This window comes from Miniopterus natalensis, chromosome 14, assembly GCF_054644295.1.
Source record: "Miniopterus natalensis isolate mMinNat1 chromosome 14, mMinNat1.hap1, whole genome shotgun sequence".
NCBI lineage: Eukaryota > Metazoa > Chordata > Mammalia > Chiroptera > Miniopteridae > Miniopterus > Miniopterus natalensis.
Window position 1 is genome coordinate 7,117,826 of NC_142094.1, and position 288,358 is coordinate 7,406,183.

At 44.2% G+C, this 288,358-nt stretch overlaps 5 protein-coding genes and 1 pseudogene across 6 annotated transcripts; 4 read left to right on the forward strand and 2 right to left on the reverse strand.

Moving 5' to 3' along the window:
• Positions 1-5,929: 5,929 nt before the first annotated feature.
• Positions 5,930-39,225, reverse strand: GLUD1 (glutamate dehydrogenase 1). Its single transcript, XM_087824252.1, has 13 exons — positions 38,559-39,225; positions 25,409-25,489; positions 24,596-24,651; positions 23,561-23,624; positions 19,772-19,866; positions 15,760-15,939; positions 14,883-15,020; positions 14,549-14,686; positions 13,880-13,960; positions 12,893-13,016; positions 12,016-12,107; positions 8,185-8,247; positions 5,930-7,273 (listed from the first exon to the last, which is right to left on the reverse strand). The coding sequence occupies exons 1-13, from the start codon at positions 39,004-39,006 to the stop codon at positions 7,154-7,156; spliced, it is 1,680 nt and encodes a 559-aa protein (XP_087680378.1). The 5' UTR covers positions 39,007-39,225; the 3' UTR covers positions 5,930-7,153.
• A 24,390-nt stretch (positions 39,226-63,615) lies between these two features.
• SHLD2 (shieldin complex subunit 2) lies at positions 63,616-150,592 on the forward strand. 2 transcript variants are annotated; one of them, XM_016214746.2, is made up of 12 exons: positions 63,616-63,781; positions 64,144-64,194; positions 96,412-96,483; positions 109,964-111,490; positions 113,977-114,084; positions 123,885-124,079; positions 124,210-124,344; positions 131,507-131,713; positions 137,061-137,289; positions 140,114-140,229; positions 149,802-150,006; positions 150,103-150,592. In XM_016214746.2, exons 4-11 carry the CDS (start codon positions 109,969-109,971, stop codon positions 149,972-149,974), a joined length of 2,685 nt encoding a protein of 894 aa, XP_016070232.1. In that variant the 5' UTR covers positions 63,616-63,781; positions 64,144-64,194; positions 96,412-96,483; positions 109,964-109,968; the 3' UTR covers positions 149,975-150,006; positions 150,103-150,592. The 2 variants fall into 2 exon arrangements, with proteins under 2 accessions (XP_016070232.1, XP_016070229.1); XM_016214743.2 differs by having other exon boundaries at positions 63,617-63,781; positions 149,802-150,592.
• Positions 81,994-85,518, forward strand: LOC148091486 (beclin-1 pseudogene; annotated as a pseudogene).
• A 25,646-nt stretch (positions 150,593-176,238) lies between the features above and the next one.
• Positions 176,239-185,995, reverse strand: SYT15B (synaptotagmin 15B). Its single transcript, XM_087824227.1, has 9 exons — positions 185,906-185,995; positions 185,082-185,136; positions 182,656-182,836; positions 182,000-182,142; positions 180,883-181,175; positions 179,227-179,397; positions 178,565-178,685; positions 177,299-177,505; positions 176,239-176,408 (listed from the first exon to the last, which is right to left on the reverse strand). The coding sequence occupies exons 1-9, from the start codon at positions 185,993-185,995 to the stop codon at positions 176,239-176,241; spliced, it is 1,431 nt and encodes a 476-aa protein (XP_087680353.1).
• Positions 185,996-204,614: 18,619 nt separating this feature from the next.
• Positions 204,615-206,970, forward strand: GPRIN2 (G protein regulated inducer of neurite outgrowth 2). Its single transcript, XM_016214737.2, has 2 exons — positions 204,615-204,635; positions 205,311-206,970. Exon 2 carries the CDS (start codon positions 205,317-205,319, stop codon positions 206,688-206,690), a length of 1,374 nt encoding a protein of 457 aa, XP_016070223.2. The 5' UTR covers positions 204,615-204,635; positions 205,311-205,316; the 3' UTR covers positions 206,691-206,970.
• Positions 206,971-272,182: 65,212 nt separating this feature from the next.
• LOC107538480 (neuropeptide Y receptor type 4-2) lies at positions 272,183-273,310 on the forward strand. Its single transcript, XM_016214739.2, has one exon. It carries the CDS (start codon positions 272,183-272,185, stop codon positions 273,308-273,310), a length of 1,128 nt encoding a protein of 375 aa, XP_016070225.1.
• The last annotated feature ends 15,048 nt before the right edge of the window (positions 273,311-288,358 follow it).

Consider the following 288,358-nt stretch of genomic DNA (forward strand, 5'->3'; position numbering starts at 1 on the left):
AGAGCCTCTCCTGTTACCGTCTGGGGGAGACCCCGCCCTCTTTCCACTCCTCCCTCCCCCCACTGGACGTGGCCCCTCCTTGCAGCGACCGCTCTCTCTTCTGCAGGGCACCGTTCTCTTTTGATAGCTGCTTCCCTCGGATTGAATCACCTCGCCCAGCGGTTCTAGGCCTTCACATGCGTCAGAATCATCAGGCACTATCACAGCAGGACCAGCAGGGCAGTCAGAGCTAAATAGGAGCGTCAGGCTAATATCCAGTTAGGGATGGATCCTGGAACTACTAAGGGGGAGCAGAAAACAACAGGTACAGGAAGGTGGGCCAGCACCTATTTGTTCACTTCTCAGTCCATCCCACTGTTTGAGTAGCTCTCATACCAGCAGCACCACATCAGCTGCAATTTGTTAGGGGTGCAAATGGCGGGTGGGGCAGCACTCTGTCCGCAGACGAGCTGCTGCATCCCGTGGCTCCTGCGAACAACGCCGCAATGAACACGGGAGTGCGGGGCTCTCTCAGGCAGGAATTGCGCTTCCTTTGGATATACTCAGGGCGGGACTGCCGTATCAAATATGGTAGTTCTCTTTTTGAGAAGCCTCTAATTTTTCCCATAATGGCCGTACCAATGGACCAATTACATTCTCACCTACAGTGTGCATGGGTTCCCTTTCTCTGCATCCTCGCCATCTATTGTTTTTGATGGAGCCATTTGAACAGGTGCGAGGTGGTATCTCGTGGTTTTAATTTGCATTTCCTTGATGATTAGTGATATTAAGAATCTCTTCATATACCTGTTGGCTATTAATCTGCTTTCTGTGCCTATGGCTTTACTTACTCTGGATATATTCTATTAAAATAATCACACCACAATGTGACCTTTTGTGTCGGGCTTCTTTAACTTAGCATAATGTTTTTGAGGTTCACTCAAGTTGTAGCATGAATCAGTATATCTTTCCTGTTTATGGCTGAATACTATTCCTTTGTATGTACACACAGTTTGTTTATCTGTTCATCTGTTGGTGTCATTTTGGGTTGTTTCCATCCTTTGGTTATGAATAATGCTGCTATATACATTCATGTACGAGTTTCTATGTGGACATGTGTTTACATTTCTGTTGTTTATCTACCTAGGACTGGAAATGCTGGGTTATATGGTAATTCTGTTTAACATTTTCAAGAACTGTCAAACTGTTGTCCCCACAGGCTGTACCATTTTACAGTCCCACCAGCAGGATACAAGGGGTTCTATTTCTTTACATCATCAACACATATTTTCTGATTAGAAAATTTGTGTATGTTCTTTGGAGAAATGTCTCTTCAAGTGCTTTTCTACTTTTTAAATGTTATTAAGAGGTTTCTTTGCTATTAAGAGCTCTTTAAAGGCATGTTAAATCCTTGTTATATTTATGATTTGTGTATATTTTCTCCTATTCTGTAGGTTATCTTTTTATGTTCTTAATAACGTCCTTTAATGAGCAACAGCTTTTGGTTTTTTATCTTTACCTGAGGTTTGCTTCCATTGCTCTTTCAGAGATAGTGGGAGAGAGAGAAACATCAGCGTGAGAGACACATCGATTGGCTGCCTCCTGCACGTGCCCCGAATGACCCGGGTGAGCCTGCAGCCGAGGCAAGTGTGTGCCCTTGGCAGGAATTGAACCTGGAGCCCTTCGGTCTGGCGTCCGATGCTTTAACCACTGAGCAAAACCAGCTAGGGCAAAAGCTTTTAATTTAATAAATTACAATTTACTTTCCTTGTTATTTGTGCTTTTAATGTCAAATCTAAGAATCCATTACCAAACCTGAGGCCATGAAGATTTACCCCTATGTTTTCTTCTAATAGTTTTTCCTCTTATACTTAGGTCTTTGATCCATTTTCGGTTAATTTTTGTGTATGAGTAAGAGGTCAAAATTCATTTGTTTGTGGACACCCAGTTGTCTCAGTGCCTTTTGTCGAAGAGACTATTCTTTTTTCATTGAATAGTGTTATATTCTGAATTGTGTCTCCCAAAAAGATTAACCCACAGAACCTCCGAATGTGACCTTATTTGGAAATAGGGTGATTGCAGAGGTAACTAGTTAAGATGTCATACTGGAGTAGGGTGAGCCTTTAATTCAGTATCACAGACACACAGAGGGATGATGGCCATGAAATGACAGAGATGGGAGTGATGCAGCTGCAAGCCAGAGTGCCAAGGATTGATGGCTACCACTGGAAGCCAGGAAAAGCCAGGAAGTTCCCCCTACAGGTTTCAGAGGGAGGACGGCCCTTCAGACACCAATTTATAGCCCCCCAAACTGTGCAACAATCAAGTTCTGTTGTTTTACATCTCCATTTTGTGGTACTTTGTTAAGACAGCTTTAGGAAATAGTGTTGGCACCGAGGTTGAAAATCAATTGACCATAATGTCCCGGACTGGTCTTTGTGTTTGTACGCCAGCACCACACTTCTAAGTATGGAAGCTTTGCATTAGGTTTTGAAATTGGATGAAAATTTCCAAGTTTACTTTTGTTTTTCAATATTTTGCTAATTAGGGGCCACTTGCAGTTTCATATTAATTTTAGGATCAGACTTTTTATTTTTGCAAAAAAGGCCACTGGAATTTTGATAGAAATTTTGAACCTATAGATTATCTTGAGTCATGACTTCTTAATATTGATTTTCAATCTGCCCTAGTAGGTTTGGCTCAGTGGTTAGAGGGTTGGGCCCACGGACTGAAGGGTCCCGGGTTTGGTTCAGGCCACGGGGGCACATACCTTGGCTGCAGGCTCGATCTGTGGCCTTGGTCAGGGCATTTGCAGGAGGCAGCCAATCGATGTGTCCCTCTCACACCAATGTTTCTCTCTCTCCCTCACTCTCTCTGAAAGGCAATGGAAAAAATGCCCTCAGGTGAGGATCAAAAAAAAACTCTCAATAAAAAATATTTTTTTAAAAAAGGCTTTCAATCTATAAACATGGGCTGTCTTTCCACTTATTCTTTAATTTCTTTTAAACTATGTTTTGTAGTTTTCAGTGTAGGGGCTTTCACCTCCTTAAGTTTATCCGTTTATTTTCACTTTTATTTATTTATTTTTAAAATGTCTTTATTGATTTCAGAGGAAGGGAGAGGAAGATACACAAAAACATCAATGATGAGAGAGTCATTGATCAGCTGCCTCCTGCATTCCCCCCACTGGGCAAAACCCGGGCACGTGCCCTGACTGGAAATCAAACCAGGATCGCCTGGATCCTAGGTAGATGCTCAACTGCTGAGCACCGCTGGCCAGGCTCCTTAAATTTATTCTTAAATATTTTACTCTTTTGGATGCTACTGTAAATAGAATCGCTTTCTTAATTTCCTTTACAGATGGCTGGTGTATAGAAAAAACAGCTGATTTTTGTGTATTGCTCCTGTACCCTGCAACTTTGCTTAACTCATTAGCCCTAGTAGGTTTTGTGTCCGTCTCCTATGGGATTTTTTTAATATATAGAATCATGTAACCTTTACAGACAGTTTTTCTTCCTTTCCAGTTCAGATGACTTAATTTCTTTTTCTTGCCTAACTGCTCTGGCTAGGAGGACTGAGACAGTACAATGTTAAATAACAGTGGCGAAGACTAGAATCTGTCTTGTTCCTCCTAAGGGGAAGCATTGTTTTTCACCAATGAGCATATTAACTGTTTATTTTTGTAAATGCTCTTTATTATGTTTAGGAAGTTCCTTCTATTACTTTGGCTTTATTGTGACAAGATCTTGAATTTTATCAAATGCTTCTTCCCACAGCTATTGAGATTATGTGAGGCCCCCCCCCCCCCCCCCCCCCCCCCCGTCGGGTCATTCTATTAATGGGTGTATTACATTGACTTTATGTTGAAGCGCCCTTGCATTCTTGAGATAAATCCTACCTGGTCGTGATGTGTAATACTTATGAGCTATTGGATTCTGTTAGTTTTCTTGTGATACCTTTGTCTGGCTTTGGTATCTTGGTAATACTGGCCTCATAGAAGATGTCAGGAAGTGTTTTCCCTCATCTTGTCTTTTTGAAAGAGTTTGAATAGGATTAATGTTAACTCCTTAAATATTTTAGAATTCGTCAGACTTGTGTGACTTTGGATTAGGCAGTGATTTCTTAGATATGACAACCAAGGCATAGCAACCAAAGAAAAAATAACTTGAACTCTTATCAAAATGATTTTGTGTCAAAGGACAGCATCAAGAAAAGTAAAAAGACAAAACTAAAAGAGAGAAAATATTTGCAAATCATCTGAGTCACATATTTAACTATATAAAGAACTTTCACAACTCAACAGTAAAATAATAACTTAATTAAAAATGGGCAAAGGATTTGCATAGAATAAAAATGTTTAAAACTGTTGGAAGTGGTTGCCTCTGGGGAGTGGAAATGGTGAGGTGGGTATATGAATTAGAGGGGACAAGCGATTGTGCACAGTAAGAACTATTTGGCTCTACACCAGTAATTCTCAATAGGGCATGAATTTGCCCCTCAGAGGACATTTGACTATCTGAATACATTAAAAATTTTAATTTTTTTCAATTACAATTCACATTCAATATTATTTTTATTTTATATTTATTTCAGGTGTACAACATAATTTATGAAGTGATCCCCTGATGATTCTAGTACTCACATGGCACCGTACATAGTCATTACAATATTATTGACTATATTCCCTATGTTGAACTTCACTGAATACATTTTTTTAAAAGATATTTTTCCCTTTAATGGTTAAATACTGGTTATTTTTATTTTTTTAATATACTTGTATTGATTTCAGAGAGAGGAAGGGAGAGGGAGAGAGAGAGAGAAACATCAATGATGAGAGAGTCATTGATCAACTGCCTCCTGCCCTCTATAGGGATCGAGCCTGTAACCCGGGCATGTGCCCTGACCAGGAATTGAACTGCGATCTCCTGGATCCTAGGTCGATGATCAACGGCTGAGCCATGCCTGTTCGGGCTGAATACGTTTTTGATTGTCACAGCTAAGGGGTGCTAAACATCCTACAATGCACAGGATAATCCCCAAAACCAATGGTCCAAAATGTCAATAGTGCTGAGGTTGAGAAACTGTCTAAACTATGTGAAACTCTGATAGAAAAACATCCTAGTAATTGAGTTGCCAGAAATACTGCTTAAAAAAAAATAAAAATCAAGCATTTACTTCTCATTTCCCTGAACTTCATCTACCAGGATAAAACATTCTAGCATAGGGGTTCATGAGGCAATAGTTAAATTGACCAGAATTTTCTAACTCAAAGCTCCAGAAAGCAAAGTTGATACGAGTGCTATACTGTCTTTCTATAGGTAGCATGGACATTACCACTTTTCTAACATTAATATCAATAACACACATCAGTGTTTATCGAATCTTTAGAAAAATACTAACTCCCAGTATGTTAGTCAAGGGCCAAGACTAAGACTTACCATCCTGCTTATCACAAGACCTGAATCTACATCCCCACTGCGCAGTGTTCTATCCTGAAGCTTGTTTTCACGCTTCTCCAGCACAGTCAGTGCTCTGCCTCGAGTGCAGCAGGAACGCAGCTCTGGAATGGCCCTGGCCTACCCGCTCCAGCCGCCACACAAGTTATGCTCCAGATTTGGCAGCTAAGTAACTGGTGGAATCAGGTCTAGAATCCATTTCTGCTCGTTATGGTTAGTATTCTGTCTTAAATTGATATATTCTGTAGCTAAATGATTAAAACCAAACCCTTCCTTCATTAAAAAAAAAAAGCACTAAAAAATTACTTTAATGTATCAGCTTTAAGCACTAGAAACTCTTCCAAGAATAGCCATTTATACTGTTCAATCGCTCACAATACAGTGGATAGTAACATTATACAGGGGGTTGTATCAAAAATTCCCGAAACCCAATTGTATTTTTATCATCTACTAAGAGACACTATTAAATATAAAAACAGAAAAGAAACAAAAGCTTTGGAAAAGGTAGACTTTTAATAACTGCTTTTATCACCAGGTTAAGTCATGCAGTTACAAAGTAGTTAGAAATTTCTGACAGGATATTACTGTTAAAAAAAGAAAAAAGCTCATTCTTACATAAATAATATCTAGCACTTCATTGGGACACCACTGTTCAAAAGGCCCTGGCAAAACACACACACTCAGTTCCAGGCTGCGTTCAGGCTGCTGTTAGTGAAGCCGTGCGCAGGATGTGAGGCCCCTGGAAGGGGACACGAAGTCAGGGCGAGTTGGGACATTACTGGCAGTGCTCAGAGCTGCCAGCCAGACTCCAGAGAGGGAGTCCAAGTGCTTTTTTTCTGGGACACTCTACTTGAATTATTGTTCAATCAGTCAGCACAATAGATTTTGAAAAGAAAAGAGCAATTAATTAACATGAGGAGGTTACTGCATTCTTTGGACTATATGTCATAATTGTGGTTAGTAAATTCCGACAGCCTCCATCCTTTGCTAGTGAATGATATGTATGAAGATAACATTCTCCACTGGGCTTTTTTTGTTTAACAATATACTATTGATAAGCTATAAATGAAACTGTTATAAAAATACTAGCTTTTTTCATTCATTATGTTTATAGGCATTCACTGCTTGAGTCAAGGTTAGGCTTATTAAGTGATTAAAGGCAATTTTATTACAGCAGCATGTACTTATTTTATTCTAAAAGAATAAAATGCATAAAAAGAAATAGCTTTTATTTTTGTTGCAGTCTACAGAATTGAGTTCTTTTGCTGATATAAAATATCAGTAACTTACTTGAGGACCATGCTACCTTCTGAAAATGCCACACACGTGCTTCTTAAACGTGTCAAAGTTACAGCACGTCTTAGGCTTGGCCAGAGCTGAAGCAGCAAATAACCAACTGCTCTTGGACTACAGGTACCTTCCTGGCCAAGCTCTGAGTGCTGGGAGGCAGCCGGGGAGCAAGGCGGTGCAGCCAGATAGAAGGGACTTGTTATTTAAAGGCAAAAGACCCAAATGGCTCTCTGGCATCTACTTTCAGCTTTGTACACCAATCCCTAACTTTAATTTTTTTCTTAAGGGGCTGATTTGGATTGACCTGTGAGAATGTTGTCCATTATCTAATAAGTAATGAGAGAAAGATGTGTGGTTACATGTAAACTTGCGATAGGTCTACAGATGAGGAGGTGAGGAGGGTAGTGAAGAAGTCAGCTGCAGTCCATCTATGTGAAGGTCACGCCGGCTTCATTGTACACCTTGAAGACTTTCTCAATGGCATTGACATAGGCAGCTGTTCTCAGGTCCAGTCCCAGGTTATACTTCATGGCTGTGCGCATGATTTGCTGAAACGAAATAGAAAACACAGTGAGGACCACCCCCACCTCAGCATCTGGCCGTGAACACACATGGCACATATGGGACTGGTATGAGGTACCTGTCACCACTTCAGTGCAGGACCTGGGCAGCCAAAGAGAAACTACTCAGGCAGGAGAACCACCTCTAGTCAGAAAGGACTGATTCTCCGGAATTAAACCAACCACTATCTAGGCAGCAGTAAGAAGTTGCTCTTCAGAATTTTAGGGGTGAGCTATCACTGTGTCCTTTAGATGTCCTGCTACCTGGAGTGAATTCATTTGACATACTTTGCGATGATTTACAAGAACTAAGAATGGGGTGAGGAAAATGATCTGCAGTTAGTGGTGGTGGCTACGGAGCTATCTAAGGCTGCTAAATTATCTACTTTAAAAGGGCGAATTTACAGTATGTCAATTATACCTCAAAAAAATTAACAACAAACACCACCTTCTTCTTAATACCTGTTTGTGCTATTTCAACTTAAATCCAAGCAGATACTCTAAACTCAAGAAATTAAAGAAACTGGACTTAAACTGTGTTTAAGGCCTTGAAATAAGAATCACGTGGTCAAAAACCCTTTTATTTATATCAAATTCTATAGTGAGGTAGCTTCCTGTAGCTATACTGAGCATGCACTGAGCTGCAGAACACTTTGGCTGACTACCTGATATTTAGCTAACTGCCAAGCATCACTCTCCCTCCTAACTTGGTATTATTACTTATTTCCATAAGCCTGGTAAACATATACAAGACCCTAAAACATTGCTTATCATTCAACATTAAAAAGAACAGACTGCTGCTCTCCACTGCCGCACACGCTTATGCACAGTCTCGGGGCTGAGCTGATAGCTGGGCTACCCTTCACGTCACGAGCAGAAACAGCAATGTGCACACGTACCCTGGCCGAGCGCTCCATCGTGTAAGCTAGGCCAGAGTGCACGATGTCTTTCTCAGATGCCCCCTATTAGGAAAAAGAACATAAAGTTAATAACACTGCACAAACACATGCTTCACCTATGTGAGCATAAAGGGTTAAGTCAATACACAGCAAGACAGAATTGTAAAGATAGACCTAATTTTTGTAGAATACCTTCACACCTAATCAGGCAGTTGCATTTTAACCATAATTTAGTTTTCATTGTATTTGATAGCAAACAAACACTCATAAAAGTAAGATCTTATACAATAAAACAATGAGCACAGGAAAGCATGAACCAAGAAACATGAAGGCAAGAGATGCTGCCACACCACAGCGCAGGCTCCACCAGTCACGCCGCAGTGCATTAGCATTCAGCAGGAACACACACGGCACAGAAAGGCACCTGCGCCTCCAAGAGCAGCTCTGGGGTAGAATCCTGACGCTATATTCAGCAGTGTCACAGCTTTTAAAGCTGGACAAATGTTAGCAGCTCTAATTAACTCCCTAATTCTACTGATGAGGAAAGTTGACCAGAGAAGTTGGCCAAGTTTACCAGTGGTTATTTTTAGAGCTGCAACATAACCCAGGGTCTTCCACCACTAAAAGTCAGCTCATCTCTTTCCTATGCCCATTATCTCTGTGAGTCAGTTTGTTTCAAGAGAGTCCTCTACTTAATTTGTGTTTTGGAATGCTTTCTAGAATTTTAGGACCATTACCTATCACCACCGCTCCTAATATGACATATATAGCTAACAAACACATACCTGATATGCCAGATAAAAACTTAAAAAGCAGGTCACCAATACAAGTTATCTATGCTGAACTTCACCCAATTAACACTCTATTCAATTAAGAAGGTATGTTTCTATAACATCTGTATGAACTAAGAAACATTTCGGTTAAGATTTATTTTGTTCTACCAAGTTAGGAAGAAGAAAAATATCTTGCTTTACAGTGGATACTGCTGTTTCTTTGACTCAGTCACTCATCCACCAAAACATTTATTGAGTATCTACTATATGCCAGGCACTCTTCTAGGCACCGGGAACACAGCAGCACATACAATGATGACAATTCTCTGTTCTCATGGAGTTTATTTTCTGGTGGGAAGAGGCACTTGGACTTAAAACCATGAGGATGAATGAGAGCACCGAAATTGAATTCAGACAGAGAACTGGCTCAGGAACCAAGTCCCTCCCAATGTTAAGTGAGTGGAGAGCTGACAAGGATAAGCAAAAGGCGACAAGAAGGAACAGCTAGTGAAGTAGGGAGAAACCAGGTGAGTGCGGTATCTGGAAGGTAAGAGAAGAAAATATTCCAGGGCGAAGGCAGCTCTGTGACAACAGCTGCAGACAGAAGGAAGACAAGGACTGAGAACAGCCACTGGGTTTGGTGGTGCTGGTGTCACTGGTGACCTTGACAACAACAGTCTTGGTGGAGTGATGGGTATAAGAGTAGGTTCGATTACAGAAGAACTGGACACAGAGTATATATAGCTCTTAATGAGGCTTGCCATACGGGGAACAAAGATGGCAAGACCTGGAAGAGGAAGTGGGATTAAGACTTACATACTTTTAAAACAGCATTTGGTACCCTGATAGAAGTGACTGCACAGAGGGAGGGTTGATGCAGACGAGAAGGGAAGGTCTACTTGAGTTGTGCATTTGGTAGGTTGAAAATGGGCCACCCAATACCCAGAGCAAGGCTTGGACTTAGATGGAAGTATAGAGGGTTGCTCTGTAACAAAGGAAGAGATGACACAGACAGGATACGGATGCCAGGAGCTGGGTACATGGGGAAATTCTCTCATTGCTTCAGTTTTCTCTGTGAGCATATACCACGGCATAAGCTGAAGTATAGGAGAGGGAGGAGAAAATAGGATGCTCATTCAAGAGAATGAGAAAATAAATGGAACAGGGGAAAGCAGTATCATTGCTGGGCAGCTCTAAGAGCCTGCTCGAGGCTAGTGGTTAGGATCTGAGCAGTCCCTGGGCCTCCAGACACAGGGGCATGGGCATGCAGGCAGGGGGCAGAGGTCTGGACTGTATCAGGGCTCAGGTGTTAACAAAGGGGGGTGTGATGACAGAACATGGAATTTAAGTTAGATACGGAGAAAACTGAGGACATTAGGGGGTAATAAGGGACAGTGAAAAGATGGTAGGTCCTGGAAGGGCCAGAGTGTGGCTAGGGAAGAGGAAAGTAGAGGGAGGAGCAGGAAAAGAGCTGGTTTTTCAACTGAAACTTTATTACAAGATTCCTACAATAGATAAGAGGTGAGAAATAGCATGAAAGTTTAAAATTAGAAGCACTGCAAGCATTCAAAAACTGAGAGACCAATACATCGGGCAACAATTATTTTAAAAGGAGAAAAAGAAAGTCATCACAGCTGTTGTCCTAACCGGCTGTCCTGTACTCCCTCTGGAGGTTTCCATCTGAGTGACGTGTGCCAGGCAGGTGCTGGGACATGGGGGGACCACTGGGAGGAGCTAGAAACCCATAGAAGAGCAGTGGCAGTGCTGCCAAGGAACTGGGGTTACTTGTGGTGCAAGGATGCAGGCAGCTCTGGCTCGCAGAGGGCACTTTCACGGAAGGTGCAGAGATGTGGTGATACCTAAGCAAGGAGAGGTCAGCGCATTTCCAACAGAGAGGACAGAACCAACAGAGACATGACTCTGGGAAAGAGGTAGATTCATTTAGGGGAACAGTTAGGACCTAGAGTAGCACAAGCATCTTCAAAATAAAACCCTTAATTTTTTCCCCATGTTTCAATCTAGTTCAGCGATTTTCATCCAGGGTGCTGCAAGAATTTTTAAAAACATGCAATACCTAACTAGTCAGGGGCACTGAACTCTTTTCCCTTAGACTGTCAGGTAAAAAAAAAAAAAAAAAAAAAGACAACAGTCAACACAATAATAACCGTTCAGTGTGAAAGAATCAAAACTAAACCTTTTTTTTGGTCAGGCTGGCACAAAATTTAATATATTTTTTGGTGTGCCACAGAATTTTAGTAATTAGTTTATGTGTGCCATGAGATGAACACGGTTGAAAACAGCTGAAAGAGTCTTAGGTTATTTTCCATGACTGAATATTTCATTTCATAAGAAGATACATTATAACTAAGCAGGGCAGGAGCACCTTAACAACTCTTCAATTTTTCCAAAGAGCAGCACCAGTCTGCACTGTTCTCAGGTAAAGGCACAACAGTTTCACAGTAGACACGGTGAGTGCAAGACCCATTAACTGTTTATGCTAGTTTAATAGATTAAAGAAACCTTAGTTTAATTTGTATTGTTAAGCAGCTAGGTTAAACATTTTGTCTAGGCCGATTTCCTCTGACTTGCGTTCCACATCTTCGGCCTTTCCCGGTGAGGAAGCTCTTTCTCTTTGTGATGTGTGCGCACTATTAATAGACCCTGTCAATCGCTAATTAACATAAAACACGCTTTTTCATCTATTTTCACTCTTATTCATATCCATATAGTAATTCCAATTTTTATACTTCCAATCTTTACTTTTCATTTCTTTTTATTTCTCTGAAGCATAGAGGAGTTAAATACATATTATTTCTTTGCCACGACACTGGAATCACTGTTGAGTCATCCACATTGTCAAAGTGCAAAAGCAGAAGAGCCATGAGTTACTTACTTTGAACTCTGTGTCTAGAACACAATGAAAGAGGAAGGCACAAAGCACATACCAGTCATATAATTACTTTCATGCTGACTACAACCTGTCAATCCAACCCACCTGGCCCGAGTCTAAGGAGGGCAGGTAGTGTGTGTAAAACGAGACTGTCACAGGCACACTCACCGATATCCTGTCTTGGAACTCTGCTGTGGGCACAACGGGAATAGTTCCACCATGCTTTCCAAATTTTCTTTCCAAACTCTCTTGAACAGACACTATGAAAAGTCAAGAGATGATAAGACAATGCTAGTAGAAAAAAAAAAAAGTAGAACCAAAAGTTGTCCCAAACTAGACTCACAACCCCAAACTAAGAGTTTTAGAAACCTTCAACACCAATGACATGGAAGGTTTAATCATTTAAAAGGATAAAGCACTTGGCCAAATTCCTATATAAATGTGAATTTAGGTCACTGCTCTGTTTCCATAACACCCATTACCAGGGTTTTTCCTTGGCTGTTTAAAAAAAGAAAATGCTGAGGGAAAAGGAACGGAAATAGATGGATCACTTCACCCAGATCCTGAGAGGGCTGAATAAAGGCTCTCAGTTGGAGGTCTTGGTCTCATTTCAGCTTGTTGAAAATTCTAACGTTAACTCTGGAGCCTACCCTTGTCCAGGGAAAACAGTACTCTCCATCCAAGACTGAAACATTCTCAATACTAAACAAGCCTTTCCTAAGAGCAACCAGAGGCACCAACAGAAGTTCCCAGTTTAAACTGATACCCTTTCTATTACTAACTTGTAGATTATGTTCTTGGAACATTACATTACAGAACAAACATCTGAATATAAATATATTTGAGAGAGCTAATATATTAATTATCCATAAAGACATTGTGTTTTTTTGGCCTAAGACTCACGAGACAGAATAATATAGTTTTCTGCACTGAAATTAAATTCTTTAGGATTACAAAAAGGAAACTAATCTTAAGTTTAAGCTTTTCCCAGCCTCCTAGCTGGCCTAAAACATTATTTTTGGAGAACAAGATCATCAGAACTTACTGAGCAAGTGGTAATTAGAATCCCTCTCATATTTGAAGGTCAAACGGCCATAACTGACATGATTTAGGTTCTTCAGCCACTCAAAGTAAGACACTGTCACTCCTCCAGCATTTAGGTAGAGATCCTATATTAAAAAATGTGACAAGAAGACATCAAAGATATGAGAAGATGATGGTTGTAAATAAAGTTTACAATAAACATAAGAGCTCAATTTTAATATCAAAGCAGATGAAGCTTCAAATTTTCCAAATGTATCTTAGATAGTATCAAGAACTTCACACTTAAATTTAACAACTCCCATTCCCAATCGAGCTGAGCTGTCTTTTCAACTTTTATTAATCAAGTATTTAATCAACTATGGTTAGAGCCTCTTCTCCACCAAAAAAGTTTTCTGACAAAACTGCTGCCCAATACAATGGATTGGCTTGCCTGGAGTACCTCACCAAAAGAGTACCATTCCCTCCCACCACCTAAAGGCAGCCTCATTCTGTTAAACTGAATTTTTTAAGTGCTTTCAGCAAAGGGGTTCTTCAAAATGCTCCCTAAATCCACACTAACTTCTGATTTTCAATAACCTTTGGGCATAGACTCCACACTTATCCACGGAAAAACCCAACATGTGTTCCTCATATTAGCTTTGTGAATTAAGCAGCAGGGACATATATACGGTGAAATATATACGGTGAGGATCATAAAAGCCATCTTTAATTTTAAGTTAGAACAGTATTTCTAGCACAATGCACATTTATATAATTAGGTTCTAAAGAAGGCTGAACACTTAAGAAAGAGCGTGAAGTTACAAGAAAACGTTCAGGTGAAAATGGACAGGCTTGTTATACTAACAATCATTCTTCTACTTTACCTTCTGAAAGGCAAACTGACAATGAATTCACTACAGCCTGGGAAACTGATGATCGTCCCTCCAATTCCTTACAAAACCAATTACGATTCCAAGTACATATAAAAATTGGCAATCAGGTGACTTACTGGAATAACCATAATGTTCCTCTCCAGGAAAATCTTATCAGCTTCTGGAGTTGTCGGCCCATTGGCACCTTCAGCAATGATCTGTAAGTCAGGAACATATAGAAATGCCACCACCACCACCAAATCCCCTCCAATGAACTCAAGAGATGTGTACATATGGGCAGGAGGTTGTAGGAAAAAGTAATTTGAGTTTAAGTGGCCCTGGCTGGTGTGGCTCGGTAGGTTAGAGGTCATCCTGTACATCAAAAGATTGCAGGTTCGATCCCTGGTTAAGGCACGTAAGGAAGGCAACCAATCAACGTTTCTCTCTCACATAGATGTTTCTCTCCTTTCCTCTTTCTAAAATCAGTAATAATAAAAATTAATAAAAGTTATTTTGCTCTAAAGTATATAAAACCATTTTTCACCTTTCTATTTCCATAACTACTTTCTGGAAGTTTGGTTTAAGAGGAAACCCATGGTGATGGTTGCACAACTCTGACTATACTAAAAGCCATTAAACTGTATACTTGGGTGAACTGTATTGTATGGTATGTGTATTATATCCCAATTAAGCTGTAAAAAAAATAAAACAAAAAAAATAGAGGAGACCCAAAACGAGCACTTTTCTATGCCCTTCAATGTCCTCTGCCTTGGTGAGGTTGAACCTAGTCTCCATTCTGCTTTTACCTTGGCTTTGATTCTGGGTGCATTGGACTTGGTCAATTGCTTCTCACTGGCAGCAGGGATCAGTATGTCACAGTCGGCTTCTAAGATGCTCCCTTCATAAAGCTTTGCCTTGGGGAAGCCCAGGATTGACCCATGTTGCTGTACAGATTGAACATCAGAATTAATGGCTGCACGAGAGTTTAAATGCTTAAGTTTAGTGCCTAATGATAGGAAGACAAAGTTATCTTTAAAGTTACATTTTAAAAAATAAGCAATGGAAATAGATTTAAATAAAACTTATTGCAACGTTACAATATTCAGGGAAGTTAAACTGCTCAGATATTAGCTAACATACCAATTTGAAGTCTTCCAGTTCCTTTGGGTCAATACCATCTGGATTCCATATGCTCCCATCAGATTCACCAACACCAACACATTTAGCACCGAAGCGATGCAAATACCTCATAGAATGCAGGCCCACATTACCAAACCCCTGTAAAGAACAATTCCGTATGACACAAAAAACAAATTCCTACTACAGATAGATGGTAAGAGTCATACTCTGAGGAATGCATCTAGACATTGTTAGAAGCAATTCTCAAAATCCTTTTTGTCTAAAGAAACAATGGACTAAATGGATTCTCTTCAACAATAAATTTCTATGTTTAACATGTGGAGCCCAACCCTTTGTTTTCTGTTGATAACAAGACCTGAAGTAGTTTAGTTAGGTGCAGCCTTGTTGATTTATAGAGAAATGACAGTGGTGTTAACCATACCACCCCAGTCCTAATTGGAAGTCACTAATTGGAAGGAATATGAATTCTATTTTAAAGTAGCACTTAACTTACTTAATTCATCTAAGTAAAATAATCAAATACCAAACCAATTCTTTCTGTATACCCTTAATAGTTTAAGAGACTTCCCCTTCTGGAAACAAGTTTCAATTTAAACACTGATCAAAAGAAGTTGGTGATAGTTTCATATGTATTTGAGAGATACTTAAATCGCTTCTAGTCACATGAATCATACCAAGGCTAAAACAATAAAGGATGTAATACTCTGAACACAACCATTTTAAAACTTCAGAGATTCTAAATTTTAAAAATTGCAAATCTAAAAACATTAAAAAACTTACTTTATATATATATGTGTGTGTGTGTATATATTGTGTACACACACACACACACACACATATATGTATTAGTTATTCTTTAAGAAACAGAAACTTTTACCTGAACAACAAATGTTTTATCTCCAAATCCTGGTGTCATTCCTAAAATGCTCATGTAAGAAGCTTCATTGATGAAGTTTTCAATCCCATGGAAAACTCCCCGGCCAGTAGCAGAGATCCGTCCGTGGATCCCACCCTGACTGATGGGTTTACCAGTGACACAGGCATGGGCATTAATATCCTGCAAGAGAAAGCCAAAACTTCAAAGATGAAACCTCAAGGAGAATTTCATATGCTGAACCAATGGAATGAAGGATTAAAGCCAAAATATGTTCTTATTTAACTAATATATGCTCATTAGGAGTTATGTGTGTCATCAAAAGGCACATGACTCACTTTTTCAAATTTCTGTTCCTAGAAAATGTGCAAAAGTAGACTATATTTTCCAGTGGGAGAAACAGGGCATTTATGAATTTAACATTAAATACGTACAAGAAACAAAGTCACAAAAATAGAGATAGCTCAGCTTAAAAGTGTTATTCCTTTAACAAATACGTAAGCCCTACTAAGTCAGGGTATATCCAACCCTTTTACTGTTTTAAAATCTAATGTTAAGACTTGAGTATGTCACCAAAACAGAGCGTAAGACAGGAAGAGGCATTATGGTGTTCTTGAAAGGGCAGACTCCATGTTGTAAAGATATTTTTCTGTCAAACTAATCTACAAATTCAATAAAACGCCACTTTAAAAAAGAACTTAAAACTCAAGTTCACCTTTAAAAAACTGGGTCAGCAAAAGGAATCAAGGAAAACAAAAGACAACAAAATAATTCGGGGCAATATGGAATATTTACTAAAATAAGAATACCCACTAACCCAGAAATTCTACTGAGAGAAATTCAATTTTCTTGTATATTTAGTACGGTATCATTTAGGTTTTAAAAAAACATACATGTGGGTAAGGCACAGAGGTCCCTACTATGTGTGAACAGAGTACCTCTGGCATCAGTGGTTCACTTTGGGAAGTGAAGCGGGAGGGAGGTCTTCACCGCCACCTTTCTGCACACCGAACTGATGTGCATGTCTTCTTGTTCAGAAACAAGTATAATTAGAAAAAAGATGAAAGGGCTTGGGAGGGCTTCCCTTCCAAGGTAGCAAACATATTATAAACTGTACCACACAGTGCAGAGTAGACAAATTGATTAGTGAGACAGAAGAAACTAGATAGCCCTGTTATATTTCGAAAAGCATTTTACATCATGGCTAAAGTATACACTATTTCACAAACTTAAAGCACTTTGCTACCCATGTGAAACAAGATAAAGTGCTTCACTTCACAACTTACCCCCTACCGCCCAATAGATATCCTAGTGAGGTGAGTTAAAAAGGGATTTGGTGTTTTCTGTATTGTTTAAATATTTTTACAGAGAGAGCTGAGAACTGTATTACTCATCTAACTGCCAACAAAAAGAATAAAATTAATTTTTTTAAAAAAAGCAGTCTAATGAAGTGATTTACAGAATTAGTAGTTTCCCAGTTTTTCCCACGAATACTTAACACTTATGAATACAGAATTGCAAACCTAGTGCCAACTGCTTTAAACAGTGGAAATGCAAATGCTGGAGCTGACAGGTCATGTGTGGCCGCCAGCCACAGGCCCCCAGCCCCCAGCATATCTAATTTTCCTGGGAGCCCCAGGAGGAGAGCGTACTCTTCCTCCAACACTGGCTCTTCCAGGTGAGGCTACACAAAAGGAGCTGCACGGTTTAGGTTCACGTCTGGAAATACATAACAAGAACTACGGCTTCCTTACCTAAGTCCTGATTTTGACTTTCCTATCATTTTAAGAAGGAAAAGCTTTTTATCAGAACAGTTGAGGTTTTAGCTGGCAGCACCTCACAAACCACTCTTTTGCTGTCACCACTGAGAATGAGCTATGACTGACGATATACTGCCCTGTACTCTTCAGTCTAGTGTCTTGCTTAAAAAGAACAAAAGAACAAGAGACCATGCCCAGAGCTCATCAGGTGACGTGGAAAAAACATCCTTTTTGGGAATGACAGTCAAAACCAAAATTCTTTGCAGTGCCTCATACTGCTCCTGTTGTATTTCAGGGGATCTGTGAGACTGACCTGATGCGGTACTTTATTTTTTGTGCTAAGGGCATTATATTATTATTCATTTAGTTCTCATGGCCGTCTCATGAAGTAAGTACTATTCTTATTGCCATTTTACACATGAGGAAACTGAGGCACTTGACACAGGTGAGAGCTGGGTGCGAAGGACCCAGTTCCGGAATCCAGGTGGCATCCATGCTCCCCACTAGACAGCACCACACAGGAAGTGAGACTGATCTCTATGGACACCACAGCCCCTTCCTCCCTGAGGGAGAACTAGTCCTCTCCTCTCCAAGGCTGATCATTCGAGGCATTCTGGCTCCATCAGAAGACTGCTGCGTCTGCCACGCTGTGTGTCTGACAAGGCGTGTCTTCTACCACAAAATCTGTGGTCTAAGAACTGATCAACGTGCCGAATGAACAAAAGTCTTTCTCTTGGGACAACAGCCATCTTCCCAGTTGTCTTCTGTTTTTCTTCAAGTGGAGACTACTCTTTACGCCCTACTTCCCCTCCCGACTGCCCTGCTTCTGCAGCGGCTCCCCTGCCTCCGTCCCTCCCTCAACACCCTCAATATGGGCCTCCAGTGCTTCTCATTCTTTTTAGCTGACTCTTCAATCTGCCCGTTTCTCTCCAATGCTAGGGCAGGCTAACGTCACCTCTTTTTCTGGGCTCCTTACAGGCTCCTGCCCCCCAACAATCCCATTCTCTGCCACACACAGAGCAAAGCTTAAAAGGCATACTTAGCTGTGTCACACACCTGCTCACAATTAGTGCTTCATTGGTTCCCCTCTGTTTACAGGACAAAGACCAAAGTCCTGTTGTCACCTACAGGGCAACAATCTGGCCTGACCCTCCTTTGCCCGCCTCTCTTAGGCCTACAATCTCAATCTCTACTCTGGTCACCACGGTCCCCTCTCAAGTTCACCTCTTTTGCATGAGATCCTCCACCCAGGCGCTTCCTTCTGCTTCTAACCCTTGCCCCACCTTACTCTAGTTGATGTCTACTCATTGTCTCCAGAGAGTGGGCCGGGTCCCCATTCTTTTTCCTGTGGCATTGGGACTCCTAGCCTTTACCCCACTACACTGTGCATGCGGGGAGGCACTCCACACATATTTTAAGTGTCTTTTTCAACTCCCTTTCTCTTCCTCCTCCTTAAGTGTTTGCTTTTCAGGGTTCAATCCCTTTAGGGACAGGAAGTTAGTTTTTCTTATGTTCTGCCCTAGTGGCAGCACTTCTGCTCAAGTCCTTCTGGTTCTCTCCAACTTGACACTGTCCTTTCCCGTGATCCCAGGCATCTCATCCAGTTCTATCAAGTCTATTTCTGCCAGATGCCAATGCCTCTCCCCAACCCCTGGGAAGGAGGTTATCTCTTTGCTGGTAGAGCATAACACTGCCTTCAGTCCACCCTCCCCTAAGGAAGAGTCAGTGTCAAAGGCTCCCATTTGACCAGCAATTGTAAAACAGAAACACCAGTGTTTAATATTTTTGTCCTAGCCTTCTTACCTTTACATTCTCTTATAACCTTTCTAACTATGCCTTACCTTCAAACAATCTGAGCTCTACTGTTTCTCCTCCAACCTCCCCAAATCTCCCTATGTTCAAATTTTACCCATTTTCAAGGTCTAGTCCAAATACTTCTTCCAGGAAATCTTGTTTTAGAAACCGTAGGGGGCGTGCAGGAGGCAGCTGATCAATGATTCTCTCTCATCATTGATTTTCTATCCCTCCCTCCTTCTCCCTTCCTCTCTCTGAAATCAATCAATAAAAAAATATATGTATTAAAAAACACCCACAAAAACAAAAAGAATAGAACAGAAGTAAAATAACATGTAAATCAAGGCATGATTAAAGGGGAGGAGAAAACCCCAGTGAAGTCTTTACTTTCATACATAACACAAATTGTTACTTCTTGTAGATAGCAAACAAAGCCCTTGGGCCTTTGGGTGGGTACTCACATAGTGCCCTATGGTGCTAGCATAGGTGTCAGCAATCCAGGACATCTCCCGCTCGCCTGTGCTCATGTCTGGGGCAGGTACATCAATGCCCGGACCTGGGGGCACAGGGAAAGGGCATCGCACCAGTTTTGAAGATGAACTCATCTCAAACACAAAGATCCTTATGATTCTCTGTAACAAAGCTATAGTGGCTAGGAAACTTTAGATTTCATTTAGGTAACTAATTGAAGTCACAGAAATACTTATTAAATGTTTCACTATCAAACTTATACACCCATAATGTTACATGGAAATTTCTCCCACTCGCATTTACTTGGAAAATAGCTATATACAGATATAAGCCACTCAATAGGACTCTGTATGTGCAAGCATAGGCAAATCAATTCAGCCTCTTGGATCCAGTTCCTTAAACTGCAGCCAGAGATAATGATACCATTGCGCTCTGATGAAGAGGATTGTTGTGGTAAGAAAGTATATGTGTATCAGACAGTGCAGTAACACACCGTTTACTGGGGTATAAGACCTACTCAGCAAATAGAAGAAGGAAAAATAAAGACACATTGCTGAAGCAATTGTATGAAGCCCCCTATTACTTTTACCCGTGATGGAATGCTGCTTTGACTTTTATTCAGTGTACATAAAAGTTTTAGGCCTTGGCGTTCAATTACTCAGATCACACTAAACAAAAAATTGGAGAATCACAAGTTAGTTCAAAAGCAGCAATAAGTACCAATGACAACACACTATTGATGGTCACGGTGAGATTCAGATACAAATGTCTTAAATGATGCTCACTCAAATCCATAAAGGCAGAACCATGTAGAAATACTTCTATCAAAAAAAGTGAGAATAAGAGGATGATCTACACCCATGTAAATGACTTGGCACCATCACCAAAACAGACATGAGGGAAAATGCAGGTTTCATACACTATGCATGTGTGCATATCTATCTATCTACCTATCTATCTACCTACCTATCTATCTACCTACCTATCTATCTACCTACCTATCTATCTACCTACCTATCTATCTACCTACCTATCTATCTATCTATCTATCTATCTATCTATCTATCTATCTATCTATATCTATATCTATATCTATATCTATATCTATATCTATATCTAAGTATGCAGACTTCCATGTGCATATATGTGTGTAGAGTTTGGAAACATATGCACAAACTTGTTCACTGTTTGGATTTCAGCCTTGTTTATAGCTTTCTATGTTGTTTTAATTGTATAATACAAACTCATTTTCTTTATAAAAAGAAAAACACAACTTTAAAAATGGTTAAACTGTTAAGTTTCCCCAAAATAAAGATCGTTCTAAGAACTGTACTCAAGTTCTTTCTATAATTTTTACTTTTAAACCAGCAATATAAGGTACATTTTAATATCTTCTACATTTCAGGACCAAGGTCCTAGACACTGTCCTTTTTTGTACAAGTTAGGATGCCATGGATATAGATATGGATATAAGACAACTTTGAAATAATCACGGTTTGCTTTTCTCACTCCACCCTCCTCCCCAACTCAATCTGGAACTCTATGCCCTGGTACCTTTTTTAAGGCATCTTATAAATCTCATGAAGTCTAAGACCCTCCCCCCATGGAAGAAGTAATGCTATATTCTAGCCACACTCTCTGACAAAAGGGCCATACAGGACACATTAGGTTATTGTAAGGGTTTTTTTCAAAGTTTACAAAGTAAACTGTTGTAAACTTAAGAGTTTATAAAGATGAATCTAAATTTACACAACAGAATTAATGCTAACCTTTCACAAATTAGAAAAATAAAAGAGGAAAGAGTATTTGACTCATTCTATTAGACACTATTATCCTGATATCAAAGATCTCACAAGAAAAGAATCCTGCAGACCAATATTCCTTAGAACAGCATCAAAAAGAATAAAATAACCCCAGCTGACGTTTTTGCAGAAATTGAAAAGCTGACCCAATGTGAGACGGTCAGGACTCAGACTCAGGTTACAACTGCAACCTGAAACTCTCTGTGGAAAGGGAAGTGAGGAAATAACAGAGAAATAACAGCAATTCCACAGGCGTGCCCAGGACTAGCTCTGTGGCCTGGAGAGACAGACTTCTAGGCCTGGAGGTCTGGTCTGGTTGCACTGTGGGTTACCGCGGAACGAGGCTTTTGCACATAAGAAGTCAAATTGCTAATACTTAAGCTCAGTGTTTCGATGACTCACTTTTTTTTCAAATCCTCACCCGAGGATATTTTCTCCATTGCTTTTCAGAGAGAGTGGAAGGGGGGGAGAGAGAGAGGAGGGGGAGGGGGAGGGGGGAGGGGGAGGGGGGGAGAGAGAGAGAGAGAGAGAGAGAAAGAGAGAGAGAGAGGAGAGAGACACTGATGTGAGAGAGACACATCAATTGGTTGCCCCCCGCACACGCCCCAACGGGGCTGGCTGGGGATTAAGCCTGCAACTGAGGTGCATGCCCTGAGCTGGAATCAAACCCAAGACTCTTCAGCCTGTGGGCTGACACTGTAACCACTGGGCCAAACAGGTCAAGGCACGAACCACTTTTTAACCTTTGGAACTATAAGATACTTGCCAATATAGAGAAAATTAAGCTGAATATACTCTGGATAATGGGCAATAAATACAACTGAATAAAATATGAAATCACTCAAGACTATTAAATACTTTTGAGATTTCAGAGAAGAGGAAATACAAGATAAAAAATTATGAAGGCTATCAATAGGCTGAACATGACTTCCATTCATAACTCTCAGGATGAGTAGGCACTCCTGTGCAGGAGGGAGTCCACTCACGAACTAATGCAAGTCCACAGTGGTGTGGAGGAAAGGAGGCATGCCAAGAGTCCAAATGCCTTTGAAATGGATGTCAGGTCAAATCTAGCAAAGTTCTAGTATTACCTACATTTATTTCTATATTAGTTTATTTCACGTCCTTTCCCCTAAGGATATCTTAAGTTCACAGAACTTATCAACAATGGGGGGAGTACTAGGGGGAAAAACCACAGGGGCAGAAAAGGAGAAAAAGTAGATCTTTCCTATGTTAGTCTTCTTTAGTTTGACTGTGTTGAAAAGGCAAACATTCTAGTAAGTAATTTGGTCTATTTTATTAAATAAATCAGAATATTTCTAGAACAAGAAAAGAAATACACAGACTCAGTGCTTACAAATTAAAGATTGACAAATACTCATACATCACAGAAAAGATTCCTATTTCACAAAGAACATATGACAGATAATTATTAGTATGATACGAAAACATCAACCAAATGAAGATCAGCACCTTCAGAAATTTAGTCTGCAAAAGCTCCTAGTAACAAACAATAAGAATCTTAGGAATCCTCACAATCAGCCAGTGACACAGAGCGAGTCACTGGCATGAGCCTCCCATCTCTGCCCGTGCCCACTGCTTCAAGGCACAGGTGGCACAAGCCTCCAGTTCCAAAAGGCACCAGACTTCTCACTGCTATCAGAACAACAGGATTACTACTGTAAAAATGCTTTTTACATATTAAAAATGTTTACAATACAGGTATTGTTTAGTTCCTAAACGTATGGCCTTGGTCTTTCTGGAAGTTGCAGTAGCGACTGTACAATGCTGTTAAGAGTTACTGAAACCCTTTACTATGTCCAAGGGAAGAGATGGAAGTGGCTTCTCCTGGTGTCCATACTGCAAACTGGGAACCTGAACTTTTCTATGAGAGATGTGTCATAAAGAGGCCTAGGTATCTCACCATACTTATCACAGAACCCAGTCTCTCAAAGTAAAAAACATGGCAACACCTACCAATAAAGCCCTTCTTTGCCAGTTCCATGGTGAACCTCCTTGTGATCTTTTCCAATTCATTATCCTGTAAAGAAAAAATAAAAACAAAAAAGACTTTGATAGGAAATCCACTTGTAGAAAAAATAGTTTTATCATATTTTCTATTTATAGGACATTTTCATATAGCTTCTTGTTTTTTTCTCAGAACTCATAAAGCAGGCATTTCCATTTTAAAGATAAGAAAATGAGAGATTAGAAATTAGGTTATACAAACAACGGAGTAGAAGTAGGGCTCAAATTCCAGTTCCTGTTCTCTTTATTAATATAAAACCCTATAAGCACTTGCTACGGAATATTTCATTTAAAGGGCAAACTTTTAAAAGAATAAAATCATATATATTTGTATGTCTGTTAACAGATGTTAATTTGGTACTATATAAAACATAGTAACGCACAACCAGTGTGGTTCAGTGGTTGAGTATTGACCCATTAACCAGGAGATCATGGATTTGATTCCCAGTCTGGGAACATGCCTAGGTTTCAGGCTTGATCCCCAGGAGAGGGCGTGCAAGAGGCAACTGATTGATGACTCTCTCTCATCACTGATATTTTTCTCTTTCTCCCTCTCTTCCTTCCTCTCTCTGACACCAATAAAAACATATTAAAAACCAAACAAAAAACCAAACATAGTAACAACTAGCTTAATTATCTTGGAATTGATAGCATAAACAGTAAGATTGTTACCAGATTAGTTACCAGATATTTGTCACTAGAATCCTGAGATCCTGATACAAAAATCTCAGATCATGGTAATTTATAAATATGCATGTAAGGGCCTAAGAATATGAAAGTATTAATTACCTTTTAACCAAATAAGAGAGTGAAAAAGGAGAAGCTGGTGACCTTTCACATGGCAAGCGCTCAGCGAGTCAGTTATCTGCTTGTTTCCCATTCCTTTTAAAGACCACTGATCTCACTGGTGTGGGGCACACAAACACCTAGTAATCAAGTCCTTTGCTAGTGTGCCATGTGCACAAATGTCATTACGGTACTTACAGTATAGTTCTTGGGATTGATCTTAACACCAGCTTTGGCACCCCCAAATGGCACATCTGAAAGAGGAGGCTGAAAGTTGTTATTCCATAGAAAGGATAACAAACTTAAAAAAGAAGAAAGCACTATGCACTCTTACAAAAATGTGCGATGTTTTAAGCTTTAATTTCAGAAAATTCAAGCAATAAACCCATATTGACCTCTTCTAAAATGCTGTGATTTAAAATTCTAGTTAACAGAAGTTAAAATGCATATTTAATCAGCGTGTTTTACTACTTCTGAAAGCAAACAGCATTCTTATTTTCCTTCTAGTGTGATCCGGTCTTAAGAAGACAGAAAAGGCCTTACACAGAGGTCTACACTTAAAGGAAGAAAATACAATTAATTGCTATAAAAAGTTCCCCATTTAAAAGAAGACTAAATCTAGCCCTGGCAGGTGTGGCTCAATTGGCTGAGAGTCACTAAAGGTTGCCAGCTTGACTCTGGTGAGGGCACATGCCCAGGATGCGGGTTTGGTCCCTGGCTGGGCTGTGTATGGGAGGAACTGATCGATGTTTCTCTCTCACATCGATGTTTCTTTCTCTCTCTCTCTCCCTTCCTCTTCTCTCTCTAAAATCAATTAAAAAACAATAACATTTAAAAAAAAGTTAAATCTTAATTAAGACTAATTGAAAAATGATACAAGCCTTAAACTGTGAAACAAAAAAATCAGTTCTGATAAAGTCTATTTTTCTCTAACATCTTACAAGTAACCTCGTATATAAACATATTTCCCCAAAGAGCTCTTGTTAGGTAACAACAAAGGAGATCACTTACCAACCACTGCACACTTATATGTCATCAGAGAAGCCAAAGCTTTTACTTCATCTACACTCACATCAGTGCTGTAACGAATACCTGGTAGTTTTAAAAAAAGGGAGGGGGTGAGAAAGAAGGGAATGCATTTAGAACATCCTTCTGACAGGTTAAAATAATGCTACATATGGAAAATGTCCACACTTTTTACATTTTACACCCCGGTTATTTTCAAGAACGCTCCAAGTAGCTTATAATAAAAAGTCAATATGAAAGACCAAAAGGAAAAGCTGCTCAGCAGATACTCAGAAAGAGCTACAGGATGAACACTGAATGTGATTTTAAGCATTCTGATAGCTAAGAGCATCCAAGAGAGTTCCTAGGGATTTAGAGAGGAGTAAGAACTAGCCCTGTCCTTCAGGGACTTACAACCCAGTGAGAAGCAACAGTAACTATGATTTCACAAGAAAAAAAATTACCTTCAAATGAATGTTTTTTACACTTTTAGGAAGGCAGCTAACTTAGCAAAAGCTTTATTTTCTTTTACCTTTTGGTTTGGGTGATTTGGTAACGGGGAGTTCAAGAAATTTGCTTTCTGACAACATACAGATATGGGCAAATGGTATAACAGATTCAACTTCGATATCAGATGGCTAAATAGAGGTTTTAGCTTCAAATGGGTATACTCAGAGAGCCTTACCTGTTCCTTCCCTCACCCACTGCTAGCCTCTTTCAACCAAGAAATAAGAACCTGAGAAAGTCATCTCTTCGTCCTGGGGATGAGTAATTCTTTTCATTCTTTCTGCAAGGACAGGAGGTAGCCAAGCAGATAGGTAACTAAGTCTTAATGCCCACCCCTGTATTTAGCAGCACAGGTGTTTGGTAGCGGGAACACAGAAACTAGGTTTGCCCACTACTTTGGTTTAGGTCTTGGTCAATCACCATCTAAGTTCTGCAGGGTTAACCATGTGGTGTATTCCATGGTCCTCTGCTTCTCGACCCCAAGGAAGAGAGAGGCCTGAGGCTGCTGTTTGTCTGCACACTCGCTGGGGCTCCCTGATGCTGTGTTTGCTTGTGAGATGAAGGGTATCTAGATGAAATTGGGTACAACTCCACTGAGAGTCACAAGAAATGGAGGAACCCAGGCACATCTCAAAGAATTCTGGGGAAAAAGAAGTTTTCAGATAGAAATATACAGTATCTAATGAACTGGTAGTTTGGGAAAACTTCCGTAGTCATTTTTAAAAGCTAGTTTCTTATGTTTCAGAAAACATCTACTTCTACATAAATGACTTTTTTTTTTTTAATCCTCACCTGAGGATATTTTTTCCACTGATTTTCAGAGAGAGTGGAAAGGAGAGAGAGAAACATCGATGTGAAAGAGACACATCGGCTGGCTGCTTCCTGCATGTGCCCTGTGGTCAGGGACTGAGCCTGCAACCAAGGCACATGCCGTTGGCCGAAACTGAACCCGGGACCCTTGAGTTCACAGGCGAACACTCTAACCATTGAGCCAAACAGGCTACGGCCATAAATGACCTGTCATAAGAGAATTTTATCTTTTATGTATGTGATCATAAAGAACAAATGCTGAATCTGGGCGTGTTTCTTTGGCCTATTAGAAAAATAAAATGATTATATTTAGAAAGGTGGCCTCTTAGAATCTTACATATAATGGGTTCTCACAACATTTGTGGAATAAACGTACTTGTTATTAAGATTGAGAAATAACAAGTATATTGTTATTTTTCAGTAAATGTCTGTACAGCCTGCTTCCTTCCCCACTTCTCTGAGGTCCCTGTTAAAAGCCCTCCCTGACCACCCTATTTAAAATAGCACCTCTTCCACATCCCCACTTTCTAGTCCCTTCTATCTTTTTATTTTAATATATCTTTATTGATTTCAGAGAGGAAGGGAGAGGGAAAGATAGAAACATCAATGATGAGAGAGTTGTCATTGATCGGCTGGCTGCCTCCTGCACGCCCCGCCCCCGACTGGGGGTTGAGCCCGCAACCTGGGCATGTGCCCTGCCCAGGAATCAAACCTAGATCTCCTGGATCCTAGGTGGATGCTCAACTGCTGAGCCATGCCTGGCCAGGCAGCCCCTTCTATCTTATTTAATGGTTTACTACTGACTTTATCTGTTGACCTTGGCTTCCCTGTGAAGGCACAGCTTTGTTTACTGCTTTAATTCCTGATGCCTCATACAAAAAATGGCATGTATTAGGCACCCAAACACATGCTGAATAATATGTGAATATTCCTTGACTCCTAAAGCTTAAGATGGAAAGAGAAAAGCCATGGCCACTAAATTCTGATATATATGTAGGTTCTATATAATTCACCCTAAGTGTTCATATATATTATGGGAGGACTATAAAGCACTAAAAATCGAAAGTATTGGTACCTAAAATGTACTCCAGACAGAAACAAAATAAAAATTTTAAGTAATATTAAGATCAAGTATTTGCATTGAGGCTATCTGCAACTCAAAAAAAGTAGAGGGTTTATCTTCTGGGAAGACTAAGTCATCTCCTCCTCTGAAAAAGCCTCCTACATAGAAAAAGAAACCAAAGCAAAAAACCCCAAGCATTTGTGTCTTTTAGAACGAAATGCAAAAACAATGTTAGGCCAGGGGCCTGGGTTGGATGCAGTGTCCAGCACTTCCTAACCAGTGACCTAGTCCAGGACCATCTGCTGGGGGTGTCTGCACTTGCTCACCCAGGGAGGCCCACACACTGCTCTTAGGCTTCATGTCAGGATCACACAGGGCAATGCGTGCAAGGCTTAATGAATCTTGGTTTCCTTATTTCTCAAGATAAATTCATGGAGATAGTAAATAGTTTACTATTAGTTAGTATTCCTCCTATTACACATAAAGCACAGTTTTCATTACCTTTTAGAGCCTGTGGAAGTAGTCACTAAGTTATTTCAATTTTCCCTGCTGTCTTAAGTGGGTGAAAAAGTTACTTTCCCTTTTTCAGTGCTTATAATTAACATTCACTGGGAAACCAGCAATCCTAATACTACAGGCATCCTGTGTTTCATGTTATGCCTCTTCACTTTTATGAGACCTACACCAGTACCTGTCTGTGCTAACAGAAAGAAAACCAAAGAGATCTTCAGTTTTATGAAAAATAGGAAATTGTTCAGTGTTTGCTTTGCAGCGCACCTTCATAGGGGCAGCATGCACCCAGAGCAGCAGGAGTGGCACTGCTTTTAATATCTTAGTGTTATTATAGGTTCTATGTGTTATTTGGTAGGTTATTTTTTGGGTCTGAGAGTGCTCAAAATTTTTTCCATATAAATTAATGGTAATTGCTTCTTCGATTCACACCATTTCGGCTTACAAAAGGTTTAATAGGAACACTATGTTTAGATAGCTTATTGAGAGCAGGGGAAACATCTTCTGGATATAGATGTTAATTAGGAACTAGACTCCTCCTTTTACAAAAGGGTGTAAATAAAATGTCTAATTCATTGCAAAAGTCCTGGAATGATGAGTCAAAAACACTGCGTGTGTAACAAAAAACATGTTTCCAACGGACAGGACCCAGGAATTCTGGTTTGTAAGAAAAATTTTCTTTCCTAGCCACACCCATTTAGAGATTTCAATGGCAAGAATTAGAAGAAGTACCTCCCAACCGCAGGCCTTTTCTGCAGGCTATGAACCAATGAAGAACTTTTAGTAGCCAGAGGTCAGGGAGGAGCTGGCAGGAAAGAGGGGCAGAGTGCTGGAGCTGAGAGGGTGGGACCCAGAGGTGAATGCAGGTGGTAGTTTGGGCTAAAGAAGAAACATGTTTTCATTTTACCTTTCAAACTAATCAATGGTATGTAAATGTTTTTATTTCTAGAACCTGGCAGATATGCTAGAAAAAGTTATTCAAATTGTTATTCTGAAAAACATAAAGTCTCAAAATAAATACTTTGTAGCGATACTTGAGATGAAACAAACCCTAGTAATAAAGGAGTTACCCACATGCAGGAAAGCGAGTTGCTCTTCCTGTTCTGGGATTGGAAACCAAAGACAATTACTGAAAATACACTGTCACCTGTTTTTTTTTTTTTTTTAAATATATCTTTATTGATTTCAGAGAGAGGAAGGGAGAAGGAGAGGGAGAGATAGAAACATCAGTGATGAGAGAATTGTCATTGATCAGCTGCCTCCTGCAGGCTCCCAACTGGGGATCGAGCCTGCAACCTCGGCATGTGCCCTGACGGGGAATTGAACCCCGATCTTCCGGATCCTACATCAACACTCAACCGCTGAGCCATGCCTGGCTGGGCACCTGAAAAATCTTAACCACGTTCTACTGGACACTAAGAATATGACTGTATAAAAGAAGATATATTCCACTAAAACTAAACCTGGTGGACTAAGAGACAGCAGAGCTCTAGCACTGAAGGACAAAAGGATAGGACACATACTTCGAAGTTCTGAAAGAAAAGGAAAAAAGCATTACTGGATGCCTAATATTTCAATACTCAATTTGAAGACAAAGTTGTTCAATAATGCCAGATAACAGGTAATATACACATACATACAAAAAAGCCAGAAAACCTTAAAATGTTTCAAACCAAAATGAATCAAGGAGGATCCTATTTGCGGTCTAAATATCATCACTTTTTATAAAACCAAGCCTTTCCTCCTGTTCTGTGGAATGGGAAGCGTGGCAGAGAAGGCTAAAGGTGAGCAGGACCAAACAGAGATCAGATGGGGGCACAGGGATAGAAAAGAGAAAGAAAAATCTTATTCTTGAAATGGTGAAAAGTAAATTAAGTTTTTCTGGTATCCTCAAGTCTTAGAGCACTGTTTGTTAGCCTCTGTTGACACCAGCATTATGAATGTGTGGGAAGAAATCAACTGAGTCTTTGAACAGGGTTGGCATTTTCAATGAAAAGCTGGCTAAACTAGAAAGCAAATGGGGTGATTACACAGGTGTGGACCACAGGACTGCTATCATTAGAAATGGGTCTAAAAGCAAGGACCACTTTCTGATGGACAACAGTAATCTGTGCTGTCAGTTCACCAGAGAAACTAAAGAAAACCACCCATGACAATCTTTATTATTTATCAAACTTGGTAAAATTGGATGAAGGGCTGGGGTAGAATTAAGAACCTACTTTACAATGGGAACTTTGAAAGCACCCCTTTTATTCTCAGAATGAGCTGCTTTGAGCTAACTGGTATCCAGATGTCTCAAAAGAACATTAATGAAATGCAGCCATCTGTAAACTACACACAGCACAAGACATTTCTGCCTTTTAACTTAATCACCAAAGATATTCCTTACTATCCTTGAGGGTGGTGTACACTGAGTTTTTCTATGAGAAATAAAAATCAAAAGCAAAAACTAGCTTAAGTTGCTATGGTGATGAAGAAAACAGACCAGCGTGAGAGTCAGTGGAAACCACAACTTGAATGTGCCTCAATGTTTTTCCTTTTGACACACACCCAGAAACATACAAAGAGCTCTTAGCGACCAAGTCACCACTGTTTCTTATTGAGAATCATTAAACACATCCATGAAAATTCAGACAGTTTTTAAGATTGCATGAGCCCGTGCCTTCTAACAGGGTGTGGTTTATTCACCAGAAACCCAGTTTCCAGCTGTGCTCGCTCCACTCGCTCTTCAGAAGCTGCTCAGTAACCACAACCTCCTCTACCAGCACAGAAGCCCCAGAAACGCTCACAACTCTTAAAATCCATGCAGCAACACTTTTGTATTTACTCAGCAGAGTCTACTTTCTCACTTAAAATTATGTAACACATGTATGTTTTCATCAAAATTTAAATACAGAAAAAACTGAAGTCTCCCCTGATTACTACCTGTGACCCCAGTCTTCTCCTTAGGGGTGACCATTCTTAGCAACTGAAGTGTATATGTATCCTTCCAAATCATTTCCCTGTATTTATGTATATACATTACAGAATATATAACTTTGTTTTGTGCTTAAGTATTTAACTTACTGCCCAATGAACAGAATAAAGAATATGCACTTTAAAGGAGGATCTTGTTAACTTTTCAAGGGTAAGATGGAGAAAGTATATGCCTGTATTTCTAATGTTTCTAAGGATCACTTTAAACCAGATTTCCCTTATTTTCAAACTCCATTCCTCTTTCCTAATAACACTCTTCTGTCCCTGGTACCACCACTTTCCCTACTAGTGCGTCAGGCTAGGAATGTGAGGTCTGACTCTTCCCTTCAATCCATACATACCTGTTGGGTAATACTGTCCTTTCTTCAAATGTCTTACTGTCCTTTACTTTCGTTTCCTCTGATATTACCTACCACGCCATTCCCAGTTCCACTGCTGCTAGCTTTCTGTGTCCTCCTAGGTTTATCACCCATCCAGCAGACCTCAAAGGAAAATTTTCTCCTTACACACTTCTGACACCAATGTATGGGGTTTTCCACACCCAGCAATTCTCCACTTCTCTGTGAACACCAACTGGGTGTTCTGTAATTTAGCTCAATCTGAGACTGACTACCCAGAGTTAGGGCACACTCCACAGGTTAAGGGCTCAGCCCCAAGACCCCGTCCCATTTCAGTTACAAGCACTGAGTGCTCAAGGTACCCATACTTCTATCCAACTTGGCTACAAACTGGAGGCTCCCACAAACCCTTCCTCAGGTTTGATAATTTGCTATAATGGCTCACAGAACTCAGGGAAACACTTCACTTACATTTACTGGTTTATTAAAAAGGATCCTGAGTACAGGAGCTTCTGTCCCTGAGAAGTTGAGGTGTACCATCATCCTGGCACATGAATGCCTACTGGGAAGCTCTCCCCCAGCCGAGTTTAGGCATTTTTATGGAGGCTCCCTCACATAGGCACGATGAAGTATTAACTCAGTCTCCAGCTCCTCTCTCCTCCCTGGAGGGTGCAAGGTGGGGCTGCAAGTTCTAAGCTTCTAATCTCCGGTCATTTTTCTGGTGACCAGAGCCATCTTGAAGCCACCCAGAAGCCCACCAAGAGTTGCCTCATTAGGTTAAAAGAAGTTCCCATTACCCAGGAAATTACAAGGGTTTTAGGAGCTCTGTGTCAGGAACTGGAGTTAAAGACCAAATATTAGCACAAACGATACTTCTAGCACACCTATCACTCAGAAATTACAAGGATATTAGGAGCTGTGTTAGGAAGAGGGTGAGGGTGGTGCAAGAGACCAAATAAACAAACATTTATGCCACAAAACCTTACTTCTCACTACTTACAAACACAGTGTGTCCCCATGACCCTATCACATAGTCTCGCCTTAGGCCTGGCTGAAGCCACCCCTCTACTTCTCTCTCCTAAATGACCTTTCCCCTACTCAATTTCTGTATAGCCCTCCCTCCTTCCAGATCACAACAGTCTCTCCCGAGGATCTTCTCTGAACTCCAATTATGGCAACACATTGTTTGGTGTGCTTTCAATTTGTCATTTATTTATGGTTTCCGGAAAAGGAAAATGTAGAAAAAATGTACTAAGTTTAAAGCAAAGAGAGAATGATACGGTGCAGAAGAGACTTTGGATTCTGCTCTATTTGGGGGAAATCAATGAAAAAACATTTCAAAAAATAAAACAAAAAAACCAGTGTGTGCTTTTTGTTTTTAACTCTCTTATAGATAGTTCCCCAGCACATAGTACCTGACACAGAGAACACAATTAACAGACATGCAATAAACGCACTATCAGAAATTCCCATGAACTAAATAATGTTCTTTAAATAGCAAGTTTAAGACTGTTGCCTACAAGGGAAAAAACCCACCTAATGGAAAAACTGATTTACTTGGAATACAGTCCATAGTTTGCAATGAACACAGTCCTGACTCAGTAAATCCCCAATATGGGCACCATTATCCTGGATTATTCCTTTGCTGTTTCTCTCTTGGTAAGAGATTAAAAAGAGTTCACGTAAATCCTAAGGCCCAACGTGTACAAAATACTTTTAGAAAGGCTTATGTTGACATGTTCGTGACAATGATAAATGGCAGAAGGGTTCACATGACTGACAACCTCTGTAATTGTCATGTGTCATGTTCTTTTCCTCTAGCCAAGAAATTCAGAAAATTAGGTCTTACAGTCTGACTTCAAGAACAATTGAGAGAAATAATAGCAAGTCTTGATAAAAAAAGGCCCTTCTTAGTTTTTAAGGAAAAGCCCCTCAGAAGAAAGCCATTTAAAAATTATTCCATTGAAGCCTGGCTGGCATGGCTCAGTGGTTGAGCATCAGCCTAGGATCCAGCAGATGGGGGTTTGCAAACATTCCCGGTGAGGGCACATGCCCAGGTTGCAGGCTTGGTCCCCTGGACTGTGCAGGAGGCAGCTGACCAATGACACTCTCTCATTATTGATGGTTCTCTCTCCTTCTCCTCTCCTTGCTCTGAAATCAATATATTTAAAAATAAATAAAATTATTCCATTGAAAACCCTTAAAGATAGTTGTAATAATTGAGAAATGTGTTGTTCTGGCTACACATTAAACTGTTAAACACTGAAGCTCTTTAAACCTCTTTTAATGGAAAACTCTCTTTAAAATGTTATTTCATTAATTAAGTAACTAGAATAAATGGGCCTCTAAAGATATCATCTATGAACAAGTTTTACATGCAGTTGTTTGAATATGCATTTATTTTCGGGGAAGAAGGTAGGTCTTGTCCTTCATAAAACCTTTCCTGGCTTTATCAACAGGATTTCACACATCAATACTTCAGTTCTGATACTGAGGACTTCAATCTACATTAAATTCTGCCTCTGGAACGGGGAAAATATTGATTCATCGGGATATCTAGCCCAGTTTTAAGTAAGTTTTGGATTTAGGATTGTTCATAGTTATTCTGTGGGGAAGGACTGGGGGTAGAGCTGCTTCACTTTTCACTTTGTAACTTTCATTACAAAACAAAAGACAGTGCTGGCCCTGGCCTGGTAGTTCAGTTGGTTAGAGCACTGTCCCCATAAGCCAAGGTTGTGGGTTCAATCCCTGGTCAGGGCACATACAAGAAGCAACCAATGATGCATAAATAAGTGGAGCAACAAATCAATGTTTCTCTCTCTAAAGCCAATTTAACAAACAAACAAAACAGTGCTAAACCCACTTTCTTTCCACTGTAAGTCAGAAAGTTCATGTTCAATTGTTATTTCTTGAACTTAAAATTTCAACACTGCCAGACTGGCGTTTAAAACATACTGGCGCTTGTCCTCCAATTTTTGATGCTCTAATTCCTGCAAAGTGTACTTTGCATATAATGAGTGAGCAGTGTTTGTCTTCTTGCATGTGGGGTTTTTATTGGAAAAGCAAGTTAGCTAGATGGATTCACACAAAGCTATGGGAAGACTGAATAACACTCTGATATGGTTCTCCACCATTATCTTAGCTCTTCCTTCCTTAGTATATTTGGCATGCAGAGGGGTTGGGGTGAGTCCAGAGGCATTTGGCTTTCTTTTCCTTCATTTTTTTTTCTTTCCTGAAATAAAAGGTCTTTCTTTATAGTAGCAACACAGTTCCATATTTAACTAAAAAGTACTAAAAACAACAACAGCAGCAACCAAAAGCCTCAGGGCTAAGGGCTATGGGGTAGAAGACAGACAAATTAACTGTCATCTAACTGAACTTCCAGACTGAGTTAATCCTAAATTTACCTACAAAGGCTACATTATCTCGTTGCAGCAGATGCGGACACACACTCACACTTTCTTCTCCAAAGTATTACTATTCACCACACAATTACATCCCAGAGGCTGAGGGGAACCAAGCCTTAGCTCCATTCCTGCCTCCACCCCTGCATCCTGTTGCCCAAAGACAAGAACAAAGACCATTTACTTCCTACTGTTCCTTTTGTATTTTGGCTCTTAAAAAACAAGTCAATGGGTTAACATAGGGAACACCTTTTTTTTGGGGGGGGGGGGGGTACTGATATTTGTAGTTAAATAAAAAAAAGATTTAGGATTAATGTATCAAAGGATTCTATTTACAGCCCATCAATTTTACTTAAATTATAATTTAGAAACTTCTATGACAGGAAGAATCAGTCACAGGGAATTTTGACTTAATAGTTTTACTATGAAGACAAGAGGGGGAAGGACAGGCTGGAAGAGAAAATTAAATTGCTCCAACATCAATGAATTGCTATTATCTGTACTTTCCCCTCAAACTGACTTTTAAATGATAAACTTCCTTTAAAAGGTTATATTGGTCTCAGGCAGAACCATGGCCAATAAAATACAGAATTTATTCTGAAAAGTTACGAGAAACAATCACAAATGTTTTCAAACACAAACAGGAACTTAATAATATGTATTATTAAATATTTACTTGGAATAAAGTACACGTCAGCCACCCCCTAGAGGTCTTAAAACCACCTGTTTCCCTTAGAGATTATAATTAGATACTTGCTTTGCTTTAACCTTGAGAATTTTATTTTGGAAAATTCAAGTATAAAGTCACTCTTGAGGAAAGATTAGATACAGAAAGCTGAGGGTTGGGAAAAAGATAAAGAGGAGCAGAATGGGTTTTTTTTTGGCTAAGAACATTGGTAGAGAAGGCAGTTAAGTGAGAGTGGGGTGAAAAAAGTGTGCCAAGGTATGCTTAAAGTATGCTTCAAGAGGGAAAGACTGGAGTTTTTAGGGATCATACAAAGCATCTTTTAAATCTCAATACCTAACTAATATAGTCTGTACTTCTAAGACCAGAGTGGAACCAAAGAGGTTAACAACCTTTTTTTAAGGCAAAATAAGCTTTAAATGTTTAATTGGAGAAAAAAACCCACTGAAAGTTAAGTTCCTCTTAGAATATACATTCTCTGCAGTCAGACAAGGGTGATAAGTGGGTAGGAAGATCCTGGAGTACCATGAAAGCAAAGCATGGAAGTCTACAGTATCCAAATTTTTCCTGATCATCCATTTAGTACACTGTTCATTATTTAAGCACACTAAAATATTTTTAAGAGCTTTCATAGCGATACAATCCTTCCCAAACATATTCCCTCCATACTTTCAAATTCTGAAAGAGAATAAACCTATCACTTTATAGAGGTCGAATTTCTTTTATATTATCTTGCAATGCTTGCTACTATTTATTAGTTAAAATTAAGTTTCTCAATGTTTGTATGTTGGGAGTTAACAGAGCTTTCAGTGGCATGCTTTCTTATAAATGGGATAATGGAACAGAAAATTGTATCTTACACTCTAGTACAAGAAAGTGCTACAGTAACAGTGCTTCAGGATGGCTGATGCAATTTGTTGCTAGGTTCAACATTATGGTATCAAGACTGCGGTGGCAACAAGGGGAAGGGGACTGACAAACTATGGCAAACTTTAGTCACTTTAGTGAGTTTGTTTAGTGAGTTTAGAGATAGGTTTATTCTCTTTCAGAATTTGAAAGTATGGAGGGAATATGTTTGGGAAGGATTGTATCGCTATGAAAGCTCTTAAAAATATTTTAGTGTGCTTAAATAATGAACAGTGTACTAAATGGATGATCAGGAAAAATTTGGATACTGTAGACTTCCATGCTTTGCTTTCATGGTACTCCAGGATCTTCCTACCCACTTATCACCCTTGTCTGACTGCAGAGAATGTATATTCTAAGAGGAACTTAACTTTCAGTGGGTTTTTTTCTCCAATTAAACATTTAAAGCTTATTTAGTGAGATTTATAAAGCTAGGGGAGGGCCTGGCACATAAGGAACTGAAGAATATAAAGAACTTCTGGACTGAATCAGCTCCTGCAGAAAAACTAGTTTATTAGTATATCTTTTAAGCCACTGGAAAATACAACAAGATACTAGTATGAACTTGACTCCATTTTAAAGAATCACCGCAGTTTAATATATGCTAACTTTGCTTCTTTCTCCAACAATCCTGTTTGCTTTTCTTGTGGGGCTGAACTTGTATTCTTGGTTTAGAGAATAAGGGAGTGGTAAGAAGGAAGGCAATGTAGGAGACTAAAAGTATGTATATTTTAAATAATTTTGGAGCTGAAAAGGGAAATTAGAGGTCAAAGTGGTTCAACGTTGATTTCAGAAGGGTTAACAGAGGTAAAGGATAATTAAGTGCCACAGATTCAGTCATAAAAGTGGGTGGGGTCAACGCAAATTCAGCAAGTAAAAAGTAAATCATTACACAGTTTAAAACAACCTTTGCTCCCCAGCTGAGAATGCCAGCAGTGGTCAATTTTTTTCTGGTAGAGAGATTTCTAAAAATTATCCTTAGAAGTCAGCTGGTATAATAGAACCCTGTATCAGGTTTATGGAGACAAAGGGCACAGCCCTACAGCTTTCTGCAAACTCCAGCAAGATTCTTCACCTGCCTATTTTAAATTACTTTTAAGCACCTTTAAAAATCTATAGTGAAATTTATTGGAGGAAAAATGGAAACCCCCCGTACTTTTATTTCCTCAAAGGAAGCAAAGACTGCATAAACCAAATCCGCACTCAAAAACTTAAAACTATGTACAGGATAACTTGGTGTTTCCAAATTGTAACCGACTCAGCGCCCATCTTCGTCTACTTATCTCTTCCCCACGCTCAAACCTGGTGCTAGCCAGGACAGCACACACCCCCTGGGCTATTTCATTCCATTGGTTGGCAGGCCACCCTGCGGTCTACACCCTTTAGATTGATTTACTGTCAGGACGCCCGGTGTTTGTCAGGGATGTTACACTGCTCATGTACTATCATTTCGTACAAAACAAAAGCTGTCAGGGTAGAAAAATAATGTAAAAAAATCAACGTGTAATTAATAAACTCGTTTGGTTAATAAAACGGTCTAAATTTCAAACCTAGAAGTCAGTTCATTTTGTATGTTACTGTATCATCTGTCACTGGTGTAAAAAGAGCGAAAAAAATCGGAAAATTATCCCATCACCTGCATTCGGGTGAGTCACTCAAGCCCACAAAAACTTGCCGCGGCGCGGTCGGGCGGGCCGCGCGCTCCCTTTCCAGGCGCGCTTCGCCAGGACCCACCCAGCGTCACCCGCTAGGTCTCCGCGCGGCATCCACGGGGGCGGGAGCACCGGGAGGGAGCCGCGGCCGCTCCGCGGGGGCCGGGGCGGAAAATCCGCTGCCCCGGGGCGGCACGTCGAGGCGGGGTTTCTGGGGAGGGCCCGCGCCCGCCGCTGGGGCGGAGCGGCGCCGGGGCGCCCGAGGCCGGGCCGCGGGCCGCGCGAGGGTCGGGGCCGGCGCTCACCTCCCTTGCAGGGCGTGCGGTGCTGGCTGTGCTGGGCGCGGTAGCCCTCGATGACCTCCCAGGAGCCGTCGTCGCGCCGGATGGGGAAGGACAGGCTCAGCACATGGTTGCAGGGCTTGATGATCCGCAGGATGCCGCGCACCCGGTTCCGCTTCTGCTCCTCGCTCTCTCGGGTCTTGAGGTCCTCCACCAGCTTGTCCTCCACGATGCTGGCGCCGCGGTCGAAGAAGCCCTCCACCATCTTGAAGAAGTTGGGGTCGTCTTCCTTGTCAGCGGCCGCCTCGCTGTAGTGCCGCCGGGAGGGCGGCGCGAGCCCCGGCTGAGGGGCGGCGGCGGCTGGCTGCCCCCGGGCCCGGCCCAGCAGCGCCGCCGAGTCGGCCGCCGCCGAGCCCAGGGCAACGGGCCCGGCGCGGGACAGCAGCAGCGCTTCGCCCAGGCAGCGGTACATGGCGGCGGGGCGGAGGCGCGGGAGAGGCTCTCTAGGAGGGTCGCGACCGCGGGAGGGAGGAAGGGCCCGGCGCCGCTGCCCTTTTAAGCCGCAGCTTCCTGCCTTCCTGAGCTGTCCCCTCCCCTCCGGGCTCAACCTCCTCACCGAGAGGCCGGACTTTGGGGCCAACGTCGCCCGTGAGTGGCAGCGCGGGGGCGCGCGCGGCCCCGGGAACCGCGCCTCGGCCTCGCCTCCGCCGTTGCCTCACCAGGCCTCCCTGGCGGCCGCGCGTGCCGGGGGCGCGCGGGCACTCGGGGGCGCGCAGGCGCGGGCGGGCTGGCCAGCGCGCATGCTCGGGGGCCGCGGGGCGGGGCGAGGGGCGGGGGCGGGGTCTCAGGCCCCCGCGTAGCCTCCGGGCCGGGTGCCGGGGACTGGAGGGGGGCCGCCTGGGGGGAGGGCCTGTCCGGAGACGCGCCGCGCCTGCCTGCGGGGGGCGCTGAGGGCCGGCCGCGGGGCTGCGCGGAGGCGGGCGCGGAGGCGGCGGCGGCGGCGGGCGCTGGCGGCCCGCAGCGGTGAGTGTCACGGGTGCCCCTCCTTCCCGCCCCGCCGCCGGGTCCTGCCCCGGGCGGTCCGGGGCAGAGGGAGAAGCCGCGGGTGAAGGGGGGCTGTTGCGTGGGGACCGCGAGGAACCGCGTGTCGCCGGCGCCGCAGGTTGGGTGGCTCGCGGACACCGGAGCGGGGAAGCCTGGCATCTGGGGAATCCCTAACCGACTGGCTTTCACCGCTTTTTCATTTTGTCCCCTTTAGCCACTCAGCGATGTTGAGTAAAACAGTTATGTAAGTAACCGTTGTAACTTTCTTTTTTTAAAAAATACATCTTTTATTGATTTCAGAGAGAGGAAAGGAGAGAGAGAAACAGCAGTGATGAGAGAGTCATTGGGGACGCAGCCCGCAGCCCGGGCCTGTGCCCTGACCGGGAATGAGCCCCATCGCCGGGAGCCCAGGTCGATGCCCGACGGCTGAGCCCCGCCCGCCGGGCAGCCGGTGCGACTTCCTAAGGTTTCCCGGCGCTTTCCGCTCCGCGTGGGGAGGAGGGGGCTGTTCTGAACCCTGACCTCGCCGCGGGGGTGGGAGGCGCACCGGAAGCAGGCCCCGCGGGGCTCGGCATCGGGCGGGGCGGGGGCTTGGAAAGGCCCCTCCTGCCCCTCCTCTGCGGGGCGCCCGAGGGGGGCGCCTGAGCCCAGCCGCCGGGTAGCCTGAGCCCTGCCTTCCTCCCTCCCACTTTAACGTGATCTTCCACACGGTCCCTCTTTACTTCCAAATGCGTAAAGGAAACTGCAAAACTTATTTTCAGGAGAGTTTGAAAGCTTGTTTCCTGGCAATGTCCTCAGTTTTTAAAATAAATTCATAAATATTCTCTACAGGTTTCAACGTTTCTTACGTTAACAGAAGTATGGTTTTTGTTTTTTAATCCTCACCTGAGGATATTTTTTCCATTGCTTTTCAGAGACAGTGGAAGGGAGAAAGAGAGAAAGAAACATCGATGTGAGAGACACATCGATTGGTTGCCTCTTGCAGGAGCCCAGGCCTGGGCTGGAGCCTGTAACCGAGGTAAGTGCCCTTGGCTGGAATCGAACCCAGGACCCTTCAGTTCGAAGCTCTAACCACTGACCAAAGCAGACAGAAATAATGGTTTTGAAATATTCTGGAGGGCATGGCTCAGTGGTGGAGCGTCCCCTGTGATCCAGAAGATGAAGATTCGATTCCTGGTCAGGGTACCTGCCAGGTTGTGGGCTGGATCCCCAGCATGGGGCGTGCAGGCGGCAGCCAATGACTCATCGTTGATGTTTCCATCTCTTTCTCCCTCTCCCTTCCTCTCTCTGAAATCAGTAAAAACATATTTAAAAAAATTAAAAATAAAAACAAAGACACTCCAGGAAATTTGTTCTCAGTATGTATATATTAAATGGACCACAATAGGATTTGTAAACTTTAAGCTACAAGATTTAATTATGTACATAAGCACACTTGATAGGAAATGCTGAGGTTAATTACTCTTGTGGGTAAGTGTGATGCTTGTAAAAGTAATGTCTCCATTTTATTTTTAATCCTCGCTTGAGGATATTTTTTCCATTGCTTTTCAGAGAAAGTGGAAGGGGAGCAGAGAGAGAGAGAAAAACATCGATGTGAGAGAGACACATCCATTGGTTGCTTCCTGCACCCTGGCCAAGGCCATGGATTGAGCCTGTAACTGAAGTACGTGCCCTTGGCTGGAATTGAACCTGGGACCCTTCAGTCCTTGGGCTGACATTATGTTCACTGAGCCAAACCAGCTAGGGCACTGTTTCCATTTTAAACACCACAACCAAAGGGCACATTACCAGCTTTAGCTATCCCAGTGTACTTGGGAGGTTTTGAAAGCCACCTTTCAAAACTACTTCACTCTCTGACATTCATTTTATTCATGTATTAGAATATGGAAGAGAATATTCTTACTTCTCACACTATCCTGCAAAGTATAAGATGACAACCTAGGTCAATTAAATTACATTACTCTCTCAGTATACTTTCAAAGCAAAAAAGATGGCACTAATATTTTACAGTATTTGCTAGATAGAATAGTCACAATTTATACTTGTATTGTGTTTTTTTAGTGAAAAATATTCTCTGAACTGAATCTTGAATTTGTCTTGTTGGTCAAAAGATTAAGGTACCAAATTTCCTTTTCACTTGACGATATTACCATTACCATTGCCAAAATGCCCCCCCAAAGCCTTAATATTCCAGATAGAGTGATTAGAATCAGGAAACGTGGACTTTTTTTTTCCTCTTCGGGTGAACTTCTTTGGTTTTGAGGAAAGTGGTTTAAAAGCTTAGTTTTATTGCCCTTGTTTATCTCTTTCTTGATAACCATTGCCTACAGAAAAATAAATGTTTAACTTTGCTTCCTCCAAGTCTTGTTTACCTGAATTCAGGACCTTGGAAGTGAGGCAGGATAGTAAAAAGCTAGGATAATTCCTTGGCAAGTGGAAAAGGGAAACTGAGACAGACAATTAAGCAGCAGTTTGCAGCCACCTAGTAAATCCTATCTTCCCGAAACCAAGGACACTTGAGAGTAAATGGTTTGCATTTCTCCTCCCCAACCAGAGGGTAAAAAGCTAAATCACCCGACTCTGTGAGACCGACAGCAGAAGTCTAGTTAGTGCCATTTGCCAGCCACACTCAAGGACTGATGAAGTTAAGGGAATAAATCTCATTTTGGCGCAGCAGCATAAAGCTGATGAATCGTCTATTGAGATCCTCCCTTAAGACCTCTAAACTCCCAGCCTTTAAAAACCCTCAAAAAGGTCCCAGCGCCTGCGCCTTTCCCTTCTCTTTCCCCCTCTCCTCCCGCCACAGGCACTCATCTACTCTAAGGAAAGCCATGAGGCTTGCAACCAGGACAGCAATGGGCAAGGGCAGTTCTTCCTGGGCAAAACCCCTGAACCTGTTGCCAAGACCCCCTTTTCTCTGACTTCTTAGCCAAAGCAGACCAGCCCAGGCTCATTTCCCCAGCTTTTTCTTGTTTCACTGTCCCCAGCTTTAATAAACATCCTCTAAAAATCACTTGGACTTGTGTTGTGAAATTTCTTGCACCAAGTCAAGAATCCACACACTACCAGCCAGCCTTGGGCAGACTTGGTAAAAGTCCAGGTACCCTTTCCGGTAACAGAAGGGCTATGGAAGGAATGAGAAAATTATTTATTTATGTTACCAAGGAAGGTAACCTACTTTAATTTCCAAATGCTGCATCAAGTAATACATATCCATGTGACATAGAATTGACTTAACACATATAAAAGACTTGAGATTGATTAGAAGTGAATTGCTGTTGCAAACTACGTTTATTATGGCCTAGTGCATTCAGTTTACTTCTAAATCAAAAAACTTTCTTTTACATTTGGATCATCACATCTGCAGTTGGAGAACTGCTTTGAAATAAAGTTGACTTCCAGTGTGAACTTGGCTGTAGAAGTCAGCATTTTCACCCTTCTCCTTGGGCTCTGGCAGAGGGAGGGCAGAGTGGACCAGAGCTGTGTGAGGAGAATCTGGGAATGCTGGCTCTGGGGACAGAGCTGGGGAGGGGAGGGTGGCCATCTGGATTTCTGTGCTGAGTCACTCCCCCATGTGGCAGAGGACATCCCTCTCAGGCAGACATTTATCGAGGAAATTATTTTTAAGTGGAAGTCTCCTATATGTAGATATCTTACAAAATGGCTCCACAAGAACCCTACAAAGTAGATGTTTTTATTTTTAAAATCATTATGTTTTTAAATTATATACATGTTGTAAAAAACTTCAAACAGTACAAATAAGTTTAAAAAAAAAAAAAAAAATTTTCCCCTGCCCCCATTTTGTAAGTAGTTGGAGTGTTTCTTTTCACACTCAACTAGGTATTCTAATTCCTGATGTAACAGAAGCGGGGCCAGGCTCACATAGCCCAAGTAAATTGATGATCACCTAGGTGGTAAACAGCAGGCTAAGATTCACACTGGTCTATCTGACTCCAAAGGTATGCAGTTTTTACTATTCCAAGAAATATTTTAAGTAGTTGTTGCATTTAGTTTAAAATTGTTTACTAGGGCCCGGCTGACGTGGCTCAGTGGTTGATCGTCAACCTAAGAACCAGGAGGTCACAGTTCAATTCCTAGTCAGGGCACATGCCTGGTTTGTGGACATGAGCCCCAGTAGGAGGCATGCAGGAGGCAGCTGATCAATGACGACTCATCGTTGATGATCCTTTCTCTCCCTCTGTTTCCCTTCCTAATTCTGAAATCAATAAAGACATATTTAAAATTAAAAAAAAAAATTGTTGCCCAGCGAGGCGTGGCTTGGCGGTTGAGCATCAACCTAGGATCCAGGAGATCGCGGTTCGATTCCTGGTCAGGGCACATGCCTGGGTTGCAGGCTTGATCCCCAGTTGGGGGTGTGCAGGAGGCAGCGATCAGTGATGACTCATCATTGATGTTTCTGTTTCTTCTCTCCCTCTCCCTTCCTTTCTGTGAAATCAATAAAGATATATATATGTATATAAATATAAAAATTATTTACTAGGCTGTAAAGTCCAGTGAGTTTCAGCTTTACATTGGTGATTGCTTTTATAAAATGTACAGATATTTGCAAATTAAAGATTATTGGTAGTAACTTCCAGTTCAAAAGAAGACCAGAATTGAGCTTGAAGGGAATTTTGGTCATTGATAGTATTCAACAGAGAAATCACTTTTCTGCCTTTGCAGTTTATGAGTTTACCTTAGCTGTATTAAAATTCTGGGTCTTTTCATTTCATAACATGCTTTTGTGCTTCTAAGTACTTTAAAAATATTTTAGAAAAAGAATTTTAGTATGAAGAAAGACATAACAAATACATGAACAATGTAGCTGTTTTAAAAGTAATTTAATTTGAAAAGGTAATACATATTTTCTACTTTCTGTCTCTTGAGGTTTGTCTATGGTGGACATTTCATTTAAATGGAATCATGGCAATATGTGGTCCTTTGTGATTGGCTTCTTTCACTTAGCATAATGTTTTTTAAAAAATATGTTTTTATTGATTTTTTTTTAGAGAGAGAGAGAGAAACATTGATTGGCTGCCTCCTGCACACCCCCTACTGGGGATCTAGGCCCTGAAACCAGGACATGTGCCCCAACTAGGAATCAAACTGGTGACCTTTTGGTGCATGGGACAATGCTCAACCAACTGAGCCACACTGGCCAGGGCAGCATAATGTTTTAAAAATTCATGTGTGTTATAGCATGTGTCAGTATCTATTTTATTTCTTTTTATGGCTGAGGAGTATTCATTGTATGGCTATATCACATATTTTAATCCACTCATCTCTTATGGACATTTGGGTTATTTTCACTTTTTGGCTATTGTGAATAGTGCTATTATGAACATGCTTGTACAAGTGTTTGTGTAGACATATGTTTTAAATTCTCGAGTATATACCTACAAGTGGAGTTGCTGGGTCATATGAGAGCCTTTGTTTAACCTCTTGAGCTACTGCCAAACTGTTTTCCATAGCCACTGCAGCACCGTTTTAATTCTTCCCAGCAGTGTACGAGGCTTCCAATTTCACCACATCCTCCTCAACCCCGTTATCTGGTATGAAATCGGAGCTCATTTGGTAAAATATATCTTTATTGATTTCAGAGAGAGGAAAGGAGAGGGAGAGAGAGAGAGAGAAACATCAATGATGAGAGAGTCATTGATCGGCTGCCTAGCCCACAGCCCGGGCATGTGCCCTGACCGGGAATCAAACCCTGATCTGGATCCTAGGTCGACGCTCAACCGCTGAGCCATGCCCAGCCGGGCCTCATTTGGGTTTTGATGTGCATTTCCTGAATGGCTAATGATGCTGAGTGGCTTTACATTTGCTCATTGGCCATGTATATCTTTTTTGAGAATGTCTATTTACATCTTTTTCTCATTTTAAAATTAGATTATTTGTCTTTTTATTGTTGAGTTGTAAGAGTTCTTTATGTACTCTAGATGTAAATCCCTTATCAGATACGTGATTTGCAAGTGTTTTCTTTTAACTTTTCTGATGGTGTCTTCTGCAACACGGAAGTTTTAAATTTTGATGGAGTCCAGTTTATAAATATTTTCTTTTGTTGCTTGCACTTTTGGTGTCATGTCCAAGAAATCATTGTCTAATCAAGGGCACGAAGATTTACAACTACTTTTTTTCAAAGAGTTTTATAGTTTTAGCTTTTACATGTAGGTCTTTGATCCAATTTGAGTTGATTTTTGTATGTTAAGAGTTCTGTTTCATTCTTTTGCATGTGGATATTTATTTGTTCCAGAGCCATTTGTTCACAAGACTATTTGTTCCCCACTGAATTGTCTTTGCACTCTTATCGAAAATCAATTGATCTAAATGTGAGGGTTTATTTCTGGACTCTTCATTTCTTTTCCAGTTGTGCATATATCTATTCTTATGCTAGTTCTACACAGTCTTGATTACTGTAGCTTTGCAGTAAGTTTTGAAATTGGAAAGTATGAGTCCTCCAGCTTTGTTCTTTTCAAGATTGGTTATTCTGAGACCCTTGACTTTTCATAGAAATTTTAGGATCAGGTGGTCAATTTCTGCAAAAAAGCTGGTTGGAATTTGGATTGGGATTATGTTAAATCTATAGATTAATTTGGAAAGTAGTGCCATTTTAACAATATTACATCTCCTGATTTATGAACATTAGATGTCTTTTTATTTATTTAGGTCTTTTAAATTTTCTCTTAGAAATGTTTTGTCTTTTCAGACTATAATGTAGTTTTACTTCTCTCTTTTCAATCTGGATGTGTTTTATTGCCTAATTGTTCCTCATTCTCTTTTACTGTTGCATAATATTTTGTTATATGGATATGCCAAAATTATTTTTGCTAGTCTCTCATTGATGGATATATGGGCTGTTTCCAGTATCTTGAAGTTACAGTGGTACTACAGTGAATAACCTATTACTACATAGAGTATCAGTTTTCAAACTCTCATCTCAGGACCTTCTTAAGTATGAACAGTGAATATGAACATAGAAAGAATTTAATAGTCTTCAGCACTTTTTCTTATAAAGTTGCTTAGTTGGCAAAAATATTTGGCAAAATTTGTTACCCTATCTAGAGATTAAAAATGATATAATAAAACTAAATGATATCACAAATGAAATATTTAATTTTTTAAACAGAGCTTTTAAAACAAGAAACAAGCAACTGATTTTTTAAATCAGTTCTCCATGTTACTAAGTTTAATAGGTTTTAGTTCACAAGTGCTTGTCAGTACTTCACGAATCAGCCAGATGAGTGTGGGGAGAGGAGAGTACCCTGTCCTACTGGACCACCACATGCAAACGCCTGAAGATAAATGAGACCATGGTTTGAAAACATATGGTAGCATATACTTTAGTTAAAAGCAATTTGACCATTTTGCTTAAACAGTAGTTTGGTTGAAAAAGAATATCACGTGCTTCTGTTTTTTTCAAGTGTTGGTAATTTTGGTGCATTATGGATTTTTTTTTGAGACTTTGTGCCATAGTTTTCAGGAAAAAATTTTCTAATATTTGTTTTTGTGTTTTGAATTGATTTTAGAAAAATTTGTAATTTTTATTTTTTCCCCCTTTAGTGAGCCTGTTTTTGTAATAAGCAAAAAAAAATAAGGAAAATATATTGCTCTGGCTGGTGTGGCTCAGTTGGCTGCATTGCTGAATAATATCCAACAAAGGTTTTATCAACTCGCTAAGGGTTCTTTCCATGTTGTGAGTAAACATGAGAAATAGTAGGGTCTTTATCCCATAAAGCAGAGCATGCAAGAAACAAGTGACGTCTCATAAAAATTAATCGTACTACGGTAGGATTCGGAAATCACCTGTATACAACTCATATCTGTCTTTTTCTTTGTTTTTCAGTTGAGGTTAAGTTTTTTTGTTTTCCTTGTATGTAAAAAAGGTAGCACATTCATCTAGTCATCATCCAGAATGCCTCACCATCGGCTCCGTTTATTGATCAATGTGAATGACCCTCTTTAAGCAACTCTATTCTATCAGCATTTTCTCTTTGGAAATTTTACGTAAATTGTGATTTCAATATGGGATTGGAGTTTGTATAGTAAGAAAGTGTAAGCTAAAAATTGGGACACTTTTGTGATGCTGTTAAAAGCAGATGTAACTGGAAAATATACCGGAGAAGCTCAAAGTACTTTCCCGTTGACCATTGTGGAAGAGTTGCAGAAGAAACAGACTTTATTGTGAAGCATAGATACGAATATAATTACATTTAGTTTGTTCCTTAGTGAAAGAAAAGGAAAAACATGAATGAAGCAGTAGGGATCAAGGTAGAGACACTGGTAATGGCTGGAGTCAGCTAAAGTAACAGCGGCTAACTTCCTAATTTAGATAGCATGCAGTGAACAGATATTTGCTAGCTAATAACTGAGGATACTTTGGCCCTCAAGTAATAATATTCAAATAAAAATGGCTCAAACTAAAGCCATAAACTAACCAAGATAGCTATTATCTAACAAGAATTCCCAAGGCAAGGCTATTCCATTGTTGGTACAGGGCTCAGTGATACCATCTGTGACCCAAGTGATTTTCCCTGTGTTAAATCCAGCAAGTTGGTGATTATCTTTCCTCGGGGTTGTAAAATTGCTACGGCAGTTCCATAGTGCTTATGCAGACACAACTAAGTGCTACGTAGAAGCACAGGAGTTTCGTCTCACCGATCTCTGTTAGTGAAGAAAACCTTTTCCAAAAGCCTGCCTGCCAGCTCTTAGGCCTCTTCAGCTGGGAATGGGTCAGTGCCCATGCCTTTGCTGTAAAGCTAGAAGGAAGACTTTCTGGCACTTTTAGCTTCTGAGGTACAGGCAGGTTCTGCCAGCAAAGAAAAAAGGGTGGAAGAAATAATTGCTAAATTGGCAATCAACAGTGTTTAGCCTAATTTGCCACAGAAAATAACTGACCTGCTCTGTGATATCTTATTGTGATAATATATTTCCTTAGAATCCAAGGTTTAAGAGGGATGAAACATTGTTAAATATGACACTAGGAATTATGATGCTTGGGGTTTCAACTCATTGAGAAATCTGCAGATTCTAATATTCCCTTTGAGAATGGTCATGTTCTCTACAGAAATTTGCAGAGTCTAGTTCCTTTTGAAATCTTACATAATGATGATAGTTTTAACATTATGCCTCCTTTTTTGAACAGCTTTTTACCATTGACAGTTTGTAAGGTAGTAACTCCAATCTGTGATGTTTACTCTGTTGCCAGACAAATGGACAGAATAGAAACCTGCTCTCAACGTGCTGGGGAAAATCCCGGAATTATAATGAAATGCCAGATGTTCAAATGGTTTCAGCAGATTTTCAGGTGAAGCTGCCATCAGCAACTTATTCTCATTGGTGTTGCACATAGGCAAGTGGCTTAAATTAACAAGAGGACTAACCTGGTCTTTATGTTGAAATTAGGAGTTCTTGCCTGTGTGCTAAGGGGTAGAAATGGCAGTCTCACTGGACTCTGTGGTATAGCAACACACTATGAAAAGCACAGCTGGAGATAAGTCTATTTTGAAGGTGCATGGAGTGGGTATTCAAGGCACCCTTTACCTAGTTATTGTCCCTACAGTTTCCTCATCAAATGTGGAACCATTATGATTGCTTTCTTGGAAGGACATCTAAAAGCAATGAAACACAAAGGGATTCCATCTTAGATTCAGAATTTGATGTCTGCCAGCATCAACAATGAAAGTCTGGGTAGGTATTTTTAAAAGGATGGATGAAGTGTGTAAACAGCAGTATGTCAGTGGGACAGTGCTAAACCAGAGACAGAAGACATACCAGGACTTCAGAAATAAGGAAGTTTGTGATGAAAGGGCTCAAATTAAATCAGGGCTGTTAGTTCCTCCTCCATGTGTTTTTCTAGGTTGGATATAAAATTTATTTTGAATAATAATTACCTTGAATATTTCTTGCCTATTTTAATTAATTATAGACTTTCACTGTCTTCAGTAATTTCATGGTCTTTCTTGTCTCTTTTAAAATATAAACACTAAAAATGTGAGCCAAACTACATTAGAGAAGCAATCACAATTCATTTTAAATTAGAAAAACCTTAAGTGTAAAAAACAAATACCCAAACCCTGAGAAATTCCAGTTCCTTTCCTCTTATGGTTTTCATTTATTTTAACATTTTTGTAAGGGAAAATTAAGTGTATAAATGAGAATAGCAGAAAGAGTACCCATAAGTCCACAATAACTACATCTTCAGCTACAGGTACTCCTCACTGACTCACCTTTGCTGTCTGTGTGAACTCCAAAACAGAATTGATGGGATAGTAAGGGATACTTAGATTTTACTCCTCAACTATTTCTGTAGGGTCATTTTATTTCTATTCTATATCACTATTTCATATTGGCTCTCATGGAACATTTAAGTTAAAAAGGTTTTTCTCTCTACAGTAATCAGTTAAAGCAGCAATAACTGGCAAGAAAAAATGAGTTAGAATTTAAAAAAGGGTAAAACCTGACAATTCTGAAAAATGAAAAAAATGCTTTAAAATGTATCTAGGATCATAAAAGCACTCAATTATATAATTAAGGTACTAATAATTGAGAAAAAATGACTAGGTATATTCAATTTTTCCACTTTTTTAAAGATTTTTTTTTTTTTGAAATAGTTTATTTATAGTAATTTGTTTTGAAATAATTTTTCTTTAGAGATAATTTTAGATTTACTCAAGACTTGCAAAGATACTGCAGAGAGTTAGCTTACCTACCTTTCTCTAATGTTAACCCTTACACAACACACTTATCAACACTAAGTCATGAACTTGGATGTGTGGTGCCAGGTGGGCACTGGAAATACCAGGGGAACACTTTGTAAAATATATAATTGTCTAATGACTATGCTGTACACCTGAAACGAATACAAAATAATGTTGAATGTAAACTGTTGGAGTGTCAGCCTGCGCACTGTAGGCTCTTGGGTTTGATTCCTGGTCAAGGGCGCATGCCTGGGTTGCACATTTGGGTGGGGCCTGTGTGGGACGCTGATGGATGTGTCTCTCACATCGATGTTTCTCTCTTTCTTTTTCTTTCTCTCTCTTCCCCTCCCTCCCTTCCACTTTAAAAGCAATGGAAGAATATCCTCAGGTGAGGATTAACAACAACAATTTTTAAAGAAATTAACTTTGGTGGCATGGTGGCAGGTTTATTTATTTTTGGTTGTCATGTCAGCCAAATCGTCATGTTGAACAACATGCGTTTTGCCAAATTACCTGGAGCTACACTGTGGTGTTAATCATGATCATTGCTATGCCCTTAGCCCCTTTAGGTGGTCCTCTTTGATAGCGTGACCTTAACTCCCTGTTCCTCAGGCTACAAATGACTGACTGCCTTTCAGGCAGGTGCCCAGCCATGTTTAGTCTAAATGCTGGCAGGAAACCTATGATGGAACTTAGAAAGATGGCTTTCCAGTTTTAACTTCACTTCTATCTGTGTGCATCTTTATAATATATAATATCAACCACCCCATTTTATTTTTTTATCTTCACTTGAGTATATGTTTATTGATTTTAGAGAGCAAGGAAGGGAGAGAGAGAAACACATCGGTGAGAGAAACATCGATTGGTTACCTCCCGTATGTGCCCCGACCGGGGATCGAACCTGTTGCCTCTTGGTGTATGGGATGATGCTCCAACCAACTGAGCCACCCAGCCAGGGGATCATGATTAACTTTAAAAAAACCCCAAACACAAGCCCTGGCTAGTGTGCCTCAGTTGGCTGAGTGTCATCCCAGGCACCAAAAGTTGCAGGTTGGATTCCTGGTCAGGGCACTTGCCTGGGTTGCGGATTTGATCCCATCAGGTGCATGCGGGAGGCAACCGATCCAAGTCCCAATGTTTCTCTCTCTCCCTCTTTCCCTCCCTCTCCCTCCAAAAAATCAATAAAACATATTTTTACAAAACACAATATCCTTTTATAATCTACTTGAAGTTATAGTAGATATATGGGTTCATATGGGGAGAAATGATAACTTACGTTATTTTTTAACCATGAGAGAGTCTGGAGCGTCTTTTATTCAGTTTCTTGTTCCTCAGTAAAGTTTCTATAGGCTAAATTTTACTCCTCTGCACTGTATGGTTGTTGCTGTTCTTTAGTTTTAGGGACACTGTCTTGATGGTTTGTTGGATTTGTTTGGTTCTGTTTTATATTTCTGTTTTAAAGAGCTTTAGGCTGAAAAATGCACCCTGTGATTTTACATACCATCTTTCTAAAACTCCATAATTGCAACAAAAATAGAAACTTCTTTTATTTAACCTTGATATCCAAATTAAAATATGGTGGTTGTCTACTTTTAATATTTTTTTTATTTTAAATATATTTTTATTGATTTTAGAGAGAGAGGAAGGGGGAGGGGGAGAGAGAGAGAGAAACATCAATGATGAGGGAGTCATTGATCGGTTGCCTTCTGCACGCTTCCCACTGGGGATCGAGCCCGCAACCCGGGCACGTGCCCTGACCGGGAATCGAACCTCGATCTCCTGGATCCTAGGTCGATGCTCAACTGCTGAGCCACACTGGCTGGGCTACTTTTAATTTTTTAAAACTCTTTAATACTTGGATTTACAGGAAGTTAAAAGAAGTTTATTTTGTCTATCACACCTTACTTTGATTCACTCATTCATGTAGGAACTATTTATTGAGCAACTATTATTGTTCATACACTGGGGTAGTTGGTGAACAAGACACACAAGAACAGAGCTTTCATGTTTTGTGGGAAGGTTATAGTGGGAAGATTGCTAGAAAGGAAGTAATAGGGTGCTATGTACAGGAGAAAGGGAATACCTACTTTATATGTGGTGGTCAGAAAAGGCCTTGTCCAGGAAGAAACATTTAAATTGAAGCCAAAGGATGAGTTGGAGAAACTTATATAAAGAGCTGTGAGATGTTACAGGGGAAGGAAGCAGCATGTGGAAAAGCCCCAATTTAGGGAAGCCCTTGACATATTTTAGTAATGGACAGAAACCAGTGTGGTTATAGTTGTCCAGGTAAAGAACAACATATTTTGATTTTGGAGAGGTAGGTCATGGAGGAAAGGGCTTTACTTTTTACTCGTTGTGCGGCAGGAAACCCAGTTGGAAGTAGAGCAGGCATACATTTTCTAAACTACAAACTTGAATGTGCAAGATGTAACTTTATTTCTTTATAACTACAAGTTCCTTAGCTCTGGAGCTTCTTATCTACTGGGTAGTAGAAAATAATCTTGCCAATTTAGGATAAAATCAGTAGCTTCTGGTTTAACTTAATGAATTCTAGGGTAACTCAGACCCTTGGGTAAATAATCAGTCCTTTGGATAAAATTTTAGTTTTTCCACATAGGCCCCCCCCCCCTTTTTTCCTGGGATGGAGAGTATGGGTGGAGAGCCTTTTAATTTCTCCTGGCATTGAGCAGGGGGCATTTCATTGTGCCACCCTCTACCCTTGGTCAGTGCTACACCGGTGGGCTGTCTTGCATGGCGCTGTCTGCTGGGCTGCATCTGAAGCTGACGTCTGTGCTCCTCCCACGGCCCCTGCTCAGCGGGCTTGTGTGTGCTGGCTTCTCTTTAAGCATAGGCTTCTGGGCCAACGGCCCAAAGCAGACTCCTTAATGGTTCTCCCGTCCTCCCATCGTGCTGGCAGGCGCCGGATCCGATCCGGAGGCAGCTTTTCTGGTCTAGGCACGTCATTGGCTGTTGCTGCCCTGCCACGTTGACGTAGTGTTAGGCACAAGGTTTTGCCTGAAGGCTTGCAGTTTCCTGGACCATCACTTGGGAAAGGAAAACATAGTTATTTTTTATTCTGGGTCCTTCTCCACAAACATACTGGAGGTTTTCCTCACCCCAAGACAGTAACAAATGGGACAGATGGTAAGAATTCTGACCTCCTATCTAAGCTATCTTCTAATTCTCCTTCCTTACCACATTCCTCCCCCAGGTTTTTATGTCCTTTTAATTGTTATGGGAGAATTGCACTTAACAGTGTCACCTGCCACTTTCTCTGTGCTGTGTAGTTCAGTAATTTGAAGCTGTTTTCACTTCACGGTGCACACAAACTACTAAAATCTGTGGCACACCAAAAAATATATTTTTTACTGATCTGACAAAAAAAAACAGGTATAACTTTGATTCTTTCACAGCAGACAGCTGTTGCTGTGTTGGCTATTGTCACTTTTTTATTTGACAGTCTAAGGGAAAAGAGGTCAGTGCCCCTGACTAAATAGTCAGGTATTGCATGCTTTAAAAATTCTTGCAGCGCACCTGTGTGCCAGCCGCAGCACATTGGTTGGAAATAGCTGCTGTAGTTTATAGTATTAACTCTGTCAGCAGCAGCTTTCTTGCTTTGTGTTACACTAGATTTTCCAGGGCCAAGAGACCAAAGAAAGAGTTTGACAATGCCACCATTACATCAAGAGTTTATTGAGGGAACTTACATATGAGGCACTTCTTGGGTAGGGGCAAGACACCATGGATATCCTCTGTGCTGTGTAGTAGGCTCTAAGGAGTTATATAGAGCTAGGAAGACTGGATACAGGGGTACTAGGGCGTGACCCTCCCCAGATAAGGGGAAAATACTTCATATGCTTACTTGGGGAAGGGCAAGGGCCTGTTCCAGGAACCAGCACACCTAGGGCAGAGGGGAGGGGTCTGTCAGTCTCTGAGGGGATTTATGGGAAGCAATCTCTGTTCTGGTCCCATCCATCTCAAGGGTCAGACAGCAGTCAAGTCACTAAACAGTCTCTCCACACTGCGGTCTGATACTGAAAGCCATGGGTTTAGAATTTTATAAAGCTCTTTTTGCTATTAAGGCCTTAGATACTACAATTGAAATTCTTAGTTTTTAAGAATTATGGTTTCATAATATAAAAGCTGAAACTCTAAAACTTAGTAAAAAACATAGGTGTAAATATTCATGATTAGGCAGTAGTTTCTTAAAAATAACACTGAAAGCACAAAAAAACAAAGAAAAAGTAGATAAATTGGTCTCCATCAAAATTAAAAACTTTTGTGTATTAAAGAACACCATGAAGATTGTGAGATATGCAAGTACCAGTATTTTTTTTAGAGAGTAAATGGGTTCAAAATTCAGAATAGAATTCTAAGAGATACAGATTTCCTCATCATCAGTTAAGAGGTAACATAAATATTGGTAATGCTGGAATTGATATGAGAAATGCAAAGAAAGGAGCCCTGGGGGATTGTCGGTACCTAAGGGTTGACTAGAGAAAGGAAGGAATGACCTGGGAGGTTGAAGGAAGAGTATGAATTATCATAGAAGCTTCCTCCACTTGATTTTAAGCTTTTTGAGGGAAGTTTTAAGAAAGAGTGGTCATGCAGTGTCCAGTGTAGCAAATAGGTCAACTAATATAAGCACATCTTCTATAGAACAGTTTCAGCGGGGTCTCCATGGTAGAGACACATAGCAGCTGGCTGAGGACTGAAGAGTGAATAGTTGTGCCCGGCTGGGGTGGCTCAGTGGTTGAGCATCAACCCATGAACCAAGAGGTCACCGGTTTGATTCCCTGTCAGAGCACATGCCCAGGTTGTGGGCTTGATCTCTAGTCGGGGGCATGCAGGAGACAGCCAATTAATGATTCTCTTTCATCACTGATGTTTCTATCTCTCTGCCCCTCTCCCATCCCCTCTCTCTAAGTCAATAAAAACATTTTAAAAATAGAGTGAATAGTTGTGAAAGAGTGGGAACAGGAAGTGAAGACATTCTTTTCAAAAAGTCTGGTTATGAAAAAAGACATAGGATAGTGGATAAAGGGCTTGTTATATCATGACGCAAGAGACTCAACATGCTAAATGGAAACAGTCAATAGAAAGGGAAAAACTGAAGGTGTAGGAAAAAGAGGGACTGAACATTGTCCTGAAGAACAGAAGGAAGGGAGTGAAGAACCTTCCATTGAGTAGGAGCAGGAACATAGTTTCCACTGAAGCAGGACTAACGAAGAAGGAAGGGCGCAGGTGGGAAAAGTGTTTGGGTGAAAGGTAAGGATTTGGGGCATCAGCATACTTGATGTATTTTTTCAGTGTAGTGGGGGGATAATGTCATCAGCTCAGATTATAGGGGGAAAGATGGCAATTGTCTCAAGGCCTGGATGCTTCTTACTAAACTGTAGCACAGTATTTTGCAGCCATAGCTGTAAACTGGATAAGCATGACAGGAACCTAACCCCCTAAGTGTAGCCAACTGCAAAGAAGAAATCCACATGTAATTGACCAAATAGTGTCTGTAAGCAATAGCTAAGCCTCCCTTTGGGGAGACAGAGCTTTGGATGTAAATCCTCTGTCTCCTTGACTTGCTGCAAGTAAACAAAACTATCTAATGACAACCAGGGCTAGTTCTTGAATTGAGCACCTCAAGCTGCGAACCCCTTGAGCTCTGTAACAATTGTAGGGGGAGAGTTTGAGGAAAAGGGGAGAATTTTGAGGCCCTTGAGGGAAAGAAATGAGAAGACTGACTGAATTGGATTACTTAGAAGAATTGTAATAATGCATTTTTCATGGTTCTGGTATATATATTTCTGTGATGATTTCCTCTCTTTCTTGAGCCACCAGCCTAATTGTCTAAGGCTAAGCAGACAAGTGGAGCAGTGGGATTGATCTTGGTCTGGGTGTTACCGGCCATTGTGGCAGAAGGGGTAAGGAGGCAAGAGGTTCCAGCAGTGAGTGAGCGAGGTGATGGGCCACTGAGTCTATGCTCAATAGGAACAGTTGAAACCAGAAAGTAGCTGCTGGAATATGAAGTGGTCAAGATGGATTTTGAAATTTAAGGTTTAACAGGAGGAATGGTTGCCAGTTAAGACTGAATGCAAAATCTTGCTATCGAGTAGGTTTCTGAAGTGGAGAGAGAGTGAAGTTTATTGGAGTTGAGGAGATAAGGGAACTGTAAAGCCAGGGTGTTACCGGAGTCAGGTATACAGAAGTGAGTTGCTCAGGATGGTGGCAGAGCACAGGGTAGAAAGGTTTTGAACCAGGTTCTAAGGTCTTCAGTGAATGTGGGAGAGTGACCAAGAGGTCAGTAGATGACAGTAACAAGGACACAGAGGTAACAACAGATGACATAAACCTCAAAAGAGGTACTTTTATTTGTGGTAAAGAACTGTGATGGTGAATAAGGAATGACTTCCATGCTTTGCTGGTGGGAGAAAGAACAGCTTGCACTCATGCTTTCGTCTAGGCAATAAGATTGGTTCAGTGTTTAGGGTTAATTTGTTTACAGTGGAACGATGTAAAGGGTTATCAGGAAGTATAGCTATTGGAGAATGTGTGATTTTCAAGGAGGAGAAATGAGCAGAGTGCAGCAGGAAAGAGGGATTAGTTGGAGAGGCTTAATTATTGGAGGGGCTTACATTTTGGATGATTGCGGTGATGATGTAGAGCATGGTGGTCTTTGTTAATTTGTGGGAAGATGTGTTTATGCTGACAAACTCAGATTCTGGTTTAGGCACAAAGCTAGATGGCTTCATTGTGTTCATGTTTGCTTAGCAATGTGTAGCACTCGTGGCCTTTGCTCAGCATGTCGTAGAGAACCCTAGCATGGAGTTGTTTTTCCCTTTGGCAAGACTTAGCCCTGGGCGAGGAGGGGAGGAAGGCAGGGGTGGAAGTGATTGGTGAAAGGTATAAGTGCTTCTGAGCAGGTCCTGGCATGTATTCCTTAGAAAAAATTCTAAATGGAAGGGTAGCATAATTGGCACTTTCAGTAATGACTGTAAATTTCACAAATGGGCACATAAAACACCATCATTTGAATGTCGATTTCAGGCCGGTACAGTGGATGGAGTGGGGCTTAGGGAGATGGCCATATCATGATAATGGAAAATGTTCTTGTCCTTATTCGGTTGATTCCCGGCTGGATGATGACTGAGAGGTTCCACACAGCGTCTTGGGTAATGGAGTGACTGCTCCGATTAGGCAGACAACCTCTTGAAGCCATTGGGGGCTATAAGAAGGGCAAATAAAGTAATGTTCCTTTCCACCACATGGACATGTTCCAGCATGGAATCCACATGCTGGGATCTGCAAGGAGATACTGCTGTTTAGTGTTAAGGGTACAACTCAGGAACAGCCAGATGGAAGGGAGGCACAGGGGAGGTCTGAGGCAGGGGCATGGAGCTTCCACCCTCTCCGGACATGCTGCCATTCCAGCACCTCCTTGCCTTTGCCAATCGAAGCACCAACCTTGTTTTTTAAAAACAGATTTTGTTCTAATAATGGAATTCTCTGTTATTTTCCAAAAACATTAAAAAAAAAGATATTAACCAGTCTTCTTGAGGGATGGCCTGAAAAAGTGGGTTCCATCTATAATTTTGGGAAACTGAATGTCTACCCACCTTGGCAATTCACTATGAACATCAGCTTTCATCAGCTTAGTAAAGGCTCAGGGAAATGATATTAGTACTTATAATTTAGCATTTTTTGAGCACTTCTTATTTTAAGGCTCTAACAACCCCACATGTATCAATCTTTCTAATCTGTACAACTCTACCTTCTGCAGTTGTCAGAGTGGTGAAACAGCATGCTAGTGACATGGCTGTGCTAGTGGGTGGAAGGACCAGGATTCAAACCCAGATAGACGGGATTCTGAGGGCTTTGTACTGTTTGTAACCAGTAATGAAACTGGTTTAGTGTTAAGCCAGCATTTCTGAAGCTTGTTTGTAGAAACTCATTCTCTCTGGGAGATGCCGCTTTGAGCCAGCCTGCACTGGTGATCTGCAGTCTTTTCAACACCACTGTTTAGAATAGAACTAGTTTCTAATTTTTTTACCTTGGTTTTCTGTTGATAATATTAAATGTTATATTTACTTATTTGTTATTTTCTTCTACTTGAAAGCCTAATATTTTGACCTTGAGGCATTTCATATTCTTCACAGTGACCTCAGGACTTTTTTCAAGGTCAGCATCACTCTATAGTACTTTTGCGGTGCTAAAACAGTTTATAATCCAAATCACTATTTTACTTTGCTTTCTCTGCTCACATATTATCATAATTTAAAAAAAATAAAAGTTGCTTCACAAGGTAAGAAACTGACAGCTGTGGAACATGATAGTAATTGACCTCTGAGTTTGAACCTTGGCTCGCCTTTCTATTAGGTATGTGGCCTTAGCAAATAGTTACTTCGTTTCTCAAAACTTCTGTTTCTTCTTCTAAAAGACAAGGTTAGTATTTTGCAGGGTGGCTATAAGAATTAAGTGGGAAAATTCATGTAGTGTCTGGCACATAAAGGGCTCTCAAATGTTTATTACCCTTTTGTGTTTTTTTCTAAGGAGGTTGTCTCAATTCTGTACTGTGAATGAATTATGAAAATAGTTTTAAGAAAGATCAGTTTTAAATTTGAATGGCCTCAGTATTATGCTGATATCAGCTACATTGCTGATAAACTGATGTTGTCCTGATACAGGCTATATGGGAGCTAAAACCAGTTTCCTTCCTGCTTTCCAACTGACATAATAAGCAAAACCTGACTGGGCAAACATAGACCTATTTATTAGATCACTTATTATTAATGTTAAACTAGCTCTGGTGCTGACTTCTCCTGTTCTTTTTGAAATTTCACTGTTGTCATTTAAAATCTGACAGACCTTCAAAAGCTTCGTAGAATGCTTAATGGTTTAAATCATTCTCGAAAACATGTGAGGTATATTTTCCAAAGTGATCTTCTCTGTCTAGCAATATGTTCAAAGTCATGAATGTTGGACAGAATTATATTTTCACATTTACTACTGGAGTTTTGTTCAGTTTTCATGGCAATCAACTTTGGGGTTTATGGGCAGTACTCAGCACACATAACCAAAGCATGAATAATCATTTAAAACAAAGTTGTGGAGATTTTTCAGTTTCACAATGACTTACTTCCTAAGCAAAAACAAAATGGGTTTGGTTTGAGCTGTATGAGGGGGATCTCTAATATTCTATTCTACATGCCTCTTATAGCCCTGATACATAGTAAACACTTAGTAAATATTTATTGATGGACTGAATTTGATTTCTAGTCCTAACTTTGTGCCTTTAACCTTGAACCTTCTAAAAATTTCCGTTGCCTCTTATGTAAAACAGGAGGTACCAATGTTTATCTCCCAGGATTGTAACAATTAAGTGTTTATGCATTTAAAATAGCTTATGCATCCCTGGCCAGGTGCTCAGTTGGTTAGAGCATGTGTCCCCCTCTCCCACCCCAATTAAGCCAAGGTGAGAGTTCGATCCCCAGTCAGGGCACATACAAGAAGCAACCAATGAATGTATAAATAAGTGGAACAACAAATTGATGTTTCTCTCTCAAATCAATAAATAAAAATTTAAAGATAAAATAGCCAGCGCCACACATGGCACATAGCAGACACATAGTGCATTGTCTTCCCCCAGACACCTCATTTCATTCCTCAGTAATGCTCTCTTCCACTCCTTTTTTTCTTTCTCATTCCCTAAACATTTAGAAGCTGTGTTCAAGAGAGAATATGAATGTTTGGCAATTAAACTGAAAATATGTTCTTTTGTAGCCCACACTTGGAATGGTTTAGCAAAAATGATTGTATGCCTGACAGACCTTGGTTTGAATCCTGGGTTTGTAATGTACTAACATTATGATCTTACGCAAGTTATTTAACCTGTGTAAAGTATTGGGAGCCTAAATGAGTACTAATATGTATAAAGCATCTAGTTCATTGTCTGGTTTGTGCAGGCCCAAAATGGATGTTATTTATTAAGTTGAAACTATTATTTAATCTGATAATTTACATAATTAATGTATATCGGGAGCCTGCTCTACGGGAACCCCGTTAAGAGCAGTCAGGAAGATTGTGAATGAACTTTGGGCATATTATGTAGGTGACTGAATTTGACCTTGCCTGGAATCAGGTTCAGCAGAAGTTGTATTTTCTACTGTATTTGAAGCGAAATAAACTAATGGGCTGTTATTACATTTGGCACGGCTTTTTTTAAATGTTGCCTTTCTCTATTGAATATCAAAATTAAAAAAAAATGAATGTCAGATAGGTTCATGAGTACTAAAGCAGACCACATAGATTTTGCTATCTGAAAGTTTTGTATTTTTATCTTTTGCTGGACATACATTTTCAGTTCTCGTTGGTATATACCTGGGATGGAGTTACTGGGTCATATGGTAACTTTATGTTTAACTTTCTGAGCAACTGCCAAACTTTTTTCAAAGCAGCTGCATCATGTTATATGGTTTTTAATGCTAAAATACTTGGAACAAATAAGAGAAAAGTTCACTAAAATGTTAACCTAAGAATATTAGTCCTCATGATAGCCCTTTTGGCAAGCCAGATGGAGGTCTGAGTTTACTTCATTTCCTTTTCAGAATGAAAACATTAAAACACAAACCTGCTCCATAGAAATAGTGTCAAATTTTTATGCTCTCTTACTCCTTCACCTACCTACTTCTCCTAAAAGTTTGGAATATGCTTCCAGTGGATGATGTTTACTTTCACGTCAGAATAGGTCTCTAAAAGCGGCATTAAGGTTCTGGCTTTGTTTTCCTTAGTGAGTTTCATATTTTATTACATAGTCCACTAGTCAGAGAAATTGAGCATTGATATTTCTATGGAAAACATTCTTGAATCAAAATTCAAAATAGGGTTAATTAGTTATGATTAAGTTTTCTTGGATGTAAAAATAATTTTCAAAAATATCTCATAAAGATCTCACTTAAAAATCTTGTGTAGAAGATACTCTTTTAACGTAGTAGGTGGTTTAGAGTTGCTTTGTCTACTCTGCTGTTAACACTACCATGGCTGTTCTGTTGCTCACAAGTCATCATCATCATTCAACCTCCTGTATTCATTCACAGAAATATTTATGCAGCCTTCTTAAATTTACATAAAACAAAATTGTAAATAATTGGTTTCATTGGGGGTAGAGAACTTCAAAGCAGAAAGAGTACTCAAGAGAAATACTACTTATGGAGTAATTTCCAGTGCTAGATTGGAGCGTAAGTGCTCTTTGCACCTTACCTCATTTAAGGTGACAGTCCATATGAATTTGTTTGGAAGAAGAAATATGATTATCAGTCACTCCATAAAGCCTAAGTGAGCTCTGGCTCTCTAGGATAAATTAATCTTTATTTTTTAAGGATATAGTACAGAAATTCAGTTGTTTTGGGTAATGAAAAATCAAAGGAGTTCTTTTTTAGGCAAGTTTCTTTCAGGTTTCAAAATATGGAAGTCATTATCATTGTGGATATTGAATATATTGTTTGCTGAATTCTATAATTTTCAGTTATTTTTGCAATTATTTTGGTGCCGAAATTTATTTATGTTTACTTCACTTTTGGAATGTGTAAGTAAACATAGTTGCATTTGAGCTAGAGAAATACTGGAATTAAATCAGAATTTTTGTCTGAATATTGATTACAAAATTTTTTTTGGCCATAGTATGAAGTTTGCAGTTGATAACCTTCTGTACTAACAAGTAGTACTGAAATTGCAAATAAAAAAATCTACCTCAAAAAATTAGAACTACCACAGGATCCAGCACTTTCACATTTGAGTATATATTGAAGTAAATGAAATTACTATCGCAAAGAGACCATCTGCACCCCCATGTTCACTGCAGCATTATTTACAATGGCCAAGACATGGAAACAACTCAAGTGCCCATTGGTGGATGAATAAATAAAGAAAATGTGAAGTATATGAGCATGTGCGCGCACACATGCGCGTGTGCACACACGTGCACGCACATGCACGTGAACGCACATACACTGGAATATTATTCAGCTGTAAGAAAGAAGGAAATCCTGCCATTTGTGACAACATGTGAAATTACTGAAATACATCAGACAGAGAAAGACATACTGTATGATCTCACAAAATTGGGCATGGAAATAGAGAACAGGTTAGTGGTTGCCAGAGGCAGGGGTAGGGGATGGGGAAATGGGTGAAGGTGGTCAAAAGGTACAGACTTCAGTTATAAGATGAGTAAGTTCTGGGGACGTGATGTACAGCATGGTGACTGTAGTTAGCAATACTGTATGTTTGAAAATTGATGAGAGTAGATTTTAAAAGTTCATATAAAAAAGAAGAAAAGTTCTCATCACAGGAAAAAAATCCTGTAACTATGTGAGGTGATGGATATTAACTAAACTTAGTGTGATAACCATTTTTCAGTATATACATATATCAGATAATTATATTGTACAACTTAGACTAATACAATGTTTTATGTCAGTTATACCGCAGTAGAACTGGGGAGAATACATTACCAGATAAAATGTTATGGTTGCTATTTTATTTTAAGGTATTGGTAAAGGGAAAGAAGCTAGGTAAATTTTGGAAGTCAAGTTTTATATTACGAAAAACCAACTTAGTGGTGTATGCACACTAAGAAACCGTATGGTGATCTGTGACCAGAATGTGGTTTCTGCTAGGAGTGGTCGTTGTGTAGATGGAGTAGAATCTGGCCATGCTTTATTGCTCTTAGTGTTCAAACTCGGGTCTTGTTGCCAGAGTTCCTGCAATTGATCCTTTACTGGGAATTACAGTGCATTTCTCTGTAGAAGGAGTATGGTTCAAATAGTCCTCTTCTAGTTATTCATTCATTAAGTAAATATTTGAAGCTCTTGATAGAAGGCAGGTACTCTGTTATATACTGTTTACAAAAATACAAAGATGAAAAAAAAAGTATGACATAATCCTTAATCTCAAACGGCTATTTTGTTAGATGTGAGAGCACAAAAGAAGTGGTTGAAAGTTACCTAATATGGTTATATTTATTCCCTTCCTTCTCCATGGTTCTTAGGTGCTTGTGGATTAAATTGGCCTTTGAATATTGCATAGGTTCTCAAGTTTATTTCATAATTTTGTGTCTCAGGTTTTAAACATGTTTCTCAGGTTTTATAATAAAGTGTAACTGAACTTGGAGAACACGGTCTGTGAATAAGTTTGAGACTCAACCTATTTTGAAATGGAGAAATGCTTGCCTCAACATTACTGAGTTAATATATAGTTGGTATAAAGTTTTCAATTCTAATTGCTGACTTGCTTAGTTAGTTGATTGATCATAATTAAGAAAAAAGTGTAAGAGAAAGGAGGGTGGCCTGGGTTGTTTTTCAGGTACAATTTTTCAGTATGATAAACATCTTTATAAACAACTTTCATTGATTGTTATTTCTGTTTCTCGTGGATAATCAGACGGCTTCTCTTCCTATTCCCTTTTTTAGGAGACATATGTGAAAGGGTGAGAGGCCTTACGGTTGAGTAGACAAGGTGAGCATTCAAGTGAATTCTTTAGTATCATTGTGACAATTGAATTGAATAATTTGATATAAAAATAATTTCAGTTTTTTAAAAAAGTAAAGTATTAACTGTGTTAATATTTGTATCTGGCATTGCTACAAGTGCTTTATGTTCATTATAAAACTAAACCTCACAACAACCCTGTGACAGAGAGACTGTTATACCCACTTTGCAGAGTAGGTGCTGGAGCACAGGAACCCGAGGATTTCTGCTACTGATATCATGCTTTTGGCAAGAATTATGACAGCCTAAGAGTAATGTGTTCCTCTCTTGCTCCCCTCACCCCTCCGGCCAAACTCATTTCTTTTTTGTTGTTTTTTTTTGCTTTGCAGGACAAGTTTCTAAGCCTTCTTAGTGTCCAGAGGTCAGATTTCGTAGCCAAGGTAGGTTTTATGTCCTTGGGAAATCCTTAGGTACCTTATGTCTCTGTCTGCCACTTTTTTATTATCTTTGTTTTTTCAAAGTTACAGTTTAATGAGTTAAGTAGTTTGTAGGGATTGTTCAGACAAACGGTAAATCTCCTCAGTCCTCTCACCTTATTTCCCGTTCTCAGAGGTAACCATTCTCAATTCTTAGCTGTATGGTATTTTCCTGTGATTTATGTTCCCGAGTTTACATGTTTTCTGTGTCCTTATCGCTAATTGAACCCAAGCTTTCCTCCCAGTTGCCCACATTTCCTATTTTCTTCCACGTAATTTATTCTGTCAGTGACATCATGTTGAAGAAGCCCCCCCAGACTGGAGCACTTTCCATGCCTCCTAGTGCCCGCTCTCTGTGGGAGTTCTCTTTTCTCTTCTGTCCTGTCCTGTGTCTTCCTCTTCTTGGTTGACTCCCACATTTTGCTGAAGAAAGGGCAAATGGGAGGCAAATTATCTGAAACCTTGAATTTCTGAAAATGCCTGTGTTTTCCTCTTAGCCTTGATGAATACTTTGGCCTGTCTATGTATAATTCAGATTGGGAATTGCTTTCCTTCAGAATTTTGATGATTTTGTTCCATTGTCATCTAGCTTACACTGTGGCTGCTGAAAGTTCAAAATCATTTTGATTTTTCATCTATCGTTACCTGTTTCTCCATGTCTGGAAGCTTGTAGGATCTTCTCTTGGTTTCCACTGTTATAGAATTTCAAAAAGATATGCTTTATTATGGATGTACTTTTACAATTTATTACGCTGTGCATTCTGGGTTTTCAAATAGTAAACTTACATTGTTTAATTCTGGGACGTTTTTGTAAATTATTTCATTGATTTTTCCCCTCCCTGTTTTCGCCTCTGTTGCACAGGTATTGAATTATCTTGACTAGACCTCCAGTTTTTTTAGGTGTGGCCCTAAAATTTGATTGGAAGCTCTGAGTACATCTTTGGTACTCACTGACTATGGGTTCACTGTAGAGTGAGCCGAGTTTGCCATTTATTAGGGAGCCCTTGATATCTGCTCCTCATTTTTTTTCCCTTTCCGAGAACAGAAGTCTTAATCTCCTGCCTGGTGTGTGAAAGCTGGTTCTCTGGCAGCTAAGTGAGGGAAGAATATGTAGATGTGTTTACCTACCCCCTGGTTTCATTAAGCCCTCCCCACTAGGTGCTTTGTGTCCCTCTGTTCAGAAATCCTCTTTAGAGAATAATCCTCCAGAATTTTGCCTTGTTGACCGAGACAAAGTAAGCCAACCATGTGGAATGGAAGACACCAAGAGATAACGCCCAGAGCTTTAGTGGTCCCTTCACCCTGTTTCTGGAGGTGCTGTTGCCAGTTCCTGACCCTTTAGAGAGTTCTGTGAACTAAGCCAGGTGGGCTTTGGCTTTCCACCCTGTGGGTCTAGGATTCAGCATTAGTTACCATCTGCTTTCCAGCCTTCAGATTTTTGTTCATGCCTTAAAAATACCTGCTTGGCATTTTAGCACAATTTTGAGAAGGAATGAAATGAAATGTGTGGTTAATCTTCGATTTTTACTCAGAATCTAAGTCTAGATTTTTTGTGTGTTTAGTCTTTTATTTGTCTATTAATTTTTTTTATTGGGAAATACATATAAAATTTATTAACCATTTTATTTATTTTTTAAAAATATATCTTGATTGATTTCAGAGAAAGGAAAGGAGAGGGAGAGAGATAGATAGAAATATGAATGAGACAGTCATTGATCGAGCCCACAACCTGGGCATGTGCCATGACCGGGAATCCAACCCCGATCACCTGGATCCTAGGTCGACGCTCAACTGCCGAGCCACGCCTGGCCGGGCTTATTAACCATTTTATTTTATTTTATTTTATTTTATTTTATTTTATTTTATTTTATTATTTTATTTTATTTTATTATTTTATTTTATTTTATATATATATATATATATATATATATATATATATAATTTTTTTTGCTTTTTTTTTAAATTTTATTTTTGTTTAAAATATTGCAGATGTCCCTTTTTCTCCCCAAAGACCCATTCCTCCCGGTCCCTTTCCCTTCCCAAGTCCCTCTCCCCACCATTGTCCCTGTCCTTGGGTTGTGCATATATGCATATAAATTCTTTGATTACTCTCTCCCCCTCCACCCAACCGCCCTCCTCAATCCCTCTGACATTCGTCAGTCTCATCCATGCTTCCATGTCATTGAATCTATTCTGTTCATCAGTTTATTAAGTTCTTTAGATTCCACGTATAAGCAAGATCATGTGATGTTTGTCTTTCTCTGCCTGGTTTATTTTGCTTAGCATAATATTCCCCAGGTCCATCTATACTGTCCCAAAGGGTACTGGATTCTTCTTCTTTACAGCTGTGTAGTATCCATGGTGTGAATGTCCCACAGCTTTTTTATCCACTCATGTACTGATGGGCTCTTGGGCTGTTTCCAGATCTTAGCTATTGTAAACTGTGCTGCTATGAACATCGGGGTACATATATTCTTTCTGATGAATGTTTCAGGATTCTTAGGATACATTCCTAGGAGTGGAATCACTGGGTCAAACGGCAGCTCCATTTCTAATTTTTTGAGGAACCTCCATACTGTTCTTCATAGTGGCGGCACCAGTCCGCGTTCCCACCAGCAGTGCACTAGGGTTCGCCTTTCCCCACACCCTCGCCAGCACATGTCGTTTGTTGATTTGTTGATGGAGCCATTCTGACAGGTGTGAGGTGATACCTCATTGTGGTTTTAATTTTCATCTCTCTGATGATTAGGGACGTTGAGCATTTTCTCATGTGTCTCTTGGCCATCCGTATGTCCTCTTTGGAGAAGTGTCTATTCAAGTCCTTTCCCCATTTCTTAATTGGGTTGTTTGTCTTCCTCTTGCTGAGTGCTATGAGTTCTTTGTACACTTTGGAAATTAGCTACTTATCAGATACATCCTTGGCGAATATGTTTTCCCAGACCGTGGGGTTCCTTTGTATTTTGAGGCTGTTTTCTTTTGATGCGCAGAAGCTTTTTAGTTTGATGCAGTCCCAGATGTTTATTTTTTCTTTTGTTTCTCTTGCCCTAGGAGATGTATCAGTGAAAAGTCTACTACGTGGGATGCCTGTGACTTTACTGCCTGTTTTCTTCCAGGATTTTTATGGTTTCGTGACTTACATTTAAGTCTTTTATCCATTTTGAGTTTATTTTTGTGTATGGTGAAAGTTGGTGGTCTAGTTTCATTCTTTTGCATGTATCTGTCCAGTTTTCCCAGCACCACTTACTGAAGAGACTGTCTTTACTCCATTGTACGCTCTTGCCTCCTTTGTCAAATATTAACTGACCATAATAGCGTGGGTCTATTTCTGGGGTCTCTGTTCTGTTCCATTGATCTGTAAGGCCTGTTGTTGGACCAATACCAGGCTGTTTTGATTACAGTGGCTTTCTAATACAGTTTGAAGTCTGGTAATGTGATCCCTCCCACTCTGTTCTTTTTTCTCAAGATGGCTGCAGCTATTTGGATTCTTTTTTGGTTCTATATAAATTTTCGAAATGTTTTTTCTAGGTCTGTGAAATATGCTGTTGGTATTTTAATAGGAATTGCATTAAATTTATAAATTGCTTTGGGTAGTATGGACATTTTAATGATATTAATTCTTCCAATCCATGAGCATGGTATATTCTTCCACTTGTTTAAATCTTCCTCTATTTCTTTTTTCAGTGTCCTGTAGTTTTCCGAGTACAGGTCTTTTATATCCTTGGTTAAGTTTAGTCCTAGGTATCTTATTTTTTTAGTTGCAGTGGTAAATGGTATTGCTTTTTTAGTTTCTCTCTCTGAAAGTTCATTGTTGGTGTATAAGAATGCCATTGATTTCCTGATGTTGATTTTGTATCCAGCTACCTTGCCAAATTCGTGTATCAAATCTAGTAGTACTTTGATGGAATCTTTAGGGTTTTCTATGTACAGTATCATGTCATCTGCAAATAATGAGTTTTACTTCTTCCTTTCCAATTTGGATCCTTTTATGTTTTCTTCCTATCTGATGGCTATGGCGAGGACTTCCAGTACTATGTTGAAGTGGACATCCCTGTCTTGTTCCGGTTTTCAATGGAAATGGTTTTAGTTTTTGCCCATTGAGTATGATGTTGGCTGTAGGTCTGTCGCATATGGCCTTTATTATGTTGAGGTATGATCCCTCTATTCCCACTTTGCTGAGAGTTTTTATCAGAAATGGGGGCTGGATTTTGTCGAATGTTTTTTCTGCGTCTATTGATATGATCATATGATTTTTGTCCATTTTGTTTATGTGATGTATCACATTTATTGATTTGCAGATGTTGTACTAGCCTTGCATCCCCGGAATAAATCCCACTTGGTCATGATGTATGATCTTTTTCATGTATTGCTGGATCCGATTTGCTAGTATTTTGTTGAGCATTTTAGCATCTATGTTCATCACGGATATTGGCCTGTAATTTTCTTTCTTTGTAGTATCTTTATCTGGTTTTGGGAGTAGGATGATGCTGGCCTCATAAAAAGAGTTTGGGAGTTTTCCCTCCTCTTGAATTTTCTGGAATAGTTTGAATAGAATAGGTGTTAATTCTTCTTTGAATGTTTGGTAAAACTGGCCTGTAAATCCATCTGGTCCAGGACTTTTGTTTGCTGGGAGTTTTTTGATTACTGCTTCAATTTCATTAGTTGTTATCGGCCTATTCAGGTTTTCTGCCTCTTCTTGATTCAGCTTTGGAAGTTTGTATGCTTCTAGGAATTTGTCCGTTTCCCCCATGTTGTCCAATTTGTTGGAATATAGTTGCTCATAATATTTTCTTAACAATCCTTTGTATTTCTGTTGGGTCAGTTGTTATATCGCCTCTTTCATTTCTGATTTTATTTATTTGGGTCCTCTTTGTTTCTTAGTGAGTCTGGCTAAAGGTGCATCAATCTTATTTACCTTTTCAAAGAACCAGCTCTTGGTTTCATTGATTTTTTATATTGTTTTTTTTAGTCTCTATGTCATTAATCTCTGCTCTGATTTTTATTGTTTCCTTCCTTCTACTTCCTTGGGGCTTTTCTTGCTGTTCTCGTTCTAGTTCTTTCAGTTGTTGTGTTAGATGGTTCATTAGATCTTTTTCTTGTTTCTTGAGATAGGCCTGTAATGCTATGAATTTTCCTCTCAGAACTGCTTTCGCCATGTTCCATAGGTTTTGGCTTGTTGTCTGTTCATTTTCGTTACTTTCCATGAAGTGTTTGATTTCTCTCTTGATCTCCTTGGTAACCCATTCATTGTTTAATAACATGCTATTTAGCCTCCATGTGTTTGAAAACTTTTGAGTTTTTTTTATAGTGGTTGATTTCTAGTTTCATGGCATTGTGATCCGAGAAGATGCTTGATATGATTTCAATCTTCTTATATTTGTAGAGACTTGCCTTGTGCCCTAACATGTGGTCTGTTTTTGAGAATGTTCCATGTGCACTTGAGAAAAATGTGTATTCTGCTGCTTTGGGGTGAAATGTTCCGTAAATGTCAATTAAATCTATTAGGTCTAGTGATTCATTTAAGGTCTGCGTTGACCTGTTGATTTTGTCTTGATGATCTGTCCAGTGCTGCCATTGGGGTGTTAAAGTCCCCCACTATGATTGTGTTGCTGTCAATCTCCCCTTTAAAGTCCCCCAAGAAATTTTTTATATATTTAGGTGCTCCTGCATTGGGTGCATAAATGTTTATAAGGATTATTTCCTCCTGTCGGATTGATCCCTTTTGTAATATGTAGTGAACATCTTTGTCTCTCATTATGGTCTTTATTTTGAAGTCTATTTTATTAGAAATAAGAATTGTTACTCCAGCTTTCTTTTCCTTTCCATTTGCATGGAATATTTTACTCCATCCCTTCACTTATAGCCTGTGTGAGTCTTTTGCTCTCAGGTGGGTCTCGTGTAGACAGCATATATTTGGGTCCTGTTTTCTTATCCATTCAGCTACCCTTTGTCTTTTGATTGGACCATTTATTCCGTTTACACTTAAGGTTACTATTGATATCAACTTATTTAATGCCACATTTCCCCTTTATGCTGATGTACCTTTCTCTCACTATTCCTTCTTTTTCTTAAAGCAGTCCTTTTAGCATTTCTTGCAATGCTGGTTTAGTGGTACTGAACTCCTTTAGCCTTTTTTTGTCTGGGAAGCTCTTTATTTCACCTTCAATTTTAAATGATAGCCTTGCTGGATAAAGCAATCTTGGTTGCATGTTCTTGCTTTTCATTACTTGGAGAACTTCATGCCACTCCCTTCTGGCCTGAAGAGTCTCTGTTGAGAGATCAGCTGTCAGCCTTATGGGGGTTCCCTTGTAGTTCACTGCTTGTTCTCTCTTGCAGCCCTTAATATTTTCTCTTTGTCCTTGACATTTGCCATTTTAATTATGTTGTGTCTTGCGGTGGGCCTCTTTGGGTCCCTCTTGTTTGGAACCCTCTGTGCTTCCTGAACTTGTGTGGCTTTCTCCCTCGCCAGCATAGGGAAGTTCTCTATCCCTCGCTCTCTTTCCTCCCCCTCTGGCACTCCTATAATGCAAATGTTGTTTCTCTTCATGTTGTCCCAAAGCTCCCTTAGACTGTCCTCATGCTTGTTAAGTGTTTTTTCTTTTTGCTGCTCTGATTGAATGATTTTTTCTACCTTGTCTTCTAAGTCACTTATTCTATCCTCTGCTTCATTGAGCCTGCTTTTAATTCCTTCCAGTGCATTCTTGATATCAGATACAGCATTCTTTATTTCTGTCTGAGTTTTGTTTATGGTATGTATCTCTTTTTTTATGTTTTCACTAAGCTCCTCGATCTTACCACCTAGTGTCTCCTTAAGTTCTTTGAACATCTTCGTAATCAATACTCTGAACTTTGTTTCTGATAACTTGCTTAACTCCATCTCATCAAAGCCTTTTTCTGGTGGTTTTAATTTGGGGGTTGTTTCTTTGTCTCCTCATTTTGTTAGGTCTTAGTGTTTGTATCTACATATTAGATATATTTGTTGTCCCCCAGTCTTGTGGGATGGGATTTTGTCCAGTTGGTCCAGTGGAGCCCAGAGGTGTGTTTTCCTTACACCTCTGAGCTCTTTGCTGTAGGCGTGTCCCTCTTGTGGGTGCCCCTTTTGTGGTTTCTTTATGTTCTCCCGTTGTGGTTGGGTCAAGATTGTTGTTGATCAGTCCTTGAGAGGACCCTCCTCTCAGGTTGGCTAACTGTGTCTCAGCCCCAACCTCAACTTGTAAGCTGTTGTACAGGTGCTGGCAAGGCAGGACAATACACAACTAAAATTCCAGGAAACAAGAGGTATCTTACAAAATTTCTTGACAGTCACAATGAAAACAACCCATGTGAAAATAGAACTGGGAGAGTAAAGGGAGAACACACACACACACACACACAAATGCTTAAAAAAAAAAGAGAGAAGGAAAAGTAATGCTTAGAGAGAGAGAGATGTATATTGTTGTTAATACTGGTGAAAATTTAGAAAATAATAATAAACTAAAATGTAAAAAATAGGCAAGCTACTGGAAGATAACAGAAGCAGAGAAAAGATTCTGAAAGAATGGCCAGCAAAAAATTAAGGGAGAGAATAGGAATAGGATAATAGTTGAAAATGAGAAAACAAAAATACAATAAAGAGAATATGAGAAACTACCAATCGGACAGGAAGACAGAAAGGAGCATAATGAAAGAATGATAGGAAAGTAGAAAAAGGAAAAAGAAAAGGAAGAAAAAAGTTATGCCAATGGATTGAGAGGAGAGAGAGAGATAAAGCCCAGGCAGGGAGGGAGTCCGGTAAGAGATTTGGGGGAAACTATAGAGGAAAGCAGTAAACGTGGTTATAATGATAAAGTCCCAGTCGTTAAGCAGGAATATCAAGAAAGTCTTGATATTAGAAGCAAGAATAGAACAAAACAAAGCAAATAACCAAAACAAAACTAAAAATAACCTAAGCAAGACAAAATTATTTTATAAAAAAGCGAAAAAAATTTAGTTAAAAAAGTGTTTAACAAAAAAATTAAAAGAAATTATTATAAAATTTAAAAAAAGGAAAAAACAAATATTCTCCTCTTTCTCTTCTTCCTAAGGAAAAAAGAGAAAAAATAAACAAACCCACAAACAAAAAGCAAACAAAAAAACCCAAAAACTAAACAATCTCAAACTAAACACAACAAAAAAACAGGAGAAAAAAAGGTGCTCAATCTGGTGAGTTTTTTCTGGGCAACTTATGTTGTCTGAGGGTCACTGTTTTGTGGGCTGATTTCCGTTCTCCTGGGAGGTGCTTGTGTATCACCCAGTGTGAGGAGCCGTCTGGGTTTGGCTCTGGTGTCCTTAGGTAGATGGTTGGTCTGAGGCTCTCCGTGGACCACCTCCTCTTGTCAGCTATTTTGCAACCTAGTAGTTGCCTGGTCTTGCTCCAGAGTCTTTTGTAGAGTATTTAGGGTGCAGGGTGGCTAGTGTAGCTCAGGGTATCACTCCCCTTAGAAGTGTCGCTGTCAGGTGCTCACTCTGCGGGAGTTAGTCTTTGCTCCACAGCCAGCTCCTCAGCCCCTACCTTGTTCTCTGATTCTAGTTCCCCAGGATCTGGCCTGCTGCAGCCTCAGATTGATTTCAGCCTGTTGCCTTTTCTGTGTGGGCCGTTTCAGCAGCCTGGGCTCAGTGGGTTCAATTAAAAAACATTCTGGTGAGCCCTTTGCCTGCCCAGCCCCCAGCAGGGGTTTTCAGCGTTTCCTCCAGTTCCCAAACAACAGACCCTGAGAGTCTTATTCTTGTAATGTCCTCCTGTGAGCTGCTTTCCCTTGGGGGTGTCTGGGGCTTCAGTGAGCGGGACCCTCCCCTTTCCTGATGGGTGTGGTTCCCCCCTCAAGCAGGAGAGGCTGGCGGGCTCCTCCCCTTCCTGCTCAGCTCTGGTTGGCTGGTTGCACCAGGCCCGCCCCTGGCCCACCCCTCAGACCATCTTCGTGCAGACCCCAATCCCAGCGTCTGCTGGTCTGTCCCCCAGTGCATGCTGGGAAGGTGGGAACCAGTTCCGTGATCAAACTGGCAAAGGCACAAAGCAACACACAGGCAGACAGTCCGCCTTGCAGTGTCACGCCGCCCTCGTTCCAAGGCACCCAGCAGGAGGGGACCCAATGCCAGCTCCACGCAGTTCCCCGCACTGCTGGTCTCAGCAAGGCTGGGGCGGCTCCACACACCACCATGGCGCCCCTCAGGGCTGGTCACAGATCCCAGCCTCTGGGCACCGGGAGCTCAGGGTAGGAGGGCTCCTCCCCTCCCTCATGCCCATTCAGTGCTTTCTGGGGCTCAACACAATGCTCCACAGGGAGGCAGAGGGTCCCCGTGTGCGGCTGCTCAGCACAGTCATCTGGTCCCTTACCACTTGGGTGCCACAGACCTTGGGACAGCCTTCCCTATGGTGGGCACCCCGAGCAGCAGGCGCTGGTCGCAGCTGCCGCTAGAGGCTTTGTTTTGCTAGGAAGGCGTGGTCCGCCATTAGAGGCTTTGTTTCCTAGGAAGGCACCTTCTCCTCCTGGACTCACAGCTCCCCTGGGTCCCTCTGCTGTATGCACAGGCGCTCCTTCCCCTCTCGTCGGTCCGGGTGTGGGATCCCTGCTTTTGGATGCCGTCCGTGCTCCCGAGGGGAGGGAACTCCGCAGCCTCCAAGCCTCCAGGCTCGGAGCCCAGCACAGGCTTCAGGGGGACTTCCCCTTCCTACGCCTCCCCCCGCCCCCCCATGGGACTCCGTGATGTTTCTTCAGTGCTCCCCACTTGTACTCCATCCACTCAGGTATGTTTCTCTGTTTTTTTCAAGCTGGCTATGTAGGATTTTAGGAGTAAATCAAGTCCGTGGCTGGGAGCGGGGGTGCTCTGCTGCTTCTCACATTGCTGCCATCTTCCCTGTGTCCTTATTAATCATTTTAAAGTGCATAATTCAGTATCATTAAGTATATTTACAATGTTGCACAGCCATCACCACTATCTAGTTTCAGAACTTTATCACCACTCCATAAAGAAAGCCCATATCCATTAAGCAGTCATTTCCTATTCCTTCTTTTCCCCAGTCCCTGGTAGCTACTGATCTGCTTTCTGTCTCTGTGGATTTGCCTATTCTGGATATTTTATCTAATAGAATCATACAATATGTGGTCTTTGAGTCACATATTTTCACTTAAAGTTCATCTGCGGTGTTGCACAAATCTTTTTTTTATGACTAATTTCCATTGTTTGGATAATACTACATTTGTTTATTCAGTTACAAGTTTATGGACTTTTGGTTATTTCCACTTTTTAGCTTTTGTGAATAGTGTTGGTGTTAACATTTGTGTACAAATTTTTGTTTGAATATTTGTTTCAGTTATTTAAAAAAAAATTTATAACAGTTTGAGTCAAAGTGATGACATATGCCAAGGGAAAATATCTCAAATGCTCCGAAAAATCTTTTTTTTTTTTTTAAATTTATCTTCATTGTTGAAAGTATTATAGGTATCCCATTTTCTCTTCCATTGACCCCCTCCACCTTCCACCCACCCCCTCAGGCCTTCACCCTATTATTGTCTGTGTCCATAGGTTATGCATATATCCATATCCTGTAACTTTTCGGTTAGTTTCTTCCCACATACCACACCTCTTCCCTCTTCCCTCTGAGATATGACCGTGTGTTGCATGCTTCAGTGTCTCTGGGTCTGTTTTGTTTGTCAGATTCTTTTATTCACTAGCTTCTTCTTAAAGACCCTTCAACACTTCATGTAATACTGGTTTGGGGTGATGAACTCCTTTAGCTTTTCTTGTCTGGGAAACTCTTTATCTGACCTTCAGTTCTAAATGATAGCTTTGCTGGGTACAGTAATCTTGGTTGTAGGTTCTTGCTTTTCATCAGTTTCAATATTTCTTGCCACTCCCTTCTGACCTGCAAAGTTTCTGTTGAGAAATCAGCTCATAATCTTATGGGACCCCCTTTATAGGTAAGTAACTACTTTTCTTTTGCTGCTTTTAAAATTCTCTCTTTGTCTTTAAACTTTGGCATTTGAATTATGATTTGTCTTGATGTGGGCCTCTTTGGGTTCCTCTTGTTTGGCACTTTCTGTGCTTCCTGGACTTGTAAGTCTCTTTCTTCCCCCAGGTAGGGGAAGTTTTCTGTCATTATTTTTTCAAATAGGTTTTCAAGTTCTTGCTCTCTTTCTTCTCCTTCTGGCATACCCATAATGTGAATGTTGGGATGCTAGAAGTTGTCCCAGAGACTCCTTACACTATCTTCATATTTCTGGATCTTTTTTCGTTTTGCTCTTCTGGTTGCGTGTTTTTTGTTTCCTCATATTCCAAATTGCTGATGTGATTCTCAGCGTCCTCTCCTCTACTGTTGATTCCCTGTAAATTATTCATTTCAGTTCGTGTAGCCTTTATTTTCTGATTGGTACTTTATTATGTCATTGGTGATCCCACTAGTTTCCTTAATAGTCTTACTAAGATCCTTGAGCATCCTTATAACCATTATTCTGAACTCTGTATCTAATAGCTTGCTTGGCTCCATTTCATTTAGTTCTTTTTCTTGAGATTTCTTCAGTTCTTTCCTTTGTGATGTGTTCCTTTGCCTCCACATTTTGTCTTCTTTTAGGTGTTTGTTTCTATGTATTAGGTAGAGCTGCTATGTCTCCTGGAATTGGTAGAGTGGCTTTGTGTAATAGGTGTCCTGTGGTGTTCAGTGGCTCTGCCTCCCCAGTCATCTGAGCTGGGCCTTTTAGGTGCTCCCCTGAGTGGGCTGTGTGCACTGTCTTGGTATAGTTGAGCCTTGGTTGCTGTTGGTGTCACTGGATTTACTTCAGTGGAGCTTTGGTGTTCATCGAGTCCACGTCTTGAGTGTGTCATTTATGGATGTGGTCGGGTTGTAATCCAGCATGGTCGAAGCTGACCACCAGGTGCACTGACTCTAGGTCATCCCAGAAGGTGCAAAGTCAGCCTCTGCCTGTGCTCTGCCCAGGGCCACCCAGCATGACTATACAGCAAGCCATAGATGGCTGCTACTTGTACTGGGCTTGGAGGTATCCAGGAGAGACCCAGCTATGAACCAGTGCAGGCTGCCCCTACTGCCAGGCCTGGGGCCCCTTATTGAGAGGTATGGGACACACTGAGACCAGTTGCTGCTTGTTTAAGAGATTTTAGGGAAGTCCTAAGCATGAGGCTAGAGAGGCCACTTGCATAGAAAAGCCACTGGAAATGGCTTTGATGAGCTTCCAAGTAGGGTGGGGCTAAAGGTGTGAATCACATTCCTGGAGATTCAAGTATGGCGCCTGCCTGCTGGCTCTGTGGGGGGAGAACTTGTCAATGGAGCAATGGCCTGTGCCAGGTCTCCTGTCTGTGAGAAAGCTGCCCCTCCAGCTCTATCCTTATTTCTAGGCAAGTTAGTTCCTCGACGAATGTCCCAGGTTCCTTCCCAGCTGCTGCCCAGTGCTGGAGCTCAGAGGGATTGAGTCCGTGTATGTCTGCACACAGGCCCTTTAAGAGGAACTGCCTGGGACTCCCACAGCCTCTGAGTCCCTCAGCCACACTCTCTACTGGTTTTCACAGCCCGAAGTTGTGACTTCTCTTCCCAGCCCTGGAACCCTGGGCTCGGAGGCCTGCTGTGGGGCTGGGACCCCTCACTGCTCTGGGAAACCTCCATCACTGAGATATCTCTCCTGGGTTAAACCGTGGCACCTGGGTGTGGGACCGAGGCTAACTCTCCACAGTTCACCCCAGATCTACCCGCATCTCTACTCCTCCAACCAGTCTCAATGCTTCTTCATTTCCCTGTTTGTAGGACTTTTCTCCAGCTAGATTTCAGGAGGTTCTGAGTGATGATTGTTCTTTATTTTAGTTGTAATTTTGATGTGGTTGGGGGGGAGGCGGGTATCGCGGTTACCTACACCACCATCTTATTCCATCCCCCTCCTCCAGAGAATCTTGTTTTCAGTTCTTTTGGGGTATATTCCTAGGAGTGAAATTGCTGTGGTAATTCTATGCTTAACTTATTCAGGAACTGTTAAGTTTCTCTCCACAGCAGCTGCACCATGTTACGTTTCTGCCAGCAATACTGAAGAGTTTCAGCGTCCCCACATCCATGCCAACATGTGTTATTTTCCTTTAAAAACTTGTTATTATAGCCATTCTAATAGGTATAAACTGGTATCTCATTGTGGTTTTCAATCACATTTCCCTAGTAACTAATGACATTGAGCATCTTTTCTTGTTGGCCATTTGAATATCTCTTTTGGAGAAATGTCAACTGCTTTGCCCTTTTAAAAAAAATTATTTTTATTATTTTTATTTTTCAGAGAGAGTAGGGGGGGAGAGAGAGAGAGAGAGAGAGAGAGAAACATCAGTGTTGATTGGTTGCCTCCTACACACGCCCTGCCGGGGTCTGGGGATCGAGCCTGCAACTGAGGTATGTGCCCTTGGCAGGAATCAAACCAGGGATCCTTCATACTGCAGGCTGACACTCTAACCACTGAGAAAAATCAGCTAGGGCTGCTTTTCCCATTTTTATCTATCTTTTTATTTATTTAATTTTTTTTTTTTTTTTTTTTTTTTTTACAGTATCCATGGGTTCTGCTTTATCCATGGGTTCTTGCTTTATGCTTTCCTTTTTCTCTTGAAAATTAAGAAAAACAGCGATTTAAAAAGGAATGGCATTTTGCGAACTTCCTTTATTCTTTTTTAAAAAATTATTTTATTTTAACTTATCTTTATTGTTGAAAATATTAAAGATATCCCCCTCATTTATCCCCTCCACCCTGCCTCCCTTCACTATTGTCTATGTCCATGGGTTATGCATATACACTTATAAGTTCTTTGATTAATCTCTCCCCACCCACTCCCCCACTCCCACCTCCCACTGTGATTCATCAATCTGTTCCATGCTTCTGTGTTTCTGGATCTATTTTTTCCTCAGTCTGTTTTTTAAATTAGATTCCACATATGAGTGAGATCATATAAAACTGAATCAGGAAGAATCAGAAAACCTGAATAGGCCAATAACAACTGATGAAATCAAAGCAGTAATAAAAAAAGTCCCAGCAAACAAAAGCCCTGGTCCAGATAGCTTCACAGGGGAGCTTTCTAATTCTTTAAGTTGTAGGGTTAGGTAGTTGACTAAAAATTTTTATTACTTTTTCAGATAGGCTGCAGTGCTATGAACTGCTTTCACTGTGTCCCATAGATTTTGGGTTGTTGTGTGCTCATTTTTTGTTTCCAGGAAGTTTATGATTTCTTTCTTGATCTTATTGGTAACCCATTCATTCTTTAATAACATGCTATTTAGCCTCCATGTGTTTGATGTTTTTGAGTGTTTTTACTGTAATTGATTTCTAATTTCATGCCCTTGTGATCTGAGATGCTTGATATGATTTCAGTCGTGTTGAACTTGTAGAGACGGTTTTGGGTCCTAACATGTGGTCTGTCTTTGAGAATGACCGATGTGCACTTGAGAGGAATGTATATTCTTCAGCTTTGGGGTGACATATTCTGTAAGTATCAATTAAATTCATCTGTTCTAGTGTGCCATTTGGTCACTGTTTCTGTGTTGACTTTTTGTCTGGAAGATCTATCCAGTGAAGTCAGAGGGGTGTTAAAGTCCATGACTATGACTTTATTTCTGTTGATCTCTCCCTTAAAGTTCTTAAGATTGTTATTGATAGGTCCTCATTTATTACCATTTTAATTCTTTTTTTTTTAATATATCTTTATTGATTTCAGAGAGAGGAAAGGAGAGGGAGAGAGAGAGACAGAAACATCAATGATGAGAGAGTCATTGATCAAGCCCACAACCGGGCATGTGCCCTGACTGGGAATCGAACCCTGATCGCCTGGATCCCAGGTCGACACTCAACTGCTGAGTCATGCCTGGCTGAGCACCATTTTAATTCTTTACGCCTATGTTTCTCTATTTCTTATTATTACAGCAGTCCCTTTAACATTTCCTGCAATGCTGGTTAGTGGTGATAAACTCCTTTAGCCTTTTTTTTGTCTGGGAATCTATTTTGAATGATATCCTTGCTGGATAGAGTAGTCTTGGTTTCATATTCTTGTTTTGCATTACCTTGAATACTTTATGGCATTCCCTTCTGGCCTATAGAGTTTCTGTTGAGAAGTCAGCTGACAGCCTTATGAGAGCTCCTTTGTAGGTAACAGATTGCTTTTCTCTTGCTGCCTTTAAGATTCTCTCTTTGTCTTGAATTTTTGACATTTTAATTATGATGTGTCTGGGCATGGGCCTCTTTGGGTTCTTCTTGCTTCGAACTTTCTGTGCATCTTGAACTTGTGTGAGTTTTTCCTTGACCAGATTAGGGAAGTTTTCTGCCATTATTTCTTCAAACAGGTTCTCTAACCCTTGCTTACTTTCGACCGCCCCTGGCACTCCTATGATGGGAATATTGTTACATTTCATGTTGTCCCACAGCTCCCTTAGACTGTCCTGTTTTTTCGTTTTGTTTTTTTTTTTTTTTCCTCTTCAGATCTCTGATTGAGTGATTTTTTTCTACTGTATCTTCTAATTTACTGATCTGATTCTCAGTTTCCTCTAATCTGCTGTTTATTCTTCCAGTGTATTCTTTACTTCTGCTATGTCATTCTTAATTTCCTTCCTAGTTTCCATCTCTTTTTTCATGCTATTGAGCATCCTTACAATCAGTATTCTGAACTCTATATCTAATAGATTCCTTATCTCCATTTCATTTAGCTCTTTTCTGGAGACTTCTCTTGTTCTTTCATTTTGGACTTGTTTTTTTTGTCTCTCCAATTTTGGCTGCTTATTTGGGTTTGTTTCTATGTATGAGGTCGGCCTGCTAGGGCTCTCAGTCTTTTTGCACAGTCTCTGGTGAAGGCCAATGTCAGACACTGTTTGTGACTGGCCTTGAGTACCCTGTTTGGAGCTATCAACAACCCATGGCCTGAGGTCCCCTCCGTTGGGGCTGGGTGCATTTCTACGGGACCAAGACCCACACCAAAGTCTGCTTTTTCAAGGTGCAGGTCCAGAAGCAGATCAGGCAAAGACTCAAAACACTCTGAAGTCTGCCTCTGTCTGCAGACTGGTTAATCTCATTCTCTTAATGATCCTCAGGCTGTAGAAACTCCATAGGGTAGGATGAGAGGTTTTCCAGCAGGTCAGGCAATTTCTTCCCCCTCAGGCAAAAGCTGTTTGGAAGGCAAATGTGTGCCTCTGCAATATGGGGGAATGACTTGGCACAGGAACCCAAAGGGGTGCCCTCTTAGTTCTATCTCCAGAGCCCACAAGCCTAGATTTTCCTCGCACAGCTCTACTCTAGTGTGCCCTCCCTCTGCTGGAGCCCAAGGTGAGTGGCTGCACACGAAACTGTGCATTTCCCCTTTAAGAGGGTGCCTGCATTTCCAGCTGTCGCTCCCTGGCAGACGGAAACCCTGCTGCTTTTCACAGCCAGATGTTATGTGGGCAACTTTCTCAGTTCTGGTGTTTTTGGCGAGGAAACCCAGCCTGGGGTTTAGGCCCCAGAGTCCTCAGTGGGAATCCCCCACAGCTGCAGTATCCCTCTGGACCTTCAGCTGCTGCCTGTGGGAGCCCAGCCAGCCCTCTTGTGCTTTCACACTTCCTACCAGCCTCTATGTGGTCTCCACTTTTCCTCCTTGGTTATGAGGGTGCTCTCTAGCTCGTCTTCAGTTGCAGTTAATTGTTCAGGATGGTTTTTCTGTATTTCAGTTGTAATTCCAGTTTGGTTCCTGGAAAGTGTCAGTGTAGCTTCCACTCAGCCTGCCACCATCTTTAATCTCACCTGCTTTGCCCATTTTAATTTGGGTTGCCCTTTTGTTGTTGAGTTATAAGAGATCTTTATATATTCTGAATACTAGATAATTTTCAGATATATTTTGCAAATATTTTTTTCCCCTCTAGGTTTTTCCCCCCCCTTGAACACATATATATTTAGAAAGTCACAAAGGTAGAAGAAGTGAACCATGGAAAAAGTGAGCCAGCTGGGCTGTGTGGACTTAGGAAACAAGTTACAGAAGAAAAAAAAAAGGGTGGCCCACCCGGCTGTGTGTGGCTCAGTGGTTGAGCATCAACCTAGGATCCAGGAGATCACTGTTCGATTCCCGGTCAGCGTGCATGCCAAGGTTGTGGGCTTGATCCTCAGCAGGGGGTATGCAGGAGGCAGCCAATCAATGACTTACCATTGATGTTTCTATCTCTCTCTCTCTCCCTCCCCCTTCCTCTGTCTGAAATCAGTAATTACATATTAACAAAAAAAGAAGGGGGTGGGGGCCCTTGCAACTTGGGAGAATGAAAGTAAGGGTATAGGTAGCTGGGACTAAGTTGAGGAGCAAAGACTTCAGCATGTCTTGAGAGAGAGCTTGTACTGGGGAAAGAAGGGGGTGGGGAAAGGCAAGGGCGCATCACAGATATACCTGCACTAGGTCCTCCTAAGGACCTCGAAGGTTGGGAATTTTAGGGGAGGTCCCAGGGGACTGTCTCAATAGAATCTTCATCAGCTTTCCAGGTGTGTCCTTTCAGGGTTGTGGTCTCCACTAATTGTTCAGTGCCAGGGCAGGGGTTCATTAGTCATCATAGTTGGTCCTGATATCAGCTGTGGTGGGGCGGCAGCCTGCTTGACGTTGCTGCTTTTCTGGGCCTGGAGCTGAAATACAGCTTTTGTGACAGCATGGATGGACCTGAAGATTATTATGCTGAGTGAAATAAACCAGTCGGAAAAAGACAGGTACCACATGATTTCACTTATATGTGGAATCTAATGAACAAAACAAACTGACGAACAAAATAGAACTAGAGGCATGGATATATGGAACAGACAAAAAGGAGACTTTTTAGATGATGTGATCAGCGAATACATCTTTAAAGAGGTGATTTTTGAGCAGATACTTTAATGTACTGGGAGACTGAACCATCAAAAATCTGGGGAAAGAGCCCTGCCAGAGTGGTTCAGTTGGTTGAGCACTGTGCACCAAAAGGTTGCTGGTTTGATTCCCGGTCAGGGCATAACCTAGCTTTCCAGGTGTGTCCTTTCAGGGTAATTATAAAATCAGTAATTATGAAATCAGTAATTATATATTAACAAAAAAAGGGGGGTGGGGGCCCCAAAGTCTTTGCTCCTCAACTTAGTCCCAGGTACCTATATCCTTACTTTCCATTCTCCCAAGTTGCAAGTCGCAGTAGAGCTGACAGGGCATAAATCCTAGATCCCTGTTTGGGGCATGTATGGAAGGCAACTGATCAATGTTTCTCTTTCCCTCTCCCTCTCTCTAAGCATGTCCTCGGGTGAGAATTAAAAGAGAAAATTCTGGGGAAAGAATTCTGCTTCAGAGGTACAAAGTTATAAGATAGTGTCATTCTCACCCTGCAAACCAATAGAAACCAAATAAGAGTCATTTTTAAAAACTCCTCAAAGAGTTGAGTACATAAGAAAACCTAAATGAACTAAACTGAAGAAAGTAATGAAACTTCATAGCTGAGAAGAAACCCATGGCTGCTGTGGCTGCTGTGGAAGAGGCATCAACTATAGATGGGGAAAGAACCTGCCAAACTTTCAACATTCTTGTAATGGCCATACTTGGGCTGGTCTGACTGGGTAAAATCCTGAATAGTCCCTGTTCCCTTTCTACCAAAAGGCAAGTCTGTAGTCAGCCCCCCAGCTCTTACCATAGGTCTTCACTAAATGTCCCCCCGGTGGGGGGAGAGGGGAGTAAGGGCTAGGGAAGTAGAGCTGACAGAGATCCTACCTGGGGAGTAAGGGCTAGGGAAGTAGAGCTGACAGAGATCCTACCTGAGGCACATGGAACTTCCCCAAATGCATGGCAGCCACCCTTAGAAGAAGGGGTTCAGGAAGGGTGAAGGAATAGAGCAGGAGAGCTGAAGGCTGAAGGCCAGGAAAGAGCTGGAGATGGCCCCCACCCCGCATTCTGGCGTTCTGTGCTTTCAGTCACCAAGGACTGAGGACGGGCCAGGAGAGGTGAGAGATACTCCTCCCTTTCATTCCCGGCCTCCACGTCATGCATGGAAGCTGCCCTCCAGAAGGAAGGCTGGGGAGGAGGAAAGATACCAGAGCTGCAGACAGCAAGGTGTGGGACTGGAGGGCAAAGAGAATTCTCTAGCAAATGAAAAGCCTGGCAGTCATGCTTACAGCACCAAGAGAGCCCCCAGTTGTTGTTGTCGTCTTGTTTTTTTTTTTTTTTTTTTTTAAAGTAAACTTAATTTTTAAGAGTAGTTTTATCTTTAGAGAAAAATGGCAAGGATAGTACAGACGCGCCACACCCAGTTTCCCCTATTATTAAAACCTACATTAGTATGGTACATTTGTTACAAGTGTTGAACTAATATTGATATATTATTTTTAGCTGAAGTCCATACTTGATGCCCTGTCCTTTGTTTTTACCTAATGTTCTTTTTCTGTTCAGGATCCCATCCAGGGTTCCACACTACATGTAGCTGTCATGTGTCCTTAAGCTCTTCTTGGCTGAGTTTCTTGTACTTCCCTTGTATTTGATGACTTTGCCAGTTTTGAGGAGTATTGTTCAGGCATTTTATGGAATGTCCCTCTATTGGTATTTGTCTCATGTTTTTCTCATGATTAGACTGGGATTTTGGGTTTTTCAAAGAAAGATCACAGTGCCATTTTCAGTACATTGTATTAAGGCTAGATTGTCACCATGACTTATCAGTGCTGATGTTGACCTTGATCACCAGGTCAGGGTAGTGTTTGTCAAGTTTCTCAACTGTAAAGTTACTCTTTCATTCTTTCTTTCCATACTTACTCTTTGGAAAGAATCTCTATGGGCAGTTATGCTCCCCCTCCTTGATGGACTAGCTACATAAATTATTTGGAATTCTGTGCAGGAGGTTTGTCTCTTCTCCCTCATGTATTTATTTATTCAATCATATTTGGGGTTATAATACAATTACTACTTTATTTTGTTGGTGAAATTGTTCAAACTTGGTTCTTTCAGTTGGCTCCTATGTCTCCTTGACATTACCCCCATCAGTGTGTGTGTGTGTGTGTGTGTGTGTGTGAGAGAGAGAGAGACAGAAAGAGAGAGAGAGAGATGCACTTTCTTACTTTTTGGCACTAGCTGATGCTCTATTTTGTGTATCTCCTGCCCTCATTGGCTATTTCTCCAAGGAGCCTTGGTTCCTTTTATTAGAGAATAGAGAAACCAAGATCTAGGTGCTAGATGTGCTTGATGCTACTGGTGTGTTGTTGGTTGTAGGTCCTCTCAGCTGACAGAGTCAGGAAATACATGTGTATATTCACAGATTAGTATATGCACATACCTTTAAATATTTCTATGTCTATATTATGCTAAATGTGAGTTCTTGCTGAGGTATCCAACTCTAATCCATCATTCCCCTTGCTTATCTGTAAACTCCTGTTCCAATAGTGAGAAAGCTGGCTCACACCATTTGTCATCTGTTTACTTAATGATTCAGTTCCCGTGTACATGCAAAGTACTCCCACAGTTTTGAAAACTGGTGGTTTAGCTGTGAAGAAGCACAGGCACATCTCTGGAATCCTACCTGGGCTCACATCCCAGACCCTGATCAACCGCTGAGCCACACTGACTGGGCAAAGATATTTTTAAACAGATTAAGAAGTGAAAGAATTTGTTTCTAACAGACTTGGACTGCCAAGAAATGCTAAAATAAGTTTCATGAGCTAAAGACAAAAGAGACCAGGTTTGGAGGCCAGGGAGAGAATAAGTGAGGACAAGAGGGAGACACTTCAGGAGGAGTTGAAGGATGTGGAGTTGGAGGAAGCGCGGCTGGTCCAGGAGCTGGAGAAGGTGGAGAAGAACCGCGAAAGAGCAGCTGTGGCTCTGGAGGCAACCCAGGTAGAGACTGAGATGCTGGATCAGCAGGAAAGGCAGTACCGTGGGAACTACAGAAGCTGCAATGGCAACTTTTAGAACTGTATGACGGACTGGTGAGTGTGGAGAACCAGCCACTAGGCTTGGCTAGCTTGGCTGGAGAAAACCAACCCCTTCAGGTCAACACTTGAGATCCACCATGATGGCCCCTTGGCCATCATCAATAATTTTAGAGTGGGCAGCCTCCCAAATGTCCCTGTGCGCTGGAATGAGATTAATGCAGCCTGGGGGCAGACAGCCTTGCTGCTTGTGGCCCTGTCTAACCCAGCTGGTTTGTAGTTTCAGAGGTATTGACTCATTCGCTGGGGAAACCACTCCTATCTGAAGTCTTTAACAGAGGACCCTATTGAGCTGCCCTTGTTCTTTCTGTACCAGGGGGCAGAGTGCTCTCTCTTTCTCTCTCTCTCTCTCTCTCCCTCCCTCTCTCTCTTTTTTTAAAATCCTCACCTGAGGACATGCTTAGAGGAAGCCAGAAGGAGATAGATGATAGATAGATGATAGATAGATGATAGATAGATAGATAGATAGATAGATAGATAGATAGATAGATAGATAGATGATAGAAAGAAAGAAATTCTTCAGGCAAAAGGAAAACGATACCAGAAGGAAAGATGAATGTATGCATAGAGTTCCAGAAATAGCAATTATGTGGGTATATTATAAAGATATTTAACTAATTTTTAATCTCTTTAAAGGATTACTGATTATATAAATCAAAAATAGTTGCAGCATAGCCCTGGCCAGTATGGCCCAGCTGGTTGGAGCTTTGTCCTGTATACTGAAAGGTTGTGGGTTCGATTCCCAGTCAGAGCACTTAACCTAGGTTGCAATTCAGTCTCTGGTTGGCGCACATATGGGAGGCAACCAATCTATGTTCTCTCTCACATCAGTGTTTCTCTCTCTCTCTCTCCTCTTTCTCTCAAAATCAATAAAAACATATCCTCGGGTGAAGATTAAAAAAAATTGAAAAATGTTGCAGTATATCATGTGGTTTATGACATAAATAAGTGAAATGTATGATAAAAATAGCCCAAAGAATAGGAAGAGAAAAGGGAAGAATGCTGTTGTAAGGCCTTTAAATTAAGTCGAATGGTACAATATTATTTGGAGACAGACTGTGTTAAGTATATTAATTAAAAATCCTATAGCAATGGCTAAAAAGGTACAAGGCAGAAATTATACAAATAATAATGCAGTTAAAGGAGTGTTTGGAGGGAAACGTATTGCATTAAATGCTTATATTAGAAAAGAAGAAAGGTTTCAAATCAGTGGTCTAAACCAGAGATCACCAAGCTTTGGCCTGTGGGTCAGACCCAGTCCCTCACCTGTGGTGTGGCCCGTGACCTAGGAGTGGCTTTTACGTATTAAAATGACTGAAGAGGATCAAAAGGAGACAGTTTGTTACACATGGATTCGCAGTTTGAAGGGGATTCAGGTATTGGTACCCAAAACCTTTATTGCAGCCTCACCAAATTCACTTGTTTACATATTGTTTGTGGCTACTTTTTGGCTCTATCTGCAGTGTAACTATTTGTACAGACTGTGTGGCCTGCAAAGCCTAGATTGTTACTTTCTGACCACTTCTAGAAAAAAACTGCCAGCCTTGGCTATGGCTCCTACAGATATTAAAACAATAATATGAGTGTATATTTCACTGTTACCATTTCTCTTCAACATTGGAGTATTGGTTGTAGAAAGTATGATAAGCCAGGAAAGAGGAAATAGGCATAAACATTGGAAAAGAAGTGAAATTGTTATTTACATATGATGTGGTTGTATAGATATGAAAACCTGTGGAATCTACAGAACAACAGTTCTCCAAGTGAATTTAGCAAAGTCAGTGCACAGGATCATTTGTGTTCTCTATACAAGTAATGAACAATTTGAAAACTGTAATAAAAACTATCATTTTTGAGTATTAAAAAATACATCAAGTACCTGTGAATAAATCTAACTAAGGTTATGTTCTCAACACAGGAAGGTAGAAAATGTTGCTAATGTTAAGTTAAAAAAGAAAAGACTTAGATGAATGGTGATATACCAAATTCATAGATTGGAAGACTCAGTATTGTTGAGATGGAATTCTCTCTAAATCGACTTATAGATTCAGTTTAATCTTCATTAGCATCCTAGGAGGCTTTGTTTGAAGAAGTAGATAAACTGATTCTGTGAACTTACTGAAATGCAAAACACGTAAGAATAGCCAAAATAATTTTGAAAAAAACAGAGTTGGAGGCCTTTTGTTTCCTGATATCAGGATTTTTCATAAAGCTACAGTAATCAAGACATGTTAGGGTATTGGCATAAGGATAGACATATATGTAGATCAATGGTATATTATAGAGAGTTCAGAAATGGACTCACATTTTCCCACCTAAGTGCCAAATTAGTGGGAGAAGGAAGACACATGTTGCTCTAACTTGGTATCGATGGAAAACTGTGATCTACCACCTCAAATCCATACACAGAAACAAATGTGCAATGGATTATATATTTAAAATGCAAAAGGAAAAACCATACAACTTTTGTATTAATTCTCACTTCATGACAAATTCTCAATACTTAGTGGCTTGAAGCAACAAACATTTATTACATTGCAGTTCCCCTGTGTCAGGAACTCAGGAGGAACTGAGCTAGATAACTCTGGTGCAGTCTCTCATGAGGTTGTAGTCGGGATGTTGGCCGGAGCGCGGTCATCTGATGGCCAGCTGGGCTGGCGAATCCCCTTCTACGGTGGCTTCCAGTGCCTGTTGGTCAGAGGCCTCAGCTCTTCACTGGCTGTTGACAGGAGAGCTCAGTTCTTACTAGGGCTGCTTGAGTCCCCCCACAAGGGCAGCTGGCTTCCCTCAGAGTGAGTGATCCAAGAGTTTTTAAACTGCCATAGCTTCTAGCGGGAAAAACCCCCAAGATATCCTTATGACCTTATATCCTTATGGGTATTCAGAGAATTCTTGGATAAGATACTAAGAGAAACAAGATACATAAAAGGAAAAAAGTGATAAATTAGACCTTATCTAAATTAACATGATTGTCCTTTAAAAGATACCACTAAGAAGATAAGTAGGTCAGCATCGAGTGGGGAGACAGTATTTCCTGCACAGTTATCTGTCAGACGACTTCTGTCCAGGGTATACGAAGAACTGCAATAGCCCAACAGCAAAAAGAGGAAAAGAGGAATAACCCACGAATGTAGTGAGGAAAAAGCATGGACAGACTTTCCCCCAGAGAGGCTATACTGGTGGCCAGTAAGCACTTGCAGAGGTACTAAACCTCCCTTACCAGGGCCATGCAAAGTCAGTGCGCGGCGAGATACCATTTCACACCTCACAGACGCTCAGCTCTGAGAGGACCGACGATGCGAAGTGGGCGTGATGTGGTGCGGGGGGAGCGCACACATTGCAGGGGGGTGTGCAAGGTGGGACAGCTGCTTTGGAGAACTATTTGTCATTTTCTAATGAAATTCGACATTTTTATCTATCCTGTGATTTGGCAATTCTACTCCTAGATATTTAATGAAGAGAAATGAAAACGTGCCCAGAATTATAAATTCACGGATGTTCATAGCAGTCTTATTCATAATAATTCCAATTTGGAAACAACTGAACTGTCCATGTATAGGAAAAATTGATTGAAAAATTGTGGTGTATTCACAGTGTTCACAACTGATATACCTAACAACACAGATGAATCTCAAAACCATTAAGCAAAAGAAAATAGACATAAATGAGTATTTTACTATATGGGCTATAACTACTTTGAAGTGAAAGAAATCAGAAATAATTGAGGTTCTGTTAGAAATCAGAAAATAATTGTTGGTTGGCAGGGGCGGGAAACTATTTAGAAAGAGACCTGAGAGAACTTCCTGAGGTTCATGGAACTTACTTGTAGCTTATTTTGGGTGATGGTTACATGTATATAGACAATTGTCAATAGTCATTAAGACCTGTGCATATTATCAAATCTTAATTATAACAACATTTTAAAACTAGAGTCTAGGGAAAGGATGGTTAAGCCTGAGGGGACAACGTGTGCAGTGCTGAGGTGTGCTCTGGGGTAGTGAGGTGGTACGGCCTGGGTCAGGACGGCAGCTCTGTCATCTGCAGCTTGTTAGATTTACTCTGTAACTTGCTAAGCAACAGGACTTTAAATTGAATATTTAATTTTTTGGAAGCTTAGCATCCATTACCAGATTATTAAAATAGAGAGAGAGGTGGGGGAGAGGAGGCAAGGAAGGAGGAAGAGAGAATGTTTCAGATATGAAGGGAGCAAGGGATTTAAAGGAGAGAGAGATGTCCTCTGAAAAGCCATTTATTCACCTCATTAAGTTTATAGTAAACCTTCCAGTGGAATTCTTTGGTAATGATGATCCTTTATACCAGGGGCGGGGAACCTTTTTTCTGCCAAGGGCCATTTGGATATTTATAACATCACTTGCAGCCCATACAAAATTATCAACTTAAAAATTAGCTATGAAAAAGTCTCCTAGATTTATTGAATTTCGAGTCCCGCCTGCAGTTGCCTTCACAGGGCCAGACCAAATTATTTTGTGGGCTGGATGTTCCCCACCCCTGCTTTATGTCGAAGTTTTGTTCTTTTCATACCTCTCTAGGTAGGTCAGTGCTCTGTGTGTTATATTGTGTATGACTCGATGGCGAGGGGCTGGCTGGGCTTCTAGCTCCACAGCTGTGCAGACAGAAAACCAGAGAGGCAGTGTGGCCCAGTGGTTAAGAGCTTAGGCTCTGCAGTTTGATTTTCTGCATTCTAGTCCTGCTCCACTACCTACAGGCTATGCTACCTGGGCACGTTCCTTAACTTCATAAACCTCAGTGTTCTTGAGCTGGCAGGAGGGGAAGAAGGAAAACCAGTCAGGAGGCTACTGTAAATAATCCAGGTGGTGGTGATTTGTACCAGAGCAGTAGCAGGTGAAGGCAGAGAAAACTGGTCAAATTCTGAATGAATTTTTAGGTAGGATGGAAAAAATTGATGACAAATTGGAAGTAGAAAAAAATTAATCAGTGAGGATGTCAAGGTTTTTAGCCGGATGAACTGGAAGAATTGAGTTGAGTATGACTTTCTACAAAGGAATGCCAGGGCTTAGGTTGCAGAGTTTTCCCCGCCCTTGATTTCGTTTTGTTTTCCTCTTTCTTAGGGGTGGGTGGAAATGAGAGCAAGCGGAGGGGTTGGCAGGCAGACGCCTGGGACCCACCTTATGCCTATGAAATCATGGTTGCTGGGTTAGTCCTTTTGATATTACATGGTGTGGGGGAGGGGAAGTGAAGTGTTCCATTTTAGGATTTCTCCTGCCACCTTCCTCAGAAAGGGTGAGCCTTGGACAAGTTGACATCTCACTGTCTGAGACATTTTGTAGGAGAACTGGACCCCAAGGTCAACCCCAAGGTTGACCCAGAACCTGCCAGCCAATCTCTTATTCCTCTTAGTTACCAAACAGGTTAATACTCTTTTCTACCTCATTTATTCGTATCTCTGCTGTGAGATTCCCCAATGAGTATTATGATTTTAGGTACAATTCAACCTCATTTCAATTAGTATTTAATTATTTAAAAATTTTACAGGAAAACGGAACAGAATGCTTTCCTTTACCAATGTTACTGATAAAATGTATTAGGAGGCACACTGTTCCCTAATAGGACATTTGTTCCTGTGTTTATGTGTTCTTAACTTGGGCGACTACATAATTTATCTCCAAACCTAAACTCTTAAGAGTGAACCAGGAAACTGACTCAGCAGGACACCAGATAAGCATGCTTAAACTGGGACTGATCTGGGCCTGTCAGAAGTATGCTCACCCTATTCTTAAGGCAGAAAAGCAGCTAGATTAAGGTACAGTTCCTGTTTAAATGCTGGGACTTTACTGGGAGAAGACAGATGCCTAGAACAGGGGTGGGGGGGAGAAATCCCCACTGTACTTCGAGCAGGACTCAGCCCACTGCACTCACTAACCTCATGTGGTGCTGAGAACATGGTTACTGGTGTTTCACTTGAAAACCAGACTATTGCAAAGGAAATCAAAGCTCAAGCACAGAGATTTAAGCCATCAATTGTCTTCTCACAGGTTTGTTTTAGTAACTTCAGATAAATGTGTACTATCTTTAAATTTCAATTGCTTTTGTTTTTGAGGGACAAATAATGCATATTTTTTCATAAGTCACATAAAATATGGCAGTGTTCTAACATTTTAGATATGAAATTCAGGTATTAGAATTTAGTGACTATTAATAATTTTTAAATTTATTTTGAGAGTATGTTTATTAAAACAGGGAACAGTGAAACAAGGAAGGGCAACAGGAGAGCCTAGGCAGGGCTGCTTTGGGTCACTGAAAAGTCAGAAAAGGGGGCCTTGGAGACAAGTTCAGGTGGTTACCCCTGTTTGCAAGTCTAGTGGGGACCCTTAGAGTAGGAGATGCGTGCCTGAGAGGGAAGAAAGGTGTGCGCATGCTCCTGAGAGAGAGCACCACCATTAGTAATTTTTTTTTTTTAAATCCTCACACGAGGATATTTTTCCATTGCTTTTCAGATAGAGTGAAAGGGAGAGAGACACACATTGATTGGCTATCTCCCCCTTGAAGGGGGAGATCGAGCCTGCAACCCAGGTACATGCCCTTGGCTGGAGTCAGACCTGGAACCCTTCAGTCTGTGGGCCGATGCTTGAACCACAGTGCCAAACCGACCAGGACCACTATTAGTAATTCTTAAGAGTAAAGAGTTCAGCCCTGGTCTGGGAGCTCAGTTGGTTAGAGCATTGTCCCAGTATGCTAGGGTTGTGCGTTCAGTTCCTGGTTAGGGCATATACAGGAAACAACCAATGATGCATGAATGGGTGGAACAGCAGATGGATGTTTCTTTCTGTGTCCCGTCCTCTCTCTCTCTTAAAATCAGTTGAAACAGAAAAGGAATAAAGAGTTCAGCAGGAAGGTACCTAGTACTCAGGTTGTCAGTACTCAGTGTTACTTCTTAGCACAATGAATTAAGATAACAACTTGTACTGATTAAATGAGATGAAAGAATAAAAGAACGGTTTCTTTTTACCACCACTTGTACCAGTCATGTGGACAACACATGTGTTTCTTACCTAGGAGAGGTGATGGTCTCTAATGTCAAGGCAAATGGTGGTAAACTGAATACTGTTCTTTAAAGATAGAAAATAAGATCTTTCCATATGTAATTTTCTATAGTCTCCTTATTTTACATATCAGTATATTGAAGAAAACCTTTTGCATGATATTTTATAGTCTTCATGATTTTAAGTGGCTATATAGTTTGCCTTTGTATGGATGTGCCATAATTTATTCAACCAGATCCAGTCAATGCTCATGTTCTTAGCTATTCTAGCATACACACAGCACTGCTGTGAACGTCCTCGTAGCTCGATCTGTGAGAGTATATATACTGTTTTCCCCTTTAGGTCATATTCCTAGAAGCACAAGGTGGAGACTGAGGGGTCAGGATTTTAAGACCGTTGGTGTGCATGGCCATATTGCCCCCCACTAGCTTTACTGGCTACACTCCTACCAGTGCCAGCCCCTTTCTGACACCCCTGTTTCTTCTTCAGGAATGTTGGCTAGTTTGATAAGTAGAAACATTTTCTCATCAATTTATAAATTTTTCTTTCATTTTATTAGGAAGGGGAATGTTTTTAGTTTTTCTAACCATGTGTTTTTCTGTGATACACACCTGCCTGTCTTCTTAACCTGCTTTTCTATTACTTTGTATGTCGCATGTGTACATGCTTGCATACTCCTCATATGTTAAGGATGCTAATTCAACTGTAATTTAAAATTCACTATTTTTCAGTTGGAAATGCAAATGAAGCAACTGTAAAGCACTTCTGTGCCATCGTGAACTAGCAGACTTACTTTTTCAGATGCTATCAAAGTTGTGATTAAGACTGGGAGTCTCAGCCATGGTGTATGGCATTCCAGAGTGTCCAGTTCCCTTGCAAACAACATAATAAGGAATATCAAGAGCCATATGACCCAGTAATTCCATACCTGGGGGTGTATCACAAAAATAATTGAAAATTCATGCTGGCTGCCCCAAATAATTTATTGCAGCGATGGCTATAATAGTGACAGTTTAGAGCAAATTAATGAATTAGTAATGGTTAACTAAATTAGATTCATTATTAAAATATTAGGCTAAAATTAAAAATGATTAGGAAGATTCTAGGCTATAGGTGGCATATATAGATTGAAGCAGAATACAAAATCACTTCAATTTTATGGTTACAACTGTGTCAAATACACAGTAGAACAAAAACTTGAAGGAAATACGGTTAGTTGGTTTTTGTTTGTGTCACCAAGTATGTGTGTGTAGAGTTAGTTTATTTTCTTTTTTAATTGAATATATTGGGGTGACATTGGTTAATGAAATTATATAAGTTTCAGGTGTACAGTTCTATAATATGTCATCTGTATATTGTATTGTGTGTTCACCACCCCAAGTCAAGTTTCCTTCCAACACAATTTATCTTCCCTCTACCCTCTTCTACCTCTCCCACCCCCTTTCCCTCGGGTTAGAGTTTCTGAGGTTTAAGATTAACATTTTTTGAGTAATTACTCCATGCCCATGTTACAGTCACTGTCAAATAGTGATTGATGTTCTCATTTGACAGATAAAGAAACTTAATCTTCACTTGACAGGTAAAGAAATTTAGTTTTTTATTGTGGATAGTTTCAGAATATACAGAAAAAGAAAGAATATATAATGAACCCATGTAACTATCATCTAGCTTCAACCATTTCAAGTTTACATTTTAGTAAGTTGCAGAGTAGGGTTTTAACAAACTACCACAACCTTACCTCAAAACCCATGTTTTTAATTACAGTCCTATGCTGTCTTTTTGTTTTACCTTTTGATGCTATTGAGGACTTTATGGTGCTTAGCGTTTTGGATAAAATAGAATGGAGAGGCATATAACAGTGAGCTTTTTAGTTTGGTGGTAAGGTGGAAAAAGCACTGTCTTTTAACTACATATACTTTGGAATAAGCATTTTTAGTTGCAGTGTTCTACAAAGACAAACCTGCTGATACAGTTCATCCTGTTTTAAAAATCTTTGACCCATTCATCAGACTCTGACCACTCTAAAGATAAAGGGTTATGGTTGTATTGGTCTTTCTGACCAAAGTGGCCTTCTGCAGATTGAGAAATTGTATAATTATTAACTCCGGTAATGGACATGTACTTGCAAGTTTCATCTGGTATCTTAATGAGCTTTAACCCTCTGAGTACACCCAAAACATATCTAGAGTCATTGAAATTTATCAGTTGTCCATAACTTAACTCTCAGTCTGTGATTTTTGCTCTGATAAATAACTTTGTTTCCCCTTGCCCTCCCTGCATCTTATCCCTGCCCTGCTCACACACGCATAGTAGCCTTAGGAATAAAGACTTTAAAAAAAATTTGAATTAACAGGACCATACTTTCTAGTCAGTTTTGTGTGGGGGGGGGGGGGGGAGTCTGGTGCCTACAGTGGTATATATTTAGACAAATAAGTGAAGGCACACTGAAGTAGTTATTATGTACAAATAACCTGTGTTTATAGAACCTTGATTTTCTTCAGATATCTTATCCTGGGAGATCTTCCCTGAACTCTGAAGACTGCTTTGTGTCACCCGTGTTGTCACCATCCCCCTGCCTGCAGGGCGAACTTGAATTTAAAGACTCTAATCCAGTCTGGACATGGGGTCACTTAGTCATATTTCCTCTTCAGTAAAGAGGCTGAGGAACACTTGTGATCTTGCTCCCTGGCATATGTTGTCAGTTTGCCTCAAATAAACTCTTATAAAAATAAAAAATAAAAAGAAAGAGGCTAAATAGAAACAATATTGCTTTTTCATCTACAGTAATTGTGTCAAAGTGATCCTAGAAATATGTCTGATGTTAGGGAGAGTGGTTGGTTCAGTTAACTGATAAAGCATAATCGGGTATTTAGTAGTTAAATGAATGGGCTGAGGTGAAATTCTGCAGAGTTGTGTGGAATGAAAAGAAGAGATGGCCCAAGGAAGAAGAGGGAGAAGTACTGGAGGTGGAAGAACTAGTTAGGAAAGAGGAGTGTTCTAGAAACTCAGGAGAGTTTCACAGTCGGAGTAGTCAAGCACTGTGAGACTTATACAATTTGGACTTCACTGTTTTAATACAGATGGCAAATAGAGGTCAGATTGCAGGACATTCAGGACATCGAAGCAGTGAGTGTCCTACACTCTCGTTAAACACTTTGGCCGTTACCCATAGCAGGCCTGTCCCTTGAGTAAGGCAACTCAGGCTGCTGTCCTGGATCCTGTGTTGGGGTGGGAGGTGGGGTGACTCAGGGGCTATATTGTCCTCTTTTTTTCTGAATATTTAAATTCAGTTTTAAAATTTTGTCACTAATCTAAAGAACTTAATAAACTGATGAACAGAATAGATTCAATGACATGGAAGCATGGATCAGACTGATGAATCTCAGAGGGAGGGAGGAGGGCGGGTGGGTGGAGGGGGAGAGAGTAACCAAAGAATTTATATGCATATATGCACAACCCAAGGACATGGACAATGGTGGGGAGAGGGCCTGGGGAGGGGGAGGGGACGGGGTGGAATGGGTTATTGGAGAGAAAAAGGGACATCTGTAATTTTAAACAAACAAACAAAAATATATATAGGTGTGGAATGGAAAATAAATAATATGAAAATTTTATTTTTTAAAATTGGGTGTCATAAAATAAAATTTTAATGATGGTAAATTAAAAATAAATAAATAAATAAGTAAATAAATAATAAAATAAAGTTTTGTCACTAAAATTGCAGGTAATGGGCAGTTCTCCTTTGGTTGAGTTGCCCCAGGCTTCTCCCTCCTAGGGACACCCTGCATTTGATCCTGTGGGAGCTCAATATTACTATTTTATAATTGTCATTTTCTCTCTCCCATTGGACTGTTAAAGCTCCTTGTTATTATTGTTTGATTCCTAGTGCCCAGCATAATGCCTGACCTGTAGCATCGAGTAGATATTTGTTACATGAATGATTGAATGAGTAAATCAGTAATTACTTGTCTTTTAAGCACACAAGAATTCCAATTTGATGGTCTCACAGGTTCAAAAACGTAGAATGTTTTGAGAAAATGAGGTTTGATAAACAGTTTCAAATGGCAGTCATACGAAGATTGAAAACTGACTTTTGGATTTGGCTGTTACAGGTTATTGGTTTCCATAGCAAAATAGTGTCATAGCAACATGATTGGAGTAAGAGCCATCTTTAAGTGGGTTGAAAATAAACGGGAAGTGAAAACACAAGAAAAAGCAACAAAGAAGGTTTTTTTGTTTTGTTTTTAAAGATTTGAAGCTAAAGGGGAAGAAACCATTGGGGAGATACCCAAGGATTCGAGACAGGGATGTCCATTATCACAGTAAGTTTATGCAGCTAATGTGAATACCTGTAAGTGTGCCCACCTGCGCTTCAGGGGAATGTGTTTCTTGCTCTTCAACTTGGTTTTGAGAGCTTTTGAAGGTTTTTGCTCTGCTGTTTGGGGCCCTCTAGTGGCCAATCTAATAATGACATGTAAATAGTAAAATGTTAATTAGATGTAATATACTAAGTTATTTCTTAGGCAAGTTATTCTTTCTATAAGGATTAGATGAGGGTGAGATATGTGGTTATAGCAATTAATGATGCTCAGTCCTCTTTGACTTGTTATGGGTCAAAACTTGATCTAAACTTACTATAATTTTGTTTCCTTGGTGATAATTCCCTCTTGTTAACTGTTTGAACTTTGCAGGGCATCTTTGCTTTAGCTGCTAATACATCAACAGCTGCTGTCATTGTTCTAGCTCTTATTCTGCAGTGTTAGATTTAGGCCCGTTGTTACATAACTATTGGAATATCATATTTAGTTTGAAGATTGTGAAAGAAAAGCCTGAATTACCAAACAAAAAGGTTTGATTATTATGGAAGTAATGTACATTCATTACTCATTACAATCAAACTTTTAAAATATAGAAATTAAAAAATTATCCTTAATGTTGCTTCTCAATGTTTTTTATCCTAGGATTTTGAGAAACATATTTAAAACAATATAGGAACACTCTGTAACCACGCCTAGTTAAACGCACACACACCAGTACGTTCCCACCTCCTCATGAGGGTAAGCACAACCCTGAATTTGGTGTTTCATTCTCAGGCCCACTTTAAAACTCAGTGCATCGATATCGTAAGTTATATATACTTCAAATGGGTCCTTCATTTAAAGTTATGTTTGTTAGATGTATCCACGTCAACATATATCTCTTGGTCATTTACTTTTGCTTCCAGATAGTAGACTTTGAATATTCCATGATTTATGGAATAAATAAATCATGCACTTTTAGCTTTAAATGTTTTGCTTATAAAGTCTTCCATGATTACTCTTGTACATATTTTTTTGTGTACATATGTTCAAGAGTTCTCCAGGGCAGAAACTTGTAAGTGGAATGGTGTGGTGTTTGCATCCTCAGCTTTCCCAAATTGGTTTTTCAAAGTAGCCCACTGGCTTACTGTTCTAAAAGCAGTTAAGAGTTCCCTAATACAGAACATTCTTAGACTGCTTATATCTCTTCCCAGTCCTGTGGGAATGAAACAATATTTCTTAACAAGCACAACAAAAACAGAAGACATATTACAGGATATTTAAAACATGTACAAAGGCAGAGTGGTTTATGCAGTGAACCTCTGTGTGTTCTTTTGCCTGCCTGAGCAGTTATCAACATGGCTCATCGTGTTTCCTCTGTGTCCTCACTCCCTCTCCCCTCCCAGTGTTCCAAAGAGATTTGAGATGTCACACCATTTTATCTGCAGATACTCTTATGCATCTCCAGCATATAACTCTTTCATACATAGTTTCACTAACATTATCTCACTAAAATATAACAGTCTCATGATGTTATAAAACATCAAAGTTTCAGTTTCTCCAGTTGTCTTATATGTTTGCATATGTGTCTTCAAGTCAGAATCTAAATAAGGTCTATATATTGTAGTTGGTTTCACTCTACAGAGTCCCTCCCCTCCCTTGTAACATCTACCTTGAGATGTTAGCAGCCATTAATGATCATTGCCTAGAAAATCCACTAATTTATTAGAAGTTGCAAAATGGTGCTATTCTATTGTTCCTTTTTTTCGATATTAGCAGAATATTTCTATAAAGGGAGCTATCCTCTCGTCAAATTGTTGGTCATCTTGAATACTGTTAGTAAAGAAAGAATAAATTTTCTTTCATTCACCAACTTTTAAAACACTTACTTAGTCACCTGGTATCCTCGAAGGGGATCATTGAGTGAGTTTGTGTAGTTATCTGATGAACTCATGGGTTTAAACAGGTTTCATGCGTTCTAATCCACACAGTAATCACTCTCGCCGATGCTCAGATTGCCCAACTCTGACCAGTGGGAGCCTCTTGAAGTTGACTCCTGAGTTCTGTTAACACAATCCTAGTAGTCTTTGATAGTTTTCTTGCTTTCAAGATATTTTAGGTTCATTTTGTATATTTTCTACCAGAACTACAATCAGCCATTTCTCAAGGGAATCCTGGCCACATAGCCACCCTCTGCCTAGTACATTCTAAAATTCCTGTCTCTCAGAAGGAAAGCAGGCGTTCATTGTAACATTTACAGGGGTGGTTTAGGACACTGAGCTGATCCTACCAAGGAATGGTGTGAACTCACCTGAAATAACTCCACAGGTGCGAGCCAAGGGTCTACCTTGCAAGCAGGCCTTTTTATTTTATTTTGTTGTTGACATACAGGTGTCCCCCATTTCCCCACCCCTTTTTACCCCCCTCCACCCAGCCCACCAAGGCCTACATCACATTGTCTGTGCCCTTGGGTATAAGCCGACCTGCTCTGTTAACCCTTTTCTGCACAGATGCCTGTTGGACTTCTGTGGCAATGAGGAGTAAGCAGAAAGTCGGGTAAGGAGTCAGGAGGTCAGAGGCTGTGATGGAGACGTACATGTGGTAGTCATCAGCTATGGAAGAGATTAGAGCCCTGAGGCTGAATGAAATCACCTGGGGAGTAAGTACAGAGGGAGATCCAAGTACTGGGCCCTTGAGCAAGAAATTGAGGTGAGGAGCTGGTGAGGGAATATGAAGTAGAGTGAGAATCCAGAGGATGCACTATCCCTAAAGCCAAATCAAAGAGTGTTTCAAGAAGGAAGGAGTGATCAGCAGTGTCAGATGCCGCTGGCAGGCGAGTGGGCTGAATGAAGTGCAGAGCTGACTGGTGGCAATGTGGAGGGGGTATTGGAGACCTTGACGTATGCTGTTTCAGTGGAGCGGCCTGGACCAAAGCTTGAGTGGAGTGGGTTTAAGAGAATAGGAGCAGAGGGAGAATAGAGAATTTTTCTTTCAAGGAATTTCACTGTAGAGATGTGTAGAAAAGTGGTGCAACAGGCGGAAGGGTATAGGAGGTGAGGAATAACAGCAGGAGAAAAACAACAGCATCTTTTTGTGTGGATGGAGTTGCTTCCGTACAGAGAGAAGTCAGTGATGTAGAGAGAAGGGGAGATGTTTTGGAGCCTGAGTAGGAAAGAGGGACTAAGATCTGATGTCTCAGTGAAGAAGAGATGGCCCCAAATAGAAGCGTGGGCAACTCACCCGTCGTAATAGGACCTGTGCGTTAATCAAAAGCCCTTGACCACACCATGCTCTCCCATAACCACTTCTGCACATGCTGTTTCTGGTTAATGCTCCCTCCACCGTGCTTGCCTTCCACAGTGGCGTTCTTCCCCAGTGTGCTGTCTCTACCGGTCATAGCTTGGAGTATCTATTCCATTACTTGGAAGCGTTCATGGTTTTGCTCTCCTTTCTGTTCTTTTAAAACCAGGCTGACTGTTTCCTCAGGTCAAGAACTTATCTTTTTCCCCCTGTAGCACTGTTTAAAATGTTTTCAGGAAACTCCAGAATAGATCTATTTAATATATACTTTTTGAAAATCAGTTATTGTCAAGTAAATAGTGGTATGATTATTTTTTATCTCAGTAAATATGATGCTCATATCAGGTGCCACAGCTAATGAAGAAAGCTTAAATTATGAGTTTCTTTATCTGTATACTACAAAATGGTGATTCTTAATCTTTATATTTGTATTTTAGAAAAGTTTTAAAAAAGATAGAAGCAATTAATGACTGTGCCAACAAATTGGAGTGAAGATAGGTAATATTTTTGAAGAGAGCCTCAGTTTTTTATTTCCTCTGAACCCTTATGGTTTGAGCCTTCTGTTTTGGTCTTCGAAACCGAGTTTACAGTTGAATGTAGGAGACCTTAAATTTACTGAAATAATCTATATAGTAAAGAAAACAGGAAATTTAAAGGGGACTATAATAATAAACAAATTCCTTTTCCCCCTTCTCTACTAACTTGTTGTTTAAATGGTGCAAATTTAGCCTGGCCAGGTGTGGCTCAGCCGTTGAGCGTCGACCTAGGATCCAGGCGATCGGGGTTCGATTCCCGGTCAGGGCACATGCCCGGGTTGCAGGCTTGATCAGTGACTCTCTCATCATTGATGTTTCTGTCTCTCCCTCTCCCCCTCCTTTCCTCTCTCTGAAATCAATAAAGATCTATTAAAAACAAATAAATAAATAAATAAATGGTGCAAATTTATATAACACAAGAAATGAGCATACATGTTAGAATACTTAGCTTTATTTTCCTTAAAAAGAGTATCTTTTAATCGTATCTAATTCAATTTATTATTTTCTTTTCATTATTTCTCTTTTTTCTTTTCAGTTTACTTTTAATTTTATTTGTATTGGTTTCAGTATACAGCTTAGCAGTTAGACAATCATATATGTTACATAATATTTCCCTCGATGTTTCCAGTACCCACCTAGCACCATACGTAGTTATTACAATACTATTGACTGTATTCCCTATGCTGTACTTTACATCCCCGTGACTATTCTGAAACTACCAATTTGTGCTTCTTAATCCCTTCCTCTCTTTGACCCAGTCTCCCAACCTTGCTCCCCCCTGGCAACCACCAGTCTATTCTCTGTGTCTATGAGTCAGTTTCAATTTTGTTTGTTTATTTTGTTCTTTGGATTCCACATATAAATGAAATCATATGGTGTCTTTATCTGACTGACTTATTTCACTGAGCATAATACCCTCTAGGTCCATCCGTGGTGTTGGAAGTGGTAAGATTTCCTTCCTTTTTTTTGTTTGTTAATTCTCACCTGATGGTATTTTTTCCATTGATTATTAGAGAGAGTGGAGGGAGGGAGGGAGAGAGAAACATCAATGTGAGAGAGATACATCGATTGGTCGCCTCCAGCATGCACCCAATCAGGGCTGGGAATTGAACCTGCAACCCAGGTATATGTCCTTGACTGGAATCACGGGAATCAAACACATGACCTGTTCACAGGCCGATGCTCTAACCACTAAGCCACACGTGCCAGGGCTGATTTCTTTCTTTTTTTATGGGTGAGTAATTATTTCATTGTATATTGTACCACAGCGTTCTTATTCACTTGTTTATTGATGGGAAGTAGGGTTGCTTCCATACCTTGGCTATTGTAAATAATGCTGCAGTGAACATAGGAGTGCATATATAGAGTGGGGCAAAAGTAGGTTTACCGTTGTGACTACGCAAAACAGAGTTTATTCTTGTATTATTATTTATTAATTACTGTTATTTTCCATATGAACAACTGTAAACCTACTTTTGCCCCATCCTGTATTCTCTCTAATTAGTGTTTGGGTTTCTTCAGATAAATCCCCAGAAGTAGAATCGCTGGTTCATAAGGCAGCTCCATTTTTAATTTTTTGAGGAAACTTCATACTGTTTTCCATAGTGGTTGTACCAGTCTGCATTCCCACCCATAGTGCCCAAGAGTTCCCTTTTCTCCACATCTTCGCTAACACTTGTCATTTGTGAATTTATTGATAGCCATTCTGACAGGTGTGAGATGATATCTCATTGTGGTTTTAATTTGCATTTCTCTTGATGATTAGTGATGATAAACATCTTTTCATATGTCTGTTGGCCATTGAATGTCCTTTTTGGAAAAGTGCTTCTTTATGTTCTCTGCCCATTTTTTAATTGTTTTTTTTGGTTTGTTTTTTGATGTTGAGTAGTATGAGTTCTTTATAAATTTTGGACATTAACCCTTTATCAGATATATCATTGGCAAATATATTCTCCCATTCAGTGTGTTGTCTTTTGTTTTGTGGATGGTTTCCTTTGCTGTGCAAAACGTTTATAGTTTGATGTAGTCCTATGTAGTTCTTCTGTTTCCCTTCCCCATGGAGATATATCATAAAAAATATTACTCAGAGCCCAGCTGGTGTGGCTCTGTGGTTGAGTGTTGACCTATGAACCAGGAGGTCACAGTTCTATTCCCGGTTGGGGCACATGCCCGGGTTACAGACTTCATCCCTGGTAGGGGGTGGGCAGGAGGCAGCTGATCAATGACTCCATCATCATTGATGTTTCTATCTCCCTCCCTTCCTCTCTCTAAAATCAATAAAAACCTATTTATAAAAAAATATTGCTAAGAGAAATGTCAGATTTTACTGCCTATGCTTTCTTCTAGGATTTTTATGGTTTCAAGTCTTACATTTAAGTCTTTAATCCATTTTGAATTTATTCTTCTATATGGTGTAAGAGGGTGGTCTAGTTTCATTTTTTTACATGTGTCTCTCCAATTTTCCCAGCACCATTTATTGAATAGATCACCTTTACCTCATTTTATGTTCTTCCTTGCTTTGTCAAATATTAATTTCACCAAATAGGTGAGGGCTTATTTCTGGGCTCTCTATTCTGTTCCGTTGATCTATATGTCACTTTTTATGCCAGTACCATGCTGTTATGATTACTATTGCCTTGTAGTATAGTTTGATAACAGGGTAGCATGATTCCTCCAACTTTGTTCTTTTTTCTCAGGGTTTTTTGTGGTTCCATATAAATTTTTGGCTTATTTGTTCTAGTTCTGTGACATATGCCATTGATATTTTTTAAATATCTTTTTAAAAAATCCTCACCTGAGGATATGTTTTTATTGATTTTTAGAGAGAGGGAGAGGGACAGAGAGAGAAAGAAGTGGGGGGGGGAGAAAGGAACATCGGTCTATTGCTTCCCAAATGCGCCCCATCTAGGGATCAAACCTACATCCTACATATGTGTCCTGGCCAGGAATCGAACCTGAAACCTTTGGTGTATGGGACTATGGCCCAACCAGTAGAGCCACCATTGGTATTTTGATTCGAATTGCTTTGAATCTATAGATTGCTTTGGGTAGTATGGACATTTTAATGTTAATTCTTCCTATCCATGAACATAGTATATGCTCCCATTTATTTGTATTTTTTTTGATTTCTTTATTCAGTGTCATAATTTTCTGAGTACAAGTCTTTCACTTCCTTGGTTAAATTTATTCCCTGGTATTTTATATTTTATTTTATTTTATTTTATTATTTTAATTTATTTTTTGCTATTGTAAGGGTTTTTTGCTTAGTTTCCCTTTCTGTTAGTTCATTGTTGGTGTATAGATATGCATCCGAGTTCTGGACATTTATTTTGTATACTGCCACTTTACCTAATTCATTTATCAGTTTTAGTAACTTTTTGGTGGAATCTTTAGAGTTCTCTATATGCAATATTGTGTCATCTGCAAATAATGACATTTTCCTTCTTCCATTCCAATTTGGATGACCTTTATTTCTTCTTCTTGTCTGACTGCCATGGTTAGGACTTCCAGCACCGTGTTGAGTAAGAGTGGTGAAAGCAGACATCCCTGTCTTGTTCCTGATTTTAATGGAAACACTTTTAGTTTTTGCCTGTTGAGTATGATGTTGGCTGTGGGTTTGTCATATATGGCCTTTAATATGTTGTAGTATGTTTCCTCTTCCCACTTTGCTGAGAGTTTTTATCTACATGGGTGCTGGATTTTATCAAATGCTTTTTCTGCACCTATTGATATGATCATACAATTTTTAACCTTCATTTTGTTTATGTGGTATGTCCCATTAATTGATTTGCTGATATTGTACCAACCTTGCATCCCAGGAATATATCCCACTTGATCATGGTGTATGATTTTTTTAATGTGCTGCAGGATTAAGTTTGCTAATATATATATTTAAAATTTTTATGGATTGATTTTAGAGAGAGAGAGAGAAAAACATTGATTTATTGTTCCACTTATTTATGCATTCATTGGTTGATTCTTGTATGTGCCCTGACTGCAGATTGAACCTGCAACCTTGGTGTATTGGGACGACACTCTAACCAACTGAGATACTCTGCTAGGACCATCAGTCTGTTTAGATTTTCTCTTTCTTCTTGATTCAGTCTTGGAAGATTGTATGTTTCTAGGAATTTATTTTTTTCAGATTGTCTAATTTGTTGGCATAAAGTTATTTGTAATATTTTCTTACAATCCTTTGTATTTCTGTAGTGTCAGTTGTTACTTGTCCTCTTTCGTTTATGATTTTATTTTTTTGGATCCTCTCTTTTCTTTTTTTTCTTTTCTTTTTCTAATTTATCTTTATTGTTGAAAGTATTACAAATTTCTCCTTTTCCCCCACATTTATCCCCTCCATTTTGCACTCTCCCCTCAGGCCTTCACCACACTGTTGTCTGTGTCTGTGGGTTATGCATATATGCATTTAAGCTCTTAGGTTAGTCTCTGCCCACCCACCAATCCCTGTCTTCCCTCTGAGATTTGTTAGTCTGTTCCATGCTTCTATGTCTCTGGATCTATTTTGTTCATCAGTTTATTATGTTTTTTAGATTTCACATGTGAGTAAGATCATGTGATACTTGTTTTTCTTTGACTGGCTTATTTCACTTAGCATAATACTTTCCAGGTCCTATCATGCTGTCTCAAAGGCTAAGGGACCTTTCATTTTTACAGCTGCTTAGTATTTCATGATGTAAATGTCCAAAAAGATGCCTGATATGATTTCAACCTTCTTGAACTTGTAGAGACTTGTTTTGTGTCCTAACGTGTGGTCTATGTTTGAGAATGTCCCGTGTGTACTTGAGGAGAATGCATATTCTGCAGCTTTGGGGGGAAATGTTGATCGTTCCATTAAAGTCCTCCAGAAGTTTTTTGTTTGTTGTTGGTGTTTTGTTTTGTTTTGTTTTTAGCCTGTGAGTCTTTTTTTCTGAGGTGGGTCTCTTGTAGACAGCATATATTTGGGTCATGTTTTCTTATCCATTCAGCTACCTTATGTCCTTTGTTTGGAGCATTTATATTTAAGGTTGTTATTGATAGGTCCTTATCTATTCCCATTATATTTCTTTATGCCTATGTTTCTCATTCTTTCTATTTCAGCTTCTTATTACAGCAGTCCCTTTAACAGTTCTTGCAATGCTGGTTTGGTAGTGATAAACCCCTTTAGCCTTTTTTTGTTTGGAAAGCTCTTTATTCCACAATCTATTTTGAATGATAGCCTTGCTGGATAGAGTAGTATGGTTTCAGATTCTTGTTTTGCATTACCTTGAATACTTCATGCCATTCTCTTCTGGCCTGTAGAGTTTCTGATGAGAAAACAAAAACGCCATTTTAGGTAACAGCTTGCTTTTCTCTGGCTTCCTTTAAGATTCTCTCTCTGTCTAGAATTTTTGGCATTTTAATTATGATGTGTCTGGGTGTGGGCCTCTTTAGGTTCTTCTTACATGGGACTCTCTGTGCATCCTGAACTTGTGTGACTTTTTCCTTGACCAAGTTAGGGAAGTTTTCTGCCCTTGTTTCTTCAAACAGGTTCTCTAACCCTTGCTTACTTTCTACATCTTCTGGAAGTCCTATGATGCGAATATTGTTTCATGTTGTCTCACAGCTCCCTTAAACTGTCCTCGTTTTTTATTTTATTTTATTTTACTTTATCTTATTTTTTTATTGATTTCAGAGAGAGGAAGGGAGAGGGGGAGAGAGATAGAAACATCAATGATGAGATAGAGTCATTGATGGGCTGCCTCCTGTACGCCCTCTGCTGGGGATGGATCCTGAAGCCTGGGCATGTGCCCTGACCTGGAATCGAACTTCAGTCTCCTGGATCATAGGTCGATGCTCAACCACTGAGCCATGCTGTCCAGGCTGTCCTCTTGTTTTTTAATTGTTTTTTTCCTTTTGGTTGTTCTCTGATTGAGTGATTTTTTTCCTGCTGTCTTCTATTTCACTGATCTGATTCTCAGCTTCTTCTAATTGGCTGTTTATTCCTTCCAATGTTTATTTTTTAATTTTTTTTATTTCTACTATGTTATTCTTAATTTCCTTCATAGTTTCCATTTCTTTTCTCATGCTGTTGAGCATCCTTATGGTCAGTATTCTCTGAACTCTGTCTGATAGATTGCTTATTTTTATTTCACTTAGTTCTTTTGGAGAATCTTTTGTTCTTTCATTTGGGGCTTGTTTTTTTGTCTCCTTATTTTCACTTCCTGTTTGGATTTGTTTCTGTGTATTAGGTAGATCTGCTAAGATTCCCAATCTTTTGGATGGTCTCTGGTGCAGGCCAATGTCAGACACAATTTGTGACTGGCCTTGACTACCCTGTTTGAAGTTTTGTGCACTCCACATCTTGTGGTGCCCTCTGCTGGGGCTGGGTGTGTTTGGACATGACCAAGATGTGCACCATGGTCTGCTTTTCCAAGCCCTGGGTCCAGAAGCAAATCAGGCAAAGACTCAAAGCACCCAGAGGCTGTTATTCAGTCTCTTAATGAGCCTCACGCTGTAGAAACTCCACAGGGTGGGGCGAGACGTTTTCCAACAGAGTGGAGCAATTGCTTCCCCCCCAGGCAAAAGCTACTTGGAAGTTAAATGTCTGCCTAAGAAAGAGGTCCTCTTATGTATGGGAGAATGACTCAGTATAGGAATCCAAATGGCTGCCCTTTGATCTCTTATTTCCCCAGCCAGCACCCTTGGGTTCTCCTTACATAGCTCTACCCCACTCTGCCCTCCCTCCACCAGAGCCCAAGGTGAATGGCTGCACCCAAAACTTTATGTGGTGGCCCTTTAAGACGGTGCCTGCAATTCTAGCTGTCTCTCCTTGGCAGACAGAAACCTTGCTGCTTTCACAGCCAGATGTTATGTGGGCAACTTTCTCAGTTCTGGTGCTCTGGGCTGAGGAGCCCAGCTTGGGTTTAGACCCCAAAGTTCTCAGTGGGAACCCCTACAGCTGAGCTATCCCTCTGGACCTTCAACTGCTGCTTGTGGGAGCCCAGCCAGCCCACGTTCCTCCACACTTCCTACCAGTCCCTATGTGATCTCCACTTTTCCCTCTTGGTTATGAGGGTGCTTTCCAGCTCATCTGCAGTTGCAGTTGATTACTCAGGATGGTTTTCCTATATTTTAATTGTAATTCCACTTTCATCTTGGGAGAGTATCAGTGTAGCTTCCACTCAATCCACTGCAATCTTGGAATCTCTCTTTTTTTTCCTTGATGAGTCTGGTTAAAGATTTGTCAACCTTGTTTATCTTTTCAAAGAGTGAGCTCTTGGTTTCATTGATCTTTTGTATTGCTTTTTAGTCTCTATGTCATTTATTTATGCTGTAATCTTTATTATTTCCTTTGTTCTACTCACTTGGGTTTTCTTTGTTGTTCTTTTCTAGTTCATTTGGGTATGAGATTAGATTATATATTTGGTACTTTTCTTGCTTCTTGAGGTAGATCTGTATTGCTATGATTTTTCCTCTTAGGACTGCTTTTGCTGTGTCCCCTAGATTTTTGATTCTAGAGTGTTCATTGTCATTTGACTCAAGGTAACTTCTGATTTCTTCCTTGATCTCATTGTTTATCCATTTGTTGTTTAGTAACATGTTATTTAGCCTCCATGTGTTTGTGTTTCTTCCCTTTTTTTTTGTAATTGATTTCTAGTTTCATACAATTGTGGTCAGAGAAGATGCTTGATATGATTTCAGTCTTCTTAAACTTACTGAGAGTCATTTTGTGTTCTAACATGCAGCCTGTCCTAGAAAATGTTCCATGTGTACTTCAAAAGAATGTATGTGTGCTGCATAATTCACCAGGTAGAGGCAAGTGGTGTTTACCAGATTGATACATATTCAAACTTGGCACCAGTACTGGGCTTGAGGCCACTCAGCCACAGTCTCAGGGTACACCAAGGTCAGCTGCCACCCACCAGTGCCTGTGGACCTTTTGGTGGGGCAGCGCCTCAGTGATTCATTAGGGTGAGGCCAGCAGTTTTCATCAAGATCAAACAGACCAAGGTTTGGCTGTGTGAAGGGAGGGCTCGGCACAGGAATTGTGGCCCTAGTCTGGTGTGTGAGGGAATGATGGCCCTGCCGAAGAACCACACAACTCATTTTTTCCCAGAGTTTGCCCAACCTCCTGGTGAATCTTCTATCAGGAGTAGGGGGGGATGACACTAGGTTGGCCGCAGCCTGCTGAAACTATTGCAGCCTCAGCAGGGCGGGGCCCAACAGGAGTTGGGAGGGGAGGGTGAAACTCTGGTTCTCCTGGTGGGGCTAGTGGATCTCCCTTGGGGGGATAAGGTGCCACTTTTCTGGCCCATGGAGTGGGCTGTCACCACTTGAGACCCTCTCCCCGCACTGAAGCACACTGTGGGGGGAGGAGAATTGTTTTTTTCCCCAGAGCAACACAAGTCCTTTTCTGATCCTCCCCGAGTTTGCCCTCAAGATCCTACCGAGAAAGTCTACAGCACAGGCCCAGGCAGCAGGTCCCTCTGCATGGTGTGAGCTCAGCTGGAGAGGGCAACAGGGGGCTGGAGGGTGGGGCTTGTGCAGTGTCATCGCCCCCCGCCCTGTAGATGCAGTTTGGAGGAGTGTGCTTGACCCAGGAAAGATGGTGTCTGTGGGCAGGGTAGGAGAGAGACTCAGCACAGGGACCCTGGTGGCTGTCTCTTCAGCTCCTTCCCCGAGCCACACATCTCAGTCTGTCTTCACAGGACTCCAGTTCACTCCAAGCCACCTTCCCTCCAACAGGGTGGAGGGTGAGTGGCTTCCAGCAAGATTTTATGCACTGGCCCTTTAAGAGAGCACCTGGGTTTCTAGCTGACTCTAGTCTTTCCCTGGTGGACAGAATTCCTGCTGATTTTCACATCCAGATGTTATGTGGGTGCCTGTTCTGGCTCTGTTGCTTCTGGCTGGGGAGCCTTACCTGGGATTGAGACTCCATATTACTCAGGGGGAGACTTTGCAGCTGAGATATCCCTGTGGATCCTCAGTGGCTGCCTGTGGGTGTGGGGCCAGCCCTTTCCACCCCTCCTCCTAGGCTCCATGTGGCTTTTTCTTTGAACCCTTGGTTATAAGACTTCTGTTCAGCTAGTCTTCAGTTGGTCATTCAGGTTGACTGTTCTGTATTTTAGTTGTAATTCTAGTTCAGGCCAGTGGAGGTGTGTATAACTGCCACCTACTGCACCACCATCTTCTTCCTCTCTCTAATTTAATTTACTAGAGCCTTACATGAATATTTTTCTGGATATTTTTATTTGCCTTCATGATTTCTTGTATATTTATGAGTTTTGTAATTAAATGGAGTACCAATATAAATCACTTCTATTAATTGTGTTTTTGATGAGTAATTTAATTATATTTGCTTTTGGTATATTATTAAGTTAATAGCAAGATATAAAAATCTAACAAAATATTCAATTTATCTATCTATCTATCTATCTATCTATCTACTTATTTATTTATTTAAAACATGTCTTTATTGATTTCAGAGAGTGGGAGAGAGAGGGAGAGAGAGAGAAACATCAATGATGAGAGTCATCGGCTGCTTCCTGCATGCCCCCCACTGGGGATCTAGCCCGAAATCCAGGCATGTGCCTGGACTGGGAATCGAACTGCCATCGCTTGGATCATAGGCCGATTCTCAACCACTGAGCCACACTGGGCCAAAATACTCATTTTAGATATTTCATTTTTTTCAGAAACAATGAGTAGAGGATCTGAAGTCCACATTTTTTGGGGTGCTCCAATGGGTCCATTGAAAATGACAGCATCACAGGAACCGACTTCTTTAATGTCTACGGCTAACCCATGGGAAAAAGTTCAGCTTTTATACAGTGAGCATTCTTTACATCTGAAGGATGAAAAATGCAAGAATAAAACTCTTGGAGATGATCAAACCCTAGAAGCTGCTGGTCCTCCAGATCTTCTTCATGGTCCTGTTTTAGAAAACTCTATGAATAGATCTGTTCATGTGGAAGATGACTTTATACATTGTATTTCTGAAACACAGACTTTAAAATTCCAAAAGAGTCACCCCTTCTGGATGAGTGAGGTACCTAAGTCTGATGTCCAAGTGTGTGAATGTAAGGGCGGAGTTCTGCATTTAACTGAAGAAGGAAAGTATCCAAAGCTTTTCAGTAAAAATAAGAAAATCACAGTTGAACAGCATAAACATCAATCAAACATATGTGGTCAAAACATCCAAAAAAAGGTCTTTCAGCTAGACCATGAGTGTGCAGCTGCATTGGATTTGGTCTGTAGTACTGAAAAGATTGATACAGGGCCAGGAGCTATTGATACGAGCTGTATACCAACAGAGCGTCATGAAATTCAAAACCGGTGTCTGGGAAAGAGTTCTAACACAGTAGGTAAGCCAAGGTCTGAAAGAGCGGTTAGGAAAGTCTCAGACCTTAAGGTATCTACTGATACTGAATTTCTCAGTATAATGACCTCCAGCCAACTTGCTTTTTTAGCTCAAAGGAAGTATACAGGGGAGAATTCTATAAATAAAGGGATGGTGAACATGGAGATTGAACCAGGAGCAAGTCATGGGGAAGTAAAAATAACTAAAGATAATTTGATTCAGCCTGATGGTGATTTTGTAGAAAGATATGAAAGTCGACAAAACCAAGCATATTCCCTTGAACTTTTTAGTCCTGTTTTTCCTGAAACAAAAAGTAGCCACATTCACATAAAGTCTGATAAAGGTCTTGAAGAAAATACAGGATCTCAAGAACTTTTCAGTTTTGAAGATAAACTGCCGTCAAATGAGATATGTATTGAGTCATATAGCTCAGGAATACTGTGTTCCCAAGTAAATTCCTCCCACAAAGGTTCTGTTAAACGAAATTGGACCTCTGATGATAAATTGGGCCGTCTTAAAGTCCTCCAAGTTTCTAAGAAAACTAAGCTGGTTTCTAATGCAGGAGGTCCTACTACAGCAAAGCACCAGAGGAGTGTGTCTGAATGCAAGGGTATTAAAGAGACATCATTAATAAAAAACTGTGATTCTAAAAGTCAGAAGTATAATTGTTTAGTCATGGTGCTCTCTCCATGTCATGTCAAAGAAATAAATATAAAATCTGGACCAAATTCTGGCTCCAAAGTGCCTTTAGCAACAATTGTGATAATTGACCAGTCAGAAATTAAGAAGAAGGTGTTTCTGTGGAGGACTGCCGCATTTTGGGCACTTACGGTGTTCCTTGGAGATATAATTTTACTCACAGGTAAGGTCATCGTGGTACAGTGGTAGTTTAGTTTATAAAGCTGTAAGGTTTTCTCCCTCCTACTGAAGGGCTCTTTCTTTCCCACTTGCCTCCCTGGGCTCCAGCATGACTGATGCCTTAGCATCCGCGCTGGCCTCCTCCCCACTGCCTGGTATTCTGTGCCTTGCCATTTCTGGGCCTGTGTCCCAGCCTTCTCAGCTCTCTCCCTCCTCCACTCATCTCTTGAAGAAGCCTTCCCTGGTCACTGCTCCTCATTATGTTGGCGTTTAGGTTATATTATCAGGCTCTTTCTTTGTTTTCTTATGGTTTTGTCTGTGTATGTCTTATTTTCAACCCTTTATATTAGCAGTTTTATGATGAAAAGACAGTGTTTCTATTGCTTTACTTAATCCCTAATAATACTGTGCACATTACATTCTTATTGCGGGAACAGATACAGAATTTCTGTTGCACTTTTAAATTATTGAAATTATATTAATCACATTTGGAAATATGGAAAGGGAAACTCCTGGTATCATACCAACCTCATATAACTACCAGCAGCATTTTGGAGTGTCACCAGTTATCTTTCCTATACTTCTTAAAATTTGTATACATGCATATATTATATATCAAAACCTGATATTTGTTGGGAATTTACTGTGTGTCAAACCCTGTTTTATACTTAACATGTATATCAACTCTACAACTATATGAGGAAGGTCCTGGTTTTTATTCCTATTTTTCAGTTTGAGGAAACTGAGACCCGGAGAAGTAAAGCAGCTTGCCCAATGTCGTGCACTTCTAGGAAGTGCCAAAGCTGGGAAGGTTTCATCTGGGCTCCAGGATCCATACCCTTCCTATATAGTTGTAACCATAAAGAACATATAGTTTTTTATTCTGCTTTTTTGCCTGACATAAGAAATTTAGTATTTTGTTACATTTCTCTATTGATTTAAAATTAATGCACAGTGTATTAGAGGAGAGACACCAGTTGTTTTAAGGATGAACCTCAGACCAGGAGGAAGTTGATTGAGCTTAATAACACATCTAAAGAAAGAATGTGATAGAGAGGAGGTACAGGGTCAGCCTTAAAAGTTTAGAAAAAGAAACCATCAAGACAGTCATTAGTGGTTTCTACCAAACTGTTTGCTGGGGGAATGAGAACCTTAGCTAATATACCTTGGTAGTTGTGTAAGATTGTCAGGTGCTGTCCCTAATAAAGGAGACAATCCTGGGATTGAAACTCACAGGCTTAGCATAATCTCGTCCCACTGGCAATATCATCTTATTTGCTGGCAAATCAATTCCTCTAACTCGTTTGGTTCTGACTCGGTGCCCACTGAGCAGCCCTTTTTGGTCATGATGGGCTTCCGTGTAAACTTCCTACCAGGCGTATGATGTAAACAGTAGTGGTGGCAGGGCTGTGGGCAGATTCAAGAGGCAGAGTCAAAAGCTGGGGCTTGGTGACAAAGGTGGGAAGGGAGGCGCGGAAGTTCAGGATGACCTCACATTTTAATTTACCTGGCTAGCAGCATAGTGCCAACAAATGAAATGAATAATATGAAGAGCAAAGCAGGTTTGAGCCATACTGAGATTGGGGAGCCAATAGAATATCCAGTCAGGAATGCCCATTAGGCAGTTGTGGATAAATGGGTAAAAGGGTTTGAAACTGAGGTCTGGAATTAAGTTTGGAAATAATTACTTGAAATTCATGCGTCTTTGTTTTTCTTATTATCTCCAAGGGCCGACGCTCTAACCACTGAACAAAACTGGTGAGGGCCAGAGTCTTTCACTCTTTTTTTTTTTTTTTTAAATATATCTTTATTGATTTCAGAGAGAGGAAAGGAGAGGGAGAGAGAGAGAGAGAAACATCAACGACAAGAGAGTCATTGATCAAGCTCGCAACCCGGGCATGTGCCCTGACCGGGAATCGAACCCCGATCGCCTGGATCCTAGGTCGATGCTCAACCGCTGAGCCACGCCCGGCCGGGCGAGTCTTTCACTCTTAACATCCAGGGAAGATGATTACCATGCTCTTTAGGGAGAAACAATAAAAGTCCTTCAAGAGTGCCTCATACTATATTTGCGTTTATAGCAGAAGGGGTAACTGCACATTGAATATTATTTACTCTTCTAGGCACTACTGCTTTGGAACCACTATTTTGCTTCTTGGTCCTGAATAATTTACTTTTGATCAGAAATGTTCATTGTAGCATGTATCTTATGTAAACAAAAGCCATAATGTCTGTGGAGCAGTAAGCTTCCATATTGACACTGTTTGAATATACAGAAGCAATTTTGTTATTTTACATACAGACAGACATACCTAGGTTCAGATTTTGGATTTGCTATTTTATCATTTTGTTCCTTAGGCAGGTCATTTAACATATTTGGGCTTTAATTTGTATGTGGGAGGCATGCATAATATTTTGTTATGGTTGGAAAGTTAACTACAGTATGAAGGAATATATGGCATGATCAGAACTTTTTTCCCCCCTTTCTAGATGTTACTATTCATGAAGGTCATTGGGTTGGTGAGACAATACTACAATCAACACGTACCAGTCAGCTATTAAATCTTGGGAGCTATTCATCTGTCCAGCCTGAAGAATGTAAGGCACATTTTACATATAATAATATCTTAGTATTTAAAGTATATATATATATATACTTTATATATAATATATATATATAATATATGTATATATTAGAAAAAAGTGGTTAAAATGGTGATTATATAAAATGTTTTCTAAATAAGTTTGCCGGAGAGTATTGCTTTAATTTGTTTAGTAAGAATGAAAATAGAATTTATAAAAGTGAAATTGTGCATTGTAAATCATATATATTTTAAGAAATATTGGGTTCATGTTTCATTTTCTTAGAGAATCAGTGTAGTGGTGGTTCTTAACCTTTTTGGGAGCCATGGACCTGTATGAGAAGCTATGGGCCATTTCTCCAGAAAAATAGACTTAAGTAGATAGACATAAAATTTTGCATATAGTACTAAGTGGTTTCATGGACCTCCAAGTTCTGTGGAATTTCTGAGCCTTTGATTAAGAATCTTTGAGGCAATGAGAAAAATAGGGTCATAGCCAGTTGTTGTTCAAGTCCTTGTTCCTCTGTCTGCCGTTACTAGGAAAACTACCTTCCTTCTCTGACATAATTTTTGCTTCTTTAAAATAAGCTGTTGAGTAAAGAAACCAGCAGGTATCTTTTTCTCCAAGAAATAAGAAAGAAAATAAAGTAAGGGAGGCAGTATAAACTGGTGGTTGTAGTCTCTGGAGTCAAATGGACCAGAATTTGAATCCTGATCCTACAACTTCCAGAGTCTATATCTTTAGGCAAGTTACTTGGCCTCATTATACCCTTTCTCCTCATCTGTGAAATGGAAATAAAAATACACACATAGCTTATATGGTTGTTGTGAAGATTAAATGAGAGAATGAATATGAGGTGTTGAACCTGCATATAATATATTAATATTAGTGGGAGAAGTACTAAGCAAAATATGTTTTATAAAATACTGCAATAGTGTCATAGAAAAATAGCTATCAGTATATAAAGATTATACAGGAGATTAATTAGAATAAGAAGAAGATAAAGCATGGAATTCCAACCTCTGAATAATAAGAATTCTCAAAGAAAGGCAGAGTAAGCAGAAGAGAATGGTAACAATTAGAACAGCAATAGTGGTGTTTGGAAAGGGCAGGATTTTCCTGTGTCCTAGGGAACCTAGTTAGCAGAAAATCAGCACTGGCATATTCTCATAAGATAACTAAAACCAAGTTCCTCATCGACCCAGTATGTTTTCACTGTTTGTGGGATAGACACCTGGTCTGCCTTTGTGGAGCTCCCATTCCTCTGTGGGAGACAGACATGTAAATAAAATATTTGCAGGTGATAATGAATGCTATGAAGGAAAATAACTAAGGGCAAGAACACCATGGTTGTGGTTGTGAAGGGCTGGTTGTGGAGTGGAATCAGAGTTAGAAGTTATAATAGTTCAGGTTGAAAGATAATGGGGAAGCTAGCAGAGATCATGAGAAATGAATGGATTTGAGATATAGCTGCAGAGTTAACAGGATTTTCTGATGGTGTGGTTTTGGGGATGGGGAAGAAGAGCAATCTACTGGTATTGAGTGTCTGGTTTCAGTAACTAGATAGGCTGTATTAGGAAAGAGTGAGAGAAAACAGGTTCATGGGGAAAATTAAGGGTTCTGTTTTGAGAATATGTTAAGTTTTGGATATCTCTGAGGTATCCAGATGGAGATGTCATATAGGGATTGGAAACAAAGTCCAAAATTCAGAGGAAAGGTCTGAAATTAACGCATAAATTTTAGGCCCTAGCCACTATGGCTCAGTGGGTAGAGCGTCAGCCTATGGACTGAAGGGTCCCAGGTTTGATCCGGCCAAGGGCATATATCTCAGTTGTAGGCTCGATTCTTGGCTCCAGTTGGAGTGCGTGCGGGAGGCAACCAGTCAATGAGGATTAAAAAAAAAGATATAAATTTTAGAATTATTAGCTGTGTTATTGGGATTGATGTATTTTTAAAATTTATTTTGAGAGTACATTTATTAAAGCTGGGGACAGTGAAACAAAGGAAGGACTTAGGGTATAAGAAGCGACAGAAGAGAGCCCTAGGAGGAACTCTACTTTGGCTCTCTGGAAAGATTATAGGAAAGAAGTGAGCCACGCTGGGCTGTGTGGACTCAATGAGAAGTTAAAGTCACAGTGACAGAAGTGAGCCACGGTGGGGCTGCTGTTAGCTCACTGAAAAGTCAGAGGAAAGGGGGCCTTGGAGACAAGTTCAGGGGGTTAGCCTGCTGCTGCCTGTTGCTCCCCTGTTTACAAGTCTCATAGGGACCTTTAGAGTGTAGGAGAGAAGAGTAAAGAGGTGCACTGAGAGGGAAGAAAGCCATGGGAGTGGTCCAGAGCCCGCATTATTGGATTTATATTATGAAATATATATTTATTTTGTCTTTTTCCCCATTTCTGGCACAGAGCTCCTAAAACCCTTGGGATTTTTTAAGTGATAAGAGTGATAAAGTTGTCTTGATATTCATAATGAACCCCTTTTGGAAAGCACTTAAGGATGGGGGCTGGTTGCCAGGGGAACCAACAATGTGATTAATGGGTTGGAAATTTCTGTACCCCTCCCCCCCAGGAGAGAAGGGCTGGAGATTGAATCAATCACCAGTGGCTAGTGATTTAATCAATCAAGCCTATGTATGAAACCTCCATTAAAATCCTAAAAAGGCAGGGTTTGGAGAGCTTCCAGATTGTTGAACATGTGGAGGTATGGGAGAGTGCAGTGCTCAGAGAGTACGTGAAAGCACTGTGCCCCTTCTCATATACCTTACCCTTGCATCTTTCCCATCTAACTTAATATACACCCTTTATAATAAACTGGTAAGTATAACTAAATGTTTCTCTGAGTTTTGTGAGCCCCTCTAGCAAATTAATTGAATCCGAGGAGGGGGTTGTGGGAACCTCTGATTGATAGTAGGCCAATCACAAGCACAGGTGACAACCTGGACTTATGATTGGCATCTGAGATGAGGGAATGAGGAGGGACCATCTTGTAGAACTGAGCCCTGAACTTGTGGGATCTGATGCTATCTCAAGGTAGACTGTGTCAGAATTGAGTTAATTGCTTGGTGGTATGGAATAAAAAAACATTGGAATAGGTGTCAGAATCACAGTAGCATAAAGATGATATTTATTTTATCATTTAAAAAACTTTTACTTTTGAAATTATAGACTTATAAGGGATAAAATTTCATGAGCCTTTCACCCAGCTTCCCCAATGGTGACATCTTATATAACTTTAGGACAATATCAATACTGGGAAAGTGACATTGACATTGCTGATACTATTAACTAGACTGTAGACCTTATTCAGTTTTCACATCCATATGTGTGTGTTTGTGTGTGTAGTTCTTTGAAGTTTGATCCCGTGTAAATGTGTGTGAACACCACCACAATAAAAATACAGAACTGTTCCCTTACCACAAAGGAACTCCTTCATGCTATCTTTTCAATAGTCATCGCTGTCCCTGGTCCAATCCCCATCTGTCCTCTGACAACCACTAATTTCACCTCCATCTCATCTTTGTCATTTTGAGAGTATTATATAAATGGAATCATGGAAATGATTCATGGAAATGAAATAATGATTTCACTTACAAGTGAAATCATGTTACCCAAATGTAATCTTTTGAGATTGGCTTTTTTCAGTAAACATAATGCCCTGAGATCCATCCAGGTTGTTGCATATATCAGTTGTTATTTCTCTTCAGTGCTGAGTAGTATTCCATTGTGTGGATCTACCAGAGTTTGTTGATACTAATATTCATGTGGAAAACTAATATGCAAGAATAGTTAGGAAAACATTGAAAAAGAAAAGCTATGGGGGACTGGGCTTACTAGGCATTAAAACATACTATAAAGCCTCTGTAATTAAAACAGCATGATACTGGTGCATGACTAGACAAATAGACCAATGGAATAGAATAGAAAGATCAGAATTCGACCCACATACATATAATTTAGTATATGATAAAGATGGTATCTGAAATCACTGAGGTAAAGGTTAATTTTTTAATGAATTGTGCTGAGGCAACTGGTAGCCATTTAGAAAAAGATGGAATTATACCCCAAGCTCATAACAAATAGAAGAATAAACTCCAAATGTATTCAGAATCTAAATATAAAAAATAATACAACTGCTAGGAGGAAACAGATGAATTCCTCTTTAATTGTAGTGAGGGAAAGGCTTTCTTACTAATACTTAGAATCCAGAGGCAGTAAAAAATAAGACTGATAAGTTTGACTGCAGAAAAATAAAATTATGAATGACTGAAACAACATAAACAAAGTCAAAAGACAACTGGTAAACTTTGAGAGGGTATTTGTAACATATACCTTAGATGAAAGACTAATATCCCTAATATATAGAGAACTCTTAAAAACTGAATGACAAAGGACTTGGTGGGAAAAAAGACAGGAGAAATTCAAATTTAAACTACACAAAAATATTTTTTTACCTAGCAGATTGGCAAAAGTTAAAAAAATAGGACAATATATTCTGTTGGTAAAGCTGTGGGGAAATGGTCTCTCTTATAATTGCTGGAGGGAGTGGAAACTGCTACAGACCTCCTGAAGGGATGTTTGGCAGTACCCAATAGGCCTACTTTTAGGAGTCTATCTTGAAGATACAGCTATAACAATATGAAAATACATATGCACAAATTCATTCATTGTAATTGCAAGACATTGGAAGAAATAGAAATCCCCTTACATAACAGACTGGTTGATTAAATTATGGTACAGTCACGTAGTGGAATGCTGAAACTATAAAAAAATGAAAGAGTTCTATGAACTGATATGAAGTGATTTCCAGGACATACTGTTACGTGAAAAACACAGAGCTCAAAAAAGTATGTGCAGTATGCCATTCTTCATGTAGAAAGGAAGAGAGGAATAATAAAATCACATGTATTTCTTCATTTGTGCAAAAATAAGAAAAGCAGGAAGAATAAACTGAAAGCAGTTGGTTACCAGCAGGGAGTGAGTGGGAAAGGGGAGAGGGAGGAAATGGAAATAGGGCAGCGTTGATGGAGAGTCAGCGGCACTTGTGTGCCTCCCAGCTCCGCAGCCATGTTTCCTATACCCCCAAGTAAACAAAGAATTGAAACCGTCAGGAATGTGGCGGAGGGGCCCCAAAGTGGAACACACACGCTAGCAAATGAACCGAACAGTGTTACAGTGAAGAAATAACTGCACAGAGGGCCGTGGTGGGGAGAACAAATGTAAGTGATTGTGGGAAACAGAATCTACTGGATTCTGCCAGGCTCGAGACAAAGGGCTGCACGAGCTGTGGTCGGATTAGTGCACATGTTTCTCAGGGGAGTGAGTGAGCAACAAGTCTAGTATACACTAGAATTGAACAACTGGGCCCTGGCCCAGTAGCTCAGTTGGTTAGAGTGTTGTCCTGATACACCAAGGTTGCGGGTTTGATCCCTGGTCAGGGCGCATACAAAAATCAACCAATGAATGCACAAATAAGTGGAGCAACAAACCTTTCTCTCTCTTTCTCTTCCTCTCTCTCAAATCAATAATAATAATAAAAGGACAAGTAAGTGAATACATGGTAGATAACCAGAATTGGGTTTCTCACTGTCATAGAAAGAAATTATAAATAAAGGGGCAAGGCTAGAAAGAACCTCCTGTTTTGGAGCCAGAGGTATTGGTTATGAACTCATGGTTTTCAGTATATAGATAGGTAGATAAATAGATTAACAAGGTACAGAAATATAGAGGTGTGTGTGTACGGCTGGGCTAAAATACATATGGAGGTTTCCTAGTCTGTCTGCAGAGCGGACATAGGAGCAGCGCCTGCAGCAACCGTGAGCATGCATGGTGCCCAGACCCGACCTGTAAACACTATTCTCTGATGAAAGGGACCAGCCCTGCTAGAATTGTGGCTACAGGACTGGACAGGGGAGAGAGAGGAACAGAGAGCTGGCATGAAGGAGCACTGCCTGGCCACAACTGGAACAGTTTAAGCAATAAATAAATAAGGGTAGGATCAGAGTAAAAGCCATAGATTAAGATATTTATGGGTCCATACCGATATAAATAAACCTTCAACTGACTGTCTGACTAAGTAAACAAATAAGAAGGTCGTATTCCTCACATTGGAGCTTCCGTGCATAAGTATGAGGGGGAAGAGAAAACTAGAGAATTATTGTCAGGCAAACACCACAGTAATAAATACTGTAGACAAGGATCCACTGGTAGGTCCTAAAATTAGTAGGTGGAAGTTTTGGGAGAAATAGCACAGCATAGTCTCAAAGTATCTCCCTGAGACAGTTATCAGCTTACAAGAGAAAAATAATTTTTTAGTGAAGAAACTTGGCAGACACCAACTTAAATGAGTGGTGAAGCCAGTTTTTAACTTGGGGATTTCCTTAAAAGATTTAAGTTTAATTTTTTATTTTGAATATTTGAAGTTGCCACATCTTGGAAGGCATATTTCCAAGGAGCTAAATGGCTTTTAAGTAAAATTAATGGTAGTTTTATAGATGTTAGTACAATAGAAGGGTAAGGAATGCTTTGAAATAATGAAAATACTATGGTATGCAAATATCGTGTAAGGGATTTAGGAGATAGATACTGTAGATCTGGTTTTAGGGCTGATCTGAACTCAAGTCCAGCTGATCTAGTTCAATAATTTCATAAAAATCTTAGGACCTAATTCTGGTGGAGACTGTCAAGTGGAACCCCTGGGAGCTTAAGGCTTTTGTAGATAGTGTGAAGTTATGTAGAGCCTTGTACTAATTGCAATTAGATAACCTAGAGAGGCTATTTCAAAGTCTTGGTTTTATGCTTACCTAGAAATTTATATTGCCTTTTTTCACAGTTTAGTAGTGAAATAAAGCATATCTAAGGTTTTTTTGTTTGATTTAGGGAAATGGTTATCAGTTGGTAGAGAATATTGCATTTGTTTTTATTCTGAAAGAATAAATTGGTAAGGTTAGCTTCTTTTTTTTTTTTTTTTTTGCAAGTAGTAACAAATCTTGAGAGCATTCTTCTGATCAGTATATTATACTTTTGGAAAAGACTTTCTCATTATAGTGAGGTGTGTTCATATTTTATAAACCTAGCCCTGATCATGTGAGAGGATATAAATTTATCTTAAATATTATTAAATTAAACATTATTAAATACATAATCAAAGGTTCACACAGTGATTCATGAACTACACTATTTTATTTAGAATCGAAATAATCAGATGTTTCTGCATAAAGTTTTATGAAGCAGGGATAAGGGATCTTTCTTTTCTCCCCAAAGCTCCATATTGTAACAAAGAATAAAGCCCAGAGAAATTATGTACAAACTCACAGAACTCATTATTGTCTCTGCTTCCAGATGTGCTGGAGGTACTGTGCAAGCGGAATGAGGGAGCTCTGTGAGCGGACCAGAGCCGTGGGAGATGCTCGGAGCGGGGTTTGCTGTAGCATGCTGGAGCTCCTACCCCGCGCTCCTCTCGCTCACCTTTCGTACGATGTTCTTTTCTCCCCTGCTCATTATCTTGATTAGTGATATCACCATTGTTTCATAAAATTCATTTAGGAATTGAGTGATCTTAATTAGAATAGATTTCATGTATCAAATTTTCAAAACTTTAAAACATTTGTTTTATCCATCCATTCAGCAGTGCTAGAAATCGTGATGTCATCTTTAATCTTTTACCCTCCACCTCTAAGTGTTTCTTGGATTCTGCCTCTGAACTATTTCACAGACCTATCGCCCTTTCCCTTCAGGCGGCCTTGCCCGGTTTCCAGTGTCTTCATATCCCGATTGGACGGTCACTACCCTCCTAAAGGCTCCTCCTACTCTCTCTGTGAAAATTGATTCCTTTATATAGGGTCCATAAAGTTGGAAGGGAAGACATTATATCTTCATTTTCACTAATTGCTAACTGAAAATCACTATTTTCTTCATTATGATAAGGAAACAATCCACAGTAATGTTAGCAGTGCTTGTGACTTGGTCGCCGATGGAGAGCACATAGGTTTTCGTATCATGTTTCAGTTGTTGAAGGTAACTTGAGCATAATCTATGCCCATGATACTTGGGCATACTTTGAAATTATAGTAGTGTTATATGTTCTGCTGCATCTTCTTATTTAATGTATTAACAAGGCACATAAATTATCTCACAGTTTTAAAATAATTTGATTACTATATGTCCATGTATTGGCTTTGTAATCCTATCTTATTTCATGCATTTAAAATATTCTGTAATAAAAATATTCTAAAATTAGATAATGGTAATAGTTGCACATCTTTGTGAAAGACTAAAAAACACTGAACTGTACATTTTAAAAGGGTGCATTTTATGTGTGTGAATTATAGTTCAATAAAGCTGTTACAAAAATACTATTCTGATAATGGGTCCATAGGCTTTATAAGACTCTGTATCTGTGGCACCTAAAGGATTGCAAACCCCGTCTCTTTGCCTGGAAATATATCCCCCACCCCCAATTACTACCTAGAAAACTAGATATTTTTCCAAAACCCAGGTCAAGCATTCCCTTAATAAAACCTCTTCCACCTTCTCTGGGCAGCTCTTTTTGTGTTTTCTTAGGGACGATTACGTATATCTCTTATACTTTAACCCACTGTTTGTTATTAACTAGGTTGATAGTCCCTTAAGTGTTGGGATCCTGATATGATATGTCTGTGTGTCCCTAGCCCCTGGTATAAAGCCTGTCACATATAGATGGTCTACTGACGAGGGAGTGAACAACGAGGCGTTCATGTAGCATAGGAAATACTTTAGGACTCAAACACTGCTGAGGGAGGGAAACAAGAACCGTTTGTTTTTTCCTACTGAAATTGGCTAATAGTCTCTGCTTTCTAAAAGGTACTTAAGTGTTTTTTGCTAAGATCTTACTTTGGTCAACAATCAGTCATATTCAAACATATCTCCCTTTCCTTCAGGGAAATTAAAATTTAATCAACAAAAGAAGAAAATTAAAAACAATACATTTTAATTAGCAAAAGTCATCAATCTGTACATTTAAAATGTGTGAATTTTATTGTATGTAAAGTATATCTCAATGGCCCTGGCTGGGAAGCTTAGTTGGTTAGCGCATCATCCCAATGTGGGTCCAATCCCTGGTCAGGGCGTGGAAAAAAAAGATTGTAAGTATATCTCAATAAAAAACTAGAAAAAAAATTGAGACAGGAAAGAGAAAAACATCTAAATGGCATAATAACTGATGAATTAAATAACTGATATAACAGTCAAGAGAAATATTACAGTGTAGCACATACTCAAATGCCACGTGAGAGTTAGAGATAAAAGGAGAGATCCCCGGGAGCCTGAAGCGGTCGTTACTACTGTGTGCAGTATTTGGGTAGGTGGAGAGGACAGCATTGCAGCCAGTGAAAGTGGTGAGGACAGAGGCTGAGAAGTGGGAAAGAAAAAGGCATGTTCAGGGAAAGTCAGGTGACTTTTGTAGCATTTCAGATGTGACGTGCTAAGCCTGAAGAATGGCAGTGGATGGAATAGTTGGGGAAGACATGATCGTCAGGGATTAGAGAACCAATTGGATAGAACTTAATGGAGGAGTCAAAAGTAACTGAAGTGTTGGTCTCGCTTAATCAGTAAAAAGATGATTAATAACAAAATAGAAAAATGAGGGAACAGGGCAAGTTTTTTGGAGATAGTAAATAGTTCTGTTTCTGTTGATTGAAAATATCAAGCTTATTTTTACATCTGAGCTGAGTCAAGAATAAACTACATGCTTTGTAGAAACGAAATCATGTTTTATGTTTAATCACACTTACAAAATATAATGTTGCCATCTTTTGTATTGTGTGTTGTTTTTTCTTTTAGATTCCAGCATAGTTAGTGCTGTTGTACTTCAAGACTTACTGGCCTATGTATCTTCAAAACATTCCTATCTTGGAGATCTTCCCCTGAGGCAGCCTCAGAAAATGAGCAGTGTGGAATTTGTGGACCTGGAGCAGCTCCAGCCTGACGTGTTAGTCCATGCAGTACTGAGAGTTGTTAACATCACTGTACTGACAGGTAATCATTTGGGGCACCTCCTTAATTTTAGATCCTAAAGTAAGATACAAGACCCTCTCGATGTACAATTTGGTTATCGTTATATATTTATCATTAGACATTATAACAAATAGTCCTTTCTCTTTTCCAGAGGCAGTATATAGTTATAGAGGACAGACACAAAGGAAAGTTTTGTTAACGGTGGAACAGGCCCAAGGTCAACATTTCGTGCTTGTACTGTGGGGTCGTGGAGCAGCCTGGTACCCTCAGCTTCAAAGGAAAAAGGGTAAATACAACAAAAACCTTTTAACCTATTTATAGTTAGGTAAGTGGTTAATGTTTATGAGCGTAGGACGAAGAGAATCTTAAGAGATTAGATTACATTTGAAATATAAGAGATCATGATTAAATATTCTTCTATTATAATTTCATACCTCCTGTAAGCAAATCAGTAATCTAAAAAGTCTTCTATAATTAATGGTGGTAAAATAAAAACTTCCATTTATTCCCAGGTATACTACTTTACCATTTTAGTGAAGATCCTATCTCCTTCAGATAATGTTCTTTAAAATTCTAATTCTGGAGAAGCTTCTACAGTTTGTATTCAGCCAAAGTACTCTGCTAAGGAAACTCTATGGTTATAAGGCAGATATTAAGAGGCTTGCATTAACTCTTTCAAGTCACAATGTTACTGTTTAATAAATGACTGTCTTCCAGGTTTTTATTCCATTTATTTTAAATGTATGGACTATTAGCTGTCCATAGAATGTTTATGTTTAAAATATGATCCATGATTACATTTTATTTTACAGCATAAATTAATAATTTATCATGTATTGAATTATGTGGAATTGATGTTTCAATAGAATAGTATATTTTCCTTTTGATATTATGACATCCTTTAGTTGTAACAGTCAAAGATATAATTAGTGGCTCATGAGTTATTTTATCCTGCTAAATTAATTCAGAGATTAAGTGTGTGATCCATTCTTTTTTACCCAAATGTCTCTTCCCAAACTTTTACCTACAAAATAGTTACCTGAAGATCTGATTTTTCACACTGTCTCTCTTAATCATTAATAGCCTATGACTGACATTTGAGATAAGTCTGACTTTTGACTTTTATGTTAGGATCAAACAGTGACAAATATTTGTTTGGTTGAGAAATCGGACAAACATGTCTATGATAGACTCACTGTCAGTACTGACCACTGCTTCTTCACCCGAGCATGAGTCCAGTGCATGCTGATCAGAATGTAGGTCAGAGGTGTGCTTCCAGCTCTAACGAAGCTCTAGCAAAGCAGATTGCTCCATGCTTGATAGGAATATGCTTTAAAAATGAATAGCTATTTGGTTAATAGAAGAGAAATTACAGTTTTCTCTAGATAATTCTATGGTATTTAGGTTAATATTGAAAATGTGTGAATCCAGGTGCTGAGATATGGTGGTTCTTTTTCCTTCATTTGGCATTCTTTATTTATAACCATGATTTTTAAGTTTTGATATCCACTTCAAAACCTCAAGATACTTTTAAAAATGGGATGGTACCAATTTTGAATGGTCATTTAAGTAAGTGATTTCTACTTTCAGAATTTGTTAATATTCTATTTAATTATTGTTTCTTGAAGCTTTCTCTATTAACCTTTCTTTATATTGGGCACTTGTTTAACTTGTTCCCAAGGATAAAAAACTACTCACATTTAGGTGATATAATCAGAAATGATTATATTGAATCACTGTTGATTCAGTCATTATTGAATATTGGTGATAGGAGAGTTGATGTTTTGGGGAGGAATAAGAAATTCCAAGTTCACGTTTGGTATGCCTCATATGTAGCAAGCATTGGTCCCAGTGAGGGTGGACTGGGGACCTAAATTACACTTCTTAAGAATACTTGAATAGATATAAAGTAAGCTATTCAGAACTAAATGTCATTTCAATATAATATCCTCCTGAAATTATTTAATAGAAGTCTAATATTTAAAAAATAACATTATAATAAAGTACTCTCATGACATTACTAATTAAGCACAGAGTAAATGCAAATAATCCTAATATTTGTGGTTATACTTAATGCAAAATCATAGTTATGTCTTCATTGAGGTTTGAAACCCTTTCACACCCTTTTAAAAATTTAAATTATTTTTTATTTTCAATTATAGTTTACATACAATATTATATTAGTTTCAGGTGTACACCCCAGTGATTAGATATTATATAACTTACTAAGTGATCATCTCAATAAATCTAGTACCCACCTGACACCATACATAGTTATTTTAGAATATTATTGACTATATTCCCTATGCTGTACTTTTCATCCCTATAGCTGTTATGTAACAACAAATTTATACTTCTTTTTATTTCGTTTTGTCTTTTAAAAATTTTTTATTTTTTTCACCACCATTTATGGCCCCTATACCCTCTTCCACCACCACACCCTCTTCCCTCTGACCCCTGCCTCCCGTAATCACCACACTGTTGTCCGTGTCCATGAGTTCTGTCTCTTTTTTTTTCTTTTCTGCTCAGTCCCTCCACCCCAACAAATTTGTACTTCTCAATCCCCTCACCTTTTTCACCCATCCTCCCTCCCCTACTCCCGTCTGGCAACCGTAAACTGTTCTCTGTATCGATGAATCTGTTTCTCTTCTGCTTGTTTTGTTTATTTTGTTTTTTCGATTTATTCGTTGATATGTATTTATTGCCATTTTATTATTCATATATTTTTTAAACAATACAATTTATTTACTTTATTGATTTTTAGAGAGAGAGAGGAGAAGAGGAGGAGAGAGACAGAGACAGAGAGAACTACCAATTTTGTTGTTCCACATATATGCATTTATTGGTTGCTTCTTGTATGTGCCATGACAGGAGATTGAACCTGCGACCTTGGCATATGCGGAGGATGCTAACTGAGCTACCTGGCCAGGACTTATTCATATTTTTTATCTTTCCCCCCCACTTCTTTTTCTTAAAGAAGATCCTTTAACATAACTCTGGTTTGGTGGTGATGAACTCCTTTAGCTTTTCTTGTCTGGGAAGTTCTTTATATATCCTTTGAGTCTAAATAATAGCTTTGCTGGGTATAGTAATTTTGGTTGTTGGTCCTTGCTTTTCATCACTTTGTATATTTCATGCCAATCCCTCTGGCCTGCAAAGTTTCTGTTGAGAAATCATCTGACAGTCTTATGGGAGTTCTCTTGTAGGTAACTAACTGCTTTTCTCTTGCTGCTTTTAAGATTCTCTATTTGTCTTTAACCTTTGGCATTTTAATTATGATGTGTCTTGGTGTGGGCCTCTTTGGGTTCATCTTGTTTGGGACTCCCTGTGCTTCCTGGACTTGTATGTCTCTTTCCTTCACCAGGTTAGGGAAGTTTTCTGTCATTATTTTTTCAAATAGGTTTTCAATTTCTTGCTCTCTCTCCTCCTGGCACCCTTGATGCAAATGTTGGTATGCTTGAAGTTGTCTCAGAGGCTCCCTACACTATCCTTAATTTTTGGATTATTTTTTCTTTTTGCTGTTCTGATTGGGTGTTTTTTTTGCTTCCTTATATGCCAAATCGCTGATTTGATTCTCAGTTTCGTCTACTGTTGATTCCCTGTAAATTATTGTTCATTTCAGTTATTGTATCCTTCATTTCTGACTGGTGTTTTTTTATGTTTTCCATGTCCTTTTTTATGCTTTTGAAGTTCTATCTAAGTTCATCTACTCTTCCCCTAAGTTCGTTGAGCATGCTTATAACCATTGTTTTGAGCTCTGCATCTAGTAGATTGCTTCTCTCCATTTTGTTTAGTTCTTTCTGTGGAGTTTTGTTCTTTTCTTTCATTTGGAACATGTTTCTTTGTCTCCTCATTTTGGCAGCCTCCCTGTGTTTGCTTCTATGTAGCAGGTGGAGCTGCTATGTCTCCCAGGCTTGGTAGAGTGATCTAATGTGGTAGGTGTCCTGTAGGGTCCAGTGGCACAGTCTCCCTGTTCACCAGAGCTGGGCACTCCAGGTGTGCCCCCACCCTCATTTGGGTGTGAATACCCTCCTGTTGTAGTTGAGCCTTGATTGCTGTTGATTGGCATTGCAATGGAAGGGATTTACCCCCATGCTAATTGGCTGTAAGGATTGGCTGTGACCACCATGGAGGATCACCTGTACCGGGGCCCACCCTACAGAACAGGACTTAGTTCAGTGGGCTTTGGTGCCCTAATCTGCCCCTTGAGTGTGTCAACTTGTGGAGGTGGGTGGGTGGTGGTGCTTCAACATAGTCTGAGGCTGTCCACCAGGTGTGCTGGCCCTGGGGCCTCTCAGTAGGGGCAGGCCAAAGTCAGCTCTGCCTGTGTTCTACTTGGGGCTGCCCAGCATGAGCTACAACGTGATCTGCAGATGGCTGCCACTTGTGCTGGGCTTGGAGGTGCCCAGGAGAAGGCAAGCTGTGAACTAAGTCCAGCTGCTGCTAGTGCCGGGCCTGGGGCCACTTAGTGAGAGATACAGAGCACATCGAGGCCAGATTGGGCTTGTTTGAGAGATTTGGGAAAGTCTGAAGCCTGAGCCAAGACTTTTATGGAAAAGGCACTGGAAACAGCTTGGGTGAGCCCACAAGTTGGGTGGGGTGGGGCCTTAGGGAATCACCAGGGTGGAGCAAACAGTATGAGCCAGGTTGATAGAGACTCAGATATAGTGGCCACCTGCCAGCTCTGTGAGGGGAGGGCTCATCAACAACAGTGGCCTCTGCCAGCACTTCTGGGAGAAAGCTGCCCCCCAGCTCTTGTCCTGATACCAGACAACTCAGTTCCTCCCATACGTCTCTGGTGCCTTTTGAGCTGCTGCCCTAGTGCTGGAGCTCAGAGGAAGTGAGTCTGAGTAAGTATGTGTGTGGACCCTCTAAGATGAACTGCCTGGGACTCCAGCAGCCTCTGTCTCACTGAGCCTCAATCCCTGCTGATTTTCACAGCCAGAAGTTATGGGGGTTTTCCTTCCTGGCTGGGCTGGGGTGCCTGGTGTGGGGCTGGGACCCCTTGCTTTTCAGCCCTGACCTCCACTGCTGAGATATCCCCCCTGATTTTTATCATCCACTTGTGAGTAGGGGGCCATCTCTTTTCACATCTCCACCTCTCCTACCAGGGTCTCCACTTCTCCTACCAGGGATGATGTGACTTCTTTATAACCTTAGTTGTACCACCTCCATTCAGCTAGATTTCAGGTGGTTGTGAATGATAGTGGTTCTGTAGTTTAGTTGTAATTTTGATGTGATTGTGGGAGGAGGTGAGTCCCCTTTTTACCTACACTGCCACCTTGACCAGAATTCTGATTCTGGCTCTTTTTCCCCATTCACACCCCTAATTAATGATTCAAGTATAGAAATGTATCACAAATTTCCTCATTACCATGTCCCCTCAGATTTACTAGACTAACCTGCGTGTGACTCCTTTCTGTTACTTGAACATGCCAATCCTTTTTCTGCTTCAGTATCTTGAATTTATGTTTCCTCTGCCTAGAGTGCTTTTTCCTGCAGCTTGCCCCCATGCGTGGCTCCTTCCTCTCCCAGCTCCAATTTCATCTCTGGAGGGAGGCCTCCCACAGGTGTATACATGACTACTCTCCATCAGATCACTCTTTGTATTCCATTTGTGCCATTTAACACAATTGGGATTATCTAGCCTATTGGTTGGCTTGGTAATTAACTAATTTTCTCAGTAGATTGTAAATTCTATGAATAGCTTATTCACCATTGTATCATCATTACACAGCACTATGCCTGCCCTAGTAAATGTTTGTTTTCTTTGTGGATGAATGAATGAAGAATAAAATACAGATCAGGCAACCTTTCAAACCTGTCTTTAAGGAGCAAGAGACTCAAGTTTGAGGAGGACATAACTTTGCTTGTTTCAAGTAATAGAAAAAAATTATAAAGTTAAATGTGCGTGCACATGGAAGTTTTGCAATCCATGGTGCATGTTAAGAATTGTATTTAAACTTGGGCACTGAGAGCTTGTAGTTAGAGCTAGAACTCTAGCCATAGCCAGTTTGGCTCAGTGATTAGAGCATTGGCCCGTGGACTGAAGGGTACTGGGTTCGATTCTGGTCAGTGGCCATGCATAAAGATGTAGCTAAAAATCTGTTTATCATGGTACTATTTATAATAGTGAAAAGTAAAAAACAATCAACATGCCCCAAAATGGAGGATTGCTCTAATGCTTTTTAAGACTTTGGTCTACCTGTGTAATGGCATGTTATGAAGATTTTAAAATAATGTGGAATAATACTTAATGGCATGTAAAAATATATTTGACATATTAAGTAAAAATGAAACAAATTGAAACAAATGTTAAATTTATTGTGAGGTGTTGAGATTATGGCTACTATTTTTTTTACTTACTTTTAGCTTATCTGTGTACTTTGTAGTAAGACAAGAAAGCTATTTTAAAAATAGTGATTGGTTTTTTTTAATCCTCACCTGAGGATATTTTTTCCATTGCTTTTCAGAGAGAGTGGAAGGGAGAGAGAAAACATTGATATGAGAGAGACACATTGATTGGTTGCCTCTTGCACCCCCCCCCCCAACTGGGGCGGGGATTGAGCCTGCATCTGAGACACGTCCCCTTGACCAGAATCGAACCCGCAACCCTTCAGTCTGCAGGCCAGTGCTCTAACCACTGAGTCAGACCAGCTTGGGCAATAGTGATTGGCTTTAAGCAGCAACTCAGAATATATATGCTTCAGTTCTTTCTTTTTTTTTTGCTTTAGTTCTTTCTAATTATGCAATATTTATACAGATATACTGACTTGTTTTAAAATTCTCTGACAAAAAAACACTGTCAAATGAAAAACACTAAGAAAGTAGGTGGGGGCATGTGAATTAGTTGTTTACCTGAAGTAAATGGTAAACTGAAAAGACAGCTGTTATTATTGAAAACTTATTGCTAAGAGACCTCTTTTTGTTTTATTATAGTTTTATAGTTGAATTTATTAATATAAAATAAGCTTATTTGGCAAGAAGGTCTATGCTACTGCGGTTTTAAGAATTAGAATTTTTATGGAGGAAATTAAAAATAGGTACAACTATATTTTGTTCTGGGGAAAAAACGAAAACTTTATATAAGAAAACTAAGGTGCTGAAAATCAGTGAGAGATGTTGATTATGGCAGACATGTATCCATTTCTATGTCCTTATTATTTAAAAAAATCTTTGCCTATAGATATCAAAATGGAAATTTGCAGCTCTGAAAAGCAGTTGGTTAGGAGCCTAAGCTATCTTTAGAAAAAATTTTTATTAAAATTATCTCTACCATCCTTACCCTCTTGCCTTAATACATTCATGTTGTGTCTCTTTATACCCAAATTCCTTAGTGTGATAAATGTTGTATTTAACTGATGAGATCAGGTCAATCTGTATAGTCTGATTCTGAGTCTAGATTATTTCCTTTTGGATAACTTTTTGTTTTTATTTGTTTGTTTAAGGTTATATTTGGGAATTTAAATATCTTTTTGTTCAGCGCAATTACATCCAAGAAAACCTAGAGTTGCATACAACGCCATGGTCATCCTGCGAATGCCTGTTTGATGATGATATAAGGGCTGTTACATTTAAAACAAAATTTCAAAGCAGCATGCCCTCTTTTGTGAAGATGTCAGATTTAGCAACACACCTGGCGGATAAGTGTTCAGGTAAGGTCTTTACATACATAAGATATTGCTAGTTTTAATACAAGCAAAGAAGCTACCATTTGTGGTAAAATATGTAAGTATAAGTGAAATATAGATCTTTGTACATATCTGAACCAGATATTGGCATTATCTTAGCTCTTTGCCTACAATCTTTTGAGGTTAATTTGTAATTATTAGGGATCACAAGGTGGGAACATGAATCTAGTTTCTTACTCTACATTGGCTGAATGCCGGATTAAAATTTTACAAGTTGTGTTAATTCACATAGGTATGTATATATGTTTTATAAGATATAATTATGGACATTAGTATTATTACATCATAAAACTAAGCTAAGGGGAATACAAGTAGAAAACAAAAATAATACCTCTCAAAAAAACAACTTTTAATGGAATACAGAAATTTATTCTCAGAAAACTCTATACACTCTGTTCTGCATTGAAATACTTATTAACACTAATAGTTAATTTAAAATTAATATTTTTGGAAGATAAACACACGTGATAGAAAATTTACAAGTTTTTGTGCTGTTTAACTTTATACAACTCTCAAAATAGAAAGTAGGTTGCTTATGGCCACAGAAGACTCTAGATTTATACTAACTGGTGAAATCTTGGGTAATGTTGTAGTGTACATAAGTTCCTAAAACAGTTTCATATTCGTGTGCCCCTCCTGTTCCGTCCCACCCCCCAAATCCCCACAAGCTTATGGAGCTGTTGACTGCAGAAAGGAATGCCATAGGCAGTTGAGGAGCTGCATTTAATTTGGTGTCATGGAGAAGTCAACTCTCTTATCTACTGCTTACATAAAACAGTTACCTGCTGGGATTGAAGACTTAGAATTAAATTTTAAAATAAAAAATCAACAAAATAGGTGGTCACAACTCTGATAATTAATGGTACCAAGGATATAGATATCCTCACCAGTTTGGGGGATGAGGCTGGCAATTGGGAGTATTCTTTTAAACCTTGGAATTACGCTCCCTACTGGGAAACCATGCAAAAATTCTGCACTGTTAAAAATCAGTCCCTGGTAGGCTGTGTTCAGAGAGGCTCTTTTAGCCATTTTCATTCTCTTCAGGTTCAACTATGAGGGCTGAATTCATAGTTTCTATCATTGTTTATGTGTTTTTAAGACAGAAATGGGGAGAGCACATGGAAGTACAAGCACGTTTTTCCTAACCTATTTCATAGTTAAATCAAAGGAGGAAGAAAGGGGGATCAACATGGGAGAATTTCCTAAGACAGTTTGCTTGTTTTACAAAGCTTAACAAAAGCCAGAGAGGGATGAAGTTGTGCCCGCCTCCTTGTAAAGACACGAAGATGCTTACTCCACATCACATCCCGCCATCAGCAGAGTGCCAGTGCCCAGCAGGCTGTAATCCCCTTGAAAGCAGAATCCACATTCATAATGAACTTTAAATTTTTTAAAGAGGTGTATAAATTTATAAAATGTTAGGAGTTTGTTAACATTCTCCTCCCCCAAAATTTTATTGCTTGATTTTAGAGAGAGGGGGGAGAGACAGAGAGAGAGACTTGTTGTTCCCCTTATTTATGCATTCATAGGTTATTCTTGTATGTGCCTTGACCGGGATCAAAGCTACAATCTTGGAGCATTGGGAAGAGACCCTAACCAACTGAGCTACCTAGCCAGGGCTCTTCTAAAATTATTAAATTCTTTCATTAAATAGTTTCTTAGTGATTCCACATGTGTGTGGAAAGGTACGCTGTGGAGCCTACCTGCTCTGCTTTATTAGATGTGTAGACCACTACACACTCTTGTAATTCATGTAAAGGATATGTGACATTATTGGAATAGATGGTCAAACAGTCTTTAGGCACTAAAAGACTAAAGCAAAGTGAAGGACTTAGGAACTGGAAAGTCGCCATTAATAGCACTCTCAAAGAATTAACCAGAAAAGAGACTAGAACAGCGAAATGGTGTTGACATAGAGTACATTACCTTTTAAAAGGATGAAGGAGAAAAAAGCTTTTTAAAAGCTTTAAAAAGGCTTTAAACTACCTGGCCTGTGTGGCTCAGTGGTTGAGCGTCAACCTATGAACCAGGAGGTTGTGGTTTGATTCCCAGTCTGGGCACGTGCCTGGATTTTGGACTCGATCCCCAGTAGGAGGCAGCCGATCAATGACTCTCATCATTGATGTTTCTATCTCTCTCTCCCTCTCCATTCCTCTCTGAAATCAATAAAGACATATTAGAAAAAAAAAAGAATTACATGTTTTTTAAAAAAAGGCTTTAAACTGAATATGGAGAAGAAGGGAGAAGAATGCTCTGATAAACTCCAAGACCTCACTAGTATACAGTAAGGCAAAGATAAATTAGATAAAAGAATGTCTGGCAGATAATAGAAACTTGGATATTTTTGTGTTTTGTTTTTTAGTATTTTTTTAACAGGTGAACGTATGAGCCAGTGAGTAGTGAATGAGCTGCTTGAGGTTCCTGATGAGTCACATAGTAAATGAGGACTCTCAGTGCTCACATGGCTATATAACTAAAACCCAGAGTATGGCTGATGATGGGCAGGGAATTGAAAAAGGAGATAAGCGAGCAGTATATTATTTTTGGACAAAATAGAGAATAGAAGAATAACTTACTTTCTATTTGGCTTTTGACAATGATCAGTTAAAAAGACAGAAGAGCCCAGCCGGGCACGGCTCAGCGGTTGAGCTGTGACCTAGGGCCAGTTTGATTCCCCCTCGGGGCACATGCCCGGGTTGCTGGCTTGATCCCCAGTTGGGGGCCTGCAGGAGGCAGCTGATCAATGACTCTGCCATCGTTGATGTTTCTTTCTCTCTCCCCCCTTCCTCTCTATCTGAAATCAATAAAGATATATTTAAAAGAAAAAAAAAATAAGAGAGGGTAGGCAGAGAGGATATATTAGCTAGTTTTGAGTGTTTGAAAGGATTTTTTCTAAGAGAGATCAAACTTATTTTGCATGATTCCAGAGGGCAGGGAGAAAGAAAATATCCAATTCTTCAGCCAAATTAGCCAAATAAATCTTCATTCTAAGTTGCAAGCAGATCATTCCTTATATTCTAGGGTCAAGACTGAAGCCATACAGGAACAAGACAGGGTTGCCCTCTTTCACCATTTTTATTCAGTAGAGTACTGGAAGTACTAGCCACAGTGATCAGACAAGAAGAAAAAATAAAAGGCACCCAAATTGGAAAGGAGGAAGTAAAACTCATTCGCAGATGACATGATATTGTACATAGGAAATCATAAAGACTCCACTAAAAAACTACTAGATTTAATAAATGATTTTGGCAATGTAGCAGGATACAAAATTAACACCCAGATATTGATGGCATTTTTGTACACTAATGTACTCTCAGAAAGAGAAACTAAAAAAAGTCCCATTTACCATGGCAACAAAAAAATTAAGATACTTAGGAATAAATTTAACCAAGGATGTAAAACACCTGTACTTGGAAAACTACAGGACATTGAAAAAAGAGATAGAGGAAGATATATAACCAAGTGGAAGAACATACCGTGTTCATGAATTGGTAGAACTCATCATTAAAATGTCCATACTACCCCAAAAATCTAGAGATTCAATGCAATCCCTATTAAAATACCAATGGCATATTTCACAGATCTAGAACAAACACACCAAAAATTTATATGGGAACCAAAAAAGACCCCAAATAGCCACAGCAATCTTGAGAAAGAACAAAGTTGGCGGGATCACAATACCAGATATCGAGCTATATACTACAAAGCCACTGTAATCAAAACAACCTGGTGCTGGCACAAGAACAGGCATATAGATCAATGGAACAGAACAGAGAACCCAGAAATGGTCCCAAGCCATTATACTCAATTAATATTGACAAAGGAGGCAAGAGCATACAATGGAGTACAGACAGTCTCTTCAATAAAGAGTGTTGGGATAATTAGACAGGTACATGCAAAAAAAATAAGAAAAAGAAATTAGATGACCAAACTTATACCATACACAAGAATAAATTCGAAATGGGTATATGACTTAAATATAAGTCCTGAAACCACAAAAATCCTAGAAGAAAATGTAGGCAGCAAATTATCAGACATTTCATGTAGCAAAATTTTCACTGATACATTGCCTAGGGCAAGAGAAACAAAGGAAAAACGTGAACAAATGGGACTACATCTGCACAGCAAAAGAAATCAGCATCAAAATGAAAAGGGAACCTACTGCACAGGAGAACATATTTGCCAGTGATACATCTGATAAGGAGTTAATTTCCAAAATATGTAAAGTACTCATGCATCTCCACAAAAGGAAGACAAACAATCCAATTAAAAAATGGACAGAGGACCTAAATAGACACTTCTCCAAAGGGGACATACAGATGGCCAAGAGACGTATGAAAAAAATGCTCAACATCATTAATCAGAAAGATGCAAATTGAAATGACAATGAGGTACCACCTCGCACCTGCCAGGATGGCTGCAATCAATAAATCAACAAACAGCAAGTCCTGGCGAGGATGTGGAGAAAAGGGAGCCCTAGTGTACTGCTGGTAGGAATGTAGACTAGTGCAGCCACTATGGAAAAAAGCATGGAATGTCCTCAGAAAATTAAAAATGGATCTGCCATTTCACTCAGTGATCCTATTTCTTGGAATATATCCTAAGAATCCTGAAACACCAATCAGAAAGAATTTATGCACCGCTATGTTCATAGCAGCGTTATTTACAATAGTCAAGATGTGGAAACAGCCCAAGTGCCCATCAGTAGCTGAGTGGATAAAAAAGCTGTGGGACATTTACACCATGGAATACTATGCGTCTGTGAAAAAGAAGGGTCCCTTACTGTTTGAAAGAACATGGGAGGGACCTGGAGAGTATTATGCTAAGTGAAATAAGCCAGTCAGAGAAAGACAAATATCTTGCTTATAAGTGGAATCTATTGAACAAACTAAACTCACAAATAAAATAGAACCAGACACATGGAAGCATGGAACAGACAGGATTCTCAGAGGGAAGGGGGAGGGTCAAGAAGAGATTAACCAAAGAACTTAGATGCATATATGCATAACCCATGGACACAGACAATAATGCAGTAAAGGCCTGGGGAGGGGGTGGTAGTGGGAGGAAGGGGTCAATGGGGGGGAGGAAGGGGGACATCTGTAATACTTCCAACAATAAAGATAAATTAAAAAAAATACTGAAGCCATAAGTGAGTGAGATTATCTAGGAAAAGTGTGAGGAAGAGAAGAAAGCTGAGGAACGAGATCTTGAGTGTATCCTTTACAGTAAGTAACTGTAAATCAACTACATAATTAACCATGTTTGTAAATTATAATTTTGTCTTATAACAGTTTTTGTTTGTTTTTTGTAGGTGTGATTCTAATCAAAGCTCAGATTTTAGAGCTGGTGTTTCATGTTACAGCAGCCCAGCAAATAGTTATAAATGCTCACAGTTCTCTGAAGAGCATTTTCTCCTCTCTCCCCAACATCACGTATACTGGCTGCGCAAAATGTGCAGTGAAACTAGACACAGATGAGAACAAGATCTACAAACAGTGTTTTAGTTGCTTGCCATGTACTATGAAGAAACTGTACTACAGGTAAGGCAACTAAGCACGCCAATCCGATGGAAGACATTTATTTTTAGAGGGGTAGAAATGACCAAGAAATTACATTTATCAACTCTTACTTTCTAAGAGAACTAATTAGAGCTAATACAAGAGAACAAAATTTCCCGAGTGATAAATAGTATTTACGAAAGCAAAAACTGCTCAGTTAATCATAGCAGGATTTCTAAACGCAGTAACTGGGAGATTTTACTGTCTTGAAGAAGCTGAACTGCAGAAAGTTCTTACTTGGTTCACACTTTTAACCAAGATCTAAATGAAGAAATTCAGTCACCCACCTTAACAAATAATTGGAATTTAAAGGTTAAAAGTATTTTATGATCTAACCTTTGAGTTGTGGAATCTCGTGAGGCGTTTACTTTCTGTACTTCAGTTTTCACAACTTCACATTAGAAAATAAGGATCCCAAGTGTCCTGGTAAAATGGCTAACAGCTCGGTGAAAAACACATTGTTTTTCCGTTAATGAAAGTTCAGATTCTAGGACAGTCTCTTTTTACCTTACAAATCACGTGCCTTTACAAAGCAGCGCTCAGGGTCCAGGTTAGAACACCGTCATCCCCTCTCCCCAACAGGCCCCAAGCTCATTAGCAGTCACTCCTCATTCCCCCTTCCGCCCGATCAGCTTTTGGATTGTTCCCACTTTGGGCTGTTATAAATAACACTGATATGAACATTCACGTACAAATTATTGTGTGAATATATGTTTTCATTTCTCTTGGGTATATACTCAGGAGTAGAATTGCTGGATCATATGTAACTCTATGTTTAACCTTTTGAGAAACTGCCAAACTGTTTTTCAGAGCTACTGCAGCTTCGTGTTCTCACCGGCAATGTACGAGGGTTACAGTTTCTCCCCATCCATGTCAGCACTTGTTACCTGTTTTTCTTTTTGTTGCATGTGCTTTTGGTTGGTATATCTAAGAAAGGTATCATTTCTAAACCAAGATGATAGAGATTTACTCCTATATTTTCTTCTAAGAATTCTATAGTTTTAACTCTTACATTTAGGTGCATGATTTATTTTAAATTTTGTGGATGGTGTAAGGAAGGGGTCCAACTTCATTCTTTTGCATGTGAATATCCGGTTGTCCCAGTATTATTTGTTGAAAAGACTATTCTATCCCCATTGAATCATCTTGGATCATTGTCAGAAAGCTTATTATCTTTCTATCCCACTAAACTCTTAAGTTCTTCAAGTGAAGGAACCAGATCTGTCTTGTTCACTAGTCTATTCTGTCAATCCATTTTGACTAAGAACTGCCAGGCACAAAAGGTTTATTTGGGGATCTTTTAGGAACTGCATATTTGGAGACACAAATTGGGGTAGAAAACCAAATGTGTTCCAAGAGGGGAAAGAAAGGGAGAGTTTATAAAGACAGGAAAAGGGAGCTTCCAAAGGGATTATACAGTTCTTTGAAAGCTGTGGTTGACTCTGGCAAGCAAAATTACACTGTGCTATTTGTTATTAATTGCATATGTCTTTTGCTGGGTGAACAGTTTATTTCTTAATAGTTTAACGATACAGGACCACTTCTAGGAACTGTCGTGATGTAGCTATTTGTGCTTTAGTCCAGTTTAGAAGTTCAGTTTCACATAGAGGGGCTGTGCTAGCTCAGCCTCCTGGAGGTCTCCAGGCTGCATCTTAGATTGCCCACTTCACAGCATCAGTTCCATTTTGCTGTTTTTATTTTACAATACCCACTGCTTAGCATAGTTTATGGTACATAGTAGATATTGAATACATATTTTTTGAAATAAAGAATGGAGTAAGAGAGAGAGCCTGCGACAAGATTATAGCATGAAAAAGAAGAAAAGACCTAGAATAGTCATGCGGATAAAGGGGTAAGTAGGTTTTTGGAGGAGAAATCAGTAGCATTGTTTGAGCTGTTACACTAAGTTCCCCTATATTCATAGCCTGTTTCTAAATTTTGTTCTCAATTTATTTCTTAAAAATTAATTTATTTTAAATTTTGTTTATTAATTGTATTTATTTTAAAAAGACCTAATACATACCATGGTAAAAATGCAAACTACAGAGGAAGGAGTGAAACAAATAATAAAGGTCATCTTCCGTATTCCCCCCCTCACGTCAGTGCCACTTCCGTACCTGGTAGGAGCTTTTGCATATTCTTCCAGTAACTTATGCTCATACCAGCATATGTATATTTCTTCCTTTAAAAGTACATAGAGTAATATTGTTCATATTGTTTGTTCATGTTATTTGTTCCTTCCCTAATAGCACTTATAAATCTTCCTCATCCTTGTTAATGCCACATAGTATATACCATTGCATGATATACTGAAAATTATTTATTTGCTTCCCTATTTAGTGACATGCCAAAGAGTTTGTTTCTGATAGGAAAGAATCCAGGGGGAAAAAATAACTTGAAATTGTGATTGGGAAATATGTGGTTATCATCTTTATTTTTATTTCAAAAAATAGTTACACAACAGTGTAAAATAATGTTTTCTTATATTAGAATCTGAAATTTTAAAATGAATATGGAATAAATCTAATTTATTATTTTATCATTTGAAACTCTTTTTAAAAAGCCCTTCTCTTATTTCTAGGATGTTTTAGAGCATCCTAGAGTAATATTAGAAATTAAAATTAACCCTGCATAAAAACCCACTGCTTTTTGAAATATTGAATACATATTTTTTGAAATAAAGAGTGGAGTAAGAGAGAGAGCCTGGGGCAAGATTATAGAGTGAAAAAGAGGATACGACCTAGAATCATCATGTGGGTAAAGGGGGGGATTTACACATTTTTTAAAATGTGAAACTCTTTTGTAGGCCAGCTTTAATGACCATTGTTGATGGAATATATAAGGTTTGCATCCATGTAGGATCAAAGCTGATAGAGAAGATTCTTCTCAACATTTCTCCTGACTGGCTCAACAGAGCTGTAGGTAAGATATCAACACACCATGGAGAGGCTATTCTTGGGGAAACCATTCATTTCAGGATTGTATTGGAGCAGAAAGAACACTAGATTTTAAATTAAGGCTTAATTTCTGCCAGTATAAAAGCAGAAGGGTAATTTAGCTTGAGTGAAGCACAAGATGGTATAAGGTAAGACTTGCTCTACACCTATCAGCACACGAGTAGAGGGAAGAAAGCACCTCGTCTCCTCTTACTCTAAAGTGTCAGTTGGTAAGCAAAACACTAGGATCCTAGTTTTGTAAAATTATATTGGGGTAACATTGGTTAATAACATTATATATATTTGAAATCACGTGTACAACTTTCTAATGCATCATCTGCATATTGCACTGGGTGCTCATCACCCAAAGTCTAGTCTCTTCCCATCATCATATGTTTGACCCTCTTTACCCTCTTCGTACCCCTTCACTCTCTTCCCCTCTGGTAACCGGCATACGGTTACTACCTTAGTTTTTTATCTTCTGAACCTTAGTTTTATACTAGTTAAGTAAATGAATGTGTGGCACTGTACATATGAAAATAGTCTACTGTCAGTGGAGTGGATTTGCGGTATCTTTAGCTGTGATGCCAGGTATAGTCACTGGCTGACGACAAAGCGAAGATAACCCATTTATCAGATGACCCAGCTTCATACCTTTCCTCATCAGTCTCAGACTCTCTAAGCAGATGAGGCAGTCTCTTAATAGTGGATTTTTTTCCATCTTGTGTGTCTAGTAATTTTTGCTTGAATGCTGAACATTACATATAGAACAATACAGACTGAGGTAAACAGAGTTTTTTTAACCTGTAAATGGGCATGCCTGTTTTCCTAGACCTTTACTGGGAGCAGGGGGTGGGCAGAGTAGAGTCAATCTTGTTAGACATTGAGTTGGATTCAAGTTTGTTATTGCTATCTTTACCTTCAGGTCACCACTGGCCTCAGATTCCTCTAACATTATCTTGTGCTTATGCCAGTTTTCCCTAATATTCCTGCTCTACCCTCAGCTTTAACCCTTCACTCTGCACCTGGGCCTTAGAGAGAGTTCCTCTTCACGTTCTTGCACCTGCCCAACTTGTACACACTCTGTTGGTTGGTATTTGGTACATCCCAGCCTGGTAGTGGGGGCAGAAGTGAATTTCTTTTATTTATTTATTTATTGAATTTATTGGGGTGACATTGGTTAGTAAAACCATACAGATTTTGCCTGGCTGGAGTGGCTCAGTTGATGGAGCATCATCCCATGCACCAAAAGGTTGCCAGTTCGATTTTCGGTCAGGGCACATGTCTAGGTTGCGGGTTTGATCCCTAGTTGGGGAGCATGTGGAGGGCAGCCAATCGATGTTTCTCGCATCGCTCTCTCTGTCTCTCCCTCTCCATGTCCTTGGGTGAGGATTAAAAAATAAAATATAAAAAACAAAAAACCATATAGGTTTCAACTATAGAACTCAATAAAACATCATCTACGTACTGCATTGTGTGCTCATTGCCCAGAGTAAAGTCTCTTTCTGTTCCTATTTATCCCCTTTTCCCACTTCCATTCTCCCCACCCCCTTTCTCTGTGGCTGTCACCACACTCTTGTCCATGTCTGTGTCATATTATATACACACACACACACACATATATATATATACACACACACATATATATATATAAATTTTTTTTTTGCTTAATCCCTTCACCTTTTTTTACCCAGTCCCCCTTCTCTCTGACAGCTGTCCATCTGTTCTCTGTGTCTATGAGTCTGTTTCTATTTTGTTTGTTAATTTATTTTGTTCATTAGATTCCACATATAAGTAAGATCGTGCACTGTCTTTCTCTAACTGGCTTTTTTCACTTAGTGTAATAATCCCCAGGTCCATCCCTGGTGCCACAAAAGGTAAGATTTCCTTCTTTTTTACAATCAAGTAGTATTTCATTGTATAGATGTCCCACAGCTTTTTATGCACTCATCTACTGATGGGAACTTGGGCTGCTTCCACATCTTGGCTGTTGTAAATAACGCTGCTATGAACAGGGATGCATATATTCTTTCAAATGGGTTTATTGGGTTTCTTCAAATATATTCCCAGAAGTGGGATTGCTGAGTCAAAAGGTAGTTCTATTTTTAATTTTTTGAGGAAACTCCATTCTGTTTTCCACAGTGGCTGCACCCGTCTGCATTCCTACCAGCAGCGCACAAGGGTTCCCCTTTCTCCACACCCTCACCAGCACTTGTTTGTTGATTTATTGATGATAGTCATTGTGGCAGGCATGAGGTGATATCTCATTGTGGTTTTAACTTGCATCTCTCTGATGATTAGTGACACTGAGCATCTTTTCATATGTCTCTTGGCCATCTATATGTCCCCTTTGGAGAAGTGTGTATTCAGATCCTTTGTCCATTTTTTAATTGGGTTGTTTATCTTCTTGGTGTTAAGTTGTATAAGTTCTTTATGTATTTTGGAAATTAACCCCTTATTCAGATGTATCAGTGAATTTGTGCTCCCATTTGGTTGGTTGCCTTTATTTTGTTGATGGTTTTTATTGCTTTTTTTTTTTGCTTTGTTTCCCTTGTCTGAGGAGATATGTCAGCAAAAATATTGCTACTGGAGATGACTGAGATTTTACTGCCTGTGTTTTCTTCTAGGATTTTATGATTTTGTGACTTACATTTAAGTCTTTTATCCATTTTGAGTTTATTCTTATGTATGGTGGTCTAGTTTCATTTTTTTTGCATGTATTAGTACAATTTCCCTACCACCATTTATTGAAAAGACTGTCTTTACTCCATTGTGTGATTGCCTCCTTTGTCAAATATTAGTTTACCATAAAGGATGGGTTTATTTCCTGGCTCTCTGTCCTGTTCCATTGACTTATCTATCTGTTCTTATGCCAGTACCAGGCTGTATTTTTTAAAAGAACATTTTTATTGATTTTTTTAGAGAGAGAAGAAGGGATAGGGAACGAGAGAGAGTGATACATTGATTGGCTACCTCCCACACGCCCCACCACTGGGGATCTACAGCCAGGCATGTGGCCTGACTGGGAATAGAGCCGGCAAACCTTGGTACATGGGACGATGCCCAACCAACTGAGCCACACCGGCCAGGCCCAGGCTGTTTTGATTACAGTGGCCTTTTAGCATAGTTTAATGTCAGGTAGTGTGATTCCTCCAACTTCGTTCTTTCTCAAGATTGTTGGGGCTATTTGGGTCTTTTGTGGCTCTTTATGAATTTTTGGAATATTTGTTCTAGATTTGTGAAATATGCATTGGTATTTTAATAGGAATTGCATTGAATCTGTAGATTGCTTTGGGCAATATGGACATTTCTTTTTTTAATCCTCACCTGGGGATATGTTTTTACTGATTTTAGAGAGAGAGGAGGGTAGAGAGAGTATGGACATTTTGTTGTTGTTATTAATCTTAACCTGAAGATATTTTTCCATTGCTTTTCAGGGAGAGTGGAAGGAAGGGAGGGAGGAACACACACACACACACACACACACACACACTCTCTCTCTCTCTCTCTCTCTCTCTCTCTCTCTCTCTCTCTCTCGGCCTGGTTGCCTCCCACACACGCCCCTACCATGGGCTGGGAGCAAATCCTTAACCTAGGCACGTGTCCTTGACCAGTAATTGAACCTGTGACCCTTTGGTGTGTGGGCCGATGCTCTGACCACTGAGCAACATGGGCCAGGGTAAGAGTTTGGACATTTTAATGATGTTAATTCTTCCATTTCATGAACAGTTATTTTTATCTTTCTCAGTTTATTTCTTCAGTGTCCTATAATTTTCTGAGTATAGGTCTTTTACCTCCTTGATTAAATTTATTCCTAGGTACCTTGTTTTTAAATGATGCAATAGTAAATGTGTTTGTTTTCTTAATTTCTGTTTCTGATAGTTCATTATTATGTAAAAATTGGTATGTAAAATTCCACCAATTTCTGAATATTAATTTTGTATCTTGCCACTTTACTGAATTCATTTATCAGTTCTAGTAGTCTTTTGGTAGAGTCTTTAGAATTTTCTGTGTACAGTATCATGTCATCCACAAATAGTGACAGTTTTACTTCCTCCTTTCCAATTTGGATGCCTTTCATTTTTTCTTCTTGTCTGATGGCTGTGGCCAGGACTCCCAGTACTATGTTGAATACAAGTGGTGAAAGCTGACATCCTTGTCCTGTTCCTGATCTTAAGGGGAACACTTTTAGTTTTTGTCCATTGGGTATAATGTTGGCTGTGGGGTTTTTCATCTATGGCCTTTATCATGTTGAGGTGGGGAGTGAGTTTCTGATGCTGGTCCAGCACTAATCTTACACAGGCCCTGTGTCCCTGGGTCTTGGATATGGCGCCTTCTCGGAGATACTGTCCCTCCTGCCATGGCAGCCAAGCTCTGCCTTGTGTCTTTGGTCTTGCATGGCCTTACCTCTCTCCCAGCAGTGGAGCACCACTAATAGTCTTGATCCAGGTGATTTTCTGCCTCTGCCCAGGGGATAGCAGGATTTTTCTCATAGCTGTTCTCAGTCTTCCATGGGTCCTCATCTGTACTCTTGGGCCACAGGATTTTCCATCCTTCCTCCAGCAGTTTAAGGCTTTTGTTCCTTAAGGGAGTGGTCTTGAGTGGTGTTCTGTACTTTTTCTAATGGCAGCTTCTACCCTTCTCCAGGCCTTCACCACAGTTAGAAGCTTTCTCTGATATCTTGCCCTTTGTCCAGTCTTGTGAGCATGTGATGGAGATGAGAATAGACTGTGAGGCTGCAAACTCCCCTTGACTTTTACAATTAATTGAAAATTTAAGCACATTCTTCTTCCTTGTTTGGACCTGCTTCTTTCTGAGCTCTGCGTTAGGTAAACCTGTGCTCCTCTTACATCTGTTCTTACATTTCAGTCTTTTTGGCTGCTGCACAACCTTGGTTTTCTCATGGTTCAAAAAATTGGAATTTTATAATTTTTCAGCTTTTTTCTGATGATTGTTAAGGCAGGAGCCGTGCTCTTTTCAGCTTTCTACATCCTAACTGAAAGTCTCTGTGTTTTATTTGATTTCTTTATTAATTTTCATTCTTTTGGCTGTTTTCATTGCTTTTCTCAATTTCTTAAATTATATTTTCAGTCTTACCTCTCATTTTTTGCACAGTGTCAATTAGTCTTTATTTTTCAGAGAAGCATTAGTCTCACCAAGGCTGTGTCTGTTTGCCCATTCTGGAGACAATTCAAACCACACTTCTTGATATTTAATGAAATTGTAACCATAAGTGAAAATGTGGGCACCTATTTTAAAGTGGTCACCAGACCATTCACACTGTCACTAATCTTGATTTTTTTTAGCTTATCAAATTGAAAATACAAATATTTTAATCATTTTAAAGAATTTCACACCTCTAAAACTGGGTCATTGGCCCTTCAGGAGTCGTAGAAAGTCTGGTGATGTTGGTCAGGGAACATAGTCAATAGTGCCTTGTTTGTCTAGTATTGAGCAACCTGCTAAATAACTTGACTAGATGTCCTAAAAAAAGAAGAGGAAAAATATGGGACAAATGCAAAATACAATGACATTTCTGTCTATAATTTTAGTATTTTTATATATTTTTATATCAAGATTTAATATTCATTAAGTAACTGATTCAAGGTTCTGTTATATAAACAATATGTATGTATGTCTGTATAACTATAAGAACTGTAGACTGGATAAAAATGAGTACTTTTTAAAATAATTTTCTTTTAATTATAGTTGATACACAGTATTATACTAGTTTCAGGTGTACAATCAGTGATTAGACATTTATATAACTTACAAAGTTTTCTTCTATGTAATTTGTTGTTTCTGGTATGATCCACTTTGAGTTAATTTTTATATATGAGCACAAAGAGTAGGTCTAGTTTCATTGTTCTGCATGTGGCTTTCCAGTTATCCCAGCACTGTTTATTGAAGGGTCTTTCTTTTCTCCATTGTATGCTTTTGGCTCCTTTGTAAAAAATTATTTGCCCACATACATGTGTTTGTAACCTTTGCCATTTTAATGATATGTCTTGGTATGGACCTCTCTGCGTTCATCTTGATTGGGACTCTCTATGTTTCCTGGACTTGTACAGTGGAACCTCAGTCCTCGAATGTAATTCATTCTGGAACTCTGTTTGAGAAGTGATTTGTTTAAAAACTGAATCATTTTATCTCATTAGAAATAATGTAAATTGAATTATTTCATTCCAGACCCCCAAATGATTCCGTTTTAACCTTTCTTATATATAATACACATCTAATGTACTGTTTAATCTATGCACAAACACTTTTTTTCTTAAATTTATGAAACCACCCCTTTCTAGCCTTAAACGAATCACTTCCAGCCCTCGTTCCAGGGTGTCTTTCAGGAGGTCAGACGCAGCATCTTTGCTTTTTCACATGTCACTGCCTCCGTAATGCTGTCACCGGCTAACTGCTTTTCCTTTACCCAAATCAACCAGTTTTTCTACCTTTTCAGTTGCCTTTGATTGTTGTTTTGTGAGGACTTTCACACCCTTAGCAACATCAGCACCTTGATGGCCTCTTTATGTTTTAAAATTGTGCTAATCATCCATTTCACCAGCAACCAAAGCAGAAAACCCACAAAAATCTTCACAGTACAATTTCCTGAGATGTTAACAATTCGAGATTTAGTGGTAAATTGATTTGCACTCTCTCCTTTGCTTGTGGCCTGAGAGACACTTTTTGTCATGCTGATGTATCAGCCTGAAAGAGTTGTCAGGCTGAGAACCGAAGTTTTGTTCAACAACTGAGACACTTCTTCTGTGGACAACTTGGTCGAGAAATGAATAGTCTGAGATGGGAGATGTTCAAGAACTGAGGTTTGAGAGTATGTCTTTTTTCTTCACCAGGTTAGGGAAGTTTTCAGTCATTATTTCTTCAAGTAGGTTTTCAATCCCTTGCTCTCTTTTTTCTCTATCTGGTACCTCTGTGATGGGGATGTTTTTATGCTGGATGTTGTACCAGAAGTCTTTTAAATTATCCTCTTTTTTAAAAAATCCTCACCCAAGTATACTTTTTCCATTGCTTTTCAGAGAGAATGGAGGGGGGAGAGAGGGAGGGGGGAAGGAGGGAGAGAAAGAGAGAAACATCGATGTGAGAGAGAACACTGATTGGTCGCTCCCCCCACACCCCAACTGTGTTGGGGATTGAGCCTGCAACCCAGGCAGTGCCCCTGGCCGGAATCGAACCTTGGACCCTTCAGCCCACGGGCCGATGCTCTAACCACTGAGCAAAACCAGCTAGGGTGCTATTCTCATTTTTAAAACTACTTTTTCTTTTTGCTGCTCGATTGGGTGTTTTCTGCTACCTGTCTTCCAAATCGTTGATTTAAACATCTGCTTCATCTAATCTATTGATTCCTGCTGGTGCATTATCCATTTTAGTTATGACAATCTTCATTTCTGTTTGCTTCTTTTTTATGGTTTCCATGTCTTTTTTTAAATGCTGTTGAAGTTCTCACTGTGTTCCTTGAGCATCCTTATAACCAGTGTTTTGAACTCTGCATCTAGTAGATTGCTCGTCTCCATTCTGTTTAGTTCTTTTTGTGGAGTTTTGTTCTGTTCTTTCATTTGGGACCTGTTTCTTTCTCTCCTTATTGTGGCAGCCTCCATGTTCTTGCTTCTATGTATTAGGTAGAGTTACTACGTCTCCCAGGCTTGGTAGAGTGGCGTATTATATTAGGTGTCCTATAGGGTCCAGTGGCACAGCGTCCCCGATCACCCAAGTTGGGCACTACAGGTACACTGCCTGTGTGGGGTGTATATACCCTCCTTTTGTATTGAGCCTTGATTTCTGTTGGCATATCAGTCAGAGGGTTTTACCCCCAGGCCAGTTAGCTGCAACCACTGTGGAGGATCAGCTGTGCAGGGATCTGCTCCATGGACCAGGACTTACTTCAGTGGAGCTCTGGTGCCTGCTGAGCCTGCCCCTTGAGTGTGTTGCGTGTGGAGGTGGTTGGGTGGTGCTTCAGTGTGGTATGAAACTGTTCACTGGGTGTGCTGGCTCTGGAGCCTCCCAGGAGATGCAGGGCAAGATCAACTGCTGCCTATATTCTGCCCACGGCCACCCAGCATGAGCTTCAAAGCTATCTGCAGATGCTACTCGTGCTGGGCTTGGAGGTGCCCAGAAGAAGCCAATTGCGAACGAAGTGTGGCTGCTGCTAGTGCTGGGCTTGGGACCACTTAGTGAGAGGTATAGGGCATGCTGACGCCAGATGCTGCTTGTTTGGGAGATTTTAGGAAAGTCTGAAGCCTGAGCCAAGACAGGCCATTTTTATAGAAGAGGCACTGTAGCACTAGCTGGTTTGGCTCAGTGCTTAGAGGGTCAGCCCACAGGCTGAAGGGTCCTGTGTTCAATTCCAGCCAAGGGTACCAACCTTAGTTGTAGGCTTGATCTCTGGCCCCGGTGGGGGGGGGGTGTAGGAGGCAACCAATCAATGTGTCTCTCTCACTTTGATGTCTCTCTCTCTCCCTTCCACTATCTCTGAAAAGCAATGGAAAAAATATCCTCGGGTGAGAAAAAAAAGAAAGAGAAAGAAAGGCACTGGAAACAGCTGGACTGGGCCTGACCGTTGCAGGGGGTGGGGTCTCAGGGAATCACCAGGGCAGGGCTAATGGTGGAGTCTCAGATAAGGCGCCCCCCTGTTTACTCTTTGGAGGGATCAGCAAAGGAACAATGGCCTCTGCCTGCACTTCTGCCTGGGGGAAAGCTGCCCCTCCAGCTTTCACCCTAATATCAGACAATTCAGTTCCTCCCATATGTCTCTGGTGCCTTTCGAGCTGCTGCCCCAGTGCTGGAGCTCAGAGCAAGTGAGTCTGAGTAAGTCCATGTGTGGGCCCTTTAAGAGGAACCGCCTGGGACTCCAGCAGCCTCCGTCCCACTGAGCCTCAATCCCCGCTGGTTTTCACAGCACTGGAGCCCCGGGGCTGGGGGCCTCACTCCTGGGCGGGGGGGTACCTCTGCAGTCAAGATGCCCCTCCCAGTTTTTATCCCCCTCACATGGATGTGGGACCAGCCTATTCACGCCCCCACCCCTCCTACCAGTCTCTGATTTCTCATGTGTGTCCTTAGCTGTAGGAGTTCTGTCCGGCTGGATTTTAGGCAGTTCTGAATGATTTTGGTTCTGTAGTTTAGTTGTAAGTGTGGTGTGGTTGTGGGTTGTTGCCAGTTTCGTGTTTACCTACCATCATCTTGACTGGAAGCCTAAGAATTCTTTCCTGATAACGGATTCCTTCTGTTTCAGGCTGAATTTAAGAAAACTTGAATCTCAGTTTTTCTATTGTTCTAAGAAGCCAGTAGCTGCACCACGATGGCAAATGCTGTCAGTTTGAACAATGTGTTATCTGTGCCTTCTCTCCCTGATCAGCAGGAGTTGCATGCCATCATCCTAGTGTGCCTTCAACAACCTGTAACTAGAAAGAGAAGGGAGAGCAAGAGAAATTTAAAGTAGGATTGGTACTTGAGAAACCACAGGAAACAGTGAGCAGTGCAATGTGTGCGTTTCTGCCTGCCAGGAAAGGATACTAAGAGCTGTACATGTGTGTTCCATCCTTGCAGCACCCCCATCAGAGGTCACCTACGGCCTGGTTGCAGCGGACTTGCTCCAGTCCTTGTTGGCAGCCGGCAGTGCACCTTGTGTCCTGAAGGTGCAGAGCCTCTTCCTGTTAGATGGAAACAGCTACCCGCTGCAGCAGGATTTCTCCCTGCTGGACTTTTCCCCCGACGTGTGAAGCATGCATCCCATGCCCTTCGCTGAGACCAGGTGAAGAGACTGCAGGCGCTCAAGGAGACTAAAGTGATTTGTTTGTTGTTTTTTTAAATCCTCACCCAAGGATATTTTTTTCCCATTGCTTTTCAGAGAGATTCGGGGAGAGAGAGAAGGAGAAACATCGATGTGAGAGAGACACATCAATTGGTCGCCTCCTACACACGCCCCAACCAGGGCCCGGGATTGAGCCTGAACTGAGGTACGTTCTCTTGACTGGAATCGAACCTGAAACCCTTTAGTCTGCAGGCTGACACTCTAACCACTGAGTAAAACTGGCTGGGCTGAAATGATTTTTTAAAATATGTTTTTATTGATTTCAGAGAGAGGAAGGGAGAGAGAGAGAGAAGCATCAATGATGAAAGTGAGTCATTGGTCAGCTGCCTCCTACACGCCCACGACTGGGGACTGAGCCCAAGACTTGGGCATGTGCCCTGACCGGGAATCGAACCATGACCCCCTGGTTCATAGGTCGACGCTCAACCACTGAGTGCAACACCGGCCCTGCTGAAATGACTTGTTTTTGAAGCAATGAATGACAGGGCTTTTGCTTGGCATTTTTAAATATACAGGGGTGGGCAAAAGTAGGTTTACAGTTTTGAGTACACGAAAGTTTATTCTTGTATTGTTTATTAATTACTGTATTATTTTCCATACTAACAACTGTAAACCTACTTTTGCCCACCGCTGTATTTTATAAAGAGCTAAATAAATATATTTTATACAGAGCTAAGTATGTAAAATAAAACTTTTTTTCTCAGAAAATTCTGTTAGGGTTTTTGTTTTTGTGTTTTCCTTTCTTGCTTCTAGAGCAGTGATTTTGAACCTTTTTCATCTCACAGCACACAAACTACTAAAATTCTGTAGCACACCAAAAAAATACGTTTTTTGCCAATCTAACAAAAAATTAGGTATAATTTAGATTCATTCACACTGGACGGCTACTGTTCTGTTGGCTGTTGTCATTTTTTTGACAATCTAAGGGAAAAGAGGTCAGTGCCCCTGACTAAATAGTCAGGTATCACGTGTTAAAAATTCTTGCGGCACACGGTAGAAAATCGCTGTTCTAGAGAAATGATCTGGCAGTAAAGGCAATCCCTTCCCAAGGAATGAAAGGTTCACTTTATATAGTCCTTGCTATATTCCAGGCACTGTACTGAGTGCTGGGGATACAGGCGTAAGACGCTTCCTCAGGAATTGCCTTTCTGCTGTACTCACAAATTGGTTTTCCTTATTCCTACTTTAATAGACTCAGCAGGAGATGATTCCTTAATTGTAAGTACACATAATAGTGGGTTGGTTTGAATAAGCCCAAGTTTAGACAAGTTCGAGATGAGTATGTCTGCTTAGGAAGAAGCATTGGAAACAAAGAAGTCAGGGCCATGTTTCATTTTCCAGAGGGAGGAGGAGCTGTATTGTTACTTCATTCCCAGGATTTCAGTGCCTTACTGAGTTTACTTACCAACACACATTTAGCAATTGGTTTTCTCATTACGATTGTAGGAGAAGCTCATATAAAATGGTGGCACGTAGCCTGTAAGTCTGGAGTTTGTTGAGAGTTAATAGATTAAGAATGTTGCTTGAAAACAATTAAATTCATGATGAAATGAACAAATTTATTTTACTATGTCTGTGCTTTGTGAAATTCTTATACATAGTTCATTGAAATTGTTTTCTCTAATTCAGGGTGGGTTTTTTTTTCTTTTTTTAAAACTTGGTTTCCCTAAAAATGAACCTCGGGAGTTTTGTGATTCTCCCAAAAATAATATGCAAAAATGTGTATGGAAGAGTACAGACACACAAAAGTTCATTTTTCAGTGGAGAAGGGTCCATGCCTTTCAGTAAATCCTTAGAGGCACCTTTGACCAAAAAAAAGTAGAAACTTTGTGAGTTAATTTGTGGGAAAGGTAAGGAGATTAGACCGAAGAATTTCTAAGGTCTTATCTAGCACCAGTAAAGGTGGGTAGAGAAAGAGCTGTCCTATTTTGTATCTAGAGATACTAGAATTCAAACAAAACAGTTGGCTCCCCTTGGTAATTCGTGTACGCCCTCTAATCCATGCTCTTTCAACCATAGCCTCAGTAGGAGCAAATTCAGAGTTTCGGTGTGAAACCTGCCTCTTCAGTGTAAGCCCACCAAGAGGGCTATCCTCTTAAGTTTGCCCTTCTTGCCTAATTCCTGTATCAACCAAAACGTAACCCCCTAGAACTGACGGCTCTTCACATCCTACTCAGAAGAAGCCTTTAAGCCATTTTAAATGAGACAAAGAGCGCCAGATCACACCAATATCTCCTCACAGCCTTTGGCTTACATTTCATGGGCTAACACTTCCAGGAACCCCTGTTTAGACTGAAACTATTACCTCCTGTCCTGAGGGATCAGATTTAGCTCCAGAGATTATTCTCTATCTAATTGGGATCCTTGGAGCCTCAGCTCATAGCTGTGTTCCTTACCTGAGATGTGCAAGGGAGTATATTCAACCTACTCTGTTCATTTTCATAAAACTCAACTGGGTAGCCTGAGTGTGTAGGAATTTAGTGGGTCTACATCTGGCATTCTAGGTAAATTCTTCATCTGCTGATAGTTCAGCGGAGGGGACAGCTCTTCCATCTTAGAGGCATGCGTCTTTCTCCCCACTAGTGAGATCTGTGCTAGATTTCCTTTTACATCTTGGATTTTGGGGACAGAGGTCTGATCTTCAAGTGGGATGACAAAGTTGGACCCATGATTCCCCTGCAGACATTTGCTGAGAGTGAGCCACGTGTTAGGGACTGGTAATACTAAGAAGGGCTGCCTTCAGTGAGTCCATAGACAGGCTGGTGGAGAAACATTTAAACAAAATAATAGTAATAATAGTACTAGGATTAAACCTGTGTGGAAAAGGCAAAAGAGGCAATATAATAAGTTTATTAGAACTGTTGCAAGTGATAAAAACCCAACTCACTCTGGCTTGAGCAAAAAATGGGAGATACTCTTTCATGTAACTGAAAGTGGTACTAGCTTAAAGCACAGCTGAATCCATTGGCTTGAATTATGTGTCGGGTTACACCAACCCCTAATTCTTTTCCTTCCCTCTATTTGTCCTGTTGCTTTCCTTGCCTTGTTCTCTTCCCTGTCCTGTGTTTCTTTTCCCCACTCTCTCGCCCTTTGCCTCCATCTTTCCCTCTTTTCTGTACCTTTCCCACCTATTGTCATGGACGAAAGATGACTGTAGGAAGCCCCAAACTTTCCTCTTTACGGAAAGAGAGACTCTTTGCTAGTGTCACATAACAAATTTCATGGAAGGACTCTCATGGAATCTCCTTGGTTTCCTGCCCTCCTCCTGTGACCAGGGGTGGATGGGACACTGGGACTGAAAAGACTAAAATCACATAGGATGCAAGGAGCCCTTTGTTGATGAAGGGGTGCCCAAGGCAGGCACAGACATGTCCATGGCAATGGGAGATGCAGGAAGGCTTCATGGAGGAAATATTCAACCTGCAGTTAAAAATATTTTCACCACAAAAACAGAGTGATGGGCATACAATAGCATGGCATACTTGGGGAAATGGAGCATCTCAAATGGGGCTGAAAAAAATGAATAACCTTCCCCCCAAATGAACAGGAGAGACGTAAGACATTGCAGCAAAGACAATACATTTCGAAGAAATCTTAACTCACAAAGCAATGGAGGTTTTATCTACAGGTTCACTTTAGTGCGTGAAAACATACTGATTGGCACAAAGCATTGAATTACATTTTTTTAAAAAAATATATCTTTATTGATTTCAGAGAGAGGAAAGGAGAGGGAGAGAAAGATAGAAACATCAATGATGAGAGAGTCATTGATCAAGCCCACAACCCGGGCATGTGCCCTGACCGGGCATCAAACCCCGATTGCCTGGATCCTAGGTCGATGCTCAACCGCTGAGCCACGCCCGGCCGCTGAATTACATTTTTTAATGATACCAATTCTTCATAAACTAGAACACTGGTGTGCTGGGAAACCACAGGTTCTGTCAGCTTCCAAATAACTAAGTCACCATTGTAGCTCAGGCTCTGAAATAAGGGTTGCTATTAACATAAATTAGAAATTGAATCTAAAGACATCATTGACATAACACTTCATGCTCTAAAATTCACATTCATGGGGTTTGAAGTGGATCAGAAGAGGGCTTTTGTTCTGTATGCTGTCCTGCAAGAGTGGGTAGACAGTTCTCCAAAGTTTAGACAGGATGACCTTTTCACAGTGGTATAAATTATCACCACCCCCAGGACTCTCCTAAATTGCGGTGACCCGAGGCCCCCAGTTTAAGACTAGTCTTACATTACTGTAGGTTCAACACAGCTCACATAGTTGACCATGGGCTATGACGTGGCTTTCTTAGAACAAAACATCTGTGATTTCTCAGAACATTATAGAATGAAGCATCTTCTAGATGCTAAATTCGTACCCTGGAGGGTCTCTAGGGGCAGTACAGGTCATGGATCAGAAGGATTAGAATGAAGTGTTCATTTTTCCTAGGAAATAAATACTGGCCCTTGTTTTAAAGTCAGTAGGGGGAGAAATATGTGAGAGGGAATGAGGTTTACCAGTCAGTTGTCATTCTGTCTTTGGAGGTCTTGAACTTGGTTTGTTATTAAGAAGTTCATTCCACCCTCTGCTTCCAGCTGGAGGGAGGGCATACATTTGCACTGAGACAACTTCTCCCCGTTCCGTCGCCAGTCCCGATGCCCAGCTCCTCCCGTGAGCTGGAGCAGGGAGGAAAGAAGGAAAGGGGGCAAGAGTCTCCTTACAAATCGGCTCCCACTATGGTCCTGTCATCTGATGCTCTGCCCTGCCAGTGTCCTGACTGCTAATGTCTTCTGCGCAGGGGCACCCAACACTCCTTTGCCTGGAGTGCATGCGAGGGTTCTTGGGGGGGCTTGTCATTCTTACAAAGTACATGCACAGTTTCTTGTCATGGGAAATCAAGCTCCTCCTTCGTCTCTTCAACCCCTTAACTCCCTCCAAATGTCACCTCCTCTCTCCATCTTGATGCCTCCGATTCATTCCACCCCATGCTCAGATAAGTACAGCAGAGCAGGTCAGCTATTCTCTGCACAATCAGACATAAGAGAAGCAAAGGAATTGTCCTTATTTGCATAATATATAGTGCAATTTAATTTATATAACATTGGGATCATACTGCCTGGAACAATCTCACCAAAGTGGTATAGTGTTGCCCTGGGTGTGGAATTAGGGCCTGGTTTTACTTTCTCCTTTATTATTATTTTTATCTGATAGAACAACTAGGAAGATTTCCCTAATTTCTAGGGACTAAAAATCCTCTATATTAAAAAGCTCACTTCTCAAGTATAGAACAACATGATATGATTTTGATCATAGACACTAATACCACATAGTAGATGTAGATACTTCATGGGTGACAGCTGAACACTCAGTTATGCCCCTTCTCTGGCCATATCTATACTGTTTAGTTTGATCCCTTGGCAGAAATTGATTCTTCAAAGATAATAGGATGCCTGACTTAAGCTGGGCCAATCAGATTTTGTTTTTTCCTGGAACTAAAAATATTGAGTTAAGATTTACATACAGTAAAACACACAGGTGTCAAGTGTACAACTTGCTGAGTTTTGGCAAATGCATACATTTGTGTAACCAATACTCCAATCAAGATTTGTACCATTTTCATCATTGGAAAAATTTGCCTCATCTCCACTTCCAGTCAGTCCCTACCCATGTCAGGCAACCACTGTTCTGATTTCTGTCACATAGATTAGCTTTATTTGTCCTTGAACTTGGTATGTATGAAATCATACAGGTTATATTTCTTTGTTACTTGATATTTTCACACAACATTTTTGAGATTCACCCCAAAATTTTATGTGACTCAGTAGTTCATTCTTTCTATTGCTGAGCAATATACCAATGTATGACTATATTACATTATCTGTTTTCCTATTGAAGGTCATTTGGGTTGTTTCCAGTTTGGGGCTATTATGAATACCTGCTATGAACATCTTTTTACAAGTCTCGTGGACATATGTTTTCATTTCAGAGGGGGTAAAATACCTAGGGTTGAAATTGCTGGTTGATAAGATAGGTGCACGTTTAACTTTATAAGAAACTGGTAAACAGTGCTCCAAAGTTGTACAATTTTTCATGCTCACAAGCCATGTTTGAGGATTGCAGTTGTTCCACAGCCTTGTCAACATTTGGAGATGTCAGTCGTTTTCATTGTAGCCATCCTCCTGAGTGGGAAGCGTTTTAGCCTGCATTTGCCTGATGACAAATGACGCTGAGCAATGTTTCATGTTCTTATTTACTATCAGCACATCTTCACTTGTGAAGTGAATGCTCCAGTCATTTGCACATTTGTTTTATTAGGTTGTTTGTCTTTATTTACTGGTCATAAATATGTTCTAGTTAAAGTCAGATGTGTGTACTATTAATATTTTTGAATTGTCTGTTCAGCATTAGAAATGCTCTCAGAAAAAAAATATGTAGTTGTAACATAAAGTCTTAAATAAATTAAAATGTCACCATTTGATTGACTAGAATATATGCCCCCCAAAATAGTTCCAGAAAACCAACCAAAATATATTGGTAATACATTAATCACATATAACATAAATTAATAACATAAATTTACAAATTTAAACTTAGTAATGTAACAATATTACTATATACCAATAATATATACAGTTCTAAATTTAATAAAATAATCATGCTTGTAGACAAACCTAAAACATTAAAAGCTTTATTTACTCATATGATTTTAAACCATGAAGGAAATAAAATGAGCTAGGAATCAATGAAACATTGTATGTGTTCTTACCAGTTGAAAAAATTTAATATGCAGTTAATTCAATATTAACCAAAGTCGCTGAAGGGTGGCATATAGAAGTTGGTAAATTGATTTAAAAATTAATTAAGAATAAAAAAGAACGCGAATATTCTAAAAACCATTGAATTGTACACTTTATGTGGGCAAATTGTATGGTATGTGAATTATATCTCCATCAAACTTTAAAAAAATAAACAAAATGTTTTTTAAAAAGGTTTAATATTTATTGTTGAAGGTATTACAGATTCCCGCCCTCCACCCCGTTGGCCTCCTATACCCTGCTCCCGCCCTCCCCCAGGCCTTTCCCACACTATCCTTTGTCCATGGGCCCTGCATATATGCATGTAAGTTCTTTGGTTAATCTCTCCCCGCCCTCCCCCGCTTCCCTCTAAGACAGATCAGTCTGTTGCATGTTTCAATGTCTCTGGATCTGTTTTGCTCATCAGATTATTTTGTTCATGAGATTCCATTTATAAGTGGGATCATGTGATAATTTTCTTTCTCTGGGTGGCTTATTTTGCTTAGCATAATATTCTCCAGTTCCCTCCGTACTGTCCCAATGGGTACGAGATCCTCCTCCTTTACAGCTGCGTAGTATCCATGGTGTGCATGTCCCACAGCTTTTTATCCACTCATCCACTGATGGGCACTGGGGCTGTTTGCAGATCTTGGCTATTGTAAGTTGTGCTGCTATGAACATAGGGGTGCATACGTCCTTTCTGATTGCTGTTTTGGGATACTTAGGATATATTCCAAGAAGTGGGATCACTGGGTCAAATGACAGCTCCATTTTTAATTTCTTAAGGAATCGCCATGCTATTTTCTGTAGTGGCTGCACTAGTCTGCATTCCCACCAACAGTGTCCCAGGTTCCCCTTTCTCCACATCCTTTCGAACACTTATCATTTGATGATTTGTTGATGGAGCCATTCTGACAGGTGTGAAGTGATACCTTGTCATTTTAATTTGCATCTCTCTGATGATTAGCGATGCTGAGCGTTTTCTCATGTGTCTCTTGGCCATCTGAGTGTCCTCTTTGGAGAAGTGCCTATTTGGGTCCTCTGCCCATTTTTTAATTGGGTTGTTTGTCTTCCTTTTGTTAAGTTGTATGAGTTCCTCATATATTTTGGATATTCACCCTTTATCAGATGTATCATTGGCAAATATGTTCTCCCACACCGTGGGCTCCCTTTTTGTTTTGTTGATGGTTTCTTTTGCTGTCAGAAGCTTTTTAGTTTGATGTAGTCCCACTTCTTCATTTTCTCCTTAGTTTCTCTTGCCCTAGGAGATGTATCAGCAAACATATTGCTACGAGAGATGTCTGAGATTTTGCTGCCTGTGTTTTCTTCTAGGATTTTTATGGTTTCAGGACTTACATTTAAGTCTTTAATTCATTTTGAGTTTATTCTTATGTATGGTGTAAGTTGTTGGGTCCAGTTTCATTTTTGTGCATGTACCTGTCCAATTTTCCCCGGCACCATTTATTAAAGAGACTGTCCTTACTCCATTGTATGCTCTTGCCTCCTTTGTCAATATTAATTGAGTATAATGGCTTGCATCGATTTCTGGGGTCTTCATCTGTTCCATTGATCTATATGACTGTTGTGCCAGTACCAGGCTGTTTTGATTTCAGTGGCTTTGTAGTATAACTTGATATTTGGTATTGTGATCCCTCCAACTTTTTTCTTTTTTCTCAAGATAGCTGCGGCTATCTGGAGTCTTTTTTGGTTCCGTATAAATTTTGAAGTATTTGTTCTAGGTCTATGAAATATGCTGTTGGTATTTTAATAGGAATTGCATTGAATTTCTAGATTTTTTTGGGGTAGTATGGACATTTTAATGATGCTGATTCTACCAATCTATGAACATGGCATATTCTTCCACTTGTTTATATCTTCCTCTGTCTCATTTTTCAACATTCTGTAGGTTTCCAAGTGCAGGTCTTTTACCTCCTTGGTTAAGTTTATTCCTAAGTATCTTAATTTTTTTGTTGCCATGGTAAATGGGATTGTTTTTCTAGTTTCTCTTTCTGAGAGTTCATTATTGCTTAATAAAAATGCCATCGATTTCTGGGTTTAATTTTGCATCCTGCTACATTGCCATATTCATATATTAAATCTACTAGTTTTTGGGTGGAGTCTTTAGGATTCTCCATGTACAATATCATGTCACCTGTAAATAGTGACAATTACTTCCTCCTTTCCAATTTGGATGCCTTATATGTTTTCTTCTTATCTCATCACTGTGGCTAGGACTTCCAACACTATGCTGAATAAGAGTGGTGAAAGGACCTAGACACTTTGGCTTAGTGGCTTGAGCGTTGGCCTGCTGGCTGCAGGGTCCCAGGTTCAATTTTGGCCAAGGGCACGTACCTTGGTTGCAGGCTCGATCCCTGGCCCAGGTTGGAGCATGCGCGGGAAGCAACCAGTCAGTGTGTCTCTCTTACATCGATGTCTCTCCCCCCCTCCCCACTCTCTGAAAAGCAATGGAAACAATATCCTTAGGTGAGGATTAAGAAAAAAAGAAAAGGAGTGGTGAAAGGGGACACCCGCCTCGTTTCTGTTCTTAGGGGAAATGGTCTTAGTTTTTGCCCATTGATTGTGATGGTGGCTGTAGGTCTGTCATATATGGCCTTTATTATGATGAAGTATGATCCCTCTAGTCCCACTTTGCTGAGAGTTTTTATAAAAAATGGGGGTTGGATTTTGTCTAATGCTTTTTCTGTGTGTATTGATATGATCATGTGATTTTTGTCTTTCAATGTGTTTATGTGATGCATCACATTTATTGATTTGCAAATACTGTACCAGCCTTGCATCCCTGAAATAAATCCCACTTGGTCGTGGTGTATAATCTTTTTAATGTGTTGCTGGATCCTATTTGCTAATATTTTGTTGAGGATTTTGGCATCTGTGTTCATCAGGGATACTGGCTTATAATTCTCTTTCTTTGTGGTGTCTTTATCTGGTTTTGGAATTAGGATGATGCTGGCTTCATAAAAAGATCTTGGAAGTGTTCCTTCCTCTTGGATTTTCTGGAATAGTTTGAGGAGAATAAGTGTTAGTTCTTCTGTGAATGTCTGGTAAAACCCCCCAGTAAAGCCGTCCAGGCCAGGACTTTTGTTTGCTGGAAGTTTTTTGATTATGGCTTCAATTTCATCTGCTGTTATCGGCCTATTCAGGTTTTCTGGTTCTTCCTGATTCAGTTTTGGAAGGTTGTATTTTTTCAGGAATTGGTCCATTTCATCCAGGTTGTCCAGCTTGTTGGCATATAGTTGTTCATAGTATTTTCTTACAATCCTTTGTATTTCTGTGATGTCAGTTGTTATTTCACCTCTTTCATTTCTGATTTTATTTATTTGGGTCCTCTCTGTTTTTTGGTGTGTCTGGCGAGAAGTTCATCAATCTTGTTTATCTTTTCAAAGAACCAGCTCTTGGTTTCACTGATCTTTTGTATTGTTTTTTTATTCTGTATGCCATTTATTTCTGATCTGTATTATTTCCTTCCTTCTACTTACTCTGGGCTTTTCTTGTTCTCTTTCTAATTCTTTAAGTTGTAGGGTTAGTTTATTAGAAATTTTTCTTGTTTCTTGAGGTAGGCCTGTAGTGCTATGAACTTCCTTCCCAGGACTGCTTTCACTGTGTCCCTTAGATTTGGGGTTGTTGTGTGTTCATTTTCATTTGTTTCCAGGAAGTTTTTGATTTCTTCCTTGATCTCATTGGTAACCCATTCATTGTTTACTAACATGTTATTTAACCTCCATGTGTTTGAATGTTTTGGGTTGTTTTTATTGTAGTTGATCTCTAGTTTCATGCCATTGTTACCTAAGAAGATGCTTGATATGATTTCAGTCTTCTTGAACTTATAGAGACTTGTTTTGTGTCCTAACATGTGGTCTATGTTTGAGAATGTCCCATGTGCACTTGGGAAGAAAGTTTATCCTGCAGCTTTGGGGTGAAATGTTGTTAATGTCAATTAAATCCATTAGTGTGTCATTTAGGGTTGCTGTTTCCTTGTTGGTTTTTTGTCTAGAAGCCCTATGCAGTGATGTCAGTGGGGTGTTAAAGTCCCCTAGTATGATTGTATTACTGTCAATCTCTCCCTTTAAGTCCTCCAGAAGTTTATGTATCTGGGTGCTTCTACATTGGGTACATATATGTTTACTAGGGTTATATCCTCTTGTTGGGTGGACCCCTTTGGTACTGACAATGTAGTGGCCTTCATTGTCTCTTGTTATGGTCTTCATTTTGAAGTCTGTTTCAGCAGATATGAGTATTGCAACCCCAGCTTTTTTTCATTTCCTTTTGCATGGAAAAATTTTTTCCATCCCTTCACTTTCGTCCCGTGTGAATCTTTTGTGCTGAGGTGTGTCTCTTGTAGACAGCACGTATATGGGTCATGTTTTCTCATCAATTCAACCACCCTATGTCTTTTGATTGGATCATTTAAGCTATTTACATTTAAGGTTATCAATAGGAATGTATTTACTGCCATTATTCTTTATGCCTGTGCTTCTCTCTTTCTTCTTACAAGTCCTTTTAGCATTTCTTGCAGTGCTGGTTCGCTGGCAATGAACTCCTGTAGCCTTTTTTTTTTTTTTTTTTTTGTCTTTGAAGCTCCTGAGTTCATCTTCAGTTTTGAATGATAGCCTTGCTGGATAGAGTAGTCTTGGGTTCAGACCCTTGTTTTTTATTACTTTGTATATTTCATGCAATTTCCTTCTGGCCTGAAGTTTTTCTGTTGAGAAATCAGGTGACAGTCTAGTGGGAGCATACTTATAGGTAATTTTCTCTCTCTCTCTTGCAGCCTTTAAGTATCTTTTTTTGTCTTTAATGTTTGCCATTTTAATTATGTGTCTTGGTGTGAGTCTTTTTGGGTTCATCCTGATTGTCACTCTCTGTGTTTCCTGGACTTGGGTGACTTCCCTTCACCAGATCAGGGAAGTTTTCTGTCATTAAGTCTTCAAACAGGTTCTCTAGTCCTTGCTCGGCTTCCTCTCTTTCTGGTACCCCTATGATGTGGATGTTGTTCTGTTTAATGTCCCAAAGCACCATTATACTCTCCTCCTGCTTTTGAATTGTTTCCCCAGTTGCTGCTCTGAATGGGTTTTTTTCCTACCTTGTCTCCTAACTGGCTGAGGTGTGCTTGCCTCCTCTGGTCTGCATCCTTCCAGGGTGTTCTTTCTCAGCTCTGTCGCCCTGTGTTTCAGATTCTTATTCATGGTTTCAACCGCTTTTGTGGTCTGGTCTTCCCAGGTGACAGGTCAGGCACAGTGGGTCACCGTGTTTGGTCTGTGTGTCTGGGAGCACTGACTTACCGTGGCAGGGCTGGGTGCCCCACCTCTAGGCAGTGGGGCCAGTTGCCCAGGGCTGCTGTGCGGGGCAGGCTGGGTTGGGCAGCAGGCCTGTCTCCAGGCCGGCCATGTGTCAAGGTGGCAGGGCATCCTGGAAGTTCTGCTTGGTGGAGGGGCAGCAAGGCTGGGGCGTCTGCAGGCGGGGGCACTCTTATGCTGGAGGGGACAGGGTGTGCCAGGCACTCTGCTGATGGAAGGCGTGGTGCTGGTGAAGGGTGTGGGGTGGACTGCAAGCTCAGCTCACACAGGGAGCGGGGTGCCCCAGGTGCTCCACTCATGGAGGGGGTGGGGTGTGCCTGGTGCCCCTCCTGCCCTCACCCTCACCCCCACCCTCAACCCACACCACATGACAAAGCCACCTTCGGTCTTCTGAGGTCCAACGTTCAGACACCTGGAGTTTTTATCTCTGGCCCAGGTGCCCTATTGATTCCGGTCCCAGCTGTGGGGTAGTGCGCGCTTGTCTGTGGCCCCGGGGTGCTGGGACGGGGCTGCGCCTGAAGCCTCCCTGCAGTGTCCTCCCGTGGAGGACCCACGGCTCGTCTAAAACCCCGGTCTCCGACCTCAGCGGAGAGCAGCGCCCAGCCGCCGTGGAGCTCCCACGGACCAGGCCCCTCCCACTCTCACCCCTCCTCTCTGACACCCAGGCACACTCTCCCTCTGACACCCAGGCACACTCTCCTCTGACACCCAGGCACACTCTCCTCTGACACCCAGGCACACTCTCCCTCTGACACCCAGGCACACTCTCCTCTGACACCCAGGCACACTCTCCCTCTGACACCCAGGCACACTCTCCTCTGACACCCAGGCACACTCTCCCTCTGACACCCAGGCACACTCTCCTCTGACACCCACGCACACTCTCCCTCTGACACCCAGGCACACTCTCCCTCTGACACCCAGGCACACTCTCCTCTGACACCCAGGCACACTCTCCCTCTGACACCCAGGCACACTCTCCCTCTGACACCCAGGCACACTCTCCTCTGACACCCAGGCACACTCTCCTCTGACACCCAGGCACACTCTCCCTCTGACACCCAGGCACACTCTCCCTCTGACACCCACGCACACTTTTCCTCTGTGACATCCACGCACATGCTCCCTCTCTGACACCCAGGCACTCTCCCACCCACTCTCACACCCACGCACGTTCTCCCTCCCTGACACCCACGCACACTCTCCCTCTGTCACATCCACGCACACTCTCACCCTTACTCAAGTCCTGCCCGCTGCCATGTTGGATCTCAGAAAATGTTTTTTAAAGTTAAAATTTAAAAAATAAGGTAAGCAAAACAATGGAAAATAAAACAACATGGTTTTGTTTTGATAATATATGAAGTGAAAAATCATATTAGGAAACAGTATGTAAAATATTTCCTTTTTGTAAACACAAACGTTACATCAACGGAGAGGGGTCAACAGATTTTAACAGTGTTTATCCTAAGGAACTAACACCCACAGTGCATGTTATTTAATGATGAAATGGGGGGAAATTTCTGAGAACAGAAATCAGACAAGGATATTCACTGTTACCACTTATATCCAGTACTTCTCTGGTGTTCCTGGCCAGGGTAATAAAGCAAAAAATTGAAATAAAAAATATAAGGATTGGAACTAAGATATAAAACAATGATTGTGCATATTGAAAACTCAAAATAATCTAGAGATAAATTATTAGAATTAGGGTAGCATGACTGTCGCATATAAGGTCAATAGAGGAAAACTAACTTTATGCACAACAGCTAGAGTTAAAAGATGAAAAATGTAGCCCAGCCAGCCGGCTGAGTGGTTAGAGGTCACCAGCAGGCTGCAGGGTCCCGGTTCCATCGCAGCCAAGGGCATGCGCCTGGGTTGCAGGCTTGATCCCTGGCCCCTGGGGGCGCACGTGGGAGGCAGCCCATCAATGTCTCTCCCTCTCTCTCTCTCTCTGTCTCTTCCTTCCACTCTCTCTGAAAAGCAATGGAAACAATATCCTCAGGTGAAGATTAAAAAACAAGATAAAAAAATTTAGAAGCAATTCCATATATGGGTGCTTGATTTATTAGGTGGTGCCCCAAACGGTACTGGGATTATTGAATATCCTTATGGGGAAAAAGAAACTTGAGCCCAATCTTATAACTTATCCAAATGTCTACTTCAAGTAGATTCTATAACTGAATGTGAAAGGCAAAATAAACCTTGAAAAGAGTATAGGAGAACAGCTTCATGATCTCATGGCATGGAAAACTTAAAAACTGGACGCGCAAAGCGCTATTATAAAAGATTGCTTCATTTGACTAAATTAAAAACTTCTCATTATCAAAAGAAAGCCATAAAGTGGGATGAAATCAACCAAACATATATTAACAAAAATATATTAATAACTGAAAAAAAGAGAATGGTAGAAAACATTTGCAATACATCAAATTGAAAGAAATTCCTACAAGTCAGTAAGAAACCTGCTAGTAACCCAGCGGAGAAAGGGGTCGGTCCGTGAACAAGCACTTGGCAAGGGAGTGACACGGCCGCGCTGACACGGGCCGGCCCCCAGTCCCACGGGTCCCTGCGCACCGGGCTCCGCGCCCGGACGGCTTGGGGCCTCCACTCGGGGCGGCTGCTTTAGCTACTGAACTGGGAGGTGTGCAGAACCCCTGGGACCCAACAACTGCGTTTCCAGTTTCATACCCCCCAAATGTGTGATGCGTCTCAGAACATGCGGAGTGAAGGGAGCCACACAACGAGTGCTCGCTTTCGGACTGCTGCGGAGACTTGCAGCCCCCCCCCCACACAACATCCCCCCGCAACACCCACCCCCCCCACCCCCCCACATCCCCCCCACCACATACAACACCCCCCACCCCCCACACACATACCCCCACCCCCCCCACATCCCCCCCCCACACCACACCACACACAACATCCCCCCGCAACAACCACCCCACCCCCACATACCCTCACCCCCCCACATCCCCCCCACACACCACACCACACACATCCCCCCGCAACACCCACCCCACCCCCACATACCCCCACCCCCCCACATCCCCCCCCCACACCACACCACACACAACATCCCCCCGCAACACCCACCCCCACCCCCACCCCCCCACATCCCCCCCACCCCCCTCCATACCCCCACATGCCCCCACCCCACCACATCCCCCCCACACACCACACCACACACAACACCCCCCCAACACCCACCCCCACCCCCCCACATCCCCCCGCACACCACATACAACACCCCCCACCCCCCACACACATACCCCCACCCCCCCACATCCCCCCCACACCACACCACACACAACACCCCCCACCCCCCCACACATATACCCCCCCCACATCCCCCCCACCCCCCCACTCCACCCCCCCACATCCCCCCCCCACACCACAGCACACCCAGCACACACCCCACCGCCCATGGCGTTTAAGGCTGACTGGTTAGGTGGTAAAAGAAGCGGCCCCATGGACCAGGCTGGCCTTTCTGACGGGCGGGGGAGCCGGTCCCTGGGAGGGGCACGGGGGCGATCCCGGGGCGGGTCGCCGCTTTCCCACCCGCCGCGCTCCGAGCCGCGGGCGCTCTCCGGCCGGGCCTGCGCTGCGGGCACGATGCTGGACAGCGGGGGGCGCAGGAGACCCGTTAGCTGCCGCCGGTCACGCGCGGCGTGGGGCCCCGAGGGCTCGCTGTCCGCGCCACGCGCCTCCCACGCGCGTCCGAGGGCCCCGCCGCCGCTGCGCCCGGCCGCGGTCGGCCCTCGCCCCGCGCGCCCAGGCGCTGCCTCGGCTCACCCGCCCCTGGGAAGCCCGTCCTAGCAAGGTTGTTAACCACAGCCTGATGGAGACGTGGCTTCCACACCCGGGGCCAAGAGGGGCAAACCGGCGACTCGCGGGGTGACACTGCCCAGGCTGGCGGCGGACGCGACTTACACAGGAGGGCGGGGGAGGGCAAGGAGGGCGGGGGCGAGACGCGCCCTCACCAGCCGCCAGGGGCACCGGGCCGGCCGCGCCCTCGCCAGCCGCCAGGGACACCGGGCCGGCCGCGCCCTCGCCAGCCGCCAGGGACACCGGGCCGGCCGCGCCCTCGCCAGCCGCCAGGGGCACCGGGCCGGCCGCGCCCTCGCCAGCCGCCAGGGGCACGGCTGCGCCGCCCGCCGGCGCCTGGCTGAGCCGTCGGGCCTCCGTGAGGGCGCCGGGGGTGACAAGTCGGCACACGACCCTTGTGCTAACCGGGAGTCAGAGCAGCGGCCCCCTGCCCCGACGCCCCCTCACCTCCCCGTGGGAGGCGGCTGCTGGGCGGCTGGGCGCCGGACACCCTGCCCGGGGGACGGCGCAGTTCCCAGAGCTGGTTCCTTCGCCCCCAGCTTGAGAGCCATTTCACTTCAGGAGACGTATCTCTTGACATACGCAAAATGAGGAGCGGGAGAGCGACTTGGGCAAATAATTCTGTATTTTAAAACTAGGGAAAAACATAACAGGCAGGTAGTACATCTGCCTTCATAACGGCGTATTAAAGGCAACGAGGAAATCCGTCCGTGATGCTGAAAGAGTCAGCCCGCGTCATCTGCTCTCTCCAGCGACCCATTCACACCTGCGCGCAGGTAGCTTCTCCCCTGCCCTTTGTGCAAAATCTAGGGCAAGCCCCTTGACTTCTTTGATTACTCTTAGGTAACAATACATTTCTCCTGTAACTTCCAGCTTCAAAACAGGCTGCATATTTAGGACTTAACATGTCCAATATGAAGTAGGAGTCTAAATTTCCAGCTTTATTTAAAATTTAAGCTTCCACTTTACTCCTCCCTCCCCTGGCTCATGCCTGTGTGAGGCTGCAGCAGAAAATGGGAGAGGAGCAGTTTTCCTACTGCTCCATTTCGTGCTTCCAGGCCTCCTCCCCTGACTTGCTAGGGGAGTTTCTGGTCGCCCCTGCAGGGCAGGGAGGGAGTGTGGGAAGGGAGCAGCCAAGGGCGGGGCTCCACGTCACTGGTGCTGCAGTAAGGAGCGGAGTCCTCGAGTGGGCTCTCCAAGGGCCTCCTTTCTGTGTGCACCCCTTACCTCAGGCTCCCTCACTCAGGCTGGCCCAGAGTGTGGGCTGGCACACGGCACTGTCACCATCCCCTTTAAAGGTCTTCATTACATTTTTGAAAATGGAAATCTGGAACTTAATTTCCCAGACACACTCACAGGTTGAGTTTCCACATGTGAGACTAGAAAGCAGGAAGAAGGTAAAAATGATCCTTCTCTTCCTTTGACTCTGACATTACGACAGCAGGATGCTTGAGGGGCTTACAATAATTTGGGCAAAGAATTCCACAATAAAAAAAAAAGACATAGTTAGCGAATGACTGCAAAGCGCAGTCCATCGTCACTGCAGAATAACCAGTTGGCCGCAAGCAGTAGCTCACAGCGGTGAGGTCTCCTTGGAGACTGCACAGCCCAGCACCGGCCCCTGGAACTCCCATTTCTAGGGAACATCATTATGGGACATTGAGCTATCACCTCAGTTCTTCACCCCTCCGTGTAGCTATGTCCATTGCCATGTTGCTTTGCAGTTCCTCTCACAAAAAGGCATAGATTATCTCCCTGTCTCTTGATTTTGAACTTGGCTATGTGACTTGCTTCAGCCAGTGGGATATTAAGTGATACAACACAAGCAGAGGGTGACATTGTGTTTTCCCTTCTTCTGCCTTCACCATGAAAAGAGCTTTCCCTGGGTATCTGCTTCTCCATCAGCCTGTGCTCAGAATCAACAAACACGGAGCAGGGTGAAGACCTGAGCCCGGCCAGACCCACAGCTCAAAGGTGATTTGCTTAACCTAGACCAGTTCACACTCAGCTGACCCATAGATGTATGAGAAATAAATGCTCATTTTGGTAGAGCGTTAAGATCTTGTGATTGCTTGTTATGCACCATTATTGCAAAAATAGTTAATTGATACAAGTAAATTTTCACCTTTTACTTCATCAGCCTTTCCAAGAGTTGTGTAATCAAAGTCCCCGTATAAAATCACTATTTGCTAAGCGTTTTTTTTCTGGGAAAAGAATCCTGAGAAAATAATTATTTTTCCTGCTTGAGGCAGACTGATGTTTGTGCCAAGAACAAATAGAAAAGCTGAACAAAATACAGAAAACCTCTTTTTAAGTTATTGGAGAGCTGCCAAGTTGACGAGCATGTGATGGGTCATGATCTTAGAAGGAAAACACCAGGTGAGCTGACATTCTCTGAACCACTTTCCTTTCAAGGGATTTCCTGGTTGTAGCTAAGAGGCCAAACACTTGGGGAGAGGGCCATGGCGAAGGGCAGAAAAGGCAGCACAGTCTCAGGATCCGGAAAGACAAGAACTTGGAGATGGGGCTTGCCAAGGCAGCTGGGACTGGAAGGGCCAAGCTGTCTGACAGAAGCGATGTTATCAGTGGGGTGCCCCTCATGTCCCCACCTGTTGCTTATGGAAGTCGGCTTCTTGGGGTGCCACGCGAACGAGAATTTCCTGATGCTCCCCTAGGAGGATGAGGTATCATGCAAAGCTTTATTGGTGATGTAACATTAAGGGAGTTCCCTTCCAAGGTCCCATCTCCCTCCATCTTGCCATGGAAAAAGTCCAGATTTGTTCTCAGCAGAGCTAGGATTAAAGCCAGTGTCCAGAGTCCTTGCTCCATATTAAAGCACAGTCCAGTCCAGCATCAGGCTGCCTTAGCTTGTGTTCCCAGCTGCAGTCCATTGAATATGGGATCCACATGGCTATGGGCCATGAGACTTCTAAGGCCACATGGCAGGCTAGCGCAGGTTATGGAGCAAGCGAGTGCAGGGAAGCAAGAGGGAAACAAGGGGAACAAGAAAGCGAGAATTCCTTGGTCTGCAGATTTTAACTGGGAGTTTAACCAATGAACTCTTCAGGATTTCGTGTGCTTGCATGGGCTCTACGCCCTAGCCAATCTATGGTTTTCCAAGCTAGACTGAAGGCAAACACCTTTCCTGTGTCAACCCAGCTTCGCTGCGCATGTGCCCATTTTCCCCTTCGCTCGACCCCTTCCCCCAGTGATTTGCAGGGAATGGACCGGTGGTTCCCTGGGGAGTATAAAGTTGCAGCTTCCTAGTGAAGGTGCCCACATGACCATGCTTGTAATGTCTGGCCTTCCTTTTACTCTCTTCCTAGTGTTAATATTAGCTAGCTGATGACAATAGTAATGGAGACACAGAAAAGTAATTCTCATACTTATGGGTTTTTCCCCTTGAAGCACCTGCTAAATTATAAAGCTGTGAATTATTAAGTTATATAGAAAGCCTGTGAAAGACAGCATAGTTTGTTGTTGTTTTGGCAATATCATGACACTGAGGAGATAAAAATTGGAGTTCAGGACCCACCTAGGAAAGAAGCACAGTAAACATACCAGCTTCTTACTTGGGATCCTTGGAAGACTGCACTCTAGGAATGACTGCAACCCAGATTCCAGTCAGTTCAGCACAGACTGGCCTGCACTGGCTCCACTCTGTTCAAGGGTCACTATAGCAAACCCTCTCTGGAGGAATAATGTCTCCTGGAGCCATTATAATTTCTCATAATGGTCAGCATTCAACAATGAATTATTGAGCAAGCCAAGAAACAGGACCAAAGGGGGAGAACACAATGTAGACAAAAAAAAAGGGTGGTCTGGTCATGAAGTCCAAACTGGGCAGGTCATGGGGGGCAGGTAGTCATACCCCAGCCTATAACTTCTTGTAAAATGTTTGCTTTGCCTCAAGCAAGCCCTTGTTCATCATTCTTGTGCCTCTAGGTTAACACGCCGTTGAAATGCCGGAGTAACCCTCTTTTTCAGACCCCTCAGAGGCAGAGGCGGAACCACCCACAAGGGAGCACAAAATCTTGTTAACTATCCTGTAATCTAATCCGAGCCATGCTTCCTCCCACCTTTATTTAATCTTCCTCAGTTTCTGAATGCATAAAAGAATCGGCAAACTCTCATTCTAGGAAGGATTTTTCTCTGTTGAGATCTTAGTTCCAGGCATATTCTCTGTGTGGCTCAAATGAATTTTTATAAAAATTCTCCACAGGTTTGGATGTTCTTACATCAGCAACATTAAAACTGATCCATTAATGACCCAGGTATTGGTGTGACTGACAAAATAAAGATTTTCATCAAAGAACTGGAATCTATAACCAAGTATCAAATGGAAATTAAGAACTGAAAAATGCAGTAATTGAAATTAAGAGCTCAGCATTTAGGTTGCCTGCAACTAGAGTTAGCAGATGTATTGAACTGTATGAGGGCTCCATAAAAACTCTGAGCTCAAGAAAGACATAAAGAGTATGGAAAAGACAGCTAAGTGCAAATGAGTTCTGTGAGGAGTTACAGAAGGACCTAATATATGTGTAATTGGAGTTTCAGAAGAAGAAGAATTGGGCAGAAACCATATCTGAAGAAATATAAACTGAGAATTTTTCAAAAACAAAAAAGCTTTATGACTCCCAGGCAGGACAAATAAAAAGAAAGCTGCATCTAGGTATACCCTACTCAAGCTGCCAGCAAACAAACAAACAAACAACAAAGAGGGAAGCAGCCAAGGGTGGGGGTGAGGACACATTGCTTTCTAAGGAGAAGCAGTACCGCGGATAATTCACTTGTCAACAGAAACAGTGGAAGTGAGAAGACAATACCATTTTTAAACTGCAGAAAGAAAAAAAATATTAACATAGAATTCTATTTCCATAAAAACATCCTTTACAAATAAACTCGAGCCCTGGCTGCGTGCTCAGTTGGTTGGGCACCGTTCCACGCACCGGCACATGCCTGGGTTTCGGCCTCGACCCCCAGGAGCAGGCGTGTGGGACGCAGCCAATCGATGTTTCTCTTTCACACAGGTGTTTCTCTCTCTCTCTCTCCCTTCCTGTCTAAAATCAATAGAAACATATTTTTAAAAATGAACTTGAAACAGACTTTTCTATTCAAAAACTAAAAAATGTGCTCCCCAGATCTGCACTAGAAGAAATACTAAAGATAGTTCTTCAGGTGTAAGGAAACGATCTCAGGTAGAACCACAGAAATGAGGGAAAAATAAAAAGCAAAAAGAAAGGTTAAATATGTGGGTGAACATAAATGGATGCTGGCTGAACACAGCAAAAGCAGCAATGTCTTGTTCGGTGTAAGATATGGATGGAATTAATACCAGTAACACAAAAGGAGAATGGATAAGAACAGAGATTGGGTATTGTAGGGTGAGAGCATTGTCTGAGGGGGTAAAAATAAAGTTGTGTTAGACTATAATACATGATGGATATAGGTTGTAATCTCTAGAGGAACCATTAATGGAATAGTAACAGACTGTGTAAAATGGGATAAAAAATGAAGTAATCCAAGAGAAGGAAACAAAGTAGAATGTGGATGACAAGGGGCCACACTGTAAACCTGACCAGCTCAGGGGAGGCCTGCATGGCCTTGCAAACTCGGAGACCAGCAGTAACCACACAGGATGGTCAGAAATGAAAACTTTCTAACTAAAAGTGGGTCAAGGCGGGCAGTCATGTCCTTGGCTAGAATGTTCCCTGGCGAAGGTCAGTCTTTACAAGAGCCTGTCTATTGTCTTTTTGGCCCTATTCTAATGTACTACCTACACATGTAAAGGAGTATGTGATATCATCGGTTCACTTTTTATCCAATCCCGGAGATTGCCGCCCCCTTGCTTTCTGCCGCCTCCCTAATTTATCACAAATGAATTTCATGTAACCCCCTTATGGCTTGCCCTTTGGTCCCAATGTATAAAATAAATGGTGAAACTACCATTTTCTAGAGGATTTTCTCAATCCATTGAGGTTTTGCTTCCCAGCAACTGTCAGTTTAGCTGAAATAAATTCATAAAAATTCTCTATAGGTTTGAACGTTTCTTACATTGACAAGAGGAAAACAAAATAAGTAGGACAAATAGAAACAAATAGTAAGATGTGATACATGAATGCAACTATGTCAGTAATTACATTAAATGTAAATGAACTAAATACAGAAGAGACAGAGGTTGACAGACTTGGTAAGGTGAACTATATTCAAGATATTATAGGATACAACATATTATAAGAACATAAGAAAACTATATACTTTTATTAACCAATGTCACCCCAAAAATTCAATAACATTTTTAAATAAAAGAACATAAGAAAGTTGAAAAATATAGGGAAAATGGAAAAAATGTACCATTATGAGTGTAGAGAGAGAGCCATGATAAAAGGTTCAATCCACCAGAAAAATATCAATCTTAAATGGGTATGAGCTTAGTAACACATAAAACATATATAAAACAAAAATAGTCAAAATTAAAAGAAATAAACAATCAAATAAACAGAATCAGCATCACAGTAGGAAACTTTAATGCCTCAATAATGAACAGAAAAACAGATCTCCGCCAAAATCAGTAACCACAGATGATGTGACCACTCAGATCAACTGGCCTGATCTAAGAAACACTTAGAGCACCTGCTCACAGCCACTGCAGAAGACACTCTTTTCAAGTGCAAGGACATTAAAAGATTAAAGAAAATCTCTTAGGAACAGAACTGCAAAAATATTTTAAAATGTAGTAACATGTCATTATACTTTTTTCCAAACCCACACAATATACAGCATCAAGAATGAACCGTAATGTAAACTATGATATTTGGGTGATTATGATGTTCAATGTAGGTTCACTGATTGTAACAAATGTACCACTCTGGTAGTGGATGCTGATAGTGGGGGAGGCTTGTAATAGAAACCGGAGGCGTGTGTGTGTCAAAAATCAATCAATATAATTCATCCTGTCCTTTATTCTTTTAACTCATCATTAAAAGAATAAAGGACAGACAGGAATCTCAGAGGGAAGGCGGGGTGGGGGAGTGGGTGGGGAGAGATTAATCAAAGAACTTATATGCATAAATGAAGGACACAGACCATAGTATGGAGAAGGCCTGGGGGGTGGTGTGGATGCGGGGTGGAGGGGATCAATGTGGGGGAAAAGGAGGGACATATGTATACTTTTAACAATAAAGATAAATTTAAAAAATAATCATATTTTTTCCTTTATTCTTTTATCTTGAAAGATGCAGTAAAAGTATTTGATAAAATTGAACACTGTGATAAAAAATACTTTTAACAAATTGAGGGCACATGGTCACGAGTATATGAAAAGTCCTATAGCAAACATCATAGTTAATAGTAAATACTGGAAGTTCCGCCTGCCCGAGACTGAGGAGCACACATACCCGTTACTACTGCTGCAGTCGGCATTCTCCGCGAGGCCCTAGGAAATGTAATTTGTATACCAACCTTGTATCCTGCAACTTGCTGAACTTGTGTATTAGCTTTAATAGTTTTGGGGGGACTCCTTAGGTTTTTCTATATATAAGACCATATCTGAAAAAGGAGTTGTTTCTTTTTTTTTTTTAAACATTTTGAAAACAAATTATAATATGATGTTAAATTCACAAAATAAACATAACAAAGGGAAAAAATTACTAACAAAAGAAATGATACATGAAGACTTGGATTCAATAGGACAAAGACCAAAAACACAATAGAAAATTGACAAAGAGCGTTAGAAGAAAAGACAGTTCATAGAAAGGAAACAAATGCTTTTAAGCATGCAGAAATATATTCAAGAACACTAAGCATGGAAGCAGTGCAGATTAAAACAATATTGAAATGAGCGGTGACAAAGGCTCTCTCGGTGACCAAGCGGAATCAATCCCTTCTCAGTAGATTACTTCTTTTACTCTCTGGGTGCCTTTTCTTTCTTTCCTTCCCCACTTGCCCAGCTGCTGCAATTTGGCAAAGAGATAAAGAACACACGAAGACTGAAAAGGAAGAAATAAAACTGTTATTTGCAGCCCTGGCTGGTGGCGAGTTTGATTCCCGGTCAGGACACATACTCAGGTTGTGGGTTCAGTCCTTGGTCGGGGCCCGTGTGGGAGGCAACTGACCAACGTTTCTCTCTCTCCCCCTTCCTCTCTCTCTGAAATCAACAAAAACATATCCTCGGGTGAGGACTGAAGAACACAACAGTCATTCGCAGAGGTCAAGATTATATGCAAGCAATCTATGACCCACTACTACAGTTTAAGTGACTTTAGCAAGGCCCTCACTTTTTACAAAACCAACACACAAAAAGATCAACAGGATCTCTGTGTACAGCAACAAGCACATATAAAACACCTAAGAATAAATCTGATGAAAGATGGGAAAGAGCATTTTGCTGAAAACCCAGGAATGGTCCTAAGAAAACTTGCAAGAGTCTTGAAATGGAGGGGTGTGCCATGCTATGGACTGGAGATTCAATGTTGAGAAGGTGTCAGGTGGCCCCCAAACTGGCCTATACAGTCAGTGAGACACATTTAATTCTAGCACTTTTCTTGTGTGTGGAAATCGATGAGCTGATTCTAAAATGCATGGAAATGCAAAGGGCTTCTTTCTGCCTGGTCACCTCGCCGGCAGCACCTGAGGTAACCCAGGCCCTCTCGCGCCCGTCCGTCAGAAGCCCTTGTGTACATTTTGCCCTGACAGGGGCCAGCCCAGCACAGCCACCCCTTCTTCCTCCCCGTAGGAGCAGAGCCTGCCCGTCTCTTGCCATTGAGACTTCTGAGCTGTCAGACACACAGGCCACTCTGTCCCGCAGAGGGGTTGCCTTCCAGCTTTTCCAAGTGGCCCTGGAAGGCCCCCATAGGCATGAGTGGGGGTGGACGCATCTCCTGTCTCAGGTTCCGTCTTAGTAGCCTGCTATAAAATCATGTAGAGAATTCCTGTTACATGTAAGCTATTAAAAATTACTGGAGTGTGGACGACGTTGAAAGTGTGCAGGTGAAATTGTGAGAAAGAGCAGAGCTGTGTTGCTCCGTCTGCGTGGCCCACTACTCGGGGGTCCTGCCCTTGCGCAGTGGCTGAGACGAGTCCGGGACAGGAGGTGGAAACCAAGCGAGCGGGAGGCTCACTACTCTCTTGCTGAAGCTGCCTCACTGCGTAGGAAGGAGAGGATGCTGGTTTAAAGTTCTGTTCTGGTTATACAGTAACAGTGCCTGGCAGTTCAACAGCATTGGGGTGAAATGCAGGCTGCCTGGTCAGTAGCAGTGGCAAGCACAATGCCTGCTGCTAGCTTGAGTACAATTCAGGGCCAGTGACTACGGTTTGTGGAAACTTCCATTAATGAATTTCACACCGACACTTCCCACAGCACAACAGTCAGAGCGGGGCTGCCCGGAAACGCGCTGGGCTCCTCAGGCTGTGGTTCGGCTACGTGCTTTCACCGTTCCTGCCTGAAGGGAGAGCGCCAGGGGCTGGCCATGCTGGCCAGGGAGACCGCGGAAGCCAGCAGCAGGGCCCCTGTGAGACCAGGGCTGCGAGGTGCTGGACTCTGAGGGCGGGCTGTGGGCCAGGCTTGGCATGATGGGGGGGCAGAATGTGACACAGCCCCGGGGAGGGACCTGAAATGCAGATGAGGCCCTCCTAACCTGGCACAGGGAGCCGATGCCCAGAGCCTGCCCAGCACCAGGCAGCAGGCTGCTCACAGCCCTGTCCTGCGGCTCCTGCAGCAGGGGGAGCCTCCTGGGAGCTCTCTCCTGAGCCGCTGCTCTGCACCTGCAGCGGAGCCCCACTCTTGGACTGTGCTGTTTCTCACGGACCAACCAAAATAAGCCCTCGAGGTAGTCCTCCTCCCCATGCCCCTCCTGGCGCAGTTTGTTTGCTCTGCGAGGCAGAGAAACAGCTGAAAAACTACAGCTTTAGCATCACCAGGGGTCAGCTTTCCCAGCCGGCAGAGCCCGAGTGCGCTCTGCGCTTCCATTCAGCAGGCAGCCATCGCCAAATAGACCATTTGTTCCGAATGAATGCAAGGAATGAATGCAAGACTGCTCGGACCCAGGCAGCCTTAGGAAGGGAGCTGGAGTGAGCTGGGAAGGTCTCCCAGGCTGGGGAGTAGTCACCTCTCTCCCCCATGTCAGCACTCACACCCCCTGGCTCAGGTGGGCCCCACAGTCTAGTGAGAGGCTGGAAGGTAGAAAGAAGCGCCCTGGGCTGTCCCCAGGGCTGTGGAGAGTCCGCGGGTCAGGAGGTCCGGAGGTCAGGACTCCGTGGGGCAGCAGAGGGCGTGCCAGCGCTTCACCAGCTCCCTGGGCTTGCTGAGCATCGCGGTCCAGTGCTCCAGCTCCTTGCCCCGGGCGTACATGTAGGGGCCCACCACCACCCGGCCCAGCTGCTGGCTCTCTGCGGGGAGGAAGAGCATCTGATTCTCTGGAGTACAGAAGCCACACCACCTCAGGCATGGCCAGGGCCTTCTCCCCTCCCCATCTCCCCCCATCTCTCCCCCCTCCCCTCTCCATCTCTCCCCATTTCTCCTCCTTCCCCCTCCCCCTCCCCCTCCCTCCCCCTCCCTCCCCATTTTCCTCTCCCCTTCTCCCCCTCTCCCCCTCTCTCCCTCTCCCTGACTCTCTCATTACTCCTCCCTTCCAAGGAAGCAACCAGTCCCCTCTCTCTTTCAGTGTCAACTGACAGCCCCCGAAAAGATCCTGACTTTGCCCTGGAGCTGGACGATGGCAGGGTTGGGGGAGGGGGTAAGTCCAGGGGAAGAGCCAGCCCTAGGGGCACCCCCTCTGCCCCTTGCCCTCCTGCTGGCCACCTTAGGCCTGCCTTGCATCAGAGCTGAGGGACTAGGGCCGCTCCAGAAAGAAGCCTCTTCCATCAGCCCACTTACACATTCAGGAGGACACTTGACAAAACCTTTACCTCAAGCTGTCGCAGTGGAGGAGGGTCTTAAGCTCTGGCCCAGAGAGTGGCAGTGGACATGGGGTATGGGGCAGTGGGGGAGAGCTGGCTGGGATGACTCCCAGGACATACAGGCCTGCCAGGAGGCATGAGGCAACACAGGACACACAGTGACCCAGGGCATCAGGTCACCTGGCCGCAGGCAGGTGGCACGCTGCTCCCTGCCTCTGGTCATTTGCCACAGGAGGGGTAGCAGATGCCATCCCTCTCTAGGGTGCCACACATGGTCACACTGGAAGACAGCTGCTGTGAATCAGCTCCGGTGGGCAAGCTCTGTGCCCTGGGGCAAGCGTCCCTAGTGCTGGTCTCCACAGGCAGGGTACAGGACAGAAACCCAGCAGCTCTGCGGGATCCGCTACCTGAGTGCTCAGCAACCTCTCCTGGCCCATCCCCGGGGGCGCTCTGCAGCACAGTCAGGCTCAGGCTGGCCGTGTCCAGTTCCTTGGGGTCAGCCTTGAAGCTGAAGGTCTCACTGTACACGGGGTTGGCAGAGCCCAGCACGGCCGACGTCTTCTTGCACTTGACAAACTTGTTGTGGTTCATCAGTGACACTTGAACAAACACCCCTGAGGGGCAGTGCATACAGAGGGCTGAGAGGTGCTGGCAGGGGCCCAGCCTCTGGCCTGTGGGAGGTCTGGTGAGGGCGGGGTGGGGGGTGGGGGAGGTGGCACATGTCCACCCTGGCGCCAAGACCCCATTACTCACAGCCGGTGGCCAGAAGGCAGCACCGGAGGCACTGGGTTGATTAGTGTACGGCCTCAGCTCGGAGGAGGAAACGCTCCGCTCCCTTCCTCTTCCTTCCTCTCTGCCTCCTGAACCACCCACAGCTTGGCTGGCCCTTGTTTACAGGAGCCTAGCACCACACACTCAACCCTCCCAGTTGGGTGCTGGGTTCTCAGGCCCCCGGAGGCCGCTTAAACACCTTCTCCTTCAGAGAGCCAAGTTTTGAGGGTGGGATTCAGATGGGGTTTGGATCAGCAGTGGAAGGTTGAATGCCAGCTTGCTTAAGATGCCAAGTCACACAGGTGGCAGACAACATCACTCAGATGCAAAGACACACAGGTGGCAGACCACCATCTCTCAGATGCCAGGACACATGGGTGGCAGACCTGGCTAGAGACCCATATAGGGTGGGATGTGTGGGGTGAGCCAGTGCAGGGCCCACTCCTCCAGCTCCTGGGTCTGGAAGGCTAGAGGAAGCAGAGTGCCTGGCTGGGGTACCTCTCCTTCCAGAAAAGTGCCATGCCCATGTTCAGCGAACCTCCAGGGGCAGGGAGGTGTGAGACCTCACCCTGGAGAAACTGGAGCCCCTCAGAGAAGGCAGGAATAGAGGCAGACAGCACAGTTCAAGGAGCCAAGACCCTGCTTTTGGAAAAGGGAGGGGTTGACTTGGTCTCAGGAGTCTTAAGAGTTTTGGTGGAAGCCAAGGGGGTGTTGCTTTGAGTTCAACATAAGGAATTGGCTTCTCATACCAATGTCCACAAAGGGAGGAGGCAGATGAGAAGTAGTAGGTGCTCCGTGATGGGCAGTATGCAAGTAGAAACTGGATGGTCAAGGTGAGGGTGGGATTCCAGCCCCAGGCCCCAAGCTCACAGGGCAGGATCTACCCCAGAAGGAAAACTTACTGGCAAAACTCCTGTGGTCCTGGAGCTTCAGGCCCTGGGCTCGCAGCACGACCACGGTGAGGCGGCTCAGGCGGTCATTGTAGCTGAGGCAGAACTGGAGGTCCCCGAACTCCGAAGGAGGCTGGAAAGATGGAGGAAGGCACCATGTCAGGGGCTCAGGGGCGGGTTCTGGAAGAGCCAAGTGCCGCCCTCCTCCTCCCAACAGTCAGGCCCAGGGAGCCAGTGACATCCTGCATTCCCTCCTTTAAGCCCACCTCCTGCCGTTTTATAGATGAAGTAAGGTCTGGAGAGTAACAGGGGTCTACTGAAGACCACACAGTGGTAAGGACCAGAGCTGAGGCTTCACACTCAGGTCTGCGGGATTCCAAAGCCTATTCTGAGCCATGGGGTCTTTCCTGGGGGCTGGGGGAGGCAGGTAAATATAAGCCTTGGTGCGCCATTGGGAGTATCGCCTTTCACAGCTGTCTGCTCTGGATGTGGAATCCAAACATTTCCCAAGTCACTCTAGGTATCTGACATGCAGCCTCAGGCAGCCTCTCCCCGCCCAGGAGTGCCTCCATCTCCCTTCCATCCCAGTGCTAGTAGGGGTGCTGGGCCACCCCTGCCGGCTGCCCACAGCAATCTGACACACAGCAGCATATGTTAGTGACCTCGATCTTTACCTCCAGGCTCTCGGCCTCCAGGTCTCTCCAGAGAATGCGCCCACAGTCGGCCCCCAGGGCTTCATTCTTCAGGGGGAACAGCACCTGACCCAGGAGCTGATGCTTCCTCCGACTGTCCACATGGTACACCGAGAATCTCAGCACCCTCTGAGTGACACTCTGGCTGGACACCTGGGGGAGATGAGGGCTGAGATGGGGACAGGCGTGGGGACAAGAGACGGGTTGGTGTGGCACACTGTTCTGGACACAGGAGCTTTTGGTGAGGGGTGTCTCAACCAGAGACCTGCACGCCTCAAACCCAGGCATCTTCGGGGACCCTTCCCAGCAGCATGGCCAGCACAGCAGCCGTCCCCAGGTGGTGGGATGTGTGCCAGAGTCTTGCCACACAGACTGTGGTCTGAGAACCAGCACAACTCACCACCCTCTGGACCTTGTCAGGAATGCAGGGCCTTGGGACCCAGCCCAGACCCATGAAGTGGAATCTACTGCTTCACAGGCACTCCCAGTGACTTGCCCATACACAGAGTGCGAGAGGCCCCGCCCTGGAGCCTAGGGAACCCGCCTGTCTGCTCTCTGAGTTGGGCCCCCTAACTTCCTTCTTCCTGAGACTCAGTCTCCTCACCTGCAAAATGGAACAAAGGTTCTTACTTTCTGGGTTATAAAAGCCAAACTGACTGACCTAAGACAGATGGTCAATTAATATCGATTTTCTTCCCTTCCTCTTCTTCCCTCCCCCTTAAAGCACAGAGAGGGTCAGGAGTCAGTTAATGTGGGACAGGGCAGGGAAGTGATGAGCGACGCAAATAAGCATGTGAGCATGACATGGCCATGTGATGAGCCGGCCTGCACACCTCGGGTCTTGCTGTCCTGACAAGAACAGGTTCATCCGTGAATTCGCACAGCGTTGGACCCAGCAGGACAGCTGGACTTTGGGCCCCCTGCCACCCTCTGCTCAGCTCTCAGCCTTGGAAGAGGGTGAGAATTAGGGCTCCAGCCTCCGCAGTCACACTCTTCCTGGATGCTGACCAGCCGCTCCTTACCTTGCCGGCCAGCTTACTGCTCAGCTCTTAAAAATGTTTGTCCAAGGCCTCCCAGGAACTCCTGGTGGCTGGCTTCCCATAAGGACCCCAGTCACCTGCTGAGGCTCCCAGGACACTGTGAGCTTGGCTCAGTGCCCTGACTACTCAGCACCTCAGACCCTGAGCCAGGCAGCCCAGAGAAGACACTGCCTGCCCAGGATGGCTCTTGGGTCCTAAGCTGCCTCTGACAGCACAGGCAAGTTTCTGTCCCCATTCTAAGGGGCCTAGGGAGTCTCACCCTCTGCCTTCTTTGGATATCTTTGCCAGAAACCCCGTAGTGCTCCAGGGCTCTGGGGTGCTTCCTCCAGGTCGGGTGGGCGAGGACCTGGCATTCAGTAGGTGACTCAATAATGTTTTCTTTTGGTCTCCTCCAGACAGGCTGGACAGGAGGACCCTGGACCTCTGCTCCCTTCCCTCCAAGTCGCCCCCCCCCCCCCCCCCCGGGGCATTCAAGGCTCCTGTAGGCAGGGCCTGGGCGCAGGGCTGCGGGGCTGCAGGGTCCTGGCTGGCACAGGGGCTGGGCTCTCCTGCACAATGCCTGCTCCCTCCCACACCCTGCCTGCTCCAGAGGCTGCACCTGGAAGACGAAGTGCTCATCAAACTGTGGGTTGGAGGTTTTGCGTTTGGTCTTGGACTGGAGGAAGCGTCGCTTGTCTGGCAGCAGGTGGAGCTTCACCAGGGGGCTGCAGGTTTCTGAGGGGGCTTGGAGCCGCTGTGCCTTGATCAGGCCCACCTGCAGTCGTTCAGCCTCCCACTGGTATTCCACAGAGAACCACAGCCGCCCCAGGCAACCCTCTGGGAAGTCGGTCTCACTCTTGTCCTCCGGAAACTTGTACAGCTCTGGGTTGATGGTCCCCACCACACACACATCTGCAACACAGGGACTGGAGGTCTGGTGGGCAGAGGAAGGCAGAGTCCTGGGGGACAGCAAGCTCTGGACTTCATCGCCCCTCTCATGGCCCATCCCTTCTAGGCCTCTCCTGACTGAACACAGCCCCTCTCAGTAGGGCAGCTCCTCCAGGAGGCCTCTCAGCACTAAGGCATTGTCCATCCAGGCCTGCTCCTCCTGGGGCCCTAGCAGAGCCCCAGTATTCAACCCCTACTCCCAGAGGTCAGGGCCTGCTTGGGGGAGTCACAGCACCCAGCACCTAGCCTGGCGCCTTTCTGTGGTGTCCAGAGGATGTCTCAGTGACAAAGTGTTGCCTCTTTTCTTCCTCTTCAAATTAAAAGGGTCAAGCTGATGATTGGTGGATCTTGGGAAGGTCTCTTGGGAAACCTTGGGACCAAAGAGGTGGGCAGAAAGCTGCGTGCCCAGCTCCTACCATCTGCCCTCTGGACCAGCCAGCCCATCACCCAGGAGCAGACCCAGCACAGGTGCTGCCCCTGGAAACACTGGGGCTCCATTCTCCAAGCTTACTGTCTCTGTGACCTTGGGCAAGGCATGGTTAACCTTCGGAGCCTGTTTAAGAATGTGTAAAATGGGGTGATAGTCCCTCTCCCTATAGAGGTGGGTGGTGATCTCTAACTCCAAAACAGCACATGAGGCCATATCTGGCCCCAGTTGGGCTACAGCAGGCACCTGGTACACTCAAGTACTTGGAAACAGTGCGCAACTCTGGCATCCCTGGGCCCATCCAGGCCATGCTCCAGAGCCAAACCCCTGACCTCTGGGCAGGCCTGGTGGGAGCACTCACCAAGGTTGTTGCCGGTGGTGTTGGGGACGAGCTCCGAGGCTGGGCAGGGGTCCTGTCGCACCTGGGCCCATTCTGTGCTGTGCAGGGGCACCCAGTCTTGGCTTTGAAGGGAAGGGGGCACCACAAATGGCACATCTGGTGGCCTGTCCAGAGGCAGGGAGATGACATACAGGTGTCAAGGGAATGGTGTGGCCTCAGAGCGCTTGCCCAGAGGGGTTGAGTGCCAGGGGCTGGAGGAAGAGAAGCCAGTGGGAGCCAGTAGGAGGCAAAAGCACCTTTTCCAGGCCCACACCAGGCTACTCCTCGCGCCCCCCCCACCCCCAACCAGAGCTAAGAACTCTGCCTGCCCACAGCAGTGGTGAGTGGAGGAGCACAGCCTCTGGAGTCAACCTGCCTGGGTTTGAATGCCTGCTCTCCCACTTACTACTTATGTCCTCTGAGCCTCAGTTTTCTCAGCTGGACAATGGGCTTCATAATGCCTTTCTCAGGGCTGTGCTGAGGATTCTGGGCCTTCTTTGAGACAGTTGTGGCATGGCCACAGCACAGAGGCTGTGCTTCATAAACAGAGTTGCCTGCCTGCCCCCCTTCAAGGGAAACACCACAGGGAGGGCACTAAGCAAGGCCAAGAGCTTGTTGGGGCCCCCATTCTGCCTCACCTGCTTGTCTGGGTCCTGGCATGCAGGGGGCAGAGCTTGTATCCCTGCCGTGGGGAGGCAGCCTCAGTGTGGGGCAGCTCCTCGTAGGCGACTGTGGCACAAAACCTCCTCCAGAAGCAGCAGCTCACACCCAGCAGCAGCAGACCCCCAATGATGCCCCCAATCACCAGCGCCACCTGCTCTGGGGTGGAGACCACCAGGACTGTGACGCCTGAGGAAAGCCACCCCCCTTCACACCAGGAGCCTGCTGGACCCAGAATTTGGACGGCAGCCCCAACGCCTGGGCTGGACCCCAGGAGTGAGAGATGCAGGCTTTCTGGCTCTGCTGGCCCTCAGCAGGAAAGCCACCTCCCTTGGGCCACACTGCCCTGGGCAGCGCCTCTGGTTTCCCCTGGAAAGCAGCTGGGATTCTCCCTGAAATGAGCCATTTCCTTGTGCTTCTGCGTAGAAATGAAACCTCTTACCAGCACCTCCATTTCCCTGGAGTCCTGCTCAGGCGGGAGGGCGAGCTGGGCGCGGGCACCAGGCCCCGAGGGGAGCCCGGGAAGGATGGTGCCCGCCGACACGCAGAGCCCTGCGGAGGGTGTGCGCGCGCCGGGAGGCCGGACTCACGCCTGAATCCCGCACTCCTTCCCTCCTCTCGGGGCGCACACCCCGGGGCGTCCGCAGAGGCGGGAGAGGCTGTGGGCGAGGGTGGGGCAGCGGGGCGAGGAAAGGAGACCCACGGAGGGTCCTCCGCCGTTGGCGCCTGAGCCCCACCTGCGTGGGACCCGGGAGGCTCCACCCAGCGCCCGCCGCGCGCTCTGACACGGGGTCCCTCGAGCCGGCAGAGGAGGGGCTCCGGGCCGAGGGGCGGCGCGGCCGCAGGACCCCCTGACCCCCCCGCCGCGCGGAGCCCGCCTCTCTCCCCAGGCCGCCCCGCACCCGCTGGCAGCCCGGGCGGGCGGCGCTGCTCCCCGGGGAGCCTCGGGGCGCGGGGGGGGGGGGGGGCAGGGGGCCGGGCGGGAGACCAGGGCACCTACCGGCCATGGGCTGCGGCGGCTGGCCGTCGGGGGCCCGGGAGCGGGGCTCGGGTGGCTGGTCTTCGAGCCCCCGGCCGCCGCCCCGGGTCAGGGTATTCGCGCGCGGGGCCGCAGGGGCGCGGGGCTGTCCCTCCACGCGCTCTGCCCTGCGGCCGCCCGCCCCGCAGCGCCCGGAAACCGCCGGCGCCCGCGGGGCGGCGCCTGGACCACCCCTCCCGGGCCGAGCCCTGCCCGCGGCCGTCGGAGCGGCTGCCCGCGCGGTCCCCCGACGGCGCGCGCCCGTCCCGGGATGCGCCGCGCCCGCTGCCGCCCCTCCGGGGGTCAGCGCCGCCCGGCTCCGCCCAGGCCCCGGCCCCCCGCCCCCCCCCGCCCCCCGGCCCCCCGCCCCCCCCGCCCCCGCCCGGCGCGGGGCGGCGCTGCTCTGGGGCCGCAGCTCCGCGGGCGAAATGAGGAAGCGGGGAGCGCGCGGTCTGCAGCCGCACCCTGGGGTCCAACTCCCGCGCCCACGCCGGGCCGCGCTCCTGGGGCAGTTAGCCCGGCTCCCGCCTCGCTGGGTCACTAACTGCCTCCCTGCCTCCCTCCCTCCGAGGCCGGTGCCCGTGAGGACGCCGAGAGCGCGACTGGCCCAGCGGGGAGGGGGCGGCGCGTGCCAACCCTGCTAGGCGGGCACCTGGCCGAGGGCGGTCGCGGGGCGCCCTCCGCACCGCAGCACCTACAAGTGCAGTGACTAGGGCCAGCCCGCAGGGGCCGCGCCAGTCGGGCCGGGGACCCCGCCAGCAGGCCCCGCGCCCGCGCCCAGCGCGCGCGCTGCGGGAGCGCCCCTGGCGGGAGCGGCGGACCCCGGCGGCCGTGAGCGGGGACCGACGGATACGTGCGTGGGGCAGGGAGGGCCGATCTTGCCTCATAGCCTTGCAGGTTTCGTCCAAAGACCCAGCCCAGGCCCCCTCCGAGTGGCACCCGGGCCGGTCGTGGGCAGGAGCCAGTGGGCCGCGTGCAGAGCTGGTCGGCGGTCGGTGCCCGGGCCCGCCCCCCGCCTGACCCTGGGTGACCTGGGCGGGGGTGGTGAACTGAGGTGCCACACGGAGCGGGTCTGGGGGCCTTTGGGTGTCTGTGTGCAGAGGAAGCGTGGCCGCTCTCTTGTGGGGTCTGCACTGGTGTGAGGTGGTGAGAAGGGGTGACCCCACACCCCAAAACTGGCCTCTCTCTCCGCCCCACCCCCGCACCCTGCTGGGAACCTGCTGTGGGCAGGACATTCCCCCTCGCCTTTCCCGTCCTGCCAGCCGCCCTCGGAGGACCCGGTCAGACTGGCCGGGGGTCAGGAGAAGCGGGCCCCGGCCTCTCTCCTGCCAGGCTGGCACTGAGTGGTGCCCGGCAAAGGCGCTGGGCCTCCCGAGGCTTCCTCACCTTTGCCCTCAGGTCTGCCTTGGATGTCTGACTGAGTTCCCTGTTGCTGCTGTAACTAATGACCACAGGTTTTGTGGCGAAAATCAGACCTGTTATCTCAGCGTGGTGGAAGGCAGGGCTGCATGCCTGCCGGTGGCCGGTGGCCGGGAGGCACGCCTCACCTTTCCCACCTTCCAGAAGCTGCCTGCAAGGGGCTCCTCCCTTCCGCTTCAAGCCTGAAGCAGCATTTTCTAATCTCTCAGACCCCCACCATCTGCACGTCAACTTTTCCTGCCTCGTCTTATAAAGACCCTTGTGAGGGTGTGGAGCCCACCCGGACGGTCCCGGGTAACCTCCCACCTCACGATCCTCAACTTCCTCACATCTGCGGAGTCTCCTTTGCCACGTGAGGTGACCTAGTCCCAGGTTCCAGGAATTGGGGCACAGCGTCTTCTTGAGCCTTACTGTGTTGCCCGCAGTGCTCACACAGTCCTCGGAGGGAGGTCCACGTTCCCCTGCCTCCTGCTGCCTGGAGCCCTCGGCGACCCCCGGGCTGGGACCAGGCAGCTAGCAAGGTCCATGTGCCCCATGCAGGGTAACCCTTCGGCTGTCATGGCCCCTCAAACCCCAGCTGCCCTGCTTGACCTGACTGCCCCGATGGGGCCTGCACCCATCCATGGCAGCCACCTCCATGGTTGGGCCTGAACTGCACTCGGCTCCTTTGGGTGTGGGGTGGGGAGTGGGTGCTCTTGGAAAGTGGAGACTTGTGGCCAGTGAATAAGTGCCCCCACCCCTGCTGAGCCTTTCCAGGGCTCCCATCATCCTCCCTGGCCCTTTCCCCTCACCACCCACATCCAAGCAGTGGCCACGCCTGCCAGCTCTTCTCCTCTGTGCGTCTCCATCACCACCATAAACGTCACCGAGGTCTCCATCATCCCGTACCTGGGGCACTGCATCAGCATCCCCTCTGCTCTTCAGATTCCATCTTCTGCCCCTTCCCCAGCTTATGCCATCCAGGCTCCCCTCCCCATTCTCAGCCTCCATTCCTGTGCAGTGCTAGGTGCCTGTGACTGTCACTCCACCTCGCTCTCTCAGACCAGGACCTCCCCGAAGGCAGGGACCACGTTTCACTCAGCTCAGCATTCCCAGGATCCACTTCTGGGGCCACGGTGTGCTCATGGTAGATGAGGGGCTTGTGTCCTCAGGAGGAGCTGCGCTCTGGCTTCTGCCACCCCTGTCCCTGCATCACACACATCCAGGGCCCAGGCTTTGGGGTCTGACAGGAGCTCCTTGGCCCGGCTCTGTAGACCAGCTGCTGGCCCTGGCCCCGTTTGCAAGCACCTTACACATCCAGCCAGCCTGCTGAGTGTTGAGTCTTTTTTCCTCTACTGGGAAGTGAGAGCAGGTGGCAGGAAGAAACTCACCTTTTTCACTGCGCCTTATGATCTGGGCATCATGACACAGGCTCAAAGTACAAGATCCCACCAACCCCTGCCTCCCATCAGCCCTGCAGGATAAGATCCCACCCACTCCTGCCTCCTGTCAGCCCTGCAGGAAGCCACCCCTCAGAGGAGAAAACTGAATCGGAGGGTTCATGGCCCATCCAATAAGTGGTGGAACGGGACCTGTCAGGTGGCCTCTCGTTCTTTCCTCCCCACTGACCTGCTGAGGGATTTATGCAAGGCCCCAGGAGACCATTTGCTGTGGAGATAACCATGAACTAGGCCAAGAGCCACAGTCACTGTGGTCAGTCTCCCCTCTGTCCACTGTCCCACTGGGGCTCTGAGACAAGGCTGACCTGGAGCAGAATGGCTTGCTGGCTTGCTGCCCCCCCCCCCCCCATTTCTTGTTTTCAGATTTTGTTCCTTACTGAGCTGGGAAATCTGAAAACAGCAGTTGACGTGGCTTCTCTTTTCCAAGGCCAAAGGGAAGTCATATTTTCACTGGCAAATGCATTTCCAAGGAGGGCCACAGGAAGTCCAAGTGTTTAAAGGCCTGTAAACGCCTGCTGGTGATTAATAATTCAGCGCTGTGGACGATTCCGGAGAAAGGCCACTCTCAATTAACCTTCAGAATCAGCCCATCTGAGGAAGTGCCATCGCTCCTCATCTAGGAACAGAGGCCATGCCGGGGACACGGGAGTCAGCGTCCTCGCACTTGTGTACATCCCCCTTGCACAGCCTCTTCCTGGGGTGCGGAGGGTCCAGCACCATCTCTTTTCTCTGGTTTTATTAGGTGGCTTTAGTGTTAATATCCTCTAAGGCCTTCTTTTGAGGAGCTGGGAGGGAGTATCTCTCCTTGTCAGAAGCTCTTTTCTTGTCCCCCACTCCACCATGCTGGCCTCAAATGTGTTCTATCCTGTGGACACCTGCTCAGTGTCGCAGGATGGAGCTCAGAACCTTAGTTCACCCCTGGCCCTCGGGAGTGTTGTGTTCCCCTGCCCCGTTCTCCCTCCTTCCTACCCCTGCCTGGCAGCCTTTTCCCTCCAAGGCAACAGCATCCTGCCTTTTCCTTCTTGGGACTTACCTTCTCCCCTCCTTGTCCACATAGTAGCTGATAGGAGCCAGTCTCTTCTCTTCCCCTACATCACCAGTTTGCCTCTGTTCTGGGGCTTTGCACATGGTTTAGGAAGGGGCCGTGACCTAATCAGAATCAGCCCTGGAGTTTTTGTGGGATCTACAGGGCACACTCCCTTTTTTGTGGGAGTTGTGGAGCTGAAGGAGCCAAGTGTGTGGTGGTTGGGAGCATCTGCGGAGGGCTGTGTGTGAGATGAAGCCAGCGAGGCTGCAGAGCAGAGCAGGAGGCCTGCTGGTGAGGCTCCCCCTGGTCCTGCTGCGCTGGCAGCCAGCTCTCCCTGCATGATTCAGGAAATTACCTTTTTTCCCTTAAGTTAGTATGAGTTTATTTCTGCCACTTGTACTAAGGGCCTTAATTAGGGCAGGAGATGAAAGAGGGGGCAGGCTCTGAGAGACTTTTATTCCCATTTTACTCAACCTGAAGGTGAGGGACACTGAGGTGATGAGTTGCCTGAGGCCACTCAGCTAGAAGTGGCTGATCGGGTTTGACATCAGCTGTTCTAGCTTCCAGTCTCTTGAAGAGCAGAGTTGACCCTCAGACAGAGCAGGTCAGGGACTGAGGCAAGACTTGTCTTTTCTGAATTGCCACCTGTGGCCATGCAGCTGTCCTAAGGGTTGTTGGTCACTCAAGGTTGGGGTCTTATCAACCCGGGCCATTGTGGTAAATGACAGTTAATTTACTACCGAGCTTCCGGTACCCACACTGACTCTGCTCCAGCTTCTCAGTTGCTCAGAGCAGAACCCAGCTATTGTTAGGTGAGCAATGTGCTCAGCCCCCAGGGATTGAATCTGAATGGTTGGAGCCCTTCACGGCTCTCTCATTCCCCTTTTCTAGATTCTGACTTGACCAGCCTTCTTTGCCCCTAAGGGTGGCCTTATGACAGTGTTTTAGCCAATGAGACACACAAGGATACCATCCAGGTGGCTGTTGGAAAAGACTTTTTTAATGTATCAAGATGTTAAATTGATACACTAAGAAGTTATCTATCAAATTCCAAAGGGTTTTGATAGACTCTGATGCAGATTTTTATAGGTAGCTGAGAACCAGTTGGACAACTGGCCCATAGTGAGAAAGAAATGGCTGAAGGAGTGGAGGAGAGACAGGACTTGTGATGTTCCATTGGTGAGGGTTGGGGCTGTGACGGGGGACCCCCACCAAGGGAGACGGGTGGGGTAGCTACACCCTCCCCTCAAGCCCAGAGGGTGTTTGCTTCATCAGGACCATTCTGAGAGCTTGCTTTGTGTTCCCTGGAGTTTGAGAAGAAATGGACTGGTTGTTGATGCCCATAGATAGTTGTGGCTTCTGGTTCGAGATGGTGGAGAGAGTGAGAGGCTGGAGCTCACTGCTGTGGTGTTGAAAGTAGCTGCACTTCATCTAATGATGGGTTGAAGGCTTGCGGACCTCGGGACTAGCTGTGCCACTTGTGGTGGGAGCGTGGGCCTGGGTGTGATGGGGTATTGCCACTGGCCCTCTCCTGGGGTTTGTCAGACGTGCCTATTTCCATGAGCAGGCGTGGGCCATGTGAATGAGAGAGCTGGTGGAGCCGGTGTGTGATCATCTCGGACCCTGAACCAAAGGCCTGCCAGAGCTGCTGAGACTGCAGTGGAGGGAGGAGGAGGTGAACTTTCTAGGGGCTGATGAGAAAGTAAGTGGCTTCTGATTTATTTGCTGGGATCTGGAGCTGGGAATGGGGAAGTCAGACTGGGAAAGGGAAGGTCTTTAAGACACTTTTCAAAGTACCCACAAGAGCGCTAAACCTCCTCCAGATCCAGAGAGCATAAGACATCTATGAGCCCATCAGGAAAGAATTTCCATACTGCCTTCCCTTCCCTCTCCCTGTGCTGTGACCTCAGAAGTCCGCAGTAGGCAAGGGGAGAGAAGAGAAGACGCTGACGGCCTCACTCTCGGCGAGCAGGGGCTGCCTCGGGCTAGCCCGAGCCACGGGGCCAGGGAGGCTGCAGTAACCAAGTTTCAGATTCGATTATCACCTGGCTGGGCTTTCCGATGATATAATCAGCACTGCTGAGTATGTGTTTATGTGTGCGTGGGCGTGCACGCGTAGTTGGACATGGTAGAAAAAAGAATTTATATAAAAAGGTATTGAGCCTTGACCAAAAGCCATCCTTTTAAAATAATCTCACCAAATATTTTACTTACATTATTTTATCTATTCATTCTTCACAACCACTCTGTTTAGTTGGTATTTTTTATCAGTTAGAAATTCTTTTGACTACAACTACAGAAAACCTGACTAAATGTGACTTAAACCATAAGGAGATATATTACCATATTCCATTTACTCTAAGATGCCATTGATTGTAAAATACACCACTATTGCACCACCTTCTTTGCATAAGAAAACAATACTGTGAAACTACGGTGCAATTTTTTTACTATCAAACCTGTTGTGACATGTGCCTTGATTTCAGAAGTGTTAAATGTGAAAAAAATGTGGGTCTTAGAATTGGCAAAATATGATATTACTTAGCAAGAAATTAGTAGTTAGAGAGCCTCTAACTTTGGTTTGGCAGCTCAGGATGATCATCCAAGGCCCAGGCTTCTTGTGTCTTTCTGCTCTTCCATCTCAGCACGTGTCACCCTAAGGCTGCAAGATAGCTACTGTAGCACCAAGCTTATTGTCCTCTAATGCCAAGTTCAAAGGCAGAAGAAGAAGGGAACATGGACAGTATAAGTGCTTCTTTCCTCACTTAATTCTCTCCTTTTATCTGAAAACCCCAGCACATTAACCCTGATGCCTTATTGGCCAGCCATGCGGGTTGGATTTTAGAGACCAAGAGAGTATCTGACCTTCTCAGTCTTACAGCGGAAGGCAGGCAAGGGAAAGAGACATTGAAATGGCTATCTATGCCACAGAATTTCTATTCCCATTTTACAGATGAGGAAAATAAGGCACGAAGAGCCTTAGTTATCCACCCAAGGACACATCGCTAGAAACTGGCCAACCCTGGCTTCTAAGCCGGTGCTGAGTAATTCATAAGCCCAAGTTCTTTCCATTGCACCACGAATCATCTGTATGTTAAAGTCAAACATTGAGAAGCTTCAAACACAGAGAAGGTAAATGAGTTAGGACTGTGTCTGAAGGTAAATACCAGACAACCTGACATCAGTGGATCAAATAGATAGGGGTGCATTGTTCTTATGTAACCAGCAGCCTGGAGACTGGCAGCCCAGGGCAGGGTCTCACCGCCACCTCCAGCTCCCACACCCTCTTTCCCTCCTTACTGTGCAGCTTCTGTGCCTGCATGCACAGCATGCCTGTGGCGTCTCATGGCGTCACAGCTAGCTTTCCTGGGAGCTATACTGTGAGTCCACCCTACGTCTGAGTGGTCAGAACGACTTCACATGGCTATCCCTAGTTATAAGAAAGTCTAAAAAGGTGAATGCACTTAGCTGGGTACATTGTCCTACTGGACACAACTGGGACTTAGCAAAAAAGAAGAGAGAGAACGTGTGTGGTGGTTGTCTTAGTGCAGTACATGTCGGACCAGTGTATTTGGTTTTCCTCTTTTCATGCTGGTGGTACAAAGCCCCACTTGGGGCTTAGGCCTGGTTGTGTGATTTGCTTTGGCCAGTGAAATGTGAATGGAAGTGACGCGTGTCACGTTCTAGAGGGAGCTTTAAAAACTGGTGTGCAATCCTCTGTGCTTTTTCCTAGTGGTGTGATCACTGTGAGAGCCTGTATCAAGAAGCCTCCGGTCGCCGGGCCCCTGAGGGAGCGGAGGATATCTGATGGATATAAAGAATAAGTGAGAAATAGACCTTTGTTTAATTAAGGCACTGACATTTTTGTGAGGTTAGCTGTTGCAGCGTAACCTAGCCTATCCTGACACAGCTAGGTAATTAGCAGTATCTGCTGTTTGACCTTCGGACAAGGTCATGATTGGACTAGTGAGGAGCCAAGACCTAGGCCTGAGCTGGCACAAACAATTTCCCCTCCAGCAAAGGCTGTGTTAGTGCCCTCATGACAGAAATGCCATAGTTTCCCAAGCATTAGGGAGACCTGCATATCTGGAGCTACCATTGAGCCCGTTGAGGATTTGCCATGTTAGCCCTGCATCCTAGCTTCCCTCTTATGGTAACAGAAACCATGTTCCCTCTTCCACAAAATGCAATCTGCCCTGCTCTCCCCTGGTCAGTGGGTGGTCGAAGGATGCAGATTAGGCCAATCAAATGCTCTCAGTCTGAAACTTAAATCTTGGGTGGGATAATCCAGATGGATTGGAAACTAATTAAAATTTATTCATTCCCCTGGTGGCTCTTGGAAGGGACCATTCATTAAGTCCTTTTATCTAGGGCCTTAGGGCTTCACGTAGTTTAGTTCTTTCTGTAAGGACCACACATCACCCAGAGAGTCCAGACCTGGAGCTGGATACAGCAACTGATTGAGAATCTGCCTCCTCTGTTTTCTTCTGATGCAGTGGGTATGAGTAGGTTTGGGTGATATACGGTATAACTGCATTATTTTAAGCAAGAACATGTTAACAAGTATGTTTATGGGAAGAAGGATAGGTGTGGATGTTGTGCAGCCAGAGGTTCAGATTACAGTGAACATTTGTTGTTTTTTCCTGTCCAGAATCAATAGTTGCTTCTTCTGATGACAAAATCCATGTCTTCCTCTATTCTCAGTCGATGTCATAAGGTGGGCTGACTTCTCCTTAACTCCAGGGTAGGCTTGATCCAGAGTTGGCCAGTCAGAGCATCACATTTCCTAGGCCACAGTGATGAGATAAGAGCTGGGCAGTGACTCACATTAGTTTATTATGACTTAAACCTAAAATTTGGGGGGAACCGTTGAGAGTGATTATAACAATAATAGCTCATACAATAACTTGGTGTCATTCTCAACTCCTTAAACTCTTTTCCATGGACTTATAGTTGTAAGGATATACTCCAGGAGCTGCTGAGAGCCAATTATATATGGCAAACCTGCCTAAAAGAGATGAAGATGTGCCAATTCTGATGACATCACCTACGCTCATGGATCCAGCCAAGCCTGACTGCTTTGAACTCATGACTTACAAAGAACCAAAGGAAAGTCCTTTTGGTGCTTCAGGCAATTTGAGTTGAGTTTCTGCCTCTTGAAGTGAAAAAAGAACTGGCTAATATCTTTCTGTGTCGGCGTAAAAGACACATCAGTGGTGGTACCTGCCAGGCCCACAGCCCAGCAGAGGGGACAGCCAGTAGGTGGCCGTGCTTAGACCACGTGACCATGGTATGGGAGATGGCACTGGAACCAGGACTTGTGAGGCTTCCTCTGGCATTAAAGATGACCTATGCCTGTCAGATTCCTCATGTCTAAATCATGAGGTGGAAAAATGGCAGAAGTGAGGAAGGTGGCTGCAGGAAAGCGAGAAGGATGCATTAAGACAGCGACTTTCAACCCTTTTCATCTCCTGGCACATAAACTAATTACCAAAATTCTGCAGCAAACCAAAGTATATATTTTTTGCCTATCTGACAAAAAAAAAAAAAAAAAAAAAATAGGTATAATTTTGATTCATTCACACCAGATGGCTATTGTGTTGGCTGTTGTCATTTTTTAATTTGACCATCTAAGGGAAAGGAGGTCAGTGCCCCTGACTACATAGTCAGGTACTGCATGATTTAAAAATTCTTGCGGCACAGCAGTGTGCCTGTCGCAGCAACACACTGGTTGGAAATCACTGCATTAAGAGATGCCTCCAGGAGATGCGAGGGCCTTGGTGATTCAAGGTATTCAAGCAGCAGAGATCCTGTGTCAGTAGAGGGTGCTAGTTGGTAGAAAGAGCCTAGCAGAGGAACCTCAGGAGGGTGGTGGTGCGTCTTGCTCCAGGTAGGAAGTGTTGCAACACTGGATATTCCTTGTCTATCTTACTTGTTCTGAGGACTTTCCAATTATGGTTCAAATCCAGGTATCCTTATAACAAGCCTTTTTTGTTTTGTTTTTTAAAGTAAGCTTCAGGTGGTCTCTGACTTACTTTGCAAAACTCAACTTAAGCATTTGCCTTCCATGTTGCCACCACAATACTTCAGGCTTGGCTGAAGACTACCACTAAGGCTGCTTTTGGTAGCAAGGGATAGAAATTGAACCCAAACTAGTTTAAACAAAAAGGATAGTTATTGGCTTCCTCAGTTGAGAAGTCAAGGGGAGAGATCAGCCTTAGCCTTAACTGGGTGCAAGGCTCGGGTATGTACTCAGGACCTGACTTCTTTCACATCCTCACTTTGCCACCCTCTGGGCTGGCTCCAGCATCAGGCTTTGTGTAAGATGGTGCCTTCACACCCCCTTATGGAAAAGGGTGAGTTTCATTCTTAGGACTCCCAGAGAAATTCTTCACTGCATGTCATCAGCTCTATGGGACACATGCTTATCCTGAACAGCCTCTGAGGCCAGAGTATATGAGGCAGTGGTTGGTCTGGGCCTGGTCATATGCTCCTCCTCTGAGATCCACCCAAAGCACATGGGTGTAGAGGAGAGAGGCTGAGCAAGTTTTAGAATGTAGGTCGAGCTGCTGGAAGAGAGACTTCAAATAAGATTGGCTTAAGCAAGATAGAAGTTTCTTTCTCATCTACCTACAGGTAAGCAGCCCAGGAGCCCAGGTTTTTCCCATCTTGTTGCTCAACTATCCCTAGGTATTGTGTATCCATGGGGTTTGAGATGTTTCCCTACCTCTGCTGTCCAGCCAGTGGAAACAAAAGAGATTCTTTAAACACAGAAGGAAATTATGACCACTGGGGACAATCAGCAGTCTCAGTCCCAGTCTGTCCCTTTAGCCAATCAAATGTCTGTGTTCCCTGCCTATTCTTCCAAAGCTTTGAAAGCCCTCTCCTTGGGGGAGGTAACCCCAAATGACACAAACTGGCTTAACGCCATGACTCCATGCCAGCCAGGGAATAGGGAAAGGGCGAGGCACGTTCCTTCTGAAGGGCAGACTGAGAAAGTGCATGCACTTCTAACATCTCACTGGACAGCCTAGTACAGAGCATGCCCTGCTGCATGGAGTCTGAGAAATGTGGCCTCGATTCTGAGTAGACATGTTCTCGGCTAGAGAGGTTCTATTAGAAGGGGAGAATATGTATTGGGGGACAACTAGCAGCCTCTGTCTTGGGGTGATCTCCCACATGTAATGGGAAGATGGGTTATGGGGAGCTAAAAAGCAACAGATGTCTACTATTGTCACAGTGCCTCTCCTTTGTGTGCCCCAGCCCCTTCTGTCTCCTTTAATCACTCTGATCTAATTGTCTGTCTGTCACCACTGTCCCCAAATCCCTCATCACGCAGGCCTTGAGGTCAAGGCACATCTGATTCAGTGTGTGTTCAAAGCTCATAGCCTAGGACTGGCACTTGCTAGGGACTCACTAAAATATTTGTGGATGAAACTGAGATGGTGATAGGTATTCCTGGATAAACTAACTTCTCCCCCCCCCCCCCAATCTATTAAACACTAGGTCCTGGGAAGTCAGTGTCTTTTGCACTCAAGGATCCATAAAGCTAGAGGAGTCTCTCACACTCTAGTGACTTTTTGGTCTGAGAAAGATACTGTACAACTAGTTAAAGCTCTCTGTTCCTTAGGCATCGATGACACACCGACACCCTTGAACTTTCTGTGTCCCCTTTTCTGAGACTCCCAGAGATGCTTCCCCCAGTGGTCTTCTGTGTTTTGGGCCAGCTCATTGTCGTTTGACCTTTTGCCTAGCAACAGCATCTTGCCATTCCACCACGCTGTGACTCTGGAGGGAATGTCAGTCCCAGTACAGTGCCCCCCCTGTCAAGCAGCATCAGCAAGATTTGATTTGTGGATCCAGAGATGTGAGGAGGTAGATTTGGGGCTGCTGGCACCCTTGTTTCCCAAGGGGAGGGAGCCTGTGTAAGGATGACTCTAATCCAAGGGAAGTGGAAGGAAGGGGAGAATGGGACAGACCCCTGGCCACATCGTGGGAGCCTTTAGCTTTAGCAGTGCCCGAGATTGGAGTCAACGAATCCTCTGATTTGCCTGAACTATACAATATTAGCTCTTTTACTTAGCATTCGAGGCTGATAAACTACTGGTTAACAGGCAAGTCGTTTAACTTCGAGACAGCGGGGACACAGTAAAAGTCAGACCTTTTCTAGACAGACACAATCCTCTTATTCCACAAGTCCCCTCCCCACACCCAACGGGCAGCAGCTTTAGTGACTCACTTTCCAAAACGTCTAACCCAGTTTTCACAGGAACACAACTCTTCATATCACATTCCGTCAGTTTATGTGCTGTTTAATTAAATTGCATAGTTATAGCATGTACACTTGGAATAAATAGCTTTGATACAAAAAAACTCAACTGACTCTTGGTGAGCCATCGACTCTTGGTGAGAACAGTGTCCGGCCACCAGCAGGAGGTATCCTCCCGGCCAGCAGCATCCAGAAGGCTGTGGCCTGTGCCTCTTCCTTTCTCTCTCTTACAACAGTGAGTCCTAATTAAAACTTGTTCTTTGAGGAAGATTCTTTCTGGGAGATATTATTGCTGGTCATAAACATTGCACGGCGGCCCCACACTGGCCGACAGGCCCTTCTGCTTTCTGTGAAGACCTCTCGGCCTCTTCCGCTTTACCCACCCTCTGCCCCTTCCAGTCTCAGCACATGGGCTTGCCTTTTATTCCACAGAGAAAGCAGAAACCATCACACTTCAATTTCTAAACCTAGGTGACTCCCTAGATCACTTCTTCTTGCTCCATGGAGAAGCCACCACTCCTCCTGTTTCACATGCTCTTGATCCCAGCGCACAGGGACCCATGTTGGCAGCGGTGCCCTCTTTTCCGTTCTTCATCCACTCCCTCTACGGTCCTTCCCCCTGCTGTCAAATATGCTCAATTTGTTACAATGTGCAGAGGACCTGTGTCTGGCCACCCAGTTTCCATTCCCCCTTCTGGGAAAAGGTCCTGTGTGTGCCATCCTGGTGGGCATGGGTGATCCTGGAGAGATTCACTTGGCCAGGTGTCTCTCTCGCCGGGCACATCCAAGGACGGAGTGCACATGGTCATAGGTCCGTGGAGATACAAGCCAGGACTGCATGTGTGGGAGTGGGTTTTGCTGGTTGCTTTGGTACAGAGAGGAGGCTCTGGCCAAGTGCCATTTCCTGAGACTCAGGACCCTGACAGAAGAGGAGCGAACATGGTGCCCTCCCTTGGGACTTTGAATCTTGAGCTGAGAGGCACATGAAGGACCAACAACTGGAATCCTCCTTTCCATGGTGGTGACAGCGTGAGACTGGAGTGGCTCCTGCTGTTGAGGAGCCACTGTCCCTAAGAACCTGGCTTCTGCCTCAAAGAACCAAGACAACTCTCTGGGATCAGCTTCCACTCTGAGCTCCCTGAAGTCTTCCAACACATTCCCTTTTTGAGCTTAACTTAACCAGAGTTTTTTCCCTGTTGCTTGAAATCAAGGAATACATGATGCAGCCTATTAAAAAGGAAATAAAAAAACAACCCAAACCAAAAAATCTCTCTCTTGAACCTTCATCCTTCCCAAGTGACACCTTTCTTTCTTCCCCCTTTATGGCTTTGCTTAAGAGTGTCTGCACCTGCACCATCTTCGATTCTCCCCTCCGACTCCTCCCTCTGTCCACTCTCGTGGCTTTGGTTCATCACCTCATTGAAGCTGCTTGCTCTAAGTGCCCTGGGTCCCAGCAATGTCCCAGTGTCCCTCTTTCTTTTCTGGCTGCTCCTCCTCAGTCCTTTGCCTCTTGGTTGCTCACAGCTGCGTACTGGGACCTCTTCTCTATAGTCTCCCTGAAGACCTTATCCACTTCCATGACTTCAGGGACCCCTGTGCCTGTGATACCCAGACCTCCTAGGAAACTCTAGTCCTGTATTTTCAACTTGCCTCTCCACCTGGTGTCTCCTCCACCCCACCGCTCCCCCACTCAACTCCTGAGCACACCATGTTTGCTCCTCTTCTGTCAGGGTTCTGAGTCTCGGGAAATGGCACTTGGCCAGAGCCTCCTCTCTGTACCAAAGCAACCAACAAAACCCACTCCCACACATGCAGTCCTCCCTTGTATCTCCAGAACCTGACAGGAGGAACCTGAGAAATATTTGATCAAACGACTGATAGCAGCAAGAACACTACAGAACACTTCCACAAGCCCCATCTTCCGCACAGTCCTGTGAGTATAATTATCGCCACTCTGCAGGTGAGGTAATCAACACCCAGAGATATGAACAGTATTGCCTGGGTGTGGGACTGACAAGTATGTGAATGGGGGTGGGGGGAGTGAGGACTGCAGTTTATGTCTGACTCCCCATCCCAGGCTCTCCCTGGGGAGCCAGGGGAGTGTCCTTGACAAATGGAAGAAGAGGACCAGTTGAACAAGAGGCCAAGCCAGGGTTATGCTCAGAGGCCCTGGTGGCAGGTTCAGTCCAGCTGTGTCTGTAGGCATCTAGTGTGGTAGACATTTGTTAACACCCAGCTCCAAGCAGGCCTCCTTGAGACACTTGAGGAAGGGCCTTAGCGGATTCTCAGGTGCTCAGGTTGCTGGAAGCCCCAGGTTTCCGTCCTGGATCTGACACCAACTCTATATAACCCCATGTAACTCATCCCTTCTTGCTGCTCAGTTGACTTTCCTAGAAAGAGACTCTGAGTAAGATCTGAGTTGTAGAAGGATGGGTCCTAAGCCTGAGTAGGAGTGGGTGGTGGCCTCAGGAAACAAATCCCACATTTGTCCCCCTTGGACAGGGTCCCCTTCCAGGATGTGTGTGGTGATGGGGCCAAGACCTGGAGCCTCTGCTTGGCACCCCTGTTCGCTTCCAGTGCTCGGTCCCCCAGGTGAGCCATCTGCCAGGCTCTGGACTGTGCACTAAGACCCCACTGGAAAGGGTCTTCCTGAGCAGAACCTCACCCACTCCAACAGTGAGGCTGTAACTGACCAGGGTGGGGAGGGGCAGAGAAGATAGGACCAAGGCTTCCAGGCCTTAAGAAGCAGGATCTCAGGCTGGGGGGAGTAGGCTGTGGTGTTTAAATGCCAGGCAGGGATGCATGAGGACATGACCCACAGGGCCAAATGCTGTGCCTGACCTCGTAGCATCTACTGTCTTCCAGGGCCCATGCAGCCAACTGATGAGGGGCAGCTCAGAGCTACAGACAGGGGTATGAGGACTGGGAGGGCTCCACACGCAGAGCACACGCCCAGGTATGAGGTGGCTGGGTGCCAGGTCAGAGGCACACCTGCAGCACTGTGCCTCACACCCCTCCCTGGGCTAGGTGCCGGGCTAGGTGCCGGGCTAGGTGCCGGGCTAGGGGGACTACTGAGGAGTGAACGGTGCAGCCTCCTGCCTGGGCTTTTCCCTCTGCCCTGCTCCCAGGGCTGGGCGGCCGAATGCAGACCCCTCCTGCCGCGGCCCTGCGGCGCAGGGCCGGGAGAGGCCAGCGCTGAGGCTGGTCCTGAGGCCTCCCAAACTGGAGGGAGCGTCCAGGCGGCGTAGGCTCCTGGGCCACGGGACCGGAGGGGTGCAGACCCCTCAGCAAACAGCCGCGTGAGGAAATCAGAGGTCCCCGAAGCTGGGGTCAGTGGAGGAGGGCGGACGATGGGACCCAATTCTCGGAGACTGGGGCCCAGAGCTAGGACAAACTCCTCTGCCGCATGGCCCTGGGGGGCGGGGGGCAAGGAGCCCCTAGAGGGCGGGCCGGTCTGGAGCAAGCCCGGCCTGTGGCCGGAGCGGGCGGACCGTGGGAGACGGGCGGGTGTGGAGGGAGCAGAGCACTCAGGGCCCCGGCTGGTCGGCGCGACGGGCGTCCCCGGGGCTGGCCCGGGGCCGGGCGTCGGGCGGAGTGGGAGGAGGCCGGCCTTTGGGGTGCGGACTTTGGGGGGTCTGCCCTGCACGGCCTGCGCACGCGGCTGCTGGGGTCCGCGGCTGCGGGCTGGGGACTGGATGCCGGCGCCGGGTTGGGGGACGGCGGTGGGGGTCGGGACGGGGGCGGGGACGGGGGGACCCGGGCTCGGCGGGGCTGGGGAGCAGGCTGGGCGCGGAGCCTCCGAGGCGGGGCCCGGCTGGGCGGAGGGCGCAGCGTCGGGGGCCCGGAGCGCGGAGGGGCCGCGGCGGCGGGCGCGGGGGCGCGAGGTCGGCCCTGCGACCGCGAGGGGCGGCGGGGTCCGTGGGGGCGGGCCCAGGGCCTCAGGGCGCGGCGGGGAGGGCGGGGCCAAGATGACGCCGGGCGGGCGCGGGGGCGGGCGCGGGGGCGGGCGGGGCGGGCGGCCTTGGGGCGGGGCCGGGCGCGCCCAGGTGGGGTCCCCGCGGCGCCCCTCCTCCCGCCGAGCCGGGCGCGCTCCGGCCGGCGGACGGGACTCGCGGCGCCCGCACCTGTGGCGGCCGCGGGAGCAGCGCCTCCGCCGGCCAGAGGGTGAGAGCGGCGGCGAGCGCGCCCGCGGGCGGCCTGGGCGGCGCCTCCCTTCCCCGCGCGGCACCCGGTCCTCGGCCCCTCTCCGCCGGGACCCCCGCCCGGCCCCGCCCCGCGCCCCCGCGGCCGCCTTCCTCCCGTCTCCCCTCTCGCTGCCAACCCCCCGCCCCTGTTTTCAGTGCCCCCCGTTTGCTCTGCCCAGGACCCCGTCTCCCCCCCTGCTCCGATTGCTGCTTTCCGCGCTCATTCCTCCTCGCCTCCGTCTGCGCGCCCCGCCCCGCCCCAGTCCTCTCTTCCCCGGTTCTCCCGCGGCCCTCCATCCCCCCATCCCCCCATCCCCGCATCCCCCCATCCCCGCATCCCCCTGGCCCCGCATCCCCCATCCCCCATTCCCCCGTCCCCCTCGCCCCGCATCCCCCCATCCCCCATCTCCCCATCCCCCCATCCCCGCATCCCCCCATCCCCCCATCCCCGCATCCCCCATTCCCCCGTCCCCCTCGCCCCGCATCCCCCCATCCCCCATCTCCCCATCCCCCCATCCCCGCATCCCCCCATCCCCGCATCCCCCCATTCCTCCATCCCCCATTCCCCCCCGTCCCCGTCGCCCCGCAGCCCCCATCCCCCATCCCCGCATCCCCCCATTCCTCCATCCCCCATCCCCCCCCCGTTCCCCTCGCCCCGCAGCCCCCATCCCCCATCCCCCCATCCCCGCATCCCCCCATTCCTCCATCCCCCATTCCCCCCCCCCCCCGTCCCCCTCGCCCCGCAGCCCCACTTTCCTTCAGCCCCCGTCTTTGCCGCCGGGGCGCCTGTAGCCTGGCTTGGGGCGCGTGCTGAGGGCCTAGCCCTGCGTCCGGGTGGGCTCCGCGCGGGAGGTGGAGCGGGCCGGGTCCCGGGAGGGTGTGGCGCGGTGCGCCCGGCCCTGGCCCCGCCCCGGCCCCTACGGTCGGTGGGCAGCCGTGGAGACTTGTCCCCCGCCGGCGGCTCCGCAGAAGGGCCCGGGCGTCTGCCTCTGGTTGTCTGCGGGGGCTTGGGTGCCCCTGCGCGTGCGGGTGGGCACGCGGGCAGCTGGGCCTGGAGGCTTACCTTCTACCCCAGGTGCCTCCTGGGCAGTGTGGGAACGTCCTCCTCAGGGGAGGAAGCTCGCGCTGGTGGGGCTCGGGTTTCTCCCCGGTGAGCAGAGCTGGGTCCTTGGGGCCACTAACCCATAGTTACCCTAGAACCCTTTTCTGGCCCCGCTTTTTTTCCTGGGCATCTTGTTCATGAAGGGCCCTTTCTGTGATGGACAGTTTTGTCCCCTCCAAACACTCCCTCTGGGGACTGTTCCCTGCCTCCTGTCCGGCCATTTGCTGCTGGGGTGAATCAGACCACCTGCTGAGGGGTGCCACACCCCCTCTCTGCAATGAGGGGTTTCTGAGGTGTGCTACTCTGCCTGGTGCCTGGGGGCTAAGGTCCACATTTAACAATTGGACAGTTTCCCCTCCTGGCCACTTAGGTTTGCCTTTCCTGTTTTGGTTTTGCTGGAAGCAGAAGTCATCACCCCCTTTAAGAGGGGGCTTATGTGGACACTACAAATCTGGCCTGAGATGGGGCCTGCCTTGGTTGTTCCCCTTTGGCACACACCGAAAGGCCTGCGCTCCTGTGCTGGAGCCCCATAGCAAGAGCTGGAATCTCTGACCAAGAGACCTGGCAGGCTCTGTGGCTGGGTCAGTCTGGGAGTTCCTACAGAACTGGGAGCTTTTAATCAAAATGACATTGGTTGATTGCTGCACGTGAGGCTGGATGCTCCTCCAAGTAGAACAGCAGCACAGGATAGTCTTGCACTGGCCACAGGACATTGGCCACTGCACACTTTGATTGGCATCAACTGGGGCAAGAGAGAGAACATTCAAGTGTCATCCACAGAACACCAGGGGTCTTGGCTACCTCTATGTTCCTGTCCTTTATCTTTGCTAAACCATCTTCCCCGGGGCTCTTTAGGGTGAAACCACAGCCTTTTCCATGGTTTCTAAGGCAGTTAGGCATACCATTCTGGGCATTTAGAATGCAGACTCTGCACTTGTGTGTAGGACTGTGCTCGTGTGCCTGCAAGTGCATGCACATCTTCCCAGAGGTTTGAAATAGATGGAAACTTAGTGTGGTGATGAAGACATTGGGGATACTGGTGGAGACTAGGGTGACCTGAAGTTAGGAAGGATTGGGAAGTGAGCCTAGGCTAACCTAGGAGGAGTCTCAGTGGCTTCCTAAGAGCCCCCCCACCCCCAATACTAGTCCCTATAATACCTTGAGCAGAAGTCACATTGGAAGGGGGAAAAAAGATTAACAGTTATTCCAGACAGTCCACATGCCATCACATTTAGTCTTCACAAAAAAACCCATGGGGTGGGGATTTACTTCTTTACTTCTGTTTTTCAGATTGGGGAAACTGAGGCTCAAAGAGGCTAGGCGTCCACATGAAGGTTGGAAGTAGACTTCTTGCCCCGTCTGCTCACGCAGGATGCCACTGTACATGTGGTCAGCTCCCATCACTCTCTGCAAGGCCCCTTTTCTTTGAGATTGGGGGTGTGGGAAACCTCTTTTCCCGGGAAGTAACCTGGGTTACTTCCCTCAGAGCCCTTCCTTCTGTTAGGGCTGGGAAGGCCAGGTTGTAGGAGGAATCCGCTGCTGGGGTTCAGCTGTGGGTTCTTTGACATTTCTGAGCTGTTCCAGGTCTCAGTATTATCACCTGCCACTTGTGGAGGTGGGATGAAGAGAGGAATCAACAGATCTATAACACTCTCCACTCCCCTGGGGTCTTTGTCATCATTGCTCTCTCTGGGTCACCGCTAGCCCTGGGTACTGGGTAGCCACCTGGTGAGGCATGCACAGGGCGACCCTTGTCACTGATGGCTTCTCACCCGCTCCTGGTAGGGTATGATGACACCCCAGCCTCATTCCACCTATTTCTTCAGGAGGCCAGGCCTGTCTTGGTTCTTTATGGCGTTTCTCCCTAGGAGGGTCCAGGGTAGTGGAGCTCAGCCAGAGGCTGTGTAGGCCATCTAGATGGGGCCTTCTTGGCATTCTTGGACCTGCAGCTGGGTGGTTGTCTGCCTACCAGGGGCTGTCAGCGAACATAGCCTTCCTAGCCAGCAGGCCCACCTCCTGCCCTCCTCCGTCTTGGGCGAGTCACTAAACTTCTCTAAGTGTTGGCCTTGTCTGTAGAATGGGAATGATGATGTACCTCATGTAGTTGTTCTGACGATTAAATGGAACAGTGCTGGAAAGGATGTGATTTGGTACTGGGGGCTATTGTTGTCAGTCATCATCGTGATTGTTACTGCTTTGTCGCCCCTCTCTTTATATGTCCATCATTGACACCTGGGCGGGGCCTGGGTCATGGTCTCTCTTGGCTACTCATCCTTTTCATGATCCTTCCAGGGACCAGTCTGGTGTCAGCCCTAAGGAGCGGCCAGGATAGGACACTCCTGCCCAGGACAGGGCTGGGCCTGGAACTGCTCAGGCTAGTACAGTCGTCGCTGATCCCCTGTGGCGAGTGCATACTGTGTTGGACGGTGCAGAGTAGGATCTTTCATGGCAGGAGCTGTGCTAGACTGGACTCCACAGCCAGCCTTGAGCTCTCAGGGTGCTGCAGCTGGGAAACATCCTCACTGGTGGCTTGAGCAACTGCCAGCCATGTGCTGAGCGCGGACCGCAAGAAGTTTGTAATTCAGAAACTGAGTTCCTGAGGGCCCTCCCATACTCTTGCAGGTGGCCTTGCTCACCTGGCCAGGGTGGTTAGTTTTTTGGCAGTTCTTAACAGCCCAGGGGTGGGAGGGCAGGACTGGAATTGCTCAAATTGTACCTGTTGCCTACTGTCCCTGCCCTGTTTCTCCAGCCCATCCTGCCGAGCAGGGAGTCCCAGAGCGATGTTCCTAATTCACAGCTTTGGCAAGGGCTTGGCTGGCCCAGATGCCCTGACCCCACTCCTGGGGCCCTGCTTAGCCCCAGCCTGCTACTCCCCTTGGGTGCTCTGAACACCCAGCCTCCTGCCTTTTGCAAACCCCCCTTCCTTATCCATGGGCACCCTTTCCCTCTTCTCCCCAGGCCCAACCTGCATGTCTGGGGCATACAGCAGATATCTTCTGAGTGTCGGCTGCCTGTCAGGTCAGTGCCGGGTCCTGGGCAGACAGAGGGTAGCGGCCCTAGGCCTGCTTTGACAGCTTCAGGCTGGTGAGAGGCCCACGGCTGGCCAGACTCTCCCATCCAGGCAGACATGGTGCCAGTCCAGCTCAGGAAAGCTTCCCCTGGAGGAGATGCTGAGGTTGAAGGGGCCAGTGCTGACTTGAGGCTACAGATGCGCCAATGGGCAGGCCCAGAGGGGTCTGTGTGGCTGGAGAAAGGGATGGGATGGCAGGGAGGGGGAAGGAGGGTGCAGGCACACTTTGCAAGAGGGAGTTTAAACTTTATGGAGAGTGTATCTGGTTGGTGGTTTGGGACCCTATTCCCAGGGCATAGCTGGATCTAAGTTGGTCATAGCCCGGCATGCAGTAGGTACTCAGGAGATGGCTGTGGAACGAGCAAATGCTGAGTGAGTTCTGCGTGTAAAGGGCTGGTGCAGGGGCCTCTCCTTGCCCCTGGAACCAGAGGTGCGAGTCAGGAAGCTCCTGCCCTTTCACAGCTGCCAAAACTGAGTTCCAGGGACATGACAGCTCAGCCAGGCTGGGCCAGAGAGAACCGAGGCACTTCTCACTGTGTCCTCTGTTCACTGCTTGTTCATCCCACACACCTTCTCTGGGCCCGCACTGTGTACCAAGCAGTCCCAGTCCAGAGCCAGATGGATACTTACAGTCTGGGAAGGAACCAGGCTAGTATTCGTCAGTCGAGCTTTACTGGTTATTAAAATACCGCAATACTTACGTGCTGATTGACTAAGAGCTGTTGCCTCAAAGCCCCACCTATAAGGCCCCATCCACAAAGCCCCAGTGCTTGGCCTCTTCCCTGACTTCCCTCCATCCCATGGTCCAGCAGTGAAGAGTCACCAGTTGCATAGCGAGTGGTCTCCACGACCCTGCTGGGGCTGGTTCTGATCACTGGGTACCGGCTATTTGGTATTTGTAGTGCATTCCTGTATACAGTGTGTGATGACCTTGATTTGAGGTCCTGGGGTCCTGTCACTGTTCCACTTATTTCTCTGATGCTTTAGGCAGGCTGGGACTGAAGCTGTCCCCACAGTGTGCCTAGCACCTGGGAAGCCCACAGCAGAGTCCAGCAGAAGTGCTGCCACTCAGCACAACTCCCTTTCCTCTTCCTCTCTCCTGCAGGCCATCATGAACACCAGCCATCCTAAGCCCGGTGCCGGGTCTCCCCGGAGCCCCCGCCCACAGTCTCTATCCCGGAGCTCTTCCAGCCTGCTGGCTGAAGGCCGGGGACAGAGGCCAGAGCTCCGAAAGAGTGCCAGCAGCACTGTATGGCAGGCCCAGCCAGGTGAGGCCAGCACCGGTTCCCAGGTCCTGGAGGAAGAGGAGCACCAGGCTGAGAGAACGGAGAAGGCACAGGCCTCCAGCCCTGGGCCACGGCCTGGTGCTGTGGGCCATTGGCGGAGCATCACTGTGGGCAACGTGTCTACCATGGGCGGTGGTGACCTGTGTCACCTGCGGGGCCCCAGCGCCTCTGCTGTGCAGAGGAGCCACTCGGACCTGGTCCGCACCCAGAACCGGGGCCACAGTGGTACTCGGAGGGCCAGCCTGAGCTGCTCAGCCCTTGGCAGCTCACCGGTCCATAGGGCTCGGCTGCAGCCTGGCAGAACTTCTGGCCAGGGAGGTCAGGCCCCTGCAGGCCTGGAAAGGGACCTGGCTCCAGAGGACGGGACTTCAAACTCAGCCTGGACACTGGGAGAGAGTCAGGTGTGGGTGTTGCCCCTAGAACTGGGAGGCACAGTCACACCCAGCAGCAGCCCCAAGGCTGGGCCCAAAGCCACTGGGCAGTCAGCCACTACCTCTTGCCATGCTCTGCCCCCAGCAGCTCTACTCTGTGGCATGAGGGAGGTGGGTGCCAGTGGCTACTGCCACGCCTTGCCTGCCCCAGGGATCCTGGCCTTTCCCAAACTAGTAGCATCAGTGAGTGAGTCTGGGCTGCAAGCTCAGCGTGGGGTGAAGTTCCAGTGTAGATTGCCTGAGGGCCTTCCTGGGCATTCCCACTGCTGTGCCCAACCTTGGGATCCCACTGGGTCAGCTATGGAGCCTGGCGCCAGGACCAAGGATGTGTGGACCATGACCTCAGCCAGTGACTTGGCTCCAGTGTTGGCATGCCCTCTGCCAGCCCAGGATGCTGGTGTGCAGGCGACCCCCATGGCAGTGTGCAAGGCTGTGGCCACCAGCCCACCCCTGGAAGCCCCTGTGGCTCTGCACCCATTCCCGGAGGCAACTCTGGGGTCCAGTCTGGAGGAGGCGCCATCCCCTGTGCAGGATGTGCGATGGGATGCTGAAGGCATGACGTGGGAGGTATATGGAGCTGCACTGGACCCTGAGGTGCTGGGCGTGGCCATCCAGAAGCACCTGGAGATGCAGTTTGAGCAGCTGCAGCGGGCACCTGCCAGCGAGGACAGCCTGTCCACCGAGGGCCGGAGGGGACCGCTGCGAGCTGTCATGCAGTCTCTGAGGCGCCCCAGCTGCTGTGGCTGCTCCAGTGCAGCCCCAGAGTGAGAAGCTGTGGTCCTCAGAGCTGTCCTGTCCCATGGACTCAGCCCCAGGCCATGGATAGTGGGGGCGACACTCTCCTTGGACCCACTGCAGCTGTGGATACAGCTCTGCTGTTGGCAGCCAGCAGAAAACAGGACTCAGCCTGGGGACTTGCTACTTGCAGCCGGGCTGGTTTTTAAGGGCTTGATTCCTAAGAGCCACTTCTGCACACCAGGCATTGAACTTTGGGAGTTTCACACTGTGTATAAGGGAGATCCTGGCTTTTCTGTAAAAATCATTGTCTTCTGTCCATTCTCTTCAGAACTCTTCCATGATTGCCCTCAGAGTCTTGATGGCCTTACTTTAAAGCAGAGCTGAGGCATAATGAATCCTTGACATGAAATGGGGGCCCCAGGTGTCAAGGACCAGCTGGGTCTTTAGAGAAGGGAACTGACACTGAAGGCCGCCTACGTGCCACACACTGTTCGCCACCTTAGCTTGTTGAGTCTTTGCCTTCAGCCTGTCTCACAGATGAGAGCACAGGCATTTGGCAGTTGGATACTTGAAGCGGACAGCTGAGGGTCACAGCAGGGCTGGTCGAGGCTGGGCTGGCTTCCTGCAGCCCCTTTGGTCAGGAGCTGGGAGCAGAGCTTCTGGAAGCCACATCCTGTGCCAGGTCCCGTGGGTTCCTTGGGAAATGAGACAGGCTGCATATGCCTTCGTTGAGCTCACAGTGTGGAGGGGTCATCTCAGTAGTGGGGTGCTGACTTTACAGAAAGGCCACAGGTTGCTTCTGAGAAGCTCCCCTGTTGGTCATTGTGTTGGGGTGGCCTCAGGAGCACCACCTGACCCCAGATATGTCGCAGTGCCTGGAATTGCACCATTATTACCTCAGTCGTTTGGCTTAAGGGTTTATTTTCAGCTGATGTGGTTATTCAAAGAAGGGAGGGCAGGATGGGTGGGAAAAGAGAGGAAGCCGGGGGCGGGGTCTCCCTCTGATGGAAAATGGCAGGAGCTGTGAGGCTCTGGAGGGGCAGGGAGGCCTGTGGGCCTATTTGCCCCAGTCCTGCCCATCTGACTTGACATTGGCCGGGGGATCATGGGAGTCAGGGTGCCAGGGGTTGGCACAGCCTGACTTTACAGCCCAGGGATCTCTCCAGGCCTGTGGAGGATGGGAGTGGGTTTGTGTGCTCGTCCTGGGGCTAAGAGTTGAAAATCCAAACTCCTGAGACAGAGTCTGCCAGCCACCCTGTGAGGGAGCCAGGTTAGTGTCTGCCCAGGGTCACTGGGCATGGGAGGGTGGAGTCACAGCCCATGTGCATCCCTGCCCATGATAATGGCCTTTTCCTGGGCCACTTCTGCACCTGGGAACCCAGGACCTGACAGCAGGCTTTTCCCCGGCCCCCAGGGACTCACTGAGGTGGAAATGACTCGGTTAACCATGGGTTCATGTTGAAAGCAGGAGTGATATGCTACCAGACCCAAGGAGCACGGTGAGAAAGGTGTGTTTCGGTCAGAATGCCTTCCCAGCCCCCTCAGGGGCTTTGCCCAGAACCACGCCTTTCCACTTCTAGCTGGGCTGGTAAATGCTTCCCCTGCTTAAAATGACAGCAAATGAGAACCACTTCTGCCATTGGGGGAGGGGGGTAGAAGGGTGGGTCTGAAAGCAGGCGAGCACCTGACCTTGCCCCCTTTTAAAATGGGAGGAAGCCCGGCCGATACCTCTCGCTAACCAGTTGAGCATCGATGCGTGAACCAGGAGGTCACAGTTCCATTCCCCGTCAGGGAACGTGACCAAGTTGCAGGTTTGATCCCCAGTAGGGAGCGTGCAGGAGGCAGCCAATCAATGACTCTTATAATTGATGTTTCTGTCTCTCCCTCTCCCTTCCTCTCTCTGAAATCGATAAAATCATATTTAAAAAAGGGAGACGGGGTGGGGCTCAAGCAGGCTTCCGTGCTGTCCTGAGGTCCTGGCCGTAGTCTGGGCCTGTCCTCTGTGTGGTGCAGGGCAGCTCATCATGCCCTGGGGGGACACGTGCTGGGCTGTCTTCATGCTCAGCCCTGCTCAGGGGCTCCCGAAGCCCCAGCGACTGGTGAGGCCAAACTGGAGAGAGCAAATGGCTGTGGGGATATGAGTGGAGAGGTGAGGAACAGGAGGGGGGCACCTTCCCACAGGGCCACAGCTGAGCAGGGTCTTGAGGACACAGGGCATCTGGACAGGTGGGCAGAGGGAGGGGTGTACACAGCAGAGAGAGAATAGCCTGGCTGGGGCTGGAGCTGCTTGTGCTGCCTGGGCCGTGCTGGGCTGTTTGTTGGGTTGGAGGGCTGGCAAAGGAGGCCCCCATTGTGAGGATCCTGGTGTGAGTGAGGAAAGGGGCTCGGGAGGTATGGAAGGGGTAAGGCCACGTTTTGTTTTAGAAACAGCCCTTTGGCTGCCATTGGAGTGATTAGTGTGGAAGGCAAGAGCCCAGGGGGCCTGTTAGAGACAGACAGACAGACACACACACACAAGCACACACACACACATATGTGTGGTGGATTTGGGCAGGAGGAGGAGTTCCAGGAGGCTGAGATTTCCAGTTCGAGCAAAAGGAGGTGACGAGGTGGGAGGTTCAGGAGGCCCAGGTAAGGAGCCGCCTGCCACAGTGGCTGGGACCAGTGAGACCTTTCCTGGAGAGACTTTCTCCCCTGTCCTGTGCAGATTCTCATGAGGCCATTCTGTTTGGCTGATGTGTGCCAGTCTGTGCCACCTCTAGGCTGCACCTGGCATGCCAGGATGGCAGGCCAGGCCTGGCCCGAATGGGAAAGGGCAGCTGAAGCCGCCTCCCACCTCCTCTTGACTAAGATAAATCTTTGCAGGGTGGTGCCCCCAGAACACCATCCTAATTAAGTTTGCTGCCCTGAGACAACAGGATTGTGCCCTGGGCCTCACTAGCCAGGCTGCACAGTCTCAGCCCACTGTGGATGGACAGTAGCTTAATTTCTGAATTTGCCCTGGAGACAGAAAGCGCCCCTGCCTCCCACCTTGTCCCTCGCTGGGGAGTCTGACTGGCAGTTGTTTATGATCTCAGGGGTGGCCACCAGCTTAGATTACAGGTCTCCGCCAGATTTCTGACCAGACTTTCTGGGTCCCCTCAGGCTCTGCTCTGGGAGGTGGGGGGTCTCATTATTTGTACATTTGTTTTGAATTTGAAATAAAAGTATTGGAGGTTAGAGTTTTGCCAGGGAAGGGTTGTTGGTCCTGACTGGTCATTTTTTTCTGGTAGAGTCTGTCCTTTGGAGTATTTGTTCCAGATTACTAGAGCTCCCTGCCCAGGCAAGAATTCCCCTCCTATATATTCCTGTCTCTCCTGCTTGGCAGCCTTCCAGGCCCCCAACAGCTGAAGCCTGGCTTCCTGGCCAGGACACAGGGTGGGCATCTCTTGTCCAAGCCCCAGGCTGTTTTTGCCTTCACAGGGAACCACTAGTCCACCTGGGGGGACGCTGTTCCTGCCAGAGTGTAAGATGCTGCTGGCCTGCAGACACTGTGCGGGAGAGGGTGGAAAAGCAGAGAGTGGTCTGGTCCCACAGTGACATCACCTTCTGTGCCAGTTGGATTGAGTCTCTGTCCCCTAGAAGTGCTGGATTCTTATGTCACAGGGGCCAACAGACATGCCTTCCCAATGCAGGTCCTTGCACTTAGGGCCAGGGGTGGGGCACACTGTAGCTTAGTGGTATAAAACCTGGGTTTGAATCCTGGACCTCACCTATAGCGGTGAGATCTTGGGCAAGTTACTAACTTCCCTGATCCTCAACTTCCTCATCTGTAAAATGGGTATGATAATGGTGCCTCCTTCTTAGGCTGGCTGTGAAGATTAAATGGAACAACGCCCATAAAGTGTGCTCGTGGTATTGGGGTCCACTTCTATAGCCACAGGCAGGGTTTCACTGTTTCCCATATCCTGCCTTCTTGGCCATTCCTCACTTGGAGCCTCTTCCAGGTCCTTTGCCGCCTGCGCCTTGCTTGGACGTGTGTGCTTGGCTGTGGCCCTCCGACACTGCAGCTTCCAGCGCCGTGCTGAGGCCCATCAGCCCTCATCACTGGTCTGGGGCTGGGTTCCCTGGAAGCTTGTGCTGGGGTGAGGGTTCTGGGTTTATTAAGGAAGGGAGGTGGGAGCACAAGGTAGGGAAGGGACAGAAGCCAAGCCAAGGGTGTGATTTCAGGTAGATTCCTGGTCTAGCCCAGGTCCCACTTTAGGATAAAGGCCACCAGGGGGTGGGGGTAGAGAAAACTCTGGGCACTTCTGGCTCTGGCATGCAGACCAGCAGCTCCAGGAGCCCAGGGCAGGTGTCTGCATAGAGTTGTAGGGTCTATCCCAGGGGAGGAGTGCACAGAAACCATGGTGTCTGAGGGATGTGGGAGTACACCCGCCATAGCTGCATTCATGGCCTGAGCAGCCCCTTACCCAGTGGACTCTCATGGAGTCTGAAGCCCACAGAATGCCCAGACCCTCCCCCCATGAGTTGCTCTGCAAGAGTTCTCTCATTCGTGCTCATGCCAAGGGACCCTGGTTACTGAAGGGCAGAGCTTTGCATGTGCCCACGTTAAATCCCTTCTCATTCGTCATTTTGTCCTGACTAGTCCTTTACCAGTCTGCATCCAACTTGTTAGGCAGTGCAGGGTCAGACGGAGCCTGAGGCCCGTCACTGGGCTGTCCTGAGGTCAGCACTGGTCCCCATGTCCCTGTGAATCCACAGTCATCATGGGCAAATTTGTATAAGGCAAATTTGTAAAAATCCAAATCTTCAACATCAGTAGCACTCTTCTCACCCACCTCACAGCCCAGAGACCCTCACCTCCAAACAAGCAGGAGGGTAGCAAGGCCTGACGTGGGCCCTGGTTCTCCGCGAGGCTGGTTCTGTGCTCATGGCTTCCTTTCCTAAGCCCTTAGCTACTTCTGTTTAACAAGCTCTTCAGGAAGTTTGAGATCAACAGCAAGCTAAGACTTACAGACTCTACCTTCTTACCCTTTTGAAAACTGGGAGCCATTCCACCCCCCTTGGCACCCCTCCTCTTGGGCACACTGTGGCTCACCTTACATTCCTGGGAGGTAACTGTGAGCGTGAGGAGCAGCCTGTCTCTAACGCCTTCCTCATCCAGCCTTCCCCCTCCCTTTTGGTGGGAGTCCTCCAAGCTGGCTCAGGGTCTCCCTGGAAGATCTTCCTCCTTGGAAGAACCTGGGGCTAGTTCTGTTGCTGTGGATATAGAGCGATAATAAACTGGGAAAAGTTGAAGTTTATTTAAGAAAACCAAACCAAAGTTGCATTAGCTTATAGGACTAGAAATGATCAGGTGGAGTCTGGCTCTCTTTCTCCAGGAGTTGGGTAAACACAGCCTTTGTTCACTTCTGCAGGGACTCTCCATGCCTCATGCCTCGTTTCTCTGCCTCCAAGTCCCAGACTGCTCAGCAAGGAGGCAGGTCTGAACCCTAAAACCTTTGGCAGACCTTTGGCATCAGGGAAAGGAAGCAGGGCAGGGACAGTGAGACCTTTGCAATGAGATTTCTACGGGACAAAGAGGACATGAAACAGAAAAAGAGAAAGGAGGAAACCTGTGCTCCCAAATGGTGTCCTAAAGTCCATTTTTCATGACCCCACTTTAAAGGAGAGAATGTGGAGGGACTATGGAGCTTAGGGTGGGCAAGTGTCCAGTTTTAAGGTGTGTGGCTTTTAGCCATGTGCTACTCACCCAGTCTGTCCTGGCCTGGAGCTTTTCATTTCCCAACATCTTTTCTGAGAAAAGACATAGATGCGTTCTCAGCATCCTATGGACATGGCTGCGGGAGTGCAGTGCCTCATGGGTGTCCAGCCGGGGACAGCCTGTGCCCACTGCCCTTGGTGCTCATTCTCCCTACCCTCTGTTTCTCTTTACTCTCGGTTTTCCCCTTTCTCTTTTTGTTTCATGTCCTCTTTGCCCCCTAGAAATCTTCTGATCCCAAGGGTCCCACTGTCCCTGCCCTGCTTCCTTTCGCTTATGCCAAGGGTCTGCCTTGCCTTATCCCTTCTCCAACAGCAGTCTCTCTCTTCCAGTGGTCTGTGCCATTTCTCCCCGAGCCATTGCTGGGTCTGGCTCTTGGCATTTCTGATTTTCATGAGTCTAGGCCTTTCCTCCCCACCTGCCTTTCTCTCTTTTCATGAAACCTAAAATGTCTGAGCTTGAGACAGCTTTTGAGCATCTCCCTAGAGAAGGAGGCCTCCTTAGGACACCCTGGGGTTGCTTTGTCAGGTTTCCATCACTTTTGCCCAATAAGAGAAAACAGTTGTCAGCTGTCCTGCGGGGTGAGTGCGAGGCTTTGATCAGGTTGGAAGGGCACCTCACCAGTCTTCTGTTTTGGTGACCCTTGTAGGGGCCTGACTCGCACCTAACAGGCAAGTGGATGGGTGTTGCCCATCTGCTGGCTTTAGGTGGGTCATCTCCTCTTTCATGTTTTCAGACTCTTGCTTGGCTTGTACTGAGGTTGTGGCATGGCCTGGTCCTCAGTTGGGACACACTGTGCTATTCCGTCTCTGTGCCTCTGTCCTGTGTGATAATGGTCTTGTGACTAGGAACCAGGGATGGAGTCAGGGGGATGAGAATTTTGTCATTGCACTTGAGAAGATGCCTACTGAGAAGGCTTGAGCAAGGCCCAAGTAGGGACCCTCTGTTGGGGCTGGAATTTTCCATGGCTCACCATGTAACTAAACTTGGGGTGCTAGAACCCAGCTGGGGAGGAGTGGAATTATCCCCTCACCCCAGGCCCACAGAACCCCTCATCTTTAGCCTTCTGTTTCACTCTCCCTCTAGTCACTTCTCATTTTTAGTAGTCAAGGGTCTGGGAAGGTGGTGACCAAGGGTGACATTTTTTTATGCAAGCATTGTGTCTGCGTCTGTTAAGGAAGACTCTTTGGTTTGGTTTTCTTTCCTTCAGAACTGAGGGGATTCAGGGAGAGGGGAAAGGGCTTCTTGTGAAGATTCCAACCACTGAACTCCTCCGTCCCCCCAGGAATCCCCTGTTGCATCCCCTGGGCATGGCAGGCATCCCCCCCCCCCCACTGGGCTGGGGAAGGGGAGGCAGATGGGCTGGGGAAGGGGGGGCAGGAACCAGCGGGCTACCTCAGGAGGGCTGAGACACAGACCTGGGCACTGCTGGAGGCGCCAGGGACACTGCCTGAGCCTTGCTGAAGGGCAGGACAGCCAGGCTGGAGGTTGGATTCTGCCTTTATTTGAATTATTGATCTTTATCATTTATCTTTTGTATTAATTTAGATTTTAAAATACTGCACAACATTTAATTACAGTCTTTTTCCGGCCCCTTAAATTTGGGCCTATTCTCTGTCCGGCCTCCTCTGCCAGGGCCTTAAGTCTTCTGGGTACCCTTTGGCTATGGGCTTGGGGCTCCTAGCACAGAGGTCTGCTTGTCTCCGACCACTGCGCATCCCCACCCCTGCCGGTGCTGAGCAGCGCTGGGGCGGGGAGTCGGTTGCGGTGTGGGTCCCAGGGCCGGGTGGGGTCCCTTCCAGTTCTGCCGGCGGCGCGCCCAAGGCAGGAGCTCTGGCGCCCCCTAGTGGCGCGGCGGGGAGCCGCACCCCCTGCCAGGGCCAAGAGGCGTGGAGCTGAGGGTGGCGGGTGGCGAGAGGTGTTGTGGTCACCGCCTGGTCGTGTCCCAGGGCCTTCCCCTCCCCTGCTGCCCCTCCATGGGCGCTCCGGGCCAACCAGGTCAGCCGGGCAGAAGATTCCCGAGAGGAAGACTGAGATGGAGAAGGTGGAGGGAGTGGAAGGAGGTGGAGTCCAGGCTGGTGACTACAGCAGCCTTTGGCTGGGGCGGGGACAGGCAGATAGCCTCATCTTAATTCACCTTTGACTCTGGATGTCTTATGCAGGCCAAGGGGCATGGATGTAGGGACCTTTCTCATTAGACCCTAAATTCGGTGGGCTTTTGTTACCCTTTGGCTTGCCTTTGTCTTTGAATTTACCCAGAGCCTCTGAATGGCCCTGTGGTCCCACCCAGGAGGGTCCCCTTCCTGGGTGATGGGAGAGCAGGTGTGGACAGCCAGGATTGGGTCTCCCCTTGGGCCTCCCCCTGCCTGGCAGAGGAGAAGCAGGGAGGGAGGCTGGGGGCAGTGAGCTGAGGAGGGGTCTGAGTTAGAGTTGACTGTCACAGAGGGACTGAGGCCTGAAGTTCACTGAGATGGGACTCATTCTGAAGGTCTCTGCCTTGTCATTCTTTGCCTGGCATGATCTCCACCGGCTATAGAATAGGCTCAGTGGCTCAGTGAAGACATGAAGGATTCAGTCTTCCCATAATTTTGCTCTGCCTTTCAAGGTATATTCTGCAGCTTTGGGGTGAGATGTTCTGTAAATGTCAATTAAATCCAACTGATCTCGTGTGTCATTTAGAGCCACTGTTTCCTTGTTGAGTTTTTGTCTGGAAGACCTATCCAGTAAAGTCACTAGGGTGTTAAAAGTCCCCTACCATGACTGTATTGCTGTCAATCTCTCCTTTAAAGTCCCCCAGAAGTTGTGTTCCCACCCCCCCAGCCTGTGTGAGTCTTGTTCTGAGGTGTGTCTCTTGTAGACAGCATATATTTGGGTCTTATTTTCTTATCCATTCATCTACCCTATGTCCTACCATTGGAGCATTTAATCCATTTATATTTAAGGTTATTATTGCCATTTTATTTCTTTATTCCTAAGTTTCTCTTTCTCTCTATTTCTACTTCTTATTACAGCAATTCCCTTCAACGTTTCCTGCAATGCTTGTTTGGTGGTGATAAGCTCCTTTAGCCATTTTTTTTTGGTCTGGAAAGCTCTTTATTTCACCATCTTTTTTGAATGATTGCCTTGCTGGATAGAGTAGTCTTGGTTTCAGATTCTTGTATTGCATTACCTTGAATAATTCATGTCATTCCCTCTGGCCTGTAGAGTTTCTCGTGGGAAATTAGCTGACAGCGTTATGGGAGCTCCTTTATAGGTAACAGATTGCTTTTCTCTTGATGCCTTTAAGATTCTCTCTTTGTCTTGGATTTTTGGCATTTTAATTATGACGTGTCTGGGCATGGGCCTCTTTGGGTTCTTGCTTGGGACTCTCTGTGCCTCCCGAACTTGTGTGACTGTTTCCTGCATCAGGTTAGGGAAGTTTTCTGCCATTATTTCTTCAAACAGGTTCTCTAACCCTTGCTTGCTTTCTACATCTTTTGGTATTCTTATAATGCGAATATTGTTACATTCCTGTTTTCCCACAGCTCCCTTAAACTACCCTTGTTTTCTTTTTTCTCTTCTTGGATCTCTGAGTGAGTGATTTTTTTTCTACCCTGCCTTCTAATTGGCTGGTACAATCCTCACCTTTCCCTAATCTGCTGTTTATTCCTTCCAATGTTTTTTTGTTTTTTATTTTTACTATGTCATTCTTAATTTCTTTCATAGTTTCCATTTCTGTTCTTATGCTGTTGAGCATCTTTATGATCAGTATTGTGAACTCTATATCTGATAGATTGCTTATCTCTGTTTCATTTAGCCCTTCTTCTGGAGCATTCTTTTGTTCTTTCATTTGGTGCTTATTTTTTTGTCTCCCCATTTTGGCTGCCTGTTTGGATTTGTTTCTATGTATTAGGTAGATCTACTAGGACTCTAGACTTTTGAATGGTTTCTGGTGCAGGCCAATGTCAGGTGCTGTTTGTGACTGGCCTTGAGTACCCTGTTTGAAGTTTTCTACACTCCACAGCTTGTGGTTCCCTCTGTTGGGGCTGGATGTGTTTGGAAAGGACCAAGATGTTCACCAAGGTCTGCTTTTCCAAGTCCTGGGTCCAGAAGCAAATCAGGCAAAGACTCAAAGCACCCAGAGGCTGATTGTTATTTAGTCTCTTAATGAGGCTCAGGCTATAGAAACTCCACAGGGTGGGGTGAGAGGTTTTCTAAAAGTGTGGGGCAATTGCTCCCCCCAACCCAGGCAAAAGCTCCTTGGACTGTAAATGTCTGCCTGAGAAATTCCCCTTCAACTATATGGGGGAATGACTCAACACAGGAATCCAGATCGCTGCCCTCTGAGGTCTATTGCCCCAGCCAGCCCCCCTGGATTCTCCTTACACAGCTCTAGTCCATTCTACCCTCTGTCTGCCAGAGTCCAAGGTGAGTTGCTGCACATGAAATTTTGTGTGTTGGCTCTTTAAGAGGGTGCCTGAATTTCCAACCATCTTTCCCTGGCAAACAGAAACCCTGCTGCTTTTCATAGCCAGATATTATGTGGGCACCTTTCTCAGTTCTGGTGCTCTGGGTTGGGGAGCCCAGCTTGGGTTTATACCCCAAAGTTCTCAGTGGGAACCCACCACAGCTGAGCTATCCCTCTGGACCTTCAGCTGCTGCCTGAGCCAGACTTCTCACACTTCCCCACTTCCTACCAGTCTCTATGCGGCCTCCACTTTTCCTCCTTGTTTATGAGGGTGCTCTCCAGCTTGTCTGCAGTTGCAGTTGATTATTCAGGATGTTTTCTCTATATTTCAGTTGTAATTCTAGTTTGATCCTGGGAGAGTAGCAGTGTAACTTCCACTCAATCCACCACCATCTTGGAATCTCCCCACAATTTCTTTTTTCTGAGTAAAGTTGTATTTAGCCAGACTGCCTGGGTGAGAATTCCTGTGTGGTATTCTCAAGCTGTGTGATGTTGGGCAAGTTGCTGAGTCCCCTGGACCTGTTTCCTCATCTATAAAATGGGGATTTGTAATGCCTTATTAATTGGATTTTCAGATTTATTTATTTATTTATTTTAAAATATATCTTTATTGATTTCAGAGAGAGGAAAGGAGAAGGAGAGAGAGAGATTGAAACATCAATGATGAGAGAGTCATTGATCGAGCCCACAACCCGGGCATGTGCCCTGACTGGGGATCGGACCCCGATCGCCTGGATCCTAGGTCGATGCTCAACCGCTGAGCCATGCCCAGCCGGGCAGATTTTCAGATTTAATAGCATCATACATGTAAAGTGCTAGCGTAGTTCCTAGCTCCAAATAAAAGTTATGTGAATGTTAGCTGTTATTATTATCTAATATATTTACTGGCCACTTATAATCTGCCAGTTCAATTTATTTTCTATTTTCATTGGATACCTCTTTCTTCTTCTTCTTTTTTTTTTTTTAAAAAAAGATGTTTTAATTGATTTTAGAGAGAGAGAAACATGGATGACAGAAAGAAACATAGATTGGCTGCCTCCTTCATGCTCTCTACTGGGGCTCAAGCTTACAACCCGGGTATTTGCACTGATCAGAAGTTGAACTGGCAACATTTTGGTGCATAGACAATGTTCAGCCACCTGGGCCACACTGTCTAGGGCCCTCTTTTCTTATTGATTTGTTAGAGCTCTTTGTAGGTTAATAATATTATCTTCTTTTACTATATGTTACAAGTATTTTTTGTTTACATTTTAATAGACTTTATTTTTTAGAGATTTTAGGTGCACAATAAAATTGAGAGGAAGACACAGAGATTTCCCATATGCCCCTGTCCCTGGCCTCCTCCCCTGCGCTGCCCCCTCCCCCCAGGCCTTCCCCATTACCAACATCCCTCACCAGAGTGGTATATTTGTTACAATTGATTCTCCTACATTGAAATATCATTATCACCCAAAGACCACAGTCTACATTATGGTCCTGTATATCTTATGAGTTTAGACAAATGTATAAGGACAAATATACACCATTATAGTATTATACAGAGTGGTTTCACTACCTTAAAAATCCTCTGTGCTCTTCTTACTGATCCCTCCCTTCACCCTAAACCTTGGAAACCACTCATATTTTTATTGTCTCTCTAGTTTTGACTTTTCAAGAATCTCATATAGTTGGATCCATACAGTATGTAGCCTTTTCAGACTGGTTTCTTTCACTTAGTAGTGTGCATTAAGTTTCCTCCATGTTTTCTCATGGCTTGATAGCCCGTTTTTTTTTGGTTTTTTTTGTTTTTTGTTTTTTTAGCACTGAATAATATTTCATTGTCTGAATGTACACAGTTTCTTTATTCATTTATGTCCTGAAGGACATCAGCATCTAAGCTTCAGCAGCTGTGAATAAAGTTGCTATAAACATCCATGTGCATGTTTTTGTGTGGATATAAGTTTTTAATTCCTTTGGTTAAATACCAAGGCATGAGATTGCTGGATTATATGGTAAGAGTATCTTTAGTTTTGTAGGAAACTGCCAAACTGTCTTCCAAAGTGGCTGTACCATTGCATTTTCTTTATTCTTAAAGCTTAGTAATATCTCATTGAATGTGAATATGCCACATTTTGTCCTTCCATTCCTCCATTGTTGGATGCTTGGGTTGCTCCCACCTTTTGGCTATTGTGAATAGTGCTGCTATGAACATGGGTATAGTTCATGGCCTTCTTTGGTCCTCAGTGAGTGAGGGGCTTCTACTGGATGACATTGAATCATGTTCTATCACATTTCTGTTAGCCTATTTACCTGCCTATGAAAGAAGGAGATTCCATTTGCCCTTCCTCCATTGGTATCTGGATTCCATTGCTCATAATTACCAAGGAGAAAAAAAAATAATACTATTTCTGGGCCAAGGCATATGATAAAACTTGACAAAAGCTCCCAAAGTCCAGCTCTATGTAGATGACCAAGGTGTGAATCTCTAACTCAACATTTGAGAGACCCATTTTAGATAGTTCAGAATAACTCAAGGGGAATTGTTAGACTGAAAGAAAGATTTTTTTGAGTATTCTTTAAAAGTTAATTTTTTTTTCATTTGCAGTTTACATTCAATATTATTTTGTATTAGTTTCATGTGTACAGTGTAATGGTTAGACAGTCATATTTTACAAAGTTATGCCCCGCATATTTCCAGTGCCACCTGGCACCATATATAGTTATTGCAATATTATTGACTATATTCCCTATGCTGTATTTTACATCTCTGTGACTATTTTTTAATGACCAATTTGTACTTCTTAATGAAACGAAGATATGTTTTAACTCAGATTTTTCATGAATCTATTCATCTACCCATCCATCATCCACATTCTCCACCAAGCACCATCTATCCTTACCTATTTGTCTACTCACCTAACATCTCCATCCATCATCTAACACCCATGCAGGAGGCTATGAATATGCAAACATGCAAAGTTATATGTATGGTTCAAGTAGGGTGATGTTTGGGGTCCTGTGGCCTGGCTTTGAATGGGAAGAGCCCTGCTAAGGCCATGGCACCTATTCATGGAGCAGGCATTGTGAGCTGTTTTCTAAGGCCAGAGCTGTGGGCCAAGCCCATGTCCTTTCCTCAGGCTCCACTGCTCCCATGGGCTCTGGGCAAAGGTGTTGCTGGAGGTGTGTATGGGTTCTGATGCCTGGGCCACTCCTCATGCAGGGTGATTCCCTCTATAAGTGGTTCCATGTGGGTGGCCTCTCCCTGTCATAGCACACAAACTGTGAGGGGACAGATGACAGGGCCTTCTTATTTTGCTCCTCCTCCCTCTTGCAGCTTTGGGAGGTTAAGACTACTTTGGCAGATCACTGCTTGAGAGAAAACAAGACGGTGGCATAGGTAACCCTGGTACCCGCCGTCTCTCACAACCACATGAAAATTACAATTAAAATACTGAACAACCATCATTCAGAACCTCCTGAAATCTAGCTGAACAGAAGTCCTACAACCAGGGAACTGAAGAAGCACATTGAGACTGGTAGGAAGGGCAGAGACTTGGGGGGTGAAATCTCAGCTGAATTGTGGAGACACAGCTATGATCCCATACCTGATGCCATGGTTTAAAACAAGGAGGGATATCTCAGTGGTGGAGGTTTCTCGGAGGAGTGAGGGGTCCCAACTCAACATCAGGCTCTAAGTCCAGGGTCCCAATGCCAGGAAGAGAAGTTCCCACAATTTCAGGATGTAAAATCCAGCAGGGATTGAGGCTGAGGTAGGCTGAGGCTGCTGGAGTCCTAGGCAGCTGGTATGTAAGGGCTGGTGCATGGACTTACTCAGATGCACGCTTTCTGAGCTCCAGCAAGGGCAGCAGCTTGAAAGGAACCTGAGATATTTGAGGAGGGTCTAACCTGACTGGAACCATGGAGAGAGCTGGAGAGGCAGCTTTCTCACAGACAGAAGAGCTAGCAGAGGCCATTGCTCCGTTGATGAGCCCTCCCAACACAGAGCCAGCAAGCAGGCACCATAGTTGAATCTCCAGCATCTGACTCACACCTCTGGCCCTGCCCTGGTGATTCCCAGAGACCCTGCCCCTCCCTACTTGTAAGCCCATCCAAGCCACTTCCAGTGGCTTTTCTATGCAAGTGGCCTCTCTAGCCTCATGCTTAGCACTTTCCTAAAATCTCTCAAACAAGCAATAGCTGGCCTCAGCATGCCCCATACCTCTTGATAAGTGGCCCTAGGCCTGGCTCTAGTGGCCTGCACTGATTCATAACTTGGCCTCTCCTGGACACCTCCAAGCCCAGCACAAGTGGCAGCCAACTATGGATTGCTCTGTAGCTCATGTTAGCTGACTTTGCACCTCCCAGGAGGCCCAGAGATAGTACACCGGGTGGTCAGTTTCAACCATGCTGGACTACAACCCTAACACATCCACAAGTGACACACTCACAGGGCAGACTCGGTGAACACAAGGGCTCCACTGAAGTAAATCCTGCTCCACAGAGGTGTCTCCAGCACACCAGCTCTTCTTCTGTAGCTGCAGCTGGTCTTCACAGCTCACTGTCCTGGGGGTCAATTCCTTCCAGTGATGCCAATAGCAACCAAGGCTCAACTACCACAGGACAGTGCACACAGCCCACACAGGGGAGCACCTAGAAGGCCCGACTCAGGTGGCTGGGAAGACTGAGCCACTGGGCCCTACAGGACATCCTCTGCACAAAGCCACTCTACCAATTCCAGGAGACATAGAAGCTCTTTCTAATACATACAAACAAACACCAGTAAGCAGCCAAAATGCGGAGGCAAAGAAACATGTCACAAAGGAAGGAACAGAAGAAATCTCCAGAAAAGGAATGAAACAAAATGGAGCCAAGCAAGCTACTATATACAGAGTTCAGAATAATGGTTTTAAGGATGCTCAAGGATCTTAGTAAGACTATTAAGGAAACTAGTGAGATCATCAATGACATAATAAAGAACCAGTCAGAAATGAAGGCTACACGAACTGAAATGAGGAATAATTTACAGGGAATCAACAGTAGAGTGGAGGACGCTGAGAATCACATCAGCAATTTGGAATATGAGGAAGTAAAAACCACCCAACCAGAAGAGCAAAAAGAAAAAGGAATCCAGAAATGTGAAGATAGTATAAGAAGTCTCTGGGACACTTCAAGTGGCCCAACATTCACATTATGGGGGTCACAGAAGGAGAAAAAAGAGAGCAAGAAATTAAAAACATATTTGAAAAAATAATGACAGAAAACTGGTGAAAGAAATAGACTTACAAGTTCAGGAAGCACAGAGAGTCCCAAAGAAGAGGAATCCAAAGAGACCTACACCAAGACACATCATAATTAAAATGCCAAAGGTTAAAGACAAAGAGAGAATCTTAAAAGCAGCAAGAGAAAAGCAGTTAGTTGCCTACAAGGGAGCACCCATACAAGTGTCAGCTGGTCTCTCAACAGAAACTTTGCAGGCCAGAAGGGAGTGGCAAGAAATATTCAAAGTGATGAAAAGCAAGAACCTACAACCAAGATTACCCAACCCAGCAAAGCTATCATTTAGAACTGAAGGTCAGATAAAGAGCTTCACAGGTAAGAAAAAGCTAAAGGAGTTCATCACCACCAAGCCAGTACTACATGAAATGTTGAAGGGTCTTTAAGAAGAAGCTAATGAACAAAAGAATCTGAGAAGCAAAATAGACCCAGAGACATTGAAGCATGAAACAGATGGTTATATCTCAGAGGGGAGAGAGAAGGGGGGTGGAGGGTAGGAAGAGATTAATCAAAGAAGTTATATGCATATATGCATAACCCATGGACACATACAATAATGGAGTGAAGGCCTGGAGAGGGGGTGGGAGCAAGGTGGTGTGGGTCAATGGGGGGAAAAATGGGACACCTGTAATACTTTCAAAAATAAAGATAAATAATTAAAAAAAGAGACTAGTTTGGCAGCAATAAGCAGGGGACCCAGGGGTAGAGCGCACATCCAGGAGCAACATACAGCATGGCGGCACTTAAAAGATACAGCATCCAACTCCTACAGTGCACTGCCAACAATTCCTGTTTCTTCACCAGGGACACCCCTGTGTCTGAACAACACAAGGGAGAAGAGAGTTGATGTTTCAGTGCATCCTTCTGCTGCCTCTCTTGGAACTTTCTGGTGCACCCTCTTCATGTTCATGGTCACACCAAGCAGGCAGTATTGAGGTTTGAGCGTGAGACTTCTGGGCTCTGGTTGGTTATGAGCCTGACTGGCCACAGGTGCAGGGAGATAACCTTGCCCTTCCTAAGTCCCTTTGCCCGGTGCCCCTGTTCACTCATGGATCTCAAACCTCCCTGAACCTGTGTCTGTTCACTACACTTCCCACCTCTTCATATTAATATGTTTTTAGCATTCATTTCTTCCCAGCACAATTGCAAAGTGCTAGGCACTGCACTAAATATGTTTGCCTTTCATCAACAAACACAGTGAAGTAGGTATTATTATCTCCATTTCTATATTAAAAAGTCCAAGTTCAGAGAGGTGAAGTGAATTGCCCTAGGTTGCAGACCAGAAAGCTGCAGAATGCAGGATTTATAGGTTAATTATGTCCTTGTTGAAACAGTTCCTGTATAGAGAACTATATCTTGAACTGAAGAGGGACTAGTTTTGCCTTGAACTTCTGAGAGGAGTATAATAAATATTGTAGATGAATGTCTACCCTCGATGTGGCCAGAAGTCTTTTTCACTTGGAAATGAGGGGATTCTTTCTAACCCCCTGGTCTCTTGTGAGCATATATTACACCTGAGAGAAGAGTCAGCAGACAATAGAAATTAGGTAAAATAAGACTGACGATAAGAATGGCAACAAGACCCAGAACCACAAGAGTAATTTCAGGTAGCATTTATTGGGTGCCACAAGTCACCCGGCTTTCTCAACCTTTTACATTTGCTACTTGTTTATTCTCTCCATCGACTCTAGGAGGTAGGAACTATTTATATACCCATTTAACAGAGGTGGTGACTAAGGCCCCAACTCCACTTTATTAAATTTAATTGCTTTAACCCAAGGGGTTGGAATGTAGGCTATTTGACATCCTCCAATTCAACCCCATCTATAAAGAAGGTGGAAGTGAAGCCCAGAGAGAGAAGTGATCTGCTCAGGAACACATACTCAGTGATGTTTGAGCACTCAGGCCAGCACCCCAGGGATCACTGGGCTCATGCCCATTGTTTGACAGGTCCAAGAAATGGCATGGCTCTCCCTCAGGCCCCCTGTCTTTCTGCCCAGCTCACCATTTATGACATATACGGAGACTTACCTTTCCATGGGTCTCTGCCTCTCCAGCCCAGGAGGCACTTGAGGGGTAGGGAGGCCCAGGTATGTGAGTAATCAGGTTGCATTGCTTGAGGGAAAGCAGATCAGTTTTCTTGGGCCATGAGACAGTGCATTATTACCCGTGTCAATGATAGTGACAAGGATTTGCTACAGACTAGTGTGGCCTGGAGCAAGCTTTCCCAGTTGGGCATGTGCTCTGGAGCTGGCAGGAGTTGGAAAGGACTCTGCACTCATCACCTCATCTTCCTCCCTGGCCTCTGGTGAGCTGGGTACTATGGCTGTCCTCATTCAATGGTGGGAAGACCGCGGCTCAGCCCCTCAGGGCCTCTAGCTTGAAGCCATATGGCAGGTGAGGCTGCAGGTAAGCTGAGGGCCTAAGGCTTCCATTCCTTTGCATTGTTTTGAGAAGAGGTTTGCCCCAGACCTGCTCAGGTTGCTCAGGCTCAGTCTAAGGTGTCACTTGGTGGACACTCAAGAGAGGGGGTTGGGATTCAGGGTGTGGTCCATGAGAGGGAGCCAGGAGGCCTAGGAAAGATGGGGGTCCAGAAGGGTGGGTCTGTTTGCTCAGGGCCAGAGAGTGGCCGAGCTCTCTGTGGAGAGCAGGCTGAAAATTGAGGGACACTTTTCTCTGAAGCAGTGTCTGTATTGGGGCCATAGGTATCTTGACCCCCTCAACCTTTAGAGGGGCTGTCACCCCAATGGTCCTGCGCCAGGGTTTTACAGCAGTCGCTTGCCTGGGAGTGATAGCCTGTCCCAGATAGTCAATATGCTGGGCGGGCCAACCTGCCCTGCCGCACCCTGGACCTTGGGCACCAAGGCTGGGAGAAGGAAAGCATTTTCTTTTAGCTCCCTGTCAAGACTAGAGCCTCCTTGGCATCTCCACACTGGCCTCTATCATTGACCCAACTGAAGTCTGTCTCATCCATGTACCACTTGTGCCCTGTAGTCATCCCTGACCTTTGCACCCATGGGATGCCAATGCTGGGCTTAGTGGGGCTCCTCCACACTCTATTTTAGTGGGTATCATAAAGGCTAACCCTTTTTCTTTGACTTCATTGTTTGAGCACTTATGTAGTACCTACTGTGTGCAAGGCAGTGGGCTCTGGAGAAGCAAGCAGTGGGCATTCTGTGCTTTTCATGTCTAAGCCCCTCAGCAATTTCTCAGCCCAGCCCTTGGACAAAGAGGAAGTTCAGCAAGAGGGGAAAGTAGCTGGGTAAACATGCAAAGGTGGGAGCTGCACCGCCAGGAGCACCGGGAGGCTCAGGCTCCCTCTGGGCCACCTCTCACTCCCCGGCCCCAGAGAGCCAGCTCTGTGGCCACTGCCTTTTTAAAAACACTTTTTATTTTTGAGTTAATAGTAAATGTCCAGAAGGGTTGTAAAGATAATCCAGAGAGGTCTTGCCTACCCTTGCCCAGCACAAAACCAGTTTGTTTATTGAAGAGTAGGTGTTAACGTTGGCAAGTGCTAGCTAACTAGACTTTCCTGTGTCCCAGGTCTTCCTCTCCTGTCCCTTCTGTCCCAGGATCTCTGTCAGGAGGCCACACCATACTCAGTGGCCACTGCCTTTAACATGCTGGTTCTGTCTCTGCCTGCCCTCTCTGCTCTTATCTTTCTTTCTTCTTCCCTCCCTTCGCTTGCCCTAACCTTTCTGTCTCATGCCATCAACTGCCACTGGACTCCTAGGTGTCCTGGGCTGCCGCTGAGCACTCCAAGTCAGAATGTGGGCCTCAGATATATTTGTACACAGTGCCACCCACAGGTGCAGGCACCTAGGGCTCCTGTTCTGGGCCCCGTGCTGATTTTCTGGATCTTTCCTCTGCATGGGGTGAAGAACCCAAGGGGACCCGGAACCCTTACCTCCCCTGTAGACTCATGGTCCGGGCACCTGGGATCCCAGGATTGCTTGTCAAAATGACCCCAAGCACAGGGACCTCCATTATAATCTCACCCAGACATTAGGGACATGTTCACCTCTCCCCACAATGTTTCTCCTGGCTGGGGTTCGGTGGGCTTGGAGCACATTTCCAGAGGCCCTCTCAGCCTGACCTTCCTGTGGAATGTTGGTGTGAGTGCCTGAGCTTGAGAGCAGTGGCTCACGTGGGTGCGAAGACAAGGGCTGTGTGTACTGGAGTGAGGAATGCAGTCCTAGGGCAGGCCCTAGGGCTATGGAGGAGATAGGCACGGCCCTCACCTCTCCAGCCTGCCCCTCAGTACTGGAAGTCTCTGGTCATCATGGCCTCAGGGTACTGTGCTTGAGCTGGGGCATGGGGCACCCTCACTGGGGACCGTAGGCTAGTCACAGCCCCTCTGGGTTCTCCCTCTATCAGTGTTGCCCAATTTTCCAGACTCTAAGAATTATCTTAGGAGTTAAATGCAGGTCCCTGGACAGTGGGAGGCCTATATAATCCAGCTCTCCAGGGATCACTAGGTGAACCTGCCTGTCCTGGGCTCGACACCTCTGAACTACTTGGGGTGTTTCATGCGGTAGTCCTTGAACAGCCCGAGGAGTACAAAGCCTGCCTCGGTTTTAGTGAAGAAACTGAGGCTCAGGGAAGTTAGGGAGCTTGGCCAGTGCACACGACTGGCAGGATTTAAGCACAAGTCTGGCCACCCACCCACCTGAGTGCCCAGCGGGGAAGGGAGGGATCCTCTTTCTCTGGCCACAGGAGAGACCGTTGTCATTTGGGTCACAGTCTAGCCTTGGTGGGGTCATCCTGCTGACTATTTTCAATCCACAAATGACTTTTTTTTTAGCTTCAACCATCAAAACCTGACAGAAGAGAAAGGAGGAATTCCTTTGGCTGAAACATGTCTGTGTGTCTGTGCATGAGTGCATGGTGTGCATGAGCGTTCATGTCTGTGTGCATGTGTGTTCACATGCATGTTTGTGTGCATGCATGTGCATGTGAATGTCTGCATGTGTGTGTGCCTTCCTCAGACTCCTTGGGCTCAGAACAGCCCATCTGGAAGTCTCTGTTGCTGCTGGTGAGACCTGGCTAAGACCGAGCTTGGCCCCTTCAAGTAGGACCTGAACTGGGCCTCCCGATCTCTCCGGCCAGGCCCCTTTCATGGCCTCTGGCTCCCGATGGCAGGGTTCAGGTGTACCCCCCTTTCTCTGCAGTCCCAGTCCGGAAAGAGCTTGCCTCCTCTCAAACCGTAGGCAAGTCATTGCCTCAGAGTTGCAGCCCCTCCTGGGCAAAAGAAGGTGGAGAATGGCAGTGAGGGGCTCAGACAATGGCCCCTGTGGACATTTTTTCGGGGTTTTGGGGCAGGTCCCAGGAGTGTCCTGGGTGTGACCCTTGCCCCTAGGTGTGACCAGCTCTGGGCCCAGTGTGCCCTGAGAATGGATGCCCAGCACTAAGTTCTCTTCCCTCACAGAAGTGTTCCCTTTGCTCCTCCAGCTGTCCTCAGGCTGAGGCTGGCTCTGTCACACCAGCGTGTGCGGAGAAACATCGAAGTGAGGCGGCCGGCCCATCCTCCAGGCTCTGAGTCCCCTTGCACCACATCCTGGGCTCCAGGTGAAGCTCTGGCCAGGTCTTCCAGGGGAGGAAATGCACCGGGCAGGGAAGTGCCTGCCCTGAGGGCCTGTGGGGTGGCAGGCTGCTCCCCCTCAAGGGTCTCTGAAAGCCTGACAGACCACACACCGCGTAGCCAGTCCTCTCACGGACAGCCAGGCCATCACTGGACTTTCCTGGTTGTTCTCTACCTAGACCACCTGGCTGGGGTGGAAGCTTCGTGTGGCTGCTCTGCAGCATACTTGGGGAGGATGGGGGACCTTCCTTCCACGAGGGCCCATGGGCCAGCTGTGCTGCAGCCTGGGGCAGCCCATCGATTCCTGGAGACCCCAGACTGTTCCTCAGCTCATATACCCACCACCTGCCCCACTGGGAGGCTTCACAGTAGGAGGCAAGTGGGGGACCCACGGGGTGGGTACGGTTCTCTGAGGGGAGAACTTCCAGCAGCCTGCAGGAAGGAGTGGAGAGGTCAGGGAGATCTCCTGGAGGCCTCAGCAACGTTGGCCCACTGGGGCCTGTGGCTCATCACTTTACCTGCTTTAAAAAGAACTTTCCCTCCCGAGTATCTCATGTTTCTGACCACACAGAGGATGCATTAAAGTGGGACATTATCCCACTATCCAAATATAACTGCTGTCAATGTTTTGGTCAATTTCTTATAAAAACTTAGATATGTATTTTATATACATGTATATAAAATTAGATTATACTGTGTGTTCTGTTTTGCAACCTTATTTTTCACATAACAACCTGCTGTGTTCTGCAAGACCTGGGTCTGCCTCATAGAAGCCCCCGTTTTGGAAGAGGAGGGCAGAGTGGGGCCGGTGGTGGGTGTGGGGACGCAGGCCCGGCTGGGAGAGCCAGTAGCTTTCATGTGGGGACTTTGGTTCAGAGGCAGCTTGGGTGTCCCCTAAACTGATCTGGGCTCCTCAGCTACCTTCCCTCCTTGACACCCCTGATGGAGACACCAGCTGGATCTAACATTTCAGGTAATTTATTCTCAAAAGCATGTGTTAATAAGAGATCAACAAAGAGCATGGGTGTGAAGGAACAGCGGGCCCTGAATTCAGGCAGCCCTGGCTGTATTCCTGCACTTTCTCCCTGTGCTGGCTGTGCAGCCTGGTGGAGCCTCGGTTTCTTCATCTAAAACATGGGCTTCCTGGCCCTGCCGCCCAGGTCGCGGTGGGGTGAGAGTGGTGAGTGTGAAGTCAGGGAGTAGCCACACCTATGATCGGGGCCTTTCCCCACCAACCACCCGAGGCTGAATTTGGGCCTTGCCCACTTTCTTTCCTGGTTGAGAGACAAGGCTCCACCTAAGCAAAGTGTGCTTAGGTGACCTGGTCTCCGAGCTGCTGTCCAGGCGTAGCAATGTTTGGTGAGGAACAGAGGAAAGATTCTGGTGGCTCACTGGGCATATGGCAGTGGACGCACCAGCTGGGAGGGGCACAGGCAGGGAGGAGAAGAGTGAGCCAACCAGCTCACAGCACAGCCTAGGGCAGCCTCTCTGACTCCCTCGGGCAGACAGCAGCCCTGGCCCTCGGAGCCTTGGGAGGGGAGGCGTGGGCACAGCTAGAGAGCTTTCTGTGCTCTGGCCCTGTCACCTTGAGCACACCACCCCTTGAGCTCACAGAGCTGACAACTGTCTCTCTGGTGCTTCTGACTTGCGGGCTTAAGGGTATTTAAGGCGTTAAAATGGTTTTAGTCCAGTCAAATACAAGCACAGCATTTGCCGGTGACAAAGCACCTTTTCTTACAGCATCTCACTGAATCATCACAGGACCCCAGGAGGCTGATTTTTTCTTTTTTGATTTATTTTTTTCCTCCCTCAATATTTTTTCCCATTGCTTTTCAGAGAGAGTATAAGGGAGAGAGAGAGAAACATCGATGTGAGAGAGACACATCAACTGGTTTCCTCCTGCATGCGCTGCAACTGGGACTGGGAATGGAGCCTGCAACCTAGGTATGTGCCCTTGGCCAGAATCGAACCCGGGACCCTTCAGTGTATAGGCCAACGCCCTAACCACTGAGAAAACCAGTCAGGGCAGAGCCTTATATGTATTTTTTCTTTTTAAAATTTATTATTTTAATTTTTTTATTTTTCAATGACAGCTGACGTGCAATATTATGTTAGTTTCAAATGTACAACATAGTGATTAGACATTATATGACTTATGAAGTGATCACCCCTATAAGTTTAGTACCCATCTGACACCATACATAGTTATTACAATATTATTGAGCATATTCTCTGTGCTGAACTTTACATTCCCATGACTGTTTTTATAACTGGCAATTTGTACTTAATCCCTTTGCCTTTTCCACCCATGCCCCAAACCATCTGGCAGCCATCAATTTGTTCTCTATATCTATGAATTTTTTCTGTTTTGTTTGTTTATCTTGTTTTTTAGATTCCACATATAAGTGAAATCATATGGCATTTGTCTTTCTCTGACTTATTTCACTTAGCATAATACCTTCTAGGACTGTCCATGTTGCTGCAAATTGTAAGATTTTATTCTTTTTTTATGGATGAGTAATATTCCACTGTATTTATGTGCCACCTCTTCTTTATCCAGTGGCCTATTGATGGGCACTTAGACTGCTTCCATATCTTGGCTACTGTAAATAATGCTGCAATGAACATAGGGGGCATATATCTTTTTGAATTCATGTTTTGGGTTTCTTCAGGTAAAGACCCAGAATTGGGAAGGCTGAGTCATGGAGTAGTTCTACTTTTAATTTTTTGAGGAACCTCCATACTATTTTACATAGTGTCTGCACCAATTTACTATCCCACCAACAGTGCTCAAGTTTTTTTTGTTGTTGTTGTTTTGTTTTTTACCAAACCATCACTATTTATTCACCAAAATTTTATGCCTTTTAATATTAAAGATGTTGTGAAACCCATAAGGTGTGAATTAATGTTTATGCTTTATAGTATACCTCTTCGCTATGGTATACCTCCCTCTGATTCCTTCCCTGTGTTTCAGTTTTTAGAGTTACTGCTGACTGATGTCTTTGCTTTTGCAAAGTTGTGTGATGTAGCTGCCTGCGCAGTTGTCCCACAGATCAAGGTTATCTTGTTCCCTTCTCTGCTCCATACTTCCCTTCCTTGCTCTCTCTTTCCTTACTTTATCCCTGTTCTGTTTTTTTTTCTTATTCCTATCTGTATCTCTCTTTTCTATTTATCTTTCTTTAAAAATTTATCTTTATTGTTAAAAGTATTACAGGTGTCCCATTTTTCCCCCCATTGACCCACACCACCTTGCTCCCACCCCCTCTCCAGGCCTTCACTCCATTATTGTATGTGTCCATGGGTTATGCATATATGCATATAACTTCTTTGATTAATCTCTTCCTACCCTCCACCCCCCTTCTCTCTCCCCTCTGAGATATAACCATCTGTTTCATGCTTCAATGTCTCTGGGTCTATTTTGCTTCTCAGATTCTTTTGTTCATTAGCTTCTTCTTAAAGACCCTTCAACATTTCATGTAGTACTGGCTTGGTGGTGATGAACTCCTTTAGCTTTTTCTTACCTGTGAAGCTCTTTATCTGACCTTCAGTTCTAAATGATAGCTTTGCTGGGTTGGGTAATCTTGGTTGTAGGTTCTTGCTTTTCATCACTTTGAATATTTCTTGCCACTCCCTTCTGGCCTGCAAAGTTTCTGTTGAGAGACCAGCTGACACTTGTATGGGTGCTCCCTTGTAGGCAACTAACTGCTTTTCTCTTGCTGCTTTTAAGATTCTCTCTTTGTCTTTAACCTTTGGCATTTTAATTATGATGTGTCTTGGTGTAGGTCTCTTTGGATTCCTCTTCTTTGGGACTCTCTGTGCTTCCTGAACTTGTAAGTCTATTTCTTTCACCAGTTTTCTGTCATTATTTTTTCAAATATGTTTTTAATTTCTTGCTCTCTTTTTTCTCCTTCTGTGACCCCCATAATGTGAATGTTGGGCCACTTGAAGTGTCCCAGAGACTTCTTATACTATCTTCACATTTCTGGATTCCTTTTTCTTTTTGCTCTTCTGGTTGGGTGGTTTTTACTTCCTCATATTCCAAATTGCTGATGTGATTCTCAGCGTCCTCCACTCTACTGTTGATTCCCTGTAAATTATTCCTCATTTCAGTTCGTGTAGCCTTCATTTCTGACTGGTTCTTTATTATGTCATTGATGATCTCACTAGTTTCCTTAATAGTCTTACTAAGATCCTTGAGCATCCTTAAAACCATTATTCTGAACTCTGTATATAGTAGCTTGCTTGGCTCCATTTTGTTTCATTCCTTTTCTGGAGATTTCTTCTGTTCCTTCCTTTGTGACATGTTTCTTTGCCTCCGCATTTTGGCTGCTTACTGGTGTTTGTTTGTATGTATTAGAAAGAGCTTCTATGTCTCCTGGAATTGGTAGAGTGGCTTTGTGCAGAGGATGTCCTGTAGGGCCCAGTGGCTCAGTCTTCCCAGCCACCTGAGTCGGGCCTTCTAGGTGCTCCCCTGTGTGGGCTGTGTGCACTGTCCTGTGGTAGTTGAGCCTTGGTTGCTATTGGCATCACTGGAAGGAATTGACCCCCAGGACAGTGAGCTGTGAAGACCAGCTGCAGCTACAGAAGAAGAGCTGGTGTGCTGGAGACACCTCTGTGGAGCAGGATTTACTTCAGTGGAGCCCTTGTGTTCACCGAGTCTGCCCTGTGAGTGTGTCACTTGTGGATGTGTTAGGGTTGTAGTCCAGCATGGTTGAAACTGACCACCCGGTGTACTATCTCTGGGCCTCCTGGGAGGTGCAAAGTCAGCTAACATGAGCTACAGAGCAATCCATAGTTGGCTGCCACTTGTGCTGGGCTTGGAGGTGTCCAGGAGAGGCCAAGTTATGAATCAGTGCAGGCCACTAGAGCCAGGCCTGGGGCCACTTATCAAGAGGTATGGGGCATGCTGAGGCCAGCTATTGCTTGTTTGAGAGATTTTAGGAAAGTGCTAAGCATGAGGCTAGAGAGGCCACTTGCATAGAAAAGCCACTGGAAGTGGCTTGGATGGGCTTACAAGTAGGGAGGGGCAGGGTCTCTGGGAGTCACCAGGGCAGGGCCAGAGGTGTGAGTCAGATGCTGGAGATTCAACTATGGTGCCTGCTTGCTGGCTTTGTGTTGGGAGGGCTCATCAAAGGACCAATGGCCTCTGCTAGCTCTTCTGTCTGTGAGAAAGCTGCCTCTCCAGCTCTCTCCATGATTCCAGTCAAGTTAGACCCTCCCCAAATATCCCAGGCTCCTTTCAAGCTGCTGCCCAGTGCTGGAGCTCAGAGGGAGTGCATCTGAGTGAGTCTGTGTGGGGGTCCTTTAAGAGGAGCTGCTTGAGATTCCTGGAGCTCCCACGTCACTCAGCCTCAATCCCTGCTGGATTTTACAGCCTGAAGTTGTGGGGCCTTCTCTTCCTGGCGCTAGACCCTTGGTCTGGGATCCCAATGTGGGGTTGGGACCCCTCACTCCTCTAGGAAACCTGCAATGCCCAGACATCCCTCCTGGTTTTAAGGCACCGGGTGTGGGCCCGCGGCCCTCCTCTGTCTCCATGATTCAGCCCTGATCCGCCTGCGTCTCCACTCCTCCTACTGGTCTCGATGCTTCTTCAGTTCTCTGGTTGTAGGGCCCTGTTCAGCTGGATTTCAGGAAGCTCTGAGTGACGGTGGTTCTGTATTTTACTTGTAATTTTGATGTGGTTGTGGGAGGCTGTGGGGACCGCAGTTATCTACGTGCCATCTTGTTGTCTCTGCTGAGGCTTATATTCTTATTAGCATTTTATAGATAAGAAATTAGAGGCTCAGAGGTTAAATGTGTGCCTGTTGTGGAGCCAGTGGCAGAGCTGGGACTGGAACCTGGTCACCCTTGCTCCATTCACAGCCACAGTTCTTTCCACCCTCACGGGGAGCAGGCACTTGCCAGAGAAGCAAGCCCCAGTGCCTTGGGAAGGGCTGCACACACCTGAGGCAACGTGGATGGCAGGGCAGGTTACTCCAGCACAAGCTGGAAGACAGCAAGGCTGGATCCCCGAGTAGAACCAGCTTCCTGAGGCAGCGCGCTTGGCCTTCTTCGGGTCAGTACCCTGGGCCCTCCCTGGTGGGTCTCCCTTTGAGAGTCTGAAGGCTGTGAGCTCTTTCTCCTCTAAACACATGCAAGCACAAACACCCCTTTTTACATTTAATTTAGGGGGTTTAAGGACCCCCAGATATAGGACTCCAGCCATAGAGAGTGACTGTGATGTGGAGTCCACCTTAGAAGTATTTATTGGACAGAGCAGGGAACAGCTGCAGAGATGGGAGAGCAGAGGGAATATGGAGTGGCCCAGCACAGGGACTAGCATGAGCAAATCTTGGGGGTGAGAACCATGGGGATGGAGGGAAACTAGGAGATGGCTGGCCAAGCAGGCAGGATGGTGGCCCCAAGGCACAGCTCTAGTCCAGCTCTGTAGGCAAGTCAGCAGCCCTAAAGTTGGAGGATCACCGTTAGTCCCAAGGTACTAGTTGAGGCAGCACGTCAATGTGGCTGCTTCCTCCCTTCGGATGCTCAGGGCAGCATGCTCTACAACTTTAGAGCCACCTGAATGATCAGCACTGCTGCAGATGCCACTGTAGCCCAAGGAGGCTGCATTGCTGCGCCTCGTGAGTCTGGGGGTTTGTGGGGCTCCGGCCTTGCCTCACTCTGCTCCGAGGGCAGCTGCCCCACTCTTCTGGGAACAGCCAGGAGGAGGGCACTGAGATTTTCCCACAAGCCTCTGCTAGTTAGGGAGGGTCTGGAGGTTCCAGCTCAGAAACTGTGCAAAGCCAGGAGTCAGGAACAGGAGCTAGGTTGCCACAGGAGGGGCTGAAGGAACTGGAGTAAGTTGGGGACAGAGTGGGGTCAGAAGTAGGAATCAGGAGAGGTCATGGGTGAATGAGGGAGCTGTGCTCTCCCTGGGACCTCAAGAGCCTGGGTGAGAAGCTCTGCATGAAGGCCTCTGAGAGAACCTCCCTTACCTGGACAACTGGAGCCGGGAATGGTTGGTTCTTGTGGGCGTTCAGGTCAGTCTGAGCTGCAACGATACACGTTTGCCAAGAAGGACCAACACTAAAATGTCTGAAGGGGTCATACTTCCTACATTTCCCCCATGGCCATGTGTTGTTGGTGTTTCCTACTCCCACCTGGGCAAGTCAGCTCTAATAGCTTCCTCTCAGAGCTGAGCATTGAGCTGGGAGATTGACTAGCTGGCCTGAGGCCACAGGCTAGGAAGTGACAGGGAGCCAGATTGGGAGCAAGATCTACCGACTCCACAATCCCACCTTCTCCAACTCTGCCTGGCCTGGGAAGGTGCTGAGCACAGAGCTGCAGCAGAAATGCTGGCATCTGCACAGAGGTCAGGGCCAGGACTCCTCAGTGCCCAGCTCTGCTCCTCCTGACCTCCTTATGCTCTATCTTCATCTCAGTGAAGGAGAGAGGTGGCAGGGCTAAGGGAGCACAGACCCAGTTCGAGGGGTTAGCACGCTTGGGAGCTGAGCCAGATGCCAGGTGGAGGGTCATGAGAGGCCTTTGCAGTGTTTAGTCTCTGCTTTCAGCCTAAGTCCTACTTCACAACAATGAGCACAAAGCAGATATCACATTTCCTTCCTCTCTGACACCTGGAGGTTTGCCTATATTTTCTCTGCTCAGATCCTCTTTCTGTGAATGGTTAAATGTAACTGTCCCTATCCCTTGGCTTTCCTACCTGCTTCTGCAGGCAGGCTGGTATTGGGAGCTGGGCTGTTCAAACTTTTTACTACAATCAACAGAAATACAAATTACTGTGTGGCTCAACACTCGCGTCCACACACACAGATAGTTTCTCTTTTCTCGTTTTTCATTTCATTCAAAACATGCCAGACTCAGCCTGGTGGAGTTGCAACCTGCAGTGTGCTGTGATACTGGCAAGAGGTTCTAAAGAAAACGCCTGGGCTGGACCCCAAACCTACTGCTGGGCCCTGTGCACACCAGGGCGTTTGAAGCACTGAGCCTAGCCACAGAGTCACCTGGGCACAGAGGAAAAGCCTGAGCTCCCCATCCATCTATCCGTCCATCCACACATCCATCCACCATGCCCCATTTGTCCCAACTGTCCATCTATTTATTCAGCAAATATACCCAGTATTTTGGTAATATGATGGGAAATGTCTTAGGTCTTGAAAAACAGGGATGAGTAAGATACCTTTTCTGTCCTTCATGAGCTCCACTCGAAGCAAGGAGACAGAATGAAACAGTACTGAGAGGTACTGCAGCAAGTCCCAGGTGCTGTGGGAGCTCAGAGGAAAGAGTCACTAAACTTCTGGTTTTCCAAAAACCAAGAAAGCAGGTTCAGAGCTTCTAGGCTCTGGAACACCCAGAAATGAAGTTTTGGGGCCAAAATGGGGTACATGTTGACTGCTGAAGAGCACCGGGGCCATGGTGTCAAGGCCAGCACTCTGTGTGGGGCTGAGTGGGGTAGGTTCTCAACCATGGGTGCCCATGTTTGGTATTTTGACACCCCTAGTAGTGCCCACTGGTGGCTTAGTGAGGTGCACGAGGCTGGTTTCAGGCAGGCCAGCCAGAGCTGGCTGGGCAGGTGTCATGGAACTCCTGGCTGGTTCTCCCAACAGTAGTTTCGAGGACAGGTGGAAGTCCCCTGTTGCATGATGGCTTCCCCCATTTTCTTCTAGGGCGGGTAGTTGAGGAAGGAACAGCACTGGGGGAGCCTGGTGCCAATAACACCATGCAAGGGCATTCCTGGCACAAGAGGATGATTTGCTAGAAACCCTCTACCATCTAAAAGACTTTCTGACCCAGAACTATGGCAGGCTGAGTAGCATCTCCCCCTAGGTATCCATGTCCTAACCCCACACCCTATGGATATGTTGCACATGTGGCAAGAGGGACTTTGTAGATATGACTCAGTTAAAGATCTTGTGATGGGAAATTATCCTGGATGATTGAGGAGGGCATAGCGTAGTCACCAGGGTCCTCATAAGAGGAAGGCAGAAGAGTCCGAGTCAGACAGAGAAGATGGAAGACAGAGGTAGAGGTGAGAGAAGAGACTTGAAGATGCTGTGCTGCTGACTTGAAGGCAGAGGAAGGAGCTGAGTCAGCAGATATGGCGGCCTCTAGAAGACAAGAAAGACAAGGAAACGAATGTCCCTGAGGACTCCATAGGGAATGCAGCCCTGCAGGTCCATTTCAGACTCTGATCTTAAGGGCTGTAAGGTAATAAGCGTGTGTTATTTTAAGCCACTAATTTTTTGATAATTTATTATAGTAACAACAGGAAACTAATACAACTTATAATGTGAAGGTGGATATTGTCCCATGGGGACAGGTCTTTGGTCTTTGTTTCAGACACAAGAGCATGGGTGCACTGCACAAAAGTTCATTCACTTCACTGTTTTACCCATTTAAGGCTATTTATTAGTGCCCTGGTGGCTGGGTCGTGGGAAGGTGTTGGGGACACTGGTGCAGACTCCCGGGGCAGCTGTGCAAGATATTGATCACAATCAGGGTAACTGATCACAGGCAGGGTGATGTGTGTGAATGATCACAAAGAGAGGTAGGGGGCAGAGAAAGGCCCTTCAGCAGCTCTGGGTTGGGCTTGCTGGCAGTTAGTTTATGAGGTTAATCATTTAGGTGAGGGAAGAGAGAAATGCAGACATGAGAGGGGATCTCATTTCAAAGCAACTGACACCTGGGACGACACAGCCCACACTTTCCATAGAGACTGCTGAGCCTGTGTAGGGTGTCCAGGTGGGATGCCCAGGTAGGATGCCTTGATGAATCAGATGTGATGGTTGAGGCCCTAGGAGTAAAAGGAATGTCCAGCCTCCTGGGGGCCACATCAACCTGCTGCCAGCTGGGAATGTACAGGACAGTTGAGGTTGTAGAGAGGGACTCTCTGTGTAAACACACTTTATGGCTTATCCATGGTACCCTGGCTACAGATATGGTACTTGGGGGTGAGGGGAGGTTGCTGTTGTTTGAGGCTCTGGAAAACTTCCAAAGAGGTAGACAAGGTGACAAGGCCCACCTGACAACCATTAAAATATGTCCCTACTCTGGTAATGGCCAGGGAGGTTCTAACCACATGGAAAGCAGGTCTTGATCCTGCTGATGAAAGGAAGGCTTCTAGAAGGAGACTAGCAGAGACAGACTAGGAGAGCCAGTCTGGGGGAGGGCTCAGAATGTGTGGAGGCTTGAAGGCTAATGAGAGGGGAGGTGGGGGCTGGTGGGTAAAAGGAGGCCAGTGTGGTCTGTGGGGCACGGAGAGAAGGGAAAGGTAATGAGAGGTGGGGCCACGGTGGGAGGCAGGACACTAAGAGGTCACTGTTGCCTTGGGTGCCTGTAGCTGGGCCAGTCAGGAGCTCGGCTCAGTCGTCCCCGTGGGGAGGCCAGTGCCTTCCTCAGAGCCAGGACGCTTGGCAGGGTTGCGCTGCTTTTGCCTGGGTCCTCATAGGCTAGGGCATCATGCCAGGCAGGAGCTGTGGCTCTGTTACAAGAATCCCTTGGGCAAAGCTTGTGGGGCTGTTAAAGAAAACTAGAGCTAGACAGACAGATTTTATTCAGGAACCATTGCAATAGGGGAGAAGAGACTTCAGTGAACAGTACTGGACTCAGTTCCAAATACAGCATGTTGTTATTTATAGTCAAGGAGCAGAGTGGGGATCAATAAACGGAAAATTACTAAGAGGAGATAGAGGTAGGGAGGGTTCTGGTTAAACAACTTGACAAGATTCTTGCTGAAGGCAGGCCAGACTGACCAGATACCAAGTATGGGGGAGGAGTAATTTGATCAGATATTGAGGGCATCAGATATCAAGGGTGAGGGATTATCGTTAAACTGACTTAGCAAGTCTCTTGCCACAACTGGGCACTGCAGGCCTGACAAGAATGGGTGCAAGGTTGAGCCCTAGAGGGCCTGGAGGAGCCTGAGTAGAGTTTGGTCAAGGAGAGAGACTTCATCTGGGCCCAGCAGGGCAATGCTCTGCCTCAAAGCAGGCAAGCTTGTGAGCCAGTTACATTCTCCATAGATGGGAGTCAGGGAAGGGACGATCTGAAGCCTGGTCACTCTGGGGCCAGCTGGGAGGAGATGTTCTGACCTGAGAGCTCAGTTCCCAAAGTTCCAGTCAGGAAGGCTTGGGGAGAAAGGAGAAAGAAGGGCCATGTGAGGGGAGCCTGGGAATGAGGGTGGGCTTCACTCTCTCTCCCTGCCCTTGTTTGCTCTTTGCCCATCCAAAGTACAATGAAGCAGCTGGCACGAGTTCTGATGGCTGATCAAACTCACCAAATCACAGTCACAGTTTTCCCAAAGGAGTCACTATTTTTTTTTTTTTTAATATATCTTTACTGATTTCAGAGAGAGGAAAGGAGAGGGAGAGAGAGATAGAAACATCAATGATGAGAGAGTCATTGATCGGCTGCCTCCTGCACGCCCCTGGCTGGGGATGGAGCCCGCAACCTGGGCATGTGCCCTGACCGGGAATCGAACCCTGATCACCTGGATCGTAGGTCCATGCTCAACCTCTGAGCCACGCCCAGCCAGGTGCAAAGGAGTCACTATTAATGCTTGGCACAGAGAGCGATCATCTGTTGCTTTGTCCAACAGGCAGTTCCAAGGTGTGCCTTGTTCCAGATGTGACTCACACATGGCTCTTTTCCCTGAGACCTCACAGGTGCCCAGGAGGAGGGGTGACAACTGCACAAGCAGCAGCAGTCGCTGTCACTGCCAACCCAGATCCAGAACTTTCCAGATGCCAGTAATTCTTAGCAAATACTTGTGCATGCATTTCTGGAAACAAACTCAGGAGAGCTTTTGCCATCTGCTTTACAGATGAGAGTGTTGAGTTTCCGAGAGATGAAGTAACTTAACCAGGATCACATTGCTAGCTGGAGGCTGAACCAGAATTCGAACTCAGATCTGACTGTAGAGGCCACACTTGTAGCCTCTGTCCCTTGACATAAGAGTCTTATAACAGAAATTGTGTATTCCATTGTCTAGGCAGATCCAGGTGCAGTGGGCCCAAGCAAAGCACAAAGGTGGGGATGCATGGCCCCAGGCACCTGCTGGATGGGTTGGGGGCTAATGGGCACGAATGAAGAGAAGGTTGGGAGGCTGACCAGAGCCTCCCTAATTGTCCTAGGTTTTATTTATTTATTTATTTATTTATTTATTTATTTATTTATTTATTTATTTATTTATTTAAATCCTCACCCAAGGATATATTTTCCACTGTTTTTCAGAGAGACTGGAAGAGAGAGAGAGAGATTGCCTCTCACATGTGCCCCGACCGGGGCTGGGGCTTGAACCTGCAACCAAAGTGTGTGCCCTTGGCCAGAATCAAACCTGGGACCCTTCAGTCCACCAGCCGGCAACCCAACCACTGAGCCAAACCGGCCAGGGCTGTCCTAGGTTTTAGTTCAATACCAGGACCTGGAGCTGAAAGTGAGCCTTGGGTTGCAGCAGGAGGCCGCACTCCTCATTTGGGAACCCTTGCTTGCTGTTCTCAGGATCCTGCCTCAGGGAGAGGGTGGAATGACGCATGGAGTTGGGACCCCCGATGCCTGTCTGACAGCTGTGTCCTCGGGAGCGACCTGCTCTCCTGAGTTCTTTGAAAAGACACGAGGGTTCAGCAAGATAACCTTGGAACGCACCGTGTCTATTAGCCTGCTGAGACTTCGGCCAGGAAACACCGGTGAACTTAAGGAGGGATTTAGCTCACAGTGTCGCAGGAAGATGGGAGAGCTGGGCTTGTACCCAAGAAAAGAACCAAGGCGCCTACCAAGAGCACAGAACTGCAACCTGGAGAAGGGCCTCCTTCGCTAGCAGCCTGGTCGGAGTGTCGTGCTGCCAGAAGGCATGACTGGAGGAATGCCATTTCTTTCCAGCCCGGCTTCTGAGACCCAAAGCCTGGTTCTGGAGGCCACTCCCTGACGCGGGCTGGCCTGGGGGCTGCTTCGCCATCCAGGAGACCAGAGATGATGGGGAGAAGCAGGATGTGGATAGGAAGGGAAAATGGACACAATGTCTGGGTCAGGGTGGAGCACCTCACCCTAAGGCTTTCCTCCCCCCCCCCCCCCCGCCCTCCTCTTCTCTGTCCTTCTCGGTCCCCTTCCCCCTCTCTCTTCCTTCTCTGTCCCCCAATCCCTAAAATTGTGAGTTCCTATCAACTTCCATCAGGACCGTGGCAACTTCCCTACCTCCCACCTCTCCCCCTCCAACAGCTCACCCATCCGCCCACCAGCTTTCTTTCTACTATATAAATATTACATTTTTACTCCCCCGCCCCAAAGGTTCTGAGAGCCTCTCAACAACAGGCTAAATCTCAAGATTTGGAATCTTACCTGCCTCCTTACCCCACACTGCTCCTCTCTAATTCTGCCTCTTCCCGATACTCTAATCCTGGTGTTCTCTCCTCCTGGATGCACCTCCCAAGCCCGAAGAACTCTTATTTATCTTTTAGATCCATCCCAAATGGGTGTTGACCCACATACATTCCAAAAAGTGTTCATACAAATGACAACTGACCAATGGCACACACATATTATTTACCGATTAGTGACTCAGGCAGATGTCACTGTGCCCCTTGGACCGAGCGATTGCCCAAGATGAAGTGCCAGATGATGAAGGGAGGTCTCTGAGGCAGGGAGAAGGGTGGCCTCCTCTGTACAATTCTGCGGTTTGTCCTCATGGTGGCACCAGTCTACCTGTGGATCAGTTTTCATAAACTACAGGCTTTTTCTTATCTTCTTGCCTTTGGGCAGGGGACCTGGTTAAGGTCCTGTATGACTGCCTCCCCCATACCCCGGTGTCCTCGCAATTCTGGGATCTCAAAGAGCTCATGCTTCTTCCCTCTCTAGGGCTGAGAGGCACTCCTGGTTTTCACCCCCTCTCCCTTGACGTGCTTCTAATAGGGTCATTCCACAGGTCACAATTACTTTGGCCATGACTCACACTAGCAGTCTTTAAACCAACTTGCTTTCTCTTCTCAGCCTCCCCTGACTCCCTTGGGCAGTTAGTGACTGTCTTCTGGGGCCCCAGAGCACACAACAGGGAGGCCATGGGTTTACTGGCTTTGGGCTCTGGTATGGGAAGGTTCTGGAAACCAAAGGCACCTCACTTGTGGCAAGACTTCAGAATTTGGGAGCTGGGGCAGGTCCAGCCACGTGTGAAAGGAGTCTGGATAAAACTGGAACTGCTACCTGGGGTTAAGGCTTGAAAACCCTGCATCCCTAAGAGGGTGAATGGGTGCAGAGAACATTGTGAAGGTAGCCTTGGGCCTACAACTGAATTGGTTGCACCCTCCATACTGGCATTTCAGAAGCTCTAACTTTCTACTGCAAAATGTGTTTTGGTGATGAGTACTCTGGAAGGCCAAGTCAGAGTAATTACAAATTCCCCGAAGGCAGGGATGGGCATAGGGGTGGATGCAGCGAGAAGAGCAACAAAGAAAACAGAATGTCTATTACAAACAAAATGCCAAAGCACACAAGAAAAATACTCTTAAGAAAAGTGAGAAATAGAATCAACAATCAAAAGATGACTTCACTGTCAAAGAAATGGAAATACAAGAAAATCTTAAAAAAAAAGTAAGTGTATAAGGACCCTCAAAGAAGAAAGAATAGCATTCACGTGCACATGAATTATAAAATGAAGCCAGGAAGATATGACCTGAACACAGGCTGGCTCTGGAAAATAACTAATTAGAAATCTGGGTATAAAAACATGCTAATTAAGCCAATAGATGAGAAAGTCAAAGGTAGAATTAGTGAACCGAAAGAGAGGAAGCAACTCACAGCTGTAAGGAGATGAAAAGACAGGAAAGGATGTGGGAGGCAGGTTGGGAGGAAACGGCAGGAGAAGACACCGAGAGAGAACTTTCTCTTCAGAGTGAAAACGGGCATAGGAGGCTGAGTAGGGTAAACAAGGACATTGAGAGAGACCCCCAGGCCAAGTCAGTCCCCATCCTTGGTCACCCTGGCCTTCTCTTTTGTAGCAATGGGACATTGGTTCAAGGGCTGACTCTGGCTTCATGTCTGTTTGGATTTTACATGCAGCAGGTGGTCTGGTACCAGGTGCTTGGAAGGTGGCAATAAACACGTGGTGATGAACAGCTGCGTAACTGACAGATGCAGAGGCTGGTGCTGGGAGAAGCCAGTGCCCATGTCCCCGTACACGGCCAGGGTGAAGTACAATGGATTGTGGGGAATGGCCATGGACAAAGCCTATGGCCCTCTCTGGTTGGGCTGGACAGGCCTGCTGCCCTTGTGAAGGGCCTCTTTGGGGCCAACATGTGTGTGAGAGCTGAGTGCCCTTTGGGGGAAACCCACTCAGGCTGAGCTCAGCCCTGCAAAGGAGGAAGGACTAGCCTCCTCATGAGATCTTTCTGGCTTCCGTGCCTGGAGAGCAGCCAGCCCACAGAAGCACAAACTCATCCTCTATAAATATGTGATTAGAGATGAGTTATTAATAGAACAACCTCAATAACAGCAAGATCAACCAATATTGATATAGCACTTTATGAGTTCCAAAGAGCTTGCACATTTGTTATCTCATCTAATCCCTGTAACATCCGGAGAGGATATTATTTTTGTATCCATTTTATAGACTGGGAAAAACTAGGTTTGGAGAATTGGGGCAAATTGCCTGAGATCCCTGAGCTCCTAAGGGGCAGGTCCAGAGCTCTGAGCCACCACCTTCCCCTTGTCCAGGTAGAGGTTGGGCTGCCAGTGACCTTTGCTGTCCAGAAACAGTTTACTGAGTGACTGAAGAATGTATACAACCCTGCACAGCAGGCCACGTGTGACGTGCTCCCAGGAGCAAGCCAGCTTCAACTACAGAGCAGGGCTCCCTGCCCACCTCTGTAGAGCAGGTGGTAGGCCAAGAGTATGGAGGCTGAGTGCAGACTGACTTTCTAAGGTGTGTGAGTGGGGGGTCTCTTCTCGGAAGGGTAAGGAAGAGATGAGAGATGGTGTAATCCCTGCTTCCTCCTTCCTCCTCCAAGTCTGGATACAGCGCTCGAGATTGTGTGGCTAGCAGATCATAATAGGCTTTCATTTTATTGTTTCCCTTCATAGGCGAACGCAGCTAAGTGGCTCTAAGACTTGTGGGCACACAATGAAGGCTGTGCTCTGGGAACGCTCAGGGACCTATACTCTCATTTTGGTTGAATAATTCTTGAGTTCTAAGCATGTCTGCTTGGTGTTTTCCACTATTTTAATAAAACCTGGGGAAAGGAAAATGAAGCATCTGTCAGGCTGGGGGAGGCCATGCTTAACTCTCAGTGCCTCTCTGCACAGCTGTGAGGGACAGTCAGAGAGGGGCATCTGCAGGGCCATTCACCAAAGGGCAGGTTTTTGTGTAGGGGTTGAAGACAGTTGTGTTTCCAAAATATCTATTTATAAAATAAACAATTGACCTATATGTGAACTACTCATTCAGCAAATATTGATTGTGTCCCTGGCCACCTGGAAATGACTAAGGCCCCACCCAGAGGTGCTCATAGCCAAGCCAGAGAAACCCTGCAGAGTGGAAAGTTTTTGGGTATGGTTGAAGCTCATCACAACGTGCTGGTGGGACAGTGGCTGGGGCCCTCCTGAGGCTGTGGCTTCTGAAGAGGTGCTTCATTTCTGGCCCATGTGCTGCAGCTCAGACCAGACTGCCCTGCTCCATCTGAATTAGCCCCGTTTGCTTGCAGAGAACCTGCTGCTGAAGACCAGACATTAGAGGAAGCAGAGAAAAGAAGTGTCTGTGCAGTCAGGCAGCTCTGGGCACTGAGTGGCAAGCAAAGAGGCAGCAGAGAGGGTCCGGGAGACACAGGCGGAGCCCTGGCCAGCAGCGAGCCACCCTCTGTTCTGAGCAGAGAGCCAGGCAGGATGCTGTCCATTTCAGGTTGTTTAGGAGAGGGGAAAGCTCCTGGTCTGTCTCTGAAAGAGCTGCAGAGCAGGATGAATCCTTTTTGTTTTCAGATTTGAATATTATGAAGTTTTGTTTGACAGATCTTTGTTAACTGTTGTTCAGTTGTAATTTTCAAACAATTTTAGGGAATTCTGCAGAGCACAAATGTGCCTTACTCTGTCTGGGCAGCTGTCTCTCACCTCTGCAGCTCAGTGATGGTGGTGGCCCTGGTTCCCATGGTGCCTTCTGTACCTCTCCTGGGACATTTAGCACATCTTAGAGTTAATTGTTCATTACTGGGTCTCAGCTTTTGGGACCCCTCTTCTCCCCTCTGGGTCCTCAGCATTGGGCACAGGACAAGAGCATCCAGTAGCATTGCTGAGGCCCAGCAGGAAGGAGGTATAGATAAACACTGTAGCCATGAGATACACGTGGTCGACTTTTTTCCTCTTTGGATCCCCTAGGGGGTCCCTCCCAGCATCCTGTTCCTCTTGCTTCTCCTGGCCAAGTGTGGAGATGCTGGTTCTTGTCAGAGGACTTTCCCTGCTAGGCGAGAGGTAAGAGCAACAGTGACCCTGGAGAGGAGACAGTGGGCCTGCTGTTTTCAGGGGTGCAGTAGGCAGGGATTTGCACACCACTGCTGTGCTTGGCCCAGGGTGTGCCTCAACTGCCATACCTCCATCAGTGCCACTTACTGACTATACCTGGCATATCACTTCTGCTCGGTGAGCCTGTTTGCTCATCTGTAAAATGGGATAACACTGACTCCCAGGATTAAGTGGGAAACATAGTAGAAAGTTCTTGGCACATTATGGACACTCACAAAATGGAAGCTCTCATTACGTGTTCTCAGCCTGACCTCCTGGCAGAGGCACCATGGATGAATGATGCCCCATTCCAATGTCAGCAAACCCACAAGTGTGACCAGCAATGAGGTTTGCTGTGGTCTGATGGGATGTTGAAGATATTGAGCAGAAAGAGTGGAGAGACAAGACAAGGAACCAGAAGAGACTCGTGGCTTGTCACAAGTGACAAGTGACATTGTGGCCATGTGACTTCGACCCTATTTTTTTAATCTGTAAAATGGGGTTAGTAATATCTTTTCATCAGAATCCTCAGTTCATGGCACTCATCACCATCAGTTGAGGCAAGTTGCTTTTCTTCTTAAATTTTATTTTATCATTGTTTTCCCAGTCTTTTCTGATCTGCCCCTCTCCTTCCCATCTCTCCTCACAAGGACCCTCTCTAGTGTATCTGGTAGAAGTCCTTCCAAGGGATGAATCTTTGAAAAATCTTCAGGGTTGTTTTGTGAACACAGGGCTCTTTGATTGGCTCAAATACTTCTGGGCTCTGGTTCTTGTTCTGTTTCTCCTGAGTATTAAGATTGACCAGGATGCTCTTGTTCAGCTGTTCTCAGCCTGGTCTGCACATCAAGCACCTGGGGAATTCCAAAACATACCTGGTTTATATCCTGAGTTGTATGAGTTCTTTATATATTTTGGACATTAACCCCTTATTGAATAAATCATTTGCAAATATCTTCCTCCATCCAGTAGGTTGTCCTGTAGCTGGTGGTTTTCTTTTCTGTGCAAAAGCTTTTTCTTTTCCTTTTTTAATTCAATCCTCACTCAAAGATATTTTTTTCATTGCTTTCCAGAGATACTGGAAGGGAGAGAGAGAGAGAGAAAAAAAAACATCGATGTGAGAGAGATACATCAATTGGTTGCCTTCCCCATTCACCCTGACCGGAGCCAGGCCTGCAACTGAGGTACGTGTCCTTGGCTGGAATTGAACCTGGGACCCTTCAGTCCACAAGCCAACATTCTAACCACTGAACCAAACCGGCTAGGACTTTGATGTGGTCCCAGTTGTTTATTTTAGCTTTTGTTGACATTGCCATGGGAAACATATCAAAAAAAGTATTGCTATGAGCAATGGCAGAGGTTACTACCTATGTTTTTTCCTAGGATAAAGAAGTTGTGGTATATATGTAGAATGGAATACTACTCAGCAATAAAAAGAATGAGATCTTCCCATTTGCGAAAACATGAATGCACCTATAGGGTATTATGCTCAGTGAAAAAAGTCGGAGAAGGACAAGTACCACATGATTTCACTGATATGTGGAATCTAATGAGCAAAACAGAAGAAGCCCTGGCCACGTAGCTCAGTTGGTTAGAGTGTTGTCCTGATACACCAAGGCTGTGGGTTCAATCCCTGGTCAGGACACATGCAAGAAGCAACCAATGAATGCGTAAATAAGTGGAGCCACAAACTGATATTTCTTTTTCTCTCTCTCCCAAATCAGTAAATAAAAATAAACACACACACAAGCAAAACAAATGAACAAACAAATCAGAAACACACACCTATATGCAGAAAACAAACTGATGGTTGGCGGAGGGGTGGGGTGGGGAGATGAGTGAAAAGGTTGAGGGGATAAGAGGGACAAACCTCTAGTTTTAAAGTGAATATGTTACGGGCATGTAATGCGCAGCATAACAACTTTGAAGGGTGACAGGTGACCACTGAACCTACTGCAGTGATATAGATGTTGACTCGCTATGTTGCACACCTGAAACTAATATAATATTATATGTTAACTATACTTTAATAAAAAAACCCGTACCTGGGCCCTGTCCCACACTCTCTGAGTCAGTATCTCTGTGCTAGCACATTGTTTGAAAATAAAACAAAGCTATAGGGCCCGGCTGGTGTTGCTAAGTGGTTGAGTGTCAACCTATGCACCAAGAAGTCGTGGTTTGATTCCCAGTCAGGGCACATGCCTGGGTTGCGGACTCGATCCCCAGTAGGGGGCGTGCAGGAGGCAGCCCATCAATGACTCTCACCATTGATGTTTCTATTTCTCTCTTCCTCTCCCTTTCTTTCTCTGAAATCAATGAAAAAAAAACCCCCACAAAATAAAAACCACACAAAAAACAAAACAAAGCTATAGGAAGCCACACAAAATAATTCACGATAATGAATTTTTATAACGCAAACACCTTATAACTACCTTCAGACCAAGAAAATACAAGTTTGCTGGAAGCACCTGCCTGTGTACCATCTTAACCTTATCCTTTCCCCTCCCCTCAAAGCAGCCACTGTCCTAATTCATAATAATCATTTCTCTTCTTTGCTCTGTAGTTTAATTTTTACCCGGGAGGGCATCTCTATAGTTGTCTTACCTATTTTATAAAAATATGACCCATCTTTTAAATGCTTGTTAATATTCAGGGGTTTCCTACATTTCTTTTTTATTCTTTATAATTTACATATTGAAGACCCAGGTCATTTGACCTGTAGAGTTTCCCAGTCTATGTTTTGCTGATTGCATTCTCATGGTGTTCATCAGCATGTCCCTCTGTCCTCTATGTTTCCTGTAAATTGGTAGCAGGGCCCAGAGGCACATGTACGTATAGAATGCATGTTGAGAATTTGGCTAACCTACTCCATGATCCTGCTGCCTTGGCATCCACTCTGCGTGGCCAAGCAGCCTGCAGGGGCCTTGGACTCAAACTAGCCCCTCCTGTGAGCACATGCCCTAGTTAACAGCCCCAAATCTCCAGCAAATGGAAATTTTTGAAATGACATCCTTAGCATCCCTTGTGAGAAACTGTGTGCCCCCACTCTCAGGGTCTTCCCCTTGTGCACCCCTTGGATAAGACTCCAGTGGAACTTACCAAAACCCCACTCTTTTTGGTTTTAATTGACCAACCCATTCTTAGACTGGGAACCTCAAAGCACTCTAGCCACAAACCTCAATAAAGCTCTGTGCCTCATGGGCTCTGCCTGCACCCTGCCTTAAACTCCTCATGTAGCCTCTTGAGATGTGCCAGGTATTTCCTCCAGGACTGTGTGGGGAAAAAACCCTCTCTATTTAAATTTCCCTTGTGAAGAAGACAAACAATCCAATTAAAAAATGGACAAAAGACCTGAATAGACAATTCTCCAAAGAGAACATACAGATGGCCAAGAGACACATGAAAAAATGTTCAACGTAGCTAATCACCAGAGAGATGCAAATTAAAACCACAACGAGGTATCACTTCACACCTGTCAGAATGGCTCCATCAACAAATCAACAAATGACACATGCTGGGAAGGGTGTGGAGAAGGGGAAACCCTGGTACACTGCTGGTGGGAATACAGACTGGTGCATCCACTATGGAAAACAGTATGGAGGTTCCTCAAAAATTAAAAATGGAGCTGCTTTTTGACCCAGTGATCCCACTCCTAGGGATGTATCCTGAGAATCCCAAAACAGTAATCGGAAAGAATATATACTCCACTATGTTCATAGCAGGGCAATTTACAATAGCTAAGATCTGGAAACAGCCCAAGTGCCCATCAGTAGCTGAGTGGATAAAAAAGCTGAGGGACATTTACACCATGGAATACTACGCAGCTGTAAAGAAGAAGAATCTCGTACTCTCCAGTATGGATGGACCTGGAGAATATTATGCAAGTGAAATAAGCCAGGCAGAGAAAGACTAATATCACATGATCTCACTTATATGTGGAATCTAAAGAACATAATAAACTGAGGAACAAAACAGATCTAGTGACATGGAAGCATGGATCAGCCTGATGAATCTCAAAGGGAAGGTGGGGGAGGGTGAGTGGGGAGAGATTAACCAAAGAATTTATATGCATATATGCACAACCCATGGGCACAGGCAATAGCGTGGGGAAGGCCTGGGGTGGGGGGGTGTTTGGGGGATAGAAGGGGTCAATGGGGAAAAAAGGGGGACATCGGTAATACTTTCAACAATAAAGATAAATAAAAAAAAATAAAAAAGTAAATGTCCCTTGTGGTCTCTTATTGAACGGCGGCTCACTAGCAGTTAATAAATGCTAATTTAACAGTCACAACAATGTACCAACGCATCATCCACAGTTTGTTCATCTACTCATCTTTATGGACATTTGGTCTGTTTTGCATATTTTGGCTGTTGTGCATAGTGCTGCTACGAACATGTATGTACATGTACATGCGTTGTACTGGTTTTTAATTATTTTGGGTACATACTGAGGAGTGAGATTGTGGGCTTATATAACTGTATCTTTAACTTTTTAAGAAACCACAGCGGGAGCACCACTTTATGTTCCACCAGCAATTGTACGATGGTTCTAATTTTTCCATATCTTTGCCAACATTTGTTATTTTCTATTTTTTAATTATATTAATTCTAGTGGTTTTAATGTGCATTTTGCTAATGACTAAGGACTCTGAGCAACTTTTCATATGCTGTTGGCACTTGAATCTCTTCTTTGGAGAGAGTGTCTTCCAGCCCTACGCCCATTATTAAACTGTGTTATTTGTCTTCTTGTTGAGTTGTCAGAGTTTTTCCAAGGATATTAGATCTTTATGAGATATGTGTTTGTAAATATTTTATCCTATTATGTAGGCTGCCATTTCACTTTCTTCATAATGTCCTTTGATGCACATTTAAAAAATAATTTTTATGAAGTCCAATTTACCTACTTTTTCTTTTGTTGCTCATGGTTTTGGAGTCATATCAATCTATTGCTAAGTCCAAAGTCATGAAGATTTATCCCTATGTTTCCTTCCAAGAGTATTATGGTTTTAACTCTTATATTTAGGATGTTGATCCGTTTTTAGTTAGGTTTGTATATGGTGTGAGGTATTGATCCAAATTCATTCTTTTGCAGATGGATACCCAGTTGTCCCAGCACCATTTGTTGAAGAGAGAAAATCAATTGACAATAGACATATGGATTTATTTCTAGACTCTCTATTCTATTCTATTTGTCTGCATGTCTATCCTTATGCTAGTTCCACACTGTTTTGATTAGTTTAGTTTTGTAGTAAATTTTAAAATGGAGACATTTGAGTCCTCCAACTTTGTTCTTTTTTTTCAAGATTATTTTGGTTGTTATGGCTCCCTTGACTTTCCATATGAATTTGAGGATCAGCTTATCAATATTTGCAAAGAAGCCCTCTGGGGCTTTGATAGGGATTGCTTTAAATCTATGTAGATAGATCAATTTGGGAGTGTTGTCATCTTAACATGTTAAGTCTTCTGATACATGAACAGTTATATGTATTTTTATTTATTTAGGTCTTTTATAATTTCTTTCAATAATGTTTTATTAAAATAGAAACAAACTAATAGATACAGAGAACAAATTGATGGCCACCAGATTGGAGTGATGTTGGGGGGATGGGTGAAAAAGGTTAAAGGGATTAGTAAGTGCAAATTGCCGGTTGTTAAACTAGTCATGGGGATGTGAAGCACAGCATAAGGAATACACTCGGTAATATTGTAATAACTATGTATTGTGTCAGATGGGTAGTAGACTTATTATGGTGACCACTTCATAAGTTATATAAATATCTAATCACTATATTGTCCACCTGAAACTAACATAATGCATGTCAACAGCAGTTGAAAAATTTTAAAAAAATGTTAAAAACAAACAAAAACAGTGTTTTGTATTTTTCAGAGGATAAGTTTTGAATGTTTTAGTTATTTTTATTCATAAGTATTGTATTATTTTTGATATTTTTGTAAATGAAATTGTTTTCCTAATTTAATTTTTGAATCATTCATTGCTAAGTATAGTAGAGGTTATTTTTTGAACACGGATCTTGTATACTGAAATCTTGCTGAGCTCATTCATTTGTTCTAATTTTTTGTGGATTCCTTAGGATTTTCTATGTATTAAGTCATGTCATCTACAATTAGATAGTTTTACATCTTTCTTTCCAATCTGAATGTCCTTTTTTTCTTATCTGGCTGGAACCTTTAATACAATATTGAGTAACAGTGGTGGGGGTGGACATCTTGTCTTCTTTTTGATCTTAGAGGGAAAACATCTAGTCTTTCACCATTAAGTACAATGTTAGCTCTTTTTTTTCTTTTTTTAAGATGCCCTTTAGCCTGGAAGGTGTGGCTCAGTGGTTGAGCATTGACCTTTATGAACCAGGAGGTCATGCTTAGATTCCTCGTCAGGGCACATGCCAGGGTTTCGGGCTCCATCCCCAGTAGGGGGCTTACAGGAGGCAGCTGATCAATGACTCTCTCATCACTGGTGTTTCCATCTCTCTCTTTCTTTTTCTGAAATCAATTAAAAAATTATAAAGATGCCCTTTAAATGTTTCCTCCTATTCCTAGTTTGTTGAATGTCTTTATCATGAATGAGTTTCAGGTTTTGTCACTTTTTTTTAAAGTGTAGCTGTTTAGGTAACCATGTGGTTTTTGATTTCTATTAATGCTGGATTACAGTGATCAATTTTTGGATGTTAAAGCAACCTTGCATTCCAGGGATAAATCCCACTTGACCCTGGTGTATGATCCTTTTCAGATGTTGTTGAATAGTCTTATGTGCATAAATTCACAAATTGAAGCTGAATAGAAGTCAAAATAAAAAAAGACTGGATTTTGAGAATGAGTCGGTCTGAGGAATGGAATTGGGGGTGACCCCCGCTTGTTTCAGGGAAGGCCCAGACCTGCATCAGCGCTTGGCCTTTTCTGTTTGAATCATGTTTCCTTTCATCTTCTGTGGTTCAAGTTTTTTCTCCTTGAGAAATCTGGCCAGAAATAAGAATCCAGTTGTGAAAAAACTCAGCTACTTTTATTATTATTGTTTATTATCTACTGTTAAGCATATATTGCCCCAATTTGGAAAACTTTGCTAACAATATAAAACAAATGTCAAATTAAAAAAATTGGCAAAACTTTATAATGAGTCTGAATTAAATTTTTATGATAGTATCAGGTTGTTAATGAAAAAATGTTCATTAACAAATAATAAAAGTTTTGTTGATTGTATTATTCTTTCATCGCGGGATTTTCAGCGCATGGGTTGAAACCTCATTGCCACGTGTCGCATTTTCAGTAAAGGGACCCAGGCAGGAAGGGAGCAGGGGAGGCACAGCCAGCGGAAATGCTGCCCTGGGAGCCAGAAGGCCTGCCCTGGGATACTGCAGGACATTGTGCAAAGGCCCAGGCCACTGCTGACCCAGGCATGTAGGGAGTGAAGTGAGTGTGGAGCAGACCTGGGTGTGGGTATGAGTCAGAACGTAAAAGGAGGCCTACTGGACTCCTCCCCACCACCTCTGAGAATGGCTTCACCTTCCCCTCGGTTCCCCAAGCCAGAACTGTCCTCGACTCCTCACTTCCTAACCTGAGGTCTGTCAGTTCTATTTCTCACCCCTCCACACTGCACCATGGTCCCACAGGCCCCTTTCCTCTCTCTGCCCCAGCCTCCCAGCTGGCTCCTTTGCTCACGGTTCTCCCCTTCCACTCACTCTCTACTCTATGCCAGAGAGGTGTGTTGACTTCACCAATCTATGCCCCTCTTGCAATGTGACTTTGCCTCTCACCTTCTCAAGAGGTAGAATCTCCTCCCTCTCTGAATATGACTCACGTGTAACTAATAACGTGTTATGTGGTATGCTCCAAGTGTAAGTCTTAGGATGCCCTGTTGCTTGCACCTATTGGGATCCTGCTGCCAGGCAGCACACTTGGGCTAGGCTACTAAACAATAAGAGATCACAGGGAAAGGGAGATTCTAGCCTCAGTCCCAGACACACGAGTGAGGTTATTTTAGACCCTCCACCTCCAGGCAAACTACCTGATGGATGCAATCATGTGAGAGAGTCCTGGAGAGGTCAGCAGGAGACTCACTTGTCCAACCCATAGAATTGAAAAGTAAGAAATCATTGTGTGCCAATAAATGAAATGCCTTAGATGAAATGGAAAAATTCCTAGAAAGACACGGAAACTGAAAATGACTCAGGAGGAAATAGAAAACCTGAAGATTCCTATAACAAGTACAGAGATTGAATTAGTAATAAAAATTTTTATTAAAAAACTACCCATAAAGAAAAACCAAGCCCAGCTGACTTCACTGGTGAATTTTACCAAACATTTAAAGAATAATTCTTACCAATTCTTCACAAATTCTTCCAAATAATAGAAGAGGTTAGGACACTTCCAGACTCACTCTGAGGCCACTATCACGCTGATACTGAAGACAGACAAAGACATCACAGGGAAGGAAAACTACAAACTGGTATCTTTTATGAATATAAATGCAATTATACTAACAAAACACTAAAAAACCAGATTTAGGGAAAGTCTGGCCCTCCCCTGAAACAAGCAGGGATCAACTGCACCAATTCCATTCCTCAGAATGTCTCATTCTCAAAATCCAGGCGTTCTTTAATTCGACTTCTATTCAGTAGCAGTTTGTGAATTTATGTGCGTAACTAACTACTGGCACACCCAGTGTAGCAGTACAGTAGCCCCCACACCTTCCCAGCCTTCACTGCCTACGAGTAGCAAAAATAACCCTCACTGCTGGTTCTTAGAGAACTTCAATCTAAGATGGGCCTTCAAACAAGACTCACTAAACATTTGTGGGAAAGAAAAATCACAATTGAATAGCGACACTAAGGAAATAGAGACTCCACCCAGACACTGGAGTAAAACTGCTCTAGGGAAAAGGAAGTTTAAAAAAAATGATTAATTTTTTTTTATCACAGTTGACACACAATATTATATTAGTTTCCAGTGTACAAATAGTGATTAGACATTTATATAATCTATGAAGTGATCACCGTGATAAGTGTAGTACTCACCTGGCACCGTACATGGTTATTGTAATGTTATTGACTGTGTTCCCTGTGCTGTACTTTACATCCCGTGCCTGTGTTAATAACCGACAATTTGAAAATCTTAATCCCTTTCACCTTTCCACCCATCCCCCCAACTCTCCTCCCATCTGGTGATCATATCAATTTATTCTCTGTATCTCTGAATTTGTTTCTGTTTTGTTTGTTCATTTATTTTGTTTTTTAGATTCCACATGTGAGTGAAATCATATGGTATTTGTCTTTGTCTGACTTATTTTACTTAGCATAATGCCTCTAGGTCCATCTACATATGGCAAGATTTCATTCTTTTTTATGGCCAACTGATAACCCATTGTATATATGTACCACCTCTTCTTTATCCATTTGTCTATTTCTTCCATGTCTTTACTATTGTAAATAAGGCTGCAATGAATATAGGGGTGCATATATCTTTTTGAATTGGCATTTTCTATTTCTTTGAATAAATACCCAGAAGTGAAATTTGTTGGGTCATAAGGTAGTTCTCTTTTTAATTTTTTGAAGAACCTCTGAACTATATTCCACAGTGGCTGCACCAATTTACAATTCCACCAACTGCATGAAGATTCCCTTTTCTCCGAATCCTCTTCAACACTTACTCTGGTTTTAATTTGCATTTCCCTGATGATTAATGACGTTGAGCATCTTTTCACATGTATGTTGGCCACCTGTATGTCCTCTTTGGAGAAATGTCCATTTAGGTCCTCTGCCCATTTTTATTTTTATTTTTTTAATTAATTTATTTTAATTTTATTTTTGTTTAAAATATTACAGATGCCCCTTTTTCTCCCCAATGACCCGTCCCACCCCGTCCCTTCCCCCTCCCCAGTCCCTCTCTCCACCATTGTCCATGTCCTTGGGTTGTGTATATATGCATATAAATTCTTTGGTTACTCTCCCCCTCCCCCTACCCTCCCGCCCTCCTCCATCCCTCATCACATGATCTCACTTATACGTGGAATCTAAAGAACTTAATAAACTGATGAACAGAATAGATTCAATGACATGGAAGCATAGATGAGTCTGCCCATTTTTAAATCAGATTGTTTGTTTTTTGATATTAAGTTGTATGAGTTCCTTATAATTTTTGAATATTAACCCCTTATCAAATGTATCTTCTCCCATTCAGTAGGCTGTCTTTCTGTTTTCTTTATTTTTTTTTCCTTTGCTGTGTGAAAAATTTTAGTTTCCCATTTGTTTTTGTTTTCTTTCATTTCCCTTACCCAAGGAGCCATATCCAAGAATATGTTGCTAAAAGTGATGTTCACAGAATTTATTGCCTATGTTTTCTTCTAGGAGTTTTATGGTTTCAGGTATTACATGTAAGTCTTTAACCCATTTTGAGTTTATTTTTGTATATGATGTCAGAAGGTGGTCTAGTTTTATTTTGTGCATGTATATGTTCAATTTTCACAGCACCACTTATTGAAGAGACTATCTTTAGTGTATGTTCTTGCCTGCTTTGTCATAGATTAATTGACCATGTAGGCATGGGTTTATTTTTGGGCTCTCTATTCTGTTCCATTGATCCATGTGTGTTTGTGTTTTTATGCCAGTACCATGCTGCTTTAGTCTTGTAGAATAGTTTGATATTAGATAGCGTGATACCCCAAACTTTCTTATTCTCTCTCAAGATTGCTTTTGCTGGTTAGGGGTCTTTTGTGGTTCCATATAAATTTTAGGATTATTTGTTCTTGTTCTGTGAAAAATTCCATTGTTATTATGATAGGGATTGCATTGAATCTATAGGTTGCTTTTGGTAGTATGCACATTTTAATGATGTTAATTCTTCCTATCCATGAGCATAGTATATATAGCCTTTCATTTGTATCTTCTTCAATTTCTTTCTTCAATGTCCTATAGTTTTCCAAGTACAGGTATTTTTCCTCCTTTGTTAAATTGATTCCTCAGTATTTTATTCTTTTTGATGCAATTGTAAATGAGATTGTTTTCTTAATTTCTCTTTCTGATAGTTTGTTATTGGTGTGTGAAAATACAACCAATTTTTGAATATTAAGTCTGTATCCTGCTACTTCATTGTATTCATTTATCAGTTCAAATAGTTTTTTGGTGGAATCTTTAGGGTTCTCTCTCTATAGTATCATGTCATCTGCAAATAATGACAGTTTTACTTCTTCCTTTCTGGTTTGGATGCCTTTTATTTCTTTTTCTTGTCTGAATATTATGGCTAAGACTTCCAATACTATGTTGAATAAAAATGGTAAAAGTGGACATCCTTGTCTTGTTTCTGATCTGAAAGAAAAGCTTTCAGCCTTTCACTGTTGAGTATGATGTTGTTGGTAGGTTTGTCATATATAGCGTTTATTATATTGAGGTATGTTCCCTCTTATCCCCACTTTGCTGAGAGTTAAAAAAATAATAAATGAAGGCTGGATTTTCTCAAATGCTTTTCTGCATCTATTGATATGATTATATGATTTTATCTTTCATTTTGTTCATGTAGTGTATCATGTTAATTGGTTTGAAGATATCTGAACTAATTTTGCATCCCAGAAGTAAATTCCACTTGATCACAGTGTATAATCATTTTATGTACTGTGGAATTTGGTTTGCTGATATTTTGTTGATAAATTTTAAATCTATGTTCATTAGGGATATTGGCGTATACTTTGCTTTTCTTTTTTTTGTAGTGTCTTTATTTTGTTTAGGTAATAGGGTAATGTTGGCCTCATAACATGAATTTGGGAGCCTCCCCTTCTCTTTAGTTTTTTGGAATAGTTTGAGAAGGATAGGTATTAATTCATTTTTGAATGGTTGGTAAAATTCACCTGTGAGAACATCTTGTCAAGGTATTTTGTTTGTTGGGAGTTTTTTGATTACTGATTCAAATTTGTTAGTAGTTATCAATCTGTTCAGATTTTGTTTCTTCTTGATTGAGTCTTAGAAAATTGTAATGTTTTCTTATAATCCTTTGCATTCCTATCTTGTTAGCTGTCACTTCTCCTCTTTTCTGATTTTATTTATGCACTTGGGCTCTTTCTCTTTTTTTCTAGCTAAAAGTTTGTCAATTTTTAAAAAATCTTTTCAAAGAAGCAGCTCTTGTTTTCATTGATCTTTTGTAAATTTTTTGGACTCTTTTGTTTATTTATGCTCTCTGATCTTTATTATTTCTTTTTTTCTATTCATTTTGAGTTTTGTTTGTTGTTCTTTTTCTAGTTCCTTTAGGTGTAAGTTTAGATATTTTACTGAGGATTTTTCTTGTTTCTTGAAGTAGACCGGTATTTCTATGAATTTCCCTTTTAGAACTGCTTTGGCTGTGTCCCATAGATTTTGGGCCATTGTGTATTTTTTTTAAGTTAAAATTTTTAAATTAAATTTATTGGGGTCACAATGGTTAATATGAACATATAGGTTTCAGGTATGGGTTTCTATGTTACAAGATCTGTGTATTGCTCTGTGTGCCAAGGGCTATTGTGTTTTGATTTTTATTTGTCTCAAGATATCTTTTAATTTCTTTGTTAATCCATTCATTGTTTAGTAGCATATTATTTAGTCTCCATGTGTGTGTTTTTTGCTTTGTTTTGTTTTCTTCTTGTAATTGATTTCTAGTTTTATATCATTGTGAAGAGAGAAGATGCTTGATAGTATTTCAATCTTCTTAAATTTATTGAAACTTGTTTTGTGGCCTAACATGGTCTATCTTGGAAAATGTTCCATGTGCACTTGAAAAGAATGTATATTCTGCTGTTTTGGGGTGAAATGTCCTAAAAATATCAATTAAGGTCCAGTGTGTCAGTTAAGGCAGTTCCTTGTTACTTTTGTTTCTGGGTGGTCTATGTATTGATTTCAGTGGGAGTATTAAAGTCTACTATGACTGTATTACTGTTGATCTCTCTCTTTATAACTGTCAGTGTTGGCTTTATATATTTAGGTGCTCTTATATTGGGTGCATAAATGTCTACCTTTATCATCATGAAATTCCCTTTTGCCTCTTATTACTCCTTGCTTTAAAGTCAATTTAGTTTTATATAAGTATTGCTACCTCAAGTTTATTTTTTAGTTTCCATTTGCATGAAATACCTTTTTCCATGTTTTTTTTTTTTTTTAAATATATCTTTATTGATTTCAGAGAGAGGAAGGGAGAGGGAGAGAGAGAGAAACATCAATGATGAGAGAGTCGTCATTGATTGGCTGCCTCCTGCATGCCTCCCACTGGGGATAGAGCCCACAACCGGGGCATGTGCCCTGACTGGGAATCAAACCTCAGTCTTCTGGATCTTAGGTCAATGCTCAGCTGCTGAGCCATGCCCGGCTGGGCCTCCATGTTTTTTTTATTCTCAGTCTGTACGTGTCTGTCAATCTCAAGTAGGCCTCCTATAGGCATCCTATACGTGTGGGTCTTTTAAAAAAAATTTTATTCAGCCACCCTATGTTTTTTTGATTGGAGCATTTAGTCCACTTATATTTAAATTAATTATTGATAGGAATGTAGTTATCGACATTTTATTGTCTTTTGATTGTTTTTGTAGTTCTGTGTTTCTTTCTTACTCTCTTCTCTTGCATGTTGATGACTTTTTATAGTGTTATTCTTGCATTCTTTTCTCTTTATTTCTTGTTATCTCTTACAGGTTTTTGGTTTGTGGTTACCATGTGCTCCATATATACAAATCTATGTTTATAGCAGCCTATTTTAAGTTGATGGTTGCTTAAGTTCAAACACATTCTAAATCACTACAATTTTTACCCACCCTCTCCACATTTATGTTTTTGTGATTATTTTTTTACTTCTTTCATGTGTGTTTGTTTGTATCCCTTAATTTATTGTTGTAATTACACTGGTTTTCCTACTTTCTCCCTTTAACCTTTGTACTACCTTTATAATTTGTTGATCCACTGCTTTTACTGTTTTCCTTTCTCAGTGAGAATTTTTTTTTTTTTGTTTCCTGTGTTTTCTTAGTTGTATTTTTCATCATTTCTTTTCTTCTTAAAGCAGTCTCTTTAACATTTCTTGTAATACTGGTTTAGTAGTATTGGACTCTTTTAGCTTTTTCTTGTCTTAGAAGCTCTTTATGATTTCTTTAATTCTAAATGATAGCTTTGCTGGGTAGAGTAATATTGGTTGTGGTTCTTTAACTTTTATCACTTTGCATATTCCATGCCAATTCCTTCTGGCCTGCAAAGTTTCTGTTGAGAAATCAGCTGACAGTCATATGGATGCTCCCTTGTAGGTAACTAATTGCTTTTCTCTTGCTGCTTTTAAGATTCTCTCTTTGTCTTTAACCTTTGGCATTTTAATTATGATGTGCCTCAGTGTGGGCCACTTTGAATTCATATTGTTTGGGCTTTTCTGTGCTTTCTGGACTTGTATGTCTATTTTCTTCACCAGAGTTTTCTTTCATTATTTCTTCAAATAAGTTCTCGATCCCTTGCTCTCTCTTGTTTCCTCCGGTCTCCCTCTGATCTGAATGCTTGATAAGGTCCCCAGAGGTCTCTTAAACTGCCCTCATTTTTTAAAATTCTTTTTTCATTTTTCTGTTCCAGTTGGGTGTTTTATGTTACCTTGTCTCCCAAATCACAGATTTAATCCTCTGCTTCAGCTAATCTTCTGTTTGTTGACCTTTGAGAGATTTTAGGAAATTCTGCAGCACAAGGCAAGGTAGATTGCTTGTGTAGAGGAATTGCTGGAAAAGGTTCAGACAAACAAATAAGTTGGGTGAGGTCTTACGAAATCACTGAGGTGGGGTGAATGGTGCTAGCCAAGGTAATGGAGAACTCATATTTTACACCTGTCTGCTCCAGGAGGGTTCAACAAATGAACAATAGATGCTGCCCCTGGAGAGAATTGTGCTGAGCCCTGCCCCTCCAGCCCTCACCCTGAAGCAAGTCAATATAGTTTCTCCCAGTACATTCCTGGTTCTTTTTGAACTGCTGCCTCTATGCTGGAGCCTAGAGTGAGTGCGTCTGTGAGTGAGTGAGTAAGTCTGTATTTGGGCCCTTTAAAACCTGCAGTGCATAGGTCTCCAAGAGCCTCCATCTCACTTGGATACAATCCCCACTGGTTGTCACAGCCAGATGTTATGGGAACTCCTCTTGCTGGCACTGGAACTATGGTCTGGGGAGCCTGGTGTGGGACTGTGGCCCCTTGCCCTTCAGGGGAGAACTTTGCAGCTGAGATATCTTTCCTGATTCTTAAACGTCATGTCATGGGTGTGGGACCAGCTTGTTCTGCATCTCTGCCCTCCTACCAGTCTTGATGTGGCTTCTTCTTTATATCCTTAGTTAAAGGTTGTTTGCTACTCAGCTAACCTTCAGGTGGTTCTCAATAATGGTTGTTCTATAACTGAGTTGTAATTTTGATGTGATTGTGGAAGAAGGTGAGCACAATGTTCACCTACTCTTCCATTTTGACCAGAAGTTTGGGAAAAGGAAGTTTTGAGTTCATTTTTCTCATGAGAAAATGGAAGGGGTTTTCTTTTGGGGGGAAGATTTAAAATGATCTATGGGAAAAAAGGATTTTTACTTATTAATGGAGAATGGGGGAAATTTCATGGTTCAATTTAATGGGATAGATGCAAAAATTGGTTCTTTTAGCATTTCTGGAATTGTATTATTGTCAGTGATAGCTTAGATTATTGTTCAAACATATTTTACTCTCCCCTGCCCCATCTCATCATAAGAGTATGTTCCTGGTTCTATTAATGCTGGTTGTGGCTCTGTGACTTGCTTTGGCTTCAGGGTGGGTGGGGTTTCTTCCTTGACCCTTGACTTTGTGCTTAACCATGCAGCTTGCTTTAGTTAATGGATGTTAGCTGTTTTGACTCAAGTAGGGCTGGAAATGAGTTTGCACTTTTACCATCTCCATGAGTAAAGATTATTTTGAACTTCCCCTTCAAACTGGGCCCCAAAATGAACGTAGGAGGAGGAGCCAAGCCTCAGTGAAGAGTCAAGTTCACTTGGAGCCACAGCCCAAAACAAAGGTGCCCCATTGAGCCCAGCCTAGGTGAGTTAACTCCCAGGGAACTTGTAGTTATGCTTGTATGTCTCTGAGATTTTGTGTTTTTTTGCAACTCAGCAATAGCTGGCCCATACATTATTGTGCCAGGTAAACTTGGTAGGATAGCGCAGCTAAGCACAATCTGAGATGGGGAATAGAATCAAGTGAATTCTTCATCTAAGGCATAGGGTAATCTGGTGGATTATGTACACCTTTTTTGGGAAGTTTCTAGATCAAAACCCTTTTACAACATGTCTTGGGCAGCTGAACTTTGTCTCTAGTGTGTAGCACATGTAGATGCTTGAAAATATTTGTTGAGTGACTGTGGACTGTTTGAATAAATCTCAGAAGGTCCCAGAGGTCAAGGGCAGGGATTGGGGGAGTGGATGAAAAGAATGCAGGCTGGAATGCTTTGATATTTCTCCTCTTTCCTCCACAGAGGGTCAGTTGACCCACTGTGGGTCAGGTTAACAGGGAATATAGACCTCTAGGGGAATGATTTCCCTTTGTCCTTGTTTTTCTCTTACTCTCTGTTAAGGAGGAAAATGCTGTTCCAAGCTGGTCAACTTCAAGAACCTGGATTGGACTCTGGGGATGGAGATTTAGTGGCTGGTGGCAACTGTGCCTTCTTTGTTCTCTCTCTCTGGTTGGTGAGCGTGTTCTGCATTGCCCTTCCTTGAAACAGAGTAGAGAAGTGGTCCGCATGAGTACGGAGCGGTAGGGAAAAGGCACTGGGATGTCCCGCTTTACGCTGGAGAGAGGCAGGGACAGGGAGCCAAGGCAGGACTAGCTGTATGGGGTAGGAGGCAGGAGAAGTGTAGGTCGCCCAGCTGGCATCCCTTATCTTTTCTTCCCTGTGGCCAGAGCAGGTTATTTTATAGCCTAGCCTCTTTATGGCTTCAGCAGGGTGCAAGGCAAACAAAGAACATGTGATCCCTTAGAGCCTGGGGAGCCACCTCCCATAACAGGTGTGCCCTCTTCAGCAGCCCTGCCTGTCACTTAGAGGGCTTCCTGGAAGAACGACCTTACTTGCTTCCCAACTCGGAGTCCTGAGGCCCCTCCCGCACATCTCCACGGGGCTTTAAAAAATGGGAAAATCCTTTCGTTGTCCATTAATCTTTTGCATTCTTACCAGCCTGTCCTGAGGTTGAACCAGTCTTGCCTTTATTTTCCAGATGATAAAATGGAAGCTGAACTGGTTGTCACCAGCTTCTTCACCCTCTGTGCTGGGATGTTATTTCCTTTCTTTTATTTATTCTTTTCTTTATAAAATTGGAATTATTAATCTTCTTTAGCAGCAAGAAGGAAACAAACAAATGACCTTTATTCCTATTGCTCAGATGTAAATAGTCTGCCTTCTCCCAATTCAATTTCTAGAGGGTACTACTTTCAACCTTTTATTTCTGTTTTATTCCATGAAGGTGAGAAAACTTTTTGATATTCTTTATTAAAGCATGTAATTCAAGCAATCTTAAACTTATGGAGAAATTACAAGCGAGGATAAAGAACATTTTTTTCTGAACCATTTGAGAGTTAGCTGCCAACAAGATATCCATCTCTCTAAAGAATACTTTTATTGTCTATTTCTTACCGAAAAGGACATTCTCCTACTTTTCCAAAACACAACCATTGTGACTCAGGCACTTAGCACTGACACATAACTCTCCTCTCATTTCCAGCCTCCATTCAAGTGTCATCAGTTGTCCTAAAATACTTAGATTTGGCTCAGGTCTCTGGCTTCCTTCCTTCTATAACAGTTCTGTCTTTCCTTGACTTTCATTACTTTGACATGTTTCGAGATTATAGGCCAGTTATTTTGTAGCGTGTCCCTCACATTGTTAGTATGATAGTTCTCAGGGTTGGATTCATGTTTACGCACCTTTGGCAGAAATTTCCCAGAGGTAGTGTTGTGTTCTCCTTGCAACCTATCAAGGGTACATGAGTTCAGTTTTCAGTGCTAGAGACGGTGGTCACGTTGATCACTGGAGTAAGTCACGTCTTCTAGGCTTCTCTACTACAAAGTAACTCCCTTTCTGTTTGTATTTAGAGGTATTTTGTGATGAGGTACCTTGAAGCCATGTAAATATCCCATGTAAACTTTTATTTATTCATTTCTTTATATTGGAGTAGACTCATAGGTTTCTGTCTTATTCAATGGGTTATTATCTATGACTATCATTATTTGTTTTAATGCTCACATTGTCCCAGATCTGGCCAGTGAGGGCCCCTTCCAGCTGGATTCGGGGTCTTTTTAATACGCTCCGTCATTCTGAGTGCCCTTTTTTATTTTCAGCTCCCAAAGATCTCTTGGGGTCATCTTGCATTTTCTTTGCCCCATGGATCCTTTCAATGGAGAATGTCATTTAGAAACCAAATATGGGTGCTTCGAGTCCTCACTGCTACTGGGATGTCACTGCTCCTCAGCTCTCTTGGTAGACAGAGCAAGGAGGTTGTGTGTGTGTGTGTCAAATTTACATCAATTTATATATATGTATTGAAAACCACAAGTTCAAACTAATGCCTTCAATTCTAATTCAAACCGCACGGTTCCTTCTGGTTTCCCCTCTTTCCATATTTGTAGCTGCCTTCTCCTCCTATCATTCTTAATATATTTGCTTTACTTGGGCAATCGTTCTGTGGGGAGCTGCCGTCCTGTAGCAGAGTTCCCTCCCACCAGCACCTCACTCTGCTGGGCTGTGGCACTCCACCTGGGCTGTTCTCATCGATCATGTGGATACCCTCTTCACTGTATTTGGGCTTTAACCCCCTGTGTTGGGACGCCAATCCCCACACCCCACATGAACACTCTCTTTGTCTTATTCCAGCTCTGACATGCCAAGCCAGCCTCCCCACAGGGTGCCATTGTCAGCACAGTTGGCTCGGACAGTGTTGGGCTGCAGTGGCTACACTGCCCTATGTGGATTTACTCCTCTCCCACTCGTCTCCTCCAGCCACCTCATCAGCTCCTGGGGGGACATCTTCTCACTCCTCTTGCACTCCAACTCCCTGCTCTTGACCCCAGCCCCCGCCTCATAGGACAGCATCCTGCTCAGCCCCACCTAATGGCTTTTGGACTAACTTGTTTCTTCATCATAGAAGAATTTGGAACCAATTCCAGCCATGGATATGGATATTCAGAAGGGTAGGGAACGAAAGAGAAAGACCAAAATTTTTTACCTGAGCCCTGGCCAGGTGGTTCAGTTGGTTGGAGCGCTCTCCCATATACCAAAAGGTGGTGGGTTGGATTCCCGGTCAGGGCACATACTTAGGTTGTGGGTTTGATCCCTGGCCGGGGTGCATATGGGGTGGGGGCAAATGATCAATGTTTCTTTCTCACATCGATGTTTCTCTTTCTCTCTCTCCCTTCCTCTCTCAAATCAATAAAATCATAAAAAATTTGAAACATTTTCAAATGCACATGAACTACAGAAAATAGTGTAATAATCTCCAAATACTCATCCCCTACATTCAACAATTATCCAAGATCTTTAAGCAACACCTTTTAACAATTTCAGTTTGGATTCTTTTGGTTAACTCCTAAAGCAACCTAATGTGTATAACACTACTTGTTATCATTTTTATCATTTTATTACCATTTTAAGGCATTATCTATTCATTCAGCAATTAAAGTGACAATTTTTCTTACTTATATGACCCCACCTCCTATTGCTGAGGAACAGGATATTTACAAAGACTCAATGTATACCTCCATGGAAGTACGTATTAACTGTAAAAAGAGTATAATTTTTGATAGTACAAGGACCAGTGAATTGCATGGGCATTAGCCCACTGATGATTTTTTTTCTTCTGGGAAGCGAGTTCCTTGGTTGGAAGCATTGGGTGGGCAAACAGAAAGGTGGAGATAGAAGAGCTCTGTAAGTCAAAAGATGGGGATGCTAGAAGATCTTAAGGAAGGCGAATCCACTTCCGGAATAAGCATCGGATCCCATGCTCTTCATGATGAAAAGGTACAAGGCAACCAGCCTACCAACACGGGGCTGGTGATTCTCCCCAGGAAGTGATGAGCACTGCTCTTGGCAGGATGGGCACTCAGCAACACAGGCAAGTGGGTCTATCTTGGAGAGGGGAAGGTCATGCCGCTGAGCTCACTCATAATCTCCATAAACATCCTCATTCTACTGAGTCCATGAGCAAACACAAGGGTGTCTGGGGAAAGAGGCTGATGGGTGCCCACGGGATGGATCACCTTGTGTGCTGCGTTAGCATTCTCATAGGACACAAATAAGTTCACTCTGTGCTCATTCTGAGATGTGCATCCACGTGTTCTTTTGAGATCTTATTATCAATTCTATAGTCATTTCTTGAGTCACTAGTCATCTGGCCAAAGTTTAGCTCCTGCCCATGTACTAGATCAGCATCGATCTCCACTTGTGGCCATCTCTCCATCCTGGCAGAGTGGACACCAGGTGTGCAGCTGGCAGTTCTGCCTTCTGGAGCATTTTCCTTCCCCATTGTCTTTCAGGGTGACCCTTGAGTGGAACTGTAGGCTGCAACAGTTTGGGCCTAGTTGGTTCCAGTACACTCTCCAGGACAACGGGTCACAGGCCATGTGTTTTATTTGTAGTTGCAGGTACAGGCTGAGGGAGAGGCGGCACTGGGTCAGGGAGAGACTCTGAGTGGCCTGCTTCTGAACTTCCTTGTGCCTTCAGAACCCGCTCAGGGCCGATCTCTGAAAACCTCACTTAAGCGGCAGGTCCCTACATTTTTGTGGAGTGTATCTTTCATCCTCAGAATACGAAGCCCCTGGTTTGTCTCTCCTGCTCAATCGCAGCTGTTATCAGTATACTGGGCCATGATCAAGGTCTCTGTACACTACACTGTGATAGAAAGCTGGAGAACAGATAAAGCCTGAGAGAGGACATTGAATTTGTGCTGCTCCCCTTGACACGTGAAAGCAAACTTCTGATGGTCCTTCCTAATTGATGTAGAGGGAAAAAAACATGAGCCAGATAAATAGCTGCAGATTAAGTGCCAGGGGTGGTTAAGTTGTTCTATATCACATCTGGTGGCTAATATTGGAGTCAACCCTGATGAAATTAAAAAAAAAAAATTTCTTTATTGATTTCAGAGAGAGGAAAGGAGAGAGAGAGAGAGAAACATCAATGACGAGAGTCATTGATTTGCTGCCTCCCACATGCCCCCTGCTGGGGATCGAGCCTGCAACCTGGGCATGTGCCCCGACCAGGAATCGAACCTCAATCTCCTGGATCCTAGGTCGATGCTCAACTGCTGAGCTACGCCGGCCTGGCAACACCTGATGAAATTGATAATAACCTACAGTCATTCTCCAGGATTCAGCACTTTTCTTCACAAGCTAAAGAAGTGAGTTAAGTGGGAATATGATAGGCATCCCTGCATCTTTGAAGTCTTGATAATGTCATGGGTCTCTGAAATTAACCTCAGGATGAAGTAATGCTAGTTTATTATTTGGTTATAGAGAGAAAATTCCAGACTTGGAAAGTTCCTGGGTTGGTTCACCATTTCTTTCACTTCATGTCTCCTTTTTTGCTTTTAATGTCAGTTGTGCTGGGCTCATGAAGAGTTCCTGAAAATCTGGAAATATCATTATTTTGCAGGTGCAGTGGGTGGTATTATGGCTGAGAATAGAGTTTTAGGCTCAAATTATATTTCCCTGAGCCTTAAAAATATGTTTCCAGCCTGGCCCGTGTAGCTCAGTGGTTGAGCATTGACCTATGAACCAAGAGGTCATCAGATCAGTTTTGGGTCCCTGCACATCCTTGGGTTTTGGGCTCTATCCCCAGTAGGGGTGTGCAGGAGGCAGCTGAACAGTGTTTTCCTCTTATCAATGTTTCTATCTCTCTCCTTCTCCCTTCCTCCTTCTCTCCAAAATCAATAAAACATATTTTAAAAAAGATCTGTTTACTTTAAAAAGTATGTTTCCATAATGTCATAGTCTCTCGTCATCCTAGGTTGCTGATAATTCTCACCTTTATTTATTATTTTGTATGCAACCCTTTCCCCCCTTGCAGAGCATTTTAGAATCTTCCCTTTATCCTTGGTGTTTTAAAATTTCACAGTGACCTGTCTAGACGTGGAGCAGCACCAGAGGCCCTTTCAATCTACATTCCTGGGGAAGTCTCTTTCATTACGGAGAAGTCCTGTGCTGGCCATTTCAGTTCATACTCCTCACAAGTCCATTCTCCACCACTGCTCTCTGCCCTCTTCCATGCCCAGTACGCTGGAAGGTCCTTTGCTGGCTGGATTCCTGTTGGACTTGGTCAATGATAGGAACCTACAGGAGACTGGAAGAGGGTTGGTATGCTTCTTTCCGACTTCCCCTGCCTCCATGCTGAGCCTCTGGTGATGGCGGCACGCCTCCAGACCATAGCAGCTCCTCGGGTGGCCCTTCCTACACAGCCCCCTGGCTCTAATGACATGGATTTTCACTCCAGCTGTAAGGTGGTAACTGCTTCTGCTAGTCTTTGGATGCCTCACCATTTCTTGTATTTTCCCTTAACCCTGTACATTACCTTCCCATCAATGTTTCTTCATTTGACTGTCTGGGGCTGAAGCTCACTGTGGACGAGTCTGCTAGGACTGTGTTGGGTGAATTCAGGTGAGAGGTGTGGGCCCTGCCATGCAGCTAGAGAGCTTCAAGCTAGAATTGATGGGGGACTGCTCAGAGCTGTGGGATGGAAACTCAGGGAAGTGGGCGGGCACATAGGACACGGGAATCATAACAGCAGCCAGATCTCCAGGATGTGCTTCCTGCCAGGACCGTGCCAGCAGCTGTTTGCATCTCATCTCATTTCTCCTTATAAAAACCCTCAAGGTGGATTTTATTATTAGTTCCATTTTAAAGAAGAGAATATGAGGCTTGGTGAGTTGGCTTCCAAGCCCAGCATGTGACTGCTCACCCCACTGGCTCTCAAGGTGGTGAAAATAACAGTAATTACCAGCAAAGGGGCTGGTTGGAGCTCATCCCCTTTCCTGACCATCAGCTTTCTCATCAGGCCAAGGAGAATACCCACCTTGAGAGGTCACACTGAGCTGCGGAGGCCGAACGTGCCTGAGGGACTCCCGCTCCCATTTGACTCCAAGATGATTCAAGTGGAACCTTCTCAAAGGGGCGAGAAGTGAGGTGATGTCACTAAGCTGTTGAGGGTCAGTCTAGGTCAGACAAAGCTCCACTTTTACGGTGCAGAGAAAACCTTACTGAGCCCCTTTCCCAGAGACAGCAGAATGCAGCCTGGCCAGCTGGCAGGGCCTTCCAGACTGGGGTCCTGGCCCCAATCCTGTGAGTGGGGAAGTGCAGCTCCCAGCTTCTTGCTTGTGGGCTTTCCTCTCCTTGGGAGCTTCCTGGGCTCCAGTTGTGCTCGGTGCGGCACTTTGCTGCCACCAGGGGGCGCTGTTTCCCTCCGCGGCAGACGGCAAGGGCCTGACAGCGCCCGCAGTGCTGGTTTACCCGAGTCTGCTGTGCGCCGCTCCCTTGCCCTCTTAGGGGCACTAGATGTTGGAGAAGGAGCTCGGACGTTGGGCTCACATCGCAGCTCCACCATCTGTAAGTTGGGTGGCTAAGACAAGGCACTCTAGTTCTTTGAGGCTCAGTTTTCTCACATGTGAAATGGGATGATCATACTACACCAGGCGGATGTGAGGGTGCAGTTAGAGCAGGTGCTTCCTCCTGCCACCAGAGCCCTTCACTGCTTTCACTGGCCTCAGCTCCTCTGCTGTGCTCTGACCCATGGGCGTAGGGCTCAGGCCTGTGCTCGGGGCAGTGGTTCTCAAACAGGTCCCCCTGGCAGCCGGCCTCACAGGGCTGGTCAGCAAGGCCTCAGAGGCTGCAGGCGGCTCAGGCCCCACACGGCTGCCCCACGAGGAGCAGGTGACAGTGCTGGCTCTGGCCTGTACAAGAAACAGCTGTCTGTTGTTGAGCGGTTTCTGCGCAGGAAATATTTTGCATTTTAGACGACGGGAAGCCACCATCACAGTGGGGTCCTCTGTCAGGCCTTGTGCCGTGTGCGGACCCATGCTGGGCTCTCCGGCAGAGACAAGAACGGGCCCTAGACATGGGCAAGGCTGCTTGCGCAAACTTAACCACCAGGCTGCGCCACCTACCCGGGCAGCAGAGCGCCTCCCAGCGTGGGGACACCGGCGGGGTGGGAAGGAGGAGCAGTGCTCCCGGCAGGCCAGCCAGGGGGAGGGAGGTCCCCAAAAAGGGACAGCAGGTGCCGCCCCAGGGGCCAGGAGCAGAGACCTTGGCAGGCTGGGTCTGAGCGTTCCTCAGCTGGGGGACTTGGGGAAAGCTGCTCAGTCCTGGAGCCTCACTTGGCTTCAGTAGAAAAACTAGGAGAAAAATGCCCACTTCTGGGAGCTGTGGCGATGGTCAAATAGGGTAGTGTCTGCAGAGTCCACACAGGCTATAAACGGCCACTGCCACTGGGAAAGGGCCCTGCTCGCGGCTCCGGGGCCACTCCCACGGACGCACGGGCCTGGGGCGCGTCCCGCGGCGGCCGGGCGGGCGCGCAGCTCCGGGCAGCCCCGCGTCCCCGAGGGCGCGCAGCGGGCGGGTGAGCAGCTCCGGGCAGCCCCGCGTCCCCGAGGGCGCGCAGCGGGTGCGCGGGCAGGCGGGCGGGGGCGCAGCTCCGGGCAGCCCCGCGTCCCCGAGGGCGCGCAGCGGGCGGGCGGGCGGCTCCGCTCTGGACGCAGAAGGAGGCTCGGCCGGCGGGCGGGCGCTACGCGGCGCGCCCCGTGCGTCCCGGGCGCAGGGCTTGGGCCGGGGCTGCAGGAGCCTGCGGGGAAGGCGCGCGCGCCTGGAGAGGGGGCGCCGCGCGGGCTGCAGAGGGCCTGGGCTGGGAGGAGCGCCCCGTCCCTCGCGTGGACTTGGGCTCGCGCAGCCCGTGTCCTACCTGAGACGTGGGTGGCACGCTGCTCCACCCAGTGAGCCGGAGGAGAGGAGGTAAGGGATGCGTGGGAAGTGTCTGGGCACCGCGGGCAGAAGGGGACGGGGCTCTTTGCTGCGATTTCAGAGAACAGAGCAGGCGTCCGGCTCTCCCGTCTCCCCTGACGGGGGTTGGTCGTGTTCGCACCGTCTGTTAGTTTGCCTCTGACACGGGAGGGCGGGCGGCAGGCGCGGTGGAGGCCTCCCCAGGGCTGCACTAAATCCAGAGCTCCCAGATTGCGTTCATACTGGCTCTGGTGACGGCAGTGTCTTAGGGGTGCATCTGCATTGCTGCGCTCAGTTCCTCTGGCTTGGGGGCTGGGGGACACCGGGCCCCCTGTGTCATCTTTGCAGCCCTGTTTGTAGCAGGGGGCTTGGCAGGGGTTTACTGAGAGGATGAGTGGATGCAGCGGGGAACTTTCTGGATTCCTCCCCGCCTGGTAACTCCTCTCCGATCCTGCTGCGCCTGGCCAGGTCGGAGCTCTTGGTGTGGCTCCCCACCACTGACCCAGCTGGGGCTGATGGCCAGCCGGACCTTGGGCTTTTGTCCCTCTTGCTGCTGGGACTGAGCACAGTGCCTCCACCACGGTTTCAGGCAGCTGCGCTGTTTTTTGACTTCAACACTGGACCTCACATTTGGCCCTGGTATATTTCCTTTTGTCACATCCAGTTCCAAATGGCCCCTTTTGCCAGATGACTGTGGTGCTAGAAAAATCTTCTTACCTATGAGACCTGGTGACCAAAATAAGCAGACTGTAAATAGTCAGTGGACTTCATTCCTTGATCTTGTACTGGCCAAATGGGACTCATCTTTATAAGCCAGACCAAATGCACGGTGACATTTCTGATGGCTGACAAATAGATTTTACTGACCTCTAGTTAATTTTGCCCATACTCTGAAATAACTGCTCTAACTTAGCACTTGATCATGAAGAACAGATGTGACCATTGTATGGGACTTAAAGAATATCTGAGAGTATTCCTCTATGAACAGGTTTATCAAATTGCGTCCCAGGACCATGTGTGTCAGAATCACATGGGTCACTTGTTAAAATACAGATTCCTGTGCCTCATTCCAGACTCACTTAACTGCATCTCCTGGTAGGGGGCTCTGGAGTCTATATGTTCAACATGCTCCCAGAGTGATCTAATGTTCCCTGAAGTTTGAGAACTGCTTGTGGGCTTAATGGTGATGAGGGGACTTGTGAGGAAGGTGAGTCACAATGGTGTGTGTAATGATATGGTGGCTTTCCATCTCAGAACCTCTGTCGCTGGCATCACCACCTGGAGGCTCTGGAGTCCAAATTCCAGTTTATCCTTGGCAGAGGAGGCACCAGAGGAAAAAGGAGAGGTATACCAGGGCATGGAGGTGTGGGCCAGGAAGCTGTATTTGGGAACCAGAAGCTGTTTCAGGTGACTTGAGCGTAGGCATGCAGGGAACCCCTAGGAAGAGTGGTGGGTGTCCCATGACTTTGGCCAGACATGTGTGTACACATGGTGGGTGGGAAGAGAGAGCCGGTGTGCTGATGACCCAGTTTCTGCATACCTGGCAGCCTTCAACTTTGCCATGTGTCATCTCAGAAACAAGGCTGGCAGGGCAGGTAGTGGCTGAGGCCAAGATCGCACTGTGTGTCAAGGCCCGAGGTTTAGATCTGTCCTAAAGGGCATGACATGCCGTGGAAGGACCTTAGCACATGGTGGCATTGGTGTTGTTTCTATTTAGATAAAATGTGACAAGGAGATTTCTACTCATGCTCCCTGAGCTGTTCTCTCCCTGAACTTTGCATACAACAATCCAAATATTTTTTATTATCAAAACTGCCTCAAGGCCTGAGGTCAGGACAATTTCTGGAACAAGTTTTGGCATCAGACAGATCTGGGTTTGAATTTGGGCCCTCTAACTTACTAGCTGTGTGACTATGGGTCCTCTAAGTCCCAGCGTTCGGGTCCAAGCAGCCATGAACATCTCTACCTGCACCCCTCTGCTCCCTGGACTTCACACAGGAAGCACAATCCTTGAGTACTATTTGCCTCTTTGCCTTTGCTTTGCAGGTGTCGTCACTGAACCTCCTGGAATCTTCTCACATGCACCATGAACATCTCTCATTTTCCATCCTTGCTGCTCCCAGGATCCCTGCAGGGTCAAAACAGGAGTAAGTCAAAGGGCATCCTGTATAACTTCTCTGACCACTGCCAGGATTCTCTAGACCTGATGGTCTTTATTGTCACCTCCTATAGCATCGAGACTATTGTGGGGGTCCTGGGCAATCTCTGCCTTATATGTGTGACCATTAGGCAGAAGGAGAAGGCCAATGTGACCAACCTGCTCATCGCCAACCTTGCCTTCTCCGACTTCCTCATGTGCCTCATCTGCCAGCCGCTCACGGCCATCTATACCATCATGGACTACTGGGTCTTTGGCGAGGCCCTTTGCAAGATGTCAGCCTTCATCCAATGTATGTCAGTGACAGTCTCCATCCTCTCGCTTGTCCTTGTGGCCCTAGAGAGGCATCAGCTCATCATCAACCCAACAGGTTGGAAGCCCAGTGTCTCTCAGGCCTACCTGGGGATTGTGGTCATCTGGCTCACTGCCTGCTTCCTCTCCCTGCCTTTCCTGGCCAACAGCGTCCTGGAGGATGTTTTTCACAAGAACCATTCCAAGGCTCTGGAATTTCTGGCAGATAAGGTGGTCTGTACTGAGTCCTGGCCACTGTACCACCACCGCATCATCTATACCACCTTCCTGCTGCTCTTCCAGTACTGCATCCCACTGGCCTTCATCCTGGTCTGCTATGTACGCATCTACCAGCGCCTAAGGAAGCAGAGAAGGGTGTTCCGCAAGGGCTCCTATAGCTCGCAGGCTTGGCAGATAAAGCGGATCAACGGGATCCTTGTTGCAATGGTGGCTGCCTTTGCCCTGCTCTGGCTGCCCCTGCATGTGTTCAACAGTCTGGAAGACTGGTACCATGAGGCCATTCCCATTTGTCATGGCAACCTCATCTTCTTGGTGTGCCACCTGCTCGCCATGGCCTCCACCTGTGTCAACCCTTTCATCTATGGCTTTCTCAACACAAACTTCAAGAAGGAGGTCAAGGCCCTGGTGCTGACTTGTCAGCAGAGCACCCCTGTGGAGGAGTTTGAGCATCTGCCCCTGTCCACAGTACACACAGAAGTCTCCAAAGGGTCTCTGAGGCTCAGTGGCAGGTCCAACCCCATTTAGCCAGGTCCAGAGCTTCTCCCTGCCATGTTCATTGTCAGGCTTCTTCACTTAGCTAAGTGGGCATGCTGTAAGCTGAGGGTGGTACTCCATCAATCCTGGCTTTCTGGGCCCAGGTAGGTTGGTAAGAGCCCAGTTTTGCATCTATTTGCCTGTGAAGCCTGACATTCAGGTGGTTCAGCTGTTTGTTCATGGGGGACTTCTGAGTCTAGATTCTTTAGGTCACAGCATGCCTTACAGCTTGAGCAGATGCCAGAGCCAGAGATGGTTTGCAAGTAGCAGGCAGGGTTCATTTTGGTAGCTCAGCAACAGATGCCTAGTCTGGGAACCCAGGGGTTTCACCTTTACCAATGAGACTGCAAGGTCACTGTGGGGTGAGGGAAGGAGCACACTGAGTCACAGCTCTGGACCTTGGTCAGCTCCTAACCTCTGTGAGAGATGATGTTTGTGGATAGGCTTTGTAAATGATAAAGAATTCTATGGAGGCAAGACAGTGGAATTACTGTTATCTGATTAGCAATCCCAATAGCAGAGGTCCAATCCTGGAAGCCTTGGGTCCTCACACTCCTTTGCAGTAGGAAAATCAGCCCTGAGCAGCAGGAATTCCATGATTCACACACTACTCCATCCTTTTGTTCTTTCACTGCATGTGCCATCTTGTATGGAAATAAGCCTGTAAGTATCTCTCCATGATAAGATAGTGAGGACCTTGAGGGTGACATCTGTATTGTCATAGAGCTCGTATCCTCCATGCCTTGGATAGGTCCTGGCACAGGGAGAGAGCACCAGGAGGCTTGGCATGGTCGGCTGATGGAAAAGGTGGCTGCCTGGCTGAGGACTGGTTCCCTGTGTCACGCTGTGGCATGAGAAGGGCTCAGGCTCCTGCAGCCACATCCTATCATCTGCTCTTCCTTGCCTCCCAGGACCTCTCTTGACAAGACAGCCATCCAGGGACTCTGTGACCCTCTCCAGGGTTGAGCCACTGCTGAGGCTTACTGTACTCAAGGCCGTGACTCCAGCCTCCTTTGTTCCACACTCTGGCCACTGAGCTGATGTGCTTTAGGTGATGTGTCATGATTCTTCCAAAGCTTCCTCACATCTTTGGGCCTCCCAGTGACCTTCAGTAGTGGGAGGGGCAGGAAGTCTTGGAGTCTGGCTTAATGGAGTACAGGCTGAAAGGAGTAGGGGGTCCCCCTTCCTCTAGCCAGCCGGGGAAAATGGAGAAAGGGTTACAGTGAGCATGAATATCTCACTATGGAGGTCATGGAGCAGTCTTCTGGATGCTGAGCCAGGTCCAAGGCTTCATCTGTGTGTGGACCAGCCAGCTTCTCCTTTCAGGAAAGGAAACATCAACATTACTTAGTGGTCAGATCATTTTGGATGGGGTGGCCAGGCCTGGCTCTGCCTGTCCAGACCCATCTGCCCTCCAGCAGAGTAGGTAGTGACTGGACCCAGAGCTCTTGAGGGGCCTCACTGTGAGGTTCCTAGGGCTGGCTCTACACATGGGATCTGGCAAAGGGCCAGGCAGCAGGAGATTGAATAGCTATATCTGACTGTCTTTCTGGCCTGCCCTTAACCAAGAACCTGTGCAGCTGACACCCAAGACGAGTGCTCTTTGAGTCATCAGCTCTCTTCCCTGGGCTGTTTGTTTTGCCTCAGGTTTTGGTCACATCTCCCATTTTGTTCCTTTGTTCAACTTTATCCTGGTTTTGGATATATTGTTGAGCCACTTTCTTGGATGTAGCTTGTGCTTGTCCTCTGGTGCCATCTGCTGCTGGCTGCTCCAGGCAACTACCTGCCAGCAAAGCTCAGGCCTTGGGATCCATCCCAGAAAGATGTCATTGATCAAGCTCCTTAAGGAATTGGAAGCCTCAGGCCCCTCCATATCCCATGAATTGCCTGGAGTTTGCTTCACCTCACTCCTCTCAGTGGTGTCAAGATGCTTGAGGACAAGGGTGCATTGGGGATCAGCATTCTTGAAGACTGGGGGACCAGGTTCTGCATCTGGTGAAGGTGCTGGGTATTAGGAGCTGAGGTAATGGATGGAGGCCTCATTAAGTGTCTTCTGTGCTTTCTTCACCTTGCTTCAGTGGACGTGGCCTGCCTGGATGGCCGTCTCCTTCCTGTTCCTGGTTCCTAATGATCCTTGGAATGCCTGGTTACCTAGCATCTTGGGAACTTGCCGCTCAAAGTGTCTCCAGAAGACCAGCAGCCTCAACATCACCTGGAGCTTATTAGACATGGAGAATCTCTGTTCCTACCCCAGACCTTTTGAATCAGAATCTGCATTTTATCAATATCTCCAAGTTAGTGGTGCACACATTCAAGTTTGAGAAGCTCTACTCTAAAAAACATTGTCCTCGAGCCTGGAGCCACTCAGTGAGCACCTGAAGACACCTGTGGCAGTTTGGGTAGGCCTTTAGGAAGTGTAGTTCTGGAGATATGGCTTTAAAATGGTAGTGATGAAAAGGTGGATTCAGTTTTAGTTGTTTGTCTCTTCTCTGGCTGTATGTGAACATATTTCTTCTGAAGCCTTTTTGTTCCTTAAATAAATATTTGCCAAACGAACAGTTTGCATAATTATATTCTTATGAACATGCTGTCTGTATTCTGCTCCATTTCACTTAAAACTGTGTCATCAAGTTTTTTGTCCTGTTGGATATTATTTTTGACAGCTGATTAAGAGTTTAGAAAATGCTGCAGTGAAAGCTGATTCCCCTGAACAGAGTCTCTCTAAGCTCCCAGAGGAGACTTCACTGGCCTAGGTAAGGGCCTGTCCCTACTGGTAGTGAGAGGAGGTCATCTTCAGAAGAACACCGTGGCTGGAATTGGAGACTCACACCCACAAAAGTGCCTGGGAACCATCAGCCAGTGCAAAGCCTTACCAAATCCTGATGGTGCGTGCTTAACTCTTGTCTAACTCTAGCCCTTCCTTTTTCAAGAAATGACCTTGACTTGTTTTTTTCCATTGTAAAACAAATCGTATTCTATCTTGAAAATATGCAAACTATACAAAAATGAAAAGAAAGAGGAAATCATGTTCCACTACACAAAGATAATCATTATTTACATTCGGCGGAGTCATTTATTTAGTTTTTATTTATCTAGTGTTACTTTATTACTTTTAAAAAACGTGGTTGAAATCATACTGTGAGTGTATGTATAGTTAGATATAATATTTAAGGATTATTTTATATCTTTTTTGCTTAATCTTATAAAAATTTTTATTCATTCATTTAACAAATATGTCAGACACATAGTAGGGGCTGGTGAGACAGTGATAGACAAAACAAACACTGTCCTTGTCCTCATGGAGCTTATAGTCCAGTGCGACTAGATCCAGCCTATGTCTTTCATCATCATCTATTGTGGCATACTTAAATGTTTCTAGACCTATTACATAATTTCTGTGATAAGCTTCTATACAAAGAACTTTTTCTGTATTTGGAATTATTTCCTTAGGAGAGATTTTCAGAAGTGGAATTAATGGGTCAAAGGGTATGACATTTTTCAAGGCTCTTGATATGTGCTGCTAAACGTTTCCAAAGAATCTGGGATGATTTGCACTCGCTGACCTGTGCTGCTTTCATGTATCCTGGCCACTGTTGAGCAATTACCTCTAATGAGGAGCTCTCGGTTGTTCACTGGGTCACACCCCTCTCATCTACTAATGAATGTCACTCAGCATCATCAGTTTTCTGGGATCTTCTTTACACAAAACCCTCTTAAGGCTTGTCTAATTTTTAAAAAAAATTATCTTTATTGTTGAAAGTATTGCAAATATTCCCTTTTCTCCCCCATTGGTCCCCTTCCCTGTGCCCCTCCCCCCAGGCCTTCACCACACTGTCTGTGTCCATGGGTTATGGATATATGCATATAAGTTCTTAGGTCAATCTCTCCCCACATGTCCACCCACACCTGCCTTCCCTCTGAAATTCATCACTCTGTCCCATGCTTCTATGTCTCTGGATCTATTTTGTTCATTAGTTTATTTTGTTCATTAGATTCCACATATAAATAAGATCATGTGACACTTGTCTTTCTATGACTGGTTTATTTCACTTAGCATAATATTCTCTAGGTCCTTCCATGCTGCCCCAAAGGGTAAGGGACCCTTTGTTTTTACAGCTGCATCGTTTTCTAGTATTCCATTGTGTAAATGTCCAAGAAGATGATTGATATGATTTCAATCTTCTTGAACTTGTAGAGACTTGTTTTGGGTCCCAACATGTGGTCTGTCTTTGAGAATGTTCCATGTGCATTTGAGGAGAATGTATATTCTGCAGCTTTTGGGTGAAATGTTCTGTAAATGTCAATTAAATCCATCTAATCTACTGTGTCATTTAGAGTCACTGTTTCCTTGTTGATTTTTTGTCTGGAATATCCATCCAGCAAAGTCAGTGGGGTGTTAAAGTCCCCTACTGTGACTGTATTGCTGTCGATCTCTCCTTTAAAGTCCTCCAGAAGTTGTTTTTTTCCCCCCAGCCTGTGTGAATCTTTTGTTCTGAGGTGGGTCTCTTGTAGACAGCATATATTTGGGGCTTGTTTTCTTATCCATTCTGCTACCCTATGTCCTTTGATTGGAGCATTTAACCCATTTGTATTTAAGGTTATTATGGGTAAGTACTTATCTATTGTTATTTTATTTCTTTATTCCTATGTTTCTCATTCTCTCTATTTCAACTTCTTATTACAGCAGGCCCTTTAAAATTTCTTGCAATACTCGTTTGGTGGTGATAAACTCGTTTAGCCTTTCTTTTTCTGGAAAGCTCTTTATTTCATCATCTGTTTTGAATGATAGCCTTGCTGGGTAGAGTAGTCTTAGTTTCAGATCCTTGTTTTGCATCACCTTGAATAATTCATGCCATTCCCTTCTGGCCTGTAGAGTTTCTGATGGGAAATCAGCTGACAGCCTTATGGGAGCTCCTTTATAGGTAACAGATTGCTTTTCTCTTGATGCCTTTAAGATTCTCTCTTTGTCTTGGATTTTTGGCATTTTAATTGTGATGTGTCTGAGCATGGGCCTCTTTGGGTTCTTGCTTGGGACTCTCTGTGCTTCCTGAACTTGTGTGACTGTTTCTTGCACCAGGTTAGGGAAGTTTTCTGCCATTATTTATTCAAACAGGTTCTCTAACCCTTGCTTACTTTTGACCTCCTCTGGCACTCCTATGATGCGAATATTGTTACATTTCCTGTTGTCTCACAGCTCCTTTCAACCATCCTCCTGTTTTTTAATTGCTATTTCTTTTTGGATCTCTAATTGTGTGTTTTTTTTCTACCCTGTCTTCTAATTCGCTGATCCAATCCTCAGCTTTCCCTAATCTATTGTTCATTCCTTCCAATGTTTTCTAAATTTCTACTATGTCATTCTTAATTTCCTTCATAGTTTCCGTATCTTTTTTTATGCTGTTGAGCATCTTTATGATCAGTATTCTGAATTCTATATCTGATAGGTTGCTTATCTCCATTTCATTTAGCTCTTCTTCTGGAGCATTCTTTTGTTCTTTCATTTGGTGCTTGTTTTTTTGTCTCTCCATTTTCTCTGCCTGTTTGGATTTGTTTCTATATATTAGGTAGATCTGCTAGGACTCCCAGTCTTTTGGATGGTCTCTGGTACAGGCCAATGTCAGACACTGTTTGTGACTGGCCTTGAGCACCCTGTTTGAAGTTTTCCACACTCCACAGTTTCTGGTTTCCTCTGCTGGGGCTGGGTGTGTTTGGACAGGACCAAGATGTTCACCAAGGTCTGCTTTTCCAAGTCCTGGGTCCAGAAGCAAATCAGGCAAAGACTCAAAGCACCCAGAGGCTATTATTCAGTCTTTTAATGAGTCTCAGGCTTTAGAAACTTCATAAGATGAGGTGGCTGATTTTTATCAGTCTCAAGGAGCCTCAGGCTGTAGAAACTCCATGGGGTGGGGTCAGAGGTTTTCCAGCAGGGTGGTGCAATTGCTTCTTCCCCAGGCAAAAGCTGTTTAGAAAATAAATGTCTGTCAGAGAAAGAAGTCCTCTGCAGTTTAGGGGAATGACTCAGCACCAGGGTCCAGATGGGTGCCCTCTGAGGTCTATTTCCCCAGCCAGCCCCCGTGGATTCTCCATACACAGTTGTAGTCCACTCTACCCTCCCTCTGCCAGAGCCCAGGTTGAGTGGCTGCACCTGAAACTTTGTGCATTGGCTGTTTAAGAGGGGGCCTACATTTCCAGCTATCTCTCCCTGGCAGACAGAAACCCTGCTGCTTTTCACAGCCAGATGTTATGTGGGCAGCTTTCTCAGTTCTGGTGCTCTGGGCTGGGGAGCTCGGCTTGGGGTTAGACCCCAGAGTTCTCAGTGGGAACCCCCTATAGCTGAGATCTCCTTCTAGACCTTCAGCTGCTGTCTGTGGGAGCCTGGCCAGCCCTCTCACACCTCCACACTTCCTACCAGTCTCTATGTGGTCTCCATTTTTCCTCCTTGGTTATGAGGGTGTTCTCCAGCTCGTCTTCAGTTGCAGTTGATTATTCAGGATGGTTTTTCTGTATTTTAATTGTAATTCCAGTTTGGTCCAGGGCAGGTGTCAGTGTAGCTTTCACTCAGTTATCCACCATCTTGGAATCCAAGGCTTATCTAATTTTCAAGTCTCTGCTTCCTTTCCTCCCTTGCTCTTTTGCACTTACCTGTTCATCTAAATAGCTTTTTGCAAGGTCTCTAGTGACCTCCATGTTGCCAGATCCTATGGTCAATTCTCAGTCTTATTTTATGTGACCAATTAGTGGCATTTGGCAGTTTTACTCAATCCTTTTTCCTTGAAACTCTTTCTGCTTGTGGCTTCTTCAGGACGCCACACTCAAGAATCTCCTTGCTTTCTTCTCAGGCTCCTTTCTTGGACTCTTGTTTCCCTCACCTTGGAACATTAACACATCCTCAGGGAGCCACCAAAGGTCCATCTGCTCTCATTCTTTAGGTGGGCTCATCCAGTCTCTTGGCTTTCTACACACCTGAGTGATTGTTTAGTGCTCCCAAATCTGAATCTCCAGTCTGGACTTTTCCTGCCCTCCATATTTGTACATCCAGCCACTGCTCTGTGTTTACTGGACACTCAGTGGGCATCTCAAGCTTGGCATTTTCAAAGGCAGACTCCTGATCTGCCTCTCCACTTCTTCTTCTTCAGCTCCCCTCTTTTATTAAATGGCACTCTCTTTTTATTTGCTTGGGTCACAGTCTTTGGGATCATCCTTTTGTTCACAACCCACATCCAGTCCATCAGTGAGTTCTGTAAACTCTGCCTTCAAAATGTATTCAGAATGACTACTTCTCACCTCCCCTGGCTCTGTCACCTGGTCTAAGCCACCATCATCTCTACCATGATTATTGGTGTGACTTCTTCTCTACTCTCTGTCAGAGTGACCCTTTGAAGTGTACGTCAGATCCTTTTACACCTTCGGTCAAAGCCCATCATTGGTTTTCTGACATTCAGAGCAAAATTCCCTGTCCACAGCTGTTTTTCTTCATTCTTTGGCCTCACTCCTACCACCCTTTCACCCACCCACCCTCTTCAGCAGTGTTGGTCACTCTGGTGTTTCTTGAGCACTCTGAGGTTGCTCCTACCTCTGTCCTTTGTACTTCCCACCCTGTTTGCTTACGATGCTACTCCTGCTATCAATATTTTTATTCTCCTGCTCCCTTCACTTTAAGTGAGCCATTATCAGACAATTGCTTCCTCAACCACACTGTAATAACAGACGCCCCCCTGCATTCCTACTTTATGCCATAAGACTTAACACACACTTGTTCACACACATTTATTTACCTTCCTGTCAAGTGTCTCATCCCTCATTAGGAGGCAAACCCATGAAGACAGAGATCATCTATGTTTTATTCACTGTGTAGCTCTCAGAAGAGGGTTTGCATATCCGTAGAGTGAATGCATTTAACAACTTTTGTGGTTGATTAGTGGGGAATGATACTTCAACCTCTTGTGTGAGGAGTGCAGGCATTTTGGTTTTGTTGGATTTGGGGCCTTGGTTTCACAGCTGTTGGTAGCTGACTATTTGATCCTGAGAGCCCCCTTTGCATCTTGGTTTCTGATTCTTCACATGTAGTAGTACTTGCTGCAATGTATTTAGTGTCCCAAACACTGTGCCAGACACTTTGTGAACATTATCTCCTTTCACCTCTGATGTGTGGCAGATAAGAAATGAGGCTTAGAGAGGTGAAAAACCTTACCCAAGTTTTCAAAAAAAGATAGGTTTGAAACCCAATCTCATGGATTCCAGCCAAAGTGCAGGACTATTATAGCATGAAGGAAGGTAGACCAGATGACCTTTGAGCTGTTTTTCAGATTTTAGTTAGAACATTTGAACTTCATGGCCAATGGAGGCACCAGAGGGTTTTAAGCAGGGGAATGGGATGGTCAGGTTACATTAAGAGAGAACAGTGTAGCTGAACTGGCCTGCATTTTTCTAAAAGCAGAAGCTGAGGTAGAGGCTTATGGGCTTTTCCTTTAGTAGAGAATGCAATCCCAGGGAACAGAATGAGGGATCTGGGGAATTAGAAAGGGAAGGAGAGAGAGACAACTTGAAGATGAGTTATTGAGATGAATGCTTTTAAGAAGCAGCTGGTTACTTTATCATTTCTAGAACTGTCTCAGGTCAGTCTGTCTGGAGGGAGAAAGAAGTAAATATTCATCCGCTGGCTTTTGTATTCCACCTGTCAAAGGTTTGACTCATGAACTTGTGCATTTATAGACACTGAAATACACCTTCATGTGAACAGAGGAGCTCCAGGGAGAGGCAAGAAGACGTTTTGTAAGGGAATGAAGTGAGGTGGCATCAGGTCTTAACTCTGGGAGGCCCATTAGAGCCTTGCAGAATTGGATGCTGCAGTGGTCACTAAACCTAAATACAGGTGAAAATTAGAGAGGGTCTGAAGTAAGGCATAAGCACCTTCTGATTCGTGGCAGAGCTGGAGTGGGGTGGGAGGTGTTATGGGTTGAATTGTGCTGTGTCTTTTACAAAAACAAATTTGTATATTGAAATCCTAACCCTTAATGCCCCTGAATGTGACCTTATTTGGAAATAAGGGCATTGTAGGTGTAATTAGTTAAGATGAGGTGATATTGGAGTAGGGTGGGCTCTTAATCCAATATGACCGGTATCCTTATATAAAAAGGAACTGTGGACACACACACACACACACACACACACACGCACACACACACACACACACACACACACACACACACACACACACACGGAGAGCACCATGTGAAGATAAAGGCAGACACCTGGGTGTTGCTTCTATAAGACAAAGAAGGCCAAAGATTGCCTGCACACCACTAGAAGCTAGAAGAGAGGCATGGATGGGTTATCCCTCACAGCCCTCAGGAGGAATCAACCCTGCCTACACATTGATTTTGGACTTCCAGGCTCCGGAAATTTGAGACAATAAATTTATGTTGTTAAGTTTGTGCTCCTTTGTTATGGCATCCCTAGAAGAATAATATAGGAGATAAGATTGATGGCAGGGAGGCCCGTCCATGTAAGGTGCATAGCAGTCAGGTACACAGTGGTTAGAGATGGACCCCAACTCAAACTGGTTTTTATGAAATATGGAATGTGTAGACTCATGTAATGGGGTTGTTCCTAGGAAACTCTTTGGCTTTAGGCTGGATTCAGGGTTCAAACAATGGAACCAGGGCTCTTCTTTCCTTGCTCTCTTGACTCCACCACTTACTCTAGTCCTTTGATTTTGCTAGTCTTTTCATGGCTTCACACTCTCTATGCAACAGTAAGAGGCCCCACAGCTCATGCCTTATCTTGGTCCTCACAGGCCCAGGGAGGAGCATAACTTTCTCTCTATGCTCAGTCAGAACTCTGTGGAGGATTCTGATAGCTCATGCCTGAACTGATGACCCTGGCCAAGTTGCTGGAACACTTTTTTTAACCCAGCCTGGGTTCTCGGATCAGGGTGGTGTGGTTAACTCCACTTGAATCACATGGATGTGACAGGAGTCATTGCAGGAGAGAGAAGTCCCCAGAGGAAGTGATGCCACACAGGTAAAAACACAAAAGTGGAAGTGGGTGTGGAGAAGAGAGAATGGATTGGAAATATATGTAGGTGCTGAATGGGCAGGATGACTTAGGTGTGAGAGAAGAAGGATGATTCCTGAGTTCCAGACTTGGGAAAGTGAGTAGATGGTGGACAGGGCAGAGCAACCCAGGCACAGAAGTTATTTCCCCAGAGCTAAGCCCAGAGGTGACACCTGTGTTTTTCACCTGTGTTCTGTGGCCTCACTTTTTTAGAGAATTAAGAACACCTTCAAGTTAAGCTCCTTGGCTGAAAGTTGGGAGTTGTCACTGTGACTTGCTACTTTGCAGGGGTACAATGATGCTTGAGGAAAATGCTGAAAAGACTTGGAAGTTCCTCAAAGAAAAAATCATTGATTCTTACACCCTGCTGAGAGATAGTTTGGCAGTGGAGGAATGAGCACAGGTATCATCCCTGTCTTAAAGTGGGTCATGCTGACTTGGACAGACATCCTTTAGCAACAAGACCCTTGGCCTGGCCTGACTTGGTGGTGGGGCTTCTTCTCACATATCTCTTCAAGGTTCTGATACATCTCACAGTTGCTGAAAATACGAAGACATAGACCAGACTGGGGATCCTGGGACCTGAGGAGACCCAGGAAAGGGTTTGGAGAGCATTTTAAGGTGCCTTCTTAGTTGCCCAGTACTTCCTACCTGGGCATCTGAGCAGGCACCTGCAGAGTGAACTTGCCGATGAACCACAGCACAAGAGGGTGCTTGTAAATGTGGCTGTGTAACTGTGGCCCTTGAGGTTTTCAGTTGTTTAAATGTCACCGTTTGTTTGAAACTGATTCCAGTCAGACTCTGAAAGCAGTTTATCAGTGCAATTGGGCACTGACACAAAGCTCTCTCGTAATACATTTCCTTTCACTCATAAAGCTGGTAATGAGGTATTTGATTAATCAGTCTTTGAGCTGCCAAGGAAACCACACTGAAAATGGGGCATGCATTCAGAACAAAGAACTTCAACTCACTGGTGAAAGTCCTGTGATAACCGTATCTCCCTCAGCAGATAGTGTGCTCTGTGACGGCCAGCAGCCCGTTGCCACCTTGTCATGCCATTTGCAGCTCCTTCTGCAATGACTTTGCAGAAGGGGCTACAGAAGGGGTTTCATGACTTTGAGGTGGAGGGTGGGAGGGGGTGAGTGGTGGATCTACAAGGATTTCCCAAAGGGAGGCTTCCTTTTCTTACCTTTTCTTTTATAGACCCTCCCATGAAGCCCACACACCTGGAACAAGATGGAATACTTGTTCCTTAACTGGGCAGGTGTGAGCAGAAGTCTTTCCCTAGGTTCCTGGGTGCTTGCTGTCAGAGTGTGCTACAAACTGGCAGTAGGGCCTCGGTCACATCCTGGTGGAAGGAATACTGAAGCTTCTCTCTGTATGGTTAACGATTCAGAGACAGTGGTCCCACCCCCTTTTGTCCAGCTCGTAGCTTTAGAACAGTTAAGTGTGACATGGCTTATATAAGGCAGTGAGTGTTTCACCATCAATGAGATCTGCGGCCTGTGGCCGTGGGCAGGGCAAAACGGCCTGGCGCCCGAGCTCAGGGGGGGCTCTGTGCAGCTGCGGCACTTGGCCTTTATTCATTGGCACCTTGTCTGCAGATGGTGTGGCTGAGCTTCCTCCAGATGGGCAGGTGCTGAAACAACTACCATGTGCTGTGAAAGGTCCAGTCAGAGTCAGGGCGTGGAGGCGGCGTCAGTCACTCTCTGCGAGGGCATTTGGGAGGATGTGTCTGTGAGTTCAGCGGGCAGGCAGGATGAGAAAGGGCTCACGCTGTAGCAGCAGCAAGAGGTAGCAGATTCAGTGCATTTGGGGGTGAGGGCACTGAGGGCGAGCCTGGATGGAGAGGTGAGGTGGGTGTGGAAGGACTCCCTTCCCAGGCCCAGCAGTTTGACTAGATCAGGCCTGTGAAGGAAAGTCACTAAGGGCTCTTAGCAGGGTGGGGGAGGTGCCATGGTTAGGTCTGAAGTTAGAGAAGCTGCCTTTGGCTGAAGTGTGGAGAAGGGGTTGGCGGTGGCAACTAATGTATTCCTGCTTTAGCTATTCTCTGCAGGCTGGCTTCACAGGGAAGCAGGTCTCCTGCAGAGCTCCAAGGAAGCTGGTTGCCGCTGAATCCTGAAGATGATCCATCTTGTCATAAGCAGGAACCATATTAGTCAAGTGGGGGATTAGAACCAGAATATTTTCACGATTCTGTGCTCTTTTAGAAGGGTTCATGATGTATCTTTTTGTGGGAAATAGAGTAATTTTGTAGCCTTCTGACATGTCCATGAAATGGAGCAGAGACCTGGCTGGCGGAGCCAGTATTAAGTCCAATGAATAGAATTCTCAGTACACGTGGGAGTTACCCTACTCTTGTTAAATTCACAGTCTTATTTTCACGAGGATTGTCCTGAGTTTTCTGGCCTGGCATTCCCCAGTCAGAGCTTGATTCCATGGCTCGGTTAGTTTGTTTAGTCATTTAAGTTAGCATTAGCCATGTTGAGCGGTGCAACTGCTTATTAAAAGCCAGACAACAGCCTCATCAATAAGAATTATTACTGAGCACTAATGACACGTGGTGCTAGATAACAAGCCATAAATGTCCAACATGTTGAGAAAATGTCAGAGACTCCTTTCTCACGACTGCCAGCTTGCCATGCATGGCTCCAGCACTAGGGCCTGTGTCCAGCACTGCATGCTCCGACACTCCCTGACGGAGAATGTCAGTGTTTGAGCTTTGCCAGGCAACTTCTCCATGAGGCCCTGGGCCTCCCCCTCCCTCCTGCCTCTCCTGAACTGGCCTGAAACTCAGGACTGGGGAGTGTCAAACTCTCTGAGCCTGTGGGAGGGAGGCAAATCCAAAGCATTTGAGAATTACTCCTTTTGGGAAAGTTTGTCCCATTATTAATGACATCTCAATTCTCTAGTTTCCCAGCTTAGCACACTCTTCATGTTCTCTTTCTCTACAGTCTCTGTCACTCCAACCTATAAACTTGGGGAAGCCCCACATTGGAACAATCCTTCCCATGACTGCCAAACCTTGTTTGGATCTTCCGCTCTTCAAAGCCAGCCTCCCCTGGCCACTGCTCTCTCATCTTCTCTTTGCTTCTCAATTGATGGGTGTTTTGATATCCACAGCTGCTGAACTTGCTGTCCACAAAATCATGAATGGCATGCTAATCACCATGGTTGGAGCTCTCCACCTAGTTGACCTTTGCAGCATTTCATTCTCGACACCATATTCCTGAAATATGCTCTTCTGTTAGCTTCCATGTTAGAACTGCAGCCTCATTCCCCTGCACTGGCTGCTCCTTTGCAGGCTCTTTTGTCTCTCAAATGACAGGTTATTCCTGGTCCTGCCTTGGCTTTTGTGTCCCAACTGACACACTTCTCATGAGCAATTATTATGTTCCTGTGCCTTCGGCTATCACTTACAAGTGGACAATTCCCCCTTTATTCCTCCTCCAAACTTCAACCACTTGCCCCCTGGGTGTCCACCATACTTGAAGTGGGAGTCCAAAGCAAGATGTGAGCCCTTATCTTGGGTTCCTGCTGGGCTTTCCATCACAGTTTCTCCTATCCCCACCCACCTGGTTGTCTAATTTGTAGCATCTGATTCATTCTGATTCCTCTGAACTATTGCAAGAACCTTCTTCAATGGTGTCTCCACCGCCAGCCTTGCTGTCCAGTAGTTCCTTTTCTACTCCAGTCACAAATTTGACCTTGACTTTCTCATTTGTCTGTTCTCATCAACAGGATGGAACCCCAGTGTTTTTACATGGCCCTTGATCCATTCATGGCCTGCCACCTGCTGGTCCTCCCATCCTCTGTTTGTCCTAACCAACCTTCCCATCTCATGCTCTAGTCCACCACACTGCTTATTTTCTCAAACGTGCTACACTTTGCCCAGATTGATTCCTATGGAATCCCTGTGCATTTTCTAAGTTTACCTTCTCTGGAAACCTCCCCCAGCTCCCTTGCCTCACTGTCTGCCTGTCCAGAGCACTTTGCAATGGCTCTATTGGGCAATTAGTGAGTCTTAAGACTGGAAAAAATAAAGGATGTCCCTCTTTCCATCTGGTTGTAGCCCCTTCAAGCAAAAGAACTGAGTCTTTATCTCCTGGGCAGCCAGCACCCCGCCTGGCCCTGAGTGATGCCCATGCAAGGACAGTATGCTGGTATCCATTGTGAAGAACAGACAAATGAGCTTTGAAGCTTGGAGGTGAGCTGGGCCTCAGGGGGGAGACTGAGCCAGGTTGGAAACTTCTTCCTCCTTAAATGCAGCCAATTGAGGCCACAGTGGTCTTCAGCAATAGCACAGACAGAATATCTCCATTCAGAGAATTTAAACTAAGCTTTGGGGTCTAAGGGAATGGCGCCTGTCTGTCAACTTTTGGTATTTAAGAAAGTGGGACAATATAATATAAATTAAGCTCAAAGGCAGGGGGAGGAGTTTGAGATTGAGAGGGAGGTGGAGAGAGCGAGAGAGAGAGAGAGAGAGAGAGAGAGAGAGAGAGAGAGAGAGAGAGCACGAGGCCAAAGGGCAGGGGAAGGGAGGGAGCATGCGTGGGAGAGATGGAGGACGTGATAGAGCACTATCTTCTGTAAGTTCCTCAGGCACAGTGGACTCGAGTCCTCTATCTTGGGCTCAGTACTTTATCACCTGGTCATACTTCCTTCACTTTTCCCCAGGTAGAACTGTTGACAGAGGAATCTATAACATTTGTATATATCAGCACAGAAACCAGTGAACAAATGCCTGTGTTCCTGTGTAAATATGCAGACTTCCTCTGCAGACAGGGCTAAGCAGAAATTTTTAACAAATGCCTGGCCCCATCTGTTTCTATCAGTCTCCCCTGCTGTGTCTGAGTATGCTAATGCTCACTGTCATTTGCTTCACTGAAGCTAACATGCTCTTTACTGAGTGTGTGCCAGATCCCTGAACTCCGCACTTAGCAGTGAAAAGGAATGATATGTGAGTCATTCATGAATGAGGGTCAT

Bases quoted from the DNA above. Each gene is read 5' to 3' on its own strand.
- GPRIN2 (XM_016214737.2), top strand. From the start codon at position 205,317: ATGAACACCAGCCATCCTAAGCCCGGTGCCGGGTCTCCCCGGAGCCCC.
- SYT15B (XM_087824227.1), bottom strand. From the start codon at position 185,995: ATGATGGAGACCTCGGTGACGTTTATGGTGGTGATGGAGACGCACAGA. The intron at 182,143-182,655 runs GTGAGGCAGAAT...GCCTCTGGACAG, and splicing joins GCCAGGACCCAGACAAGCAG to GCCACCAGATGTGCCATTTG. The intron at 177,506-178,564 runs GTAAGTTTTCCT...ACTGCCCCTCAG, and splicing joins GGACCACAGGAGTTTTGCCA to GGGTGTTTGTTCAAGTGTCA.
- SHLD2 (XM_016214746.2), top strand. From the start codon at position 109,969: ATGAGTAGAGGATCTGAAGTCCACATTTTTTGGGGTGCTCCAATGGGT. The intron at 124,345-131,506 runs GTAAATACAACA...TGTTTGTTTAAG, and splicing joins TCAGCTTCAAAGGAAAAAGG to GTTATATTTGGGAATTTAAA. The intron at 140,230-149,801 runs GTAAGATATCAA...CCATCCTTGCAG, and splicing joins CTGGCTCAACAGAGCTGTAG to CACCCCCATCAGAGGTCACC.
- LOC107538480 (XM_016214739.2), top strand. From the start codon at position 272,183: ATGAACATCTCTCATTTTCCATCCTTGCTGCTCCCAGGATCCCTGCAG.
- GLUD1 (XM_087824252.1), bottom strand. From the start codon at position 39,006: ATGTACCGCTGCCTGGGCGAAGCGCTGCTGCTGTCCCGCGCCGGGCCC. The intron at 19,867-23,560 runs GTAGGTGTTGCC...CTGTGCCCCCAG, and splicing joins GGCAAAGAAGGGCTTTATTG to GTCCGGGCATTGATGTACCT. The intron at 15,940-19,771 runs GTGAGTACCCAC...TTTCTCTTGCAG, and splicing joins CTAGCACCATAGGGCACTAT to GATATTAATGCCCATGCCTG.